Source organism: Salvelinus fontinalis, chromosome 5 (genome assembly GCF_029448725.1).
Source record: "Salvelinus fontinalis isolate EN_2023a chromosome 5, ASM2944872v1, whole genome shotgun sequence".
Lineage (NCBI taxonomy): Eukaryota > Metazoa > Chordata > Actinopteri > Salmoniformes > Salmonidae > Salvelinus > Salvelinus fontinalis.
This window is the reverse complement of record NC_074669.1, coordinates 4,213,256-4,442,360: the sequence shown is the minus strand read 5'-3', so window position 1 is coordinate 4,442,360 and position 229,105 is coordinate 4,213,256. Positions and strand designations below refer to the sequence as shown.

The 229,105-nt window shown below is 46.3% G+C and overlaps 1 protein-coding gene across 7 annotated transcripts; it reads right to left on the bottom strand.

The window, feature by feature from the left end:
• Positions 1–13,616: 13,616 nt before the first annotated feature.
• LOC129854930 (zinc finger protein 609-like) lies at positions 13,617–224,626 on the bottom strand. Of its 7 annotated transcripts, none has more exons than XM_055922116.1 (9): positions 224,163–224,626; positions 163,167–164,033; positions 71,752–71,983; positions 47,829–47,916; positions 22,163–24,602; positions 21,573–21,981; positions 20,824–21,150; positions 20,466–20,544; positions 13,617–19,042 (listed from the first exon to the last, which is right to left on the bottom strand). In XM_055922116.1, the coding sequence occupies exons 2-8, from the start codon at positions 163,899–163,901 to the stop codon at positions 20,471–20,473; spliced, it is 4,305 nt and encodes a 1,434-aa protein (XP_055778091.1). In that variant the 5' UTR covers positions 163,902–164,033; positions 224,163–224,626; the 3' UTR covers positions 13,617–19,042; positions 20,466–20,470. The 7 variants fall into 7 exon arrangements, with proteins under 7 accessions (XP_055778091.1, XP_055778092.1, XP_055778097.1 ...); XM_055922117.1 differs by having other exon boundaries at positions 224,498–224,626; XM_055922122.1 differs by lacking the exons at positions 163,167–164,033; positions 224,163–224,626 and adding an exon at positions 147,907–152,302.
• Between the last annotated feature and the right edge of the window lie 4,479 nt (positions 224,627–229,105).

Genomic DNA, 229,105 nt, shown 5'->3' with positions numbered 1-229,105 from the left:
GTGGAACAAAGGTGCCTTTCATAATAAAACTGATGGAGGGAGGAAGCCAGCACCTGATTAGAAAGAGGGCTAAGGGGGGTATGGAGTCCACGTGCTTCACGTTGGCTGTTGTCAGATGGGAGGAAAGAGTGAGGAGCTATCTTGAATTGCAATTATGCACGTTTCAACCTGCCTCCATCTTTCCGCCTATGGTCTGAAGACACAGTGGAACCACCATAAGAAAAGGAGTCATAATAAGGAAGTGGCCAGATGAAGCAGTTGCTAAGCTACAGGGCTGTTTTGCTAGCACAGAGTGGAATATGTTCAGGGATTCGTCTGATGGCATTGAGGAGTACACCACATCAGTTACTGGCTTCATCAATAAGTGCATCGATGACTTCGTCCCCACAGTGACCATACGTACATACCCCAACCAGAAGCCATGGATTACAGGCAACATCTGCATTGAGCTAAAGGGTAGAGCTGCCATTTTCAAGGAGCAGGACTCTAACCCGGATGCTTATAAGAAATCCTGCTATGCCCTACAATGAACCATCAAACAGGCAAAGCGTCAATACAGGACTAAGATTGAATCGTACTACACCGGCTACGACGCTCATCAGATGTGGCAGGGCTTGCAAACTATAACGGACCAGAGGTCGACTGATTAATTAGGGCCGATTTCAAGTTTTCTTAACAATCGGTAATCGGCCTTTTTGGACGCCGATTATGGCCGATTACATTGCAATCGGTGAGGAAACTGCGTGCCAGGCTGACCACCTGTTACGTGAGTGCAGCATCAAATGGACCTTGTGGCTGCAAGGAGCCAAGGTAAGTTGCTATCTAGCATTAAACTTATCTTATAAAAAACAATCAATCTTCACATAATCACTAGTTAACTACACATGGTTGATGATATTACCAGGTTAACTAGCTTGTCCTGCGTTGCATATAATCAATGCGGTGCCTGTTAATTTATCATCGAATCACAGCCTACTTCAAATTCGCCAAACGCGTGATGATTTAATAAAAGCTCATTCGCGAAAAAAGCACAATTGTTGCACAAATGTACCTAACCATAAACAAAGTATTTCTTAAAATCAATACACAGAAGTATATATTTTTTTAAACCTGTATATTTAGTTAAAAGAAATTCATGTTAGCAGGCAATATTAACTAGGGAAATTGTGTCACTTCTCTTGCGATTAGTGCAAGTAGAGTCAGGGTATATGCAACAGTTTGGGCCGCCTGGCTCGTTGCGAACTGTGTGAAGACCATATTTAATTTGCCAGAATTGTACATAATTATGACATAAGATTGAAGGTTGTGCAATGTAATGCAATGCAATATTTAGACTTAGGGTTGCCACCCGTTCGATAAAATACGGAACGGTTCCGTATTTCACTGAAAGAATAAACGTTTTGTTTTAGAAATGATAGTTTCCGGATTTGACCATATTAATGACCTGAGGCTCGTATTTCTGTGTTTATTATATTATAATTAAGTCTGATTTGATATTTGATAGAGCAGTCTGACTGAGTGGTGGTAGGCAGCAGCAGGCTCATAAGCATTTATTCAAACAGCACTTCACTGCGTTTGCCAACAGCTCTTTGCAATACTTGAAGCACAGCGCTGTTTATGACTTCAAGCCTATCAACTCCCGAGATTAGGCTGGCAATACTATAGTGCCTATTAGAACATCCAATAGTCAAAGGTATAAAAAAATATAAATGGTAGTTTATGCTGGTAACAGGTATCACCAGCCACTTCAGTCCATAGGGCACCAGGAGTATGGAGTTGAGAGTGTGCATTGACATTATATTTCTTAACTTTGACTTTGACCACACTCATTTGACTGAACAGCCGTTCAACCTCCGCATTTGAGTGTGGCAAGGAGAGGGCAGCGAGTGCAGCTTTGCACAGTTCTTCAAATGGATTTGACCCGGAAGAGTCCGTGTAGTTATTGACTTCATTCCAAAACTCGACTGTATTTTCCGTTGAGTCCCACCTAAACAGATGGATGTTTCTCCATTGGGAAACAATTTGATCAATTGTTTGGGGCTGGTATCCCAGTAGCTCAGCTACTTTAATCATTTCAGTGGTGCCTTTATTGTGCTTTAGCGTTTCCTTAATACTGAACAAGGCCATGTTTCACAAGGCTTCAAGGTTGTCTGGGAGCCTTGCTTGCAGCTCCTTGCTTAAAGCAACAATGTAGTTGATGCACTGTCTACAAATGACCTTTTCGTCCTCTGGTGCAAGACTGGGTTGGTACACCGTGCTCTCGAAAAGGTACCCAAGGTATGGTGATGGACTGAGATGTCCATCAATGGCATCCTTCAGGACATCCATTTTTGCCATAGGATTTTTGCCATAGGGTTGACTACTCTGCTGCAAATTGATGTTAAGAGGTGTACCAGATTGTCCAAAAGCTTGACAGGATCTGTTTGGAGCACATCCGCCATGTAGCAATGCTCGCTGGCCTTGGTCAACTCAAAGTGGAGTTTCAGTTTTTCCCACTGGCTCAATATACGACTTACCGCAGGCTCAATCAATAGCCAACGTGTGGCACACTTTGGTGATCTGCAGGGGTTTCTGGCCACAGTTAATGGTGGCATACACCGCTTTGTATGCATCGCACCTTTTTGGGGAAATGGAAAACCAGTTGTAGGTTTCCCTGATTAAGTACTCAACACTCCTAGGGATGGTTTCTTTGGACGTTGCACTGACAGCCAATTGTAAAGGATGGCACACACAGCGGATGAGTAGCAAATTGGGCAATGCACATTCTTCCTTTAAAATCTTGTGCACCCCGTTGTGCACCCCAGTCATCACGGACGCATTATCAGTACCAATACCCTGAAGATTCTCTTTTTTTTTTAAAGGTTACACTTCTCAAGAAACTCAGCTACTGCCTTTACTATTGATCTGGCATCGCCAGGTACAGACTCCTTACGGTCCTCAGCCACCCTTTAAATTCAGGTACAGACTCCCTACGGTCCTCAGCCACCCTTTAAATTCAGGTACAGACTCCTTACGGTCCTCAGCCACCCTTTAAATGCAGGTACAGACTCCTTACGGTCCTCAGCCACCCTTTAAATTCAGGTACAGACTCCTTACGGTCCTCAGCCACCCTTTAAATTCAGGTACAGACTCCTTACGGTCCTCAGCCACCCTTTAAATTCAGGTACAGAGTCCTTACGGTCTTCAGCCACCCTTTAAATTCAGGTACAGACTCCTTACGGTCCTCAGCCACCCTTTAAATTCAGGTACAGACTCCCCACGGTCCTCAGCCACCCTTTAAATTCAGGTACAGACTCCTTACGGTCCTCAGCCACCCTTTAAATTCAGGTACAGACTCCTTACGGTCCTCAGCCACCCTTTAAATTCAGGTACAGACTCCTTATGGTCTTCAGCCACCCTTTAAATCCAGATACAGACTCCTCCCACTCTTTCCTGTACAATTTTGATTAGGACAGGTTGAATTGATGCTGTAAGTTCTGTTCAACATCAAACATTCGTGACCAATTATATTCATTGGGTTTGTCTCGTCGAACGTATACTACTGCAAGTCAGCCAACAATGATTTGCAATTTGCTGTTGGCTCCCTGTTGCTGACTTCACTCACAATGCACTGTTGTAGCCAGGCACGTGTGTTGTGACTGAGTGTGTGACAGAGAAAATCGGTTTTGTGTCATTTAGAGGGAAATGTGTGCATTATAGCGTTTGATTCACTTTTCAAAAGTTGCTAAAAGTTCAAAATATATTTTTTTTAAATGCTACTGTTTGAAAAAAAAAGGTGTCAGGTTAGAGTCTGAAAAGTTGTTAAATCTAGCAACACAATTGCTAAGTTGGCATCACTGTAAACACCGGTTGTATTCATCGGTCACAATGATTTTATTTCACATTATTGATGTATCTGTGGAAAGGAGTCATTTTTTAATTTGTTTAATCCATATACTTACCCACCTCAATTAGCCTACGCATGAGGAAAAATTCTATACGAAACTATAAATTGGTATGTAAAACGCCATTGCACTCAATGGCATTCTCTTGAGACTGTGCGCTTCAGTGTGTAGCTCATTCATTCTGGTAGTGCTCCCTTCTTCCAACCGCGTCTCCATAGAAACCGCTGTGCGCAAGACTGGAGTGTTTGTATGGCGCTTTTATATTCAGCCAGTCAGGCTTGGTCACCTGCTTTTGTTTTAGCCAGTCAGGCTTGGTCACCTGATTTCTCGAAAAGCTGAAAAGAACCCTGCAGCTGGGCTATTGGCAAATCCCCAACTAGACAAAGAAAACACACTCTGACCCATATCCTTGAACTCACTTTTATAAACTAGGCCAACGTGCAATGAATGCACTGTTTGAGAGAGTCGAGAGAAAAAAATGGCATTATTATGGTGCTGTGCTGAACAGCTCTCATAACCTGGATAAGAGGAGAACTCTATCGGTAAGCCAGAGCCCCACTCTGGTCAATGTGGCATACTGCATCACCAAATGTATCACTGCCTAATAACTAAACAACAATGAGGTAAAACATGTATGAAAGTAGCGGAATGTAGGTAACATTTTAAATAACGTACACTTATGCTTTATAAGGGCATTTACAATGCTTTGTTTTATTTTTTTTACACTTATTTGACACGTATAAACATTATAACTCATAATAGTAACATGATAATATACACTCACTACACAGTCCCTCCAGGATTCGGGGATTTCACCTTTTTTTGTTGTTGTGCAAAATCAACAATTTCCCACATATTATGCGACAGCTTGCAAATGTAAATCAATCACCGCATTATTTCAGCATAAAACAGTCAAATCGCGGCAAAAAAAATCACTGTGTAAAATGGTCTGATCACGCATTACAAAATGAGGGCTCGCAATATGAACTAATCACTGCACCTTTACCGCAACAACAACACAATATATATCAAGCCACATGTCAGACAAACTTTTACCTCACTAGTTCATTTTCGTGACCAATTGCACAGAATCCATGCAAAATCTCAGAATTGCTGCAGCAAAAATCAACGCATTTTTTTGCACGCCAACTATCACAAAAAAAAGAGTGCATGACTATCATGCATAATGCATTGTTCTCTGGGCATATCTGACCGTTTTGGCTAACATTAGTGACTTTTCGTAGCAGGTTAGGATAATTAATGTGGCATGTTTGGAGAATTAACGTGGTTTAGGGTAATTAGGTTAAGGTTAGGAAAATGGTAGGGTTAGCTAAAATTGTCCCCAACACCACTCAAACATACTGTATTTAGTTACAATCAGGCTTAGCCCTGAGAACGGTCTTGGTTTCCACTAATAGGATGCTACACAATGCACCCTCACCCTATTGGATACACGGGGTAACACAACATTACATTGTATGCATTCGATTATAACGTTATTTTCAAACAAGTAGGATCTATGATACTTATGCACCTAGCCTTTAGGGGGCCCTAAGCGAGATTTGGTTCGGGGACCCCACCCCCGGGGACCCACATCATAAGATAAAACATTTTAGTGGCCTCACTCTTGAAGGTGGAGAGAACATTTATTTTAAAGTACATTTTCTGCAATTCTACACATTTTGCAATGTGGCGCAAACAACATTTAGCAATTTTTTTTACTTGTTTTATGCAATTCTACTTATTTTGCCATGGGGCGGAAAGAAACTTTTGCAGTTTTACAACTATTTCCTGTAATTCTACACATTTTGCCATGACTTCTGCCACGTTAATATGATATCTGAATATGGTGCTCCTGAGAAGGATCGTCATGCTGACGCTAGTGCCGTAGTTACAGCTGTTCTACCGATGACACGTTGAACTTTGAAATGCAATGTTTTGGGGTAAATCTTGGAGGGATTTTGATATTAAACTAATTTATATGGAAACCGATGTCTCGTCAACCCCGTTACAGGATTCAACCCTGTCACCCTAGTCTCAACCCCGTCACGTGACAATATTTGTTAAATAAAATGTCAAAGACTAATAAATATGAATTTAGTGATTTCTGAGCTCAGTGTGAAATCTTAAGGACAATCCGAAGAAGATTAGATTTATGTTACAATTCTGAATTGAAAGGATTTTATTTAAATGATAAGCCCGCTGACACGTGTCTATTTCAGGGTTTAATAAAGTAACATTGAGATTTTACATACATTTTATATTGATAATAATTGAATTGGTTTGGGGGACACATGAGCATTAGGTAAATGTTGATTTTTATAACAAGTATCTTTTATAATCATATTCAGACAACTTCCATTTTGTCTGTGACAGGGTTGAAGATAAATGGTGTCCATATCAAGACAAAAATGGACAATAATAAAAGGGTTTTAATGCCCGAGATCAGAAAACGTGTTTTCCTGAAGGTTTAATATGTACTTAATGTCGTGGGGTGTTCAGAAAATGCATTTATTCTAGTAAAAAAAAAAGAAGGTTTTAAATATTATTTTTTTTACCGCAGCCCAAGAATGACCCATAACTGTTGTGTTATATACAAAGGTGGCCACTCAGGGTCTTTGCACATGCGCTCTAGCCAACAGCTCGCCGAAACAGTGCGACTAGACTACCTACATGATGATATAGTATTTGTATTTGTCAAACGTCAGCCAAGCATCGATGATCATGTCACCAGAATAAGACCCTGGATATTTATTGGAAAGGAGCATCAAGCTCATCATCATCTTCCTCTTTCACCTCCCTGTGAAGTTCATTATCATTTATTTCATCTGTAGCCTAATAAACTGTGTGTTTCCGGATGAGTCGTAGTGAGAGGACAGCGCAACATATCATCACGTGACTCAAAATGTACTTCGATATTATGGTTATTATATCATTATTTGAGCATAAAGGTGTTTACAACGCCATTTCTCGCATAATTCATTTTATACACAAAATGATCCCACCATGTCGAACGAACAAATTGTACCGGCATTTCATGTTTCCATCAGCCTGGTCGTGACTTTTGTTTTTCACGCGTCCGTTAATTTCATCTGAATGAAATAGTTGAATGGAAACATGGTTACAGACTGACATAAGAGGGAAATCTGCTGATGTACAACCACATTTTGAAATTGCACCATGTGTATTCTACTATTCTAATTCTCAACGTCAAGTAGAGACCCTGACTGATTTTTATAATTTGGTCAGGGCCCCACAACGGCCGCTTACGTCACATAGTGACTAGGTTCAGCCCCGATGATGCACTTTGGTATTATAATGCATCACAGTGATATATTATGAGGATGTTATAACTACTTATGAGTTATGACAGTATATTACAAGGATTGTAATGCTCTAAGTGTATGCGTGTGCCTCTAGTTATGAAGTGTATATTGAATTTGTTTGTATTTGGTGAACCATTATTTGAACTATATCAAATCAGTCTTTCAATGGATATTTTTTTATTTTTATGCAAGCACCAGAACGTTGACGCATGAACCCGTGTCGTACGCATGAACCCGTGTCGTACGCAATGAACCCGTGTCGTACGCAAGATCCCGTGTCGTACGCAAGAATCCGTGTCATACGCGTGAACCCGTGTCGTACGCAATAAACCCGTGTCGTACGCATGAACCCGTGTCGTACGCAAGAACCCGTGTCATACGCGTGAACCCGTGTCGTACGCAATGAACCCGTGTCGTACGCATGAACCCGTGTCGTACGCAAGAACCCGTGTCGTACGCAATGAACCCGTGTCGTACGCAATGAACCCGTGTCGTACGCAATGAACCCGTGTCGTACGCATGAACCCGTGTCGTACGCAATGAACCCGTGTCGTACGCAATGAACCCGTGTCGTACGCAATGAACCCGTGTCGTACGCATGAACCCGTATCATACGCAATGAACCCGTGTCGTACGCAATGAACCCGTATCAATCAATCAATCAATCAATTTCAATCAATTTTATTTTATATAGCCCTTCGTACATCAGATAATATCTCGAAGTGCTGTACAGAAACCCAGCCTAAAACCCCAAACAGCTAGAATGCAGGTGTAGAAGCACGGTGGCTAGGAAAAACTCCCTAGAAAGGCCAAAACCTAGGAAGAAACCTAGAGAGGAACCAGGCTATGAGGGGTGGCCAGTCCTCTTCTGGCTGTGCCGGGTGGAGATTATAACAGAACTATGCCAAGATGTTCAAAAATGTTCATAAGTGACAAGCATGGTCAAATAATAATCATGAATAATTTTCAGTTGGCTTTTCATAGCTGATCATTAAGAGTTGAAAAACAACAGGTCTGGGACAGGTGGCGGTTCCATAACCGCAGGCAGAACAGCTGAAACTGGAATAGCAGCAAGGCCAGGCGGACTGGGGACAGCAAGGAGTCACCACGGGCGGCAGTCCCGACGCATGGTCCTAGGGCCCAGGTCCTCCGAGAGAAAGAAAGAGAGAAGGAGAAAATTAGAGAGAGCCAAGATTTTCAAAATGTTCATAAATGACAAGCATGGTCAAATAATAATCAGGAATAAATCTCAGTTGGCTTTTCATAGCCGATCATTAAGAGTTGAAAACAGCAGGTCTGGGACAGGTAGGGGTTTCGAACCGCAGGCAGAAACAGTTGAAACTGGAATAGCAGCAAGGCCGGGCGGACTGGGGACAGCAAGGTGTCAGCATGCCCGGTAGTCCTGACGTATGGTCCTAGGGCTCAGGTTCTCAGAGAGAAAGAGAGAACGAGAGAATTAGAGAGAGCATACTTAAATTCACACAGGACACTGGATAAGACAGGAGAAGTACTCCAGGTATAACCAACTGACCCTAGCCCCCCGACACATAAACTACTGCAGCATAAATACTGGAGGCTGAGACAGGAGCGGTCAGGAGACACTGTGGCCCCATCCGAAGAAACCCCCGGACAGGGCCAAACAGGAAGGATATAACCCCACCCACTCTGCCAAAGCACAGCCCCCACACCACTAGAGGGATATCCTCAACCACCAACTTACAATCCTGAGACAAGGCCGAGTATAGCCCACAAAGGTCTCCACCACAGCACAACCAAGGGGGGGCGCCAACCCAGACAGGAAGTTCACGTCAGTAACTCAACCCACTCAAGTGACGCACCCCTCCTAGGGACGGCATGAAAGAGCACCAGCAAGCCAGTGACTCAGCCCCAGTAACAGGGTTAGAGGCAGAGAATCCCAGTGGAGAGAGGGGAACCGGCCCTGGAGAGACAGCAAGGGCGGTTCGTTGCTCCAGAGCCTTTCCGTTCACCTTCACACTCCTGGGCCAGACTACACTCAATCATATGACCTACTGAAGAGATAAGTCTTCAGTAAAGACTTAAAGGTTGAGACCGAGTCTGCGTCTCTCACATGGGTAGGCAGACTGTTCCATAAAAATGGAGATCTATAGGAGAAAGCCCTGCCTCCAGCTGTTTGCTTAGAAATTTTAGGGACAATTAGGAGGCCTGCGTCTTGTGACCGTAGCGTACGTGTAGGTATGTACGGCAGGACCAACTCGGAAAGATAGGTAGGAGCAAGCCCATGTAACGCTTTATAGGTTAACAGTAAAACCTTGAAATCAGCCCTTGCCTTAACGGGAAGCCAGTGTAGGGAAGCTAGCACTGGAGTAATATGATCAAATTTCTTGGTTCTAGTCAGGATTCTAGCAGCCGTATTTAGCACTAACTGAAGTTTATTTAGTGCTTTATCCGGGTAGCCGGAAAGTAGAGCATTGCAGTAGTCTAACCTAGAAGTAACAAATGCATGGATTAATTTTTCTGCATCATTTTTGGACAGAAAATTTCTGATTTTTGCAATGTTTCGTAGATGGAAAAAAGCTGTCCTTGAAACAGTCTTGATATGTTCGTCAAAAGAGAGATCAGGGTCAAGAGTAACGCCGAGGTCCTTCACAGTTTTATTTGAGACGACTTTACAACCATCAAGATTAATTGTCAGATTTAATAGAAGATCTCTTTGTTTCTTGGGACCTAGAACAAGCATCTCTGTTTTGTCCGAGTTTAAAAGTAGAAAGTTTTCAGCCATCCACTTCCTTATGTCTGAAACACAGGCTTCTAGCGAGGGCAATTTTGGGGCTTCACCATGTTTCATTGAAATGTACAGCTGTGTGTCATCCGCATAGCAGTGAAAGTTAACATTATGTTTTCGAATAACATCCCCAAGAGGTAAAATATATAGTGAAAACAATAGTGGTCCTAAAACGGAACCTTGAGGAACACCGAAATGTACAGTTGATTTGTCAGAGGACAGACCATTCACAGAGACAAACTGATATCTTTCCGACAGGTAAGATCTAAACCAGGCCAGAACTTGTCCGTGTAGACCAATTTGGGTTTCCAGTCTCTCCAAAAGAATGTGGTGATCGATGGTGTCAAAGGCAGCACTAAGGTCTAGTAGCACGAGGACAGATGCAGAGCCTCGGTCTGACGCCATTAAAAGGTCATTTACCACCTTCACAAGTGCAGTCTCAGTGCTATGATGGGGTCTAAAACCAGACTGAAGCATTTCGTATACATTGTTTGTCTTCAGGAAGGCAGTGAGTTGCTGCGCAACCGCTTCTTCTAAATGTTTTGGAAGATTCGATATAGGCCGATAGTTTTTTATATTTTCCGGGTCAAGGTTTGGCTTTTTCAAGAGAGGCTTTATCACTGCCACTTTTAGTGAGTTTGGTACACATCCGGTGGATAGAGAGCTGTTTATTATGTTCAACATAGGAGGGCCAAGCACAGGAAGCAGCTCCTTCAGCAGTTTAGTAGGAATAGGATCCAGTATGCAGCTTGAAGGTTTAGAGGCCATGATTATTTTCATCATTGTGTCAAGAGATATAGTACTAAAACACTTAAGTGTCTCTCCCGATCCCAGGCCCTCGCAGAGCTGTGCAGATCCAGGACAGCTAAGCCCTGGAGGAATACGCAGATTCAAAGAGGAGTCCGTAATTTGCTTTCTAATGGTCATGATCTTTTCCTCAAAGAAGTCCATGAATTTATTACTGCTGAAGTGAAAGCCATCCTCTCTTGGGGAATGCTGCTTTTTAGTTAGCTTTGCAACAGTATCAAAAAGAAATTTTGGATTGTTCTTATTTTCCTCGATTAAGTTGGAAAAGTAGGATGATCGAGCAGCATTGAGGGCTCTTCGGTACTGCACGGTACTGTCTTTCCAAGCGAGTCGGAAGACTTCCAGTTTTGTGTGGCGCCATTTCCGTTCCAATTTCCTGGAAGCTTGCTTCAAAGCTCGGGTATTTTCTGTATACCAGGGAGCTAGTTTCTTATGACAAATGTTTTTCGTTTTTAGGGGTGCAACTGCATCTAGGGTATTGCGCAAGGTTAAATTGAGTTCCTCAGTTAAGTGGTTAACTGATTTTTGTCCTCTGACGTCCTTGGGTAGGCAGAAGGAGTCTGGAAGGGCATCAAGGAATTTTTGTGTTGTCTGAGAATTTATAGCACGACTTTTGATGCTCCTTGGTTGGGGTCTGAGCAGATTATTTGTTGCGATTGCAAACGTAATAAAATGGTGGTCCGATAGTCCAGGATTATGTGGAAAAACATTAAGATCTACAACATTTATTCCATGGGACAAAACTAGGTCCAGAGTATGACTGTGGCAGTGAGTAGGTCCAGAGACATGTTGGACAAAACCCACTGAGTCGATGATGGCTCCGAAAGACTTTTGGAGTGGGTCTGTGGACTTCTCCATGTGAATATTAAAATCACCAAAAATTAGAATATGATCTGCTATGACTACAAGGTCTGATAGGAATTCAGGAAACTCAGAGAGGAACGCTGTATATGGCCCAGGAGGCCTGTAAACAGTAGCTATAAAAAGTGATTGAGTAGGCTGCATAGATTTCATGACTAGAAGCTCAAAAGACGAAAACGCCATTTTTTTTTTTTGTAAATTGAAATTTGCTATCGTAGATGTTAGCAACACCTCCGCCTTTGCGGGATGCACGGGGGATATGGTCACTAGTGTAACCAGGAGGTGAGGCCTCATTTAACACAGTAAATTTATCAGGCTTAAGCCATGTTTCAGTCAGGCCAATCACATCAAGATTATGATCAGTGATTAGTTCATTGACTATGACTGCCTTTGAAGTGAGGGATCTAACATTAAGTAACCCTATTTTGAGATGTGAGGTATCACGATCTCTTTCAATAATGGCAGGAATGGAGGAGGTCTTTATCCTAATAAGATTGCTAAGGCGAACACCGCCATGTTTAGTTTTGCCCAACCTAGGTCGAGGCACAGACACAGTCTCAATGGGTATGGCTGAGCTGACTACACTGACTGTGCTATTGGCAGACTCCACTAAGCTGGCAGGTTGGCTAACAGCCTGCTGCCTGGCCTGCACCCTATTTCATTGTGGGGCTAAAGGAGTTAGAGCCCTATCTATGTTGGTAGATAAGATGAGAGCACCCCTCCAGGTAGGATGGAGTCCGTCACTCCTTAGCAGGTCAGGCTTGGTCCTGTTTGTGGGTGAGTCCCAGAAAGAGGGCCAATTATCTACAAATTCTATCTTTTGGGAGGGGCAGAAAACAGTTTTCAACCAGCGATTGAGTGCTGAGACTCTGCTGTAGAGCTCGTCACTCCCCCTAACTGGGAGGGGGCCAGAGACAATTACTCGATGCCGACACATCTTTCTAGCTGATTTACACGCTGAAGCTATGTTGCACTTGGTGACCTCTGACTGTTTCATCCTAACATCGTTGGTGCCGACGTGGATAACAATATCTCTATACTCTCTACACTCGCCAGATTTAGCTTTAGCCAGCACCATCTTAAGATTAGCCTTAACGTCGGTAGCCCTGCCCCCTGGTAAACAGTGTATGATCGCTGGGTGATTCGTTTTAAGTCTAATACTGCGGGTAATGGAGTCGCCAATGACTAGGGTTTTCAATTTGTCAGAGCTAACGGTGGGAGCCTTCGGCGTCTCAGACCCCGTAACGGGAGGAGTAGAGACAAGAGAAGACTCAGACTCAGACTCCGACTCGCTACATAATGGGGAAAACCGGTTGAAAGTTTCTGTCGGCTGAATGAGCGACACCGGTTGAGCATTCCAACAGCATTTCCCTCCAGAAGCCATGAGAAAGTTGTCCGGCTGCGGGGACTGTGCAGGGGGATTTATACTAACGTTACTATCTGTACTTACTGGTGGCACAGACGCTGTTTCTTCCTTTCCTACACTGAAAATACCCTTGCCTAACGATTGCGTCTGAAGCTGGGCTTGCAGCACAGCTATTTTCGCCGTAAGGCGATCGTTCTCCTGTATATTATGAGTACAGCGACTGCAATTAGAAGACATCATGTTAATGTTACTACTTAGCTTCGGCTGTTGAAGGTGTTGACGAACCATGTCCAGATAAAGCGTCCGGAGTGAAAAAGTTGAATGAGGGAAAAAAGTTGCGATGGAAAAACTAAAAATATAAACGGTAATTAAAAACAGAAACAAAACAAAAAACGTAAAGTTGTCAGCTAGCAAAGTAAAGTAAAGTTGGCAGCAAAACGCACAGCAACAAAACGCACAGCAACACGCACAGTATCATGCTCATTAACCTGTATCATGCTCATGAACCCGTATCATACGCATTAACTTAAGTGTTTCCTAATAACAACACCTATTGTGATCCCTCTCCTTCTCTGTGGAAAAAAAAGACAAGACAGACGGGACAGGAGTGATTGTCTCATAAAAAGATTTATTTTTTGCCTAAATGTACAAAGGCAAGTTACAGTATTGTATAAAAAAAGACATGTGGCAATGTACACTTTACATAAGAGAGAAACACTTGGGGGCAAAGAGGGGGATGAACCAAAACAAAACATAGCAATAAAAAAAGCTGTAAACATCTTTCTTTCAAGTACCGATGACTGATACCGATGACTGATACCGATGACTGATACCGATGACTGATACCGAGCCACTGCTCTGTGGACGTGGGTTTAGGGGGCGGGGTTATGAATAAAGAAACAGGAAAAGGAAATCCAACAGGAACATTTCGTCCTCCCGCGGCGTGAGTAACACAAGGAATGACAGACTACCCAAGCACAGTGAGACAACACCTCAACAACAGCTGCCGTGGGAGTATGGTCATTAACCCATTTCTCTGTATTAAAAAAAAACAAAAAAATCCCCAAACTCGATCCTCAAAAAAAATGTATCAAGCGCTTTTTTCCGCTTATCATTTAAAAAATAAAAAAACTTTTCATCAGCAGAGGTTGTGGTTTAACAGACCCGTTAAATGACTATTAATATATAATCTGGTTCTAACCTCACCTACCATCTCACTCCATACAGAACGTGTTAAAAGCATTTTTTATTTTTTTTAAACACTGGCTCTTCTCCCATTGTATGACAAGACATATTTCCAAACAAAACATAAACCCTCTACTTCAGAGAAAAGGACAGGGGGGAAAAAAATTAAAATCTGTGCCAGCATCCAATCACGGCTGAGCATCAACAATATTGTGGTGAGAGTAGGGCCTATCAACCAGGTCACCTGTCAACAACATTCACACACCAGTAACATATGAACTGACATCACTACAGGACAGAACCAAAGTCAACCTTGATGAGCCTACCATAGAAATAGAAGCAATAGAATGGCGTTCCAGCCGTCATTGAACATTGACTTGAATGGAGATCCCCTTTTCTAGTGACTGGATCGTTGTGGATCCTACAGGCCTCTTATATTAGTGTTTAGCAGGGAATTGAACTGGAACGTGTCTGATTAGGAGAACTATTAGAGTATTACTGGAATGAATGGACTCTCACAGGGGGCAGTGCTCTGAGCATGGACTATTTAATTGTTCATGATAGCATTCGCCTGCTCTCTTGGTGAATAAAACGCCACTTCAGTGGCTTTGAGGTCTGTTTAACCGCCGCTGCCACAACAAACGTCTAATTCCCCTCGGCTTCGCTAAATCACATTTATGTATAAAACACACACACACAAAAAAAATTGAATTTATTAGTTCAGATTTCCTGTGCTGCTCTACCAAGCACGCCAGATCCACGAAGGGCAAGGAAAGCATCACGGCGAATCAGATTTACTGATTTACAGACAAGCGGTTGAGTGGGCGCTGTGCGGCGGCAGGATTAGTGGGAGGACGCAGTGGGAGAATCTGCTGAGTTCTACCTCTCTATCACTCCTCTGTGCACAGCTGCTCTGCCCTCAGCCCGGCCCTCAGCCTTTGTCTATCCCGGCAGGTAGTAATAACAATACAAAGCATTCATGAGCAGTATCTCATGGAACCCAAAAACAAAAAAAACAAGAGCAACAAATGAGGGTTAAAACGACATGGTTGAAATGTGACTTGTTTTCTTGAGGGTGGTCGGGGCGGCTTGGGAATGTGTGCGACGAGGGACTAAAATGGCATCATAGGCTTCAGGAGAGGGGATACTACTGGTGGAGGGGTCAATAGAAACAGAGGCTACTGAAGGGGTGGAGTCCACAGTTTATCATATCAACGGAAAGGGGGGAAGAAGGCTAACAAGACAGAAAGCATAGGACATTTTCCGATAGCGTCCAACAACCTTTGAAAAAATAATTCCTCTGTACACTATAAACAGAAAGCACAGTAAGAGGGCGGGGATGGGAACAGTGTCCCAAAGCAAATGTGCATCTGACTTGATCCACTAGGAAGGACATTGTGCGGGGTAATGTTTCCACCATGCAGCCACACACAGACAGACAAGACAGACAGAGTTGGAAAGGAGAGGAAGGTGAGAGGAGCTGGGCCTACAGGAGACTCCATTTTGCAATTGCTCTCATTCACCAAAACATTAACAGGGGCATGTGCCAACTCCCAGTAACACAGCACTCCACAACTAGAAGTCCTTGAATAAATATTACAGGAGAGAGCTGCCCATCTCTCCATCACTACAGGGCAGAACAGAGGGAGAGAGCTGCCCGTCTCTCCATCACTACAGGGCAGAACAGAGGGAGAGAGCTGCCCGTCTCTCCATCACTACAGGACAGAGGGAGAGAGCTGCCCGTCTCTCCATCACTACAGGACAGAGGGAGAGAGCTGCCCGTCTCTCCATCACTACAGGACAGAGGGAGAGAGCTGCCCGTCTCTCCATCACTACAGGCCAGAACAGAGGGAGAGAGCTGCCTGTCTCTCCATCACTACAGGCCAGAACAGAGGGAGAGAGCTGCCCGTCTCTCCATCACTACAGGGCAGAACAGAGGGAGAGAGCTGCCCGTCTCTCCATCACTACAGGACAGAGGGAGAGAGCTGCCCGTCTCTCCATCACTACAGGACAGAGGGAGAGAGCTGCCTGTCTCTCCATCACTACAGGCCAGAACAGAGGGAGAGAGCTGCCTGTCTCTCCATCACTACAGGCCAGAACAGAGGGAGAGAGCTGCCTGTCTCTCCATCACTACAGGCCAGAGGGAGAGAGCTGCCTGTCTCTCCATCACTACAGGCCAGAGGGAGAGAGCTGCCTGTCTCTCCATCACTACAGGCCAGAGGGAGAGAGCTGCCTGTCTCTCCATCACTACAGGCCAGAACAGAGGGAGAGAGCTGCCTGTCTCTCCATCACTACAGGACAGAGGGAGAGAGCTGCCTGTCTCTCCATCACTACAGGACAGAGGGAGAGAGCTGCCTGTCTCTCCATCACTACAGGCCAGAGGGAGAGAGCTGCCTGTCTCTCCATCACTACAGGACAGAGGGAGAGAGCTGCCTGTCTCTCCATCACTACAGGACAGAGGGAGAGAGCTGCCTGTCTCTCCATCACTACAGGACAGAGGGAGAGAGCTGCCTGTCTCTCCATCACTACAGGCCAGAGGGAGAGAGCTGCCTGTCTCTCCATCACTACAGGCCAGAGGGAGAGAGCTGCCTGTCTCTCCATCACTACAGGACAGAGGGAGAGAGCTGCCTGTCTCTCCATCACTACAGGACAGAGGGAGAGAGCTGCCTGTCTCTCCATCACTACAGGACAGAGGGAGAGAGCTGCCTGTCTCTCCATCACTACAGGCCAGAGGGAGAGAGCTGCCTGTCTCTCCATCACTACAGGACAGAGGGAGAGAGCTGCCTGTCTCTCCATCACTACAGGACAGAGGGAGAGAGCTGCCTGTCTCTCCATCACTACAGGACAGAGGGAGAGAGCTGCCTGTCTCTCCATCACTACAGGACAGAGGGAGAGAGCTGCCTGTCTCTCCATCACTACAGGACAGAGGGAGAGAGCTGCCTGTCTCTCCATCACTACAGGACAGAGGGAGAGAGCTGCCTGTCTCTCCATCACTACAGGACAGAGGGAGAGTGAGTGCAGCAGTCATATCTACTGAGCATCCACTGACAGCTCTAGAGAGAGTTTCCCTTTGTGTTCTTACATGTCCATTGATGAGGGAGGACTGCAGATAACCCATGATGCAGTTTGGTGAGAGACTAGCAGCAGCGACTGCCAGACTGTGGCTTGCAGACCGTTCTCATATAGCCATGTAGGTCCCAGACAGTGTGCACAAACAGACAAAACAAAAGCCTTGTGCACTTTACGACCTGGGCTGCCTGTCTGTCTGTCTGTCTGTCTGTCTGTCTGCCTGTCTGTCTGTCTGCCTGTCTGTCTGCCTGTCTGCCTGTCTGCCTGTCTGCCTGTCGGAGAACCCCTCTCCCCCTCTGCAGAGCCCAGTGAAGATGGATGGAACTAGAGGTAGCATCTGAAGAGTCCAGACAGCTCCTCTGATTAGCGCAACCTGCCGGGTCACAGAGCTCGAAGAGCACCAGGATGGTACATCCCTGCTCCTCTCCGTTCCTCTTCTCTCTAAGCCAAAGTACCTCCAGGCACAAATATATCCTCTCCCTTTAAGCCGGGGTCCTTGCTGAGGAGCTGGGAGCTGGAGCAGATGCATTGGAGCTACTTTGTAAACTGGATGACCCTTTGGGAAAGGAAACGAGGAGACAGCTGTCACCGCCACCACAGAAAGGCCAGAAGTGTTCAACACAGACACAAACAGCCAAAGGAGTTTGTTTTACCACTGGGTCAGAGTGAGATGGAAACACAGCCGTCAAGCCAACAAGACACACAAAGAAAAACAAATCAAATAAACTGCTAAAATAATACAAAAACATGAATAGTGATGAGACTATTCATGTCACAAAAATAAAAAGCACAAAAATAAAAAGCCGTGTACAAATAAAAAGCCGTGTACAAATAAAAAGCCGTGTACAAATAAAAAGCCGTGTACAAATAAAAAGCCGTGTACAAATAAAAAGCAACAAAAAAACAAACACGGATAGTTTGACTCTGAATGAACTCAAGTTGGCGATTGATAACTTTTCACACAAACAACTACAGATTCAACAGAGCCTGAACTTGAATGTTTCCTCCCCTGAAACTGAACCGAGGAAGAGGAGGGCTGTCTCTGTCAGTATAAGGAGAAGAGCAGCTTCGGCTTGCATAGAAAGCCCAGAGTGTTGGAGAGGGACGGAGACAACGAAAACCAGTCGCTCCCCTTTCAGTCACCCCTCCTCTGGCCCAAACAACGACCCCCCCACCAAAAAAATAACAGAAGGGGGAAAAACATGGGTCCATTGCAATGCAATGAATGTCTCAAAATGTTCTCCGGGTCAGTGGGTAGTTTGGTGGATGGATGAAAGAACCCAGAAGTCAAGCTGCAACCCTATCACGCTCAGGCTCAGGGTCAGCCATCAATCCAATAGGTCCATATCTCTATGTAGTGATTCCAAACTTAATCCAGTATGTTTCTGATTGAACCCCTCTCCCATCTACACTCTCCACTTCCAATATGGCCCGTCCGTGTGATAAGGCCTCACTCCATCAGAACGCGTCAGCCTCGTCAGGCCGTCCCTCAGACCTTTTAGTCCATCACGTGAGTGGTGCAAAGGAGTGACAGGCTGGCCGGACAGAGGAGGGGGCTCGGCGAGCCCTCAAGCCAGCCACGGGAAGCCCTGCCGTAGGGTGGCCACCCCACTAGCGGAGGGAGGAGGAAGCAGAACAGCCGGAACAACCAGGCAGAAACTAAAAAAAATACACCAAACACCATTGAACTGATGTCTTAAAATGAGCTCTGCAGCAGGCTTCTTCGTGTGATCCAGTCACATGGCTCCAAGCAAGGTCGAGGTCAGCCAATCAGGTCTCCCTGTGGGGAAAAAAAGAGACGGGGAGAGTTATATGACAGCAAGGCTAAGAATTTAACATCCACATTCAACAAGATGATTGGCCTGTAATTAGCATGAATTAAACAAACCTACATTGTCGTTAGGCCCTACAGATAATCACACATACTGTATACACTGACACTTTCAATGAAATGTAGTTGATGTTAGTTCATATTTTGTCCAGCAGAGGGCATCATAGACTGCAGTGTCATCAAACAACCAGAAATCCTTCTAGCAGTCAGACAGAAGCGTTTATTTATTTTTTACTTAGATAAAATGAAAGAGATACACTACATGGCCAAAAGAATGTGGACACCCCTTCAAATTAGTGCATTCGGCTATTTCAGCCACAATTGAGCACACCGCCATGCAATCTCCATAGACAAACATTGGCAGTAGAATGGCCTTACTGAAGAGCTCAACTAGTCAGTTCATCAGATTTCTGCGCTGCTAGAGCTGCCCCCGGTCAACTGTAAGTGCTGTTCCAACACACACTACCGAGTTCCCAACTGCCTCTGGAAGCAACGTCAGCACAAGAACTGTTCGTCGGGAGCTTCATGAAATGGGTTTCCATCACGAGGCTGCTGAGGGGAGGGACGGCTCATAACAATGGAAAGGCATCAAACACCTGGAAACCGTGGAAACCGTGTGTTTTGATGTATTTGATACCATTCCACTTACTCACCTCCAGCCATTAACACGAGCCAGTTCTCCCCAATAAAAAAGGTACCACCGACTTCCTGTGGTTTCCATGGCCGAGCAGCCGCACACAAGCCTAAGATCACCATGCGCAGTGCCAAGCGTGGACTCTGGAGCAGTGGAAACACGTTCTCTGGAGTGAAGAATCACACTTCACCATCTGGCAGTCTGACAGATCAATCTGGGTTTGGCGGATGCCAGGAGAACACTACCTTTATAGTGTGAACTGTAAAGTTTGGTGGAGGAGGAATAATGGTCTGGGCTGTTTTTAATGTTTTGGGCCCCTTAGTTCCAGTGAAGGGAAATCTTAACGCTACAGCATACAATGACATTCCAGACGATTCTGTGCTTATCACCAAATATCAGTGCCCAACCTCACTAATGCTCTTGTGGCTGAGTGGAAGCAAGTCCCTGCATCAATGTTCCAACATCTAGTGGAAAGCCTTCCCAGAAGAGTGGAGGCTGTTATGACAGCAAAGGTGGGACCAACTCCATGTTAATGCCCTCAATTTTGGATTGAGATGTTTGACGAGCAGGTGTCCACATACTTTTGTGGTGTAGCCATGTAGTGTAGCAATATTGGCACTATTCTGGATCAAAGAGTATATTTAAACATCAGGAAGAAACGTGTGTGTGTGTGTGTGTGTGTGTGTGTGTAAGCAGGGTCAGTTTGTCCATTTGTTGGAGGATCTGGTTCCTCCTTACCATTCTCATCTCCGTGCAGGGGGGTACATGGAGGGGGAGGAGGCTTGTTGACTGGCAACTATGGCTGATGAAGAGAGACCTGTGAAGGAAGAGCCACTAGTTACATACACCTCCATATAGTCATAACTCCAGATTTAGTCAATACACCAAGTTACAGATGATATTTTGTTATTGTTTTCTTTTCCGTAATACCTTAGGTAGGAGAAAAAGGTCTTACAAAGTAATATCATTTTACAGATAGGTGATTGCCATAGAAAAGCGTTTGTCCTTGTGCGTTCTATTGGAGCAGTTAGCCAACGCTGAAGGCCGAGATGTGTCCTAGTGCTTGTTTGTGGGCAGGCGTCCAGCCATTACTTACCTGTGGCGTAGGACAGGTCGTACTGCCCCGAGAGCAGCGGGTAGCCCAGGTGGTGATGGGAAGGCATGATGCGCTGTGAGGGAGAGGAACGCGGCCGGTCCATGTCTCGCTCGGCCACAGCGCGCTCCCGTTCCCTTTCATGCGAGGAGGTCTTCTCGCCGACCGTGGGCGACTTGCTCTTGTACTGGCTGGCGTGCTGGTGAAGGATGTCCAGGGCCTTGGCCTCGGAGGACGACTTGCCACCGACCGCGGGGCTGGCGCGCGCCGCCTTCTCGCCGCCTTCCTCGCCCGGCCCCATCTTACTGCCATAGAATGAGTAGTAGGACCCTGTCGGTGAGAGAGGAGGTTAAACACCACTGGAGTCATTAAACCATTTACAATCAAACAAACATGAACATTAATGCATATCAGGGTTCCTTCATCATTTTATTTATTATTTCACATTTTGTACATCATCATAATACAGATTTTAACAATCCAATGGCATAGCTGTATGTACAGTGCATTCGGAAATACTTCTATAAATAAGGTACTTGTTTTTTATTTTGAATTACATTTGCAAAAAATTCAAAATAACCTGTTTTCGCTTTGTCATTATGGGGTATTGTGTGCAGATTGATGATGGAAAAAAAAGCCATTTAATCCATTTTAGAATAAGGCTGTTACGTAACAAAATGTGGCAAAAGGGAAGGGGTCTGAATACTTTCCCGAATGCACTGTATCCTGTAAGCAGGGGCATTAACTCTTACCAGGGTAGTTCTGCATCATGACTGATGGCAGCCCGCGGTAGCCCGGGTGGCTGGGGTCATAGCCCTGGCCGTAGGCGTAGGCTCCATGCATGTAAGGCATGTAGCCTTGGTGCTGGGCCATGGGAGAGGAGAACTGCATGTGGCCAGCGGTGGCCCTTGGGTCCTTTCCTACCCCCCGGTGTTCCTCCAAGGCCAAAGACAACCGGGGCTCAACCCCCTCTTTGCTCTCCTCCTTTGGGGTGACGTCTTTGGGCCGAGCCCTCTCGTCCCTGCCCTCCTTGCCCTTTCGGTCTCTGTCCCGCTCTCCTCGGTCTCTGTCTCTTTCCCTGTGGCGCTCCACGTCCTGTGGTTTCTGGGCCTCAGGGTATTTGCTGGGGTAGAGGTAAGGCCACAGCCGCGAGTCAGGCTCCTGAAAAAAACACAAAACATCTCATCAGTTGTGTCCTACAAAAATGAACCTTCACTTAAACATTTCCCAGAATACACAAACCAGCATGCACTTCTACTCAGTTTTATAGTGATAATTTGACATACATTTGTCTAACATCCAATCACAATCAGCCGATTCAAACACAACCGTGTCAGGTTACCTGTCTGTACCACATGGCCTGTTCCATGGCCGAGGGCCTGCCGGACTCCATGCCCGCCTTGGGTTCATCCCCCTTCCCGTGGTGCCCTCCTTCACTCAGCTTCATCTTCAGCCCCTCAGCCTGATGTGCCGGCGCCTTGGCGTCCTCCCCCTTGGGCATGATGACCGATGACTTGGTCTGCTCCGAGGAGGACGAGGGCTCTTTGGGCGGCTTGCCCTGGGGCAGCCCACCTTTGCCCAGGTCTGTGACACTGGGAACCTTGGAGAGGGTGGGGGGCACCAAAGCCTTCTGCTTCCATTCCTCACCACGCTCCTTCCCTGAGGAGCCCTCTCGCTCTCGCTCCTTTCCCGCAGCGTCTGATTTCTTCTCGGCGGCGCGGTGCTGCTCGGCTACGACCTGCCTCTGCCGCTCATCGTACTGCTGCCGGTAGGCCGGGTTGGTGTTCAGCAGGTGGTTGTGGTAGGCCTGGTCCGGGTGGTAGGCGTACGGGGGAACGTAGGCATACTGGTTGTAGTAGAGAGGCTGCATATACATGTTGGAGCGCTGCTGGATGACCGAGGCCTGTTGCTGCTGTTGCCCCGGTCCAGAGGCACCCATCTCGGTCTTACGCTCCTCCTGCTGCTCCTGCTTGACCTTACGCTCCTCCTGCTGCTCCTGCTTGACCTTACGCTCCTCCTGCTCCTCTTTTTTCACCTTGACCTGGGCCCCCTCCTGTTGCGTGGCCCCCGTGGCCGACACCCCCGGGCTAGGGTTAGGGTTGGCGTAGTTTGGGGAGTAGTAATTCTCGTAGCCGGGATAGTAGGGGGACTCCTTGCTGGCTGTTTGGGTGGGGAACAGGGCCTTCTTGGCCCCCTCTCGGGTGGCCTGCTCCTCAGACTTGACTCCTTTGACACCCTCCACCCGGCCCTCGCCGTCCTCGCCCGCGTCCGAGATGTCAGAGTAGGCCGGGCTGTTGGTCTTCACCGAGGAGTTGTCAGCTCCGTTTTGTGTGACCACATGGAGTGGGGTGAGGGGCTGGGCCATGCCTCCAGCCTCTATCCTGCTGGCCACACCGATGGAGGGACTGGGAGCGTTGTCGGTGAAGCTGTATATCTTGTCCGCCTCGGCCTTGATGCTGGCCAACCGGCTCTGGTGGGGGTCTGATGAGCCGTTCAGCAGCCCGTCGCCTTTGCTCCCCGGGTCCGAAGATTCAGAGTACGGGCTCTTGCCCTCCTCTGGCTTTCCCCCTTTCCCTTTGGGGCTATCTCCCTCCTTTCCTGCCTCCTTCTTCTTCTTGTCTTTCTTCTTCTTGTCCTTGGAGCCGCTCAGCGCTGGGTTCACAGGCGAGGGGTCTCCCAGTGCCAAGGGCTTGGACTGGATCGCTTTCAGCTGAGGGCTCTTGGGGATAGACTGAACTGCTGAACCAATGGCAGGGGTGGAGCCAGGGCTGGCTGCAGGGAAGCCTCCTGCCGTCTGTAGGGAGTAGAGCTGCTGAGGTGGTATGGTCGGGGCGATGGGCCGCGTTGACTTCATGCCCTTCTGGGCCAGCTTGTCTGCCTTGGAGCCGCTACCCGTCTTCTTGGCCTTGTCCTTCTTGTCATCCATGCCGTCGTTGCTGGCCTCGTCCGTTAGGCAGGGCCCGTCCTCACAGCCATCCATGGGCATGCCCCCTGCCTCTAGATCGACCTCGCAGGGCTTCTTTTTACCTTGCTTGGAGCCAAACTTACCCGAGGAGGGCGACGGAGTCTGGGCCTCAAAGCCCCTACCCTTGGGCGTGACTGAGCGGGCCGGTGACAAGCAGCCCTTTTGAGAGATGGAGGCCCCATTGCAGCTGCTCGGATCGGGGTGGAGCGTAGAGTCCTCCCCGTACTCACTGTCCCCATCCATGTCCAGCTTGATGTCATCATCATTGTGGGCACGGGCCTGGTGGTACTTGAGGCCATTAATGTGCTTGTACTTCTTGTTGCAGTTGGGGTGCGGGCAGTCAATGAGCACTGGCGAAGGGCAGTTGCGGTCGAGTTGCTGCGGGGGCAGTGTCTCCATCTTTATGCTGGGCTTGCCAGGGAGGACGGCGTGAGGCGGCTGGGGTACTCCTCCAGGGAGGACGGCGTGAGGCGGCTGGGGCACTCCTCCAGGGCCGCTGTTGGAGTTGGTGCGCGTGCGTTTGCTGCCCTTGGTGTCCTCTGAGCTGGAGTTGGGCTCCATGTCTGAGGCTGGCTTGTTCTTGCGCTTGTTAGTCGACGAAGGGCTGACTTTGACGTCTTCTGTGTTGCTGTTGGGCGGCGTGCCCCGCCGGCCCTTGCTGCTGCTGTTGGCGGCGCGAGTCTTGCTGGTGCCGCTGCCCTTGTTGTCCGACGAGTTGCTGTTCTCGTTGACGGGCGTGTTTCCGTTAGGCCTCATCCTCTTGCCCCGGCCCCGGCCGTTCCTCATCTCCAAGTCACTGGTGGGGGACTCACAGAACCTGGAGGAAAACCAAAGCCAGAGAATTAAACCTATTCACCATTAATACGCCACCACAATAACAGAGCCTCAAACCATAGAACTCACTGCCCCCATCAATCCCCATCACAATAACAGAGCCTCAAACCAGAGAACTCACTGCCCCCATCAATCCCCATCACAATAACAGAGCCTCAAACCAGAGAACTCACTGCCCCCATCAATCCCCATCACAATAACAGAGCCTCAAACCAGAGAACTCACTGCCCCCATCAATCCCCATCACAATAACAGAGCCTCAAACCAGAGAACTCACTGCCCCCATCAATCCCCATCACAATAACAGAGCCTCAAACCAGAGAACTCACTGCCCCCATCAATCCCCATCACAATAACAGAGCCTCAAACCAGAGAACTCACTGCCCCCATCAATCCCCATCACAATAACAGAGCCTCAAACCAGAGAACTCACTGCCCCCATCAAACCCCATCACAATAACAGAGCCTCAAACCAGAGAACTCACTGCCCCCATCAATCCCCACCACAATAACAGAGCCTCAAACCAGAGAACTCACTGCCCCCATCAATCCCCATCACAATAACAGAGCCTCAAACCAGAGAACTCACTGCCCCCATCAATCCCCACCACAATAACAGAGCCTCAAACCAGAGAACTCACTGCCCCCATCAATCCCCACCGCAATAACAGAGCCTCAAACCAGAGAACTCACTGCCCCCATCAATTCCCATCACAATATTAGAGCCTCAAACCAGAGAACTCACTGCCCTCACCAATCCCCACCACAATAACAGAGCCTCAAACCAGAGAACTCACTGCCCTCACCAATCCCCAACAACAGCCAATAGATAGAAGCTAGATATTAAAACAATACTAACTAAAGCTGGTGAACCACTCAACGGAGCTCTCACAATCCTGTTGCTATTCTCAGTCTCTGAATCATCACTGCTTCGAGGAGGGCTATTACTAGCGGGCCCTGGGAGAGGACCTGGACCTGTGACAGATTCTGATCCTCTCGTTATCCCCCAATCTCGACAGCCCAGTGTGTTCTGACAGATCGCCAAACGCCACGGGGCTTGACAGGATTAGGCAACGCTGATCAGATAGGAGATAACATCCTGCCTTTACACAACAGCCAACAGGGGGTAGAGAGAGAGAGAGAGAGGGGTAGGGAGAGAGAGATGTAACTAGAGATAGGTAACAAGAGAGAGGTAACGAGAGAGAGAGAGGTGGGCGAGAGAGACATGCTCAACTTGAGCTCCTGATATATTTAATATTTTTTCTTCTTAAAATGAGATAAACACTCGAATCTAAAAAGAATTCCAGACAAGTGATGAACAACAACTCTATTCAATCAGAATAGAAAAAAAGTAACGTTTCGCCTCAAGTTAAGAACTTTTGACTCTAGCTAGCTAGCTACACAACAAAGACCTAGCCAGCATGCTAACAAGCTAGCCAGAAGATACGAGCTACAACAAATAGAACTACATCAAACGACCAAACTGAGTGAGTAAACCAAAAAGTTGCACGGACTAACTTTAAACATATCTTCAGTTTTTTTAGTGTGAGGATTTGTCACTCTTTTTGCTGGTTTTTGAGCTAAATTACCTGCCGTTGTTGCTAGCTAGCTGTAAACAAACTGGTTGCCATGGCAACAGGGCAGCAGAACAGAGCAGCAGCAGCAGTAGTTGCAGAGCCCACAGGCACCAACCATGTCCCCACTCCCCCTCAGCGCTGAGTCCATTCTCTACCCTCCAGAGGCCAAAAATGACACAACGAGGAAAGCGTTTAAACAGAAACTACTAAAGGTGAGGCCAGAAACCCTTTTTGCAGACCTCTACAAAAACGGTGATGTGAGTAATCTCATCTTCCTCACTGACCAGCCAAATACATGGCGCTCAGCAGTGTGCTCTCACTACCCATCCATAAAGAAAGAGGGAATCTGTAATGGGTGGAAGCTGAAAATCAAAGAGACAGACGACCTTGACAGCACCATGATAACAATCAACCTCTACAAGACTGGGACTGTCATGGTGCAAGGTAACCTTAGGCTGTTTGAAACAGACTTTCAGACCATTAAGGAGAGAGCGGAGAGAGAGAAGGACACCACCAGTGACATGCCCTCCCACAAGACAAACTCCACCAGCACCACCCTCACCCCTACCCTCCCCACCCAAAAAGGCACAACAAGCATCTCTCTTCCCAACATAGTGGAGGAGAGAAAGAGAACAGAGGACAGGCTGCAGGAGCAGCAAGATCACCACTCTATGACCTGTCCTCACACAGCCAGACCTCCCCAGCCCTGTCCTTAACCAGCCAGACCTCACCAGCCCTGTCCTTAACCAGCCAGACCTCCCCAGCCCTGTCCTCACACAGCCAGACCTCCCCAGCCCTGTCCTTAACCAGCCAGACCTCCCCAGCCCTGTCCTCACACAGCCAGACCTCCCCAGCCCTGTCCTTAACCAGCCAGACCTCCCCAGCCCTGTCCTTAACCAGCCAGACCTCCCCAGCCCTGTCCTCACACAGCCAGACCTCCCCAGCCCTGCCCTTAACCAGCCAGACCTCCCCAGCCCTGTCCTCACACAGCCAGACCTCCCCAGCCCTGTCCTTAACCAGCCAGACCTCCCCAGCCCTGTCCTCACACAGCCAGACCTCCCCAGCCCTGTCCTTAACCAGCCAGACCTCCCCAGCCCTGTCCTTAACCAGCCAGACCTCCCCAGCCCTGTCCTCACACAGCCAGACCTCCCCAGCCCTGTCCTTAACCAGCCAGACCTCCCCAGCCCTGTCCTCACACAGCCAGACCTCCCCAGCCCTGTCCTTAACCAGCCAGACCTCCCCAGCCCTGTCCTTAACCAGCCAGACCTCCCCAGCCCTGTCCTTAACCAGCCAGACCTCCCCAGCCCTGTCCTTAACCAGCCAGACCTCCCCAGCCCTGTCCTCACACAGCCAGACCTCCCCAGCCCTGCCCTTAACCAGCCAGACCTCCCCAGCCCTGTCCTTAACCAGCTAGACCTCCCCAGCCCTGTCCTTAACCAGCCAGACCTCCCCAGCCCTGTCCTCACACAGCCACACCTCCCCAGCCCTGTCCTTAACCAGCCAGACCTCCCCAGCCCTGTCCTCACACAGCCAGACCTCCCCAGCCCTGCCCTTAACCAGCCAGACCTCCCCAGCCCTGTCCTTAACCAGCCAGACCTCCCCAGCCCTGTCCTTAACCAGCCAGACCTCCCCAGCCCTGTCCTCACACAGCCAGACCTCCCCAGCCCTGTCCTTAACCAGCCAGACCTCCCCAGCCCTGTCCTCACACAGCCAGACCTCCCCAGCCCTGCCCTTAACCAGCCAGACCTCCCCAGCCCTGTCCTCACACAGCCAGACCTCCCCAGCCCTGTCCTTAACCAGCCAGACCTCCCCAGCCCTGTCCTTAAGCAGCCAGACCTCCCCAGCCCTGTCCTTAACCAGCCAGACCTCCCCAGCCCTGTCCTTAACCAGCCAGACCTCCCCAGCCCTGTCCTTAACCAGCCAGACCTCCCCAGCCCTGTCCTTAACCAGCCAGACCTCCCCAGCCCTGTCCTTAACCAGCCAGACCTCCCCAGCCCTGCCTGCTACATGCCTCCCCCCAGCCCACAGAACAGCCTCCCACTGACAGCGGCACAGACCAGCCACACCCCAGCTCCAACACCCACCAGCCCCCCCTTCTACCCCCTGCAGTCCAGAAGAAACACTGTCTGACATCGTCCTGTTGATTGACTCAAATGGGAAGTTAAGGAGAAGAAACTTTCCCCTCAACACAAAAGGAGAAAGGTGTGGTGCCCAACAACACAGAGTGTCATGGAGCTGCTTGATAAGGCCCATCTCGGGTCGCCAAGCCACATAATCATACACACTGGAAGCAACGACCTGCGTGCTCAGCAGGAGAGAGTGGTGAGTTCACTACAGGGAGTGATTGCGAAGGCCTCCACAATCTTCCCCAACTCAAGGATCGTGGTGTCAACCCTTCTACAGAGGAGGGACTTCCACCCTGACACAATCCAAAGAATAAACGCCAGCCTCTCCCAGGACTGTGCCCTGCGACCCAATGTACACCTCACCATCCCACCCTCGATCTGGACTGTCTCTATGCCCATGTTCACCTGTACAGGGAGACAGTCCCTATTCTTGCCAAGACCTTCAAGGATGTCGCTTTAAACCGCAGCCCGACCTGTCCACCCAGGAACAGCGGAGCAATCTCCACCCGCCGAGATCACCGAGACAACACCCCGGACCAGCACCCTGGACCCCCCAGCCACGACCACAGCACCACCAACCTCAATGCTCACCACAGCCAGCGCAGCACAGACCACCCCAGGCCAGCTTCAGAGCCACCCAGACGAGGCCTCCCACCCCCCTGCCCCCCACCGCAGACCCACACCTGGAGGAGCCACAGCCCAGCAGGCAGAGCTACGCACAGGCTGTGAGAGGAGCAACTGGCCCAGCCCCCACCAACCAAATGAGTGACATTAAACAAATGCTCACATGTGATAGGCCGAGGGTCATGGATGCTCACATGTGATAGGCCGAGGGTCATGGTAAGATGAGCACAAGAACTCCACCCTCCTCACACTACATCCACTCAAGTGGCATGACACAAATTCTATCTTAAATGATAAACAAATCACATTTGCATAATAAGAGTTTACGTTAATTGAAAAACATATTTTAATAGTTCTTGTTGGATTGTGAGTGTTTGTCTAATTTTGAAGGTAAAGAAAAAACAGTTATGAAATCTTTTTACGTTGCATGTTGGAATTTACAAGGATTGAAGTCCTCTGCTTTTGGGCTAAAGAGCAGAAACCCAGACTTACTGAAAGAAATTGATGATGGTAATATTGTAGTACTACAGGAAACATGGTGCAGAGGTGATGTTTCCACTGGCTGTCCACTAAGTTATAGGGAGATAGTCCTTCCCTCCACTAAATTAAAAGGAACAGGGCAGAGACTCAGGGGGAATGCTAATATGGTATAAATCTGAACTAATTAATTCAATCGAATTGATCAAAACAGGGGAATTCTTTATCTGGTTAAAAATCAACAAGGAGGCTATCTTGACAGATAAAAACGTCTTCCTCTGTGCCACATACATTCCCCCCTCAGAGTCACCCTACTTCAACGAAGAGAGCTTCTCCATTCTAGAGGGGGAGATTAGTCACTTTCAGGCCCAAGGCAACATACTGGTCTGTGGAGACCTGAATGCTAGAACAGCAGAAGAACAAGACACGATTAACAGTCATGGGGATAAACACCTACCAGGAAGCAACAACCTTTCCCTCCCCACATACCCCCACAGAAACAACTATGTCAAAGTGAAAAACAAAAATGGAGTACAGTTCCTGCAGCTCTGTCGAACACTGGGTCTGTACATAGTCAATGGCAGGCTGAGAGGAGACTCTTTTGGTAGGTACACCTACAGCTCATCCCTTGGCAGCAGCTCTGTAGACTACTTCCTCACCGACCTAAACCCAGAGTCTCTCAGAGCCTTCACAGTCAGCCCACTAACACCTCTCTCAGACCACAGTAAAATCACAGTGTATCTGAGAAGAGCAGAACCCAACCATGAAGCATCACGGCCCAATAAATGACATGGTACTAAACAGGCCTATAGATGGAGTGCAAACAGTACAGACATCTACCAAAAAGCAATTAGTAGCCAAAAAATACAATCTCTCCTGGACAACTTTTAAGCCTGAACATTCTCCTACAGCAATGGTGTAAATTTGGCTGTTTGGAACATAAACTTTATATTTGACAAATTAGCCTCCTTGGCTAATCTAAAGAAGCATAAGAGCAAAAATTGGTTTGATAATGATTGCAAAAATCTAAGAAAGTCATTGAGAAATATATCTAATCAAAAACACAGAGAACCAGACAACAAAAATATATGCCTTCAATATGGAGAAACACTGAAGCAATACAAACGCACCCTAAGAACAAAAAAGGAACAGCACATTAGAAATCAGCTGGATGTAATTGAGGAATCCATAGAATCAAACCACTTCTGGGAGAATTGGAATAGATGAAACAAACCTCATGAGGAATTGGCTATCCAAAATGGGGATATGTGGAGAAATCACTTTGCAAACCTCTACAGCAATATAACAAAGAGCCCGGAACAAAAAGAAATACAAGAAAATGTACAAATCCTTTAATCAGCAGTCAAAGACTATCAGAATCCTGTGGATACCCCAATTACAGAAGACAGGCTATGTGGACACTGCCCACAAAATGAGGTGGGAACTGCGCTGCACTTCCTAACCTCCTGCCCAATGTATGACCATATTAGAGACACATATTTCCCTCAGATTACACAGATCCACAAAGATTTCAAAAACAAACCCGATTTTGATAAACTCCCATATCTATTGGGTTAAATACCACAGTGTGACATCACAGCAGCAAGATTTGTGACCTGTTGCCACAAGAAAAGGGCAACCAGTGAAGAACAAACACCATTGTAAATACAACCCATATTTATGCTTATTTATTTTCCCTTTGTACTTTAACCATTTGTACATCGTTACAACACGGTATATAGACATAATATGGCATTTGAAATGTCTTTATTCTTTTGTAATTTCTGTGAGTGTAATGTTTACTGTTCATTTTTATTGTTTATTTCACTTTTGTATATTATCTATTTCACTTGCTTGGCAACGTTAACATATGTTTCCCATGTCAATAAAGCCCGTTGAATTGAGAGAGAGGAGAACACAGAGCTCTATGAAAAGACGTGTTATCTGGCACGGCAGGTGGCTGCAGCGTTGAGAGCAGATCGTTGATAATAACATGAGAGTCTGGGGTGTTTCTCCAAGAAACACTGACAACTTGGATTATGGATGAATTCATAGTAAAATGACATGAGAAGATTTGTTCAGAAGACTCTCTCTCTATGCATAGTCACATTAATAACTCTACCTACATGTACATATTACCTCAACTAACCGGTGCCCCCGCAAATTGACTCTGTACCGGTACCCCCTGTATATAGCCTCCACATTGACTCTGTTCCGGTACCCCCTGTATATAGCCTCCACATTGACTCTGTACCGGTACCCCCTGTATATAGACTCCACATTGACTCTATACAGGTACCCCCTGTATATACCCTCCACATTGACTCTGTACCAGTACCCCCTGTATATAGCCTCCACATTGACTCTGTACTGGTACCCCCCCGTATATAGCCTCCACATTGACTCTGTACCAGTACCCCCTGTATATAGACTCCACATTGACTCTGTACCGGTACCCCCTGTATATAGCCTCCACATTGACTCTGTACCGGTACCCCCTGTATATAGCCTCCACATTGACTCTGTACCGGTACCCCCTGTATATAGCCTCCACATTGACTCTGTACCGTTACCCCCTGTATATAGCCTCCACATTGACTCTGTACCAGTACCCCCTGTATATAGCCTCCACATTGACTCTGTACCGTTACCTCCTGTATATAGCCTCCACATTGACTCTGTACCAGTACCCCCTGTATATAGCCTCCACATTGACTCTGTACCGGTACACCCTGTATATAGCCTCCACATTGACTCTGTACCGGTACCCCCTGTATATAGCCTCCACATTGACTCTGTACCGGTACCCCCTGTATATAGACTCCACATTGACTCTGTACCGGTACCCCCTGTATATAGCCTCCACATTGACTCTGTACCGGTACCCCCTGTATATAGCCTCCACATTGACTCTGTACCGTAACACCCTGTATATAGCCTCCGCATTGACTCTGTACCGTAACACCCTGTATATAGCCTCCGCATTGACTCTGTACCAGTACCCCCTGTATATAGCCTCCACATTGACTCTGTACCAGTACCCCCTGTATATAGCCTCCACATTGACTCTGTACTGTTACCCCCTGTATATGACCTCCACATTGACTCTGTACCGGTACCCCCTGTATATAGCCTCCACATTGACTCTGTACCGTTACCTCCTGTATATAGCCTCCACATTGACTCTGTACCAGTACCCCCTGTATATAGCCTCCACATTGACTCTGTACCGGTACACCCTGTATATAGCCTCCACATTGACTCTGTACCGGTACCCCCTGTATATAGCCTCCACATTGACTCTGTACCGGTACCCCCTGTATATAGCCTCCACATTGACTCTGTACCGTTACCCCCTGTATATAGCCTCCACATTGACTCTGTACCAGTACCCCCTGTATATAGCCTCCACATTGACTCTGTACCGTTACCTCCTGTATATAGCCTCCACATTGACTCTGTACCAGTACCCCCTGTATATAGCCTCCACACTGACTCTGTACCGGTACCCTCTGTATATAGCCTCCACATTGACTCTGTTCCGGTACCCCCTGTATATAGCCTCCACATTGACTCTGTACTGGTACCCCCTGTATATAGCCTCCACATTGACTCTGTACTGGTACCCCCTGTATATAGCCTCCACATTGACTCTGTACTGGTACCCCCTGTATATAGCCTCCACATTGACTCTGTACCAGTACCCCCTGTATATAGCCTCCACATTGACTCTGTACCGTAACACCCTGTATATAGCCTCCGCATTGACTCTGTACCAGTACCCCCTGTATATAGCCTCCACATTGACCCTGTACCAGTACCCCCTGTATATAGCCTCCACATTGACTCTGTACTGGTACCCCCTGTATATAGCCTCCACATTGACTCTGTACCAGTACCCCCTGTATATAGCCTCCACATTGACTCTGTACTGGTACCCCCTGTATATAGCCTCCACATTGACTCTGTACTGGCACCCCCTGTATATAGCCTCCACATTGACTCTGTACCAGTACCCCCTGTATATAGCCTCCACATTGACTCTGTACTGGTACCCCCTGTATATAGCCTCCACATTGACTCTGTACTGGTACCCCCTGTATATAGCCTCCACATTGACTCTGTACCAGTACCCCCTGTATATAGCCTCCACATTGACTCTGTACTGGTACCCCCCCGTATATAGCCTCCACATTGACTCTGTACTGGTACCCCCCCGTATATAGCCTCCACATTGACTCTGTACCGGTACCCCCTGTATATAGACTCCACATTGACTCTGTACCGGTACCCCCTGTATATAGCCTCCACATTGACTCTGTACCGGTACCCCCTGTATATAGCCTCCACATTGACTCTGTACCGGTACCCCCTGTATATAGCCTCCACATTGACTCTGTACCGTTACCCCCTGTATATAGCCTCCACATTGACTCTGTACCAGTACCCCCTGTATATAGCCTCCACATTGACTCTGTACCGTTACCTCCTGTATATAGCCTCCACATTGACTCTGTACCAGTACCCCCTGTATATAGCCTCCACATTGACTCTGTACCGGTACACCCTGTATATAGCCTCCACATTGACACTGTACCGGTACCCCCTGTATATAGCCTCCACATTGACTCTGTACCGGTACCCCCTGTATATAGACTCCACATTGACTCTGTACCGGTACCCCCTGTATATAGCCTCCACATTGACTCTGTACCGGTACCCCCTGTATATAGCCTCCACATTGACTCTGTACAGTAACACCCTGTATATAGCCTCCGCATTGACTCTGTACCGTAACACCCTGTATATAGCCTCCGCATTGACTCTGTACCAGTACCCCCTGTATATAGCCTCCACATTGACTCTGTACCAGTACCCCCTGTATATAGCCTCCACATTGACTCTGTACTGTTACCCCCTGTATATGACCTCCACATTGACTCTGTACCGGTACCCCCTGTATATAGCCTCCACATTGACTCTGTACCGGTACCCCCTGTATATAGACTCCACATTGACTCTATACCAGTACCCCCTGTATATACCCTCCACATTGACTCTGTACCGGTACCCCCTGTATATAGCCTCCACATTGACTCTGTACCAGTACCCCCTGTATATACCCTCCACATTGACTCTGTACCGATACCCCCTGTATATAGACTCCACATTGACTCTGTACCGGTACCCCCTGTATATAGCCTCCACATTGACTCTGTACCGGTACCCCCTGTATATAGCCTCCACATTGACTCTGTACCGGTACCCCCTGTATATAGCCTCCACATTGACTCTGTACCGTTACCCCCTGTATATAGCCTCCACATTGACTCTGTACCAGTACCCCCTGTATATAGCCTCCACATTGACTCTGTACCGTTACCTCCTGTATATAGCCTCCACATTGACTCTGTACCAGTACCCCCTGTATATAGCCTCCACATTGACTCTGTACCGGTACACCCTGTATATAGCCTCCACATTGACTCTGTACCGGTACCCCCTGTATATAGCCTCCACATTGACTCTGTACCGGTACCCCCTGTATATAGACTCCACATTGACTCTGTACCGGTACCCCCTGTATATAGCCTCCACATTGACTCTGTACCGGTACCCCCTGTATATAGCCTCCACATTGACTCTGTACCGTAACACCCTGTATATAGCCTCCGCATTGACTCTGTACCGTAACACCCTGTATATAGCCTCCGCATTGACTCTGTACCAGTACCCCCTGTATATAGCCTCCACATTGACTCTGTACCAGTACCCCCTGTATATAGCCTCCACATTGACTCTGTACCGGTACCCCCTGTATATAGCCTCCACATTGACTCTGTACCGGTACCCCCTGTATATAGCCTCCACATTGACTCTGTACCGTTACCCGATGTATATAGCCTCCACATTGACTCTGTACCAGTACCCCCTGTATATAGCCTCCACATTGACTCTGTACCGTTACCTCCTGTATATAGCCTCCACATTGACTCTGTACCAGTACCCCCTGTATATAGCCTCCACATTGACTCTGTACCGGTACACCCTGTATATAGCCTCCACATTGACTCTGTACCGGTACCCCCTGTATATAGCCTCCACATTGACTCTGTGCCGGTACCCCCTGTATATAGACTCCACATTGACTCTGTACCGGTACCCCCTGTATATAGCCTCCACATTGACTCTGTACCGGTACCCCCTGTATATAGCCTCCACATTGACTCTGTACCGTAACACCCTGTATATAGCCTCCGCATTGACTCTGTACCGTAACACCCTGTATATAGCCTCCGCATTGACTCTGTACCAGTACCCCCTGTATATAGCCTCCACATTGACTCTGTACCAGTACCCCCTGTATATAGCCTCCACATTGACTCTGTACTGTTACCCCCTGTATATGACCTCCACATTGACTCTGTACCGGTACCCCCTGTATATAGCCTCCACATTGACTCTGTACCGGTACCCCCTGTATATAGACTCCACATTGACTCTATACCAGTACCCCCTGTATATACCCTCCACATTGACTCTGTACCGGTACCCCCTGTATATAGCCTCCACATTGACTCTGTACCAGTACCCCCTGTATATACCCTCCACATTGACTCTGTACCGATACCCCCTGTATATAGACTCCACATTGACTCTGTACCGGTACCCCCTGTATATAGCCTCCACATTGACTCTGTACCGGTACCCCCTGTATATAGCCTCCACATTGACTCTGTACCGGTACCCCCTGTATATAGCCTCCACATTGACTCTGTACCGTTACCCCCTGTATATAGCCTCCACATTGACTCTGTACCAGTACCCCCTGTATATAGCCTCCACATTGACTCTGTACCGTTACCTCCTGTATATAGCCTCCACATTGACTCTGTACCAGTACCCCCTGTATATAGCCTCCACATTGACTCTGTACCGGTACACCCTGTATATAGCCTCCACATTGACTCTGTACCGGTACCCCCTGTATATAGCCTCCACATTGACTCTGTACCGGTACCCCCTGTATATAGACTCCACATTGACTCTGTACCGGTACCCCCTGTATATAGCCTCCACATTGACTCTGTACCGGTACCCCCTGTATATAGCCTCCACATTGACTCTGTACCGTAACACCCTGTATATAGCCTCCGCATTGACTCTGTACCGTAACACCCTGTATATAGCCTCCGCATTGACTCTGTACCAGTACCCCCTGTATATAGCCTCCACATTGACTCTGTACCAGTACCCCCTGTATATAGCCTCCACATTGACTCTGTACCAGTACCCCCTGTATATAGCCTCCACATTGACTCTGTTCCGGTACCCCCTGTATATAGCCTCCACATTGACTCTGTACTGGTACCCCCTGTATATAGCCTCCACATTGACTCTGTACTGGTACCCCCTGTATATAGCCTCCACATTGACTCTGTACTGGTACCCCCTGTATATAGCCTCCACATTGACTCTGTACTGGTACCCCCTGTATATAGCCTCCACATTGACTCTGTACCAGTACCCCCTGTATATAGCCTCCACATTGACTCTGTACCGGTACCCCCTGTATATAGCCTCCACATTGACTCTGTACCGTAACACCCTGTATATAGCCTCCGCATTGACTCTGTACCAGTACCCCCTGTATATAGCCTCCACATTGACTCTGTACCAGTACCCCCTGTATATAGCCTCCACATTGACTCTGTACTGTTACCCCCTGTATATGACCTCCACATTGACTCTGTACCGGTACCCCCTGTATATAGCCTCCACATTGACTCTGTACCGTTACCTCCTGTATATAGCCTCCACATTGACTCTGTACCAGTACCCCCTGTATATAGCCTCCACATTGACTCTGTACCGGTACACCCTGTATATAGCCTCCACATTGACTCTGTACCGGTACCCCCTGTATATAGCCTCCACATTGACTCTGTACCGGTACCCCCTGTATATAGCCTCCACATTGACTCTGTACCGTTACCCCCTGTATATAGCCTCCACATTGACTCTGTACCAGTACCCCCTGTATATAGCCTCCACATTGACTCTGTACCGTTACCTCCTGTATATAGCCTCCACATTGACTCTGTACCAGTACCCCCTGTATATAGCCTCCACACTGACTCTGTACCGGTACCCTCTGTATATAGCCTCCACATTGACTCTGTACCAGTACCCCCTGTATATAGCCTCCACACTGACTCTGTACCGGTACCCTCTGTATATAGCCTCCACATTGACTCTGTACCGGTACCCCCTGTATATAGCCTCCACACTGACTCTGTACCGGTACCCTCTGTATATAGCCTCCACATTGACTCTGTACCAGTACCCCCTGTATATAGCCTCCACACTGACTCTGTACCGGTACCCTCTGTATATAGCCTCCACATTGACTCTGTTCCGGTACCCCCTGTATATAGCCTCCACATTGACTCTGTACTGGTACCCCCTGTATATAGCCTCCACATTGACTCTGTACTGGTACCCCCTGTATATAGCCTCCACATTGACTCTGTACTGGTACCCCCTGTATATAGCCTCCACATTGACTCTGTACCGGTACCCCCTGTATATAGCCTCCGCATTGACTCTGTACCGTAACACCCTGTATATAGCCTCCGCATTGACTCTGTACCAGTACCCCCTGTATATAGCCTCCACATTGACCCTGTACCAGTACCCCCTGTATATAGCCTCCACATTGACTCTGTACTGGTACCCCCTGTATATAGCCTCCACATTGACTCTGTACCAGTACCCCCTGTATATAGCCTCCACATTGACTCTGTACTGGTACCCCCTGTATATAGCCTCCACATTGACTCTGTACTGGCACCCCCTGTATATAGCCTCCACATTGACTCTGTACCAGTACCCCCTGTATATAGCCTCCACATTGACTCTGTACTGGTACCCCCTGTATATAGCCTCCACATTGACTCTGTACTGGTACCCCCTGTATATAGCCTCCACATTGACTCTGTACCAGTACCCCCTGTATATAGCCTCCACATTGACTCTGTACTGGTACCCCCCCGTATATAGCCTCCACATTGACTCTGTACTGGTACCCCCCCGTATATAGCCTCCACATTGACTCTGTACCGGTACCCCCTGTATATAGACTCCACATTGACTCTGTACCGGTACCCCCTGTATATAGCCTCCACATTGACTCTGTACCGGTACCCCCTGTATATAGCCTCCACATTGACTCTGTACCGGTACCCCCTGTATATAGCCTCCACATTGACTCTGTACCGTTACCCCCTGTATATAGCCTCCACATTGACTCTGTACCAGTACCCCCTGTATATAGCCTCCACATTGACTCTGTACCGTTACCTCCTGTATATAGCCTCCACATTGACTCTGTACCAGTACCCCCTGTATATAGCCTCCACATTGACTCTGTACCGGTACACCCTGTATATAGCCTCCACATTGACTCTGTACCGGTACCCCCTGTATATAGCCTCCACATTGACTCTGTACCGGTACCCCCTGTATATAGACTCCACATTGACTCTGTACCGGTACCCCCTGTATATAGCCTCCACATTGACTCTGTACCGGTACCCCCTGTATATAGCCTCCACATTGACTCTGTACAGTAACACCCTGTATATAGCCTCCGCATTGACTCTGTACCGTAACACCCTGTATATAGCCTCCGCATTGACTCTGTACCAGTACCCCCTGTATATAGCCTCCACATTGACTCTGTACCAGTACCCCCTGTATATAGCCTCCACATTGACTCTGTACTGTTACCCCCTGTATATGACCTCCACATTGACTCTGTACCGGTACCCCCTGTATATAGCCTCCACATTGACTCTGTACCGGTACCCCCTGTATATAGACTCCACATTGACTCTATACCAGTACCCCCTGTATATACCCTCCACATTGACTCTGTACCGGTACCCCCTGTATATAGCCTCCACATTGACTCTGTACCAGTACCCCCTGTATATACCCTCCACATTGACTCTGTACCGATACCCCCTGTATATAGACTCCACATTGACTCTGTACCGGTACCCCCTGTATATAGCCTCCACATTGACTCTGTACCGGTACCCCCTGTATATAGCCTCCACATTGACTCTGTACCGTAACACCCTGTATATAGCCTCCGCATTGACTCTGTACCGTAACACCCTGTATATAGCCTCCGCATTGACTCTGTACCAGTACCCCCTGTATATAGCCTCCACATTGACTCTGTACCAGTACCCCCTGTATATAGCCTCCACATTGACTCTGTACCGGTACCCCCTGTATATAGCCTCCACATTGACTCTGTACCGGTACCCCCTGTATATAGCCTCCACATTGACTCTGTACCGTTACCCCCTGTATATAGCCTCCACATTGACTCTGTACCAGTACCCCCTGTATATAGCCTCCACATTGACTCTGTACCGTTACCTCCTGTATATAGCCTCCACATTGACTCTGTACCAGTACCCCCTGTATATAGCCTCCACATTGACTCTGTACCGGTACACCCTGTATATAGCCTCCACATTGACTCTGTACCGGTACCCCCTGTATATAGCCTCCACATTGACTCTGTACCGGTACCCCCTGTATATAGACTCCACATTGACTCTGTACCGGTACCCCCTGTATATAGCCTCCACATTGACTCTGTACCGGTACCCCCTGTATATAGCCTCCACATTGACTCTGTACAGTAACACCCTGTATATAGCCTCCGCATTGACTCTGTACCGTAACACCCTGTATATAGCCTCCGCATTGACTCTGTACCAGTACCCCCTGTATATAGCCTCCACATTGACTCTGTACCAGTACCCCCTGTATATAGCCTCCACATTGACTCTGTACTGTTACCCCCTGTATATGACCTCCACATTGACTCTGTACCGGTACCCCCTGTATATAGCCTCCACATTGACTCTGTACCGGTACCCCCTGTATATAGCCTCCACATTGACTCTGTACCAGTACCCCCTGTATATAGCCTCCACATTGACTCTGTACCGGTACCCCCTGTATATAGCCTCCACATTGACTCTGTACCGTAACACCCTGTATATAGCCTCCGCATTGACTCTGTACCAGTACCCCCTGTATATAGCCTCCACATTGACTCTGTACCAGTACCCCCTGTATATAGCCTCCACATTGACTCTGTTCCGGTACCCCCTGTATATAGCCTCCACATTGACTCTGTACTGGTACCCCCTGTATATAGCCTCCACATTGACTCTGTACTGGTACCCCCTGTATATAGCCTCCACATTGACTCTGTACTGGTACCCCCTGTATATAGCCTCCACATTGACTCTGTACCAGTACCCCCTGTATATAGCCTCCACATTGACTCTGTACTGGTACCCCCTGTATATAGCCTCCACATTGACTCTGTACTGGCACCCCCTGTATATAGCCTCCACATTGACTCTGTACCAGTACCCCCTGTATATAGCCTCCACATTGACTCTGTACCGGTACCCCCTGTATATAGCCTCCACATTGACTCTGTACTGGTACCCCCTGTATATAGCCTCCACACTGACTCTGTACCAGTACCCCCTGTATATAGCCTCCACATTGACTCTGTACCAGTACCCCCTGTATATAGCCTCCACATTGACTCTGTACCGGTACACCCTGTATATAGCCTCCACATTGACTCTGTACCGGTACCCCCTGTATATAGCCTCCACATTGACTCTGTACCGGTACCCCCTGTATATAGACTCCACATTGACTCTGTACCGGTACCCCCTGTATATAGCCTCCACATTGACTCTGTACCGGTACCCCCTGTATATAGCCTCCACATTGACTCTGTACCGTAACACCCTGTATATAGCCTCCGCATTGACTCTGTACCGTAACACCCTGTATATAGCCTCCGCATTGACTCTGTACCAGTACCCCCTGTATATAGCCTCCACATTGACTCTGTACCAGTACCCCCTGTATATAGCCTCCACATTGACTCTGTACCAGTACCCCCTGTATATAGCCTCCACATTGACTCTGTTCCGGTACCCCCTGTATATAGCCTCCACATTGACTCTGTACTGGTACCCCCTGTATATAGCCTCCACATTGACTCTGTACTGGTACCCCCTGTATATAGCCTCCACATTGACTCTGTACTGGTACCCCCTGTATATAGCCTCCACATTGACTCTGTACTGGTACCCCCTGTATATAGCCTCCACATTGACTCTGTACCAGTACCCCCTGTATATAGCCTCCACATTGACTCTGTACCGGTACCCCCTGTATATAGCCTCCACATTGACTCTGTACCGTAACACCCTGTATATAGCCTCCGCATTGACTCTGTACCAGTACCCCCTGTATATAGCCTCCACATTGACTCTGTACCAGTACCCCCTGTATATAGCCTCCACATTGACTCTGTTCCGGTACCCCCTGTATATAGCCTCCACATTGACTCTGTACTGGTACCCCCTGTATATAGCCTCCACATTGACTCTGTACTGGTACCCCCTGTATATAGCCTCCACATTGACTCTGTACTGGTACCCCCTGTATATAGCCTCCACATTGACTCTGTACCAGTACCCCCTGTATATAGCCTCCACATTGACTCTGTACTGGTACCCCCTGTATATAGCCTCCACATTGACTCTGTACTGGCACCCCCTGTATATAGCCTCCACATTGACTCTGTACCAGTACCCCCTGTATATAGCCTCCACATTGACTCTGTACCGGTACCCCCTGTATATAGCCTCCACATTGACTCTGTACTGGTACCCCCTGTATATAGCCTCCACACTGACTCTGTACCAGTACCCCCTGTATATAGCCTCCACATTGACTCTGTACCAGTACCCCCTGTATATAGCCTCCACATTGACTCTGTACCGGTACACCCTGTATATAGCCTCCACATTGACTCTGTACCGGTACCCCCTGTATATAGCCCACACATTGACTCTGTACCGGCACCCCCTGTATATAGCCTCCACATTGACTCTGTACCGGTACCCCCTGTATATAGCCCACACATTGACTCTGTACCGGTACCCCCTGTATATAGCCTCCACATTGACTCTGTACCAGTACCCCCTGTATATAGTCTCCACATTGACTCTGTACCGGTACCCCCTGTCTATAGCCTCCACATTGACTCTGTACCAGTACCCCCTGTATATAGCCTCCACATTGACTCTGTACCAGTACCCCCTGTATATAGTCTCCACACTGACTCTGTACCAGTACCCCCTGTCTATAGCCTCCACATTGACTCTGTTCCGGTACCCCCTGTATATAGCCTCCACATTGACTCTGTACCAGTACCCCCTGTATATAGCCTCCACACTGACTCTGTACCAGTACCCCCCTGTATATAGTCTCCACATTGACTCTGTACCGGTACCCCCTGTATATAGTCTCCACATTGACTCTGTACCGGTACCCTCTGTATATAGCCTCCACATTGACTCTGTACCGGTACCCCCTGTATATAGCCTCCACATTGACTCTGTACCGGTACCCCCTGTATATAGCCTCCACATTGACTCTGTACTGGTACCCCCTGTATATAGACTCCACATTGACTCTGTACCGGTACCCCCTATATATAGCCTCCACATTGTTATTTTACTGCTGCTCTTTGACTACTTCTTCATTTTATTTCTTATTCTTACTCGTATTTTTCTTAAAACTGCATTGTTGGTTAAGGGCTCGTAAGTAAGCATTTCAATATAAGGTCTACTACACCTGTTGTATTCAGCATTTCACTGTAAGGTCTACTACACCTGTTGTATTCAGCATTTCACTGTAAGGTCTACCTACACCTGTTGTATTCAGCATTTCACTGTAAGGTCTACACACACCTGTTGTATTCAGCATTTCACTGTAAGGTCTACTACACCTGTTGTATTCAGCATTTCACTGTAAGGTCTACTACACCTGTTGTATTCAGCATTTCACTGTAAGGTCTACCTACACCTGTTGCATTCAGCATTTCACTGTGAAGTCTACTACACCTGTTGTATTCAGCATTTCACTGTAAGGTCTACCTACACCTGTTGTATTCAGCATTTCACTGTAAGGTCTACTACACCTGTTGTATTCAGCATTTCACTGTAAGGTCTACCTACACCTGTTGTATTCAGCATTTCACTGTAAGGTCTACACACACCTGTTGTATTCAGCATTTCACTGTAAGGTCTACTACACCTGTTGTATTCAGCATTTCACTGTAAGGTCTACTACACCTGTTGTATTCAGCATTTCACTGTAAGGTCTACTACACCTGTTGTATTCAGCATTTCACTGTGAGGTCTACTACACCTGTTGTATTCAGCATTTCACTGTAAGGTCTACTACACCTGTTGTATTCAGCATTTCACTGTAAGGTCTACCTACACCTGTTGTATTCAGCATTTCACTGTAAGGTCTACCTACACCTGTTGTATTCAGCATTTCACTGTAAGGTCTACTACACCTGTTGTATTCAGCATTTCACGGTAAGGTCTACTACACCTGTTGTATTCAGCATTTCACTGTAAGGTCTACTACACCTGCTGTATTCAGCATTTCACTGTAAGGTCTACTACACCTGTTGTATTCAGCATTTCACTGTGAGGTCTACTACACCTGTTGTATTCAGCATTTCACTGTAAGGTCTACTACACCTGTTGTATTCAGCATTTCACTGTAAGGTCTACTACACCTGTTGTATTCAGCATTTCACTGTAAGGTCTACTACACCTGTTGTATTCAGCATTTCACTGTAAGGTCTACTACACCTGTTGTATTCAGCATTTCACTGTAAGGTCTACTACACCTGTTGTATTCAGCATTTCACTGTAAGGTATACTACACATGTTGTATTCAGCATTTCACTGTAAGGTTTACCTACACCTGTTGTATTCAGCATTTCACTGTAAGGTCTACTACACCTGTTGTATTCAGCATTTCACTGTAAGGTCTACCTACACCTGTTGTATTCAGCATTTCACTGTAAGGTCTACTACACCTGTTGTATTCAGCATTTCACTAAGGTCTACTACACCTGTTGTATTCAGCATTTCACTGTAAGGTCTACTACACCTGTTGTATTCAGCATTTCACTGTAAGGTCTACTACACCTGTTGTATTCAGCATCTCACTGTAAGGTCTACCTACACCTGTTGCATTCAGCATTTCACTGTGAAGTCTACTACACCTGTTGTATTCAGCATTTCACTGTAAGGTCTACCTACACCTGTTGTATTCAGCATTTCACTGTAAGGTCTACTACACCTGTTGTATTCAGCATTTCACTGTAAGGTCTACCTACACCTGTTGTATTCAGCATTTCACTGTAAGGTCTACACACACCTGTTGTATTCAGCATTTCACTGTAAGGTCTACTACACCTGTTGTATTCAGCATTTCACTGTAAGGTCTACTACACCTGTTGTATTCAGCATTTCACTGTAAGGTCTACTACACCTGTTGTATTCAGCATTTCACTGTGAGGTCTACTACACCTGTTGTATTCAGCATTTCACTGTAAGGTCTACTACACCTGTTGTATTCAGCATTTCACTGTAAGGTCTACCTACACCTGTTGTATTCAGCATTTCACTGTAAGGTCTACCTACACCTGTTGTATTCAGCATTTCACTGTAAGGTCTACTACACCTGTTGTATTCAGCATTTCACGGTAAGGTCTACTACACCTGTTGTATTCAGCATTTCACTGTAAGGTCTACTACACCTGCTGTATTCAGCATTTCACTGTAAGGTCTACTACACCTGTTGTATTCAGCATTTCACTGTGAGGTCTACTACACCTGTTGTATTCAGCATTTCACTGTAAGGTCTACTACACCTGTTGTATTCAGCATTTCACTGTAAGGTCTACTACACCTGTTGTATTCAGCATTTCACTGTAAGGTCTACTACACCTGTTGTATTCAGCATTTCACTGTAAGGTCTACTACACCTGTTGTATTCAGCATTTCACTGTAAGGTCTACTACACCTGTTGTATTCAGCATTTCACTGTAAGGTATACTACACATGTTGTATTCAGCATTTCACTGTAAGGTTTACCTACACCTGTTGTATTCAGCATTTCACTGTAAGGTCTACTACACCTGTTGTATTCAGCATTTCACTGTAAGGTCTACCTACACCTGTTGTATTCAGCATTTCACTGTAAGGTCTACTACACCTGTTGTATTCAGCATTTCACTAAGGTCTACTACACCTGTTGTATTCAGCATTTCACTGTAAGGTCTACTACACCTGTTGTATTCAGCATTTCACTGTAAGGTCTACTACACCTGTTGTATTCAGCATCTCACTGTAAGGTCTACCTACACCTGTTGTATTCAGCATTTCACTGTGAGGTCTACTACACCTGTTGTATTCAGCATTTCACTGTAAGGTCTACCTACACCTGTTGTATTCAGCATTTCACTGTAAGGTCTACACACACCTGTTGTATTCAGCATTTCACTGTAAGGTCTACACACACCTGTTGTAGTCAGCATTTCACTGTAAGGTCTAATACACCTGTTGTATTCAGCATTTCACTGTAAGGTCTACCTACACCTGTTGTATTCAGCATTTCACTGTAAGGTCTACACACACCTGTTGTATTCAGCATTTCACTGTAAGGTCTACTACACCTGTTGTATTCAGCATTTCACTGTAAGGTCTACTACACCTGTTGTATTCAACATTTCACTGTAAGGTCTACTACACCTGTTGTATTCAGCATTTCACTGTAAGGTCTACCTACACCTGTTGTATTCAGCATTTCACTGTAAGGTCTACTACACCTGTTGTATTCAGCATTTCACTGTAAGGTCTACTACACCTGCTGTATTCGGCATTTCACTGTAAGGTCTACACCTGTTGTATTCAGCATTTCACTGTAAGGTCTACTACACCTGTTGTATTCAGCATTTCACTGTAAGTTCTACACACACCCGGAGTATTCAGCATTTCACTGTAAGGTCTACTACACCTGTTGTATTCAGCATTTCACTGTAAGGTCTACTACACCTGTTGTATTCAGCATTTCACTGTAAGGTCTACTACACCTGTTGTATTCAGCATTTCACTGTAAGGTCTACTACACCTGTTATATTCAGCATTTCACTGTGAGGTCTACACCTGTTGTATTCAGCATTTCACTGTAAGGTCTACTACACCTGTTGTATTCAGCATTTCACTGTAAGGTCTACTACACCTGTTGTATTCAGCATTTCACTGTAAGGTCTACTACACCTGTTGTATTCAGCATTTCACTGTGAGGTCTACTACACCTGTTGTATTCAGCATTTCACTGTAAGGTCTACTACACCTGTTGTATTCAGCATTTCACTGTAAGGTCTACTACACCTGTTGTATTCAGCATTTCACTGTAAGGTCTACTACACCTGTTGTATTCAGCATTTCACTGTAAGGTCTACACACACCTGTTGTATTCGGTGCATGTGACTAATAACATTTGATTGATTACAGGGTGGCACACAAAGCGATGGAGATGCAGGACGATTACTTACATCACTATGGTCATTGTTCATCTTACTCGCCAACACATGGTGAAGAAGCAACTACCTACCAACTCTTTTAGGGATCGTATTGTCTTTCAGACCTTTCACCAAATATTTACTGTCAAAATAGAGGTTTGGCAAACCTTTAATAGATTCATTAAATTAAACAATCTACAAAGTAGCCCGGATGTGAATTTCCCTATGTACAATATGGTCTCCCTATCCTGGGACTGGCCAGCGGACATGTTTTGATGAAGACTGGTTGTCTACTGATACAGGACACTGTGTGAAACACCATTACACTCTACTGATACAGGACACTGTGTGAAACACCATTACACTCTACCTACTGATACAGAAATATACTAAGACCTCGTCCCCCACCACTGAACGCAATGAAAAGATAGCTTACTACCTATTGATAATACTACCTGATTCTGTTGCACAGATAGCTTGTCAAGCCTTTGAACATTGTTGAGGACACTAAGACCCAGCAGGCCTTGGACAGACCGGCGGGGTGTTTAGTAGAGAAGTCTACAAAAGACTCAGCCACCTCTGTGGTGCTGAGGACAGGATAGATGGCAGAGGAGAAAAATCATTCCAACTCTCATTGTTGCATTTCAAAAGCCCTGTGTCAGCGGGGTGGGGGGGGCTTTGGAGACGTTAGCCAAGGATATTTCATTCATAATGGCTGGCTCCGAGCAAAGGAAAAGCTATGGGGGGAAATCTGTCCTCGAGAGAACCAATATGTCGTCAGTTTTCAAGTGTCTGACCAACTGAACGTTCAGTTTGAACGGGTGTGTGTGTGTGTGTGAATGTTTTCAGTGTGTTAGTGAATAGTTGTGAGAGTTACTGCTTACCTTGGCGGGGCCCAGTTGTGTCTGGTGCAGTCCAGGAGGGTGCCGACATAGGTCTTGTTTCTCCAGGTCACGTTCACTACCAGCATGCCTGGGAACAGAGAGAGGAGGAATGATGAGCACAGAGGAACTGTCATCATGTCTTCATCAGTCAACGGGGTAAACCCATCCTGCCTTCTAGTGAGTCCTAGCCACTGTGCTCCCTGCCTCTGCACTGCTCAGAGCTTTTCAGCTGGTTATTTGTAAACTGTGACATCTGCTGATGTAAAAAGGGCTTTAGAAATACACTAGATAGATTGAACACACACATAATGAAGAGTGATATTAGCATAACATGCCAACTTTCATCAAAAAGACTGTCAGCATGGACAGTATAGGCTAGTAAATAGGGATATCCCAATACCATGGTGCCGATACGATACGTATTGCGATTCTCACGATACGTATTGCGTTTCAACAGTGTGATTTTATTGAGATTCGATGTTCCAAACATATGTCTGCTGCCGATGGACAAGAGAGAGCCGTGAGAAAACAAGTTTTGATCAGTCGGGGAAATAAAATGTGCTAAAAATTAATTGGCTTCCTGTTTAAAAAGTTGGAGAACAAGAAACCTACTGGAGTTTTGGTGCAGGTACAGCCAACTAGCGCAAAAAACATGGGATATCCCTATTTGAGATATTGTCAAAATGATACGATGTATCGTCAAAAATAATATCCTGATATGTAACTATCGATTTCCCCCCCATCACTACTAGTAAACATAAAACTGTGTACTAGAATCGGTCATACTACTCAAATAAAATAAAATTGTATTAGTCACATGCGCCGAATACAACAGTGAAATGCTTACTTACTTAGTTTCAAAGTTTAAAAAAAAGTTTTTTAAAAATACGGATAAGAATAAGAAATAAAAGTAACAAGTAATTAAAGAGCAGCAGTAAAATAATAATAGCGAGACTATATACAGGGGGTACCGGTACAGAGTCAATGTGCACGGGCAGCTGAGGTAATATGTACATGTAGGTAGAGTTATTAAAGTGACTATGCATAGATGATAACAGAGAGTAGCAGCGGTGTAAAAGAGGAAGCCTTTTGGGCCTAGACTTGGCGCGCCGTTACCGCTGCCGTGCCGTAGCAGAGAGAACAGTCTATGACTAGGGTAGCTGGAGTCTTTTTTATCGCCTTCCTCTGACACCGCCTGGTACAGAGGTACTGGATGGCAGGAAGCTTGGCCCCAGTGATGTACTGCGCCGTTCGCACTTCCCTCTGTAGTGCCTTGCGGTCGGAGGCCGAGCAGTTGCCGTACCCGGCAGTGATGCAACCAGTCACGATGCGCTCGATGGTGCAGCTGTAGAACCTTTTGAGGATCTGAGGACCCATGCCAAATCTTTTCAGTCTCCTGAGGGGGAATAGGTTTTTCTGTGCCCTCTTCACGACTGTCTTGGTGTGCTTGGACCATGTTAGTTTGTTGGTGACGTTGAGGGAGAGGTTGTTGGCCTGGCACCACACAGCCAGGTCTCTGACCTCCTCCCAATAGGCTGTCTCGTCGTTGTCGGTGATCAGGCCTACTACCACTGGTGTGTCATCGGAAAACTTAATGATGGTGTTGGAGTTGTGCCTGGCTGTGCAGTCATGAGTGAACAGGGAGTACAGGAGGGGACTGAGCACACACCCCTGAAGGACCCCTGTGTTGAGGATCAGTGTGGCGGATGTGTTGTTACCTAGCCTTACCACCTGGGGGCGGCCTGTCAGGAAGTCCAGGATACAGTTGCAGGGGGAGGCGTTTAGTCCCAGGGTCCTTAACTTATTGATGATCTTTGAGGGTACTATGGTGTTGAACGCTGATACATTTCCAGTCTGTGATAGAAAAACAGTCCTGTAGTTTAGCATCTGCTTCATCTGACCACTTCTTTATAGACCGAGTCACTGGTGCTTCCTGCTTTAATTTTTGCTTGTAAGCAGGAATCAGGAGGATAGAATTATGGTCAGATTTTCCAAATGGAGGGCGAGGGAGAGCTTTGTATGCGTCTCTGTGTGTGGAGTAAAGGTGGTCCAGAGTTTTTTCCCCTCTGGTTGCATATTTAACATGCTGATAGAAATTTGGTAAAACAGATTTAAGTTTCCCTGCATTAAAGTCCCCGGCTACTAGGAGCGCCACCTCTTGGTGAGCGTTTTTCTGTTTGCTTATGACAGAATACAGCTCATTCAATGCTGTCTTAGTTCCAACCTCTGACTGTGGTGGTACGTAAACAGCTATGAAAAATACAGATGAAAACTCTAGGTAGATAGAATATCTCATGATAAGCTGTAGACCGCAATAGCTCGAGGCTTCCTTAGATATCGTGCACCAGCTTTTATTTACAAAAAGACATAGTCCACCACCCCTTGTCTTACCAGACGCTGCTGTTCTATCCTGCCGGTGCAGCGTATAACCAGCCAGCTGTATGTTGATAGTGTCGTCGTTCAGCCACGACTCCGTGAAGCATAAGATGTTACAGTTTTTAATGTCCCGTTGGTAGTTTAATCTGCTGCGTAGTTCATCGATTTTATTCTCCAAAGATTGCACGTTTGCTAGCAGAATGGAAGGAAGTGGGGGTTTATTCAATCGCCTACGAATTCTCAGCAGCCCGCCCTCCGGTGGCTGTTTCTCTGTCTCCTCTTCACGCAAATCACGGGGATCTGGGCCTGTTCCCGAGAAAACAGTATATCGTTCACGTCAGGCTCGTTCAAGGAAAAAAAGGATTCTGCCAGTCCGTGGTGAGTAATCTCAGTCCTGATGTCCAGAAGTTATTTTTGGTCATAAGAAACGGTAGCGGCAACATTACGTACAAAATAGGTTTAAAAAAAAATAAAAAGCTAAATAAACGAACAAAAAAACACAATCGGTTGGGGACACGTAAAACATCCGTCTTCTTCTCCGGCTCCATTGGTTTCATATTGATTCCTCGAGAGAAAAGATGGCACCAAGCAACATTCAGGTCAAGCTCAGAGTCTTGAATAGAATAGGTGCAACTGTTCAGTATTCAGCACGCTGGTTTCGGGGTTGGAACTGCACACACACACACACACACACACACACACACACACACACACACACACACACACACACACACACACACACACACACACACACACACACACACACACACACACACACACACACACACACACACACACACACACACACACCCCCACCCCCTCCCGCCTCCATTAAAACAGAGCAGTTCCTGATTACAGAGCCTAGGAGCTGCACAGTACACTGCCAGACAGCCATTTGTACACAGCTGAGTGAGGGATGAAGGAGGAGGGAAAATGGGGTGCTGGTGTCCTCCAGCTGACATTGCTGCCTCTGCAGACTGCAGAGGCTCCACAGGAAAACAAAGTTTTATTTTTGTGTCGGGGAAGGAAACAGCTGAGGCATATAAAAGAGTTCCCTGGTTGCCAGAGCCCAGGTCTGTCGCCTTCAATTTGTCTCCCGAATGGTTTGTGCATCGGCTGACAAACACTTTGATACTAGCAGAGCGAGGGGAAGCAGAGCGAGGGGAAGTGGAGAAGTGAGGCTCGACTCATCTGTGTGCCTGGCTGCTAAAAGAGACTGCCATACGCTTATTAGACCACTAAGGGGCAGTTGGTATCACAGGATGAGCTTCCAAAGAATCACTCCCCCCCCCCCCCCCCCCCACACACACACACACACACACACACACACAGTCCATTTTCATTGAGACATCCCTTCAGGGGCTTTGGCTTTCATAGTTGACCTGAACTCAGTCAGCCGACAGTTTTGCCTTAGAAGCTTCTCTCAGATATCAGTCACAATGATTGTGTGTACACAGCACACTGCAGATCATGTTGCTTAACTCAAGTGCAGCATATTGGTTTGGTTTCAAGAAAGGGAGTATGTACCATTAACTCAAAAGCCTATAGCTATCCAACACTTTACAACCGTTGTGATAGATTTGAATTGTCAGAGCAGTATAAACGTCAATAGAACCAAAGTTAACGGCACAACAATGAGACGAAAAAATAGTTCAACGAGACAAGCTTTTCAAACAAACGATGATCAACTTGCGTGACTTCACGTTTAGGCAGACAGAACAGCTTTGGGAGCAATTATCCCATCTGCCAAAGGTTAGCATGACATCAGTACATTGTTGGAAAGATAACCATTAGGTAACCATTAGGTAACCATTAGGCCTACCACTGAAATTGAACCTGGGTTCCATGGCCTGGGCAAAGTGCAAGAGTAAATGAAGCTCTCTGCCAATTCCATGTCATTTTCTCAGGCACGCAAATGTTATTTCAAAATGGCAGGCAATGATGACGTTCAACACCTGAGCCTCGTAAAGGAAGTCAATAGTCTGTGCCAAGACATTACAAAACTGATTCTGTCCATTAAACACTACTCATGTAGACCCTGAAATCACATAACTGCTTAGAGGAGGTGAGGGAAGTCCCCAAATTCACATATACGAATGGTAAAACACAAGTGAAGGTTGAAGTGTATGAGCTGTGTGTATGAATGTAACCTAGTCTGTGTGAAGTGTGAGAGCTGTGTGTATGAATGTAGCCTAGTCTGTGTGAAGTGTGAGAGCTGTGTGTATGAATGTAGACTAGTCTGTGTGAAGTGTGAGAGCTGTGTGTATGAATGTAGTCTAGTCTGTGTGAAGTGTGAGAGCTGTGTGTATGAATGTAGACTAGTCTGTGTGAAGTGTGAGAGCTGTGTGTATGAATGTAGACTAGTCTGTGTGAAGTGTGAGAGCTGTGTGTATGAATGTAGACTAGTCTGTGTGAAGTGTGAGAGCTGTGTGTATGAATGTAGACTAGTCTGTGTGAAGTGTGAGAGCTGTGTGTATGAATGTAGACTAGTCTGTGTGAAGTGTGAGAGCTGTGTGTATGAATGTAGACTAGTCTGTGTGAAGTGTGAGAGCTGTGTGTATGAATGTAGACTAGTCTGTGTGAAGTGTGAGAGCTGTGTGTATGAATGTAGACTAGTCTGTGTGAAGTGTGAGAGCTGTGTGTATGAATGTAGACTAGTCTGTGTGAAGTGTGAGAGCTGTGTATGAATGTAGACTAGTCTGTGTGAAGTGTGAGAGCTGTGTGTATGAATGTAACCTAGTCTGTGTGAAGTGTGAGAGCTGTGTGTATGAATGTAGACTAGTCTGTGTGAAGTGTTTTTTTTATTATTATTTTTTATTATTTTTTTTACCGTTATTTTACCAGGTAAGTTGACTGAGAACACGTTCTCATTTGCAGCAACGACCTGGGGAATAGTTACAGGGGAGAGGAGGGGGATGAATGAGCCAATTGTAAACTGGGGATTATTAGGTGACCATGATGGTTTGAGGGCCAGATTGGGAATTTAGCCAGGACACCGGGGTTAACACCCCTACTCTTACGATAAGTGCCATGGGATCTTTAATGACCTCAGAGAGTCAGGACACCCGTTTAACGTCCCATCCGAAAGACAGCACCCTATACAGGACAGTGTCCCCAATCACTGCCCTGGGGCATTGGGATATTTTTTAGACCAGAGGAAAGAGTGCCTCCTACTGGCCCTCCAACACCACTTCCTGTGTGAAGTGTGAGAGCTGTGTGTATGAATGTAGACTCTGTTTAGTGAGTCCGTCAGATCGGAGGCAGTAGGGATGACCAGGGATGTTCTCTGTTTAGTGAGTCCATCAGATCGGAGGCAGTAGGGATGACCAGGGATGTTCTCTGTTTAGTAAGTCCGTCAGATCGGAGGCAGTAGGGATGACCAGGGATGTGCTCTTGATTAGTGCATGAATTGGAAAATGTTCCTGTCTTGCTAAGCATTCAAAATGTAACGAGTACTTTTGGTTGTCAGGAAAAATGTATGGAGTAAAAGTAGAAGTTGTCAAAAATAGAAATAGTAAATAAAGTAAAGTACAGAAAAACTACTTATGTTGTACTTTAAAGTATTTTTTACTTAACTTCTCTGGGATAGGTGGCAGTATTTTCATGTCCGGATGAAAAGCGTGTCCAAAGTAAACTGCCTGCTACTCAGGCTCAGAACCTAAGATATGCATATTATTGGTAGATTTGGATAGAAAATACTCTGAAGTTTCTAAAACGGTTTAAATCATGTCTGTGAGTATAACATAACTTATTTAGCAGGAAAAACCCAGAGGACAAACTATTCAGAATTTAATTTCTTTAGGTCACTCTCTTTTCAATGAGGTTTCATTGGGAATCCGGATTTCTAAAGGACCTTCTTGCAGTTCCTATCGCTTCCACTGGATGTCAACAGTCTTTAGAAATTGGTTGAGGTTTTTCCTTTGAGAAATGAAGAATTAGCCATGTTCAGAATGAGGCTCGAGGGAAGTGTACTCTTTGTTAGAGGCGCATGACCTGAAAGCTAGCTACACTTTGTTTTCCTCCGGTATTGAACACAGTATATCCCGTCTTCAATTTGATCAATTATTTACGTTAAAAAATACCTAAAGTTGTATTACAAAAGTAGCTTACAGGTAACTTTTGAGATATTTTGTAGTCACGTTGCTCAAGTTGGAACCGGTGTTTTTCTGGATCAAACGCGCCAAATAAATGGACATTTTGGATATATATCGACGGAATTAATCGAACAAAAGGACCATTTGTGATGTTTATGGGACATATTGGAGTGCCAACAGAAGACGCTCATCAAAGGTAAGGCATGAATTATATCTTTATTTCTGCGTTTTGTGTCGCGCCGGGAGGGTTGAAATATGATGGTCTGTGTTTGTTTGCTTGGTTGCTATCCTCAGATAATAGCATCGTTTGCTTTCGCCGTAAAGCATTTTTGAAAATCTGACACTTTGGCTGGATTCACAACAAGTGTAGCTTTAATTTGGTATATCGAATGTGTGATTTCATCAAAGTTTAATTTTTATAGTAATTTTTTTGAATTTGGCGCTCTGCATTTTCACTGGATGTTGGCCAGACGCGTCCCACATATCCCAGAGAGGTTAAGTACTTAACACCACTACTTTCAGGAGGTTAGACCTGAAAGCCTGCAGCTCGCTTCAATCCCCCCCTCTGATAATTCAGTTTTTATAAAGCTCAGGCGAGCTCTCGGCACGGCCCTGCCTCCCTCTACTTTTTTGCTTGAGCTGCATTTGTTGTTGCTGGAAATACTGGCGGTTTCTCAACCTGGGCAGACCTGTAAAGCTTTTGTTCCCACCCTGGTCTTTCGCTCAGCGAAGACAGACACTCGGAGCATAAAATTGATATGACTCAACACAAAGCAAACATGTAAACAAAGTGAACGCCGTATGTTGAGCTTCCAGAGCCGTTGGGGTTTAGTCTTAGACAGATTATGAGTTTATTCCTCACTGAAGAGATTATAAGGGCGGGGTGGCGGTGGAGGCAGGGCTGTCTGGCGCACTTACACAATGAGAAAACCCAGCGATGACTAGTCTCCATCTGTTCACATGTAGGGCTAGCGTTAGCCCAGCATTAGCCTAGCGTTAGCCTAGCTTCAGCAGGTGACCACCACACGAGCACTGGGGAGTTTGACAAGAAAACAAATGATCTCCCTCACTTATTCACTTCCACACACAACCCCCAGGCACTGAACCCCCACTACACATAACCCCCACTACACATAAACACCAGGCATTGAACCCCCACTACACATAACCCACACTACACATTAAAGGTCGACCGATTATGATTTTTCAACGCAGATACCGATCATTGGAGGACCAAAAAAAGCCAATACCGATTAATCGTTTGATTTATTTTATATATATATTTGTTATAATGACAATTACAACAATACTGAATGAACAATGAACACTTATTTTAACTTAATATAATACATAAATCAAATCTATTTAGTCTCAAATAAATAATGAAACATGCTCAATTTGGTTTAAGTAATGCAAAAACAAAGTGTTGGAGAAGTAAATAAAAGTGCAACATGTGCCATGTAAAAAAGCTAATGTTTAAGTTTCTTGCTCAGAACATGAGAACATATGAAAGCTGGTGGTTCAATATTCCAAGGTAAGACGTTTTAGGTTGTAGTTATTATAGGAATTATAGGACTATTTCTCTCTATACCATTTTTTAAATTTCATATACCTTTGACTATTGGATGTTCTTATTAACACTATAGTATTGCCAGCCTAATCTGGGGAGTTGATAGGCTTGAAGTCATAAACAGCACTGTGCTTCAAGCATTGCTAAGAGCTGTTGGCAAACGCAGTGAAGTGCTGTTTGAATGAATGCTTACGAGCCTGCTGCTACCTACCACCGCTCAGTCAGACTGCTCTATCAAATCATAGACTTAATTATAATAACACACAGGAATACAAGCCTTAGGTCATTAATATGGTCAAATCCGGAAACTATCATTTCGAAAACAAAACGTTTAATCTTTCAGTGAAATACGGAACCGTTCCGTATTTTATCGAATGGGTGGCAACCCTAAGTCTAAATATTGCTGTTACATTGCACAACCTTCAATGTTATGGTCATAATTATGTACAATTCTGGCAAATTAGTTTGCAACGAGCCAGGCGGCACAAACTGTTGCATATACCCTGACTCTGTGTGCAATCAAGGCAAGAGAAGTGACACAATTTCCCTAGTTAATATTGCCTGTTAACATGAATTTCTTTTAACTAAATATGCAGGTTTAAAAAAATTATTATATGAAGATTGATCGTTTTTTAAAGATACATTTAATGCTACCTTGGCTCCTTGCTGCACTCGCGTAACAGGTAGTCAGCCTGCCACGCAGTCTCCTCGTGGAATGCAATGTAAATCGGCAATAATCGGGGTCCAAAAATGCAGATTACCGATTGTTATGAAAACTTGAAATCGGCCCTATTTAAATCGGGTTTGTCCCCTCCCAGCGAGCCTGCCAGGGGATTGTAGGGCTTGTAGAAGACAGCCAGTTGGAGAATGGATCATTGCGGAGAGGAAAAGCCAGGCTGTTTTTCATACTTGTGGTGTGGGACGGTTGTTTTGCAAACCTCTCTGCAGACTGCGCTTACAAAGAGCAGCAAACTGACGCGGATGACAAGCCCAAACTCAGACTACAACCTCCACTTGCCGGAGTCTAACTGAACCAGAGAGCGTACAGAGCAGATCTTCAGATAGGGTTGGAGGATTTGGAGGTAATTATTTTTCCTTCTCCATGGCCGAGTTGAACATTTTTTCAGGACTTTATAAGGGTTTGTGTCAGTGGATGTGTGAAGGAGTCAAGTAGCTTCTGAACTTATTACAGTTGGTTAAAATGACTGGATTTAGCAAGTGAAAAATAGGCAACCAAAATATGCTTCCCTTCCTTGTCTGCTAAATACATTGGAGTTAGCCTGGCTCATTTGTATCAAGCCCGGGAAGCGGAAAGGCCCGGGAATCGGAAAGGCCCGGGAATCGGAAAGGCCCGGGAATCGGAAAGGCCCGGGAATCGGAAAGGCCCGGGAAGCTGAAAGGCCCGGGAAGCTGAAAGGCCCGGGAAGCTGAAAGGCCCGGGAAGCTGAAAGGCCCGGGAAGCTGAAAGGCCCGGGAAGCTGAAAGGCCCGGGAAGCGGAAAGGCCCGGGAATCGGAAAGGCCCGGGAATCGGAAAGGCCCGGGAAGCTGAAAGGCCCAGGAAGCGGAAAGTAAGCAACAGCAAGAGAGAAAGAGGCCCAGGAAGAAATGGAGACAGAAAAGAGTAATAAGAAAAGTAAAATGGCAAGATACAATGAGAGAGAAAGAAGCTACAAGAGACATGAACCGGTTGTCTCCATGTTGATTCTCAAGGGCACTAGCTAGGAACCCCTTCCCGTCCACTGCCCCCGCAGAGCAACAAAGACCACTTCTCCTCACCTCCCCCATCAAAGACCTCCCTAATGGCAACAAAGACCACTTCTCCTCACCTCCCCCATCAAAGACCTCCCTAATGGCAACAAAGACCACTTCTCCTCACCTCCCCCATCAAAGACCTCCCTAATGGCAACAAAGACCACTTCTCCTCACCTCCCCCATCAAAGACCTCCCTAATGGCAACAAAGACCACCACCAGCCTTGCTCCGCTCATCTCGCCTCTCCCTTCAAAAGCCTCTCTAATGGCAAGAAAGAGCTGACAAGCTCCCAGAGGGAGCCTAGAGGTCTGAGAACCTCTCCTGCCTGGGTCACTAGTTTCATCTTTCCCCCGCTGGAAGGTCTTTCATTAAATGGGCAGGCGTGGACCCCGTAATCCTCCTCCCCGGGCCACTAAGGCCCGCCCCCCCCCCCCCCCCCGCGGTGGGTCAAGTCTGCAGGTCGTCCGAGGCCCCCAGGCACCATTCTCATTTAACTAGTCGTATTATATTTTTTCTCCATTCACCAACTGCAGGTCAAATAGATGAGAGTGGACAAAAGCCATATCATGTAAATGACTAGAGGACTAAATAAAGGGTCTGTGCTAGCGTCAGCCGCCAGCGCACAATCCCATCCAACCTGGAAGTCACAGTTTATGTTCTTAATTGATGTTTAAAAAGGCATTGTGTTGACGAGAGCTGTGTGGGATTATTCTACATTGTCCAAAGTGTTGATAACAGTAATAAAGGTTTTAATCTCAGAGGGAACGGTGTATTTATAAAGAAATAAAATCCCTTCACTGTTAAACTCCGCCATCGTGATTCAGGCTTTCTGTGGCATCGGATTAAACTCTCCCACACACACACACACAGCTAGCTAGAACCACGTAGCTGAAATCTATGGTGGAGCTGGGCTTTCTGTGGCATCGGATTACACTCCCACACACACACAGCTAGCTAGAACCATGTAGCTGAAATCTGTGGTGGAGCTGGGCTTTCTGTGGCATCGGATTACACTCTCCCACACACACACACACAGCTAGCTAGAACCACGTAGCTGAAATCTATGGTGGAGCTGGGCTTTCTGTGGCATCAGATTACACTCCCACACACACACACACACACAGCTAGCTAGAACCATGTAGCTGAAATCTGTGGTGGAGCTGGGCTTTCTGTGGCATCGGATTACACTCCCACACACACACAGCTAGCTAGAACCATGTAGCTGAAATCTGTGGTGGAGCTGGGCTTTCTGTGGCATCGGATTACACTCCCACACACACACACACACACAGCTAGCTAGAACCATGTAGCTGAAATCTGTGGTGGAGCTGGGCTTTCTGTGGCATCGGATTACACTCCCACACACACACACACACACAGCTAGCTAGAACCATGTAGCTGAAATCTGTGGTGGAGCTGGGCTTTCTGTGGCATCGGATTACACTCCCACACACACACACACACAGCTAGCTAGAACCATGTAGCTGAAATCTGTGGTGGAGCTGGGCTTTCTGTTACATCGGATTACACTCCCCCACACACACACAGCTAGCTAGAACCATGTAGCTGAAATCTGTGGTGGAGCTGGGCTTTCGGTGGCATCGGATTACACTCCCACACACACACACACACACAGCTAGCTAGAACCATGTAGCTGAAATCTGTGGTGGAGCTGGGCTTTCTGTGGCATCGGATTACACTCCCACACACACACACACACACAGCTAGCTAGAACCATGTAGCTGAAATCTGTAGTGGAGCTGGGCTTTCTGTTATCACCTTATCTTGTTGTTCCAATTAGGATGAAGTCTGGAGGCCAATTTGGTACCAACATTCAACTGGTCTCAGTAATTGTGCCAATATGGATACTTGAGGTCACATTGGTGCTTCTCCTATTTTTGTTCAAATAATTGAGCGTAAGCTAATAGCCCAAATTTAATTAGGTAATAGACAAAACTTTTAAATGTTTACCAAAGGAACAAAATATACCACTTCTGCAAGCAGTTGCCAGACATTTGGTCTTAATCCTGTAGCGAGGCTACGGTGACGACTCTCTGATTATCCGGGTCACATGACCAGGGTGAGGGGGGTCTCCCGCTGACGGGAGCTCCCTCTTTTGAAATCCCCTCACCAGCCATTTAACACAAGCTGAGCGACTCCCGCTGAATGGAGGGGAGAGAGAACCGCTCCAAATCCCCTCCTCCTCCTCCTCGTTCTTTTCATTTCCTCTGAGGGCAGAGGGCTTGGCAGCCGTGTGCCGCTTGTGCTTCCCTGGGGCTGAAAAACAAGCCCTCACACTGAGACCTTGAGATGTGTTAAATGATTGTGCAGACACACTGATTGACCCCTTCTGCTGCTCCCTGACCACAACACACTGACTGACCCCTTCTGCTGCTCCCTGACCCCTTCTGCTGCTCCCTGACCACAACACACTGACTGACCCCTTCTGCTGCTCCCTGACCACGACACACTGACTGACCCCTTCTGCTGCTCCCTGACCACAACACACTGACTGACCCCTTCTGCTGCTCCCTGACCACAACACACTGACTGACCCCTTCTGCTGCTCCCTGACCACGACACACTGACTGACCCCTTCTGCTGCTCCCTGACCACGACACACTGACTGACCCCTTCTGCTGCTCCCTGACCACAACACACTGACTGACCCCTTCTGCTGCTCCCTGACCACGACACACTGACTGACCCCTTCTGCTGCTCCCTGACCCCTTCTGCTGCTCCCTGACCACAACACACTGACTGACCCCTTCTGCTGCTCCCTGACCACGACACACTGACTGACCCCTTCTGCTGCTCCCTGACCACAACACACTGACTGACCCTTTCTGCTGCTCCCTGACCACAACACACTGACTGACCCCTTCTGCTGCTCCCTGACCACGACACACTGACTGACCCCTTCTGCTGCTCCCTGACCACGACACACTGACTGACCCCTTCTGCTGCTCCCTGACCACAACACACTGACTGACCCCTTCTGCTGCTCCCTGACCACGACACACTGACTGACCCCTTCTGCTGCTCCCTGACCACAACACACTGACTGACCCCTTCTGCTGCTCCCTGACCACGACACACTGACTGACCCCTTCTGCTGCTCCCTGACCCCTTCTGCTGCTCCCTGACCACGACACACTGACTGACCCCTTCTGCTGCTCCCTGACCACGACACACTGACTGACCCCTTCTGCTGCTCCCTGACCACAACACACTGACTGACCCCTTCTGCTGCTCCCTGACCACGACACACTGACTGACCCCTTCTGCTGCTCCCTGACCCCTTCTGCTGCTCCCTGACCACGACACACTGACTGACCCCTTCTGCTGCTCCCTGACCACTACACACTGACTGACCCCTTCTGCTGCTCCCTGACCACAACACACTGACTGACCCCTTCTGCTGCTCCCTGACCCCTTCTGCTGCTCCCTGACCACGACACACTGACTGACCCCTTCTGCTGCTCTCTGACCACAACACACTGACTGACCCCTTCTGCTGCTCCCTGACCACGACACACTGACTGACCCCTTCTGCTGCTCCCTGACCACAACACACTGACTGACCCCTTCTGCTGCTCCCTGACCACGACACACTGACTGACCCCTTCTGCTGCTCTCTGACCACAACACACTGACTGACCCCTTCTGCTGCTCCCTGACCCCTTCTGCTGCTCCCTGACCACAACACACTGACTGACCCCTTCTGCTGCTCCCTGACCCCTTCTGCTGCTCCCTGACCACAACACACTGACTGACCCCTTCTGCTGCTCCCTGACCACGACACACTGACTGACCCCTTCTGCTGCTCCCTGACCACAACACACTGACTGACCCCTTCTGCTGCTCCCTGACCCCTTCTGCTGCTCCCTGACCACAACACACTGACTGACCCCTTCTGCTGCTCCCTGACCACGACACACTGACTGACCCCTTCTGCTGCTCCCTGACCACGACACACTGACTGACCCCTTCTGCTGCTCCCTGACCACAACACACTGACTGACCCCTTCTGCTGCTCCCTGACCCCTTCTGCTGCTCCCTGACCACAACACACTGACTGACCCCTTCTGCTGCTCCCTGACCACGACACACTGACTGACCCCTTCTGCTGCTCCCTGACCACGACACACTGACTGACCCCTTCTGCTGCTCCCTGACCACAACACACTGACTGACCCCTTCTGCTGCTCCCTGACCACGACACACTGACTGACCCCTTCTGCTGCTCCCTGACCACGACACACTGACTGACCCCTTCTGCTGCTCCCTGACCCCTTCTGCTGCTCCCTGACCACGACACACTGACTGACCCCTTCTGCTGCTCCCTGATCACGACACACTGACTGACCCCTTCTGCTGCTCCCTGACCCCTTCTGCTGCTCCCTGACCACAACACACTGACTGACCCCTTCTGCTGCTCCCTGACCACGACACACTGACTGACCCCTTCTGCTGCTCCCTGACCACGACACACTGACTGACCCCTTCTGCTGCTCCCTGACCCCTTCTGCTGCTCTCTGACCACGACACACTGACTGACCCCTTCTGCTGCTCTCTGACCACGACACACTGACTGACCCCTTCTGCTGCTCCCTGACCACGACACACTGACTGACCCCTTCTGCTGCTCCCTGACCACAACACACTGACTGACCCCTTCTGCTGCTCCCTGACCACGACACACTGACTGACCCCTTCTGCTGCTCCCTGACCACGACACACTGACTGACCCCTTCTGCTGCTCCCTGACCACAACACACTGACTGACCCCTTCTGCTGCTCCCTGACCCCTTCTGCTGCTCCCTGACCACAACACACTGACTGACCCCTTCTGCTGCTCCCTGACCACGACACACTGACTGACCCCTTCTGCTGCTCCCTGACCACGACACACTGACTGACCCCTTCTGCTGCTCCCTGACCACAACACACTGACTGACCCCTTCTGCTGCTCCCTGACCACGACACACTGACTGACCCCTTCTGCTGCTCCCTGACCACGACACACTGACTGACCCCTTCTGCTGCTCCCTGACCACAACACACTGACTGACCCCTTCTGCTGCTCCCTGACCACGACACACTGACTGACCCCTTCTGCTGCTCCCTGACCCCTTCTGCTGCTCCCTGACCACGACACACTGACTGACCCCTTCTGCTGCTCCCTGACCACGACACACTGACTGACCCCTTCTGCTGCTCCCTGACCCCTTCTGCTGCTCCCTGACCACAACACACTGACTGACCCCTTCTGCTGCTCCCTGACCACGACACACTGACTGACCCCTTCTGCTGCTCCCTGACCACGACACACTGACTGACCCCTTCTGCTGCTCCCTGACCCCTTCTGCTGCTCTCTGACCACGACACACTGACTGACCCCTTCTGCTGCTCTCTGACCACAACACACTGACTGACCCCTTCTGCTGCTCCCTGACCACGACACACTGACTGACCCCTTCTGCTGCTCCCTGACCACAACACACTGACTGACCCCTTCTGCTGCTCCCTGACCACGACACACTGACTGACCCCTTCTGCTGCTCTCTGACCACAACACACTGACTGACCCCTTCTGCTGCTCCCTGACCACGACACACTGACTGACCCCTTCTGCTGCTCCCTGACCCCTTCTGCTGCTCCCTGACCACGACACACTGACTGACCCCTTCTGCTGCTCTCTGACCACAACACACTGACTGACCCCTTCTGCTGCTCCCTGACCACGACACACTGACTGACCCCTTCTGCTGCTCCCTGACCACGACACACTGACTGACCCCTTTCTGCTGCTCTCTGACCACAACACACTGACTGACCCCTTCTGCTGCTCCTTGACCACAACACACTGACTGACCCCTTCTGCTGCTCCCTGACCACGACACACTGACTGACCCCTTCTGCTGCTCCCTGACCCCTTCTGCTGCTCCCTGACCACGACACACTGACTGACCCCTTCTGCTGCTCCCTGACCACGACACACTGACTGACCCCTTCTGCTGCTCCCTGACCCCTTCTGCTGCTCCCTGACCACAACACACTGACTGACCCCTTCTGCTGCTCCCTGACCACGACACACTGACTGACCCTTTCTGCTGCTCCCTGACCACGACACACTGACTGACCCCTTCTGCTGCTCCTTGACCACAACACACTGACTGACCCCTTCTGCTGCTCCCTGACCACGACACACTGACTGACCCCTTCTGCTGCTCCTTGACCACAACACACTGACTGACCCCTTCTGCTGCTCCCTGACCACGACACACTGACTGAACCCTTCTGCTGCTCCCTGACCACAACACACTGACTGACCCCTTCTGCTGCTCCCTGACCACGACACACTGACTGACCCCTTCTGCTGCTCCCTGACCACAACACACTGACTGACCCCTTCTGCTGCTCCCTGACCCCTTCTGCTGCTCCCTGACCACGACACACTGACTGACCCCTTCTGCTGCTCCCTGACCCCTTCTGCTGCTCCCTGACCACAACACACTGACTGACCCCTTCTGCTGCTCCCTGACCCCTTCTGCTGCTCCCTGACCACAACACACTGACTGACCCCTTCTGCTGCTCCCTGACCTTGACACACTGACTAAGTCGCTCTGGACAAGAGCGTTTACTAAATGACTAAACTAATTGGATGATCTGTGCTATGGCTGTGATAAATTGACAATTTTTCTTAATGTTTAAATAGGCTTACATTTTTTTTTTTTTTTTTTTAATCGGTTTTCCGTTAAAATGACACAAATAAAATTCCCTGTGAATTCATAATGCAAATGGTCTACATCGCACTTCCTGCGGAGAGAGGAAATGTTATCATTTATGCTGCGGGTGCTCTTGCTTTTCACAAGAATGGCGCGTGTAGCTTGTCATAGTCCAATAAGTCACCAAACCGGCTGTAGTCAGAGCTAGAGACTTATTAGGAGATACCTATCCTAATTAATGGAAGCTAGCTAGCATAGCTAGCTTCTTTAGGTTTTTAACCAGTCAAAATACTTTTTGGGGGCCATAATTACACAAAGAAACACACAAAAAACTGATGAGCATGCTTAGTAATGTTTCTAAAACAATACATGTACTACTCGTAAGAAGTAATGTGGAATATTGAGAATGTAATGTAATATTCTCTGACCTTTGCATTTTAACAAAAATGTTTAGCTGCCCCTTTAAGGTTATCTTGGTAACAGGGCCACTTGAGTCATCACGTGTTCCTGTGAGAATGTCACCAGTAAAGGCAACCGATGTCTCTTTTTGCTAGCAGTAGGAGCAAACAAAAATATTGAAAAGCAACCTGGCTTGTGAACAAAACAATGTAAATAGCCAAGAAACACTTTAGTAGACTTGAGTAACTTTTATGCCTGTGCCCATTGCTTCTAAAAAAACAAATCCTTCAGCAAAGATTTCTTTATGCATTAACAGATATGAAACAAAGGTCAGAAATACTTTGAAATAAGCTACTGCAGCATTTATTTAGCTATAAAATCACAACTTGTACTTGGGACTATATTAATTAAGAGTTAACGGAGAGTTACAAAAACAAGCAACCATGCGCCAACGTGGCTGGTGAATTAGACATTCTTACCCTCCAATGCCAAAAACCTACCTGCATTTATTTGGCAGGTGGCCTTGAGTATTACACAGGATAGCTTTTTCTTCTAGATAGAATCAGAAAACTTTTTCTCTGCAGGAGCGCAGTGGGAAAGGCAGTAAAAAAGTATCTTGCTCATTATGACTGCAGCAGGCCCCAGCAAAACAGGCACATGGGCAGGGTAGACACTTTCATGAGAGGAATTATAACGCACTTAACTGTCTAGACCAGTAAGGCTGGGCTGTCTAGACCAGTAAGGCTGGGCTGTCTAGACCAGTAAGGCTGGGCTGTCTAGACCAGTAAGGCTGGGCTGTCTAGACCAGTAAGGCTGGGCTGTCTAGACCAGTAAGGCTGGGTTGGGCTGTCTAGACCAGTAAGGCTGGGCTGTCTAGACCAGTAGGGCTGGGCTGTCTAGACCAGAAAGGCTGGGCTGGGCTGTCTAGACCAGTAGGGCTGGGCTGTCTAGACCAGTAGGGCTGGGCTGTCTAGACCAGTAAGGCTGGGCTGGGCTGTCTAGACCAGTAGGGCTGGGCTGTCTAGACCAGAAAGGCTGGGCTGGGCTGTCTAGACCAGTAGGGCTGGGCTGTCTAGACCAGTAGGGCTGGGCTGTCTAGACCAGAAAGGCTGGGCTGGGCTGTCTAGACCAGTAAGGCTGGGCTGTCTAGACCAGTAAGGCTGGGCTGTCTAGACCAGTAAGGCTGGGCTGTCTAGACCAGTAAGGCTGGGCTGTCTAGACCAGTAAGGCTGGGCTGGGCTGTCTAGACCAGTAGGGCTGGGCTGGGCTGTCTAGACCAGTAGGGCTGGGCTGGGCTGTCTAGACCAGTAAGGCTGGGCTGTCTAGACCAGTAGGGCTGGGCTGGGCTGTCTAGACCAGAAAGGCTGGGCTGGGCTGTCTAGACCAGTAGGGCTGGGCTGTCTAGACCAGTAGGACTGGGCTGTCTAGACCAGTAGGGCTGGGCTGTCTAGACCAGTAGGGCTGGGCTGGGCTGTCTAGACCAGTAGGGCTGGGCTGGGCTGTCTAGACCAGTAAGGCTGGGCTGTCTAGACCAGTAGGGCTGGGCTGGGCTGTCTAGACCAGAAAGGCTGGGCTGGGCTGTCTAGACCAGTAGGGCTGGGCTGTCTAGACCAGTAGGGCTGGGCTGTCTAGACCAGTAGGGCTGGGCTGTCTAGACCAGTAGGGCTGGGCTGTCTAGACCAGTAAGGCTGGGCTGTCTAGACCAGTAGGGCTGGGCTGTCTAGACCAGTAGGGCTGGGCTGTCTAGACCAGTAGGGCTGGGCTGTCTAGACCAGTAGGGCTGGGCTGTCTAGACCAGTAGGGCTGGGCTGTCTAGACCAGTAGGGCTGGGCTGTCTAGACCAGTAGGGCTGGGCTGTCTAGACCAGTAGGGCTGGGCTGTCTAGACCAGTAGGGCTGGGCTGTCTAGACCAGTAGGACTGGGCTGTCTAGACCAGTAGGACTGGGCTGTCTAGACCAGTAGGACTGGGCTGTCTAGACCAGTAGGGCTGGGCTGTCTAGACCAGTAGGGCAGGCTGTCTAGACCAGTAGGGCTGGGCTGTCTAGACCAGTAGGGCTGGACTGTCTAGACCAGTAGGGCTGGGAGAGTGAGAGACCAAAACCACAGGACTGGGAGAGTGAGAGACCAAAACCATAGGACTGGGAGAGTGAGAGACCAAAACCATAGGACTGGGAGAGTGAGAGACCAAAACCACAGGACTGGGAGAGTGAGAGACCAAAACCACAGGACTGGGAGAGTGAGAGACCAAAACCACAGGACTGGGAGAGTGAGAGACCAAAACCACAGGACTGGGAGAGTGAGAGACAAAAACCACAGGACTGGGAGAGTGAGAGACCAAAACCACGGGACTGGGAGAGTGAGAGACCAAAACCACGGGACTGGGAGAGTGAGAGACCAAAACCACGGGACTGGGAGAGTGAGAGACCAAAACCACGGGACTGGGAGAGTGAGTTAAAGGAGTGATGTAGGGAGAGTGAGTTAAAGGAGTGATGTAGTGAGAGCATGCTCCGAGCGAGCTTCACTGACACCACAGTGAATATCTCTGCCAGGGAAACTGCAGAGCTCCCTTGGGGCTCCTCGCAGTGATTGTGTGTGTGTGATTGTGCTTGATTGTGTGTGTGTGTGTGTGTGTGTGTGTGTGTGTGTGTGTGTGTGTGTGTGTGTGTGTGTGTGTGTGTGTGTGTGTGTGTGTGTGTGTGTGTGTGTGTGTGTGTGCGTGTGCTTGATTGTGTGTGTGTATGTGTATGTGTATGTGTGTGTGTGTGTGTGTGTGTGTGTGTGTGTGTGTGTGTGTGTGTGTGTGTGTGTGTGTGTGCTTGATTGTGTGTGTGTATGTGTATGTGTGTGTGTGTGTGTGTGTGTGTGTGTGTGTGTGTGTGTGTGTGTGTGTGTGTGTTCAGATCAGCTCGCCTACGTAAACAAACTACACATCCACATCTCAGTGTCCATCATCATTTTATTGCTGTTGGACGGGGACAAAAACAAGCAACGGGCTTTTCTGACAACCTGTGTTGGACTGAGTGAACCAAGAGATGTGAGCTAGAAGGGCTTTCTCAGCTGTGAACCCCAGAGCCTCCTCTCAGTTGGCTTAGCAACCAATTGTTTCAAACAGCGTGGCAGAGCTCCAACAATAGACATTTCACTCCTCACAGCTTTCTCCACTGCTTAATTCTCCACTCGCACATTTTTCCATTGTTCTTTGTCCAAACGCCACAAAATTCTACAGCCCCCCCCCCCCCAGAAAACTGGCTTGTGTTCAAAGTTAATTTAATCCCCAAATCATAACACATTTAATCAAAAAATGTCCGGGCGTAGACGCCTGTAACCGTGGCAACCCCACAGTGGGGGAGCGAGCGTGGGTCTTGGCCCGTGTGTGTGTGTGTGTGTGTGTGTGTGTGTGTGTGTGTGTGTGTGTGTGTGTGTGTGTGTGTGTGTGTGTGTGTGTGTGTGTGTGTGTGTGTGTGTCAGGGGGGAGGGTTCAGGGGCGTCTCCTCCTCCTACACTTCTCCCTGTCAGGTCCAGCATGGGGCTGCTCATTGATCTACACGGCACTCTATACGTACCGCTCGGCAAGAAAGGTCAGCATTTGGTAGGGAAATATCACAAACCAACTAACGTGACCCACTTTAATGAAGGAAGCTGTGGATATGCAGCTGACGTGTGTAATTGCACCACTGAGGGGGAAAACATGTAGAATATATTGACTATTATAAACTTGGTGGTTCGAGCCCTGAATGTTGATTGGCTGACAGCCGTGGTATACCACGGGTAGGACAAAACTTGTATTTTTACTGCTCTAATTACGTTGGTAACCAGTTTATAATAGCAATAAGGCACCTCAGGGGTTAGTGGTATATGGCCAATATACCACGGCTAAGAGCTGAGCTGAGTTCTTAAGCACGACGCAACGCAGAGTGCCTGGACACAGCCCTTAGCCGTGATATACCCCCTCGTACCTCATTAAATAATCTCTCTTTCTGGCCCTACAGGAGCGCACAGTGTCTTTATTTGCATACGAGTACGTCGGAAGACACGGGGGGGGGGGGGGGGGGGGGGGGGGGGATAAATCCTAAGACGTTTTTAATCATGTAGCGAAAACAGTCCCACCGAAACACACGCGCTTCCGAATGTTCCGCTTCTAGCAACAGGTATTAAATAGTCACCCTGCCTTAAACACAGCCAGATGAAGTGGTCGAGGCTCTCCTTCCATACACACTGCATCTCTCTCTGTCCTGCACTGAAGTGGATGCTGTTGAGCCTTGATGTCTACCGTCTACTGCTCCCAGTGCTTAACCTCTGGCAGGGGAGGAGGGGGCTGCTGCTGAGGTAGGGTGAGACCTGGGGGGGGGGGGGGGGGGCAACACGGTGACACCTCAGGGTGAACTGTGAGTTAGTGTGTGTGTGTGTTGATCTAACCACATCGTGGCAGGGGGGTCATGGTATGCGTGGGGGCACGTGGGCACGCCTGCAGCCTCCTGACCCCGGCTGCTGCTGTTAAATCATGGTCATTTGAAAGCGATTTATTCATGGCTGTTAATGGACCAGGAGGCAGACAGCACCACCTCACTGAGGACCAGGAGGCAGACAGCACCACCTCACTGAGGACCAGGAGGCAGACAGCACCACCTCACTGAGGACCAGGAGGCAGACAGCACCACCTCACTGAGGACCAGGAGGCAGACAGCACCACCTCACTGAGGACCAGGAGGCAGACAGCACCACCTCACTGAGGACCAGGAGGCAGACAGCACCACCTCACTGAGGACCAGGAGGCAGACAGCACCACCTCACTGAGGACCAGGAGGCAGACAGCACCACCTCACAGAGGACCAGGAGGCAGACAGCACCACCTCACAGAGGACCAGGAGGCAGACAGCACCGCCTCACTGAGGACCAGGAGGCAGACAGCACCGCCTCACTGAGGACCAGGAGGCAGACAGCACCGCCTCACTGAGGACCAGGAGGCAGACAGCACCGCCTCACTGAGGACCACGAGGCAGACAGCACCACCTCACTGAGGACCAGGAGGCAGACAGCACCACCTCACTGAGGACCAGGAGGCAGACAGCACCACCTCACTGAGGACCAGGAGGCAGACAGCACCACCTCACTGAGGACCAGGAGGCAGACAGCACCACCTCACTGAGGACCAGGAGGCAGACAGCACCACCTCACAGAGGACCAGGAGGCAGACAGCACCACCTCACTGAGGACCAGGAGGCAGACAGCACCACCTCACTGAGGACCAGGAGGCAGACAGCACCACCTCAGTGAGGACCAGGAGGCAGACAGCACCACCTCACTGAGGACCAGGAGGCAGACAGCACCACCTCACTGAGGACCAGGAGGCAGACAGCACCACCTCACTGAGGACCAGGAGGCAGACAGCACCACCTCACTGAGGACCAGGAGGCAGACAGCACCACCTCACTGAGGACCAGGAGGCAGACAGCACCACCTCACTGAGGACCAGTAGGCAGACAGCACCACCTCACTGAGGACCAGGAGGCAGACAGCACCACCTCACTGAGGACCAGGAGACAGACAGCACCACCTCACTGAGGACCAGGAGACAGACAGCACCACCTCACTGAGGACCAGGAGACAGACAGCACCACCTCACTGAGGACCAGGAGGCAGACAGCACCACCTCACTGAGGACCACGAGGCAGACAGCACCACCTCACTGAGGACCAGGAGACAGACAGCACCACCTCACTGAGGACCAGGAGGCAGACAGCACCACCTCACTGAGGACCAGGAGGCAGACAGCACCACCTCACTGAGGACCAGGAGGCAGACAGCACCACCTCACTGAGGACCAGGAGGCAGACAGCACCGCCTCACTGAGGACCAGGAGGCAGACAGCACCGCCTCACTGAGGACCAGGAGGCAGACAGCACCGCCTCACTGAGGACCAGGAGGCAGACAGCATCACCTCACTGAGGACCAGGAGGCAGACAGCACCGCCTCCCTGAGGACCAGGAGGCAGACAGCACCACCTCACTGAGGACCAGGAGGCAGACAGCACCACCTCACTGAGGATCTTTCCCGTCCTCTCGAAACAGAAAGGTTTATAAGTGACTGTAAACTACTTAGTGGATACGCTGTGTTCCAACCCCAGCGCTGAATCACTGAAGGCAGTCTGGTGCTGCGCAGTCCTTCAGTTTAAACACATTAGCATCGCTGCGGGGGGAAAGCATGTCCGAGCAGGCGGGCTAGCTGTGCCTGCGCCGAGGACCACAGATCTGAAGGTTTTAGTGAAATGAGATGTTTTTTAAATCTGTAATGGCTAACTGCTGAAAATGAGGAGGCGGCGTTATCCTTTCTCCATTACTGAGCGAGGGAGAAGGGCAGACGAGCAGGCTATAGAGGGTGGACCGACTCACTGGGAGAACACACAAAGCAGACAAGACCCTCGGCCCCTGGTATGCTGATGAGCTATCTCCCATTGTAGGAGGGGGTTTAACTCACAGAATAACTGCCAAATGCACCTCTTTGAAGAATCTCTCTTCTGCATTAATGAATTCATTATTTATCCAAAGAGAGGCTTTACAATTCATACCAGTTGTACTTATGGCAGCGGATAAAAGAAAAGAAAACATCTTGCTTTTCCTCCTCATGACATTTTATCGGGGGGCCCTACATAAAATAAAAGGCCCCAGGATGTGTGGGTGAGCACACTGACATCACACAACAACAACAACAACAACAATGAAGAAATCCCAGGCGACACATTTCCTTTTTCCCACAAAAAGAGAAAATATATAGGTTTTTGTCACACAAAAAAATGGCCCTGGTCCCTTCCCATAATAATAAATAACCTAGTACTTTTACAGTGCTTTTACCTAAAGACGCTTTACAATAGACAACCACAAGGAAACCAAAATCAACAAATGATTGAGTAAGAGAGCCCCCCCCCCCCCCCCCCCCCCCCCTCAAACAGAGACTATACCAACATAATATCCCCGTATTCCCTCAGCCCACAGAACAACCCTTACCGTCCTCGGTCTCCTGCCAGACGATGCCTTCCAGGTTGACGCTGGTCCCGGGCTCGCAGGGCCCAAGGCACTCGGGCTCCGTGGCCAAGGCCATGTCTGTGGTGTTGGACGCCACTGAGCGTGTGCGCACCATGATCTGCTCACAGGGTGAGGCGATGCTGTCATTGCTGTTGCCCACCGGCGCCATGACATGGAGGGGTGGAGTGGCGGGCGTGGAGACCGGAGACTCCATCTGGGAGAAAAGAGATAACATGATAAACAAAAGCTGACATAGACCACACAAAAGGAGGCCGTTCCTACGTTACGATAGGCACAACAAAATGTGAAGGGTGGCAAGTATTGATAAGAATAGAGCTCTGATACAGTGATAGTCACAGCATTCTTTACTTGTTGTTGGCAGCAGTGGCAGGACATGTCCCCTGCTCTGTGAATGTTGAACATGACTTGTTGTTGGCAGCAGTGGCAGGACATGTCCCCTGCTCTGTGAATGTTGAACATTAGTGTCCTAGAGAGTGAAACCCTTCTCTTCAGTATACCTGTGTTAACTACAGTATAATGTTCTGGCCTGAGCTCTCAGCCTCTCACAAACACACTGAACCCCCCCCCCCCCCCCCCCGTGGGGTACATTTGATAAATGTACCCCACGGCAAGCCGAATCAGCTACAGAGCAATCTCATGTAAACGGCTGGCTTTAAGGTCTGACTCGTTCTCCTACAGTGTGAGCTAGTCAGCCATCCATATTCCGGAAGCTGCGGTGGTAGCAGTAGCTTATTTAACCTCGATGGTGGAGATCATTAACGCCCTCCATGATTATTACTCATGGCTGAGAACTCTTAAGTGCACCAAATCATTCAAAACATAAGCTACGGCTGTCATAAAGCACCTTGTCCGTAACCATTATTGCAAGTTCTTGCTCAGGGTTGCGCGGGGGAGCCAATTTGACAATCTAATTAGTGGTGTTTATTGACTCGACACACATGAAAGTGCACCGTTTGAAAAAAAAAAAAAAGATATCTATTTTACCACAAAATAAAACCAAGCATAGCAGGAGAACAGCAGAAGGAGAGCAGTTCTGGGCCTATGTTCCAAACAGAACCATTTCCAAACTGAAAACTGAAAACACTGCAGCAGATCAATCCACACATTGTGAGAAAAAGCAACATTGGAAATAGTTGATATAAAAATACTTGAGGTCTTGCTATTTATTTATTCATTCCGTGAGGTAAGAGGAAATATGTACATGTAAACTATTGGGGTCAGAATATGGGAACATCTAGCCTACAACTACACTCAACATATACTTGCTATTTCGACAACAGTGTGGATGGAACTTTAGGGAGGATTGTTTAAGATTTTACCATTTAAAAAAAAAAATTGTACCTTTATTTAACAAGGCAAGTCAGTTAAGAACAAATTATTATTTACAATGACGGCCTAGGAACAGTGTGTTAACTGCCTTGTTCAGGGGCAGAACGACATATTTCTACCTTGTCAGCTCGGGTATTCAATCTAACCACTAGGTAACCTGCCACCCCAATTGCTTGGTGTTGGCTTACAATACAGAGGGGGAGTTGCATGAAGTGGTGTCTGGTGAGTGGAAGAGACTCACCAATCCACTTCAGTCAACCTGGTTTAAAATGTCCTTTGGGAAAAGCCTGTGTGTGTTAGGGAGAAAAAGGTGAATATATGATTGTATTGCGTGGAGAAACCAGGCGAAGGTCACGCTGTGAGGGATTCCAGACGCACTTAAGCTGGCTAGCTGAAGAGAAGCTGATGGGGCCGCTGAAACACAGGGCTAATCAACGAGGAAGTGTCAAGTCTAGACCAAATCAGCAGATGGCCTCCCTCACCTCTGCTAGAGAGGGCACTGGCCTTTAGATCCTACCACTTCCCATGGGGCAACAGCCCCTGAGCAAACACATCATCTGCCCTGGAGCTAGTAGAATACTGTGCTGAAAACTAGCAACCGACCGGGGCTGTCAGTCAACCAGACCCCTAGTAAACACAAATCACATTTTATTTGTCACATACACATGGTTAGCAGATGTTAATGCGAGTGTAGCGAAATGCTTGTGCTTCTAGTTCCGACCGCGCAGTAACATCTAACAAGTAATCTAACAATTTCACAACAACTACCTTATACACACACAAGTGTAAAGGAATGATTAAGAATATGTACATATAAATATATGGATGAGCGACAGCCGAGCAGCATAGGCAAGATGCAGTAGATGGTATAAAATACAGTATATACATATGATGAGTTATGTAGGGTATGTAAACATTTATTTAAGTGGTATTATTTAAAGTGCACTGTATAAAGTGACTAGTGATTCAATTATTAAAGTTTCCAGTGATTGGGTCTCCATGTAGGCAACAGCCTCTCAGAGTTAGTGATGGCTGTTTAACAGTCTGATGGCCTTGAGATAGAAGCTGTTTTTCAGTCTCTCGGTCCCTGCTTTGATGCACCTGTACTGACCTCGCCTTCTGGATGATAGCAGGGTGAACAGGCAGTGGCTCGGGTGGTTGTTGTCCTTGATGATCTTTATGGCCTTCCTGTGACATCGGGTGCTGTAGGTGTCATGGAGGGCAGGTAGTTTGCCCCTGGTTATGCGCTGTGCAGACCTCACTACCCTCTGGAGAGGCTTGCGGTTGAGGGCGGTGCAGTTGCCGTACCAGGCGGTGATACAGCCCAACAGGATGCTCTCGATTGTGCATCTGTAAAAGTTTGTCAGGATTTTGGGTCACAGGCCAAATTTCATTTCTTCAGCCTCCTGAGGTTAAAGAGGCGCTGCTGCGCCTTCTTCACCACGCTGTCTGTGTGAGTTGACCATTTCAGTTTGTCTGTGATGTGTACGCCCAGGAACTTAAAACTTTCCACCTTCTCCACTCTGTCCCGTCGATGTGGATAGGGGGCTGCTCCCTCTGCTGTTACCTGAAGTCCACAATCATCTCCTTTGTTTTGTTGATGTTGAGTGTGAGGTTATTTTCCTGACACCACACTCCCAGAGCCCTCACCTCCTCCCTGTAGGCCGTCTCGTCATTGTTGGTAATCAAGCCCACTACTGTAGTGTCGTCTGCAAACTTGATGATTGAGTTGGAGGCGTGCATGGCCACGTAGTCATGGGTGAAAAAGGAGTACAGGAGAGGGCTGAGAACACACCCTTGTGGGGCCCCAGTGTTGAGGGTCAGCGAAGTGGAGATGTTGTTTCTTACCTTCACCACCTGGGGGCGGCCCGTCAGAAAGTCCTGGACCCAGTTGCACAGGGCGGGTTTGAGACCCAGGGCCTCCAGCTTGATGATGAGCTTGGAGGGTACTATGGTTTTGAATGCTGAGCTGTAGTCGATGAACAGCAATCGTACATAGGTACTCCTCTTGTCCACATACAGCTGTATGTATGACTAGAAACAGAGACACAGCTCCACAGCCAGCAGCTGCAACACTCCTTTCTCAAGAACGTACGCTCTTATCGTAGACAAACCCTTGTGACGGCATTGCTTCCGTTGTCAACTTTCAGAGCACACCTGTTATTTAGGTGTTTAGTGCTGTTGGAGGGTGACTTGTATGTTCGGATTGTGGTGTGTAGGCTAAAGTGTGTTGTCATGACGTCAGGCCTTGTTTACAGAACCATAGACGTGCTTTAAGTATGAAAGTACTGATGAGCTCGACTCTACATCGTACTCTCATTAGGGGACTCCCGAGTGGCGCAGCGGTCTAAGGCGTCACTACAGACACCCTGGTTCGATTCCAGGCTGTCACTACAGACACCCTGGTTCGATTCCAGGCTGTATCACAAATGGCAGTGATTGGGAGTCCAATAGGGCGGAGCACAATTTGTCCAGCGCCGTGTGGGTTTGGCCGGGGTAGGCCGTCATTGTAAATAAGAATTTGTTCTTAACTGACTTGCCTAGTTAAATAAAGAGAAATTATAATTGGATAAACAAACCCCCATGACGTCATTGCTTACTGACTGGCTAGCCTAACTCATTTTAGTAAAAACCTACCCGTCTTGCTGCGCACGGTAAAACAAAACAAAAAACAATTGAGAAGGGAAACACTAACTTGAAGAATTTGAAGAGTCTTAAAACATTGAAACGATAGGAGCTTTGTAAATACAATCCATTATCTGAATGACAGAGACGTCGTATGGTGTAAAGAGCGCTTCACTAAAGTGTGAATGACGCCGCCACTGCAGAGGTGGTGACGATACCACTAATGACTTCCACACACAGGTGGTGGATAAGGAGGTATTTACACAACCACTTCTCTGGTTTCTCTTGACTCTCACAGGCAGCCCAGTAAGCAAAGAGGCTCCACCGTGAGAAAGGGGAGTTGGAGGAACTAGGAAGAGGGGTGTAGACGAGGACGGCAACAAAATTACTTTTTAAATATACACATATATATATATATATATATATATACACATATACACACATATATATTATTATTACTTTTACATTTATCATACACTCTTATCCAGAGCGACTTACAGTAGTGAGTGCATACATTTTTGTATTGCTCACCCCCCCCCGTGGGAATCGAACCAACAACCCTGGTGTTGCAAGCACCATGCTCTACCAACTGAGGCACACGGGAACATTTGTTAGTATTGAGACTCTCGCTGTGTATTTTGGCAGTTAATCAACAAGCTCCCTGCTGAATTGGAGCTCAGAGAAGTGAGGCCTTTAATAGGAGCGGCAGCCAGCGCCATGTACCGGCAGGCCCCACCGGGGAGTTCTGGTACTGCCTCTTTAAAAGGCCCTTATCGTCAGGGATATCATTGAGCCCTCAGAGAATATCAGAGATGGCGCTGGAGATGAATGAGGAAAGCATCATATAGCCAATGATCATGCATTGATGAGCACCCCAAACAACCACTTTATCGGGGAAGTTTGATGAAGATAATTCATTGAGATAGTCTTGTCTTTCCAGAATTGAGATACTGATGGTTGCTATGCCGCGGGTGTAATCGAGCCAGTTGTGAATGTTGTCGCAGCAAGGCTGGCAGGCAGACGCACAAGAAGGACTCGTCTATGATTAGCATCCCAGAGAGCGCCGATCTGTCAGGCAAAGCCAAACGATCCAGTCTGAGGAAAAACTCCTGTGGTTGTGTGAACACTCACTCGGTGGTTGTCCTCTGATGCTAAATTCAACATCTCTCTCACTGGCTCCATCTCCATGCTGGTTGACTCTGCAGCTCCCTGGATTTACAGGCTGGCTACTAAACATACCGCCACACTGTTAGCAAAGGCTCTGAGGAGTCATTCCAGGGCCTGACGAGGTGACTCATTACCACACCCTGTAGGGCTGTAGGGAACAGTTCATTACCCACACCTTGTAGGGCTGTAGGGAACAGTTCATTACCCACACCCTGTAGGGCTGTAGGGAACAGTTCATTACCCACACCCTGTAGGGAACAGTTCATTACCCCACCCTGTAGGGCTGTAGGGAATAGTTCATTACCCACACCTTGTAGGGCTGTAGGGAACAGTTCATTACCCACACCTTGTAGGGCTGTAGGGAACAGTTCATTACCACACACCTTGTAGGGCTGTAGGGAACAGTTCATTACCACACACCCTGTAGGGCTGTAGGGAACAGTTCATTACCCCACCCTGTAGGGCTGTAGGGAACAGTTCATTACCCACACCCTGTAGGGAACAGTTCATTACCCACACCTTGTAGGGCTGTAGGGAACAGTTCATTACCCACACCCTGTAGGGCTGTAGGGAACAGTTCATTACCCACACCTTGTAGGGCTGTAGGGATTAGTTCATTACCCCACACCTTGTAGGGAACAGTTCATTACCCACACCCTGTAGGGCTGTAGGGAACAGTTCATTACCCACACCTTGTAGGGAACAGTTCATTACCCACACCCTGTAGGGCTGTAGGGAACAGTTCATTACCCCACACCTTGTAGGGAACAGTTCATTACCCACACCTTGTAGGGCTGTAGGGAACAGTTCATTACCCACACCTTGTAGGGCTGTAGGGAACAGTTCATTACCACACACCCTGTAGGGAACAGTTCATTACCCACACCTTGTAGGGCTGTAGGGAACAGTTCATTACCCCACCCTGTAGGGCTGTAGGGAACAGTTCATTACCCACACCCTGTAGGGCTGTAGGGAACAGTTCATTACCACACCTTGTAGGGCTGTAGGGAACAGTTCATTACCACACACCCTGTAGGGAACAGTTCATTACCCACACCCTGTAGGGCTATAGGGAACAGTTCATTACCACACCTTGTAGGGCTGTAGGGAACAGTTCATTACCACACCCTGTAGGGCTGTAGGGAACAGTTCATTACCCCACACCTTGTAGGGCTGTAGGGAACAGTTCATTACCCCACACCTTGTAGTGCTGTAGGGAACAGTTCATTACCACACCCTGTAGGGCTGTAGGGAACAGTTCATTACCCACACCCTGTAGGGCTGTAGGGAACAGTTCATTACCCACACCTTGTAGGGCTGTAGGGAACAGTTCATTACCCCACACCTTGTAGGGCTGTAGGGAACAGTTCATTACCACACCCTGTAGGGCTGTAGGGAACAGTTCATTACCCCACCCTGTAGGGCTGTAGGGAACAGTTCATTACCCCACCCTGTAGGGCTGTAGGGAACAGTTCATTACCCACACCTTGTAGGGCTGTAGGGAACAGTTCATTACCCACACCTTGTAGGGCTGTAGGGAACAGTTCATTACCCACACCTTGTAGGGCTGTAGGGAACAGTTCATTACCCACACCTTGTAGGGCTGTAGGGAACAGTTCATTACCCACACCCTGTAGGGAACAGTTCATTACCCACACCCTGTAGGGAACAGTTCATTACCCACACCTTGTAGGGCTGTAGGGAACAGTTCATTACCCACACCTTGTAGGGCTGTAGGGAACAGTTCATTACCCACACCTTGTAGGGCTGTAGGGAACAGTTCATTACCCACACCTTGTAGGGCTGTAGGGAACAGTTCATTACCCACACCTTGTAGGGCTGTAGGGAACAGTTCATTACCCCACACCTTGTAGGGCTGTAGGGAACAGTTCATTACCCACACCTTGTAGGGCTGTAGGGAACAGTTCATTACCCACACCTTGTAGGGCTGTAGGGAACAGTTCATTTACCCACACCTTGTAGGGCTGTAGGGAACAGTTCATTACCCACACCCTGTAGGGCTGTAGGGAACAGTTCATTACCCACACCTTGTAGGGCTGTAGGGAACAGTTCATTCTGCCAGAGATTCATCTTCATTTTATACTCTGCCATGAGTCCAGACTTCAACCTCTCCCCCTTTATAAAGCCTACAGAATCACATGGTGAATTGCTCAAACTTTTCATTTATTTTCCTGTTGCGCTCCCCGAACCTCAAGGCTGTGCTCTCTGCAAAGCCATGTTAAACATTAGGAAAATCCATCTTCCTGTTGACTTAGGCTGGGGAGAAGTGAGTGAGTCCTCCTGGATTACAGTCAGGGTGTCGCGCCCGTCCTCCTGGATTACAGTCAGGGTGTCGCGCCCAGCCGCCCGTCCTCCTGGATTACAGTCAGGGTGTCGCGCCCAGCCGCCCGTCCTCCTGGATTACAGTCAGGGTGTCGCGCTCAGCCGCCCGTCCTCCTGGATTACAGTCAGGGTGTCGCGCTCAGCCGCCCGTCCTCCTGGATTACAGTCAGGGTGTCGCGCTCAGCCGCCCGTCCTCCTGGATTACAGTCAGGGTGTCGCGCTCAGCCGCCCGTCCTCCTGGATTACAGTCAGGGTGTCGCGCTCAGCCGCCCGTCCTCCTGAATTACAGTCAGGGTGTCGCGCCCGTTCTCCTGGATTACAGTCAGGGTGTCGCGCTCAGCCGCCCGTCCTCCTGGATTACAATCAGGGTGTCGCGCCCAGCCGCCCGTCCTCCTGGATTACAGTCAGGGTGTCGCGCTCAGCCGCCCGTCCTCCTGGATTACAGTCAGGGTGTCGCGCCCAGCCGCCCGTCCTCCTGGATTACAGTCAGGGTGTCGCGCTCAGCCGCCCGTCCTCCTGGATTACAATCAGGGTGTCGCGCCCAGCCGCCCGTCCTCCTGGATTACAGTCAGGGTGTAGCGCTCAGCCACCCGTCCTCCTGGATAAGTCAGAAGCTCAGAACACTGAGCATTTCTCCTCAATTGTCAGCTAGCAATGCAATGTACGAAAACCCAAGCGAAACATTATCATAAACTAACGGCTTATTGGTGTTGGCTCCATAGAGGAGGACGCGGACCGGAAAACGGAATTCTTCTAACCGTCGACTAAAAGCATGCTTACATGCCCAAGCTTCAGATCGCTCCCAAACCAAAGATGTTTACGACTGAAGGGAGAGACTACCAAACACAAACCCACACTAAGAGAGAGACTACTAAACACAAACCCACACTACGGGAGAGACTACCAAACACAAACCCGCACTACGGGAGAGACTACCAAACACAAACCCACACTAAGAGAGAGACTACCAAACACAAACCCACACTAAGAGAGAGACTACCAAACACAAACCCACACTAAGAGAGAGACTACCAAACACAAACCCACACTAAGAGAGAGACTACCAAACACAAACCCACACTAAGAGAGAGACTACCAAACATAAACCCACACTAAAAGAGAGACTACCAAACACAAACCCACACTACGGGAGAGACTACCAAACACAAACCCACACTAAGAGAGAGACTACCAAACACAAACCCACACTAAGAGAGAGACTACCAAACACAAACCCACACTAAGAGAGAGACTACCAAACACAAACCCACACTAAGAGAGAGACTACCAAACACAAACCCACACTAAGAGAGAGACTACCAAACACAAACCCACACTAAGAGAGAGACTACCAAACACAAACCCACACTAAGAGAGAGACTACCAAACATAAACCCACACTAAAAGAGAGACTACCAAACACAAACCCACACTACGGGAGAGACTACCAAACACAAACCCACACTAAGAGAGAGACTACCAAACACAAACCCACACTAAGAGAGAGACTACCAAACACAAACCCACACTAAGAGAGAGACTACCAAACACAAACCCACACTAAGAGAGAGACTACCAAACACAAACCCACACTAAGAGACTACCAAACACAAACACACACTAAGAGAGAGACTACAAAACACAAACCCACACTAAGAGAGAGACTACAAAACACAAACCCACACTAAGAGAGAGACTACCAAACACAAACCCACACTAAGAGAGAGACTACCAATCACAAACCCACACTAAGAGAGAGACTACCAAACACAAACCCACACTAAGAGAGAGACTACCAAACACAAACCCACACTAAGAGAGACTACCAATCACAAACCCACACTAAGAGAGACACTACCAAACACAAACCCACACTAAGAGAAAGACTACCAAACACAAACCCACACTAAGAGAGAGACTACCAAACACAAACCCACACTAAGAGAGAGACTACCAAACACAAACCCACACTAAGAGAGAGACTACCAAACACAAACCCACACTGAGAGACTACCAAACACAAACCCACACTGAGAGACTACCAAACACAAACCCACACTAAGAGAGAGACTACCAAACACAAACCCACACAGAGAGAGACTACCAAACACAAACTCACACTAAGAGAGAGACTACCAAACACAAACTAAGAGAGAGACTACCAAACACAAACCCACACTAAGAGAAAGACTACCAAACACAAACTCACACTAAGAGAGAGACTACCAAACACAAACCCACACTGAGAGACTACCAAACACAAATCCACACTAAGAGAGAGACTACCAAACACAAACCCACACTGAGAGACTACCAAACACAAACCCACACTAAGAGAGAGACTACCAAACACAAATCCACACAGAGAGAGACTACCAAACACAAACTCACACTAAGAGAGAGACTACCAAACACAAACTCACACTAAGAGAGAGACTACCAAACACAAACCCACACTAAGAGAGAGACTACCAAACACAAACCCACACTAAGAGAGAGACTACCAAACACAAACCCACACTAAGAGAGAGACTACCAAACACAAACCCACACTAAGAGAGAGACTACCAAACACAAACCCACACTAAGAGAGAGACTACCAAACACAAACCCCCACTAAGAGAGAGACTACCAAACATAAACCCACACTAAAAGAGAGACTACCAAACACAAACCCACACTACAGGAGAGACTACCAAACACAAACCCACACTAAGAGAGAGACTACCAAACACAAACCCACACTAAGAGAGAGACTACCAAACACAAACCCACACTAAGAGAGAGACTACCAAACACAAACCCACACTAAGAGAGAGACTACCAAACACAAACCCACACTAAGAGAGAGACTACAAAACACAAACCCACACTAAGAGAGAGACTACAAAACACAAACCCACACTAAGAGAGAGACTACCAAACACAAACCCACACTAAGAGAGAGACTACCAATCACAAACCCACACTAAGAGAGAGACTACCAAACACAAACCCACACTAAGAGAGAGACTACCAAACACAAACCCACACTAAGAAAGACTACCAATCACAAACCCACACTAAGAGAGACACTACCAAACACAAACCCACACTAAGAGAAAGACTACCAAACACAAACCCACACTAAGAGAGAGACTACCAAACACAAACCCACACTAAGAGAGAGACTACCAAACACAAACCCACACTACGGGAGAGACTACCAAACACAAACCCACACTAAGAGAGAGACTACCAAACACAAACCCACACTAAGAGAGAGACTACCAAACACAAACCCACACTAAGAGAGAGACTACCAAACACAAACCCACACTAAGAGAGAGACTACCAAACACAAACCCACACTAAGAGAGAGACTACCAAACACAAACCCACACTAAGAGAGAGACTACAAAACACAAACCCACACTAAGAGAGAGACTACAAAACACAAACCCACACTAAGAGAGAGACTACCAAACACAAACCCACACTAAGAGAGAGACTACCAATCACAAACCCACACTAAGAGAGAGACTACCAAACACAAACCCACACTAAGAGAGAGACTACCAAACACAAACCCACACTAAGAGAGACTACCAATCACAAACCCACACTAAGAGAGACACTACCAAACACAAACCCACACTAAGAGAAAGACTACCAAACACAAACCCACACTAAGAGAGAGACTACCAAACACAAACCCACACTAAGAGAGAGACTACCAAACACAAACCCACACTAAGAGAGAGACTACCAAACACAAATCCACACAGAGAGAGACTACCAAACACAAACTCACACTAAGAGAGAGACTACCAAACACAAACTCACACTAAGAGAGAGACTACCAAACACAAACCCACACTAAGAGAGAGACTACCAAACACAAACCCACACTAAGAGAGAGACTACCAAACACAAACCCACACTAAGAGAGAGACTACCAAACACAAACCCACACTAAGAGAGAGACTACCAAACACAAACCCACACTAAGAGAGAGACTACCAAACACAAACCCACACTAAGAGAGAGACTACCAAACATAAACCCACACTAAAAGAGAGACTACCAAACACAAACCCACACTACGGGAGAGACTACCAAACACAAACCCACACTAAGAGAGAGACTACCAAACACAAACCCACACTAAGAGAGAGACTACCAAACACAAACCCACACTAAGAGAGAGACTACCAAACACAAACCCACACTAAGAGAGAGACTACCAAACACAAACCCACACTAAGAGAGAGACTACCAAACACAAACCCACACTAAGAGAGAGACTACAAAACACAAACCCACACTAAGAGAGAGACTACAAAACACAAACCCACACTAAGAGAGAGACTACCAAACACAAACCCACACTAAGAGAGAGACTACCAATCACAAACCCACACTAAGAGAGAGACTACCAAACACAAACCCACACTAAGAGAGAGACTACCAAACACAAACCCACACTAAGAGAGACTACCAATCACAAACCCACACTAAGAGAGACACTACCAAACACAAACCCACACTAAGAGAAAGACTACCAAACACAAACCCACACTAAGAGAGAGACTACCAAACACAAACCCACACTAAGAGAGAGACTACCAAACACAAACCCACACTAAGAGAGAGACTACCAAACACAAACCCACACTGAGAGACTACCAAACACAAACCCACACTAAGAGAAAGACTACCAAACACAAACTCACACTAAGAGAGAGACTACCAAACACAAACCCACACTGAGAGTACCAAACACAAATCCACACTAAGAGAGAGACTACCAAACACAAACCCACACTGAGAGACTACCAAACACAAACCCACACTAAGAGAGAGACTACCAAACACAAACCCACACTGAGAGAGAGACTACCAATCACAAACTCACACTAAGAGAGAGACTACCAAACACAAACTCACACTAAGAGAGAGACTACCAAACACAAACCCACACTAAGAGAGAGACTACCAAACACAAACCCACACTAAGAGAGAGACTACCAAACACAAACCCACACTACGGGAGAGACTACCAAACACAAACCCACACTAAGAGAGAGACTACCAAACACAAACCCACACTAAGAGAGAGACTACCAAACACAAACCCACACTAAGGGAGAGACTACCAAACATATATCCACCATCTAGACTACAGAATTTGCAAAAGAGCAGGGAGGAGGACCAGTCTCTAGCCGGGGGGGAAATGGAAGCAGGATTCTAAATGGAAGCATAACCTCAGTGGAAGCTCCAGCTGAAACCTACAACAGAAACCTCATTATTCCTGGCAGTGTTTCTCCTTTATGTGGGCACTAGTAGTGGTTCAGCAGTCATTTTTCTCAGAAAAGGTTTCACTTCGCCAGGCCTGCACACACGCACCACGTACACACACACACCACGTGCACACACTAACCACGCACACACCCTGCAACTGGGACTCTGAGGTTGTAAAAGGATTGGGGTCTGTCCAACGACTCAACGTTTAATCCTAAATATAAACAATTTAAAAGGCTTTTCTTTCCTTTTCAACATATGATTTAAGTATTGCAAATCAAAATTGTGGCAGTGTGCCGTGTTACGAAAGACTGCTGTGGGAATGTTGTCCTATTAGGTAAAAAGCATTGATGAAAACCTCAGCTGTTAATAGGCTGCTGTGGGAATGTTGTCCTATTAGGTAAAAAGCATTGATGAAAACCTCAGCTGTTAATAGGCTGCTGTGGGAATGTTGTCCTATTAGGTAAAAAGCATTGATGAAAACCTCAGCTGTTAATAGGCTGCTGTGGGAATGTTGTCCTATTAGGTAAAAAGCATTGCTGAAAACCTCAGCTGTTAATAGGCTGCTGTGGGAATGTTGTCCTATTAGGTAAAAAGCATTGATGAAAACCTCAGCTGTTAATAGGCTGCTGTGGGAATGTTGTCCTATTAGGTAAAAAGCATTGATGAAAACCTCAGCTGTTAATAGGCCTAGGTTCAAATACAATCACATCACTATTCAGGTAGTACATGATCGGGATTGTCTTTAAATCAACATGAAGTTTCACTAAGCTAAATAAGCCCTACCAAAACATAAAAGACTGAACAGCCCTTCTAAGTCTTTTCGGGGGTAATGCCCCTACCTGCTCATGACGTTTGAAAGACCAGGCCCTCGGTCTGCTGAGCCAATGGGCATCATCTCAGGTGTCCCCCCCCAAACCCATCATCAAACAACCATATCCACTTTCACGCTGGCACAGAGGAGAATCAATGCTCCCTTAGGAAAACAATCACAAAAAAACAAAACAAGGGGAAGCGAAGGAAAAGAGGTCTGGAAAAACGGTAAGCGCAGAGGCCGAAGACAACTGGTATAAAAGGAATGGAATCTCACAGAAACACATCATTTGGTTTCGTCAGGCGAGTGTGTTACAGCTTAAATTCCATTGAGTTCACAGAACATTCCTGCGCACCCCCCCCCCCCCCACCCCCTCCTTTCCGCAGCAGAGTAAAGTGTTTCAGATCCCTGCGGCCCCCGGATGTGTGATGTCACCTTCCCAACATCCCTCTGAATGGGACACGCTGGGAGGTGGTGACCAGTCCCTGCGGGGGAGGTTGGAGTCAGGTAGGGGTTAGGGAGCAGAGTTCAGGCCGTGTCAAGAGTCTCCGGTAACCACAGGAGATGGCCGCACCACTGTTGGAAATTTGTCTGCCATACAAGTCCGCCCCCCCCCCCCCCCCCCCCCCCCCCCCATAATGACAGGGAAGAGAAGCAGAACATGTAAGGAGTGACGGAGGAATACGACACAGAACCATTTAGAATGTAAGTAGTGAAGCAGACTTGAGGGTCTGTAAACCATAGATGAACGTAACCAATAAGATAATAGAAAAGAGCCTGCTTCAACGTTTAGCCTCAGCATTAGAAACTTAATAAGGCATAAAAATGATTTGACGCAAATTAGAATTGAACAAGAATGGGGAATTAAGCGACGATCCTCAATCATTTCTTTGAGGGCACATTTTGTATTAGTCCACTTGCCTCTCGGCTAATTTGAACTGATTGGAGTCATTCTCCATGTCTTCACAGGCTTAAATGAATCATCTACCCAAGTCCACACATCCTGTTTTCACTGAAAGCCCAGCTGGAGAGACTTTAACAGAGCCACATGCTCACCTTTAACCGTACAGTGACCTCCCCCATCTCTGACCCTGCCACTAACTGACCCAGGTAGTAAAACGCCTGTTATTGTTATTTATTGTGTTACAATTAAAAACATATATTTTTTTTTTATCACATTTTCTTGTTATCTCTACATTGTTGTGAACGTCCTCGTAGGTAAGCATTTCACATTAAAGTCTACACCTGTTGCATTTGGCACATTTGATCAAATTTGATTTGACATGAATGTGTGACAACGTGCCTGGGGAACATTACTACCTGAATGCTAACACAATGACGGTAATCTATTCACTTTACTACCTGAATGCACCAATTTGTAGGTCGCTCTGGATAAGAGCGTCTGCTAAATGACTTAAATGTAATGTAAATGTAACACAATGACGGTAATCTATTCACTTTACTACCTGAACGCTAACACAATGACGGTAATCTATTCACTTTACTACCTGAATGCTAACACAATGACAGTAATCTATTCACTTTACTACCTGAATGCTAACACAATGACAGTAATCTATTCACTTTACTACCTGAATGCTAACACAATGACGGTAATCTATTCACTTTACTACCTGAATGCTAACACAATGACGGTAATCTACTCACTTTACTACCTGAATGCTAACACAATGACGGTAATCTATTCACTTGACTACCTGAATGCTAACACAATGACGGTAATCTATTCACTTTACTACCTGAATGCTAACACAATGACGGTAATCTACTCACTTTACTACCTGAATGCTAACACAATGACGGTAATCTATTCACATGACTACCTGAATGCTGACACAATGATGGTAATCTATTCACTTTACTACCTGAATGCTAACACAATGACGGTAATCTATTCACATGACTACCTGAATGCTAACACAATGAAAGTAATCTATTCACTTTACTACCTGAATGCTAACACAATGACGGTAATCTATTCACTTTACTACCTGAATGCTAACACAATGACGGTAATCTATTCACTTTACTACCTGAATGCTACCACAATGACGGTAATCTATTCACATGACTACCTGAATGCTAACACAATGACGGTAATCTATTCACTTTACTACCTGAATGCTAACACAATGACAGTAATCTATTCACTTTACTACCTGAATGCTAACACAATGACGGTAATCTATTCACTTTACTACCTGAATGCTAACACAATGACGGTAATCTACACACTTTACTACCTGAATGCTAACACAATGACGGTAATCTATTCACTTTACTACCTGAATGCTAACACAATGACGGTAATCTATTCACATGACTACCTGAACGCTAACACAATGACGGTAATCTAGTCACATGACTACCTGAACGCTAACACAACGACGGTAATCTAGTCACATGACTACCTGAACGCTAACACAACGACGGTAATCTAGTCACATGACTACCTGAACGCTAACACAACGATGGTAATCTATTCACTTTACTACCTGAATGCTAACACAATGACAGTAATCTATTCACTTCACTACCTGAATGCTAACACAATGACGGTAATCTATTCACTTTACTACCTGAATGCTAACACAACGACGGTAATCTAGTCACATGACTACCTGAATGCTAACACAATGACGGTTATCTACTCACATGACTACCTGAATGCTAACACAATGTCATTAATCTATTCACATGACTACCTGAATGCTAACACAATGACGGTTATCTACTCACATGACTACCTGAATGCTAACACAATGTCATTAATCTATTCACATGACTACCTGAATGCTAACACAATGACAGTAATCTATTCACTTTACTACCTGAGCGCTAACACAATGACGGTAATCTACTCACTTTACTACCTGAATGCTAACACAATGACGGTAATCTATTCACATGACTACCTGAATGCTAACACAATGACAGTGATCTATTCACTTTACTACCTGAATGCTACCACAATGACGGTAATCTATTCACATGACTACCTGAATGCTAACACAATGACGGTAATCTATTCACTTTACTACCTGAATGCTAACACAATGACAGTAATCTATTCACTTTACTACCTGAATGCTAACACAATGACGGTAATCTATTCACTTTACTACCTGAATGCTAACACAATGACGGTAATCTATTCACATGACTACCTGAATGCTAACACAATGACGGTAATCTATTCACTTTACTACCTGAATGCTAACACAATGACAGTAATCTATTCACTTTACTACCTGAATGCTAACACAATGACAGTAATCTATTCACTTTACTACCTGAATGCTAACACAATGACGGTAATCTATTCACTTTACTACCTGAATGCTGACACAATGATGGTAATCTATTCACTTCACTACCTGAATGCTAACACAATGACAGTAATCTATTCACATGACTACCTGAACGCAAACAACGACGGTTATCTATTTAAGGATCTTCCCTTTTCTTCTTCTTGAGGAGAGTATTTGAAACGCCAATACTAATGACTGCAAAGAGACACCTTCCTTAATCTCTCCAATGGCGCAGAAATAGCGTCGCGTTGAACTGAGTGGAGTAAAGTCCATCTTCCATCAATCACTTGTGACCTTTCAACTTAACCCGGTTGGTGTGGACACAGTTTAACTAATCTCACGCTATGTTTAGACGTCCCTCTAAGCAGCCTTTCAGGTTAGGAGCTCTAATTCCAACTATGTAAACAAGCAGGAACTGAGGACTTAAAGTTGAGGCAATTCAGAGAAGATTCCTTGTGATCTCAACATCCCCAAACGGCATTCGCCACGTTGATGCAGATCAAAGGCTTGATAATGTTCCCTTTTCTGAAACAAATGGCAGAAAAAGCCAGACTTCTCAACATGTTTAAGACTCAAATTCAATAAAAAAAAGTTTGAAAATATATATAAATTTAAAAAAGAGCAGGACTATGGCTTCTCGCCATAAAACCAAAACACTTTCACACTAGTCGCCATAAATCGTTCACCTAATGGTGTTACTGAGGGTGTATTGGTTTAGCAGATGTCCTGGGTAACACAGTGTGTAATACAGGCTTTAGCTGTGTTGCCTAAAGACCACCTTTGAACTTAAACCAGGAAGGTGGAACACCATGCTAAGAGGAAGGCTCCCAAGAAATGGTCAAAGACTCCAATCACCCAAGTCATAGACCGTTCTCTATGCTACCGCACGGCAAGCGGTACCGGAGCGCCAAGTCTAGGACCAAAAGGCTCCTTAACAGCTTCTACCCCCAAGATATAAGACTGATGAACATATTAATAAAATGCCACCTAGACAATTTACATTGACCGACCGACCGACCGCCCCCTAGATGTCAACAGTCTATAGAACCTTGTTTGATGCTTCTACTATAAAGGAGGGGGGAATGAGAGGGGATTGAGTCAGAGGTCTGGCAGAGTGACACGAGCTGGTCACGCGCATTCACATGAGAGGTAGCTTGCGTTCCATCGCATTTCTGAAGAGAAAGGAATTCTCCGGTTGGAACATTATTGAAGATTTATGATAAAAACATCCTAAAGATCGATTCTATACTTAGTTTGACATATTTCTACGGACTGTAATATGACTTTTCGTCTGAACTTTCGCCTGGACCTGCCAGCGCGTCGTCAGTTTGCATTGTGTACTAAACGCGCGAACAAAAGGAGGTGTTTGGACATAAATGATGGACTTTATCGAACAAATCAAACATTTATTGTGGAACTGGGATTCCTGGGAGTGCATTCTGATGAAGATCATCAAAGGTAAGTGAATATTTATAATGCTATTTCTGACTTTGTTGACTCCACAACATGGCGGATATCTTTTTGGCTTGCTGGGCTCTGAGCGCTGTACTCAGATTATTGCATGGTGTTTTTTTTCCCGTAAGGCTTTTTTGAAATCTGACACAGCGGTTGCATTAAGGAGAAGTTTATCTAAAGTTCCATGCATAACACATGTATTTTCACCAACATTTATAATGAGGATTTCTGTAAATTGATGTGGCTCTCTGCAAAATCACCGGATGTTTTGGATGCAAAACATTACTGAATGTAACGTGCCAATGTAAACTGAGTTTTTGGATATAAATATGAACTTTATAGAACAAAACATACATGTATTGTGTAACATGAAGTCCTATGAGTGTCATCTGATGAAGATCAAAGGTTAGTGATTAATCTTATCTCTATTTATGCTTTTTGTGACTCCTCTCTTTGACTGTAAAAATGGCTGTGTTTTTCTGTGGCTATGTACTGACCTAACATAATCGTTTGGTGTGCTTTCGTCGTAAAGCCTTTTTGAAAACGGACACGTTGCATGTGTGATTTCATGAAAGTTAAATTTTTATAGTAATTTATTTGAATTTGGCGCTCTGCATTTTCACTGGATGTTGGACATGCGTGATGCTAGCGTCCCACATATCCCAGAGAGGTAAACACTATCAACGTTTCCCTTTACTGTGGCAATTGTGATCGAATCAACACAATATTAGCCACTTTCAATGCAACATAATGAAACAAAACAAACTATGCAAGAGATGTTGTAGGCAGAACGCTCAGAGTAGGATTCTATTGCGCAAGACTCAGCCGTACTCTACACAGACGGGTGTGGCATAACCAATCAGAGCTGCAGGAGGCGTACATGCAAATAGACTACTGCCATATATGGATCTGTGCCATTTACGTTGAACTGGACCGCGTTTACAGCATGAGCGGTCGTGAGTAGATGTGCTTGTTTTGAGATCAAAGGGAGAGCTGCATGTAGCCACGTGTGCACATTTTGTTCATTTCCTTTGCCAGTTAGTAAGTTATTAGCCCAGTTATAGATCATTTGTAGTCAGCAATAGTGGAGTGATTGCTTCATACAAGAGCACAAAACGTGTACATATCTAGACATCTTTGAAAAGCGAGTCATGTAAACACCTTTTTTTTGTCTTAAAGGGGCAGTGTTGTATTTTGAGACTGGCTTGCGTAAGCTAAGTCGTGAATAGACAGAGGGTAGCATCATTTGTCTGATTCTCTGTAATAAATGGTATGGGAATAATTATGCATTATATTTTGTAAAGTGGTCTCTGGCATCAAACAACATTTTCAGTGGATAAACAGGTTAATGTCAAGCTTTGCATGTCTCATGGAATGTAGGTCTACATTGAACACCACACATTGGCTGCTACTGTAGGCTGAATGATAGAACAGCTATTTCCATGTTAAAATGTTATGGGATGCATTTTCTCCATTGTTTTTGAAGGTAAGCCACTCTGGTAGGCCTACATTATGATCAAATAGCCACAGTAGCCTACTTGGCCACTGTTAAAACTGTAACTTAAAGCGGCTACAGCCTCCGTGTTCACAGTAAAACTGTAACCTAAAGCGGCTACAGCCTCAGTGTTCACAGTAAAACTAACTTCACCGGTTTGGGCTGCAGGGGCAGTATTGAGTAGCCTGGATAAAAGGTGCCCATTTCAAACGGCCTCGTACTCAATTCTTCCTCGTACAATATGCATATTATTATTACTATTGGATAGAAAACACTCTAGTTTCTAAAACCGTTTGAATTATATCTGTGAGTAAAACAGAACTCATTTTCCAGCAAACTTCCTGACAGGAAGTGGAAAATCTGAAATCGATGCTCTGTTCTAGGGCCTGCCTATAAATGTCCTTGATATTTATTAGAATACATGCACTTCATACGTCTTCCACTAGATGTTGACAGGCAGTGAGAGAAGAAATGGAGTGTATAACTTGATCTGGGGTCGAATAAAAGCTCTTTGTATGACGTGTCACCAGTTTCCTGTTTTCTGGAGAGCGCGTGTAGGGACCTGGTTTTGCCTTCTGATAAGCTGTCGTTATAGACGACTAATATCTCCGGCTTTGATTTTATTTGATACATGTGACAATATCATCGTAAAGTATGTTTTTTCAATATAGTTTTATTAGATTATTGACATTTATTCGGGACGTTAGGCGTGTTGCGTTGTGTGCCTTTGTTCAGGAAGGAGAGCTTTGCGCCACTTTGCTAGCTTTCCGTGCTAATTGACTGGAGAAGAGAACATTCTAAATCCAAACAACGATTGTTCTGGACAAAGGACCCCTTGTACAACATTCTGATGAAAGATCATCAAAAGTAGGACCCATTTGATACTATTTCATAAATCTGTCGAACATGTTGTACTAGTAGTTTGCGCCCAGATTTTGGGCACTCTCTCGCCATAACGTAAACTGAATATCGTAATGAAGTTATTTTTAGAATTCTAACACGGCGATTGTATTAAGAACTAGTGTATCTATCATTTTCTATACAACATGTATTTTTTAGTAACGTTTATGTATAGTTATTTGGTCAGAATAGTTGTGTCAGAAAAATATCTGCACATTCTGGGAAAAAGATACTACGTTAGCACAATGTATAACCACTGATTTCAGCTCTAAATATGCACATTTTCGAAACAAAAAAAAAGTGTATGTATAACCTGATGTTATAGGACTGTCATCTGATGAAGCTTATCAAGGTTAGTCAAAAAATTATATATCTTTTGCTGGTTTGTTACGATCGCTAACTTTTGCTGCTGGGGAATGGCTTGTGTTTCTGGCTATTGTGGTAAGCTAATATAATGCTATATTGTGTTTTCGCTGTAAAACACTTAAGAAATCGGAAATATTGTCTGGAATCACAAGATGCCTGTCTTTCATTTGCTGTACACCATGTATTTTTCAGAAATGTTTTATGATGAGTATTTAGGTATTTGACGTTGGTGTCTGTAATTACTCTGGCTGCTTCGGTGCCATTTCTGACGGTAGCTGTGATGGTAGCTGCAATGTAAACCTGATTTATAGCTCAAATATGCACATTTTTCGAACAAAACATAGATTTATTGAATAACATGTTATAAGACTGTCATCTGATGAAGTTGTTTCTTGGTTAGTTCTTGGTTAGTTAGGTTGGTTTTGTGCATGCTACCTGTGCTGTGAAAAATGTCTGTCCTTTTTTGTATTTGGTGGTGAGCTAACATAAATATACGTGGTGTTTTCAATGTAAAACATTTTAAAAATCGGACATGTTGGCTGGATTCACAAGATGTTTATCTTTCAAATGCTGTATTGGACTTGTTAAAGCGGCTACAGCCTCAGTGTTCACAGTAAAACTGTAACCTAAAGCGGCTACAGCCTCAGTGTTCACAGTAAAACTGTAACTTAAAGCAGGAACAGCCTCAGTGTTCACAGTAAAACTGTAACTTAAAGCGGCTACAGCCTCCGTGTTCACAGTAAAACTGTAACTTAAAGCAGGAACAGCCTCAGTGTTCACAGTAAAACTGTAACTTAAAGCGGCTACAGCCTCCGTGTTCACAGTAAAACTGTAACTTAAAGCGGCTACAGCCTCAGTGTTCACAGTAAAACTGTAACTGAAAGCGGCTACAGCCTCAGTGTTCACAGTAAAGCTGTAACTTAAAGCGGCTACAGCCTCAGTGTTCACAGTAAAACTGTAACTGAAAGCGGCTACAGCCTCAGTGTTCACAGTAAAACTGTAACTTAAAGCGGCTACAGTCTCAGTGTTCACAGTAAAACTGTAACTGAAAGCGGCTACAGCCTCAGTGTTCACAGTAAAACTGTAACTGAAAGCGGTTACAGCCTCAGTGTTCACAGTAAAACTGTAACTGAAAGTGGCTACAGCCTCAGTGTTCACAGTAAAACTGTAACTGAAAGTGGCTACAGCCTCAGTGTTCACAGTAGATGCACTCTGGAAGTTGCACAGAATTTTCACAACGTTCAAGTTTGCGCTCAGAAGACCTGAAATTTGCTCAGTGCCGTAAACATTTAGAGGGAACATTGCTTCAATGGGGGAGAAGTAATGAGTCATGCACTCAGAGGGCAGATGAAAGGACACAGCTCCTATTGGACACAATTCACACACAGCCAATCAACTGGACTCAAAAATAACATTTGACAAACACACAATCCAGAGATGTGGACAGGACAGACTGGACGACACTGTGATGTTTAGTTTTGATGTTTAAAACAGACTTTGACCATAGAACATTACGAGAAGAAGTAGCCTACACAGTCAATACTGTGCACCGCCATTGATCCTCCGATAAGAAGAGTCAATAGAAGAATCAATAGGGTCAATAGCCTAGACAATGATCTGTAAAAACATACTACTTTCCCAACCAGTCTGGGCACAAAAGGGGAACGAGCATTCTGGTATGGTTGTGAGTGGTTACACAGTTTATGTTGTGCTCTAGCCGGCACCAGACCAGAACATTCTCAACAAGGCCATACCCACGGGGGTTGTAAAACAAATCGGGCACTTACTGCCTTTGCCTATAATTAGAGAAGGATTGAGAATCTGATTGATGGAAACCCAAAGCTGCCTGTAATTTGAGTTTTCCTGGGTCCTGGAAGACTCTGGTGACCACACTGGAGGCTAAACGCCAACTTCATAACGTAGCGAGGTGGCCAGTAGTACTACAAAATATATATATAATAATTCTGAAGGGGGCACGACACCTCTGCTCTCAACCGATGTTCCAAGGCTTCCCACCTCCCCAGGCTCACACGCAACAAGCCTAAAAGCACTTTCAAAACCAAACGACACAGGGAAAAAAAACCTGCCAGTTTCCTGTGACCAAGTGTGGACTTTTAAATGACAAACTGCGTTTTCTGGACTAAAAACCTCAGCGACAAAAGTGGAAAATTATTAAACGCTACCATGAGAAACCTCTACAAGGAAAATATGGGGTGGGGTGGGGGGGAGGGGGGAGGTTCTTGTCTCCAAGCAACTCTAAGCACAAGAACAAATCTCAAACTGAAAAGAGAGAGACAGGAGAGTGAGAGAGCGAGCGAGAGATTGAGTGTGAGAGAGAAGATAGAGAGCGATAGAAAACAACAGAAAGACAACACCACATTAATAGCGCCGCTGACTAAACCAAGCTTGGCAACACGGCGTCCTCCCCTCCTTGTAACTAACCTAGATTCACAGAGGAGGCAGTTTATTCCAGAGGACACAAAAACATATTTAAAAGAAGACGATGCTTGCCAGCTAAAAGTATGCAGCCTCTTCAAACATGCATCCCACAATTATACACAACAGGCCTTAGACCGTTTTTCTGTCCTTCCACTTGGAGTTAACTGGAAACAAACTGACATGTTTTCCTAGGTACAATGTTCTAACTGATGAAAGTGACTTATTTTTATTTAATCTTTGTTTAACTAGGTAAGTCAGTTAAGAACAAATTCTTATTTTCAATGAAGGCCTATCGGGGAACAGTGGGGTTAACTGCCTTGTTCAGGGGCAGAATGACAGATTTTTACCTTGTCAACTCGGGGGATTCGATCTTGCAACCTTTCGGTTACTAGTCCAACGCTCTAACCACTAGGCTACCTGCCACCCCACAGCGGGGGCCGCAGACAGAGCTCAGAGAGACTGTCACGTTTAAAAAGACACGGTTTAACAGAAACCTAGTTAACATTATCCCACAAAAGATCTGGAGACCCATTTGTTTGACAACCACTTCTTTAAAATCCCATATAAGGTTTGTATTGGCTAGGCCTTGTGTGAGGTAATGATTGGTTGGTGTTTAGTGTACGAGTGTGGGAAAAGCAGACACACCACAGAAAGTAACAGGTGAGAGTTGCGGGCGGAAATGGCTGACAGGTTTGTGCAGCCCAGGCCACCAAAGAAACCTTTGTTCAACAGTTCACACGCAGAGCATCCTGCTTGTCAACAGCATGAGCTACGCCCCCGGCTAATTCAATCACACCATCTCCTACACTGACAGAGTCAACCATAGAAATCCTATTCAATTACAAATCTATATTATAGTATTCTAAGTCCTAATTCTATGGCACCAACATCCACTTCAACACACACCCCCTTAAAAGTGTCAATCAGTACTAGAAACAACAACAAACAAGCTTATATTTTGGGTTCTGACGGGATACGACAGTTGAACTTAGCGCAAGAGGGCATTTATAAGTTCTATTCTTCAACAATCAAAATGAATAGTCCTACATATCATTTATTTAAAATGACCAAAAATACATGTAGCAACTGTTGATTGACCCTTTTAACCATTATTGACTCAACTCAGAGAGCCTAGTCTGACAAGAGTTGGACATAAACAAATTACAATTTTATTTTAATGTAACCTTTATTTAACTAAGGCAAGTCAGTTTAAGAACACATTGTTATTTACAATGATGGCCTACCCCCCCGGCCAAACAATAACAACGCTGGGCCAATTGTGCGCCGCCCTATGAGACTCCCAATCACGGCCGGTTGTGATACAGCCTGGAATCGAACCAGGGTCTGTAGTACCACTGAGATCTACCACTGAGATCCAGTGCTTCAGCCTGCTGCGCCACTCGGGAGTCCAAAATGGTAACGGTAACACAATAGAAGTCAGATTCTGAATACCTTGCTATCAAGTAGAGCCTCTAACATTAACAAAATCATTTTTTCTACTGTGCATAAGTACAACTGGACCAAGTTGCATGTTCAACGACTAAGCGATCACCAGAAAGTATAGGGGTATTCTTCAGTGACCCATTTTATTGTAAGTGAGGAGAGAGGGGTTTACCAAACAGCCCCCCCCTCAAGGGAGAGGCATATTGAGGCAGACAGCTCAGAGGACCCCGGCCCTGATCTCCCGGCCCTTAGCAACAGCCTCAGACAGCTATTCACCTGTTGCTAAGGAAAGAGACTCTCCGCCAAGTTCTCTCACATCCTACCAACATCAATGAGGAAGTGAAACAAAAATAGAACTGCTAGGCTACTGTAGCCAACTCAATGAAAACTGTTAGGCTACTGTAGCCAACTCAATGAAAACTGTTAGGCTACTGTAGCCAACTCAATGAAAACTGTTAGGCTACTGTAGCCAACTCAATGAAAACTGTTAGGCTACTGTAGCCAACTCAATGAAAACTGTTAGGCTACTGTAGCCAACTCAATGAAAACTCTTAGGCTACTGTAGCCAACTCAATGAAAACTGTTAGGCTACTGTAGCCAACTCAATGAAACGGAATCAAAGTCCTCAGCCTTTTCAATCAAACAGCCCTTGTGAAAGGGAATCTAAGTCAGACAAAATGAACATATTTCAATAAAGAGGCTAATTTGACATTGGCTATGGTCCTATGATAAACAAAATCAGATTTGAATTAAAAGACAATAGCCTTTTCGCTGGCAAGTTGACAAGGCCTTACCTTAAGAGGCTATTCACTAGGCCTTACCTTAAGAGGCTATTCACTAGGCCTTACCTTACTAAGAGGCTATTCACTAGGCCTTACCTTAAGAGGCTATTCACTAGGCCTTACTAAGAGGCTATTCACTAGGCCTTACCTTACTAAGAGGCTATTCACTAGGCCTTACCTTACTAAGAGGCTATTCACTAGGCCTTACCTTACTAAGAGTCTATTCACTAGGCCTTACTAAGAGGCTATTCACTAGGCCTTACCTTACTAAGAGGCTATTCACTAGGCCTTACTAAGAGGCTATTCACTAGGCCTTACCTTACTAAGAGGCTATTCACTAGGCCTTACCTTACTAAGAGGCTATTCACTAGGCCTTACCTTACTAAGAGGCTATTCACTAGGCTTTACTAAGAGGCTATTCACTAGGCCTTACTAAGAGGCTATTCACTAGGCCTTACTAAGAGGCTATTCACTAGGCCTTACTAAGAGGCTATTCACTAGGCCTTACTAAGAGGCTATTCACTAGGCCTTACTAAGAGGCTATTCACTAGGCCTTACTAAGAGGCTATTCACTAGGCCTTACTAAGAGGCTATTCACTAGGCCTTACTAAGAGGCTATTCACTAGGCCTTACTAAGAGGCTATTCACTAGGCCTTACTAAGAGGCTATTCACTAGGCCTTACTAAGAGGCTATTCACTAGGCCTTACTAAGAGGCTATTCACTAGGCCTTACTAAGAGGCTATTCACTAGGCCTTACTAAGAGGCTATTCACTAGGCCTTACTAAGAGGCTATTCACTAGGCCTTACTAAGAGGCTATTCACTAGGCCTTACCTTACTAAGAGGCTATTCACTTGGTCCTGCTGCCACAGAAGAAGCTTAACAGAAGAAATGCCTGTATCTTCTGTCAGTGGCGATGACAATTCAATTGTTGGTGTGTGAGTGAGTGTGAGAGAGGAAGTGAAGAGTGGCAGTAACCCCAATGCCACCTGCATTCTGAAAGCAGCCAATAGCCTGGTCTCAACAATTCAGCAGAGGCCTCGACTGAGTAGGAGGCACTTGACAACAACAGAGGTGAGAGAAAGAGAGAGCATTGTTCAAATGTTGAGCTATAGCCAGTGGCTGAAAAAAAAACGACTGTCAATTATAGGTCACACTGCCAACTACTAGTTCAACAAAACAGTCTGAAGCAGCAGCTTGTTAGTGAGACAATGCTTGCCTGGATGCAATTAAACCGTTCTTGTCACTGCGGCTAGGGAGTCATTACGACAGCTATCATTTGTTCTATTACACTAAACCGTATCAAGCTACCTGCATCTCTCTATGTCGTCGATTTCAGCTACTCTCGGTTGTCTCTCTGTGGTCAGGCGTCTCTAGCCTCGTCTCTGTGGGTTGAGGCATCATGAATGGCCACAGCCTACTGGCACACTCCGCGAACAGACCTCAGACAACAACGGGCTCTGTTCAGAGTTCAAAGCTCAGGCAGCGGAGCACGGCGCAGGTTGCCCGATTATGAGTGTGTGCTTTTACCAATGTGTTTCCCAAGCAGTTGAGGTAGGCAGAAGAAATAAATACAAATAAAGGAAATGGAAATGGAAGCAAAGCCTCAATTTAACGCTCTCAGGCCTGGGTTAAACAGCTGTGTTGCAGGACCCGGTTTTCATGAGACACTGTAAAAGCCTACATTCTGCCCGTTTCAAAACATAGTGGAAAAGGCGCTGTGTTGTGTGTGCAGCAGGGCAGTCACGAGCTAGTCCGCCGAGACTACAAAATATAGTTCTCCTCTACTCACTGGGAGGCTGTGCTCTTTGGTTCAGCATGAAGTTCAGATTACATTTCCCTCTGCTTGCCCTAGTTTCAGCCTTGATGATCGCTGCCAGCTCCACCTTCAATGACTCTGTTCAGCTCATGCATGAAAAAGGACAATCGGAGAGCGAGGAGAGAGAGGAGAGAGAGGAGAGAGAGAGAGAGAGAGAGAGAGAGAGAGAGAGAGAGAGAGAGAGAGAGAGAGAGAGAGAGAGAGGGAGAGAGAGGGAGAGAGAGGGAGAGAGGAAGCGAGAGCGAGAGCGAGAGCGAGAGCGAGAGCGAGAGCGAGAGCGAGAGCGAGAGCGAGAGCGAGAGCGAGAGAGAGAGAGAGAGAGAGAGAGAGGGAGTTAACCCACTAAAAAGTATTTGTGTTCCCTGACAACACAGCCAGGACTGCTGGGTGTAATATGACCTTTACACCAGAGACAGCAGGGAGGAAAAGCTTTTCTACAGACGGCATAACAATCAAGATAGTGTTTCGCGGAGAGCGAGAAAAAAGCCTCCCGGCTAATCAGTATTCAGGGGCAGGAGCGTGCATGAAACCAGAAGGTAGCAGAGCAAGCTGAAAAAGACCTTAGATCGCCTGATAACTGCACAAGAGTTTGACGGATGGCTTAGCGTCTATTCTGTCCACACGGAAGTGTAATCATGGCTTTGTGTACACTGACTCTGACTACATATTCTGAATGATTATTATTATTATTTATTTTTTTAAATGTACACCCCTTCTTCCTCTCACTTGCCCGTCTCCTTCCTCTGGACAGCCGATTGAGAGCGTGCTGCTATCAGAGAGAGTAAGTGTCAGCTCAGTGTATTAAAGTACAGGGACACGGATGACTGCAGCAGTAGCTTCCTGTGTGGACTGGCTGACCAGCAGGTGTTTAACTCTGTTCTCTGCTCTCAAGCCTAGCTGATACACTTCTCCCATCGCTTGGCTCATCTGCTCTGCCCCTCCCCATCCTCAACTCTTCTGATGGGTGTTGGCTGGCTTGGGGACTCCGCCTACTATTGTGTTTCAGGAGGTAATGGGAGGAGACCAAAATACGAAGCCCCACCCCCCTCCCCCAGCAACCAACCAGAACTGGTCAAGTCTTCCACATAGGAAAGTCTGAGCTTATTTTCTACACACACACCCTCGTAGAGGATGTACTTTCACACGTCTGTAAATCCAACCTCTGTACTGTACAAAATCTTTTTTTCCTAGAGTAGCAAAAACAACACAACACTTACATTTTGAGAAGGTTTGGAGATTCTTGATGTTAAAAAAACAAACGAAGAAAAAGGGTGTTAGCTCTGTTGCCGGGGAGTTAAGCCAGAGGAATGTCAGGCACACACAGTGCCTCAGTCAAGCCCCATCCTAAAAACACAACTCCCAGGCTCCCCTTGAACAAATCCAAACGGTAGACGAGTAGACTGAGGAAAACAACATGGCTGCCGCTGTGGTCGTGGTGAAGTTGTAGTAAACAGTTACGGGTACACCCAACAGAGATCAAGCTGCTGCTCTCACCTGACCCGTCTTCTCACTACATGCTCCAACAAAGTCCCATCTGTGCTGTGGAAAATACCGGAAATCCCCCTTGCACCCTCCCATCACTCTCCTTCCCTCTCTTCTTCCCGCCTTCTCCTCCCCTCCCTCTGGCCATTCCACCAGAGTGGTATGTATTACAATAATAATCCACACTCTTGTCAAGGTCACCCACTGGAGAGCTCAGTCAAAGGGATGACCGGGCCTGCACAGAGATCCAGATAAGCAGTACAGAGCCTGTACATCTCTTGTCTCCCCACTGCTTAGTCATGCCTTTATCTCTGCAGCCCCCGAGACAGACTGCTGAGCCCGAGACGGACTGCTGAGCCCGAGACGGACTGCTGAGCCCGAGACGGACTGCTGAGCCCGAGACGGACTGCTGAGCTCTAAAAAAATAGCTCCCTACCTCTACAGTTCTCTCCCTTACAGTGTTTGCACCTCCGCCAGGGGAGAGCCGTAAACACTGTAAACAACACCTCCGCCAGGGGAGACCTGTAAACAACACCTCCGCCAGGGGAGACCAGTAAACACTGTAAACAACACCTCCGCCAGGGGAGAGCAGTAAACACTGTAAACAACACCTCCAGGGGAGACCAGTAAACAACACCTCCGCCAGGGGAGACCAGTAAACACTGTAAACAACACCTCCGCCAGGGGAGACCTGTAAACAACACCTCCGCCAGGGGAGAGCAGTAAACACTGTAAACAACACCTCCGCCAGGGGAGACCTGTAAACAACACCTCCGCCAGGGGAGACCTGTAAACAACACCTCCGCCAGGGGAGAGCAGTAAACACTGTAAACAACACCTCCAGGGGAGACCTGTAAACAACACCTCCGCCAGGGGAGACCAGTAAACACTGTAAACAACACCTCCGCCAGGGGAGACCTGTAAACAACACCTCCTCCAGGGGAGAGCAGTAAACACTGTAAACAACACCTCCAGGGGAGAACAGTAAACACTGTAAACAACACCTCCGCCAGGGGAGACCTGTAAACACTGTAAACAACACCTCCAGGGGAGACCAGTAAACACTGTAAACAACACCTCCAGGGGAGACCAGTAAACAACACCTCCAGGGGAGACCTGTAAACACTGTAAACAACACCTCCAGGGGAGACCAGTAAACAACACCTCCAGGGGAGACCAGTAAACAACACCTCCGCCAGGGGAGACCAGTAAACAACACCTCCGCCAGGGGAGACCTGTAAACACTGTAAACACCTCCTCCAGGGGAGACCAGTAAACACTGTAAACAACACCTCCGCCAGGGGAGACCTGTAAACACTGTAAACAACACCTCCAGGGGAGACCAGTAAACACTGTAAACAACACCTCCAGGGGAGACCAGTAAACACTGTAAACAACACCTCCGCCAGGGGAGAGCAGTAAACACTGTAAACAACACCTCCAGGGGAGACCAGTAAACAACACCTCCGCCAGGGGAGACCAGTAAACACTGTAAACAACACCTCCAGGGGAGACCTGTAAACACTGTAAACAACACCTCCAGGGGAGACCAGTAAACACTGTAAACAATACCTCCTCCAAGGGAGACCAGTAAACACTGTAAACAACACCTCCAGGGGAGACCTGTAAACACTGTAAACAACACCTCCAGGGGAGACCAGTAAACACTGTAAACAACACCTCCGCCAGGGGAGACCTGTAAACACTGTAAACAACACCTCCAGGGGAGACCAGTAAACACTGTAAACAACACCTCCGCCAGGGGAGACCTGTAAACACTGTAAACAACACCTCCAGGGGAGACCAGTAAACACTGTAAACTCCACCTCCGCCAGGGGAGAGCAGTAAACAACACCTCCGCCAGGGGAGAGCAGTAAACAACACCTCCGCCAGGGAAGAACAGTAAACACTGTAAACAACACCTCCAGGGGAGACCAGTAAACAACACCTCCGCCAGGGGAGACCTGTAAACACTGTAAACAACACCTCCAAGGGAGACCAGTAAACACTGTAAACAACACCTCCGCCAGGGGAGACCTGTAAACACTGTAAACAACACCTCCAGGGGAGACCAGTAAACACTGTAAACAACACCTCCGCCAGGGAAGAACAGTAAACAACACCTCCGCCAGGGGAGAACAGTAAACAACACCTCCGCCAGGGGAGACCAGTAAACAACACCTCCGCCAGGGGAGACCAGTAAACAACACCTCCGCCAGGGGAGAGCAGTAAACAACACCTCCGCCAGGGGAGACCAGTAAACACTGTAAACACCACCTCCGCCAGGGGAGAACAGTAAACAACACCTCCGCCAGGGGAGACCAGTAAACAACACCTCCGCCAGGGGAGAGCAGTAAACAACACCTCCGCCAGGGAAGAACAGTAAACACTGTAAACAACACCTCCAGGGGAGACCAGTAAACAACACCTCCGCCAGGGGAGACCTGTAAACACTGTAAACAACACCTCCGCCAGGGGAGACCTGTAAACACTGTAAACAACACCTCCAAGGGAGACCAGTAAACACTGTAAACAACACCTCCGCCAGGGGAGACCTGTAAACACTGTAAACAACACCTCCAGGGGAGACCAGTAAACACTGTAAACAACACCTCCGCCAGGGAAGAACAGTAAACAACACCTCCGCCAGGGGAGACCAGTAAACAACACCTCCGCCAGGGGAGACCAGTAAACAACACCTCCGCCAGGGGAGAGCAGTAAACAACACCTCCGCCAGGGGAGAGCAGTAAACAACACCTCCGCCAGGGGAGACCAGTAAACACTGTAAACACCACCTCCGCCAGGGGAGAACAGTAAACAACACCTCCGCCAGGGGAGAGCAGTAAACAACACCTCCAGGGGAGACCAGTAAACACTGTAAACAACACCTCCGCCAGGGGAGACCTGTAAACACCACCTCCGCCAGGGGAGACCTGTAAACACTGTAAACAACACCTCCGCCAGGGAAGAACAGTAAACACTGTAAACAACACCTCCGCCAGGGAAGAACAGTAAACACTGTAAACACCACCTCCGCCAGGGGAGAGCAGTAAACAACACCTCCGCCAGGAAAGACCTGTAAACACTGTAAACAACACCTCCAGGGGAGACCTGTAAACAACACCTCCTCCAGGGGAGACCAGTAAACACTGTAAACAACACCTCCAGGGGAGACCAGTAAACACTGTAAACAACACCTCCTCCAGGGGAGACCAGTAAACAACACCTCCGCCAGGGGAGACCAGTAAACACTGTAAACAACACCTCCTCCAGGGGAGACCAGTAAACACTGTAAACAACACCTCCAGGGGAGACCAGTAAACACTGTAAACACCTCCTCCAGGGGAGACCAGTAAACACTGTAAACAACACCTCCTCCAGGGGAGACCAGTAAACACTGTAAACAACACCTCCTCCGGGGGAGACCAGTAAACACTGTAAACAACACCTCCTCCAGGGGAGACCAGTAAACAACACCTCCGCCAGGGGAGACCAGTAAACACTGTAAACAACACCTCCGCCAGGGGAGACCAGTAAACACTGTAAACAACACCTCCAGGGGAGACCAGTAAACAACATCTCCTTCAGGAGAGACCACTAAACAACACCTTCTCCAGGGGAGAACTATAATCACTGTAAACAACACCTCCGCCAGGGGAGACCTGTAAACACTGTAAACAACACCTCCAGGGGAGACCTGTAAACACTGTAAACAACACCTCCGCCAGGGGAGACCTGTAAACAACACCTCCGCCAGGGGAGACCTGTAAACACTGTAAACAACACCTCCAGGGGAGAACAGTAAACACCTCCAGGGGAGAACAGTAAACACCTCCTCCAGGGGAGACCAGTAAACACTGTAAACAACACCTCCTCCAGGGGAGACCAGTAAACACTGTAAACACCTCCTCCAGGGGAGAACAGTAAACACTGTAAACAACACCTCCAGGGGAGACCAGTAAACACTGTAAACAACACCTCCAGGGGAGAACAGTAAACATTGTAAACAACACCTCCAGGGGAGACCAGTAAACACTGTAAACAACACCTCCTCCAGGGGAGAACAGTAAACATTGTAAACAACACCTCCAGGGGAGACCAGTAAACACTGTAAACAACACCTCCTCCAGGGGAGAACAGTAAACATTGTAAACAATGCCCCAGCTAGCAAGCCCTGCTGGGTGTTGTTTAGAGTTTACACAATGCTGGACTGGGCCAGAGGTGTTTCATACAGATATGATGACCAAACATCACAGCCAAGGTCTAAATATTACACAGCAGATCTGGAAGGGACAAAGCCAGAACGATGATCCAAAAAAACAAGAGCAAATAAGCAAAGCATTGGATTAAAGAACACTTCATCTTTGACTGCTAGAACTGCACGCAAAAACTCTCATAAGTAGCTGTGCAACAACGTTAGACTTCAGCCTAATTAAATACACTCAAATAGAATTATACTTTTTATTGTGGGAGTAACAATGGTGAGTGAGGGGTAGGGAAAGAGAAGGGCCCAGACGGCTGTGGAGAGCTGCCTACCATCATGCTCTAGTTCAGTTGTTGCCAGGCTGTAAGACCTTATATCTCCCTAGCTAGCACTGCATTTCCTCTCCCTCCCTCTCCCGAACGTGACTCTTACCCCCACCCCTAACCTCTAACGTAACCCTAACCTTAACCCTAACCTCAACTCTAACCCCTAACATAACCCAAACCTTAACCCTAACCCCTAACGTAACCCTAACCCCTAACCTTAACCCTAACCCCTAACGTAACCCTAACCCCTAACCTTAACCCCTAACCCCTAACGTAACTCTAACCTAACCCCTAACCCCTAACGTAACCCTAACCTTAACCCCTAACGTAACCCTAACCTTAACCCTAACCCCTAACATAATCCTAACCTTAACCCTAACCCCTAACGTAACCCTAACCTTAACCCTAACCCCTAACATAATCCTAACCTTAACCCTAACCCCTAACGTAACCCTAACCTTAACCCTAACCCCTATTGTAACCTCTAACGTAACCCTAACCCCTAACGTAACCCTAACCTTAACCCTAACCCCTAACGTAACCCTAACCTTAACCCTAACGTTACCCTAACCCCAAACCTTAACCCTAACACCTAACATAACCCTAACCTTAACCCCTAACGTAACCCTAACCCCTAACCTTAACCCTAACCCCTAACGTAACCCTAACCTTAACCCCTAACGTAACCCTATCCCCTAACGTAACCCTAACCCCTAACGTAACACTAACCTTAACCCTAACCCCTAACGTAACCCTAACCTTAACCCTAACCCCTAACATAACCCTAACCCCTAACGTAACCCTAACCCTTAACGTAACCCTAACCCCTAACGTAACCCTAACCCTTAACATAACCCTAACCCCTAACGTAACCCTAACCCCTAACGTAACCCTAACCCTTAACATAACCCTAACGTAACCCTAACCTTAACCCTAACCCATAACCCTAACGTAACCCTAACCCCTAACGTAACCCTAACCCTTAACATAACCCTAACCCCTAACGTAACCCTAACCTTAACCCTACCCCTAACGTAACCCTAACCCTAACCCCTAACAAACCCTAACCCCTAACGTAACCCTAACCCTAACCTTAACCCTAACCCCTAACATAACCCTAACCCTAACCCCTAACGTAACCCTAACCCTAAACATAACCCTAACCCCTAACGTAACCCTAACCCTAACCCCTAACAAACCCTAACCCCTAACGTAACCCTAACCCTAACCCCTAACCTTAACCCTAACCCCTAACCTTAACCCTAACCCCTAACATAACCCTAACCCTAACCCTTAACGTAACCCTAACCCTAATTCTAACCTAACCCTTAACGTAACCCTAACATTAACCCTAACCCTTAACGTAACCCTAACCTTAACCCTAACCCCTAACATAACCCTAACCCCTAACATAACCCTAACCCTAACCCCTAACATAACCCCAAACATAACCCTAACCCCTAACATAACCCTAACCCTAACCCCTAACGTAACCCTAACCCCTAACATAACCCTAACCCCTAACGTAACCCTAACCTTAACCCCTAACGTAACCCTAACCCCTAACGTAACCCTAACCCCTAACGTAACCCTAACCTTAACCCCTAACGTAACCCTAACCCCTAATGTAACCCTAACCCTAAACCCTAACCCCTAACATAACCCTAACCCTAACCCCTAACATAACCCTAACCCTAACCCCTAACATAACCCCAAACATAACCCTAACCCCTAACATAACCCTAACCCTAACCCCTAACGTAACCCTAACCCCTAACATAACCCTAACCCCTAACGTAACCCTAACCTTAACCCCTAACGTAACCCTAACCCTAACCCCTAACGTAACCCTAACCCCTAACGTAACCCTAACCCCTAACGTAACCCTAACCCCTAACGTAACCCTAACCCCTAACGTAACCCTAACCTTAACCCTAGTGGGGACTTTGGGGGATTTTAGGTCCCACACAAGGATAGAAGAACTAACCCACACTTATCTGTCCTCTGAAAGGATAACCTTTCCTTTCAGTTCTGCAGAGCACAAAGTCCCCAAACACTCCCTCGTGTACTGTATCTACCTTTAGGAGGGTCACCGAAGGGTGCTGGCTGGCTGATACGGCTCTTCTCATGTACAGCGAGAAGCCACTACACACAGTAGACAGGCGGCTCTCCTCCAACAAGTCCCTTTCCTCACATACTGAGTCCAAAGCCATAAAAAGGCTCCTTTCTCAAGGTGAGCCCTAAGCAGCACTGAACTCTCCCCAGCCTCTTGTAACCGCTCTCTCCCAGGGGTGGAAGAGGAGGACAGAGGAGGGCCCCTGTGGCCCTGGAGACAGGACGAAAGCTGTTTTAAGTTTTAACTGCATATTCGAATCAAGCAAACGTGCTGCCGCTCTTGCCTGTGCCACCTCCCAGGAGAGAACACGTCACCACCACCGGGCTATTTATAGACCGCATCGGTTCCATCTTCGCTTGCACTTCCTGTTCTGCAGCAAGCCCGTAGGGAGGGGCTGTTGCCCTCCTTGAAGAAAGCAGCCAGGCAGGGAGGCAGGCTGCTGACAGAGCCTCCTCTAATTCTCCAACACATACCCAAAACTCTTACACACCATCCACACCGCTCATCGCCTTCTTAAAACTGAAATATATTTTCTGAAAGGGTAACCAGGCGGTGGCCATCTTGGAAACGTGGCAAGTCAAAAGTGCACGGTCAGGAATGTATATGGACTGGTAGTCAGGTACTTCAAAAAAACACTTTAAGGACTTCAAGACTGGACCGTGCCGTTAAATCAATTTAACTAATTAGCTTCCCGAAGAAACACAAAAGGACGTGTCATATGAGCTGAGGATCATATTATCCAATGTGACGAGCCACATTACGTTGCTTGGGTTATACTTCGCTGTTAGCAGTCTTACCACGAATGAACCGCCCTACGCATTCCAAAACAGCCACTACGAAGTCGTTACGGCACAAAATGTCCGCCACATCATTACCTGCCTCCTCATATACTCAGTGATGAGGATGGCGACTGGGGAACGCATAACGCTGACACTCCTGTCTAATCAGTTATCTACCGTGTCTCCATTTACCCAAGGTACTGAGAGCCCCCGTGGCTGTAAGGGGGGCCTCTCGTCCACGCAGTGCCAGGGCCAGGGTCAGACAGAGGCTGTGGCACAGGGCCACGGTGGCCCATCTCATCTCTGTGTGTCTGTCAGTTCCATACCAGGCAGTCAGAGCCGCCACTCCCCAGATCACCACTAGTGACCTGCTGTATCCACGGAGACGGCCCGGCTATCAGCAGGGGGATGTCACTCAACATTAACCACGCAACGGGCTCTACAGCACGTCTCAGAGGGCGGAAATGGGAACACTGGTTCCCAACAGCCAAGGGTGGATTGAACCAACAGTTTGGATGCTTTAGTTCAGCTGCCCCCCCCCCCACCCCCCACCCCAACTACTAATTTGAGCTGTTATATGAGCCGGCACTGACGAGAATAAGGTCTGAAGCAGACAACCGCCAGAGCGGACATTAAAACGACCAGCCTTTCTCCCCTGTGCTGCCGTCATGGAGATAGCAAGCAGATTAGGCAGAATCACTATGCAAATCCCTGCTGTCTGTCAGGCTTAAAAGGACAAACTCTCTCTCCCTCGTTTTCACCCCACTGAGTGATAGACAGGAGAGAACAGAGGAGAAGGGAGGGAGGAACGCAGGGTGAGAGAGAGGAGACCTACAGTAACTGACTGATTAAAACACTAGACGTAACAGAGGAAGCTGGGGTGTCCTTACGCATATGGGGCTCCTCAACGAGAGGGGGGATGGAGCGAGAGAAGGAGAGGACGAGAAGGGGGGAGGGAGGGAGGGAAGGAGAGGACGAGAAGGGGGGAGGGAGGGAGGGAAGGAGAGGACGAGAAGGGGGGATGGAGCGAGGGAAGGAGAGGACGAGAAGGGGGGATGGAGCGAGAGAAGGAGAGGACGAGAAGGGGGGAGGGAGCGAGAGAAGGAGAGGACGAGAAGGGGGGAGGGAGGGAGGGAAGGAGAGGACGAGAAGGGGGATGGAGCGAGAGAAGGAGAGGACGAGAAGGGGGGAGGGAGCGAGGGAAGGAGAGGACGAGAAGGGGGGATGGAGCGAGGGAAGGAGAGGACGAGAAGGGGGAGGGAGGGAGGGAAGGAGAGGACGAGAAGGGGGGATGGAGCGAGGGAAGGAGAGGACGAGAAGGGGGAGGGAGGGAGGGAAGGAGAGGACGAGAAGGGGGAGGGAGGGAGGGAAGGAGAGGACGAGAAGGGGGGAGGGAGGGAGGGAAGGAGAGGACGAGAAGGGGGGAGGGAGGGAGGGAAGGAGAGGACGAGAAGGGGGGATGGAGCGAGGGAAGGAGAGGACGAGAAGAGGGGATGGAGCGAGGGAAGGAGAGGACGAGAAGGGGGATGGAGCGAGGGAAGGAGAGGACGAGAAGGGGGAGGGAGGGAGGGAAGGAGAGGACGAGAAGGGGGGATGGAGCGAGAGAAGGAGAGGACGAGAAGGGGGGATGGAGCGAGAGAAGGAGAGGACGAGAAGGGGGGATGGAGGGAGGGAAGGAGAGGACGAGAAGGGGGGATGGAGCGAGAGAAGGAGAGGACGAGAAGGGGGGAGGGAGCGAGAGAAGGAGAGGACGAGAAGGGGGGATGGAGGGAGGGAAGGAGAGGACGAGAAGGGGGGATGGAGCGAGAGAAGGAGAGGACGAGAAGGGGGGAGGGAGCGAGAGAAGGAGAGGACGAGAAGGGGGGAGGGAGCGAGAGAAGGAGAGGACGAGAAGGGGGGAGGGAGCGAGAGAAGGAGAGGACGAGAAGGGGGAGGGAGGGAGGGAAGGAGAGGACGAGAAGGGGGAGGGAGGGAGGGAAGGAGAGGACGAGAAGGGGGATGGAGCGAGAGAAGGAGAGGACGAGAAGGGGGGAGGGAGGGAGGGAAGGAGAGGACGAGAAGGGGGGATGGAGCGAGGGAAGGAGAGGACGAGAAGGGGGAGGGAGGGAGGGAAGGAGAGGATGAGAAGGGGGGATGGAGCGAGGGAAGGAGAGGACGAGAAGGGGGAGGGAGGGAGGGAGGGAAGGAGAGGACGAGAAGGGGGAGGGAGGGAGGGAAGGAGAGGACGAGAAGGGGGAGGGAGGGAGGGAAGGAGAGGACGAGAAGGGGGGGGAGGGAGGGAGCGAGAGAAGGAGAGGACGAGAAGGGGGGATGGAGCGAGGGAAGGAGAGGACGAGAAGAGGGGATGGAGCGAGGGAAGGAGAGGACAAGAAGAGGGGATGGAGCGAGGGAAGGAGAGGACGAGAAGGGGGATGGAGCGAGGGAAGGAGAGGACGAGAAGGGGGAGGGAGGGAGGGAAGGAGAGGACGAGAAGGGAGGATGGAGCGAGAGAAGGAGAGGACGAGAAGGGGGGAGGGAGGGAGAGAAGGAGATGACGAGAAGGGAGGATGGAGCGAGAGAAGGAGAGGACGAGAAGGGGGGAGGGAGCGAGAGAAGGAGATGACGAGAAGGGGGGAGGGAGCGAGAGAAGGAGAGGACGAGAAGGGGGGAGGGAGCGAGAGAAGGAGAGGACGAGAAGGGGGGATGGAGCGAAAGAAGGAGAGGACGAGAAGGGGGAGGGAGGGAGGGAGGGAGAGGACGAGAAGGGGGGAGGGAGGGAGGGAGGGAGAGGACGAGAAGGGGGGAGGGAGCGAGAGAAGGAGATGACGAGAAGGGGGGATGGAGCGAGAGAAGGAGAGGACGAAAAAGGGGGAGGGAGCGAGAGAAGGAGAGGACGAAAAAGGGGGAGGGAGGGAGAGAAGGAGAGGACGAGAAGGGGGGATGGAGCGAGAGAAGGAGAGGACGAGAAGGGGGGAGGGGGGGAGGGAGGGAGAAGACGAGAAGGGGGGATGGAGCGAGAGAAGGAGAGGACGAGAAGGGGGGATGGAGCGAGAGAAGGAGAGGACGAGAAGGGGGGATGGAGCGAGAGAAGGAGAGGACGAGAAGGGGGGAGGGAGCGAGAGAAGGAGAGGACGAGAAGGGGGGAGGGAGGGAGAGAAGGAGAGGACGAGAAGGGGGGATGGAGCGAGAGAAGGAGAGGACGAGAAGGGGGGAGGGAGGGAGAGAAGGAGAGGACGAGAAGGGGGGATGGAGCGAGAGAAGGAGAGGACGAGAAGGGAGGATGGAGCGAGAGAAGGAGATGACGAGAAGGGAGGATGGAGCGAGAGAAGGAGAGGACGAGAAGGGGGGAGGGAGCGAGAGGAGGAGATGACGAGAAGGGGGGAGGGAGCGAGAGAAGGAGATGACGAGAAGGGGGGATGGAGCGAGAGAAGGAGATGACGAGAAGGGGGGATGGAGCTAGAGAAGGAGAGGACGAGAAGGGGGGAGGGAGCGAGAGAAGGAGAGGACGAGAAGGGGGGATGGAGCGAGAGAAGGAGAGGACGAGAAGGGGGAGAGGGGAGGGAAGGAGAGGACGAGAAGGGGGAGGGAGCGAGAGAAGGAGAGGACGAGAAGGGGGGAGGGAGCGAGAGAAGGAGAGGACGAGAAGGGGGGAGGGAGCGAGAGAAGGAGAGGACGAGAAGGGGGGAGGGAGCGAGAGAAGGAGAGGACGAGAAGGGGGGATGGAGCGTGAGAAGGAGAGGACGAGAAGGGGGGATGGAGCGAGAGAAGGAGAGGACGAGAAGGGGGGAGGAAGGGAGGGAAGGAGAGGACGAGAAGGGGGGATGGAGCGAGAGAAGGAGAGGACGAGAAGGGGGGATGGAGCGAGAGAAGGAGAGGACGAGAAGGGGGGAGGAAGGGAGGGAAGGAGAGGACGAGAAGGGGGGATGGAGCGAGAGAAGGAGAGGACGAGAAGGGGGGATGGAGCGAGAGAAGGAGAGGACGAGAAGGGGGGAGGGAGCGAGAGAAGGAGAGGACGAGAAGGGGGGATGGAGCGAGAGAAGGAGAGGACGAGAAGGGGGGATGGAGCGAGAGAAGGAGAGGACGAGAAGGGGGGAGGGAGGGAGGGAAGGAGAGGACGAGAAGGGGGGAGGGAGGGAGGGAAGGAGAGGACGAGAAGGGGGGAGGGAGGGAGAGAAGGAGAGGACGAGAAGGGGGGATGGAGCGAGAGAAGGAGAGGACGAGAAGGGAGGATGGAGCGAGAGAAGGAGAGGACGAGAAGGGGGGATGGAGCGAGAGAAGGAGAGGACGAGAAGGGGGGAGGGAGCGAGAGAAGGAGAGGACGAGAAGGGGGGATGGAGCTAGAGAAGGAGAGGACGAGAAGGGGGGATGGAGCGAGAGAAAGAGAGGACGAGAAGGGGTGATGGAGGGAGGGAAGGAGAAGAATTCTGAACTCTTCCTTCCTTCTCCTCTGGCAGTCTTCTTTCCACACTTTGGAAAGGAAATGAGGATACCTAGTCAGTTGTCCAACTGAATGTATTCAACTGAAATGTGTCTTCCACATTTATCCCAACCCTCTGAATCAGAGAGGTGGAGGGGCTGCTGCCTTAAATCGACATCCATCGACATCCATGCCTTGTTCAGGGGCAGAACGAAAGATTTGTACCTTGTCAGCTCTGGGATTCGATCCAACAACCTTCTGGTTACTGGCCCAACGCTCTAACCACTAGGCTACCTGCCACCTCTACACTCTAACCACTAGGCTACCTGCCGCCTCTACACTCTAACCACTAGGCTACCTGCCGCCTCTACACTCTAACCACTAGGCTACCTGCCGTCTCTACACTCTAACCACTAGGCTACCTGCCGTCTCTACACTCTAACCACAAGGCTACCTGCCACCTCTACACTCTAACCACTAGGCTACCTGCCACCTCTACACTCTAATCACTAGGCTACCTGCAACCTCTACACTCTAACCACTAGGCTACCTGCCACCTCTACACTCTAACCACTAGGCTACCTGCCACCTCTACACTCTAACCACTAGGCTACCTGCCACCTCTACACTCTAACCACTAGGCTACCAACCACCTCTACACTCTAACCACTAGGCTACCTGCCACCTCTACACTCTAACCACTAGGCTACCTGCCACCTCTACACTCTAACCACTAGGCTACCAACCACCTCTACACTCTAACCACTAGGCTACCTGCCACCTCTACACTCTAACCACTAGGCTACCTGCCACCTCTACACTCTAACCACTAGGTTACCTGCCACCTCTACACTCTAACCACTAGGCTACCTGCCGCCTCTACACTCTAACCACTAGGCTACCTGCCACCTCTACACTCTAACCACAAGGCTACCTGCCACCTCTACACTCTAACCACTAGGCTACCTGCCACCTCTACACTCTAACCACTAGGCTACCTGCCACCTCTACACTCTAACCACTAGGCTACCTGCCTCCTCTACACTCTAACCACTAGGCTACCTGCCACCTCTACACTCTAACCACAAGGCTACCTGCCACCTCTACACTCTAACCACTAGGCTACCTGCCACCTCTACACTCTAACCACAAGGCTACCTGCCACCTCTACACTCTAACCACTAGGCTACCTGCCACCTCTACACTCTAACCACTAGGCTACCTGCCTCCTCTACACTCTAACCACTAGGCTACCTGCCTCCTCTACACTCTAACCACTAGGCTACCTGCCTCCTCTACACTCTAACCACTAGGCTACCTGCCTCCTCTACACTCTAACCACTAGGCTACCTGCCTCCTCTACACTCTAACCACTAGGCTACCTGCCTCCTCTACACTCTAACCACTAGGCTACCTGCCACCTCTACACTCTAACCACTAGGCTACCTGCCACCTCTACACTCTAACCACTAGGCTACCTGCCACCTCTACACTCTAACCACTAGGCTACCTGCCACCTCTACACTCTAACCACTAGGCTACCTGCCACCTCTACACTCTAACCACTAGGCTACCTGCCACCTCTACACTCTAACCACTAGGCTCCCTGCCGACCTCGTTAGTTCAAGCACTTCCTCGGCTAACGCTCAGATAGAAATAAACAGCGGGGAAAGGGAGGTGTGTTCCATTGGTCCCTTAGCAATACAGACCCAGTAGGTCTGATAGACCTTTCACTGTAGTGGAAATCCTTCAGAACAGTTGTCTTCAGGTTACCTTTAACATTACAGCGAAGGTGTACATTAAACTGAACATCCCAAAAGACATACAGTAGACTAAACTAAGCTTACACTACAATATACCCCGGTGGTGTTGTAAGGCACCACAGCTCACATCCTTTGCCTGTTTATTTGGCGCTGGACAAAGCTGTTCTGTACCATTTAGGATCGCGACAACAACCAAGACCCGTAGGACAGAAGTAGTCTTCACATGGTGTGACAAGATTGGTCGGGTCAACTTGCATAAAATTGACCGTAGAAGCACACACTGGGGCCCCCTCCATCGTGGTACTCAGAGTATCCCAAGAACCTCAAAAAGCTCCGTGCTCAACAGTCTGCACCCCCCACGTCCTGTTTTTGATGAATGAATCCGGTCGGGGCTCGTGTTCCCAGCACGCCGGGCTTTGAAAGTCGCACGCTCCCTGGTGCCGTCTCTTCCCAATATCTCTGGCGCTTCCTGGATAACTTGCTCAGAAGGCTCAAACACGCGCACACACGCACACACGCACACACACACACACACACACACACACACACACACACACACACACACACACACACACACACACACACACACACACACACACACACACACACACACACACACACACACGAGTAATCAGCGACTGCTCTGTGAGAAATGGCCGCCGGCTCTGGAGCTGATGTCCTCTGGTATTGGTCATGCAGGAGCGCCGGCTGCAGTGACTGCGTGGGCTTTAAAACACACTGCTCTTCTTCCCATGCCTTCTCTCTCTCTCTGTCAGGGCTACCAATACCAGACAATTTCCTCTAATGCTAGTCCTTATGAGCAACAGCGGCAGACTGTTTATACTGCAGTTAAGCTATTTCACTTTGAGCCAAAGGATCAATTTGCACAGAGACACAAGGAAATGAGAACGTGCTCTCTCTTTTCACCCCTCCCTCTCTTCATTTCTCCCTCAGTCCCTATGTTATTTTTAAAGGAGAGGTGCCCGTGAGTGAGCACAGGGGCTGAGAGGGCAGTCACTGACCTTTCCTTTTTGGTTTTGTCCAGACAGCCCCTTTAATGTCTCCTGCTTTGCTGGAGCCCGGAGTTCAGCGGGGGTCACGGAACGCTCCAGTGCTGTTTTAAAACCCTGCTGTGCTTTTCACACCATCGCTCCTCTCACACCGAGAATAGAGTTCCATTTCAGGAGGCCATGTCAAACGGCTACCTCAACTTTGGCACCATGTACTGGGCTGTGTGGTGACGGACCTCCAGGTCTTTAGGACCATGTACTGGGCTGTGTGGTGACGGACCTCCAGGTCTTTAGGACCATGTACTGGGCTGTGTGGTGACGGACCTCCAGGTCTTTAGGACCATGTACTGGGCTGTGTGGTGACGGACCTCCAGGTCTTTAGCACCATGTACTGGGCTGTGTGGTGACCGACCTCCAGGTCTTTAGCACCATGTACTGGGCTGTGTGGTGACCGACCTCCAGGTCTTTAGGACCATGTACCGGGCTGTGTGGTTCCAGGTCTTTAGCACCATGTACTGGGCTGTGTGGTTCCAGGTCTTTAGCACCATGTACTGGGCTGTGTGGTGACCGACCTCCAGGTCTTTAGGACCATGTACTGGGCTGTGTGGTGACTAACCTCCAGGTCTTTAGCACCATGTACTGGGCTGTGTGGTGACTGACCTCCAGGTCTTTAGCACCATGTACTGGGCTGTGTGGTGACTGACCTCCAGGTCTTTAGCACCATGTACTGGGCTGTGTGGTTCCAGGTCTTTAGGACCATGTACTGGGCTGTGTGGTTCCAGGTCTTTAGGACCATGTACTGGGCTGTGTGGTGACCGACCTCCAGGTCTTTAGCACCATGTACTGGGCTGTGTGGTGACTAACCTCCAGGTCTTTAGCACCATGTACTGGGCTGTGTGGTGACCGACCTCCAGGTCTTTAGCACCATGTACTGGGCTGTGTGGTAACCGACCTCCAGGTCTTTAGGACCATGTACTGGGCTGTGTGGTGACTAACCTCCAGGTCTTTAGCACCATGTACTGGGCTGTGTGGTGACTGACCTCCAGGTCTTTAGCACCATGTACTGGGCTGTGTGGTGACTAACCTCCAGGTCTTTAGCACCATGTACTGGGCTGTGTGGTGACCGACCTCCAGGTCTTTGGCACCATCTACTGGGCTGTGTGGTGACTGCCTGGGGGCCTAGCTAGTTACTCCACCACTTTCCCACTATCCACACACACACACAAAAACACTATACAAATGCAGACAGACACACACAGAAACACACTATACAGACGTGGATGTAGATTAAGGCAGCCCCCCCCCCCCCCCCCCCCACCTCTCTGATTTAGAGGTTGGGTTAAATGTGGAAGACACATTTCAGTTGAATACATTGTTGGACAACTGACTAGGTATCCCCCTTTCCTTTTTCCCAAATGCAGACAAGCACAAAGTGTAAACTGAGCAGCAGTGAAGCTCGGTGTGCCATTAGCCACCCCTGTGAGGGCGATCTGCAGAAGAGTGATACATCTGTCGACGGGTAAATAAATGGGATCCTAGCGACAGCTGAAACTCTGCATGGAAACAGACACGGCGCTGCTCCAACCAGGAACTTTAACGCCTCGGGAAAGAAGAAAAATAAGAAGCCCTAGTCTCTCTCGTTCCTTCCTACTGTCCTCCCTCCCACCGTTCCCCCTCAGGGCAGGTAGTGCTCTCGGGGAACGGGAGTCAGATAATGTCACCTAGGATGGCGTGCTGATGAAAGAGCACTTCCTGCCACTTCTTCTCTGCGCTAACAACACGCCGGGACAAAATCAGGCATGCAGGAGATACAGGACCTTCTGCTTGTGATGAATCCCAGCATTTACACCGTCGCCACGCTAGAAAAGTGGGATAGGAGAGAGAGAGAGGATAGAGAGAGAGAGAGAGAGAGGAGAGAAGAGAGAGAGAGAGAGAGAGAGAGAGAGAGAGAGAGAGAGAGAGAGAGAGAGAGAGAGAGACAGAGAGAGAGAGAGAGAGAGAGAGACAGAGAGAGAGAGAGAGAGAGAGAGAGAGAGAGAGGATAGACAGAGAGAGAGGATAGACAGAGAGAGAGAGAGACAGAGAGAGAGAGAGAGAGAGAGAGAGAGAGAGAGAGAGACAGAGAGACAGAGAGAGAGAGAGAGACAGAGAGAGAGAGAGAGACAGAGACAGAGAGAGACAGAGACAGAGAGAGAGAGAGAGAGACAGAGATAGAGAGACAGAGAGAGAGAGAGAGAGAGAGAGAGAGAGAGAGAGACAGAGAGAGAGAGAGAGAGAGAGAGAGAGAGAGAGAGAGAGAGAGAGAGAGAGAGAGAGAGAGAGAGAGAGAGAGAGAGAGAGAGAGAGACAGAGACGGGGAGGAGTGGAGGGCTCAGCAGTTCATCACATCAGTTAAGCAGAAATCCGTTCTGAGAAAGGGGGGACGGTACAGGGGGATAAACAGATGAGAGATATCCCTGTTCATGTTGGAGTATTCATTAGGAGAGAGTATCCAGCAAAACAGGAGATAGTAAAGTGGGAGAGATGCCCTAGGACCCTTCAGGGAGAAGAGAACACAGCCTTATGACCCTTCAGGGAGAAGAGAACAGCCCTAGGACCCTTCAGGGAGAAGAGAACAGCCCTAGGACCCTTCAGGGAGAAGAGAACAGCCCTAGGACCCTTCAGGGAGAAGAGAACAGCCCTAGGACCCTTCAGGGAGAAGAGAACACAGCCCTTTTTTTTATTTTTTTTTATTTCACCTTTATTTAACCAGGTAGGCTAGTTGAGAACAAGTTCTCATTTGCAACTGCGACCTGGCCAAGATAAAGCATAGCAGTGTGAACAGACAACACAGAGTTACACATGGAGTAAACAATAAACAAGTCAATAACATGGTAGAAAAAAGAGAATCTATATACAATGTGTGCAAAAGGCATGAGGTAGGCAATAAATCGAATAATTACAATTTAGCAGATTAACACTGGAGTGATAAATCATCAGATGAACATGTGCAAGAAGAGATACTGGTGTGCAAAAGAGCAGAAAAGTAAATAAATAAAAGCAGTATGGGGGGTGAGGTAGGTAAATTGGGTGGGTAGTTTACAGATGGACTATGTACAGCTGCAGCGATCGGTTAGCTGCTCGGATAGCAGATTTTTAAAGTTGTTGAGGGAGATAAAAGTCTCCAACTTCAGAGATTTTTGCAATTCGTTCCAGTCGCAGGCAGCAGAGAACTGGAAGGAAAGGCGTCCAAATGAGGTTTTAGCTTTAGGGATGATCAGTGAGATACACCTGCTGGAGCGCGTGCTGCGGGTGGGTGTAGCCATCGTGACCAGTGAACTGAGATAAGGCGGCACTTTACCTAGCATAGCCTTGTAGATGACCTGGAGCCAGTGGGTCTGACGACGAACATGTAGCGAGGGCCAGCCGACTAGGGCATACAGGTCGCAGTGGTGGGTCGTATAAGGTGCTTTAGTAACAAAACGAATGGCACTGTGATAAACTGCGTCCAGTTTGCTGAGTAGAGTGTTGGAAGCTATTTTGTAGATGACATCGCCGAAGTCGAGGATCGGTAGGATAGTCAGTTTTACTAGGGTAAGTTTGGCGGCGTGAGTGAAGGAGGCTTTGTTGCGGAATAGAAAGCCGATTCTTGATTTGATTTTGGATTGGAGATGTTTGATATGAGTCTGGAAGGAGAGTTTGCAGTCTAGCCAGACACCTAGGTACTTATAGATGTCCACATATTCTAGGTCGGAACCGTCCAGGGTGGTGATGCTAGACGGGCGTGTGGGTGCAGGCAGCGAACGGTTGAAAAGCATGCATTTGGTTTTACTAGCGTTTAAGAGCAGTTGGAGGCCACGGAAGGAGTGTTGTATGGCATTGAAGCTCGTTTGGAGGTTAGATAGCACAGTGTCCAAGGAAGGGCCGGAAGTATATAGAATGGTGTCGTCTGCGTAGAGGTGGATCAGGGAATCGCCCGCAGCAAGAGCAACATCATTGATGTATACAGAGAAAAGAGTCGGCCCGAGAATTGAACCCTGTGGTACCCCCATAGAGACTGCCAGAGGACCGGACAACATGCCCTCCGATTTGACACACTGAACTCTGTCTGCAAAGTAGTTGGTGAACCAGGCAAGGCAGTCATTAGAAAAACCGAGGCTACCGAGTCTGCCGATAAGAATATGGTGATTGACAGAGTCGAAAGCCTTGGCCAGGTCGATGAAGACGGCTGCACAGTAATGTCTTTTATCGATGGCGGTTATGATGTCGTTTAGTACCTTGAGCGTGGCTGAGGTGCACCCGTGACCGGCTCGGAAACCGGATTGCACAGCGGAGAAGGTACGGTGGGATTCGAGATGGTCAGTGATCTGTTTGTTGACTTGGCTTTCGAAGACCTTAGATAGGCAGGGCAGGATGGATATAGGTCTGTAACAGTTTGGGTCCAGGGTGTCTCCCCCTTTGAAGAGGGGGATGACCGCGGCAGCTTTCCAATCCTTGGGGATCTCAGATGATACGAAGGAGAGGTTGAACAGGCTGGTAATAGGGGGTGCGACAATGGCGGCGGACAGTTTCAGGAATAGGGGGTCCAGATTGTCAAGCCCAGCTGATTTGTATGGGTCCAGGTTTTCCAGCTCTTTCAGAACATCTGCTATCTGGATTTGGGTAAAGGAGAAGCTGGGGAGGCTTGGGCGAGTAGCAGCGGGGGGGGGCGGGGCTGTTGGCCAAGGTTGGAGTCGCCAGGAGGAAGGCATGGCCAGCCATTGAGAAATGCTTGTTGAAGTCTTCGATTATCACGGATTTATCGGTGGTGACCGTGTTACCTAGCCTCAGTGCAGTGGGCAGCTGGGAGGAGGTGCTCTTGTTCTCCATGGACTTTACAGTATCCCAGAACTTTTTGGAGTTAGAGCTACAGGATGCGAATTTCTGCTTGAAAAAGCTGGCCTTTGCTTTCCTGACTGACTGCGTGTATTGGTTCCTGACTTCCCTGAACAGTTGCATATCGCGGGGGCTCTTCGATGCTATTGCAGTTCGCCACAGGATGTTTTTGTGCTGGTCGAGGGCAGTCAGGTCAGGAGTGAACCAAGGGCTATATCTGTTTTTGGTTCTGCATTTTTTGAACGGAGCATGCTTGTCTAATATGGTGAGGAAGTAACATTTAAAGAATGACCAGGCATCCTCAACTGACGGGATGAGGTCAATATCCTTCCAGGGTACCCGGGCCAGGTCGATTAGAAAGGCCTGCTCGCAGAAGTGTTTTAGGGAGCGTTTGACAGTGATGAGGGGTGGTCGTTTGACCGCGGACCCGTGGCGGATACAGGCAATGAGGCAGTGATCGCTGAGATCTTGATTGAAGACAGCAGAGGAGTATTTGGAGGGCAGGTTGGTCAGGATAATGTCTATTAGGGTGCCCATGTTTACGGATTTAGGGTTGTACCTGGTGGGTTCCTTGATGATTTGTGTGAGATTGAGGGCATCAAGCTTGGATTGTAGGACTGCCGGGGTGTTAAGCATATCCCAGTTTAGGTCACCTAACAGAACAAACTCTGAAGCTAGATGGGGAGCGATCAATTCACAGATGGTGTCCAGGGCACAGCTGGGAGCTGAGGGGGGTCGGTAGCAGGCGGCAACGGTGAGAGACTTATTTCTGGAGAGATTAATTTTTAAAATTAGAAGTTCGAACTGTTTGGGCATAGACCTGGAAAGTATGACAGAACTTTGCAGGCTATCTCTGCAGTAGATTGCAACTCCTCCCCCTTTGGCAGTTCTATCTTGACGGAAAGTGTTATAGTTGGGTATGGAAATCTCAGAATTTTTGGTGGCCTTCCTAAGCCAGGATTCGGACACGGCAAGGACATCAGGATTGGCAGAGTGTGCTAAAGCGGTGAGTAAGGCAAACTTAGGGAGGAGGCTTCTGATGTTGACATGCATGAGGCCAAGGCTTTTTCGATCGCAGAAGTCAACAAATGAGGGTGACTGGGGACATGCAGGGCCTGGGTTTACCTCCACATCACCCGAGGAACAGAGGAGTAGTAGGATGAGGGTGCGGCTAAAGGCTATCAAAACTGGTCGCCTAGAGCGTTGGGGACAAAGAATAAAAGGAGCAGATTTATGGGCGTGGTAGAATAGATTCTGGGCATAATGTGCAGACAGGGGTATGGAGGGGCGCGGGTACAGCGGAGGCAAGCCCAGGCACTGGGTGATGATAAGAGAGGTTGTATCTCTGGACATGCTGGTCTCAATGGGTGAGGTCACCGCATGTGTGGGGGGTGGGACAAAGGGGGTATCAGAGGTACGGAGAGTGGAACTACAGGGTCCATTGCAAACCAAAACAATGATAATGAAAACTAGCCTGAACAACAGTATGCAAGGCATATTGATATTTGAGAGAGACATACAATAAGGCATAAAGTGATTGCAGGTCTTGATTGGGAGAGCTAGCTAAAACAACAGGTAAGATAACAGCAGCAATAACAGGGTGCTAGTCTAACACAGCAACAACAGGTAAAAATGGCGACGACTAGGCAGAGAGGGTCGGATTAACTACACACAGATCCTGAGTTAAAGCACAGAGCCGACAGGTAAAACACAAATAAACAGAATGGAGTACCGTGAATTAATGGACAGTCAAGCATGCATCAGCTATGTAGCCAAGTGATCATAGTGTCCAGGGGGCAGCCGTAGATGGAGCAGAGGAGGCCTCCACTAAGCTAGCACGCGGCGTATAAAGTTAGTAGCCCGGGGGGTGGTCTGCTCAGACGGAGGGGGTCTGGCGCAGTGGCGCTAGCGCTAGCTCTTCAGCTAGCCGGCAGATGGGCCTAGCTCGAGGCTAGCTCAAGGCTAACTGGTGCTTGCTTCGGGACAGTGGTGTTAGCCAGTAGTAGCCACTCGGTTGCAGCTAGCTAGCTGTGATGATACGGTGTAATTGTCCAGAGCTTGCGTCAGGAATCCGGTGATGTGGTAGAGAGAAAGCAGTCCTATATGCTCTGGGTTGATATCGCGCTTGCAGCTAGCCGGCAGATGGGCCTAGCTCGAGGCTAGCTCAAGGCTAACTGGTGCTTGCTTCGGGACAGAGGTGTTAGCCAGTAGTAGCCACTCGGTTGCAGCTAGCTAGCTGTGATGATACGGTGTAATTGTCCAGAGCTTGCGTCAGGAATCCGGTGATGTGGTAGAGAAAAAGCAGTCCTATATGCTCTCGGTTGATATCGCGCTAGCAGACTGGCAGGTGTTGGCCCGGTATTGAAGCTGGCTGTGTCCGAGTTGAGGGTGAAGACCGCAGCAGTGGCTAACTGACTACTAGCTAGTAGCTAGTTATCTGGCTAGCTTCTGCTTGGGGTTACGGTTCTAAAGTATAAAAAAAATAGCAGGTCCGTACCACATTGGGTGAGGCGGAATGTAGGAATGTATATTCAGTTCCTAGATGGAAAGTGAAATTAAAATATATACGAAATGTATACGAAAAATACGAAGACTATTTACTATTTACACGCTACAGGACAATACAGGACAATACAAACACACGTCCGACTGCTACGCCATCTTGGAATATGACTATGACCCTTCAGGGAGAAGAGAACACAGCCCTAGGACCCTTCAGGGAGAAGAGAACAGCCCTAGGACCCTTCAGGGAGAAGAGAACACAGCCCTAGGACCCTTCAGGGAGAAGAGAACACAGCCCTAGGACCCTTCAGGGAGAAGAGAACACAGCCCCATGACCCTTCAGGGAGAAGAGAACACAGCCCCAGGACCCTTCAGGGAGAAGAGAACACAGCCCCAGGACCCTTCAGGGAGAAGAGAACAGCCCTAGGACCCTTCAGGGAGAAGAGAACAGCCCTAGGACCCTTCAGGGAGAAGAGAACACAGCCCTAGGACCCTTCAGGGAGAAGAGAACACAGCCCTAGGACCCTTCAGGGAGAAGAGAACAGCCCTAGGACCCTTCAGAGAGAAGAGAACACAGCCCTATGACCCTTCAGAGAGAAGAGAACACAGCCCTATGACCCTTCAGAGAGAAGAGAACACAGCCCTAGGACCCTTCAGAGAGAAAAGAACAGCCCTAGGACCCTTCAGAGAGAAGAGAACAGCCCTAGGACCCTTCAGGGAGAAGAGAACACAGCCCTATGACCCTTCAGGGAGAAGAGAACACAGCCCTAGGACCCCTCAGGGAGAAGAGAACAGCCCTAGGACCCTTCAGGGAGAAGAGAACAGCCCTAGGACCCTTCAGGGAGAAGAGAACAGCCCTAGGACCCTTCAGGGAGAAGAGAACAGCCCTAGGACCCTTCAGGGAGAAGAGAACAGCCCTAGGACCCTTCAGGGAGAAGAGAACAGCCCTAGGACCCTTCAGGGAGAAGAGAACAGCCCTAGGACCCTTCAGGGAGAAGAGAACAGCCCTATGACCCTTCAGGGAGAAGAGAACAGCCCTAGGACCCTTCAGGGAGAAGAGAACAGCACTAGGACCCTTCAGGGAGAAGAGAACAGCCCTAGGACCCTTCAGGGAGAAGAGAACAGCACTAGGACCCTTCAGGGAGAAGAGAACACAGCCCTAGGACACTTCAGGGAGAAGAGAACAGCCCTAGGACCCTTCAGAGAGAAGAGAAGACAGCCCTAGGACCCTTCAGAGAGAAGAGAACACAGCCCTAGGACCCTTCAGGGAGAAGAGAACACAGCCCTAGGACCCTTCAGAGAGAAGAGAACACAGCCCTAGGACCCTTCAGAGAGAAGAGAACACAGCCCTAGGACCCTTCAGGGAGAAGAGAAGACAGCCCTAGGACCCTTCAGAGAGAAGAGAACACAGCCCTAGGACCCTTCAGGGAGAAGAGAACACAGCCCTAGGACCCTTCAGAGAGAAGAGAACACAGCCCTAGGACCCTTCAGGGAGAAGAGAACAGCCCTAGGACCCTTCAGAGAGAAGAGAACAGCCCTATCCTCAAGGGACCGATGGTGACAAATCTTTGATGAAATAATGGTGATATTAAATCAATGTGTTTGTCAGATTTGGCTTCATAGACAGATCAGTTCAAGCAAGAGAATCAATTCGAAAATCGATTTGATTTTTCACTTTTGATCACGCAGAAAACGCGTTATTTTTTTCATTCTCCCCTTTTTCTCCCCAATTTCGTGGTATCCAATCGGTAGTAGTTACAGTCTTGTCTCATCGCTGCAACTCCCGTACGGACTCGGGAAAAGCGAAGGTCATGCATCCTCCGAAAGAAACCCAACCTAGCCGCACTGCTTCTTTTTTTTTGATAGTATCACTGATATTTAATAAGCTTTTTAAAAAAAAAATGTAACAGTATTTTTATTGGAATTACAGTTTTCACCCATATTAAAGAGATACAACAACAGAGACAAGGCAAAAAAAACAACAAAGAAAAACAGCACCCGCCTACACATACCTGCACATACATATATATATACACATATACATATACATACACATACACATACATACGCACACCATCTCCCTCCGCACTGCTTCTTAACACAGCGCGCATCCAACCCGGAAGCCAGCCGCACCAATGTGTCGGAGGAAACACGGGCGCGATGATCCCTACCGGACAAACCCTCCCTAACCCGGACGACACTGGGCCAATTGTGCGTCGCCCCACGGATCTCCCGGTCACGGCCGGCTGCGACAGAGCCTGGGCTCGAACCCAGAGTCTAGCACTGCTGTGCGTTAGACCACTGCGCCACCCGGGAGGTGAACACAAGTTTATAGGGGATGTGCTTTGTGTTTTGCTAAAAGGAATTGGTCTGCTTGGTGAAATGGCCTTGAACTTCTACCACGAAATGCAAGTGCTTGTCAAAACCTTCACATTGTCAAAGGAACAAAGGAAAATATAAAGAATAGCAGACAGACAGACAGACAGACAGACACTCAAGTGTAACCTATCAGGGGGCTTCAGCTGCCTGCCCCGGCCTCGTGATGAAACTGAGGAATGTTAAAAATGTTATTTTTCCATATTCATCCAAAGACCTGGGGATTGTGTCTTCGAGAGAGAGAGAGAGAGAGAAGGCTGAGATGTAGTGATTTGTTGAGCTGACCCTCATCCCTCCCATCCTCTTCCTTGGACTGGCGCCCAGTCCATGCTTCCTAGAATGACTCTGTGGTCTGTATTGTGACGGAGAGGAGGAGGAAGGGTGGGCCTTCCTCAAACATCCACAACAGTCATGCTCTGTGTCCGTCAAGAGGAGCGACGCACCAGACAATGTGTAGAGGCAGACAGAGGAGGAGCCCTGTTACCAGGCTGCTTTCTTCTATTATTTTATATTGTTTTCATCTAACCTTTATTTAACTAGGCAAGTCAGTTAAGAACAAATTCTTATTTTCAATGACGGCCTATCAAAAGGCCTCCTGCGGGGACGGGGGCCTGGGATTAAAAATAATAAATACAATATAAATATAGGACAAAACACACATCACGACAAGAGAGACCTTAAGACAACACCTTTATCTCTATTTTCCTCATCCTCTCGGTACCATTGTGCTGCGTTGGAACACTGGGGGGAAATGAACCCACTCTCCCCCTTACCGGGCCCTGACGGTAACCATAGCTACTGCCGCTCAATAGAGGCTCTTCAAGCCAGGGTGTTCATTCCTTCCCTTAGTGGAGGCTGTTTCAACATCCTCTGAATGGAATCGAGACTATTTTCCAAATGGCTCCAAGAGCTCCGGAAAAAAAACAGCAGTCAATTACGAAGCCGCTTACTTTGGCTAATGAACAGGTTATGCTTGGAACTCGAGTGGATTTCTTTTTTCTCTTTTTTTACCCTCTCTCTCTCTCTCCCTCCATCTCTCCTCCGAGGTCTGTTGAATCACAATGCCTGCCACTGACCGAGTGGGTTGACGGATGGCTGAATGAACAAGCCATGTTTTACAGGACAGGGAAAACTGCTTGCAGGAAACCAGTGTGGATTCCAGTGTGGATTCCAGTGTGCTCAGCCGTGGTGCTATAGGAGAGCCCTTCTCCGTCCCGCATGATGTTCAACAAGCCCCCCCCGCCCCCCACCCCCATTCCAGACAGCCACAATCCCACATTGTGCCCCCCCTCCCTCCGTCCGTCCATCGCTGGCTGCCACCAGTCTGAATCATTAAGAATGTTGGCCACAGCTCCTCCCGAGGAAGACAGTGTTCCCTGTGATTCCCCTTTGGGAAGAAGACCTTTCAGGGGGATTTAGAGAGGCCTCTGTTCAAAGGGATGAGTGTCAGGGAGGTGGTGGAGAGGAGGGTAAACACCTGTCACACGGGCCATCCTTAGTCCTGCGTCGCTCGTGACCGGCCATGTTCAATAAAGACGACAGGCTGAAGCGAAGGCTCTTGGCTTAATATTCCTCAAGCTGAGCAGAGTTAACCTGTGGGAGGGTCGGGGGGGAATGTTCTGGAACACGCAGTGGGGGGGCTGTCCGGGGCCTGCCTGGCTACAGAGGGGATGGGGGGGCTGTCCGGGCCTGGCTACAGAGGGGATGGGGGGGCTGTCCGGGCCTGGCTACAGAGGGGATGGGGGGGCTGTCCGGGCCTGGCTACAGAGGGGATGGGGGGGCTGTCCGGGCCTGGCTACAGAGGGGATGGGGGGGCTGTCCGGGCCTGGCTACAGAGGGGATGGGGGGGGGCTGTCCGGGGCCTGCCTGGCTACAGAGGGGATGGGGGGGGCTGTCCGGGGCCTGCCTGGCTACAGAGGGGATGGGGGGGGGCTGTCCGGGGCCTGCCTGGCTACAGAGGGGATGGGGGGGGGGCTGTCCGGGGCCTGCCTGGCTACAGAGGGGATGGGGGGGCTGTCCGGGGCCTGCCTGGCTACAGAGGGGATGTGGGGGGCTGTCCGGGGCCTGCCTGGCTACAGAGTGGATGGGGGGGGCTGTCCGGGGCCTGCCTGGCTACAGAGGGGATGGGGGGGCTGTCCGGGGCCTGCCTGGCTACAGAGGGGATGGGGGGGGCTGTCCGGGCCTGCCTGGCTACAGAGGGGATGTGGGGGGGGGGCCTGTCCGGGGCCTGCCTGGCTACAGAGGGGATGGGGGGGGGGCTGTCGGGGGGGCTGTCCGGGGCCTGCCTGGCTACAGAGGGGAGCGGAGATGTGTAAAGGGGGAGAGCTTCAAAAAGGTTCAAAGGCACTACAACATATGTGGCGGTTTAGAGAAGGGCGTAGAAGGCCATAAAAATGTGCCGCTTGCCGGGAGTGCATGCCTCATATTGAACACACCCGGCGCACTCTTCTCACACCATTAAAGTAGGCTAGTATCAGGCGTAGACATGTACGAATCAACGTAGCGCAATAAAAACACACATTTGCAAACTGACACTACATCATAAAGTGCTTTAAGAAGATCACATGAAAGTAACAGCAAACGTAGCCTGACAGCAAGGCTATACAGCAAGGCTATACAGCAAGGCTATACAATAAACCAAGTTATGAAGAAAATAAATAGAATATCAGAGAGGCTAATGTCTCTAACTTTGCAGACCTGAGATGAGCACTGCACTCCCTGTTGACTCCTGTGACCTCCAGGATACCATAAACACATTCCACACCTGAGGCTCCAGTGGAGGCCCTGCGACATGAGTTTACAACAAGTCAACATCCCTCGGAAGGAGAGGAGGCTTTTGGACCAACACCTCATAAATGATCTACCCCCCCAGTATGTCTACATTGCCAAAGCCAATGGAATAGACAATAAATCGGACAATTTATATAATAATCGGCCAATAATATAATAATGACAATTACAACAATACTGAATGAACACTATTATTTTAACTTAATATAATACATCAATAAAATCTATTTAGTCTCAAATAAATAATGAAACATGTTCAATTTGGTTTAAATATTGCAAAAACAGTGTTGGAGAAGAAAGTAAAAGTGCAATATGTGCCATATAAATGCAGTAAAGTGCTGTTTGAATGAATGCTTACGAGACTGCTGCTGCCTACCACCACTCAGTCAGACTGCTCTACCAAATATAAAATCATAGACTTAATGATAATAAACACACAGAAATACAAGCCTTTGGTCATTAATATGGTCAAATCCGGAAACTATAATTTCGAAAACAAAATGTTTATTCTTTCAGTGAAATACGGAACCGTTACGTATTTAATCGAACGGGTGGCAACCCTAAATCTAAATATTGCTCTTACATTGCACAACCTTCAATGTTATGTCATAATTATGTACAATTCTGGCAAATTAAATACAGTCTTTGTTAGGAAGAAATGGACTTCACACAGTTCGCAACGAGCCAGGCGGCCCAAACTGCTGCATATACCCTGACTCTGTTGCACAGAATGCAAGAGAAGTGACACAATTTCCCTAGTTAATATTGCCTGCTAACATGAACTTCTTTTAACTAAATACGCAGGTTAAAAAAATATATACTTATGTATTGATTTTAAGAAAATAAATGTTTATGGTTAGGCACAACGATTGTGATTTTTCGCAAATGCGCTTTTATTAAATCATCACCCGTTTGGCGAAGTTGAAGTAGGCTGTGATTCGATGATAAATTAACAGGCACCGCATTGATTATATGCAACGCAGGACAAGCTAGTTAACCTAGTAATATCATCAACCATGTGTAGTTAACTAGTGATTATGTGAAGATTGATAGTTTTTTATAAGATAAGTTTAATGCTAGCTAGCAACTTACCTTGGCTCCTTGCTGCACTCGCATAACAGGTGGTCAGCCTGCCACGCAGTCTCCTCGTGGAATGCAATGTAATCGGCAATAATCGGGGTCGAAAAATTCTAATTACCGATTGTTATGAAAACTTGAAAATCGCCCCTAATTAAAATCGGCCATACCACCCCTGGACATGTGTTGACAAACGGGCTCTGCAAAATGGACGCTGCTGAACAGACCAGTGACTGGTAGTGTAACTGAGTTCAATACGTTTTCTCCAGTGACTCATCTAGAATGTGCCAAAGACTCATGGCTCACACAAACTCCAATGTACTCATTCTGAGAGCTTGGATTTCAATACCCTACCCTCTCACACCGATATACATACACACACTAATGTAAACTTCCATCGGTTGTTTGAAAGGCTCCTTCACGTGCCAGAGTGCTTCAAATGGCAAGTATCTTGCTATTTACCATACAGACACTCAACAAGGAACCGAGGGAGGACGTGGCAGAATATATCAGGATGGAAGATTAAGAGAGAGAGAACGCACAGAAAAGTGTTGTTGACATAGAAACCTACAGTGTATGAAGATGGGGGAGGTTGACGCCAAGCCACCCAGAGAATAGCTTCTGTAAGGTCATGGCCCGATTCACAAAACATTTTCTTAAGAAAAAAAAAATTGTAAGGTCATAAAGATAAATAAAGTAAGTGCCAATTCCTCAAATATGTTTTTAGGAATTCATAGTTTCTTAGGAACTTGGTAAAAAAATGTCTTAAGAAGATTCAGTAAATCCGGCCCCAGTTGAGGAACCAGAGCTGATTAGTTCCCCAGTTCCCCTGATTAGTTCCCCAGTTCCCCCGATTAGTTCCCCAGTCTCCTTGAACTATCCCTCCAGTGTGTACTACACTACAGCGTTCTGTTCATTAGGGCAACGGAAAACAGAAATGGGCATGTCCAGATAGGCCTAGCTCTTCCTTGTTTCGGTCCGTTTTCTACCTAATAAACACAACCCAGGCAATGTTCTCACGTAAAAAAAATTGTGGGGGGGGGGTCTTGTGAGTGGAAACTTTGACCTTGAGAGAATTTTGTGCAACTTCCAGTGCTCGTTTCCAGTGAACTCAGAGGAAGTACCATTACAGTTTTAGACAGTAGCCAATAGGCAGTACCATTACAGTTTTAGACAGCAACCAATAGGCAGTACCATTACAGTTTTAGACAGCAGCCAATAGGCAGTGCCATTACAGTTTTAGACAGTAGCCAATAGGCAGTACCATTACAGTTTTAGACAGTAGCCAATAGGAAGTACCATTACAGTTTTAGACAGTAGCCAATAGGCAGTACCATTACAGTTTTAGACAGTAGCCAATAGGCAGTACCATTACAGTTTTAGACAGCAGCCAATAGGCAGTACCATTACAGTTTTAGACAGTAGCCAATAGGCAGTACCATTACAGTTTTAGACCGTAGCCAATAGGCAGTACCATTACAGTTTTAGACAGTAGCCAATAGGCAGTACCATTACAGTTTTAGTCAACAGCCAATAGGCAGTACCATTACAGTTTTAGACAGCAGCCAATAGGCAGTATCATTACAGTTTTAGACAGCAGCCAATAGGCAGTACCATTACAGTTTTAGACAGTAGCCAATAGGCAGTACCATTACAGTTTTAGACAGTAGCCAATAGGCAGTACCATTACAGTTTTAGACAGTAGCCAATAGGCAGTACCATTACAGTTTTAGACAGCAGCCAATAGGCAGTACCATTACAGTTTTAGACAGCAGCCAATAGGCAGTAACATTACAGTTTTAGACAGTAGCCAATAGGCAGTACCATTACAGTTTTAGACAGTAGCCAATAGGCAGTACCATTACAGTTTTAGACAGCAGCCAATAGGCAGTACCATTACAGTTTTAGACAGTAGCCAATAGGCAGTACCATTACAGTTTTAGACAGCAGCCAATAGGCAGTACCATTACAGTTTTAGACAGTAGCCAATAGGCAGTACCATTACAGTTTTAGACAGCAGCCAATAGGCAGTACCATTACAGTTTTAGACAGTAGCCAATAGGCAGTACCATTACAGTTTTAGACAGCAGCCAATAGGCAGTACCATTACAGTTTTAGACAGCAGCCAATAGGCAGTACCATTACAGTTTTAGACAGTAGCCAATAGGCAGTACCATTACAGTTTTAGACAGTAGCCAATAGGCAGTACCATTACAGTTTTAGACAGTAGCCAATAGGCAGTACCATTACAGTTTTAGACAGCAGCCAATAGGCAGTACCATTACAGTTTTAGACAGTAGCCAATAGGCAGTACCATTACAGTTTTAGACAGTAGCCAATAGGCAGTACCATTACAGTTTTAGACAGTAGCCAATAGGCAGTACCATTACAGTTTTAGACAGTAGCCAATAGGCAGTACCATTACAGTTTTAGACAGTAGCCAATAGGCAGTACCATTACAGTTTTAGACAGCAGCCTATAGGCAGTACCATTACAGTTTTAGACAGCAGCCTATAGGCAGTACCATTACAGTTTGAGACAGCAGCCAATAGGCAGTACCATTACAGTTTTAGACAGCAGCCAATAGGCAGTACCATTACAGTTTTAGACAGCAGCCAATAGGCAGTACCATTACAGTTTTAGACAGCAGCCAATAGGCAGTACCATTACAGTTTTAGACAGCAGCCAATAGGCAGTACCATTACAGTTTTAGACAGCAGCCAATAGGCAGTACCATTACAGTTTTAGACAGTAGCCAATAGGCAGTACCATTACAGTTTTAGACAGCAGCCAATAGGCAGTACCATTACAGTTTTAGACAGCAGCCAACAAAACAAATCACAGAACATTTTCACATGGAAATAGCTTTTCATTTATATTATATAGCCTACAGTAGTCTACATGTGGTGTTCAATACAGACCTACAGTAGTCTACACGTGGTGTTCAATGCAGACCTACAGTAGTCTACATGTGGTGTTCAATACAGGCCTACAGTAGTCTACATGTGGTGTTCAATACAGACCTACAGTAGTCTACATGTGGTGTTCAATACAGGCCTACAGTAGTCTACATGTGGTGTTCAATACAGGCCTACAGTAGTCTACATGTGGTGTTCAATACAGACCTACAGTAGTCTACATGTGGTGTTCAATACAGGCCTACAGTAGTCTACATGTGGTGTTCAATACAGACCTACAGTAGTCTACATGTGGTGTTCAATACAGGCCTACAGTAGTCTACATGTGGTGTTCAATACAGGCCTACAGTAGTCTACATGTGGTGTTCAATACAGGCCTACATTGCATGAAATGTTTTTACATTATGAAGGGCTTGACATTAATTAAATGATGTTTTACTTGGTCTGTAACACCGTGGGACAAATAGGTGACTGTAAATTGTATTGTGTGATGCAAGAAACCACTTAGAAAATACAATTATTATTACCATACAGACAATTAGACAATGAAGGCTATCCCTCTGCCTATTGGCTTATTTGCACAGTCAAGCCTGTCTCAAAATACAACACTGCCCCTTTAATTAAGACATAAGCTTTTTACCTGACTAGGTTTTTCAAGGACAGCTTGCCTCCACGTTTTGTTCTCTTGTAGGAAGCAGTAACTCCCCATTGCTGACCTGTACTTATCTAGAACTGGGCTGATAACTCGTTAACTAGCAAAGAACATCAACAAACGTGCACACAGCTCTGCAGTCTGAACTGATCTGAAAAGCGCATTCACTCGTGGGTGATTAAAAGACTGCTTGTGGGCTGCCCCCACCAATAGAATTCTACTAAGTTCTGTGAGATGCAGGATGTGTTGTTTAAAGACAGCTAAGTACTGTGAGATGCAGGACGTGTTGTTTAAAGACAGCTAAGTACTGTGAGATGCAGGACGTGTTGTTTAAAGACAGCTAAGTACTGTGAGATGCAGGACGTGTTGTTTAAAGACAGCTAAGTACTGTGAGATGCAGGACGTGTTGTTTAAAGACAGCTAAGTACTGTGAGATGCAGGACGTGTTGTTTAAAGACAGCTAAGTACTGTGAGATGCAGGACGTGTTGATTAAAGACAGCTAAGTACTGCAGTGCGTTGCTATCTGGCCTGGGATTGTCTTGTGTGCACATTGAGGTCTAGTAAAGTTTCAGATGGGATGAGGTCTAGTAAAGTTTCAGATGGGATGAGGTCAAGTAAAGGTTCAGATGGGATGAGGTCTAGTAAAGTTTCAGATGGGATGAGGTCTAGTAAAGTTTCAGATGGGATGAGGTCAAGTAAAGGTGCAGATGGGATGAGGTCAAGTAAAGTTTCAGATGGGATGAGGTCAAGTAAAGTTTCAGATTGGATGAGGTCGAGTAAAGTTTCAGATGGAATGAGGTCTAGTAAAGTTTCAGATGGGATGAGGTCTCCCCCCCACTACTGTGTCCTCTCCCTCCCCCCCACTACTGTGTCCTCTCCCTCCCCCCCACTACTGTGTCCTCTCCCTCCCCCCCACTACTGTGTCCTCTCCCTCCCCCCCACTACTGTGTCCTCTCCCTCCCCCCCACTACTGTGTCCTCTCCCTCCCCCCCACTACTGTGTCCTCTCCCTCCCCCCCACTACTGTGTCCTCTCCCTCCCCCCCCCTACTGTGTCCTCTCCCTCCCCCCCTACTGTGTTCTCTCCCTCCCCCCCTACTGTGTCCTCTCCCTCCCCCCTACTGTGTTCTCTCCCTCCCCCCCTACTGTGTTCTCTCCCTCCCCCCACTGTGTTCTCTCCCTCCCCCCCACTACTGTGTCCTCTCCCTCCCCCCCACTACTGTGTCCTCTCCCTCCCCCCCACTACTGTGTCCTCTCCCTCCCCCCCCCTACTGTGTCCTCTCCCTCCCCCCCTACTGTGTTCTCTCCCTCCCCCCCTACTGTGTCCTCTCCCTCCCCCCCCTACTGTGTCCTCTCCCTCCCCCCCACTACTGTGTTCTCTCCCCCCCCCTACTGTGTTCTCTCCCTCCCCCCCTACTGTGTTCTCTCCCTCCCCCCTACCGTGTTCTCTCCCTCCCCCCTACCGTGTTCTATCCCTCCCCCCTACCGTGTTCTCTCCCTCCCCCCCCTACCGTGTTCTCTCCCCCCCCCCCCCCTACCGTGTTCTCTCCCCCCCCCCTACTGTGTTCTCTCCCCCCCCCCCCTACTGTGTTCTCCCCCCCCTACTGTGTTCTCTCCCTCCCCCCCTACTGTGTTCTCTCCCTCCCCCCCTACTGTGTTCTCTCCCTCCCCCCCCTACTGTGTTCTCTCCCTCCCCCCCTACTGTGTTCTCTCCCTCCCCCCCTACTGTGTTCTCTCCCTCCCCCCCTACTGTGTCCTCTCCCTCCCCCCCTACTGTGTTCTCTCCCTCCCCCCTACTGTGTTCTCTCCCTTCCCCCCCTACTGTGTTCTCTCCCTCCCCCCCTACTGTGTCCTCTCCCTCCCCCCCCTACTGTGTTCTCTCCCTTCCCCCCCTACTGTGTCCTCTCCCTCCCCCCCTACTGTGTTCTCTCCCTCCCCCCCTACTGTGTTCTCTCCCTCCCCCCCTACTGTGTTCTCTCCCTTCCCCCCCTACTGTGTCCTCTCCCTCCCCCCCTACTGTGTTCTCTCCCTCCCCCCCTACTGTGTCCTCTCCCTCCCCCCCCTACTGTGTCCTCTCCCTCCCCCCCCTACTGTGTCCTCTCCCTCCCCCCCTACTGTGTTCTCTCCCTTCCCCCCCTACTGTGTCCTCTCCCTCCCCCCCCTACTGTGTTCTCTCCCTCCCCCCCTACTGTGTTCTCTCCCTCCCCCCCCACTGTGTTCTCTCCCTCCCCCCTACTGTGTCCTCTCCCTCCCCCCCCTACTGTGTTCTCTCCCTCCCCCCCTACTGTGTTCTCTCCCTCCCCCCCCACTGTGTTCTCTCCCTCCCCCCTACTGTGTTCTCTCCCTCCCCCCTACTGTGTTCTCTCCCTCCCCCCCTACTGTGTTCTCTCCCTCCCCCCCCACTGTGTTCTCTCCCTCCCCCCCACTGTGTTCTCTCCCCCCCTACTGTGTTCTCTCCCCCCCCTACTGTGTTCTCTCCCCCCCCCCCTACTGTGTTCTCCCCCCCCCCCTACTGTGTTCTCCCCCCCCCCCCCCTACTGTGTTCTCTCCCCCCCCCCTACTGTGTTCTCCCCCCCCCCTACTGTGTTCTCCCCCCCCCCCTACTGTGTTCTCTCCCCCCCCCCTACTGTGTTCTCTCCCTCCCCCCTACTGTGTTCTCTCCCTCCCCCCCTACTGTGTCCTCTCCATCCCCCCCTACTGTGTCCTCTCCCTCCCCCCTACTGTGTTCTCTCCCTCCCCCCCTACTGTGTTCTCTCCCTCCCCCCCTACTGTGTTCTCTCCCTCCCCCCCTACTGTGTTCTCTCCCTTCCCCCCCTACTGTGTTCTCCCCCTCCCCCCTACTGTGTCCTCTCCCTCCCCCCCCTACTGTGTCCTCTCCCTCCCCCCCCTACTGTGTCCTCTCCCTCCCCCCCCTACTGTGTCCTCTCCCTCCCCCCCTACTGTGTCCTCTCCCTCCCCCCCTACTGTGTTCTCTCCCTCCCCCCCTACTGTGTCCTCTCCCTTCCCCCCCTACTGTGTTCTCTCCCTCCCCCCCTACTGTGTCCTCTCCCTCCCCCCCCTACTGTGTTCTCTCCCTCCCCCCCTACTGTGTCCTCTCCCTCCCCCCCCTACTGTGTCCTCTCCCTCCCCCCCTACTGTGTCCTCTCCCTCCCCCCCCTACTGTGTTCTCTCCCTCCCCCCCTACTGTGTTCTCTCCCTTCCCCCCCTACTGTGTTCTCTCCCTTCCCCCCCACTGTGTTCTCCCCCCCCCCCCCAACTGTGTTCTCTCCCTCCCCCCCCACTGTGTTCTCTCCCTCCCCCCTACTGTGTTCTCTCCCTCCCCCCTACTGTGTTCTCTCCCTCCCCCCCACTGTGTTCTCTCCCTCCCCCCCCACTGTGTTCTCTCCCCCCCTACTGTGTTCTCTCCCCCCCCTACTGTGTTCTCTCCCCCCCCCCTACTGTGTTCTCTCCCCCCCCCCTACTGTGTTCTCCCCCCCCCCCCCCTACTGTGTTCTCTCCCCCCCCCTACTGTGTTCTCCCCCCCCCCTACTGTGTCCTCTCCCTCCCCCCCCTACTGTGTCCTCTCCCTCCCCCCCCTACTGTGTCCTCTCCCTCCCCCCCTACTGTGTTCTCTCCCTCCCCCCCACTGTGTTCTCTCCCTCCCCCCCACTGTGTTCTCTCCCCCCCTACTGTGTTCTCTCCCCCCCCTACTGTGTTCTCTCCCCCCCCCCTACTGTGTTCTCTCCCCCCCCCCTACTGTGTTCTCCCCCCCCCCCCCCTACTGTGTTCTCCCCCCCCCCCCCCTACTGTGTTCTCTCCCCCCCCCTACTGTGTTCTCCCCCCCCCTACTGTGTCCTCTCCCTCCCCCCCCCTACTGTGTCCTCTCCCTCCCCCCCCTACTGTGTCCTCTCCCTCCCCCCCTACTGTGTTCTCTCCCTCCCCCCCACTGTGTTCTCTCCCTCCCCCCCCCACTGTGTTCTCTCCCCCCCTACTGTGTTCTCTCCCCCCCCACTGTGTTCTCTCCCTCCCCCCCTACTGTGTTCTCTCCCCCCCCCTACTGTGTTCTCTCCCCCCCCCTACTGTGTTCTCTCCCCCCCTACTGTGTTCTCTCCCTCCCCCCCTACTGTGTTCTTTCCCTCCCCCCCTACTGTGTTCTCTCCCTCCCCCCCTACTGTGTTCTCCCTCCCCCCTACTGTGTTCTCCCTCCCCCCTACTGTGTTCTCTCCCTCCCCCCTACTGTGTCCTCTCCCTCCCCCCCTACTGTGTCCTCTCCCTCCCCCCCTACTGTGTTTTCTCCCCCCCCCCCCCCTACTGTGTTCTCCCCCCCCCCCCCTACTGTGTTCTCTCCCCCCCCCCTACTGTGTTCTCTCCCTCCCCCCCTACTGTGTTCTCTCCCTCCCCCCTACTGTGTGGCAAGCGGTACCGGAGCGCCAAGTCTAGGACCAAAAGGCTCCTTAACAGCTTCTACCCCCAAGCCTTGAGACTGATGAACAACTGATCAAATGGCCACCGGACTATTTACATTGACCGACCGACCCCCCCCCCCCATTTGTTTTGTACACTGCTGCTACTCGCTGTTAATTATCTATGCATAGTCACTTCACCCCTACCTACATGTAGTAATTACCTCAACTAACCTGTACCCCCACACATTGACTCAGTACCGGTACCCCCCTGTATATAGCCTCGTTATTGTTATGTTATTGTGTTACTTTTAATTCTTTTTTACTTTTGTTTATTTAGTAAATATTGTCTTAACCAACAATGCAGTTCAAGAAGAGTTAAGGGCTTGTAAGTAAACATTTCACGGTAAGGTCTACACTTGTTGTATTTGGCGCATGTGACAAATAACGTTTGAAACGAGAGGAAGGGAACAAGTCGACCTGTCAGCTCTCTCAACATGACAAAAGAGGGTTTTCCCCTCTCTGCATTTCTCTACTGCTACACCTTCATCTCTCCCTCATTTGGTCTCAGTCTCAGAGGGTTTTCTCTCTGCTGCTGCCCTGCTCTCCTAATCTCATTAAAGAAGCCCTTTCCTGTGACACTGACCTCATCAGAGCGAGACCAAAGCGGAGCAGAAAGCCGCCCTGCACGCCTGTTAACCTGTCAGTATACCTGTCTGTCACGGCCACAAGAGAAGCAGCTCCCCTGTCCTCCTTCATGACACAGCAGCTGTCCAGTTCCCTCTCTATGGCAGAGAGCCAGAGTAACAGCAGCACAATCTGCTATCCCACAAACACTATTAACAATCGGTCCTTGAGTGACACAAGGAGCTACATTATCACTTTACTCAGGTCTGTACCACAATGGTCAACAAATATTTTACCAATTAGTGTTGGAATGAAATACACTGCGGTGTGAGAGGATTACCGGATGACGCTGCAGTGGATAGCCGCCATTTTACGATTACCAGATGACGCTGCAGTGGATAGCCGCCATTTTACGATTACTGGATGGCGCTGGAGTGGATAGCCGCCATTTTACGATTACTGGATGGCGCTGCAGTGGATAGCCGCCATTTTACGATTACAGGATGGGGCTGCAGTGGATAGCCGCCATTTTACGATTACAGGATGGGGCTGCAGTGGATAGCCGCCATTTTACAATTACAGGATGTCTTTGCAGTGGATAGCTGCCATTTTACGATTACAGGATGTCTCTGCAGTAGATAGCTGCCATTTTATGGACTCCTGACCAATTTATTTTTTATTTTTAACGCGGTTATTAACTTTTTCTGCCATAGTTTCCTTTTTTGTGACCAACTTTTTATTTAGTTTGGTCTTTTTTCTTCAAGGGGGGGTTACCACTACAAAAACAATCAAATAAATGCATACAAAGTTAAACCCACCGACAGTGAACGATTAAGAGTTGGTGCAAATTCCATCGTAAAACGTTTCCTTGTTATTAAATACAGTCCTTTGACCAAAAAACTGCTTCTGGGACATAAGAACAGTGATCACTAACCTCGACTTGGATGAAGATTTCTACTTCAACGAGTCGGAAGCTGAGGATGTACTGCTCATTCCAGACCAGGCCCTAATCCTCTGGACTGGAAAGTGGAAGAGACGGCGCAAGAGAGGCAAACCAGCGGGCTCCCTGACAAGACTAGTCGGCGACTAAATAAACTGCCTCTACCCTCCCTTCTTTTGGCAAATGTACAATCACTGGAGAACAAACCGGAAGAGGTCCGTACGAGACTATTCTACCAACGAGACCTGAAGAACTGTAATATCCTATGTTTCTCGGAGTTGAACAATGACATGGATACTATACATCTAAGCGTGTTTTTCTATGCATCGTCAAGAGCGAACGGCAGCGTTGGGTATTGAGGGGGAGGTGTGCCTCTTAACAGCTGGTGCGACATCTCAAATGTTAAGGAAGTCCCAAGGTTTTGCTCGAGTTAGAATTCCTCATTAAAGATGCAGACCATACTATTTACGGAGAGTTATCTATATTTTTCGTGGCTGTCTATTTAGAAAACCAGTGTTGACACTAAGACCACACTCAAAGGAGCTGTATAGGTCCATAAGCAAAGAAGGAAAAACACACCCAGAGGCGGTGCTTCTCGTGGCCAGTGATTTTTATTCAGGGAAAACTGAAATCAGTCTTAACGCATTTTTATCAGCATGTCACCTGTGCAACCAGAGGCCAACACAACTCTAGACCACCTTTACTCCACACTCAGAGACACATACAAAGCTCTCCCTTACTCTCCATTTGGCAAACCTGACCATAACTCTATCTTCCTGCTTCCTGCTTACAAGCAAAACAGGAAGTACCAGTGACGTGCTCAATATGGAAGTGGTCAGATGAAGCGGATGTTAAGTTACAGGTCAGCACAGACTTCACCAGCACAGACTGGAACAAGTTCCGGGATTCACCCCATAACATTACGGAGTTTACCACGTCAGTCACTGGGCTTCATTATTAAGTCGTCCCCACAGTGACTGAACATATCCCATGGATTACCAGCTGGTAAGCATCTTCACTGACATTTTCAACCTCTCCCTGACCCAGTCTGTAATAACAACATGTTTCAAGCAGACCACCATAGTCCCTGTGCCTAAGAACGCCACGGTAACCTGCCTAAATGACTACAGAACTCACATCTGTAACCATGAAGCGCTTTGAAAGGCTGGTCATGGCTCACATCAACACCATCATCCCACACACCGTAGACCCACTCCAATTCGCATACCACGCCAACATTTCCACAGATGACGCAATCTCTATTACACTCCACACTGCCCTCTCCCACCTGGACAAGAGGAACACCTACGTGAGAATGCTGTTCATTGATTATAGCACGTGTTCAATACCATAGTGTTCTCCAAGCTCATCACTAAGTTAAGGACCCTGGGACTAAACAGCTCCCTCTGCTACTGGATCCTGGACTCCCTGTTCACCCAAGACTGCATGGCCACACCCTGTTCACCCAAGACTGCATGGCCACACCCTGTTCACCCAAGACTGCATGGCCACACCCTGTTCACCCAAGACTGCATGGCCACACCCTGTTCACCCAAGACTGCATGGCCACACCCTGTTCACCCAAGACTGCATGGCCCCACCCTGTTCACCCAAGACTGCATGGCCACACCCTGTTCACCCAAGACTGCATGGCCACACCCTGTTCACCCAAGACTGCATGGCCACACCCTGTTCACCCAAGACTGCATGGCCACACCCTGTTCACCCAAGACTGCATGGCCACACCCTGTTCACCCAAGACTGCATGGCCACACCCTGTTCACCCAAGACTGCATGGCCACACCCTGTTCACCCAAGACTGCATGGCCACGCACAACTCCAACACCTTCATTAAGTTAGCTGACGACGACAACGGTGCTTGGCCTGATCTACGATGACGATGAGACCGCCTATAGGGATGTCAGTGACCTGGCATTGTGGTGCCAGGACAACAACCTCTCCCTCAACATCAGCGAGTCAAAAGGAGCTGATCGTGGACTACAGCAAACAGAGGACTGAACATGCCCCAATCCACATCGACGGGGCTGATGTGCAGTGGGTCGAGAGCTTGCAAGTCCCTCGGTGTCCACACACACACACACACTAACTTTTTCAAAATCCCCAATGGCCTCATGGTAACATCCCTGAACAGTTTCCTTCCTGTCCTGCAGCTCAGTTCAGAAGGACATCTATCGTTGATATGTCTGGGTGGTTTAATACATCATCTACAGTCTAATTATTAACTTGACCATGCTTAAAGAGATATTCAATGTGTGATTGGTTATTGTTACCCATCTACCAATCACTGCCCTTCTTTATGAGGCTTTCCAAAAGCTCCCTGGTCTTTGCAGCTGAATCTGTGCTTGAAATTCAATGTATTTATTTTCTTATTTCACTGGGCAGGTTTAATTTAATAACAAATTCTTATTTACAATGACAGCCTACCGAAAGACCTCCTGCGGGGACGGGTGATGGAATTAAAAATAAATTCAATAAAAATATAGGACAAAAACACACAACACTACATAAAGAGAGACCTAAGACAACAACATAGCATGGCAGCAACACATGACAACACAGCATGGTAGCAGGACAAAACAGGGTACAGACATTGGGCACAAACAACAGCACAAAGGGCAAGAAGGTAGAGACAACAATACATGACACAAAGCAGCCACAACTGTCAGTAAGAGTGTCTATGATTGAGTCTTTGAATGAAGAGATTGAGATAAAACTGTACAGTTTGAGTGTTTGTTGCAGCTCGTTCTAGTCGCTAGCTGTAGCGAACTGAAAAGAGGAGCGACCCAGGGATGTGTGTGCTTTGTGGACCTTTAACAGAATGTGACTGGCAGAACGGTGTTGTATGTGGAGGATGAGGGCTGCAGTAGATATCTCAGATAGGGTGAGTGAGGCCTAAGAGGGTTTTATAAATAAGCATCAACCAGTGGGTCTTGCGACAGGTATACAGAGATTACCAGTTTACAGAGGAGTATAGAGTGCAGTGATGTGTCCTATAAGGAGCATTGGTGGCAAATCTGATGGCCGAATGGTAAAGAATATCTAGTCGCTCGAGAGCACCCTTACCTGCCGATCTATAAATGATGTATCCGTAATCTAGCATGGGTAGGATGGTCATCTGAATCAGTGTTAGTTTGGCAGCTGGGGTGAAAGAGGAGCGATTACGATAGAGGAAACCAAGTCTAGATTTAACCTTAGCCTGCAGCTTTGATATGTGCTGAGAGAAGGACAGTGTACCATCTAGCCATAATCCCAAGTACTTGTATGAGGTGACTACCTCAAGTTCGAAACCCTCAGAGGTAGTAATCACACATGTGGGGGAGGGGCATTCTTCTTTCCAAACCCCATGACCTTTGTTTTTCTAGGTGTTCAGAACAAGGTGAAGGGCAGAGAAGATTGTTGGACACTAAGAAAGCTTTGTTGTTGAGCGTTTAACACAAAATCAGGAGACTGAGGGACCTTACAGATGTTGTATGTATGGTGGACAGAGGAAGGGTTAATCATTGAAAAATCTGTGTTCTTTCTAAGCCAAATTTGACTCCTGGACTAATTTAGGTCTAAAAAAGCCAAATTTGACTCCTGAACTAATTTAGGTCTAAAAAAGCCAAATTTGACTCCTGAACTAATTTAGGTCTAAAAAAGCCAAATCTGACTCCTGAACTAATTTAGGTCTAAAAAAGCCAAATTTGACTCCTGAACTAATTTAGGTCTAAAAAAGGGATGAAAACCAACGACTAAATTTTAGTTTGAATAAAATCTTCCACTGAGTATTTTGAGTAAATTGTTTACTAAATGACAATTAAATCAATTGTAATCCCAAATTGTAACAAACAAATCCAAGGGACATGAATACTTTTGCAACGCACCGTAACAACCACCAAAATAAAAGCTAGACAGTCAGGGAGAATTCAACATTTCCAAAACGATGCATTCAGGAGTATTTTGATCATGGCATGGGGGCCCCCCATTGATTTTAGCATAAACCATGGCAACATGTGTAGAATTGCAGGAAATCAGCTTTAAAACAGCGAAACGTTGTCACTGCGGCCAACCGGAGAGACGCAAAAAAATAAGTTGGTCATCAACCGCACCATTGGCCATGCACCCCGTCTCACACACACACACACACACACACACACACACACACACACACACACACACACACACACACACACACACACACACACACACACACACACACACACACACACACACACACACACACACACACACACACACACACACACACACACACACACACACACACACACACACACACACACACAAAGCCCCATTTTGAGTCATAGAAAAACCTTGTAGATCTACTCCTGTTTGTCTTCACTTGTTAGGTGGATGGTGATATCATCACTGCTTTTGGTTTGGACTTGAAGGGCTCAGGCAGAGATGCTACCGAGTGCTAGCCGAGTGCTAGCCTAGCCGAGTGCCTTGAAGCTATTTTGAGACCATTGTTGTCTTCGCTCTGCTGTGGTTGACAATGATTACGCCGTTACAGGGGGCGATCATTGTCAACACGATCCTGCAACATTGAATAAGAGAAGCCGGTAGATAAAATGACTGAATAAAGAGTTATTTTCTCCAGCCTTGACCTCACAAGCACTGTTTAGACAACACTACGTGTGTGGCTTGAAGGATAGGAGAGGGGGGACAGGCCAAAGGACAGGCCTTTTGATTCATACCAGGCTACCAAATGTGTTCCCTCAGAGACATGTCAAATCAACTTGTATTTGTCATATGTGCCGTATACAACAGGTGTAGACCTTACAGTGAAATGCTGAATACAACAGGTATTTCACCTTACCTGTTGTATACAGCATTTCACTGTAAGGTGAAATACCTGTTGTATACAGCATTTCACTGTATTTCACCTTACAGTGAAATGCTGTATACAACAGGTGTAGTAGACCTTTTCAGTGAAATGCTTACTTTACAAGCACCTAACAAAAAATGCTTTAAGAAGTTAATCATTCTTTAAAAAGTGTTAAGTATAAAAATTTAAAATAAAAGTAACAAATAATTAAACAGCTGCAGTAAAATAACAATAGCGAGACTATATATAGGGGGGTACCGATACAGAGTCAATGTGGAGACTATATACAGGGGGTACCGGTACAGAGTCAATGTGGAGACTATATACAGGGGGTACTGGTACAGAGTCAATGTGGAGACTATATACAGGGGGTACCAGTACAGAGTCAATGTGGAGACTATATACAGGGGGGGGGGGTACTGGTACAGAGTCAATGTGGAGGCTATATACAGGGGGGTACCGGTACAGAGTCAATGTGGAGGCTATATACAGGGTGTTACAGTACAGAGTCAATGTGGAGGCTATATACAGGGGGTACCGGTACAGAGTCAATGTGGAGGCTATATACAGGGGGTACTGGTACAGAGTCAATGTGGAGACTATATACAGGGGGTTCCCGGTACAGAGTCAATGTGGAGGCTATATACAGGGGGTACCGGAACAGAGTCAATGTGGAGGCTATATACAGGGGGTACCGATACAGAGTCAATGTGGAGACTATATACAGGGGGTACCGGTACAGAGTCAATGTGGAGACTATATACAGGAGGTAACAGTACAGAGTCAATGTGGAGGCTATATACAGGGGGTACTGGTACAGAGTCAATGTGGAGGCTATATACAGGGGGTACTGGTACAGAGTCAATGTGGAGGCTATATACAGGGGGTACCGATACAGAGTCAATGTGGAGGCTATATACAGGGGGTACCGGTACAGAGTCAATGTGGAGACTATATACAGGGGGTACCGGTACAGAGTCAATGTGGAGGCTATATACAGGGCGGGTACCGATACAGAGTCAATGTGGAGGCTATATACAGGGGGTACCGGTACAGAGTCGATGTGGAGACTATATACAGGGGGTACCGGTACAGAGTCAATGTGGAGGCTATATACAGGGGGTACCGGTACAGAGTCAATGTGGAGACTATATACAGGGGGTACCAGTACAGAGTCAATGTGGAGACTATATACAGGGGGGGTACTGGTACAGAGTCAATGTGGAGGCTATATACAGGGGGGTACCGGTACAGAGTCAATGTGGAGGCTATATACAGGGTGTTACGGTACAGAGTCAATGTGGAGGCTATATACAGGGGGTACCGGTACAGAGTCAATGTGGAGGCTATATACAGGGGGTACCGGAACAGAGTCAATGTGGAGGCTATATACAGGGGGTACCGGTACAGAGTCAATGTGGAGGCTATATACAGGGGGTACCGGTACAGAGTCAATGTGGAGACTATATACAGGGGGTACCAGTACAGAGTCAATGTGGAGACTATATACAGGGGGGGTACTGGTACAGAGTCAATGTGGAGGCTATATACAGGGGGGTACCGGTACAGAGTCAATGTGGAGGCTTTATACAGGGGGTACCGGTACAGAGTCAATGTGTGGGGGCACCGGTTAGTCGAGGTAATTGAGGTAATATGTACATGTAGAGTTAAAGTGACCATGCATAGATAACCAACCAATTTTTAGGGCCTTCCTCTGACACCACCTGTTATAGAGGTCCTGGATTGCAGGAAGCTTGGCCCCAGTGATGTACTGGGCCGTACGCACTACCCTCTGTAGTGCCTTGCGATCGGAGGCCGAGCAGTTTCATACCAGGCGGTGATGCCACCAGTCAGGATGCTCTCGATGGTGCAGCTGTAGAACCCTTTGATGATCTGAGGACCCACGCCAAATCTTTTCAGTCTCCTGAGGGGGAATAGGTTTTGTCGTGCCCTCTTCACGACGGTCTTAGTGTGTTTGGACCATGTTCGTTTTTTGGTGATGTGGACACCAAGGAACTTGAAGTTCTCAACCTGCTCTACTACAGCCCTGTCGATGAGAATGGGGGCGTGCTCGGTCCTCCAGCTCACAGAACGCTGTGACAAACTCGCACAGAATTTGTCTCGTCTTTAAAAAACAAAATTCAGTGACAATGAACAGGTTTTTAAGACTTTAGTCGACAGGGTCAGGCTAACCATTAAGTGAATAATAGCTGGAGTGAACTATTTGCTCCATTGTTGTTGTAGCTAAATGCAGAGGCAGGTCCTGAAAGCTTAACCAGCAGGTAAACCACCGATTTGATGTCACTTCCTTGACCCCCCTGTTATACCAGCTATTTCTGTAGACGGTAAACCTCGATAAAGCACAGGAGAGGGCCATGACATTGTATATACAGCACACAGCTGTTGGATGTGGGACTCCTTTAGAAGTAGTCTGCCAAACAGGCGTCCAAGGCAGTGAATAACAGAGTGTTTCTCTTCACCTCCTGTCTTTTCACTCGCACTTCATAAAACAAGAGAGAGTGAAAAACAGGGACTGTTTAATGGCTAACGGCTGCTCTTGGGTCAGAGGTCCTTTCTAGCTCCGGCCCAGGTCATCTCGAGCACCCCATGTCTACGGTCTGATCCCAGTTCAGTTCACGTTAAAAATCGGCCAAAAATAGTGAGAGGTCAGAGAGCAGTGTGAGACTGAATGGGACCTTCCTAAAACCGCCCCTGACGTTCAAGACGGTCTCCCTACGCAAACACCCTTCCCAGACTGCACTTCCACAGCAGACTTAACACGGCGTCCGTTCCCCAGGCCCAGGGAGTAGAGAGACTGATTCAAATACCCACAGGTTCACACAAACAAGTTTAAACTGCCTGGCATTTCCAGGGCTCAAAACGTTCGGGGCCGGCCAAGATGAGTCTACAACCAGGAACTTAAGGGCACAGAGGAGGCTTCCCACAAATCACTGGCTCAGCCCTTGTGTAAACATGAGAGAGAAAACGATCCACACAACCTGGAACCTCTCCTTCCTGTGTCAGAGCAACAGTGGGGAGGAAACATTTGGACTGTCCCAAACAGAGAGCTGATCAAGGGGACAAATGTTCCTCCATGAGACTCCTTCCTCCGGTTCACCCAACTAGATTCCAGGAAAAGGGGGGACTCGACCCCTCCCTCTTCTCACTGTGACAGCTTTGTTCTGACAGAGCACAGGCTCGGTGGGTTCACAGCCAGCATCGACACTGCCTCACTTCCCTGGGGCTGGAGTGGACTGGCTTCGTTGTGTTAGAAGCGCCAGTTTTTCCATCTGTGTCGGTCTGGGTCTCTAGCACTGTCAATGCTATTTGCCTGTTCCAACATCAAATCACTCCCTCTTTCTGTAAACCAGTGATTATGTTTTAGAGGCAAAAAGTAGAGGTGAAATAAACAGAGGACTCTTTCTCTCTCCTCCCCTTTTCCATCTACACCTCTACTTTTAAAGCCCTCGTTCATTACAGCGGAGAAAAGCTGTGAGAACCATTCATACCACAGAACTCTGGCCTCCTTCTTTCCTTCTCTCTCTCCTCCCCCTCCTCTCCCCCTTTCCCACAGCTACCTGCCCCCCCCTCTTAAGTTCCCTCTCCTTCAAGCAGCGGCTGCAACAGCATGGCTGCCTCGCACACAGACAGGCAATCAGACACACACACACACACGTTAGATACTGACCCCATCTGCCCATTGCAGACCTAGCGTAGTAGCCTGAGCGCTGACTGGTAGGCAGCAGTCAGTCAGTCCCAGTCCTTCCTCTCCTACCACGGATTCTGCAGTCTTTTTCTACTCCTCCCCCCACCTCAACCACTTTCTTGCTACTCACGCATCGAGAGGCCAAATGAGGCGCGGTGGAAATTTGCTGGGGCTGACAATGGAAGACAGCTGCTCTGACTGCACAGGGTTTCATGGGCTGAATTAGCAGTGCGGGCGAGTCTTTCGCTCACACACACTTTCCCTCCCTCTCTCTCCCTAGCTCGGTCATCCCCTCCCCCACCACTTGCTGCATAGCTATTCCAGACACACAGAGCTGAGAGACAGAGAGGGAAGGGCCAGCGGGCCATGAAAGGGCTTTGTTTCTCCCAGCTCTGGGATTGTTTCCACAGGCTCGCTGTGCTCAGCTCCCACATATTCCTTCCCTTTACACCCTCACAGGCTTTCCACGGGGCTTCAGGGAAAGTGTGTGTGTGTGTACACTAAAACATTACAAACGCTTCGATTACACATTATTTATGAGAGCTACTTATTTCACAGTGAAAGCTCTTGAACACAGATTTCAGATTTTTCAGACGTAAAAGAAATGCCTGATAAATTATGGGCATAGTAAAACAAGCAATTCATTCCCCATGCTGTGTGAACAGACCAAAGTAGATAGAAGAAAAACAACAGGAATTAACTGAACCGGCTTTGAGTGAATAGCCTACAATATGGAGGATGGTGAAATTAGCCCTATAAAAAAAGGAACATCGGACATACCAAACACAAAGAATGTCTTCAGAGGCACGCCTCAAGTGCCTGTGACTGCCTGGTCTTCTCCCAACCCAATCCCACACAGTGCTAAACAGAGACTCTGAGAGCTAATCCTGTTTCAGCATGGCAGGGCGGGATTATACAGCCCCGGCGACGGCTCTGTGCAATAGGGAAAGAGATTACCTCTGGGTAGAATGTGTTCCTTCAAATAATAAAGTGTTACGAGAGAAATAACAGCTTACAGCTCAGCTGTTAAACAGACATCGACCCCCAGGAGAAACAGCTGAAATAAGGACACTGTGTTATTCTGCAATCATCTCGGCTAGCGTCCTGCCTATTGCTTCTCTGTCTCAATCAGTGTTGTGACACGCTGCAGGTGTCCCTGGAAGGTGGGCGGCCTAATCTGGATGAAAGAAACACACTTGTGTGATTACTTTTTAATTTAAATGTAAAAAAATATATATATGTCAAACATGAACACCTAAGACTGGGCCATTTGTTATTGTGCATTTATCTCTGTAGTAATATAGATGTGTGCAATATCCATATCATTCCATACAGGCCTATCATATTTGTCCACATGGTACAGCCCTGGCAATACCTCACATTGGAATCCCACCTGACCAGACATTCTTTTGCCAAAAAAACACACTTAAAGACTAGCTAGGCCTTAGGGGACAAACTAAATGATTATAAAAACCAAAGAGACAGGAGGACACATGGATTTATTACGGTCTTTTACACGGCTTTAATCATATAAATAGGCATAAATTATCTTCCTGTCAAAAAGAAAGTACTCCGAAGGTAGAGACAGAACCCTTAGAAAATCTCCATCTAAAGGCCAAAGCAGTGTCCACAAGCGTTATGTCTGTGTTACGTCGTGTAAGAGCAGCGCTGGACGTACATCCACGGGGTCGCGCACCACAACAGTGACCACAAGCGTTATGTCTGTGTTACGTCGTGTAAGAGCAGCGCTGGACGTACATCCACGGGGGTCGCGCACCACAAAAAGCTCCTTTGATGCTTAAATGCGGCCAATCAGAGACGGCAGCACACCGAAGGTCAAAGAGACGACCAGATGTTGGAAAGGAGTGTTCATGTGGCAGGCATGGATCCTGATATGAAAATAATATCCACCAGGCACACCCAGCGCTCTCCACAGTGTTGTCCTGTATCGCAGTCCAACAGGACTATGAACCTAGCAGCTCTCGCCACTGTGACCCATAACCCAGCACACTACGCTGTGCCCCAGACAACATACTCTCGTGTCTATAATGTGTATCGGCCTACATAGGATATATGTCATTATAAAACTGGGTGGTTCGAGTCCTAGATGCTGATTGGCTGACAGCCGGGGTATATCAGACCGTATACCACAGGTATGACAAAACATGTATTTTTACTGCTCTAATTACGTTGGTAACCAGTTTATAATAGCAATAAGGTACCTCGGGGGGTTTGTGATATATGGCCAATATACCACGGCTAAGGGCTGTGTCCAGGCACTCAGCGTTGTGTTATGCTTAAGAACATCCGTTTGCCGTGGTATATTGGCCATATACCACACCCCCTCGTGCCTTATTGCTTAAACATAAAATGTGAGTCTGAATTTAGGAACCAGTGTGCCTCCTCTCTAGGGCTGGGAATGACCAGGGACCTCACAACACCACACTTAGGTGCCGATACCATATGTATTGCAATTCTCACGATTCTAAATGTATTGCGAGTCGATACTGTGATTTTATTGGGATTCTATGTTCCAAACATATTGCTCACTATATGTCTGCTGCAGAGGGACAAGAGAGAGACGTGAGAAAACTAGTTTTAATCAGTCGGGGAAATAAAAGTGCTGAAAACTAATTGGCTTCGTATTTAAAAAGAAGATGGAGAACAAGCTATGAAGGAAAAATACAGGAGTTTTGGTGCAGGGACAGACAACTAGCACAACAATAATATAGAGATATTGTGAAAACGATACTATGATGAAACAGTGGATTGCGTAGTCAGATGGAGGAAAGTAAATAGGCATGTCAACATCAGATTTAGCCGGTGGTAACTTGTGGAATAGATACCGGCTGGAATGCGGTTTAAACCAATCAGCATCCAGGAATAGACTCCCCTACACATTCCTCTTCATACTCTGCATTGTACCAATATATATGCCATTTACTACCTTCAGCACAGTAGCAACACCTAAACCTGGAAACATCTGAATTTGTGGAAACAACTCAACTCCACACTGTTCCAAGGTTGAGGGGAAAGAAAGACAATGGTGACGTCTTTCTACTGTTGACACGACCAGTTAATAGCAGAGTCAAGGCTACCTTGTTTTCCACAAGATATATAGCTAAGCATTGCCCATGCTTTCTTCCCTTCACCCCTGTGAAGCCCCAGACATTGTGCTGTCCTGTCGAGTGGAGACAGAGGAGCAGACATGTGGGAAACAACTAGTGTGGAGTGTTTTCCTGGAGCCCCGCGGGGAAGGGGTGCTTCAAACGTCCCAGCGGCAGGAACAACACTGCAGAAGCTGGGGCCGGGCCAAAAACACAGCCCCAGCGACGGCCGACCGACGTTTCACGAGTTTACACTCCACCTAACAAAACTCACCTCTTGCTCAGACAGTTCAAATAGCTGAACATCTACCAGAGTAAACTCTGGGCCGGGAAATTCCACTCTGACCAAAGCAGCGGACAGACATAATGCAGCAAAATGACTAGATAATACACACTGCACTCGTGGCTGCTTACCCTCGGTGCACTCCTCTTGGCCTTTTCCCCCCAAGATGGCTTCCAAAGGGTTTTATGTGGACATTTTGTGTTGCTATGTGGTGTGTATTCAGATTTTTGTCAAAATAAATAAAAAAGACTGACTAAGATATCTTATAAAACGCTCCAGCAAGATCAATATAAGTAGTGAGACGATTAAATCAGAAGACCTTATTTCTCATAGTTAAAACACCTACAGCGGTGGTGAGTCTTAAAAGATGAGACTTTAGGGGCTATGCATAAAGATTATAATGAAAAGTGAGACTTGAAGAGTGATCACAGAGCAGAGCAGACATCACAACTTCCCTGCAGCCTGCTCAGTCAGCTGGATGAGGGAAGAATTTAAATAGTTTTTCTTGGCAGGATCTGTAGGTGCTGCACGGCCAAACTCATTTTCAAACAGACAAAAAAAAAGAAAGAAACTGGTATAAACCAAGCAAAGACCTCCTTGGGGCAGAGAGCTAGTCTCTGCCGTTTCTCCCTTTCTTCCTTCAAAGATAGAGGTCTTGGCATCGGTTGGATTTCATCAGCCAATAAACAACTTTAAGCTACAAGAGCAGACTGAGGCTAGCAATTGTTTTTATCTGGTAAACTTAAAAACTCAAACCTAACTTTGACCGAAATGGGCTGACGTATAAAGAGAAGACGAAATGCTGAAAGAATCACAGCTATGGACGTGATCCATGTGTCATGCAGAGCATCTGGCTGACTGTGTTGGTTCGCTCCTGATTGGACTACGGCTCCGTTGACAAGAGCAGCTCACCAGAAGAAGAAAAAAAACTTGGCACAGGCCCTGCACTTTCCGCCTGTGTTTTCAATTATCCGCCACCCCGTTTCAAAAGGAAGTCACAAACACTCAACTTCAAGACTGGCATCCACTTCAACGAATCCCATTTAGGACAGAACTGTGTTGCACAACAAAGAAGAGGTAGAGAACCTGCCCCCACCACAATAAGGGGGTTGTAGACTCCCTGAAAAGAGATTGCGGTGGGGGCAGCATTATAGCTTGTTTTCCGTGGCCTAGGAAAGGCTACTTTCCATCTTAAAAAGGGCACTGAACATGACAAATGAAGATGTCTCACGTGGGAGTCTGAAGAGAGGAAAGTTAGCCTACTTCTCCCATTTGACTAAGCCTGCCCAGGCATTCAAGATGTTTCATCTTGCCTACTCCAGGGCCCAAGAAAATGCTTTAGATTTATTTGTTGTTGCCTGAATGGGTGTAGTTATACCCTGTAACTGAAATGTATACCTAGGAAGAGGCTGTTTAGCTGTGTTTCTGTAGGTCAGATGTGATGGTAAAGTTAACTCATAAACCCAATGGACCGCTGAAAATAATCAGAATACAATTCTGCCAGGTAAGCATAGAGAGCATCTGTAAAGTCTGCAATTATATCCTAAAGTTTGGAGGCAACGTTTGGTAAAACCTTTTACATTTACCAGAGGATGTTTTCATTAGCTAGCATCATCGCTAACGGCTACACAAAATGGTAGACGTGTGCACCACACACACAAAATGGTAGACGCGTTCACCACACACAAAATGGTAGACGCGTTCACCACACACAAAATGGTAGACGCGTTCACCACACACAAAATGGTAGACGCGTTCACCACACACACAAAATGGTAGACGCGTTCACCACACACACAAAATGGTAGACGCGTTCACCACACACAAAATGGTAGACGCGTCCACCACACACAAAATGGTAGACGCGTTCACCACACACAAAATGGTAGACGCGTTCACCACACACAAAATGGTAGACGCGTTCACCACACACAAAATGGTAGACGTGTGCACCAGACACACAAAATGGTAGACGTGTGCACCAGACACAAAATGGTAGACGTGTGCACCAGACACACAAAATGGTAGACGTGTGCACCAGACACACAAAATGGTAGACGTGTGCACCACACACACAAAATGGTAGACGCGTTCACCACACACAAAATGGTAGACGCGTTCACCACACACAAAATGGTAGACGCGTTCACCACACACAAAATGGTAGACGTGTGCACCAGACACACAAAATGGTAGACGTGTGCACCAGACACACAAAATGGTAGACGCGTTCACCACACACACAAAATGGTAGACGCGTTCACCACACACACAAAATGGTAGACGCGTTCACCACACACAAAATGGTAGACGTGTTCACCACACACAAAATGGTAGACGCGTTCACCACACACAAAATGGTAGACGCGTTCACCACACACACACACAGGCATTTGCCTCTGAAAATATGTCGTTCTGCCCCTGAACAAGGCAGTTAACCCGCTGTTCCTAGGCTGTCATTGTAAATAAGAATTTGTTCTTAATAACTGACTTGCCTAGTTAAATAAAGGTTAAATAAAATATAAAAATGTCTTACTATGAACTTGTATTGATAATGTAAACATTTTCCCATTTAGTTGATTCCCTGATACGTTTAATAGATTTTGGAATATTGTTGAATTCCTATTTAGAATGTCTGGATTCCGTGATTACGCTCGCAATATCCGCATCGCAGATGTTCTAGGGCTTTCTACTCCATGTCCAGGGCTGTACATTCTATGAATACAAGGCTGTATAAAAGCCTGTGTGAGAGCCGGAGACAGTTTTTTTTTGCTGATGAGGAGGAAATCGCTGTTCCACTGCAGCCAGGCAGGGGGGGAAGCACTACCCTTCCATTAGACGCATGAGGCGGCCATTTAAGAGCTCAACGGGATTGGAACTTAAGAAGCGAACGTTGTCTGACCTTTGCTGCAATAATCAGAATGGGACTCAGGCATCTCGGGAACGGATGGCTGGAAAACAAAATGGTGGAGCTGACCTCTAAACCAGGGTGTGTAAGTTTAAACGACATTGGGATTGTTAACGTTTAAATGCACCGTATTGCTGGAACAAAATTCTATATACAATGAATCTTGATGTTCTGGTGCCGGTCGGGCAGTGTAGAGTATTGATTAGGGATTTATTTGTGGATGACTGTTTTTCTGGGTGATTTGTGATGTTTTAATTGTGCTTACCAAGGTTGTGTTTTATGTGTATTGTACAGTGTATTATACAGGGTGCATTTGGAAAAGTGTCCTAGGTCTCAATATATCTTCCCTGTCAAAATAAAGGTTAAATAAAAAATAAATGTCATCACAAAACTACCACGTCCCAATCGTCATCATAAAGGGAAACATTTTAATTAAACAAATACCTAATGTGACAATGCTGTAACGTTAGCAGGAGGAGATGCGTTAGCAGGAGGAGATGCGTTAGCAGGAGGAGATGCGTTAGCAGGAGGAGAGACGTTAGCAGGAGGGGAGACGTTAGCAGGAGGAGATACGTTAGCAGGAGGAGATGCGTTAGCAGGAGGAGATGCGTTAGCAGGAGGAGACGCGTTAGCAGGAGGAGACGCGTTAGCAGGAGGAGACGCGTTAGCAGGAGGAGACGCGTTAGCAGGAGGAGACGCGTTAGCAGGAGGAGAGACGTTAGCAGGAGGAGATACGTTAGCAGGAGGAGATACGTTAGCAGGAGGAGATACGTTAGCAGGAGGAGCTACGTTAGCAGGAGGAGCTACGTTAGCAGGAGGAGATACGTTAGCAGGAGGATACGTTAGCAGGAGGATACGTTAGCAGGAGGACACGCGTTAGCAGGAGGACACGCGTTAGCAGGAGGACACGCGTTAGCAGGAGGAGACGCGTTAGCAGGAGGAGATACGTTAGCAGGAGGAGATACGTTAGCAGGAGGAGCGTGGATATAAAGCGCTCCGCACACTGTCGTAACAGTTGGAAACATGCCACAGTGAGACGGGGAATGCGATCACAGTAAAGTCCTGTATGATAATACTTTGAGAAGTTACATGAGAAGCTGCTGAAATGTAAACTTTGCGAGGAGGAAGTGAGCTACAGTGGCAGTACAGGTGCAGGGCTGAAAGGGAGGCCCAACACGTCGTTGGCAGCAGTGCGATAGGGGACGGAGTGAGAAAAATCACAGCGCTGACTATAGAAATGATGCCAGTTGATATGCAGCCATTGTCAAATTGTAGTGGATGTCTGCTTCAATACACTAATGACATATCTAGAACCAGACTACTTTTTATTTATTTATTTATTTAACCTTTATTTAACCAGGTAGGCAAATTGAGAACACGTTCTCATTTACAATTGCGACCTGGCCAAGATAAAGCAAAGCAGTTCGACACATACAACAACACATAGTTACACATGGAGTAAAAACAAACATATAGTCAATAATCAACTACAAGATGCCATGTGGAAAAACCATGACGGTCCTGATGGAGAAATTGTACAATCATTGTTGATTGTTGGACGTCTATGAACACGCTGTCATACATCACTGCAACGATCCATCATATCGATGACTAGTGGGACATGAAGTACATACCGACAACATGGAGGAGAGGTACACATCAGAGAACCTAAAAACTTCATAAAACCACCATCGTTGCTGAGTGGGTGGGGGATACCACTAGGGTTGGGCTGTATTCAGATTTCCATACCTTCACCTTTGTCACCTGTGCCATCCAGGGATATACACGGGTGTTAACATCTGAAAATCATCACTTCCCAGAATGCTAACAAGTACTAAGGAATCCTCATAGCAGACACTAACGAGCGCATACAAACATGTACAGCTAAAGACGGACAACCCAGCTGTGTTACGCAAGTATCTCAAAATGCAGTTCGCAACGTGCACAAAACAAATATCAGACTGCAGGAATCTTACTCCAGGAGAGGGGCGTGTCTCTACTGTTGTTACCAAGAAGATTGATCTTGCAAGATAGTAAAAACCCAGCTGGAGAGAAGTCATTTAACTTAATAGTTATAAACAATATAGCTGTAAAAAAAAAAAAATGGTGGTGAATTACATACGAGTGTAGCTTCACTCACCCCACGAGGTTCCCATTTTACTCGTTGTGCTTCTTTGTAGATAAAGACACCGTGACTGGCTCAAACCGCTTTTCAGGAAACAAGTACCGTTAAACTTCATAAGGAAAAATAATCTAACAGGTGAAATGATTCATGCTTTATCTATTATCTAATGCATAAGTTAACTGCAGGTATTTTTTAAGTACTAATATTAAAATGTATTTAATTTTTTTTAAGGATTATTTTCAGTATTGGAAAATCTTACTGATGGTATTTCAAAATACCCCGGGATACGGAAAGGGGAGTCTCTCTGTGCCACCCCACAATCCCTCTGCACAGCTCTGACTAACCCTGAGCTGCCTGTTTAAGGAATGTGCTGTAATACAATAACACCAGTCACAGGCCACCATGGGCAGTGAGAGAGGGGGAGAGAGAGAGAAGGGCTGTGCTCCGGACCCTGTAGATCCAGTCACGCTGTAAAGCCCTGGATTTTAGGTCCTGTGTAGTCCCAGTGGCACAGAGAGCGCTGGAGCCTGCCATTTCACAAGCACTGCTCACCACCCAGACACATTCCCCACAGAATACGAGAGAGATCCAAAAATACCTATTAATGAAAAGCACTGCTCTATCAATCTAACTACCAAACTTCACTGCCGAGGGAGGAATGTTAGACCGCTTTAAACCCCCCGAGCACCAAGCACTTTCTCTACAGTAGAATTCATTGAACTCAGACAAGGTTGCAGTAACTGGCAGTGAAGAAAGTGCCTCGTGCCGATTCAAAATGAAAAGAGGGATGAATTTAGCTGAGCAATTACATAAACCTCTTGCATTGCTAATTAATTAGGAGGCATGTGTAACAGTAGGTCCTGTAAAAATCTGTATTTTTTTTATTATTATTATTATTATTTTTTTTAAATGTGCCTGCTTCCATTCATTTTTTTCCTCAAATACAATTTCTCTGTTTTTTCAGGTTACTCTAATTAAAAAAATCAAAAAATGTATCAAAAAAATTAAATAAGATAAAGAGTAAACATTTACGCGCACTGCACACAAATCACATACAGGAGAATTCCTGTGACGTTTTAGAAAGTTGCAGAAAATACCGACTCACTGAAGCGTTTTATCATATCCCGTGTGGCTCAGTTGGCTTGTGGTCCCGTGTGGCTCAGTTGGTAGAGCATGGCGCTTGCAACGCCAGGGTTGTGGGTTCAATTCCCATGCGGGGACCAGGGTTCAATTCCCACGGGGGGACCAGGATGAATATGTATGAACTTTCCAATTTGTAAGTCGCTCTGGATAAGAGCGTCTGCTAAATGACTTAAATGTAATGTAAATCATATGATAAACTAGCAAATTAATATTTAAAGTTCAATATGGTTTTTGAATATTGTTGAATTTGGTTTTATCTGCCCACGGGCCGCGGTGTATTTTAAAGTACCTGTTTAGAGCATTGTGCAAGCAGATACAGACCTTTTTGCAGACCCATCTGTGGTAGAATGACCTTTTTGCAGACCCATCTGTTGTAGAATTACCTTTATGCAGACCCATCTGTGGTAGAATAACCTTTTTGCAGACCCATCTGTGGTAGAATTACCTTTTTGCAGACCCATCTGTGGTAGAATTACCTTTTTGCAGACCCATCTGTGGTCGCTCTGGATAAGAGCGTCTGCTAAATGACTTAAATGTAAATGTAAATGTAAATGTAAATGTAGAATTACCTTTTTGTGGCAGACATTTTTGCAGCAGGACGCTTAGTAGGGAAAAGTTTGTAACCGTAAGTTTGTAAAAACTATGTAAGCGATGAGGTTTTTAGGACAGCCCATATTATCTTAAGAGATGGGACGGACTGTAAACAACGAGGAGACATTAAAAATAATGTCCAAAAGCATATTAAATAATTTCCAAAAGTGGATTACGGGGGATTTTTACAAAGAGAGAGTCTCATTCACCTCAAGTAATTCCATCGCTGACAAAAGTAGAAACATGCAATCATCACTGAGGTTAATGCCTGTACAGGGCACTGCAAATTCCCTGTGTTGTCCAAACATGACAGATGCATGTGAAGATCATGACAGTGGCACATGAAGGTCATGACAGTAGCACGCGAAGATCATGACAGTAGCACGTGAAGGTCATGACAGTAGCACGTGAAGATCATGACAGTAGCATGTGAAGGTCATGACAGTAGCATGTGAAGGCCATGACAGTAGCATGTGAAGGTCATGACAGTAGCATGTGAAGGTCATGACAGTAGCACGTGAAAGTCATGACAGTAGCACGTGAAGATCATGACAGTAGCATGTGAAGCGCATGACAGTAGCATGTGAAGAACATGACAGTAGCATGTGAAGGTCATGCCAGTAGAATGTGAAGGTCATGCCAGTAGAATGTGAATGTCATGACAGTAGCATGTGAAGGTCATGACAGTAGCATGTAAAAGTCATGACAGTAGCATGTGAAAGTCATGACAGTAGCATGTGAAGGTCATGACAGTAGCATGTGAAGGTCATGACAGTAGCATGTGAAGGTCATGACAGTAGCATGTGAAGGTCGTGACAGTAGCATGGGCGCTGACGACTACATAATGTCAGAAATGGCTCATTGATCAGACATCGAAGGCACAGGATGACACAGGATGATACTATGAGAACGGGGAGAAGGGGCTGTAGGATTTCTGCCAATACATGGATTTGTCAAAGTAGTCACTGCTATGTTCTTAGCTTTAAATTTTAGGTCAACCAAGACTTTAAAATGTGTCTAAACAAATGACCCTCGACCCTTTATCTCTAGAGGGTCGACGAGATATCTTGTCCCTTTGTCACAGGATTTCCTGTCCTGCTGGCATGACCCTCACAGAGGGCGTCTACTACTTCCACTCCTCCTTCCCTGCTCAAGACAGCGAGTTGAACTGAATGCCTCCTTCCATTAGATGATAGAGGTCAAATACGGAGCAAGATGACACACGAAACCTCCCGCCACAGAGTTCAGAGCCTGAGGTAGCAGTCCCAAAGCTCCAAAGATAAGTAGAAAAACCTCTCAGTGGGATGCAGATGGCCTCTTCAATACAGCGGAAGCAGAAAACCCTCTCAGTGGGATACGGATGGCCTCTTCAATACAGCAGGAAGTAGAAACCCTCTCAGTGGGATGCGGATGGCCTCTTCAATACAGCGGAAGTAGAAAACCCTCTCAGTGGGATACGGATGGCCTCTTCAATACAGCAGGAAGTAGAAAACCTCTCAGTGGGATACGGATGGCCTCTTCAATACAGCGGAAGTAGAAAACCCTCTCAGTGGGATACGGATGGCCTCTTCAATACAGCGGAAGTAGAAAAACCTCTCAGTGGGATACGGATGGCCTCTTCAATACAGCAGGAAGTAGAAAACCCTCTCAGTGGGATACGGATGGCCTCTTCAATACAGCGGAAGTAGAAAACCCTCTCAGTGGGATACGGATGGCCTCTTCAATACAGCGGAAGCAGAAAAACCTCTCAGTGGGATGCAGATGGCCTCTTCAATACAGCGGAAGTAGAAAACCCTCTCAGTGGGATACGGATGGCCTCTTCAATACAGCGGAAGTAGAAAACCCTCTCAGTGGGATACGGATGGCCTCTTCAATACAGCGGAAGCAGAAAAACCTCTCAGTGGGATGCAGATGGCCTCTTCAATACAGCGGAAGTAGAAAACCCTCTCAGTGGGATACGGATGGCCTCTTCAATACAGCGGAAGCAGAAAAACCTCTCAGTGGGATGCAGATGGCCTCTTCAATACAGCGGAAGTAGAAAACCCTCTCAGTGGGATACGGATGGCCTCTTCAATACAGCGGAAGTAGAAAAACCTCTCAGTGGGATACGGATGGCCTCTTCAATACAGCGGAAGTAGAAAAACCTCTCAGTGGGATACGGATGGCCTCTTCAATACAGCGGAAGTAGAAAACCCTCTCAGTGGGATACGGATGGCCTCTTCAATACAGCAGGAAGTAGAAAACCCTCTCAGTGGGATACGGATGGCCTCTTCAATACAGCGGAAGCAGAAAAACCTCTCAGTGGGATGCAGATGGCCTCTTCAATACAGCGGAAGTAGAAAACCCTCTCAGTGGGATACGGATGGCCTCTTCAATACAGCGGAAGCAGAAAAACCTCTCAGTGGGATGCAGATGGCCTCTTCAATACAGCGGAAGTAGAAAACCCTCTCAGTGGGATACGGATGGCCTCTTCAATACAGCGGAAGTAGAAAACCCTCTCAGTGGGATACGGATGGCCTCTTCAATACAGCGGAAGTAGAAAAACCTCTCAGTGGGATACGGATGGCCTCTTCAATACAGCGGAAGTAGAAAACCCTCTCAGTGGGATACGGATGGCCTCTTCAATACAGCGGAAGTAGAAAACCCTCTCAGTGGGATACGGATGGCCTCTTCAATACAGCGGAAGTAGAAAAACCTCTCAGTGGGATACGGATGGCCTCTTCAATACAGCGGAAGTAGAAAACCCTCTCAGTGGGATACGGATGGCCTCTTCAATACAGCAGGAAGTAGAAAACCCTCTCAGTGGGATGCAGATGGCCTCTTCAATACAGCGGAAGTAGAAAAACCTCTCAGTGGGATGCGGATGGCCTCTTCAATACAGCGGAAGTAGAAAACCCTCTCAGTGGGATGCAGATGGCCTCTTCAATACAGCGGAAGTAGAAAAACCTCTCAGTGGGATACGGATGGCCTCTTCAATACAGCGGAAGTAGAAAACCCTCTCAGTGGGATGCAGATGGCCTCTTCAATACAGCGGAAGTAGAAAACCCTCTCAGTGGGATGCAGATGGCCTCTTCAATACAGCGGAAGTAGAAAACCCTCTCAGTGGGATGCAGATGGCCTCTTCAATACAGCGGAAGTAGAAAACCCTCTCAGTGGGATGCAGATGGCCTCTTCAATACAGCGGAAGTAGAAAACCCTCTCAGTGGGATGCAGATGGCCTCTTCAATACAGTGGAAGTAGAAAACCCTCTCAGTGGGATGCAGATGGCCTCTTCAATACAGCGGAAGTAGAAAACCCTCTCAGTGGGATGCAGATGGCCTCTTCAATACAGTGGAAGTAGAAAACCCTCTCAGTGGGATGCAGATGGCCTCTTCAATACAGTGGAAGTAGAAAACCCTCTCAGTGGGATGCAGATGGCCTCTTCAATACAGCGGAAGTAGAAAAACCTCTCAGTGGGATGCGGATGGCCTCTTCAATACAGCGGAAGTAGAAAACCCTCTCAGTGGGATGCAGATGGCCTCTTCAATACAGCGGAAGTAGAAAAACCTCTCAGTGGGATACGGATGGCCTCTTCAATACAGCGGAAGTAGAAAACCCTCTCAGTGGGATGCAGATGGCCTCTTCAATACAGCGGAAGTAGAAAACCCTCTCAGTGGGATGCAGATGGCCTCTTCAATACAGCGGAAGTAGAAAACCCTCTCAGTGGGATGCAGATGGCCTCTTCAATACAGCGGAAGTAGAAAACCCTCTCAGTGGGATGCAGATGGCCTCTTCAATACAGCGGAAGTAGAAAACCCTCTCAGTGGGATGCAGATGGCCTCTTCAATACAGTGGAAGTAGAAAACCCTCTCAGTGGGATGCAGATGGCCTCTTCAATACAGCGGAAGTAGAAAACCCTCTCAGTGGGATGCAGATGGCCTCTTCAATACAGTGGAAGTAGAAAACCCTCTCAGTGGGATGCAGATGGCCTCTTCAATACAGTGGAAGTAGAAAACCCTCTCAGTGGGATGCAGATGGCCTCTTCAATACAGCGGAAGCAGAAAAACCTCTCAGTGGAGTGTTCCATCCAATTGGCAACCGATTTTAATGTGAATATTCTACAATTCGTATAAAGAAAATATGCACCTTTTCCCACCTGTGGACTTGATGCGGATAAAAGTCAGTGCGTGATGACATAGTACACACAAAAATGTACTTTTTTTCGCTTTTGTTTTCATGTACTGAATAAACATCTAAAGTTGAACTCTACTGATAGGTTTGTCACAAACTGTTGTGTTAAATAGGGAATGTGCCTCCTCTGGTCTTGGTGCCTAAACTCTAAGCCAACAACTGGCAGATACAGTGCAGGCAGGCTAGTCTACATGATGAGATTATTATGGTTAAGAGACAGAATGTTAGTTTGTGAAAACGTCAGCCAAGCATCGATGATCATGTCACCAGAATAAGACCCTGGTTATTTATTGGAAAGGAGCATCAAGCTCATCATCATCTTGCTCTTTCACCTCCCTGTGAAGTTCATCATCATTTATTTCATCTGTAGCCTAATAAACTGTATGTTTCTGGATGAGTCGTAGTGAGAGGACAGCGCAACATGTCATCACGTGACTCCATATCATCAGTTTACTTCAATATTATTATTACAACAATATTTGTGCATAAAGGCGTTTTCACCATCATTTCTCACGTAATACATTTTACAGACAAAAACAAAAGATCCCTCCATGTCGAACTAACAAATAATCTGTCGGCATTTATAAAATTATACTGAAACTTCCTGTTTCCATCACAGCTGTCATTCGTTTTTAAATGTATTTTTAATATGTTATGACTGAACTAAGACTAAGTGGGATCCGGATGGACTCTTAATTACAGTAGAAGTAGCTATCACACAGCTCAAAGTGACAACCTTTGATACCTTCTCCCGTCGATCCACCAAGTGCCATCCGATGGACACTTTAAAAAGCATACTCTCGTCATGACTTGGAGATGGGTAGCCAGTAATTATGTCTAATGGGTAACTTTAGCCTGAAAGTGTGCCCCCCCCCCCCCCCCCCCCCCCCGACCCCCCGCTGACTAAGTGCAAGGCTGGAAAAAGCGGATCTGTTGCCAGGACAAGACATCGGACACTACCCCTGGAGCTTCACTTTAGTCTCAGCGCCTGGCGGTGACATACGGCCGACGGGTGGAACTGATCTCCTGGTGCAAAGCCTCTTCACGAGATGGCTTTACAAAACCCTCCAGGGACCTTGTCAGGAACCTTATCAGAGAACTGCGGAACCCTGGCTTCTCACATCTCTGACATCTGGCACCCTGAAGCCTTCCACCCCCTCGCTATGTCCACAAGCAACCCATAGCCTTGTAAAAACAAGTCTGCCAATTTGAGTGCCTGAGAACACCAGGTTTGCAAATCCTAATGGCAGTGAAGGGCCTGAGCAGTAACCCATTGCTGAAATGACTAGCAAACAGAGGACAGGAATCTATGGTATGTAGTGCTACAGACTGATGCCAATGTTGTGTCTTGCGGAACATAATTCACTTTTTTCTGGGCTACGGGGTGTGTACAGCAGCGTAAAAGTCCCCTGAGGAGGAGACATTAGCGCTAAGATGGAGCCCCATGCACTGCTTAACACCCATCAAATTCAGTGATTACATGAGAGGTTTCGAGACAGCACAAAGCTCTTATCCCCCCACACAGAGAACTAGATTACGTCTGTTGCTCACTCCACTTGAAAGCAAAGTGCTACATTAAAATCTCCTAAATCACTTGGTCACGATGAGCTAGACATACTAATACTCCAGCAGCAAACAAACATCTGCCATCGTTCAAATCAGTTGATTAGCAGCCAAACGCAAAACGAAGACATGAGACGGCTTGTTTCGTACCTTTTCACTTGTCATTTTCTTCAGGTTTCTGCATTCGCCGTTGTCCATCTCCTCTGGCTCACTTCTAATGGCTAACGGTGGTACAACAATCCGTGTGGAATCCAGGGCGATATTCCCAAGTTGCTCAGTCACAGCCAAGTCTGTATTTTGCGTACCCTCAAATGGAACGCCACGACATGCCAAAGGCAAAACTAGGGCACCTACATCCTTCTCAGTAGTAGCCACAAATTCACTTCTCTCCTTCTTAGTTTTCCCAGAACCACCCTCTTTGTCTTTCTTTCCACCAGGAACATTCCGGGAGGCTTTGCTGCTCTTCTCGACACCCTTTCCAGAGTTGGTGTTTGCCGTGGAACCTGTACCAATGGCGGATCCTGTGACCTCACCCTGGGTTCGCACCTGGGCCTCTTTCTTGGCCCCGTCTGAGGCCAAGGCCTTGCCACTGTCCTTTGAGCTCTTACTACGCTTTGATTTGGGTTTACTCTCTTTGCCTTGAGCAGCGGGTACGGGGCTAACAAATGTAATGTTGTCCGGTAGAGCTGCTACAGCGCTGGGAGGGGCAGCCATGCCCCCACCGTCTTTAGTACCAGACATCTCAAGTTTGTCCTTTTCTAGGTCTGCGTCAAGGTCAATGATCAGATTGCCAACACCTATATCCCATTCGTCGCCGCTGTCATAAGTGTCCACTGCATTAGAGTCCACACCTTTCCCGCCTGCAGTGCCACTGCTTAGGGACATCTTAGTGCCAGCGGCCCAGGCGCGCCACAGCTAAGTCTGACCTTCTCAGACCACTGGAGGCAGTGGGAGAAGGCTTACAGCAGCTTTAGGGTCTTCTCCGTATCCCCTTCCCAGTAACCCACATTGTTTGCTCTGTAAAGAGAGGAAGAGAAAATGTGTGAAAAGTACGCAGTCAAAATTCAAGCTCTAACATTCCAAGATAAACTATAATGAGATCATCAGATATTCGAATCTTGTAACACACAGGAAGGTCTGGCAGGCAAGACGGTATCCACTTTCATAAAGTATTGTAAACCTACAAAGCACTTTCAGACAATGTGTACAAATAATTATTCCTAAACAGGTGCCTGAGGGAAAGTCCTTCTGGCAATGTTTTGTCTCGTTGATCTAATGTGTAGTCTCTGTAGCTCGTTGATCTAATGTGTAGTCTCTGTAGCTCGTTGATCTAATGTGTAGTCTCTGTAGCTCGTTGACCTAATGTGTAGTCTCTGTAGCTCGTTGATCTAATGTGTAGTCTCTGTAGCTCGTTGATCTAATGTGTAGTCTCTGTAGCTCGTTGACCTAATGTGTAGTCTCTGTAGCTCGTTGACCTAATGTGTAGTCTCTGTAGCTCGTTGACCTAATGTGTAGTCTCTGTAGCTCGTTGACCTAATGTGTAGTCTCTGTAGCTCGTTGACCTAATGTGTAGTCTCTGTAGCTCGTTGACCTAATGTGTAGTCTCTGTAGCTCGTTGACCTAATGTGTAGTCTCTGTAGCTCGTTGACCTAATGTGTAGTCTCTGTAGCTCGTTGACCTAATGTGTAGTCTCTGTAGCTCGTTGACCTAATGTGTAGTCTCTGTAGCTCGTTGACCTAATGTGTAGTCTCTGTAGCTCGTTGACCTAATGTGTAGTCTCGTTGATCTAATCTGTAGTCTCTGTAGCTTGCTGACCTAATGTGTAGTCTCATTGATCTAATGTGTAGTCTCTGTAGCTCGTTGACCTAAAGTGTAGTCTCGTTGACCTAAAGTGTAGTCTCGTTGACCTAAAGTGTAGTCTCGTTGATCTAATCTGTAGTCTCTGTAGCTCGTTGACCTAATGTGTAGTCTCGTTGATCTAATCTGTAGTCTCTGTAGCTCGTTGACCTAATGTGTAGTCTCGTTGACCTAATGTGTAGTCTCTGTAGCTCATTGACCTAATGTGTAGTCTCGTTGATCTAATGTGTAGTCTCGTTGATCTAATGTGTAGTGTGTATTTGACCTAATTTGAAGGTGCAATAGCTTTGCATATCATAAACTGTACCATTCCTGAAAACAATAACCAAGCTTCCTCGATGCACTCTCAAGTTCAGGGAGAAAGCAGCCTTTAGGTTTACAAGGCACATGGCGGCTTTGCCAGGGAGGGTGAGGTTTCTGCAAAACACCAAACACATATGGAGTCCATTTCCTCTTTTACCAGCAGGTTGACGTCAGGCAGGACTAAAGAGACCTCTGAAATCATCAAAGCCACAAAGCCTTCCCCAGAGATCAAGCTCCAGGCTCCTCCCTCACCGGATATTTAGTCTAATTAACACCATGACATATCAATCCACTGCAGTCAACAAAAGCACCAAAACAAGGTTGACTTCTACTGCCGGCATCAAAGCCCACTTACCCACTTTGCTCTATATAAACTAATGGGGGAGAAGAAAAAAACCAGTGTCAGCATTAATGATCTGTAATGAAGGTCTTGATGAAGCAACCATGATCTTATTAGGCTACCTCTCCGCTGTGAGACGTTTAATACGACATACAAATAGATTAGCATTCATAAAATCAGTGGGGGTGGGAGGACCTGACTAAACAAAAAGACACTTAGGCCTAAGTTCTGGTTCATCTTAGCCAGCCTGTACGATCAAGCGGACCAAAATGTAAGGCAAAAAGAGACTCTCTAGCAATGGCCTTCTTCTTAACCTGTTTGTTCTGAGTTATTGGTATTCCCCACACAAGCATATTTTTTTTTTTACACGTGACAGACCAATAAAGAGTGAAACAAGACCCAGGCATTTTATGGGCCCCGACACACATTGCCTCCATTGAGGCAGATCACAGCCCTTTGCCTCCATTGAGGCAGATCACAGCCCTTTGCCTCCATTGAGGCAGATCACAGCCCTTTGCCTCCATTGAGGCAGATCACAGCCCTTTGCCTCCATTGAGGCAGATCACAGCCCTTTGCCTCCGTTGAGGCAGATCACAGCCCTTTGCCTCCATTGAGGCAGATCACAGCCCTTTGCCTCCATTGAGGCAGATCACAGCCCTTTGCCACTTTTGATTTCCTAACACTAGGTCAAAAACAACTCGTGTGCCGGAAGAGGAGCTTCTCCTTCACAAGCCCTCTTTTCAAGGCACTTATCATATGAATGCCTTGGCGGAACCCTTTTGCTCCTTCATGACAATGGAAGGCTAATTCACACACACACACACACACACACACACACACACACACACACACACACACACACACACACACACACACACACAGAAAGAAAGAGCGTGATGCACTCGAGATGTTTGCATAGTCTGAGATGCATGACACGTCCCATAAACAAAGTACATTACCATTTTAGATACTCTGCTTTGGCATTATTCTAGAAATGGAAAGGTAAATAACAACAAAAATGTAACTTTACAACAAACAAAATCTTCCCTTCACAGGAAACAGGATATAGCCAGTGGATTAGCCACAGTTTTCAGCATTGGCTCCTTCCTTGCTCTAGCTACTATAGCTCTGGCTGTGTTGCAGTGTTCTGTTGAACTCTCGACATGCTCGGCCAGCAGCAGGGTAAAATTCTACGTCTGCGTTTGATTGGTTGTGAAGCCAGATGGTCAGACAGGGGGTGGGGGGGGGATAAATAAATAAATAAAAATAACTCTTTAGTAGTCTGGTCTAATCCTTTAGTCACAGGGCTTGAGCCTGCTGAGAGGGGCAAGCATTCCCGTCAAATACAATCCCAACTAGAAAACTTGAGGCCACAGAACCAGGAAGAATCCAGTCCTACATACTGCAAAAATGGATGGGTTCTACCTGATAAACACTTAGGCTGTCTGACTATCAATCTGCTGCTACTCTCTGTTCATCATATATTCATAGTCACTTTAACCATATCTACATGTACATACTACCTCAATCAGCCTGACTAACCGGTGTCTGTATGTAGCCTCGCTACTTTTATAGCCTCGCTACTTACTGTATATAGCCTGTCTTTTTACTGTTGTTTTATTCCTTTACCTACCTATTGTTCATCCAATACCTTATTTTGCACTATTGGTTAGAGCCTGTAAGTAAGCAATTCACTGTAAGGTCTATCTATACCTGTTGTATTCGGCGCATGTGACAAATAAACTTTAATTTGATTTGATCAATCTGCGATTTTAAGAACTCTATCCTGCAATGTCAGGGAAAGACCGTGTTGAAAAGACACCATAGAATCTAATAAGACTTTTTGTGCTGCTTGAAATGACAGTTGATGATTCTAAGGCAAGCAGGATGCCAGAGCTATTCTGAGAACTGCCTTTCTGGTGAACTGTCTCTAATTCCACACTTAATTAAACGAACCGAAGTCGGAGGATTTCAGCAGGATGAGACGTGATTACAAAATGTCCACTCGCTGCTCTGCTGTCTTTTCATTGTCCTTCAGTAACACCCTTCTTATATGGTACTTGTTCCAAAAGAATCTGGGCAGGTCCATGGCAGAGTGACGTCAAGACTCAGATGTTTCACTTTAAAATGTATGATAAACAAAAGCCAATCACTGCAAAGGTATACAAGCCATACAACTCAATGCACAAGGACTAATTAATTTCCACAGAAAATATTACAAAACCACATTTATATTCAACAAAAATATAAACGCAACATGTACAGTGTTGGTCCCATGTTTCATGAGTTGAAATAAAAGATCCCAGAAATGTTCCATACGCACAAAAAGCTTATTTCTCTCAAATCTGGTGCACAACACCAGTCTGGACGTCAACAGTGAAGAGGCGACTCCGGGATGCTGGCCTTCTAGACAGAGTTGCAAAGAAAAAGCCATATCTCAGACTGGCCAATAAAAAGATAAGATTAAGATGGGCAAAAGAACACAGACGCTGCACAGAGGAACTCTGCCTAGAAGGCCAGCATCCCGGAGTCGCCTCTTCACTGTTGACGTTGAGACTGGTGTTTTTCAGGTACCATTTAATGACGCTGTCAGTTGAGGACTTGTGAGGCGTCTGTTTCTCAAACTAGACACCCTAATGTACTTGTCCTCTTGCTCAGTTGTGCACCGGGGCCTCCCACTCCTCTTTCTATTCTGGTTAGAGCCAGTTTGCGCTGTTCTGTGAAGGGAGTAGTACACAGCATTGTACGAGATCTTCCGTTTCTTGGCAATTTCTCGCATGGAAGCCTTCATTTCTCAGAACAAGAATAGACTGACGAGTTTCAGAGAAAGTACTTTGTTTCTGGCCATATTGAGTCTGTAATCGAACCCACAAATGCTGATGCTCCAGATACTCAACTAGTCTAAAGAAGGCCAGTTTAATTGCTTCTTTAATCAGCACAACAGTTTTCAGCTGTACTAACATAATTGCAAAAGGGTTTTCTAATGATCAATTAGCCTTTTAAAATTATACATTTGGATTAGCTAACACAACGTGCCATTGGAACACAGGAGTGATGGTTGCTGATAAATGGGCCTCTGTACACCTATGTAGATATTCCATTAAAAATCTGCCGTTTCAAGCTACAATAGTCATTTACGACATTAGCAATGTCTACACTGTATTTCTGATCAATTTGAAGTTATTTTAATGTTTTTGAAAAAAAAGTGATTTTCTTTCAAAAACAATGACATTTTCTAAGTGAACCCAAACTAGAGTATCTACTTTTTTTATACACACACACACACACACACACACACACACACACACACACACACACACACACACACACACACACACACACACACACACACACACACACACACACACACACACACACACACACACACACACACACACACACACACACACACACACAAAATCAGTCAAAAGTTTGGACACACTGTATTCCCAATCTGGCTCTCATACCATCACGGTCACCTAATCATCCCCAGCTTACAATTGGCTCATTCATCCCCCCTCTCCCCTGTAACTATTCCCCAGGTCGTTGCTGTAAATGGGAATGTGTTCTCAGTCAACTTACCTGGTAAAATAAGGGTTATAAAAAAGGGGGGTTCCTTTTTTTTTACTATTTTCTACATTGCAGAATAATAGTAAAGACATCAAAACTATGAAATAACGCACATGGAATCATGTGACTAAAAAAGTAGCCACCTTCAGCCTTAATGACAGCTTTGCACACTCTTGGCATTCTCTCAACCAGCTTCATGAGGAATGCTTTTTCAACAGTCTTGAAGGAGTTCCCACATATGCTGAGCACTTGTTGGCTGCTTTTCCTTCACTCCGCGGTCCAACTCATCCCAAACCATCTCAATTGGGTAGAGGTCGGGTGATTGGGGAGGCCAGGTCATCTGATACAGCACTCCATCACTCTCCTTCTTGCAAATAACCCTTACACAGCCTGAAGGTGTGTTGGGTCATTGTCCTGTTGAAAAACAAATAATAGTCCCACTAAGCGCAAACCAGATGGGATGGTCGCTGCAGAATGCTGTGGTAGCCATGCTGGGTCAGTGTGCTTTGAATTCTAAATAAACCCCTGACAGTGTCACCAGCAAAACACCCCCACACCACCACCTCCATGCTTCACGGTGGGAACCACACATACAGAGATCATCTGTTCACCTACTCTGCGTCTCACAAAGACAAGATCTCAAATTTGGACTCATCAGACCAAAGGACAGATTTCCACCAGTCCAATGTCCATTGCTCATGTTTCTTGGGCCAAGCAAGTCTTCTTATTATTGGTGTCCTTTAGTATCCGTTTCTTTGCAGCAATTCGACCATGAAGGTCTGATTCACACAGTCTCCTCTGAACAGTTGCTGTTGAGATGTGTCTGTTACTTTGGGCTGCAATTTCTGATGCTGGTAACTCTAATGAACTTATCCTCTGAAGCAGAGGTAACTCTGGGTCTTCTTTTCCTGTGGCGGTCCTCATGAGAGCCAGTTTCATCATAGCGCTTGACGGTTTTTGTGACTGCACTTCAAGAAACGTTCAAAGTTCTTGAAATGTTCATGATTGACTGGCTTTCATGTCTTAAAAGTAATGATGGACTATCGTTTCTCTTTGATTATTTGAGCTGTTCTTGCCATAATATGGAGTTGGTCTTTTACTAAATAGGGCTATCTTCTGTATACCAACCCTACCTCGTCACAACTGATTGGCACAAACGCATTCACTTTTAACAAGGCACACCAGTTAATTGAAATGCATTCCAGCTGAATACTTCATGAAGCTGGTTGAGAGAATTCCAAGAGTGTGCAAAGCTGTCAACAAGGCAAAGGGTGGCTACTTTGAATAATCTCAAATATAAAATATATATTTGTTTAACACTTTTTTGGTTACTTCATGATTCCATATGTGTTATTTCATAGTTTTGATGTCTTCACTATTATTCTACAATGTAGAAATAAAGTAAAAATAGGCCTCCCGGGTGGCGCAGTGGTCTAGGGCACTGCATCGCAGTGCTAGCTGCGCCACCAGAGTCTCTGGGTTCGCGCCCAGGCTCTGTTGCAGCCGGCCGCGACCGGGAGGTCCGTGGGCCGACGCACAATTGGGCTAGCGCCGTCCGGGTTAGGGAGGGTTTGGCCGGTAGGGATATCCTTGTCTCATCACGCTCCAGCGACTCCTGTGGCGGGCCGGGCGCAGTGCGCGCTAACCAAGGGGGCCAGGTGCACGGTGTTTCCTCCGACACATTGGTGCGGCTGGCTTCCGGGTTGGAGGCACGCTGTGTTAAAGAAGCAGTGCGGCTTGGTTGGGTTGTGCTTCGGAGGACGCGTGGCTTTCGACCTTCGTCTCTCCCGAGCCTGTATGGGAGTTGTAGCGATGAGACAAGATAGTAATTACTAGCGATTGGATACCACAAAAATTGGGGAGAAAAGGGGATAAATTTATAAAAATAAAAAATAAAAAAATAAAGTAAAAATAAAGAAAAATCCTGGAATGAGTAGGTGTCCAAACTTTTGACTGGCACCGTATATAGTGTATATTTACGTTGTATCATACATGATGAATTCAAAAAATTAAATCATTATTACTCCTTGTTAGAAAAATTTTGGTCCAAATCGAATCTTAGGTACTATATTTATTGAATAGTACATGAATCCTATAAAATAAAATGGCCAATTTGGGTGCTAACAATTAGCTTAATTTCTCAGAGATCAAATGATATTGTAACAATAATATTGCAGGAATTGTATCCGTTTCTAACAACAGAAAGGAATTCAGAACAACCTGGGTTTCCATCGTCTTTCTGGTGCTTTCTGGAGGTGGAACGACCAAGACTCCTGTTTTCAGAACAACCTGGGTTTCCATCGTCTTTCTGGTGCTTTCTGGAGGTGGAACGACCAAGAGTCCTGTTTTCAGAACAACCTGGTGGTTTCCATCGTCTTTCTGGAGGTGGAACGACCAAGAGTCCTGTTTTCAGAACAACCTGGTGGTTTCCATCGTCTTTCTGGAGGTGGAACGACCAAGACTCCTGTTTTCAGAACAACCTGATGGTTTCCATCGTCTTTCTGGAGGTGGAACGACCAAGACTCCTGTTTTCAGAACAACCTGGTGGTTTCCATCGTCTTTCTGGAGGTGGAACGACCAAGACTCCTGTTTTCAGAACAACCTGATGGTTTCCATCGTCTTTCTGGAGGTGGAACGACCAAGACTCCTGTTTTCAGAACAACCTGATGGTTTCCATCCTCTTTCTGGTGCTTTCTGGAGGTGGAACGACCAAGACTCCTGTTTTCAGAACACAGTATAAAACTCCTCCATACAGAACTTCTGTTGTCTCCTCTATCAAACAAACCTGTTATAGCCCAATTTACTACCTCAGATTTGACAAAAGACTAAATATATCTTATTGTTGTGGACTTCAGTGGAGGGGGCTTAAATAATTGCATTTTTTCATCCCTTGCCAGATCAATTGAATTTCCCACCAATCCAAAAAAAATATATATATTTGCTCTCACAAATTCTGCTCTACTTCATGATTGTGGCAACATGGGAAAAATCCCCTGATTGACAGACACTTGTGGCAAGCGATTCCAAGCAATTCTGTCTCCCCACTCCTCTCTCCGTGGCGGATTCTGAGCAACAGTTAGCCATTTGAAAACCCCAGGGTCATGTGGAAGGAGCAACACAGCTTGTCGTCACAGAAATACTGTTACACCGTTTTCCAGGGTTTAGAATTCAACAGTCATTCTGCTGGAAATGCTGCAATTTGAGATAATTACTTAATACTAGTCCTGAGCTACCTGAAGTCCAATACCATTGCAATAGTTTTCATTTATTTTACCCTTACCAGGTAAGTTGACTGAGAACACATTCTCATTGAAAGCAACAGCATGGGGAATAGTTACAGGGGAGAGGAGGGGAGATGAATGAGCCAATTGTAAGCTTGGGGATGATTAGGTGACCGTGATGGTATGAGAGACAGATTGGGAATTTAGCCAGGACACTTGTGTTATCATAAGAGTAGGGGTGTTAAGTGCCAAGGGATCTTTAGTGACCACAGAGAGTCAGGACACATGTTTAATGTCCCATCCAAAAGACAGCACCCTACACAGGGCAAAGTCCCCAATCACTGCCTTGGGATATTTTTTTTTGCAATCCGAGGAGAGAGCACCTCTTACTGGCTCTCCAACACCACCTAATCTCCCATTCAGGGACCAACCAGGACCAACCCAGCTCTGCACCCCCCACAGCAACTTGCCCAAACCTCCAACATTTCTCCTTCCCCCAAATCCAGATTGCTGATGTTCTGAAAGAGCTGCAAAATCTGGATCCCTACAAATCAGCTGGGCTTGACAATCTGGATCATCTCTTTCTAAAATTATCCACCGCAATTGTTGCAACCCCTATTACTAGCCTGTTCAACCTCTCTTTTGTAATGTCTGAGATCCCTAAAGATTGGAAAGCTGCCGCGGTCATCCCCCTCTTCAAAGGGGGTTACACTCTAGACCCAAACTGCTACAGACCTATATCCATCCTACCCTGCCTTTCTTTAGTCTTCAAAAGCCAAGTTAACAAACAGATTACAGACCATTTCGAAACCCACCGTACATTATCTACTACGCAATCTGGTTTCCGAGCTCGTCATCTGGTTTCCTCAGCCACGCGCTCAAGGTCCTAAACGATATCATAACCGCCATCGATAAGACAATACTGTGCAGCCGTCTTCATCGACCTGGCCAAGGCTTTCGACTCTGTCAATCCCCGCATTATTATCGGCAGACTCAACAGCCTTGGTTTCTCAAATGACTGCCTCGCCTGGTTCACCAATTACTTCTCAGATAGAGTTTAGTGTGTCAAATTGGAGGGCCTGTTGTCCGGGCCTCTGGCAGTCTCTATGGGGATGCCACAGGGTTCAATTCTCAGGCCGACTCTCTTCTCTGTACATCAATGATGTCGCTCTTGCTGCTGGTGATTCTCTGATCCACCTCAACGCAGACGACAACATTCTATATACTTATGGCCCATATTTGGACACTGTGTTAACAAACCTCCAGACAAGCTTCAATGCCATACAACACTCCTTCCATGGCCTTCAACTGCTCTTAAATGCAAGTAAAACTAAATGCATGCTCTTCAACCGATCGCTGCCCGCACCCTCCCGCCCGTTTAGCATCACTACTCTCGACGGATCGGACTTAGAATATGTGGACAACTACAAATACCTAAGTAATACATAGGTGTCAGGTTAGACTGTAAACTCTCCTTCCAAACTCACATTAAGCATCTCCAATCCAAAATTACATCTAGAATCGGCTCCCTATTTCGCAACAAAGCCTCCTTCACTGATGCTGCCAAACATACCCTCGTAAAACTGACTATACTACCGATCCTTGACTTTGGCGATGTCATTTACAAAATAGCCATCAACACTCTACTCAACAAATTTGATGTAGTCTATGTATTCACCAGTATTGAGAATCTCATGATTCTATATGTAGTGAGATCCTATATGTAGTGAGATCCTCATGATTCTATATGTAGTGAGATTCTCATGATTCTATGTGTATTGAGATTCTCATGATTCTATATGTATTGAGATTCAATATGTATTGAGATTCTCATGATTCTATATGTATTGAGGTTCTCATGATTCTATATGTATTGAGAATCTCATGATTCTATATGTATTGAGATTCTCATGATTCTATATGTACTGAGATTCTCATGATTCTATATGTACTGAGATTCTCATGATTCTATATGTATTGAGATTCTGTATGTTTTGTGATTCTCATGATTCTATCTGTATTGAGATTCTCATGATTCTATATGTATTGAGATTCTGTATATTTTGTGATTCGCATGATTCTATATGTATTGAGATTCTCATGATTCTATATGTATTGAGATTCTCATGATTCTATATGTATTGAGATTCTGTGTGTTTTGTGATTCGCATGATTCTATATGTACTGAGATTCTCATGATTCTATATGTATTGAGATTCTATATGTACTGAGATTCTCATGATTCTATATGTACTGAGATTCTGTATGTTTTGTGATTCTCATGATTCTATATGTACAGAGATTCTGTATGTTTTGTGATTCTCATGATTCTATCTGTATTGAGATTCTCATGATTCTATATGTATTGAGATTCTGTATATTTTGTGATTCGCATGATTCTATATGTATTGAGATTCTCATGATTCTATATGTATTGAGATTCTCATGATTCTATATGTATTGAGATTCTGTGTGTTTTGTGATTCGCATGATTCTATATGTACTGAGATTCTCATGATTCTATATGTATTGAGATTCTATATGTACTGAGATTCTCATGATTCTATATGTACTGAGATTCTGTATGTTTTGTGATTCTCATGATTCTATATGTACAGAGATTCTCATGATTCTATATGTACTGAGATTCTATATGTACTGATATTCTAATGATTCTATATGTATAGAGATTCTATATGTACTGAGATTCTCATGATTCTATATGTACAGAGATTCTATATGTACTGAGATTCTCATGATTCTATATGTATTGAGATTCTATATGTACTGAGATTCTCATGATTCTATATGTACTGAGATTCTCATGAATCTATATGTATTGAGATTCTATATGTACTGAGATTCTATATGTATTGAGATTCTCATGATTCTATATGTATAGAGATTCTATATGTACTGAGATTCTCATGATTCTATATGTATTGAGATTCTATATGTACTGAGATTCTCATGATTCTATATGTATAGAGATTCTATATGTACTGAGATTCTCATGATTCTATATGTATTGAGATTCTATATGTATTGAGATTCTATATGTACTGAGATTCTCATGATTCTATATGTATTGAGATTCTATATGTACTGAGATCCTCATGATTCTATATGTATTGAGATTCTATATGTACTGAGATCCTCATGATTCTATATGTACTGAGATCCTCATGATTCTATATGTATAGAGATTCTATATGTACTGAGATCCTCATGATTCTATATGTATTGAGATTCTATATGTACTGAGATCCTCATGATTCTATATGTACTGAGATCCTCATGATTCTATATGTACTGAGATCCTCATGATTCTATATGTACTGAGATCCTCATGATTCTATATGTACTGAGATCCTCATGATTCTATATGTTTTGAGATTCTATATGTACTGAGATCCTCATGATTCTATATGTACTGAGATCCTCATGATTCTATATGTACTGAGATCCTCATGATTCAATATGTACTGAGATTCTATATGTACTGAGATCCTCATGATTCTATATGTACTGAGATCCTCATGATTCTATATGTACTGAGATCCTCATGATTCTATATGTACTGAGATCCTCATGATTCTATATGTACTGAGATCCTCGTGATTCTATATGTACTGAGATCCTCATGATTCTATATGTACTGAGATTCTATATGTACTGAGATCCTCGTGATTCTATATGTACTGAGATCCTCATGATTCTATATGTACTGAGATCCTCCTGATTCTATATGTACTGAGATTCTCATGATTCTATATGTACTGAGATTCTATATGTAGTGAGATCCTCATGATTCTATATGTACTGAGATCCTCATGATTCTATATGTATTGAGATTCTATATGTACTGAGATCCTCATGATTCTATATGTATTGAGATTCTATATGTACTGAGATCCTCATGATTCTATATGTACTGATATCCTCATGATTCTATATGTATAGAGATTCTATATGTACTGAGATTCTCATGATTCCATATGTATTGAGATTCTATATGTACTGAGATCCTCATGATTCTATATGTACTGAGATCCTCATGATTCTATATGTACTGAGATCCTCATGATTCTATATGTACTGAGATCCTCATGATTCTATATGTACTGAGATCCTCATGATTCTATATGTACTGAGATTCTATATGTACTGAGATCCTCATGATTCTATATGTACTGAGATCCTCATGATTCTATATGTACTGAGATCCTCATGATTCTATATGTACTGAGATCCTCATGATTCTATATGTACTGAGATCCTCATGATTCTATATGTACTGAGATTCTATATGTACTGAGATTCTATATGTACTGAGATCCTCATGATTCTATATGTACTGAGATCCTCATGATTCTATATGTACTGAGATCCTCATGATTCTATATGTACTGAGATTCTCATGATTCTATATGTACTGAGATTCTATATGTACTGATATTCTAATGATTCTATATGTATAGAGATTCTATATGTACTGAGATTCTCATGATTCTATATGTACAGAGAATCTATATGTACTGAGATTCTCATGATTCTATATGTATTGAGAATCTATATGTACTGAGATTCTCATGATTCTATATGTACTGAGATTCTCATGAATCTATATGTATTGAGATTCTATATGTACTGAGATTCTATATGTATTGAGATTCTCATGATTCTATATGTATAGAGATTCTATATGTACTGAGATTCTCATGATTCTATATGTATTGAGATTCTATATGTACTGAGATTCTCATGATTCTATATGTATAGAGATTCTATATGTACTGAGATTCTCATGATTCTATATGTATTGAGATTCTATATGTATTGAGATTCTATATGTACTGAGATTCTCATGATTCTATATGTATTGAGATTCTATATGTACTGAGATCCTCATGATTCTATATGTATTGAGATTCTATATGTACTGAGATCCACATGATTCTATATGTACTGAGATCCTCATGATTCTATATGTATAGAGATTCTATATGTACTGAGATTCTATATGTACTGATATTCTAATGATTCTATATGTATAGAGATTCTATATGTACTGAGATTCTCATGATTCTATATGTACAGAGATTCTATATGTACTGAGATTCTCATGATTCTATATGTATTGAGAATCTATATGTACTGAGATTCTCATGATTCTATATGTATTGAGAATCTATATGTACTGAGATTCTCATGATTCTATATGTACTGAGATTCTCATGAATCTATATGTATTGAGATTCTATATGTACTGAGATTCTATATGTATTGAGATTCTCATGATTCTATATGTATAGAGATTCTATATGTACTGAGATTCTCATGATTCTATATGTATTGAGATTCTATATGTACTGAGATTCTCATGATTCTATATGTATAGAGATTCTATATGTACTGAGATTCTCATGATTCTATATGTATTGAGATTCTATATGTACTGAGATTCTCATGATTCTATATGTACTGAGATTCTATATGTACTGAGATCCTCATGATTCTATATGTACTGAGATCCTCATGATTCTATATGTACTGAGATCCTCATGATTCTATATGTACTGAGATTCTCATGATTCTATATGTACTGAGATTCTATATGTACTGATATTCTAATGATTCTATATGTATAGAGATTCTATATGTACTGAGATTCTCATGATTCTATATGTACAGAGAATCTATATGTACTGAGATTCTCATGATTCTATATGTATTGAGAATCTATATGTACTGAGATTCTCATGATTCTATATGTACTGAGATTCTCATGAATCTATATGTATTGAGATTCTATATGTACTGAGATTCTATATGTATTGAGATTCTCATGATTCTATATGTATAGAGATTCTATATGTACTGAGATTCTCATGATTCTATATGTATTGAGATTCTATATGTACTGAGATTCTCATGATTCTATATGTATAGAGATTCTATATGTACTGAGATTCTCATGATTCTATATGTATTGAGATTCTATATGTATTGAGATTCTATATGTACTGAGATTCTCATGATTCTATATGTATTGAGATTCTATATGTACTGAGATCCTCATGATTCTATATGTATTGAGATTCTATATGTACTGAGATCCACATGATTCTATATGTACTGAGATCCTCATGATTCTATATGTATAGAGATTCTATATGTACTGAGATTCTATATGTACTGATATTCTAATGATTCTATATGTATAGAGATTCTATATGTACTGAGATTCTCATGATTCTATATGTACAGAGATTCTATATGTACTGAGATTCTCATGATTCTATATGTATTGAGAATCTATATGTACTGAGATTCTCATGATTCTATATGTATTGAGAATCTATATGTACTGAGATTCTCATGATTCTATATGTACTGAGATTCTCATGAATCTATATGTATTGAGATTCTATATGTACTGAGATTCTATATGTATTGAGATTCTCATGATTCTATATGTATAGAGATTCTATATGTACTGAGATTCTCATGATTCTATATGTATTGAGATTCTATATGTACTGAGATTCTCATGATTCTATATGTATAGAGATTCTATATGTACTGAGATTCTCATGATTCTATATGTATTGAGATTCTATATGTACTGAGATTCTCATGATTCTATATGTATTGAGATTCTATATGTACTGAGATCCTCATGATTCTATATGTATTGAGATTCTATATGTACTGAGATCCACATGATTCTATATGTACTGAGATCCTCATGATTCTATATGTATAGAGATTCTATATGTACTGAGATTCTATATGTACTGATATTCTAATGATTCTATATGTATAGAGATTCTATATGTACTGAGATTCTCATGATTCTACATGTACAGAGATTCTATATGTACTGAGATTCTCATGATTCTATATGTATTGAGAATCTATATGTACTGAGATTCTCATGATTCTATATGTACTGAGATTCTCATGAATCTATATGTATTGAGATTCTATATGTACTGAGATTCTATATGTATTGAGATTCTCATGATTCTATATGTATAGAGATTCTATATGTACTGAGATTCTCATGATTCTATATGTATTGAGATTCTATATGTACTGATATTCTAATGATTCTATATGTATTGAGATTCTATATGTACTGAGATTCTCATGATTCTATATGTACTGAGATTCTATATGTAGTGAGATCCTCATGATTCTATATGTACTGAGATTCTATATGTACTGAGATCCTCATGATTCTATATGTATTGAGATTCTATATGTACTGAGATTCTCATGATTCTATATGTAGTGAGATCCTCATGATTCTATATGTACTGAGATCCTCATGATTCTATATGTACTGAGATTCTATATGTACTGAGATTCTCATGATTCTATATGTATTGAGATTCTATATGTACTGAGATCCTCATGATTCTATATGTACTGAGATCCTCATGATTCTATATGTACTGAGATCTTCATGATTCTATATGTATAGAGATTCTCATGATTCTATATGTATAGAGATTCTCTATGTACTGAGATCCTCATGATTCTAATACGCCCCATTCCGACAGATCGTTCCTTTTCAATTCGCTGCACCTCGGTGGAAAATGTGATTCCATTAAAACATCTTGACACCAAAAAGCATGACTTCCATTAAATACAGAAAGATAGAGTTCCTAGTCGATGGTTACAGTAGCTAGCGCCAGCTCAGTGTGTACTGAGTGTGCTCTGTTAGCCTCTGAACAGGGTTGTCCTCTCCACTCAGTCACACACAAACCCTGGTGGTTTACTGTGCTGATACAGGTGCCCTTCCAGGTGTCTGTACATATCTAAACTCAATTAGCTTTCTCTGCCACATGCCAGTGAGCCAGGAAGTGAACAGCGAGGAGAGGCACCAGTGAATCTGGGCAGACACGCTCCCGCTGCACTTCAAGGGCCTAATTAACACAGGCATTCGCAGCGGATGCCTCTGCCTGATGAGAAACGTGAAGGGAAAATAAAGCAGACGCGGGCCAAGGGACGCCTCTCGCAACAGGATGACAGACAAAGGGATTAGATTGATTCCAACCGCGGTTCTGTCAGGGCTTTCAAAGCAGCGGAGGAAAATTAAAAAAACAGACAAGATGGAGAGCTGGGTAAAACAAGCGCGAGAGATTACACAAGAGAACCTGTGACCTGATTGGGCAGAGCTCTCTGCCTCTGTCTGCACAGCACCGCCTTTCATTTTTGTTAGTTCCCCCTTCGCTGCAGAGTAATTGAAAAACTCTAATAAAGAATGAGGTTTGAAAGCCTGCTGGCGCAGAGAGAAAGTGACAGGCTCTGTGTGAATCACAGAGAGCTCTCTGAAGAGGCTGGGGCGGGGCAGAGAAGAAGCAGCAGCAGCACAGACAGAAGCACTTCCCCCTGGTTAGATACGACCCGCTACATCAGATGAAAGAGTTGCTATGGGTTTCATCTTCCTTTTGTTTTCCCCCCTCACTAAATCAGAGACCTCTGGGAGCAGAGACACCCCTCCACTGTGGCAGGCCCGGGGAACGATTTATCGAGCCTTCGCTCAGAGATGATGACACACTGAGTGATACAGACGGCCCTATTGCTTTTGCAGACCCGGAACCCACTCTGCACTAGGCAGGCATTGATTGCTCGGCTATTGACGTGACTGCTGGGCTGAGTGTGCTCTGCTTCCTGGGAGCTTTGCCTGCCTGCATTATTCAGCTATCATTAAGGAGGGACAGGCGGATCCCCGATGGCCGCCGGGCCTCTGCCTGCCAGGCTCATAACTCACCGGTTTCACTGTCAGCCTTTTACAGACAGTGGCCACCTTCAGCAGTCACATATCAGTACTGCTTGACATCGTCCCGTCTGGGAGGGTCGAGAAGGTTCTGGAAACCCCGTAATGACCTATTGTGTTGCCCTTATCAGTAAAAGCACCCGTATGCCGTTTAAACATCCCACGCAGGTTAAATGCTGTCCATTCGGATCAGTGTCACTCATCAAATCAATCTCCCAGGGTTGTCAAACACAAAGATAATCCTTACCTGCCAAAGGAAATCTGTTGTCACATGACCTCATTCACCCAATTATTTTGTGAAGCCTACCATTTAGGCCTAAAAGCTTTTCGACATCAAGTGTTTTCATATCTTAATAATGGGTTTGCATTCACTGAGCCTGCGTGCCTTGCCTCCCACTGTAGTCTAGTTCAATACTGAGGTATTAAAGGAACAATCTGAAAGGGCAATGCTCCAGTATATCATTTTACAATCCATCAACAACATTCTGTTTCACCATTCTCAAACATCTCTGATTGAATCAATATTTTCCTGAATAGGAGAGCAGCAGAGCCTTTCCCTCAGGGGTTGGAGAGTGGATTCCAACTGCAATTTGTCATTTCAATAACGCTCATTCAGAACCTCAGTTTACAGTGTATCCATGGCAACAGGCACACAGAATGAGAAATTCCACTTCGATCCCAATTTCACAACATGCCAGTGGTGATGAAAGCCGGCAAGATAGAAAGCAAATAAAAACTAAGCCGGTCTTGGCAACACAGCCCCGGTCTTGGCAGCACAGCCCCGGTCTTGGCAGCACAGCCCCGGTCTTGGCAGCACAGCCCCGGTCTTGGCAGCACAGCCCCGGTCTTGGCAGCACAGCCCCGGTCTTGCCAGCACAGCCCCGGTCTTGCCAGCACAGCCCCGGTCTTGGCAGCACAGCCCCGGTCTTGGCAGCACAGCCCCGGTCTTGGCAGCACAGCCCCGGTCTTGGCAGCACAGCCCCGGTCTTGGCAGCACAGCCCCGGTCTTGGCAGCACAGCCCCGGTCTTGGCAGCACAGCCCCGGTCTTGGCAGCACAGCCCCGGTCTTGGCAGCACAGCCCCGGTCTTGGCAGCACAGCCCCGGTCTTGGCAGCACAGCCCCGGTCTTGGCAGCACAGCCCCGGTCTTGGCAGCACAGCCCCGGTCTTGGCAGCACAGCCCCGGTCTTGGCAGCACAGCCCCGGTCTTGGCAGCACAGCCCCGGTCTTGGCAGCACAGCCCCGGTCTTGGCAGCACAGCCCCGGTCTTGGCAGCACAGCCCCGGTCTTGGCAACACAGCCCCGGTCTTGGCAACACAGCCCCGGTCTTGGCAACACAGCCCCGGTCTTGGCAACACAGCCCCGGTCTTGGCAACACAGCCCCGGTCTTGGCAACACAGCCCCGGTCTTGGCAGCACAGCCCCGGTCTTGATCGCCTCTTGAGGCTGGCACCTTTAGCATTGCAGAATAACAACCAAATAAGTACTTCAATTACATTTGTGGGACCTGGCTAATGAGTCATTTCAGTAGGACCCGCTAATAAGTCATTTCAGTGGGACCTGGCTAATGAGTCATTTCAGTAGGACCCGCTAATGAGTCATTTCAGTGGGACCTGGCTAATGAGTCATTTCAGTAGGACCCGCTAATAAGTCATTTCAGTGGGACCTGGCTAATGAGTCATTTCAGTAGGACCCGCTAATGAGTCATTTCAGTGGGACCTGGCTAATGAGTCATTTCAGTGGGACCTGGCTAATGAGTCATTTCAGTGGGACCTGGCTAATGAGTCATTTCAGTGGGACCTGGCTAATGAGTCATTTCAGTGGGACCTGGCTAATGAGTCATTTCAGTGGGACCTGGCTAATGAGTCATTTCAGTGGGACCTGGCTAATGAGTCATTTCAGTGGGACCTGGCTAATGAGTCATTTCAGTGGGACCTGGCTAATGAGTCATTTCAGTGGGACCTGGCTAATGAGTCATTTCAGTGGGACCTGGCTAATGAGTCATTTCAGTGGGACCTGGCTAATGAGTCATTTCAGTGGGACCTGGCTAATGAGTCATTTCAGTGGGACCTGGCTAATGAGTCATTTCAGTGGGACCTGGCTAATGAGTCATTTCAGTGGGACCTGGCTAATGAGTCATTTCAGTGGGACCTGGCTAATGAGTCATTTCAGTGGGACCTGGCTAATGAGTCATTTCAGTGGGACCTGGCTAATGAGTCATTTCAGTGGGACCTGGCTAATGAGTCATTTCAGTGGGACCTGGCTAATGAGTCATTTCAGTGGGACCCGCTAATGAGGGACGGGTATTCCGTGCAGGGATCCACGCCGAGGCCGGCCAGTGTAATTGGATTGTGTGCCGACTGAAATTGAAATATCCCAAACCAGGCTCCAGGTGATGCCAATCATCAAAGCAAAGTTGATTGGTCACATACACATTATTGCGGGTGTAGCGAAATGCTTGAATTATCAGGACCTGGAGAGGCCAGCCATTCCCTTCTTAGTGTCAGAATTATTTAACCTTAATTTTCACTAGGCAAGTCAGTTAAGAACAAATTCATATTTACAATGACGGCCTAGGAACAGTGGGTTAACTACCTTGTTCAGGGGATAGAATGACAGATTTTTACCTTGCCAGCTTTGGGATTCGATCGAAAAGGTTTAGTGGCCCAACGGTCTAACCACTAGGCCACCTGCCGCCTCTACGCTCTAACCACTAGGCCACCTGCCGCCTCTACGCTCTAACCACTAGGCCACCTGCCGCCTCTACGCTCTAACCACTAGGCCACCTGCCGCCTCTACGCTCTAACCACTAGGCCACCTGCCGCCTCTACGCTCTAACCACTAGGCCACCTGCCGCCTCTACGCTCTAACCACTAGGCCACCTGCCGCCTCTACGCTCTAACCACTAGGCCACCTGCCGCCTCTACGCTCTAACCACTAGGCCACCTGCCGCCTCTACGCTCTAACCACTAGGCCACCTGCCGCCTCTACGCTCTAACCACTAGGCCACCTGCCGCCTCTACGCTCTAACCACTAGGCCACCTGCCGCCTCTACGCTCTAACCACTAGGCCACCTGCCGCCTCTACGCTCTAACCACTAGGCCACCTGCCGCCTCTACGCTCTAACCACTAGGCCACCTGCCGCCTCTACGCTCTAACCACTAGGCCACCTGCCGCCTCTACGCTCTAACCACTAGGCCACCTGCCGCCTCTACGCTCTAACCACTAGGCCACCTGCCGCCTCTACGCTCTAACCACTAGGCCACCTGCCGCCTCTACGCTCTAACCACTAGGCCACCTGCCGCCTCTACGCTCTAACCACTAGGCCACCTGCCGCCTCTACGCTCTAACCACTAGGCCACCTGCCGCCTCTACGCTCTAACCACTAGGCCACCTGCCGCCTCTACGCTCTAACCACTAGGCCACCTGCCGCCTCTACGCTCTAACCACTAGGCCACCTGCCGCCTCTACGCTCTAACCACTAGGCCACCTGCCGCCTCTACGCTCTAACCACTAGGCCACCTGCCGCCTCTACGCTCTAACCACTAGGCCACCTGCCGCCTCTACGCTCTAACCACTAGGCCACCTGCCGCCTCTACGCTCTAACCACTAGGCCACCTGCCGCCTCTACGCTCTAACCACTAGGCCACCTGCCGCCTCTACGCTCTAACCACTAGGCCACCTGCCGCCTCTACGCTCTAACCACTAGGCCACCTGCCGCCTCTACGCTCTAACCACTAGGCCACCTGCCGCCTCTACGCTCTAACCACTAGGCCACCTGCCGCCTCTACGCTCTAACCACTAGGCCACCTGCCGCCTCTACGCTCTAACCACTAGGCCACCTGCCGCCTCTACGCTCTAACCACTAGGCCACCTGCCGCCTCTACGCTCTAACCACTAGGCCACCTGCCGCCTCTACGCTCTAACCACTAGGCCACCTGCCGCCTCTACGCTCTAACCACTAGGCTACCTGCCGCCTCTACGCTCTAACCACTAGGCTACCTGCCACCACAAGGGAGGTAGGTGGCAGCCACTTCAGAGTACAGGACTTTAAATTTCCTTGCCCCTACACAACACAGTACACTCAGAAAAAGGTTCTCAGTCCCTCTGGGTACTGTTTGGTGTTGCCTCGGCAGCCCTAAAAGGTATACGTGAAAGTCTCTTTATCTGGTCGTTGCAGACCATGGCTTTTTAGTTCAGCTGGGCCATGCTACTCCAGTCGAGACCCCAGAGAAACCCTTTGATATTTCCCTTGTGTTGCCAGATAAGCCGCGGCAGAGGCAGAAATGAAACATTTCCCGTTGCTTTCATCTCCATTCCCATGGCGCATACATACGGATAAAGCAGGGTAATCGGTATGCATCAGATTTCACTCCATCATGATCGGTGGATGAGAAGAGAGGAAAGAGAGAAAACGATTTGGCAGGCGGGTGGGATGAGAACCCCCCCCGGGGTAATAGGTTCAAAGAGAGGGAGCGCATTGCAGACCCAGCCGCCATGTCACAGATCAGTTCCAGGCCCTTTGTACACACAGCACAGAAACAGTGCTCTGCTGACAACTCCGGCCAAGAAGAGGTCCGTCCGCACCTTCACAGACCTGACAAGTTGCCTGATTGATTTCCCCAGAAGTGTGAAGTGCAGCTATGTAGCATTTACAAGAGGCTCTATTAGAGAGAGCCAAGCCATTAACCACTAAAATGGCCCTGTATCAACCCAGAGAACAGAAGGGTCCCGGGGGAACACAGAGACGATGCTCAGCCTCAAGGAGAGTAGGCCATTTTCTCCTGTCACTCATGTTCAGACAGCCATTACAGCTCCAATGATCACTACTCTACAGCGGAGTCCCACTGTGCAACGTATCAGTAGCACAGTGACATTTCTGGGGTCTCTGAAGCACAGCCTAATCAATTGTGTCATGTTTTACTAGCCTCCGAGATATGACTTGAGCAGTGTTGATTACAATTAAGTCAGAATGTGCAGCTAGCTAAAACAGGGATGCATTTCTGCACCAGATGCATTAGATTTAGTCAGAATTTGTCGGATTGAAATGAAATGTAACAGCTGACTGAAATATGTTTCCGGACACTCGATATGGACCACAAAGCCGTCACTGCTAAGCTTTCTGAGCTTAGTCAAGATGTGCTGCTTTTATGACCAGACAAACACTAGATCTTCAGATGTATTCATCTTCTTCCAAGTGGTTTGTTAATGTTTCCCAGGTTTGTTAGAACTGGACAAAATAAGACACATTTAAGCTGTTTAAAATCACTGCTCTGCAGTTTCATATGTACAAGGCAACTAGGATTCCAAATAACAGGCCTAACATTCCATATTGTAACGATGTGAACATATCCCCACTTAAAAAGACTGAATATTTCCCACAAGTCTATTTGTATTTGATTATTTATGGCTGAGCTGCCATGAAGTTACGAAACACAAAGTAAAATATGCATGGTTCCATATGCAAATAGCATTGCTGCTGTAAATATTGTCATATCACTCTTCTCTAATATAATTTAATCTTTTCCACCATATCACCTAAACCAGTTCATTATCTTTAATTGAATGTATGTGAGGTATGTTTGTATGGCAGCACAGGTTGGCTAATAGTAGACTCCTCCCACTAACTAAGCTAATGAGCTGCAGGTGTTTAAATACTTATGGGAGAATGCCAGTTTTGGAGTGAGAGGTGAGCAAGGAAAGCTTCATTTTAGGTCTTAACTTTGCCATTTTATAGCCTGTTTTTGTATTTAAATATTTATAAAAAAAATCTCACATTGAAAATAAACTGTTTCTGACTTTTAGTGAAAACGTTTCATGAAAGGGCATCGGCCAGCCTTCTCACACAGATGCCATTATCAAGCACTGCCTAACCTTTCATATGGCAGATACCGTTATTAAGCACTCCCTTCCTCAGCACTGAAATTGTTTCAGGCGGTCAAACTGTGCCAATGTCCAGAATTAACCTTTCCATTTTGATTGTATTGTGCAAAAATAGCCTATAAGCCTTACTACTTGTCTAATGGAGACTGAAGGGGCTCCTTCCCATAGACGTCGCTATTAAACTCGCTGAGCTGCCATGAAGTTACGAAACACAAATATAAAACTCGCTGAGCTGCCATGAAGTTACGAAACACAAATATTAAACTCGCTGAGCTGCCATGAAGTTATGAAACACAAAGTAAAATATGCATGGTTACATATGCAAATAGCATTGCTGCTGTAAATATTGTCATATCACAAGTTAAATTGAGGATTAAAGTGCTGTGATTATTTTTGAACGTTCATTCTGAAATCATTAGGATTATTTTTTTTTATTTTACCGTTATTTTACCAGGTAAGTTGACTGAGAACACGTTCTCATTTGCAGCAACGACCTGGGGAATAGTTACAGGGGAGAGGAGGGGGATGAATGAGCCAATTGTAAACTGGGGATTATTAGGTGACCATGATGGTTTGAGGGCCAGATTGGGAATTTAGCCAGGACACCGGGGTTAACACCCCTACTCTTACGATAAGTGCCATGGGATCTTTAATGACCTCAGAGAGTCAGGACACCCGTTTAACGTCCCATCCGAAAGACGGCACCCTACACAGGGCAGTGTCCCCAATCACTGCCCTGGGGCATTGGGATATTTTTTAGACCAGAGGAGAGAGTGCCTCCTACTGGCCCTCCAACACCACTTCCAGCAGCAACTGGTCTCCCATCCAGGGCCTGACCAGGACCAACCCTGCTTAGCTTCAGAAGCAAGCCAGTAGTGGTATGCAGGGTGGTATGCTGCTGGCTATTAAAGTGGAACTGGTAGCATTTTAGCTCCATTAAATCTTAAAGTCTGTTCATATACACCCCCAGGAAGAAGTACACTATTTTCTGACAAGCGAGCGCTTCGATATGGTCATTTTCACCTTTTCATAAATTCTTAGAATGTTTGGCAATGACGTAGAGTAAGGCATTTGTGAAAATTATATAGCAATATCGAGAATATAGAGCGGGAAAGCGGCCGTGCGTTTGGACAATTAAGACACTGTAGTAAATAAAACCGAATAAAAACATCCGTCTCGTCCCGGACCGGAGTCTACGCAGACCGGTGCGCCACAGCCAGTCATACAGTAGGCCTATATGCAAATAAGCCATTTGCCACACAGGCCTGACATCATTCACTTTCAATTGGACTGTGTGTTTACATGCATTTTCAAAAACGTGACTTTAGATCATTAGAACGCATTCGCCAAAAGCCACAAAATATACCTGAATGGATTTCTGCAAATATGTAAATACCACAGGAGTCCTCTTACATTTGGGAACTTTACTGTCCTATTGATCAAACAACCATGAAAAAGGTAGACTCTCTCTCCCTCAGTTATGCACATCAACAACAAGATTAACTAATGCCAGAGCAAGACGAGATAAAATTTAACAAAGGAACATTAGATAAACTCTCAAACGTTTTTAGCTAGTTGGCCGTCAAACTTTCACTGATAAATGGGGAATTGTAGTCTACTCGTCAGTCACTCACCTACTCCTCCAAAGACATGACATCTTCCTAGCAGCTAGCTAGCAATCCAGCTAACGTTAAACTCTTTTTTTTTTTTTTGGGCCTCCCGGATGGCGCAGTGGTCTAAAGCACTGCATCGCAGTGCTAGCTGTGCCGCCAGAGATTCTGGGTTCGAGCCCAGGCTCTGTCGCAGCCGGCCGCGACCAGGAGGCCCATGGGGCGGCGCACAATTGGCCCAGCGTCGTCCGGGTTAGGGAGGGTTTGGCCGGCAGGGATATCCTTGTCTCATCGCGCACTAGCGACTCCTGTGGCGAGCCGGGCACAGTGCACGTTGACACAGTCGCCAGGTGTACAGTGTTTCCTCCGACACATTGGTGCTGCTAGCTTCCGGGTTGGATGCGCGCTGTGTTAAGAAGCAGTGCGGCTAGGTTGGGTCGTGTTTCGGAGGATGCATGGCTCTCGACCTTCGCTTTTCCCGAGTCCGTACGGGAGTTGCAGCGATGAGACAAGACTGTAAATACTACCAATTGGATACCACGAAATTGTGGAGAAAAAAAAGGGGGTTTAAAAATTAATACATTTTAAAAAATTATATTTTTTAATCCTTGTTTTTAGCTTGCTACATAAATAGATACGCTAGCCTATTAGCCACGTTGTGACTGACTTGTGATCATTGCCCTTGCTAGTTTGATTGTATTGACATTCCCAGCCTTAATTTAATTCGTCCGTTTTTGTCCAAAATATTGAGTCATTGAAACAAACAGTGTATGCTGAATCGAGCAGCAAACATAGAACCAGGCCAGCTTTGATTTACAACCTGATAGAAATCTTTTTTTTTAACTACCAAGAAATGTATTGGTGAATTATATTAATCAGGCATTGAACTGTGTACGTCATGATATGTTGAGTCTAATAGAAACTATTTTTAAAACCTATTATAAAGTGGTTTTGTAGCATAAACTGGGAATTTTATATATTTTTTACTGATAACATGATTGCCTGTTTTATGTCTGCAAAGTAGTTAAAACGCTGTCAGAGCTTATCTTGACCTTTCTCCGTGACCTTTGGCCGGGGAAAACGCCCTAGTTTCCCCAGGCATGCAGGGAATGACCAATTTAGTTCAACCCTGTCCAATTTAAACAGGCAAATTCCTCTGATGAGATTAGTGCTTTGTTAATGCTGATTGCTTTTCATAACAGGCCCCTCTGAACTATGACTCTTCTGCCCCTTATAACGTCTGAGGGTTTCCATGGTATTGTTTTTTGCGAAACAAACCAATGCACGACAGCTGTCAAGGCTGTGCCATGGATGTGCTGGGAAGTTCAATGCACTGCTAAGCTACTTAGCAGTTTTCACTAGACCTGGGGTCGATGTTCAACCTAGACTAGGGCCTGCATTTCTCTAACATGTTCACTCCACGGCCGTACAGCCTGACACACTGCTAAATACTGGATTTTACCAAACAGATTTGGAGAAAGGAAATGTCAGTTAGGTCTAAGTGAGAAATTATAGTCATTGGTTTAGCTATATAAATAACCAGAAGTGGGATTTAAGACAGTCAGTCAACATGATAGGAGCGCAGACAGGCTTAGGGTTACACATGGCTAGGAGTGCAGGAGGCAGACAGACAGAGTTACACATGGCTAGGAGTGCAGGAGGCAGACAGGCTTAGGGTTACACATGGCTAGGAGTGCAGGAGGCAGACAGGCTTAGGGTTACACATGGCTAGGAGTGCAGGAGGCAGACAGTCAGGGTTACACATGGCTAGGAGTGCAGGAGGCAGACAGTCAGGGTTACACATGGCTAGGAGTGCAGGAGGCAGACAGGCTTAGGGTTACACATGGTTAGGAGTGCAGGAGGCAGACAGACAGGGTTAGATGTGGCTAGGAGTGCAGGAGGCAGACAGACAGGGTTAAGGTTACACATGGCTAGGAGTGCAGGAGGCAGACAGTCAGGGTTACACATGGTTAGGAGTGCAGGAGGCAGACAGGCTTAGGGTTACACATGGCTAGGAGTGCAGGAGGCAGACAGTCAGGGTTACACATGGCTAGGAGTGCAGGAGGCAGACAGTCAGGGTTACACATGGCTAGGAGTGCAGGAGGCAGACAGGCTTAGGGTTACACATGGTTAGGAGTGCAGGAGGCAGACAGACAGGGTTACACATGGTTAGGAGTGCAGGAGGCAGACAGGCTTAGGGTTACACATGGTTAGGAGTGCAGGAGGCAGACAGACAGGGTTACACATGGCTAGGAGTGCAGGAGGCAGACAAAGGCCTCCCATAGATCCTGTAAGCATGGCTTCCTCCACTGTAAATCCACCGCTCTGCAGTTAGTCTGTAGTTGGTTCCCTTTAGCCACAGCTCTCTAAATCACGAGGCTCTGTTTTCTTGACACACATTATTGATCAATTAAGCGCTTAATGAAGTCAAGAGCAGGATGCCTCGGCCCTGAAGGACCAGTTTAGGCTTCCACTGATTTCCATAATTCAATAAATCACCTTTAATAACTAGGGCACATCCACGCACACCAGCTGTTGCTGTAGGAACGGCGTAGAGCACAGTTCCATTCGGCTGGCTCGCACTGGAACAGCTTGGCATTTAGGTCACACCCAGGAGAGAAAGAGTCATGTTCAGAAGTGGTTTCTAGTGGAATGTCTGGCATTTCAAATTAAACACTAAAAAAGAAAACCGCAAACAACTGCTGCCTCGTCTTGATGACATGTTATTGATACAAGTTTCCAAGACAACCATTAGCAGGTGTTGAAACAGTGAACCAGGTCCTGTGCATTCATTTCCCAGCGCTTTGTGACGGGACAAGGGAGGAACAAGAAAAGTCAAACATTTGCAAGGATGTTTTTCCACATTGTTTGTTCAGTCAGGCTGGTTACTTCACCAAAAGGAATTTCCAACAACACCCCATGCAACAGTGAAATCAAACATTCCAAATGCAGGTTAAAAGTCATCCTGTGGCTAGCCCAACACAATTGAGATAACATTGAGCCAGAGGCCAAGAAACAACCTCCCTGACAACAAACCACCCAGCTCTAACCTTGGATTAGGATTTTTTGGCTTGTCTACTCCATATTACAACCACAGGTCTTTGGAAATGCCCCATTGAAAAATACTTTTAAGTCAAGTTGCCTTCCAGGTGGCTTTACTAAACGTTGAGTACCTCCAGTGAGAAACACCATGGAAATGAGTCTACCTCCAGTGAGAAACACCATGGAAATTAGTCTACCTCCAGTGAGAAACACCATGGAAATTAGTCTACCTCCATTGACAAACACCATGGAAATTAGTCTACCTCCAGTGACAAACACCATGGAAATTAGTCCACCTCCAGTGAGAAACACCATGGAAATTAGTCCACCTCCAGTGAGAAACACCATGGAAATTAATCCACCTCCAGTGAGAAACACCATGGAAATTAATCCACCTCCAGTGACAAACACCATGGAAATTAATCCACCTCCAGTGACAAACACCATGGAAATTAATCCACCTCCAGTGACAAACACCATGGAAATTAGTCTACCTCCAGTGACAAACACCATGGAAATTAATCCACCTCCAGTGACAAACACCATGGAAATTAGTCTACCTCCAGTGAGAAACACCATGGAAATTAGTCTACCTCCAGTGAGAAACACCATGGAAATTAGTCCACCTCCAGTGACAAACACCAAGGAAATTAGTCCACCTCCAGTGAGAAACACCATGGAAATTAGTCTACCTCCAGTGAGAAACACCATGGAAATTAGTCTACCTCCAGTGAGAAACACCATGGAAATTAGTCTACCGCCAGTGAGAAACACCATGGAAATTAGTCCACCTCCAGTGACAAACACCATGGAAATTAGTCTACCCCCAGCGATATTCAAGTGCTCTCCAACCTCAATGCTTTTACACGCCGGATCATGCGACGATGGGTGGTCATGAAAATGAGAGCCAGCTGCCTGCATACCCAGCCAATCTTTCCATGACCAAGTGACACAGGAGAACATACAGGCAGGCCCGTGTCTGCAACCATACGGCACTCATTAACCCAGCAGACCTCCGTGCTGAACCGACCCATTCCAAACACTTCTCGTCATTGCTTTAAAAAAACGTCCCTTTTGGTCCTATGGAGACCCACAAAGTCAGTTTGGAGGCATGAGAGCACGAGCTCTGAATGCAGTTATTCTCCAAGTACAACAGAAATCTGACCTCTAAACAAAACAAAAAATATTTCAATAGCCTAATAGGAAGAAGAAAAAAACTGCTTTAGGATTAACGGTAGAAACTAGAATTTTCCATCAACAAAACATTGCATCCAGCTTTCAAAATAAGAAAAATATTGTTTTTAAAGGGGGGGGGGGGACTGTCATTACTAAAAGTTGAAAGGCAACCAAAATGTTTCAATCTCTGTAAACAATATTGTGATCTTAAAGCACACCAAGTAGGGCTACGCTCTGCTACGATCACACGCCATATGAGCATGTCTGTTGGATGAAGCTACCCACACAGTCATGGGTTGCTAAGACACACATTATATTAAACTAGCACAGTTGCCAACATCCCGATTCAAGAAAATCAACCGTTGGATCCTGAATTGCAAATGAATGGAAATATGATGGGGGTTTGTTAGCAGCACCTTTGTTAAACAAATGACTGGTTACCTTCCACTTTGTTTGGCTTGGGTGAGGGAATGGAAGTGAACTGTGCAGACTATTGTAGAGGGTTGTATACTTTTGTTGACTGTGGGCGGGAGATTTAAGATGTGAATAGCAGTCATTCAAAACACATCTATAATCAAAGCAGAGTCATTCATTTCTTCTTTAACTAATTGTCTCTTCCAATTGTGTGGCAGAGCCGCGGATGACTTGGTTATCATTTTAGATTGAGCATACAACACCATATACACTGTTAGTTAGTTAGTTAGTTACTTTAGTTCAATTGTATTGTCTTTGTTTACAATGTCTTTCACAAATAATCTTTCAAGACAATTCGTTTTTTCTCCATCTGTACATTGGAGTTTGGCCATATTATTGACTGTGGTATTAGATCTGCTCATTCTGGTGGATGAAATTTAGCTCATAACTGTTTTTGTTGGGATTAAAATGTATTTCATTTTTTGGCAATCTACACAAAATACTTTAATGTCAAAGATTATTTTTAAGATTAATAGAAATTAAAATACCTCAAATATAATCGTTGCATGAGTCAATACATGTTAGAAACACCTTTGTCATTGTTTACAGCTGTGAGTCTTGTTCAATATGTGCCCATTATTCTTTAAATTCTTCAAGCTCTGTCAAGATGTCGGGGATCATGGTTAGACAGCAGATCAAGTTGTCATAAATTGTCAAGCCGATTTAAGTCAAAACTAACTTTTCCACTCAGGAACATTCACCGTCTTCGTGGTAAACAACTCCCGTGTAGATTTGGCCTTGTGTTGTAGGTTATTATCCTGCTGAAAGGTGAATTCCTCTCCCAGTCTCTTGTGTAAAGCAGACTGAAGCAGGTTTTCCTCTAGGATTTTGCCTGTGGTTAGATCTGTCCTGTTTATTTGTATCCTGGAAAAACAATTTGCCCCAGTACTAGCTGAAGTCAAGCAAACCCATACCATCATCCAGCCACCACCATGCTTAAAAATAAAAGAAGACATTTAAAAATCAGTGATGTGTTGGATTTGCACCAAACATAAGGCTTTGCATTCAGGTCAAAAAGTGTATTCCTTTGCTGTGTTTTCTTGTTGCAGTATTACTTTAGTGCCATGTTGCATACAAGATACATATTTAGGAATATTTTATTCTGTATATTATTTTCACTAGGTCATTATTGTGGAGTCACTACAATGTTTATCATTCAAAAAACACCAAAAAAGACAATTAAATCCATTTTAATCCCCCGTTGTGTCACACAATGTGAATAAATCCAAGGGGTCTGAATACTTTTGCAAAGCACTGTAGGTGTTGATATTATTTAGGTCTTTACGTCAATAATGGGTTTTGATGTATTTCTTACACCTTTTAAGACTTTTTCCTGGTAGATGTTTTCTTAAAAAGACCCCTTTTCCATCGGTTTATCCAGAAATCAAAGCCTTTACTTATGCCAAAAATTTTAAATTGGAAAAAAATACTTTAAAATTTGACACCCAATTTGATGTGCTCCTATAAACTTCACGTTGGTGCTCATGGGTCCTTTTACATGGAAATGTCCAAAAGCAACTCCAAATTGATTTCAGATACCTATTCCAATAGAATTGTCCATATAAACACAGTCATTGAGAAAACTGGTACACTGCCATGTCAAAACAAGAATTGCTCAACAGAAACTCTTTGACATTTGCCACACACACGTCAAGCAGGGGCAACCAGCACAGCGTAACTTTACGCCTCGGTGCAAGAGGCTGCCCTGTTCAAAGACCTTCTGGCACAGAAAGATGTGGTACATCTCTCAACAAACGGGCCAGAGCAGATGGAAAATCACAGCGGTCTCAGCCTTCCCAGCAACACATTATCCCAGCACGAGCTGCTTTCACAAAACGCAACGGGGAGAAGAAGAAAAAAAGGGTCAGCTTTCTCAGCTGCTTGGCAGGGCTGTTGAGGGACAAGCGGTCTTTCAAAGAAACACAAACAAGTGACTAGTATGGAGTAACCCTTTTGGAATGTACTGTACCTTGCCACTCATCATTAGTCTAGGTTTATCTGGTTCAAAAGGGGATTAACAAATGCTTTCACACCTGTCAAATGGAACAGGGTATGATAGTGACCTAAGAGAAGCAAGTCAGGAACTAGCACCGTTTTATAAATGAGACAATTCCAAGGTCTCTGTTCTGCTCAGTGCTCTGCGTACAAGAGCTTCAATATTTAGACTTTTTTTTTATAGGAGTGAGTCTAAGCCTAGTGCCTATAGGAGTGAGTCTAAGCCTAGTGCCTATAGGAGTGAGTCTAAGCCTAGTGCCTATAGGAGTGAGTCTAAGCCTAGTGCCTATAGGAGTGAGTCTAAGCCTAGTGCCTATAGGAGTGTGTCTAAGCCTAGTGCCTATAGGAGTGAGTCTAAGCCTAGTGCCTATAGGAGTGAGTCTAAGCCTAGTGCCTATAGGAGTGAGTCTAAGCCTAGTGCCTATAGGAGTGAGTCTAAGCCTAGTGCCTATAGGAGTGAGTCTAAGCCTAGTGCCTATAGGAGTGAGTCTAAGCCTAGTGCCTATAGGAGTGAGTCTAAGCCTAGTGCCTATAGGAGTGAGTCTAAGCCTAGTGCCTATAGGAGTGAGTCTAAGCCTAGTGCCTATAGGAGTGAGTCTTAGCCTAGTGCCTATAGGAGTGAGTCTAAGCCTAGTGCCTATAGGAGTGAGTCTAAGCCTAGTGCCTATAGGAGTGAGTCTAAGCCTAGTGCCTATAGGAGTGAGTCTAAGCCTAGTGCCTATAGGAGTGAGTCTAAGCCTAGTGCCTATAGGAGTGAGTCTAAGCCTAGTGCCTATAGGAGTGAGTCTAAGCCTAGTGCCTATAGGAGTGAGTCTAAGCCTAGTGCCTATAGGAGTGAGTCTAAGCCTAGTGCCTATAGGAGTGAGTCTTAGCCTAGTGCCTATAGGAGTGAGTCTTAGCCTAGTGCCTATAGGAGTGAGTCTAAGCCTAGTGCCTATAGGAGTGAGTCTAAGCCTAGCTAGCTCATGGATGCCCTGCAAAATGACCTCCAGCAGGCCACAAATGTGCATGTGTCAGCATATGGTCTCACAAGGGGTCTGAGGATCTCATCTCGGTACCTAATGGCAGTCAGGCTACCTCTGGCGAGCACATGGAGGGCTGTGTGGCCCCACAAAGAAATGCCACCCCACACCATGACTGACCCCCCACCAAACCAGTCATGCTGGAGGATGTTGCAGGCAGCAGACCGTTCTCCACGGCGTCTCCAGACTCTGTCACGTCTGTCACATGTGCTCGTGTGCTCAGTGTGAACCTGCTTTCATCTGTGAAGAGCATAGGGCACCAGTGGCGAATTTGCCAATCTTGGTGTTCTCTGGCAAATGCCAAACGTCCTGCACGGTGTTGGGCTGTAAGCACAACCCCCACCTGTGGACGTCGGGCCCTCATACCACCCTCATGGAGTCTGTTTCTGAACGTTTGAGCAGACACATGCACATTTGTGGCCTGCTGGAGGTCATTTTGCAGGGCTCTGGCAGTGCTCCTCCTTGCACAAAGGAGGAGGTAGCGGTCCTGCTGCTGTGTTGTTGCCCTCCTACGGCCTCCTCCACGTCTTCTGATGTACTGGCCTGTCTCCTGGTAGCGCCTCCATGCTCTGGACACTATGCTGACAGACACAGCAAACCTTCTTGCCACAGCTCGCATTGATGTGCCATCCTGGATGAGCTGCACTACCTGAGCCACTTGTGTGGGTTGTAGACTCCGTCTCATGCTACCACTAGAGTGAAAGCACCGCTAGCATTCAAAAGTGACCAAAGCATCAGCCAGGAAGCATAGGAACTGAGAAGTGGTCTGTGTTCACCACCTGCAGAACCACTCCTTTATTGGGGGTGTCTTGCTAATTGCCTATAATTTCCACCTTTTGTCTATTACATTTGCACAACAGCATGTGAAATGTATTGTCAATCAGTGTTGCTTCCTAAGTGGACAGTTTGATTTCACAGAAGTGTGATTGACTTGGAGTTACATTGTGTTGTTTAAGTGTTCCCTTTATTTTTTTGAGCAGTGTATATGGATGAGCTATGGCCGTACGGCGTAGGCAAGATGCAGTAGATGGTATAGAGTACAGTATATACATATGAGATGAGTAATGTAGGGTATGTAAACATATAAAGTGCCTAGTGAAACATTTATTACATCCTATTTTTTATTATTAAGCTGTTTAGCAGTCTGATGGCCTTGAGATAGACTTAAAAACAGCTTCTCTTGGTCCCAGCTTTGATGCACCTGTACTGACCTCGCCTTCTGGATGATAGCATAATCCTTATTGTGGCAAGCTTAACAACACATAACCCGGTTGAGCCTCACTAGCCAGATGAAGCTAGCTGGCTGCTTATAATGTTAGCTTTGGGCAACAGGGTTAAGTAGCTGGCTAGCTATTTATTTTCATGAACTGAAGTTCAATTTCAATAGGCGAACAACAAGTGGCTACCTAGCTAATACTTAAAAGAGAATTCCTAAATTATTGCTAAGAATAATGAAAATGACTGCAGTTTCTACATTGTTTTCAGGCTGGTTGTATTGGTGCTAGCTAGGTACCAAAAGTTGCGGTCAAACAAATGATGCTTTATTACCAACGCGGTATTGAAAATACATTGTTCGTGGCCGGTGTTTTTCTTGTTTGCTGACTTTTTGTACAGCTTTGACAGTGCTACTGTATCTTTTTTGACACGCAAAGACCCAAACAGCGTTCCATAGTATGTCGTGAAGCTAATAGCAGTGACGCTATTACCTACTCCGGTAGGGTAACATCTGAAAAATAGCGCACATGGTAGTGTGTACTAGTGCTCGACCAGTCAGCGAAAGCCAACATCACCCATGACAGAGAACGGTTGATTGTCCAGGGCAATGAATTCCATTATATTGGTTTTAATGTATTTCGCCTTTGAGTTGTCTCGCTGAAATCTTCTGACTCTTTCAAACCAAAAATGTATAGTGCATCTTTAAGTAAAGTATTATGTTTTTTTTAAGTTAGCCTTAGTGTAACTTCCAGTATGAAGTAATTGGTAGCTCGATACGCTGTATTGGTAGCTCGATACGCTGTATTGGTAGCTCGATACGCTGTATTGGTAGCTCGATACGCTGTATTGGTAGCTCGATAAGCTGTATTGGTAGCTCGATAAGCTGTATTGGTAGCTCGATAAGCTGTATTGGTAGCTCGATAAGCTGTATTGGTAGCTCGATAAGCTGTATTGGTAGCTCGATAAGCTGTATTGGTAGCTCGATAAGCTGTATTGGTAGCTCGATAAGCTGTATTGGTAGCTCGATAAGCTGTATTGGTAGCTCGATAAGCTGTATTGGTAGCTCGATAAGCTGTATTGGTAGCTCGATAAGCTGTATTGGTAGCTTCCCCAACACTGATGTTAACTTGTACGTCTAAAGGTTATTCATGATGTTAGGTACGGAGGGAGTTTTAGTAAGAGAGCTTTATAAATAAAAACAGAGTAATGAGAAGGGGGGGATTACTTATAAAAATCGACCTACGTGACTTCAAAGAGAGACAGCCTAATTTTTAGTAAAGCAGTGTTTCCCCTATGTGCATTTAGCAGCGGCGCATTTCTGTGAAAATCATTTCGAAAATAAAACTACATTTTCGTAATGGTAAAACATTTTCAGTGTCATCTTAAACCATAAATAAAGTATGTAGAAAAGATAAATGGACCTATATATTTTAAAATAAGATCATCTTTGAGAGGTAACAATCAACAAAATTAAAAAAAAATATAGACGCTCAGGGAGAATGCTTTCTGTAGCCTACTTGGTGTGTGAACTGCTGACTGCTCATAACTTGCAGCTGATTGTTGACATATTAACCAGGATTAAGGGGCAGGGTAATTTGTGACTGTTATTTTGGTAATCAGTAGCTGTATTGGAGGGGGAGTGGTTTCTCCTCTCCTAGGCAATCAGCAATTAGTACTGGGAGGTGTGCTCTCCATCTTTCCTAGGCAATTAGTGTTAGTACTTTAGTCTTGTCTGTTTTCTCAGTGGCAGCTGTAAGCAAATGTCTCATCGCCAACATGAATAACGTCCCCAAAACAAAGACTGTTCTGTTCTGCTGAGCTATTCAAGGTAGGAAAGAGAGGAAGGCCATCTTACCTAGTTATTTTCAGATGATCTCAATATGCTCTTTTGTAGCTTTTGTAGCTTTTTAGACACATCGCAAACCTTCTAAATGAATGAATTAGAAGGTTTGGCAGGTTTGGAACTGTCGATCTGCGGTCAAGAACATAGAGTTCATCTCATCCTATGCTAGTTCCTAGACTTTTTGGCCCTGACAGAGACGTGATCACCCCAGAGAACACTGCTGCTCTCCCATTCTCTCATCTGAGAGCATCTGGTCGTCGCCGTGGTGGCACAGGACTACTCCCTCACCTGTTCATCTCCTCATTTGAATTCTATGTGGTCACTTGTCCACTTAAACTTAAAGTTGTCATGTATCGCCCCAACTAGCTGTCGTGGAAATTACCCCCAGGGACTCAAAGTCAAACTTTTAAATGAATCATTATTTTTTTTATCAGCAAGCTGGAGAGGTTCCAACAAACTTAATGCACCATAGTACTCATCTGTCAGGAGCTGTCTAGGGGCAGTCCTGTTAGTTCTCTTATAATAAGACTACAGAAAAATTCATGTCAGAATTAGACGTTCATCCGTGTCTCTCAAACGTCAAATTTCGAAGTTGTTACAAATGGCAAATTTAAGAGTTTAAGGTTATGTCTAGGCATTAACTCTAAATGTGTACGGTTAGGTTTAGGCATTAACTTTGAAATCGTAAGGTTAGCTATTAACTCTGAATGGTTAAGGGTTAATGTTTGGAATAGGCTTAAAACAAAACGACTATCGCTGGATTTGAACATGCAACCTTGGGCACCAGAGGCAGATGTTTACACCCATCCACCATCCATAACGCTCTAGCAAAACCTACATCTTCTTGCTCACTGTTGCCACTAGCGGCCGGTTTCTTAATAAGCTAAATTCCTGACGATGGCTCACCAGTCATCATACTGGTCGATTTCAACCTCCCAATGCCTGCCTTCGATTCAATTCTTTAAACCTCTTTTGACGTCACCATTTCCCAGTCCCCTCCCACTCACAAGGCAGCCAATAAGCTTGACCTCATACTTAATAAATAATGTTCACCAACTAATCTCACTGCAACCCCCCTCCAGGTCTCTGATCACTACTTTGTTTCCTTTTCTGTTTCCCTTTCCTCCAATCCTAACCACTCAGTCCCTAACCAAATGGTCATGTTTCCCTTTCCTCCAATCCTAACCACTCAGTCCCTAACCAAATGGTCATGCGCTGTCGCAATCTTTGTTCCTCTCGCACTATTCTCTCCATTCGGCTAAATCCTTTTTGCTCCAGTCTCCTGACTCAGCCTTTTCAACCCTACTCTCCTCCCTTTCTGCATCATGACTCACTGTCCCCTTCCCTCCCCCCTCCTGTTCCATGGCTGAGTGACTCATTGCGACCTTACAGAACAGGGCTGTGGGCAGTTGAGTGAAAATGGAGGAAAACTAAACTTCCAGAGGACCTATCATCCTTTCACTCCCTCTATACCTTATCTTCCTCTAATCGGCTGCAAAAGCCACTTTCTATCACAAAACTTCAAGCTTCTGCCTGTAACTCTAGGAAACTTTGACCACATCCGCTTCTCATTCACTCAGCCAATTGAGTCCACTGATCCCATTCACACAGAACTACCCTACGCCTTGACCTTTTTTTTCTCCCCTCTCTGCAGATGAAATCCTGCGACTAGTGATGTCCAGCAGCCAGACAGTCCAGCAGTTCCTTTAACTCATCCCTAACCGGCTGCAAAATGGCTAGAGTTGCCTCAAGAAAACACTCGATCCCTGTGAAGACCGGTAATGCGGTCTCCTTATTTTTTCCCTTTCCAAATTACTTGAGCATGCAGTCTCTGTCCAACTATTTTGCTATCTATCTCAGAATGATATTCTTGATCCGTCAGGCTTCAAAAACCGAGACTGCTCTACCGTGTGTCACAGAGGCTCTCCACACTACCAAATCTGACTCGGTCTCCTCTGTTCTCATCCGCCTAGATCCATTCGCTGCCTTCGACACTGTGAACCATCAGATCCTCCTCTCCACCCTCTCAAAGCTGGGCATCTCAAGCGCTGCACACTGACTGCATCCTACCTAGCAGGACACTCCTATCAGGTGATGTGGAGAGGATCTGTGTCTGCACCACGTACTCACTACTTGTGTCCCCCCCAGGGCTCAGTTCTAGGCCTTTTTCTCGCTATAAACCAAGTCACCTGGCAACGTCATATCCTCACATGGTTTCTCCTATCATTGCTATGTGGTTGACTCCCGGGGATGGCCTGCCTGCTCCAAGACCTCTCCATCACAGTTGACAACTCCACGGTGTCCCTCAAAGTGCAAAGAACCTTGGCATGACAACCTCCGTAGAGTACGACCCTCCCTCACACAGGAAGCAACACAGGTTCTAATCCAGGCACTTTTCATCTCCCCTCTGGACTACTGCAACTCGCTGTTGGCTGGGCTTCCCGCTTGTGCCATCAAACCCTTGCAACTTTTTCAGAAAGCTGCAGCCTCCCTGGTGTTCAACCTTACAAAGTTCTCCTATGTCATCCCACTCCTCTGCACATTTCACTGGCTTCGTCAAAGCTCGCATCCACAACAAGACCATGGTTCTTGCCTACGGAGCAACAAGAGGAACTGCTCCTCCGGACCTTCAAGCTATGCACCCCGAGCTCCTGCTCAACCCAGTCAAAGCTCTTCTCTGTCCTGGCACCCCAATAGTGGAACCACTTCCCCCTGAAGCTAGGACAATACAGTCCCTGCCGCAGGCATCGCGTATTTCTCCGGTAATTTCCTCCAGTAGAAAGTTCAAATGCTAGATTAACTTCAAGACATGCTTTGTTCTTGCAAAACAATACCTTGCTTTTTCATTGGCTAGCATCCACCCAAGTAAATTAGTTTACAAACACTGTTGCACTTCTGTCTCTTGTCATTTGATGAAACAATTCTGCCAAATGTGTTGCACTAATGTACTTTGTGAAGAAACTACAGTTGCATGCCCCTTGTCTCTATTGAAGTTTAAAAAAAGACGTTCGATATAACAGGTGAAATGGTTTAATTAAAACATTTTCAGTGCAGGGCCTCCCGAGTGGCGCAGTGGTCTAAGGTACGCTGTGGCGCAGTGGTCTAAGGCACGCTGTGGCGCAGTGGTCTAAGGTACGCTGTGGCGCAGTGGTCTAAGGTACGCTGTGGCGCAGTGGTCTAAGGCACGCTGTGGCGCAGTGGTCTAAGGCACGCTGTGGCGCAGTGGTCTAAGGCACGCTGTGGCGCAGTGGTCTAAGGCACGCTGTGGCGCAGTGGTCTAAGGCACGCTGTGGCGCAGTGGTCTAAGGCACGCTGTGGCGCAGTGGTCTAAGGCACGCTGTGGCGCAGTGGTCTAAGGCACGCTGTGCCACTAGAGATCCTGGTTCGAGTCTAGGCCCTGCCGTGACTGGGAGGCTCTGTCGCACAATTAGCCCAGTGTCGTCCGGGTTAGGGGAGGGTTTGGCAGGCCAGGATGTACTTGTCCCATCGCGCTCTAGCGACTCCTGTGGCGGGCCGGGCGCATGCACGGTCGCTAGGTGTACAGTGTTTCCTCCGGCACATTGGTGCGGCTAGCTTCCGGGTTAAGCAGTGCGGCTTGCCTGAGTCATCTTTCGGAGGACGCTTTTCTGACTGTCCATCAACTCCTGAGGAAACCCTACATCACAGCCACTAACATACCTGGAATCATTACATTGTAAACGCAGCAGGATAGAGTGGTGTCGTCATTGTGGCACGTTCAGAGATCAATTCATAGACAGTAATCTCAAATAATTCAGAGATTTGAAACAAAACACTGCCTGTCATAGAAACTCACCTTCCATCGCATTAATATTGCCTGTCTAATGAGTTTAGGCAGCCAAGCTAGAGCTCTGATATTCACAGCAATGGGGGCATACATTTTGATCAAGAGAGACCTTTAGAAAATATGCACATTTTCTAACACTAAATATACAAATATGCATTTTACAGTTGTAAGGAAGGTGAAATCTTAGTTTTATAAAATGATTATATTAAATGTAGTCATGTCAAGCCTTATTCAGCTTTTTTGAATAGGAAATACTTAATTTTCATAATATTTGTACTGTATGCTTGTCCTCAAAACACCTCAGCAATTTAGAAGGGTTAATCTCACCCTTGGAGTAAGCAGCATTACTGTTTATGGCCCTGTCATGATAGATAATGACTTTTGGGGATTACGTCTTTTTTTTTTTTTTACGCAGATTGATTTAGAAAATGCAGATTTCTTAAAACTAAGGTGACCCCTGTGCCCATTTTCCAAAAAAACATCTGAAACCCTGCCTCAAAGAATATCTTAAATAATTCCACATATTGTCTGCAGCCAACAGGAAGGCATCATTTGCCACGCCCACAACCCCCATCCCTTGCTAACTTTGCCACTGCTTGAAAAAAAAGTAGTAGATTCTTGACTTCACAAATCTTAGTAAAATAACCAGTGGTGTCTAGTGGTATGCAACACAAATCAACTTCATTTCTCATTATTTCAATTCACAAGATAGAATGAACACACGTGTCAGACGTCCAATTAAACGCCGGCTGAGTAAGCATTCCCTCGGCGGCTGTTGTCTGACCGCAACGCCGCTGATGGCTGTAGTGTTGCTTTTTAAACAATTAAATGTCTCCACATTGTGTCCGGACTTCCTTTTCCCCCACTATATTTAGAAACCAGTAAGCATTATGACGACAACTTGATGGCAGTAGCTGAGCCTGTATAGCCAGCTACCTACTATAGCTAACCAGCAAGCTAGCTAGCAAAGCAAACGGGATAGGCCAAATATTAGCTGGCTGGAATATAAGAGGTCAGCAAACATTTTGCCCGCGTACTCCAGGAACCTACGTCTGCTAACTTTATAATGAGGTTTTGTAGTCAACAATCTGACCAAATGAAGAGAATTTACATAGGGCTAAGCTTTCACCGAGCCAGAATGTTAATTCACCAGACTTGCAGGGATTGGCTTGTTACTCATTTATTTATTGCTTAAGCAAGCTTACTCATAATCACAATGGAAAAGATAAGGAATGACAAGAAGCCCTGATATCAAATTGTATTACAGAGTACTGACAAGTGTAGCATGGGACATTTCCAGATGACATTTAGGCTCCGTCATATTTCCTACATTCTTTAAAAAGAAAAATGACAGAGCAATATCTGAGGATCGATTTGCCTCACCTCTGCTTGGCAAATCACGTCAAGCAGATAGCATTCAGTGGGTGGCCAAACACATGAAATGTCAAATCAATAAAAATAAAAAAATGTATTCCCACCGGTCAACAGATGTGGTCTGAATCAATAAAAGTGATGATGTCCAGTGAAAATAGGAGATGGAGAAATGAAAAACAAACAGGAAGAGGGCTGTGGTGTTTATGGCCTCCTACAGTGCATTGTTCCAGCCACTCCACCCTGGCCGCGACCTCAGAGGAAGCATGTAATTGCCTTCCCCACAGGGGATTTCACCAGGGGTTGGAGGGAGGAGAAAACGGGCACCGTGAATGAGCGAGTTAAGCCAATCTATCACTCGCACATTTAATCTGTAGCGAAAGAGGCAGCAATTCCAAAACAGCAATTTAGGGCAGAAAAGGGATGACATGCCAAGGGAAAGGCATGTGTGGGATAATTCTTTCAAACCAAATCTGAGTCATTACAGTTCATCATAAAAAGCCTGACTAAAAAGTTTTTTTTTTTTTTAAGTGCATCAAATCTGCAGTCATTAGTAAGACTGAAACGATACTGACAAAAGCTGTGCCTAAATGGACGGGGGGGGTTTTTGCCCTCCATTGACGACCTTCTGAAATCAACACCCTTGAAGTATGTCTGCATTTTCACAAGACTATCCGTGTTAAAACAGGTGTAAATCATGAGCAGATACCTGTAGAGTACAATGGTTAGCCGTTCAAAATGTGCTTGCTCCGTGAGATCTGCAAGCCAGCAGGTGGTCCATGAGCAATGGAGCCAAAAGCACCTTATATGATATTAGGAAATAATTGTGTGGGTTCGGGACCAGTACGGAAAAAGTATGAAAATGTTGCGTGCTAAATTACTTTATTTTTATGTAAATATCATGAAGTTCAATAAAGAGACTGTAAATGCAGGTACTTCTCTGCAATAATAGAATCAGTTATTAGCCTATTGATTTCAAAATAAGGTTTTGTTTGAAATATGGAAAACTCAAATCAGCCTACATCGCAAACTATGGTCAGAAGGGTAAGAGTTGATTATGCTTACTAGTCGCTTGATACTGCCTGAGCTATTTCCAATCTAATTTAAGAATTGTATTAAGACATGTGGGATGAATTATTTCTATTTTTTTTAATATATATATATATATATATATATGAAAAGGTCAAATTAAAATATCTATTCTAGCCTTACAGCAAACCAACAGCAACAGGCTCGGTGGCATTTCCACTGCTACAGTCTGCAATCTAGCACACAGCTCGCTAACTGCTAACAGGTCCCTCATTCTTCCCCAGTCCTGTCCACTGAGCCAAGCAGCTCTGTGGGTGGGGGGAAGGGAATCCTGGGAAACATGCTGAGCCCTGCTGAGTGCTGCTGCTGTTTGCTCTGAAAACACTGCCTCATGCCGGCCCCGGATTAGCCAACAGTATGGGTTGGTGTTCGGTCAACCAGACACACAGTAAAACACACTCATTAACCTGTAATAGAAAAAACACAAAGAAAAACAAACCAAACAGATGGCCAATGTGTGCAACGTTGACAGATGAAACTAACATTACAAGACTAAGATAGAAGGTGAACAGGTAAAGCTGTCAGTAGTCATTGGGCTAGTTTACATCTGTTCATTTAACATGACCACAGTGAGGAAATTCACTTTTTCATCCACTAGCCACTGTGATAATAAAAATAATATTACAGATATTTTTATTATTATATATATATATATATATATTATTATTTTTTTTATCAGCCACTCAGATTTTTTTTGCAGCCAAAATATGTCATCATTACAACAACAAAAATAAGTAAAAAACATGAACATGCTGTTTTTATAAAACAAGAAATTCGGGCATAAAATTATAAACACCTGCCAAATCCAGGTAGATTTAGGTATTGGAGGGTAAAAATGTCTATTTCACCAGCCACGTTGACGGGTAGTCAATTTGCAATGATCTACAGTGAGAGTGTCACATTTGTTAAATAAAAAAAGTCAAGTATGAGTACATGTGCGAGTAAGAGTCCTAAAAATGCTGCAGTGGCTGTTTTTCAAACTTTTTCTGCTTCTTAGCCGCTAATCAACACAAAGAAATAGGAATCCTATATCCCACCCCGGGCAAAAACACTGCCTGGCGGGGGGGAGCTGAATGAGTGAAGTGCTGACAGTTTCATTTTTGGTCTTATTTACTCTAAAGACTACAAAGTGAGACTTTGTCAGCGAGTTTTTTGGGGGGGTATTTACATGGATTTAGTTCACAAGCTCTGTTGTTTTTCCAACGTTTGTTTCAGTCTGCTGCTGCAATTGATAGCGAAAAAGACGCCCTAGTCAGATCCCAAATCTCACAGACACAGACAGTAGTGACAGGACTCAAATGGCCCCGTTACCACAGTAACCTCCCGGCCTTTAAGGGCAGCTGAACATTTTGTCTATGATATATTTAGATTAAAAGACTCTGACCATTAAAAAATGAAAAACAATTGAGCAATATACCACATTACCTCTTACTAATACATGACTTGTTTTAGAAACAATACAACGCATCCCTTAGTTTTTTGATGTAATTATGGCCCCAAAAATATTTGGGCTGGTAATAAAAATGAGTGGCTGGTTCCAGTGGCTGTTGAGCCAAAAAGTTTAGGCCCTGCAAGAAATTTATTACCAGCAATGGCTTAATTTCATTTCATTTTTGTGACCTGTGTATTTTAACCAATGTATGTTAAAGCATTTTTTTTTTAAATACAATGGTAAAAAAACAGAAACAGTTCTACACTGAACATCAATAATCAACAAAGTGCCTACCCTGACAAACGGCTGAGTGATGTGGCTTAGTTATTATAGTTCAGGGGTCGACGCTGAATTTATTTTACAAGGAGTGCTTCCAAGTAGAACTGTAGAAGCACAGAAACAAAAGTTTAGGAGCTCAATCAAGCACCATCAGTTGGTGGGACAAAATGTCACAGCTGCCCCTTTAAAACCTTTTCATGTGGGACTTGCAAATATCTAAACGGTCGCCCCAGCATGATTTAAAAAATAAAAAAATGTATACACGTGATGTCAGAATGCACTCCCTGTTCCAAAATGTGATTGGTACGCAACAGGACAGTTATCCCCCGCTGCCCTCAAACCAAGACACACTGCCTTCTAATTATCTATAGGCTGCATCAACTTGTCAATTTCAAATAAATTTTCCAACAAGTTTTATGTTCTATGAGTTTGAATTGAGGTGTGTCTCCGCCTCAATAATTCACATAGAAGTAACCCATTTCACTGTTGCGGACAACTCATAAGTTTGAAGCTTTTATGAGCCTTACAAACTTCTCTCTTCGAGGAGAGCCCAAGCACTTCCCCAGTGTTTCCACCGATCAAGTATGCAGACATTTGCAAACTTTTCCCCATACATTTTCTATCTGGCACTCGCATTGCTTTCATTGTTGTTTTCCTTCCAAACAATTTTGGACATGTGTTCCTACCAAACTAAGTGCCTTATTTTCTGTATATCCTGTTGTCATTTCTACTGTAGTATGTACAGTTGAAGTCGGAAGTTTACATACAACTTGGACAAATACATTAACTCAGTTTTCCCAATTCCTGACATTTAATCCTAGGAAAAATTCCCTGTTTTAGGTCAGTTAGGATCACCACTTTATTTTAAGAATGTGAAATGTCAGAATAGTAGTAGAGAGAATTATTTCTTTCAGCTTTTATTTCTTTCATCACATTCCCAGTGGGTCAGAAGTTTACATACACTCAATTAGTATTTGGTAGCATTGCCTTTAAATTGTTTAACTTGGGTCAAACGTTTCAGATAGGTTGGGTGAAATTTGGCCCATTCCTCCTGACAGAGCTGGTGTAACAGAGTCAGGTTTGTAGGCCTCCTTGCTCGCACATGCTTTTTCAGTTCTGCACACAAATTTTCTATGGGATTGCGGTCAGGGATTTGTGATGGCCACTCCAATACCTTGACTTTGTTGTCCTTCAGCCATTTTGCCACAACTTTGGAAGTATGCTTAGGGTCATTGTCCATTTGGAAGACTCATTTGTGACCAAGCTTTAACCTCCTGACTGATGTCTTGAGATGTTGCTTCAATATATCCACATAATTTTCCTCCCTCATGATGCCATCTATTTTGTGAAGTGCACCAGTCTCTCCTGCAGCAAAGCAACCCCACAACATGATGCTGCCACCCCCATGCTTCACAGTCGGGATGGTGTTCTTTGGCTTGCAAGCCACCCCCATTTTCCTCCAAACATAACGATGGTCATTATGGCCAAACAGTTCCATTTTTGTTTCATCAGACAAGCGGACATTTCTCTAATGTACGATCTTTGTCCCGATGTGCAGTTGCAAACCGTAGTCTGGCTTTTTTATGGCGGTTTTGGCTTTTCAATATAGGACTTGTTTTACTGTGGATATAGATACTTTTGTACCCGTTTCCTCCAGCATCTTCACAAGGTCCTTTGCTGTTGTTCAGGGATTGATTTGCACTTTTCGCACCAAAGTACGTTCATCTCTAGGAGACAGAAAGCGTCTCCTTCCTGAGCGGTATGACGGCTGCGTTGACGCATAGTGTTTATACTTGCGAACTATTGTTTGTACAGATGAACGTGGTACCTTCAGGCGTTTGGAAATTGCTCCCAATGATGAACCAGACTTGTGGAGGTCTACAAATTTTGGCTGATTTCTTTTGATTTTACAATGATGTCAAGCAAAGAGGCACTGCGTTTGAGGGTAGGCCTTGAAATACATCCACAGGTACACCGCCAATTGACTCAAATGATGTCAATTAGCCTATCAGAAGATTCTAAAGCCATGACATTTTCTGGAATTTTCCAAGCTGTTTGAAGGCAGTCAACTTAGTGTATGTAAACTTCTGACCAACTGGAATTGTGATACAGTGAATTATAAGTGAAATAATCTGTCTGTAAACAATTGTTTGAAAAATGACTTGTGTCATGCACAAAGTAGATGTCCTAATCGACTTGCCAAAACTATAGTTAACAAGATATTTGTGGAGTGGTTGAAAAACGAGTTTTAATGACTCCAACCTAAGTGTATGTGTAAACTTCCGACTTCAACTGTATTTATGTATGTACAGTGCATTCGGAAAGTATTCAGATTCCTTGACTTTTTCCACATTTTGTTACGTTACAGCCTAAATCTAAAATGGGATAAACACACAATATCCCATAATGACAAAGCAAACACCGTTTTTTAGAAAATTGCTGCAAATTATAGAAAAAAATGAATATCACATCTACATAAATATTCAGACCCATTTACTCAGTACTTTGTTGAAGCATCATTAATAGCCTTTGTCAATTCAACTAATTTCTACACGTGGCCTTTACATGAAAAAAAAACTGTTCCCAAATGCTCTGTTTGACCACCAACGTGGCTGGTGAAATAGATATTCTTATCTGCCAATGACAAAATCTACCCGCATTTGGCAAATGTTAATTACCAACCCTGAACGTGGCTCTCATTTTTGAAAGGATCGATAGTTTCTTTAACAATTTTTGGATATAAAATACAACAGTAATTCTTTGACAACTGTATTGACACCATTCAGAAACAGAAAAAGCATATTCAGAAACGTACCCTTGAGTAAGAACTAGCCTTGCGATTCTCTGCTTCCCTTTCAGCTAGCTAGCTTGCAAACGTAATGTTGGATTGCTAGCTGAAAGAGGGTACGTTTTGTGTGTTTCTATGATAGTTATCAACTCAGGGCAACAATACAAGGCTGTGAGAAACAATAGTCTCCTTTATTTCAAGATGTCAAGTACGAGCATTGACTCCAGTAATTAACTGGCTCACGTCATCCTAAAGCGTCTCATCTCATTGTAAACCCAAGATCCTCCAATTAGCACTCAGTGCTATGAGATGTTTACGCCATATTTAACAAGATGGCGACATCACCACACTTCCCGGTACTAATGAGCTATTCGTTGGAATCCATTCTAAACTGACAATCTGTTTTTACTTCAATGGCTTCAACTAACTAGCTTCAGAATGACTTCATCAGTTTGGCCTATTAGCCTAAATCAATAAGGCCTGGTCTAACAAATCCACACTGCTAGCAGACCGGGCTTGACTAGTCCGCAACTAACGCACCTGAAGAAACTCTACAGGTTTTTTGGAAGAGACAAAGTGAAAACACAATAGGCTTTTATTTGCAGGCCATAGGCTATCCTTCAGACAATTATGTTATTGTACAGTGCTTGTGTGGAAATGCCATAGGGACTGACTGGCATTTGGTTAAAGCTGCAATATGTCACTTTTCTGGGCTACCCGGCCAAATTCGCATAGAATTTGTGTTATAGATCTGTCATTCTCATTGAAATCAAAGTATAAGAAGCGGTAGATCTATTCTATACGGACAATTTCTATGCTTCCCGTTCTTAAGTTTTGTTTTTTGCGTCTTTTACTTTCGTTTTTGTACAGCAGCTTCAAACATCTGAAATCTATTTTTGGTTATGGAAAATATAGTTCACAGCAGTTTAGATGGTACAATGATTCTCTGCACCATACTTGCTTGTTTTGTCACAAACTGAAATTAGCCCGACTATTAGAATTTTAGTAACAAGGAAATGGCGGAGCGATTTCTGCATAGTGCAACTTTAACCCATAGTTATGATTGCAAATGAGCAGGCTGTAAAGTCAGTTTGCGCCATCACAATTTTGCCTAGCACAAGAAAGGTTTTGTTCCATCGATCCCAGTAACCCTAGCCTGCGACATTACCAAAATAATCCCACATTAAACTGTAAACAAAGCTACTTCTCATTCTAGAGGGCACTCAATCTTATTGATTCATTCAGCTGCCTGATTCCTCTCTCACAGTATCTTCAGGGCGTCTAACTAAAGAACACTTTCATTCATCACATCAGCCTAAGGAACAAAGCTTCAACCCTGCTTATTATGGAGAAACTGTACTCACTGGGGAGCGCAGGACAAGAGTTATTGCCACAGTGATGTGTATTCAAAAAGGAACATGTGTCTGAAATTCTTTAAAGGCCCTCATGTAATCTAGGGGAGAAATACAGTCCGATGCTCAAAACATTTGCCTTTCCTCCACCCTCCAGAGACAATAAGCCTGGACACCAAATTGGCACACGATAGAACATTCCTAGAGAAAAGGTTTTGATGACATTTAAGTACCAGAGACACAGAGGTTAACTGTGGACAGGTTATGTGGTCTGTCAATCAAAAATGAAGAATGTTGTGGTGAACTGTGACTTCCAGTGTTAACCACAGAGCCGAATGACGTCGTAGGGCCTAGGCTTACATCCTCACACCCACCTGCCAGCCATCACGGAACGTTCCAGAAGGCTCTGGCTGGGCTATGGAACCAGAGCCGTATGACATTCAATACACGGACCGTAACTGATGGGACTGCAAGCCTAAAGCTGCAGATGAGACACTGCAAGCCTGTCAGCAGTGTCCTGACTCCTGTCACAGGTCTGTACTCTTCAGTTTACTCTCCCTTCTTTCCTCAACACTGAGTTCTTACTGGCTGTCACTCTGCTGTCAGACGCAGGGTCGGAAGAGAAGAACACTAAGCATTCTCCACAAGTTAATAGAGTAGCCAGCCAAACAGAAAAAGTAGCCAGCCAAACAGAAAAAGTAGCCAGCCAAACAGAAAAAGTAGCCAGCCAAACAGAAAAAGTAGCAAGTCAAACAGAAAAAGTAGCCAGCCAAACAGAAAAAGTAGCCAGCCAAACAGAAAACGTAGCCAGCCAAACAGAAAAAGTAGCAAGTCAAACAGAACTAGTAGCCAGCCAAACAGAAAACGTAGCCAGCTAGGTTCCCCCGGGACCGTGGGTGGGTGGATGGGTGGGTGGGGGGGGGGGGGGGTTGTCCCCCTTGGTTGAATTTGTTTTTCTGAAATGAGCTCTATTTTGGTGGCCTCTGATACATCATAATGCCTTGATTACACCCGAAATACACAACAAAATGATTTAATACTTTTTTCACTTTACCTCCCAGATTGGTAAAATGTGTTTACAATTTCAAATGTATGAATTCAGTGTATTGTTAGTTTTTTGGGATATTGTCTAGGCCTATATGATCTGGACTATTTTCTAAGTAAGAGAGCATTTAAGAAAAATATACATTTTTTACATTAACCTATCTAGTTAAAGGTTAAATAAAAAATAATTGAGATTAAAGTGTTAGTTTTACTGCAAGATATTAACTGCCACAATGATGTTTGTTCTTCAAAACTATGTATTTTACTAAAACAGAAAAAATGATTTAATAGCCCACCTTATCTTAAAATAAATTAAAAGAGACATTTTCATGAAAAAAAACTCACATTTTCATTGGAAAAAAGAGCTACTGCGTAAATACTGCAATGTGGGTTGGATTGAATTGAGCCCCTACCACTTCATTTTCAAGGTGATAATTGCATTTTTCTTCCCAGCACAATACCGCAATAAAATGTGAGTCCACAGTTCAAAGATCTTCTTTGCTTGTTATTGCACACCGTTGGAAGGATTTGAACTTACATCGCAAGGGGTAATGGATGTCAGGAACTCGGTACCCGACAGCCGGCGCTAATGGAAAACACCGTACTTTTAATTCCCTCTGAGCTGAGGAGTACAGCCAGCCTTCAAAACACAACTCTATTTAAATGATTTAACGGAGAGATAACCAAGTGGAGGAGAATCCCAGAAATCCCCTGGTTATGCTTAAATAGGCAGTAAGACACTCAAGATTGTAGATTAGTTAACAAATTCTACTAATACCAAGCAACGTCATGAATGATCGTAATATCTTAGCATTACCAGCGATGGTTAAAAGTGTCCATCCATGACAGCTTCGGCAGTTGAACAAACAGTATCAGATATTAAAAGACCTCAAATAAAAAAAATCATTTTGAATCAACACCCAGTCACCTCAGTAGGAGGTGACCCATTCAGGGTTTCCGTTAGCCGGTAATAGCCAGCTTTTGGGTGATTTATTTACATTTTTTTTAAAGACAATAAATACAACTGACACTTGCCAATTGTCTGGGAGAAGAAATACAAATCCCATTGCAAAACAGTGCTTTTTTTAATCCCATTCATTGAAGGAAATACATTTGACCGGTCAATAGGTTAATAAGCCTAATTTAGTGGAATTAAATTGGCGCTTACATTTTCATTAGTTGTGTTTATGACACGCGCAAAGCATACAGCTACAGATACAGAGCTTATGAGCGGAAAATCTGTCAGACAGCGCGAGAGCTGCTGCTACAGCTTCTTAAACAGCTCCTTCATTCCTGCTGGAGCCAAATGTGCTTTTATAAGCCCAATCACTGCATAACAAATTCTAAACGCAATCACGTGTTAAAAGCCATTTTGTTGGCCACGATTAAAAATAGCTGAAAAAAATATATATTCTTCCTCAAATGATAATTGACGCGCGCTTCCCATTAAAGAGCCTATATGCAACAACAAGCAGGCTTCAGCGTTGTCACATCACTTTGAAAAGAGCTGGAGGCCGTGTGCATTTTGAAAACGGAGCGTTTCACTTCATATGATGAGGCATGTCTTACCTTGCTTCAAAGTCAAATCCGACCATACAAACGTGGAGGCAATTATTTTATAAAGACTTCCATATGCCATTTGAAACCAGTCTTATTTCTCTCATGTCATAGTGGTTTTCTAAAATCAACTTTCTTTCATTGTCCAGTAGCCAAAGGCACATTCCTAGTTATATTAGCAACCCATGCTAGTTGTAGCATCTTTAGATCTCCCCTCTTTCAACATTTCAAATGGATATTTTCATCTCGTCACATGAAACCGCTCGCATGTGTGGTGTGCTTTTGACAACAGTGTTTTCCTGCTTATTGCATTACGGGAACGAACATTCGCGCGCATCCCTACCGCGCCCATAGAGTACACAGAACGGCATGCCGACCCATAGAGTACACAGAACGGCATGCCGACCCATAGAATATAGTTTTATACTATGGGGGGGGATAGTAGATTGACATAGGCTAGTGATTTTGATTGGCGGAGGAAAACAGTAAACGTGGCAGTTATTATAACATTTTCAAAGTGTGCATCGGAATTCTGTAAGAAGGACGCAGGTCGTGTTGCGTCATCGAGATCTGTTTAGATGAATGACCGTAATTAAAATGTGTTTTCTGTTATTCCGAGCACTGTGGGTGGACGGCCTAATCAGGTTACACACCAAAATGCATATAGGTCTGGTAAATTTCTCAAAATGTCTGTTCAATTTAAAATGCTACTTGTCAAAATGTCCGGTGCCACATTTTCCCCTAACGGCACCCCTGGTACATTATGCATTCAGAAACACCCAGTCATTTTCTCAGTAGTAGTACCATTATGCATTCTGAAAGGAAGACTCTGAATACCCTCCAAGGCACTCGAGAAGAAGGTTCCGTTAGGGACTCTGAATAGATGGAAAGAAAGCTTCATTAGGGCAGATTTATTCAAACGCTGTTCTTATGGTGGTTGTTCCAGGAGCTCAATACCAATTGTTTGGCAAATTATTTTAAAATGTGTAGCCAAATGGAAGTCCTGTGCTAGCTGACACACGATTCACATCCACCTATTCCTGACTATGAAAGTCTGCTGGTTTTGTCAAGAGCTGTATTATGCAAAGGGATGTGCAAGGAATATAAACAATCATAGACAGTCCTAACCTCATATTGCAAGGTTAACAATGCAATTGATTTTCACAAGATGTTTTGCAATTGATCAAAGCTTCTAAGCTCCGGGTCATACAGGCCAGCATTGCTAAGGCAAGATAGACTAAAATACTGGGCTAGTTAAAGCAGGAAACAGGTTTCAGACACCTAGACAAACACTCCTGACCGTCAGTGTACCGTGTTTTTGGTACTGTTATTGGGTGCATACACTTCATGATACTAGGTAGGCCATCATTGTAAATAAGAATTTGTTCTTAACGGACTTGCCTACTTAAATAAAGGTATTTCAAAAAATGTAATTAGAAAAATTCTAAAAACTGGCTAGTGTTTCTCCTCTCGTCTCTCCTGACATCAGCTGTTAAAATGTGAACTAGGCTTACTTTTACTTTACTGCTTATTGGGTAAAAGTTTGTCAATTTGAAAATGAAATTACGGCAGTTACGCGAATATACAATTACCATGGCACAGCCATGATGACTAACTAGCCTAGCTTAAGCCTGGTAAACCAGTATGAACATGACAACTTAAGCCCGTCCGTTCACTACACGACTTTCAGAAATCTCTGAGCGTCTCACATTAAACGACCATCTTTTCTGTATTTTTGGGGGGGTCTTGTCAACGTGGTGTTGAGCACACTAAATGATGTGGCACAGGCAGGGGGAGGGGGGTCACACACTACAAGGTTCTTCACTTGGTCGTGAGGATTCTCCATACCACGCTGTCTCACCAAAACAATGTAGCCAACGTTTATAGGGTCCCCTAGGAAACACTGACCAACACTTTATTTCCTACCCAGTTTTGATCTAAATCTCAAATTGCAACATTTGGTTTAAAATAAAGCCGAGTATTTTTGCCCATATCGTGGCAGTGTGGAAATGAGTGCAGGAAATGCAGAAATTGATGGAAATGCAGGAAGTTATTTTTGGTTGAATTTAACAGTATAAACCAATCAGAAGAGAAAGACACTTAGAATATGTTTTACCACCCTAGGATCACTCACAACTCATAAAGCAAATTTACAACTTTTATTAAATCAGAAACATAAAATACTGTCAAAAATGTGAAAAATACCATGACATGATATTGTGGGCATATCGCCCAGCCCTAAGGCAGATCTTGGCTTACTTGCTTCTTGTCTATTTGTTTGCCGTGGCGTGTGATACCGCCCACTCACACCTCTTCATTGTTGAGGTGTTGCTGCTACTTTCCTGTTTGACTGGAGAATATAAAAAGCGTCTAGGCTGAGGGCTTAGGAAGAATGTTGTAAGTTCTAGACCATTTCCTCAATATTATTCTTGGACAATGGATATTACCTTGTTTATTGTAGTCCCAGAGATTTTTCAATCAGTGAAAAGAGAGACATCAATCCTTTATGCCTATTTCTGTCATTGTACAAATACATTCTCCAGCGTATCCATCCTCAAAGTGAAAGCCGTCTTTATTCTCAGAGGAGAACCATGACCCTTTTACCTGTAGACCTTAAGCTGAATACGTCTCAACGTAATTATGGAGTACTTCCATAGACTCCTAGTCTGGCTGTTTGATAACCATTTTTCAGAGACACTTTGAAGACTAGACATGTATCAAAGTACACTGTAGTTTAATCCTATTGCCTACATTTTGCGCTACGCTCTCTTTCAATAGGCCTAAATGCTTCTCACTGACAAACATAACCGTGGCGATAGCAGCGATTCATTAACATAGCGTAATGTTTGTTCACCTCCCAGACCATTCTACCTTCTGAAGTGGCTCGTATCCAGTTAGGCAAATCCTTTAGCGTTTATGTGACTAGACCATGACATGCAACATCGATTGCATGAATCAGAAATATCACGACTAACATTAGCGTGGCCTTGGGCATGTTATGGAGTCGTTGTTGAAAATGACATCCTGAGGTTTCATCGGTGTGTAAAATAACTACCTTCTACATTTTGCTGTTATTGTGTTTTTTTGTGAAAGTGTTTTTTCATTGTTGTTGCCAATTCATGCCCTCATTTATCTTAGTTGAGACCTATGATCTGATTAAATCCCTCCATTGGTGCGTCACAAGGTCGCTGATATCCTTCGCTAGGTGACGTTAGTATAAAGGTCAGCTAAGTCTCACTCTCTTTTCACTTGCTACCATGCAGCCTCTTGGCTGAGACCCAGGTGGCCTATGGAAGAGGAGATTTGTTGTCAGATTAAAAAGCAAACTGAAATTGCCCGATCTCACTGTTCATCTGTAGGCCCTCATTCTGAGAGGTCGACCAGAGAGCGAGCCACTAACGTTTTGGAAATGCCAGCAACCCCAGGCTCGTATCTCCGATCATTAATCACAACCAATTGAATTTAGAATGAGAAGGATCATATTGGTGTAACCAAGGACTAGGATTTTTCTGTTGGCAATTGATTAATTTAATCCTCCAGAGGCTATGTGAAAGTAATATTATAATTTGACCTCGGGCTTTTATTTGTGATTGTTTTACATACGGAAAACGCTTTTTATCAATTCAAAGAAATGTGAACTGATAAGCTGACGAACTGGATGGCACTCAAATAGTTTTTCCTCAAGGAGTTAAGGTTCCTTATTAACAACTTACGATAGAGGATAAACAATAGCTTTTTGAGGAGCTTTACATTTACAAAGAAGCAAGCCCCCCCCCCCCCCCCCCCCCAGGACATCTCCAGTGAGTATTTTAAAGCAGTGGTGGCATGGCAGAATGTAGGCCTTGTCTGACGCTTAGAGCAATCAAAGTCCTCTACTTGCTATGGCGGCCGTGAATTACATTGCATGCTAATGGCCCGTGGGACTGTGGTGTATTTTTTGTAATCGGGCCTACCATTTTCATTTGATTGTATTTGCCATTTTAAACTTTAATAGTTACACTCAGAAACATTAGGCCTATATGGGTAGTCATTTAAAAAAAGTTGCGGTGTACCATCAGTTTTGCGGCTCAATACTGTCCAATGGCCTCCCAGCTCCAAAACCCTTTCTCACCAATAAAAAGAATGAGGGGGGGGGGGATACTAAGGATTATTGTCTAGAAGAAGAGGGCCATTGTGTATTGAGGTCACCTAGGCCTATAGTCTAGTTGTTGGTAAATCCCCATATAGGCTGTAGGCTACAAAAGGGGAACTATTGAAATGAGACGTCACATGATCTAACAATGAGAAAGCTCAGTCCTGACTTAGGCCTGTAGCCTAACCTTCTCCCTTTTCCATTGGCTAACCCTTAACTCTGATAAACTTTTTCTATGCATGAGGCTTTTAATATCAAAAAATGTTCACAACCCCACAGCCAGGGGTTATTGTTTATTTTGTTGGAGGATATGACAGTCTATTGCAATTCAGTCGCCCAGTATTTTTTGGGGACGGTATTTCTTTCTGATCTATGGTTTGAAGTGACTGAAATATAGCTCGATCAAAGAGGAACCGCTATTAGCGGCCATCTGATCTTAAATTTCCACGATTAGATTAACTAAACACTGCATTTGTGTTTGGGAGACTCTGTCCCAAACAAATGGTTGGTAGAAAGGTTTCTTATTGGCTCAACTGTTTCACACGTGATGCAGAATGTTGGTCCCCTTAACCATTTCTCTTTTTTGAAAGTACAATCAGTAGCCTACACCTGTCACATTATCAAAAGACCTGATTGGTTGCCGAGTGAACCACAGTTATTGGATAATTGTGATGTTGATTGGAACGTTGCTCTTTTAACCCCCTACACGGACAAAGCGAGCAGTGTTAGGTGTAGTGTGAGTCCCTCTACACGTTGTTGGTAATGAAGACTAAACTGGGATACGGACAGTATTCCTTCACAGGATCGGTTGCACTTAAATGACCCATTGGCTGCACACCGACTGATGACACACCAGATAGGATTTATGTGCTCCAGCAGGGGACAGCCGGAGATCCCTGAAAGAGCAGTGAGCTGAGCTAGTAAAGCTGAGGCGTAATCATGACATGATTTTTTCTAATGTGTTCAGCATAAGGTAGTACAGTTCATGATGTGTTGTGGCGTGTGCTAGGCTGTGAAATGTTTCTCATATCTGAGCTAGAAAAGCTGAGCCTTTCGAGCAGTAGCCTATAGAGGACATGTAAGTCTAGCTATGTTGTCATCATTCATTTGGCTAGGCCTATTTCAGTTAGCCTGGTTTCTTATGCCTATTAAAAAGGTGATGGCAAGATTCTACATCAGACATTTTGAAATAGCATAAAGCCACTACACTATTTTGGCCCTGATTTAGCCGTCCCAGACAAGTTTTTTTTGAGATCGGAGACAAAATATCCATATGATTGCCTCCTCGGGGCACAGCCGTCACCGACACTCATTTAATGCGAGCAGGTTTAGAGATGTAATCTGAGGGCAGATTAATAAACAAACGAATATTGTAATTATAGGAGGCTTGTGGATTTATGTTAAGATCAAAGGGGAAACACCACAATAGTCATCAGTGCTGCGTTGACCTTGCAGACTGAACGCAAGTGTCTGGTGGTCAAGCAACAACAAACACACTGCTTGATTGACAGGGGGTGGGACTAGGTCTGTGTGGAAAGGACATGGAGAGAGAGAGAGAGAGAGAGGGAGGAGAGGAATGACTCAAGTAGCGGAGTAAAGTATTTTTAAAAATGGACGCCACATTTAACAAATCAAACATTCAAATACAGTGAAAGAAGGTCAAGTAAAAACCCAAACTGTTCCGTGCATAAATACCAGTGTACAGTAACATACGGTATACCACCCAGGCCTACTTTGCCTTCAACTCCACTTAGCACAGATTAACCAGGCAGATAGCAGGGTGAGATGGGGGATCTGGTAATAACACAGCAAGCTTAGAAAGATTCCACTACATAGAGACATGACTACATGGAACTCTATTCCACATCGGGTAACAGATGCAAGCTGTAGAATCAGATTTTTCTTTTTTAAATACACCTTATGCAACAGCAGGGACTGTGACAACAAAAACATAGGCGCAGACATACATACATACAACATACGCACTATATATATATATATAACACACACATACATATAAACACACACACACGGATGTTGTGTTGTAGATATGTGGTAGTGGAGTAGGAGCCTGAGGGCACACAGTGTGTGGTGAATTCTGTAATGAATTTATTGTAATGTTTTTAAAATTGTATTAACTGCCTTAATTTTGCCGGACTCCAGGAAGAGTAGCTGCTTCCAACTGCACGTCGACAAAATAATGTTTCCGGAATGCTTATCTTACTGGTGACTAACTAGAAATGAATTCAAAAGAATCTGAGATAGTGGGTGCCATGGCTTACTGAAATGACATTGAACGACCCTCATGTGACTTACAAAATGTAAACATTGTTTGACTTGGGTACAGAACATAAACTTACTTGGGTCTTCATTTCAGAATCTGTCTTAAACCTTTAAAAATGATTTTATAGAATGTTGTGTCATGCCGTTGAGGGCAACTAGGTGTACTGGATGCTGTACACACTTTATCCCATGATCACAACCAGCTGCAGGATTTAACATGGTGACCATAACAAGCCTGTTTGTAGTTCCTCAAGTTGCAGCAGGGAAAATCTTTTTTTTTTTTTAAAGACAATGCACCAAGAGAGAAAACAAAACATTCTACTTGCTAGACAGTAATGTGCCATTTAGCAGACTTTTACATTTTATCCAAAGCGACTTAAGAGTTTTGAATGCAAACATTTTACGTTAAGGGTGGTCCCGGGAAATCAAACCTACTATCCTAGTGTTGCAAGCTCCATGCTCAACCAACTGAGCTACAGAGGACCATAGACAATACTGTAACATTCCAGAGGAGACAGAGTCTAGAACACAGGTCGCCAAGATCAAGGGCTGCGGACGTAACCATTAGTCCAAGAAAAAGTAATCTCCCTTGGGCGAGCAGATGAATAGGCTAATCAAAGTGGCAGGTTTGTTTACACCAAACAGGAAGTAGGACTTTCTTTTAAAGCAAATTCACACGCCTGCCTGTGATGACCATACCAGGTAATCCGACTTCTAACACCACTGTAGCAATTGGAGGGGGGAGAGGGTGGGGCAGTGTGAGGTCCCAAAGTGGGGATCAACCTCAGGTCACCAAGACCAAAGAACAGCAACAATAACCACTGTTAAAATAAATCTAGCCTCCTTGGTAGACTGGCTATTATCGATGGCAGTTTTGTTAACAATAGGGAAATGAGGATACCTAGTCAGTTGTCCAACTGAATGTATTCAACGGAAATGTGTCTTCCACATTTAACCCAACCCCTCTGAAATAGGGAGGTGGGGGAGGGGGCTGCCTTAAATCGACATCCATGTCTTCGGCGCCCGGGGAACGGTGGGTTAACTGCCTCGCTCAGGAGCAGAACGACAGAGTTTTACCTTGTCAGCTCAGGGATTCGATCCAGCAACCTTTTGGTTACTGGCCAAAACGCTCTAACCAGTAATGCCTTGCAATCTTAACACAAAGAAATATAGATTGAATAAATGTTGATGGTAGACCTGTGATTTCACCACGCCTTTTTGACTTGAGTAAACCAACCAAGGAGCATGTTGGGTAGTCTGGGAGCCCTTTATAGAGTCAGGTAAGATGGCTCCCCAAGGCAAATACTGTGAAATACAGGACCAGTAAAAAGTTTTTTTTAGTAGGTTTGCTCAGCTTTTTGCAAAGAACATGCTGATGTCACTGTTATTTAGTGTACCAAAACATACTGTACCAGTCAAAAGTTGACACACCGAATCTAAAGGGTTTTTCTTTATTTTTATGATTTTCTATATTGTAGAAACTATGAAATAACACATGGAATCATGTAGTAACCCCCAAAAAAGTGTTAAACAAAACAAAGTATGTATTTTATATTTGAGATTCTTCAAAGTAGTCACACTTTGCCTTGATGACAAATGTAAACGCTTGGCATTCTCTCCACCAGCTTCGTGAGCTAGTCACCTGGAATGCATTTCAATTAACAGGAGTGCCTTGTTAAAAGTTCATTTGTGGAATTTATTTCCTTAATGCATTTGAGCCAATCAGTTGTGTTGTGACAAGGTAGGGTTGGTATACAGAAAACAGCCCTATTTGGTAAAAGACCAAGTCCATATTATGGCAAGAACAGCTCAAATAAGCAAAGAGAAACAATAGTGCATCATTACTTTAAGACATGAAGGTCAATCAATCCAGAAAATTTCAAGAACTTTGAAAGTTTTTTCAAGTGCAGTCGCAAAAACCATCAAGCCCTATGATGAAACTGGCTCTCATGAGGACCACCACAGGAAAGGAAGACCCAGAGTTACCTCTGCTGCAGAGGACAAGTTCATTAGAGCTATCAGCCTCAGAAATTGCAGCCCAAAGTAACAGACACATCTCAACATCAACTGTTCAGAGGAGACTGCGTGAATCAGACCTTCATGGTCGAATTGCTGCAAAGAAACCATTACTAAAGGAAAACCAATAAGAAGAAGAGACTTGCTTGGGCCAAGGAACACACGCAATGGACATAAGACCGGTGGAAATCTGTCCTTTGGTCTGATGAGTCCAAATTTAACATTTTTGGTTAAAACCGCCGTGTCTTTGTGAGACGCAGAGTAGGTGAACAGAGGATCTCCGCATGTGTGGTTTCCACCGTGAAGCATGGAGGTGGTGGTGTGGGGGTGCTTTGCTGGTGACACAGCATTCTGCAGCGATACGCCATCCCATCTGGTTTGCCCTTAGTGGACCTATCATTTGTTTTTCAACAGGACAATGACCCAACATACCTCCAGGCTGTGTAAGGGCTATTTGACCAAGAAGGAGAGTGATGGAGTACTGTATCAGATGACCTGGCCTCCACAATCACCCGACCTCAACCTTATTGAGATGGTTTGGGATGAGTTGTACGGCAGAGTGAAGGAACAAGTCAACAAGTGCTCAGCATATGTGGGAACTCCTTCAAGACTTTGGAAAAGCATTCCAGGTGAAGCTGGTTGAGAGAATGCCAAGCGTGTGCAAAGCTGTCATCAAGGCAAATATATTTTGATTTGTTTAACACTTTTTTGGTTACTACATGATTCCATGTGTTATTTCATAGTTTTGATGTCTTCACTATTATTCTACAATGTAGAAAATAGTTTTGGTTTTTTTAACTAAACTTGAATGATTAGGTGTGTCCAAACTTTTGACTGGTACTGTATGTTTTGGTACAATTAATAACGTCATGTCAGCATGTTCTTTGCAAAAGGCCGAGGCAAACTACAACAACAAAAAACACCAACTTGATTTTTGATAGACACGCTGTTAGCTAAGTAATGTAAGTTGCTCTGAATAAGACTTGCGCATCTGCGAAATTACTAATTACTAAAATTACTAAAATGTCAAACGTAGCTAACTAGCTAAATGTGGATAGCTAGCAATATCTCATCAAGTCACTTAGGGAAACGCATGACAAGTGTACACAAGCATTGGTATATCATAGATATGTTTTAAATGGCTAACGTCAGTAATATATATATATATAATATAGTTAATACATGTAATATTATAACTTGCTATCTAAACTGCTTGTTAAATGGACAGTTTCATCCTAGCTGCTACAGTCCTACAATGTCCTCATCGGAGTCCATGTTGAACATGTATTTAGTGGCTAAACATTATTCCCACAAATGCACACATTACATCAGGGCATTATCCTACTATGATAATTATATGGCTAGTGAACAGTATTTTAGGACAAGAGGCGAATAACTCATGCCGGGTGATTGTGTGGAAATAGCTGCTCCTCCTGGGTCCTCAGACAAAGAGGGGTTCACCAAAGCAATGCACGAAAGCAGTTGTTAGCCAGAGAAGCTAACTGTCAGCTAGTTAACTAGCGCGCTTTACAGGTTAGCATTAGCTAACGAAGCTAGCTCGTGCGCTTACTAACTCGCAGGCTAGCTAAGTCCCGTGTTCTAAAGTATAGAACAAATTCCTTCACTAGTATAAAACTTAATGTTGTTGGCTAACTTACCCTCTTGACAAACCCAATCCAGCGAATGTTTACGTACACTCCATAGATCCTGATAGTAAAGGTAAAACCACTTTGATGACCACCGCCCCCCCCCCCCCCAATGTGCAAATATACACAGACAAATCAATCAACGTGCTCCCAAGAAATCCAACGCCAGGGGAATGGAATGGCTAATTCACTGGGCTGCTGCCATCACACGTTGAGATCCCGTTGAAAATTCAAAAATACCGGTTACGATGGGAATTTCAAATTCAGTTTAAAGCCCTGGTTGGAAATAAAGCATATCCTTTCTGTAGTCCAAATTGTAAAATCCGATATTCTGGCAGTTTCCTCACCAGTTTAATTCCTGGACTTGATTTCGTTGAAATCTCTCATTTCTTGATGGCTGTTTGGATCGTTCAATGCTGAGGGGAGCGATACAATGTAACCAACAAGCAGAACGAGCCACTTGCAAATTCAGGAAAAAAGAGCTGCGTGGACTGAACCGCTTGAGGCGATAGATACAACCATAGAGAATGATAGAGGCCTCTAGTGGCCAAAAAGGCCATACTAGCACGGGCAGCGCCATTGAGGGCTTCCACCACATTTCCGCCATTTTAAAGTAGTCAAAGTAGTCAACTGGGTGGGGATTCGTATGGGTTGTAAAGCCTCAATGGTGCCAGCCATGCTGTCTCAGACGCTACAAAGGCACCGATAGCAAGATGAGTCCTCTATCTATCTCTATGGGTACAACACCATCTGAGAAGAACTGGAACAAGATCATGGAGGGGATTGGGGATGTTTTGTGAATGAGTCTCCTATTTTTTTTTAAATATTTTTATTTTATTTAACCTTTATTTAACTAGGCGTTAAGAACAAATTCTTATTTCAAATGACGGCCTACCCCGGCCAAACCCTAAGCCGGATGCCGCTGGGCCAATTGCACTCCGCCCTATGGGACTCCCAATCACAGCCGGTTGTAATACAGCCTGGAGTCAAACCAGGGTTTGTAGTGACAGCTCTAGCACTGAGATGCAGTGCCTTAGACTGCTGCGCCACTCGGGAGACATCCTATGGGGACTTGGATGATTTCATTATTGACATGACAGGAAAAAGATGGTTCTTTGTAAATGCGTGGCAAAAGAAGAGACATAGCTACATTATTTATTTTGGGGGGGCTGTCAAAATCACACATGTACGTTGTGCTTAAGATGAGATAACAAGGCTACTCTACAAAAAAAATGGTTCAATACAAATATCAAAAAAATACACCTCGGAGTTTATATCATATTTTCCACATGGAGTCTGTTTCATATAAATTCACAGGATTTTATATAATATTATCCACATAGAGTCTGTTTCATATAAATACACTTGAAACATTATTTCTGGATTCTGTCTCAACTGCATAGAGGTTTAATGCAGAGTATTGTGTTTGTTTATTTCCTCAGGTTGACAGCACAGTTATGGATATCAAAGATACCAAAAACAGGTGAATGGCAAATAAAACTGCAGTTGCCTTGTCACAGCCAAAAAAATGATACTTTTAACTCTATCCACACAAGGGCTAAGGTCATTTGATTATTATTTGACCATGCTTGTCATTTATGAAAATATGAACATCTTGGCCATGTTCTGTTATAATCTCCACCCGGCACAGCCAGAAGAGGACTGGCCACCCTTCATAGCTTGGTTCCTCTCTAGGTTTCTTCCTAGGTTTTGGCCTTTCTAGGGAGTTTTTCCTAGCCACCGTGCTTCTACACCTGCATTGCTTGCTGTTTGGGGTTTTAGGCTGGGTTTCTGTACAGCACTTTGAGATATCAGCTGATGTAAGAATAAATACATTTGAGTTGATTTAGATTTTAGTGAAATGTTTCTTATCTGGGTAATCAAATATCAGTCAGGTGCATATACTCACTTCTAATTGAGTAGTGGTGATACTTGTTCAACTCAATCCAGTTTCAGTGATAGACTACTACGGATTTGGGGCGGCAGGTAGCTTAGTAGTTAGAGCATTTGGCCAGTAACCGAAAGGTTGCTGGATCGAATCCCCAAGCTGACAAGGTAAAAATCTGTTGTTCTGCCCCTGAACAAGACAGTTAACCCACTGTTCCCCGGTAGGCTGTCATCGTAAATTAGAATTTGTTCTTAACTGACTTGCCTAGTTAAATAAAAAAATGTACTGGTCTGAAAATGACTCAAACAACACAGTTGGGGTCCAGTCAGTGGAGAAGGAAAGTGTGTGAATGTCTGTAACAAAAAAAAGTGAGTAATGGTTTGAATAAGGATGGAACATAATTACCCTCTAACACTAATCTTCACAGTTGAGATGGCTACTGAAGTGAGGGCAGATCTTGCCAGTTTAAACTCCAGCAGAAAAGCCGTACTAATGAGCAGGCTGTCCAAGGTCTACCCATGCCTCAGCACAGAGCTCACTGAGGCTAATTGTTAGAGAGAAACCAGGCATCAGCTGCAGGACAGGCAAACGTGTCCTGCTATTTGTCATACAGCAGCGCAGAGATAACCTCTTGTATTTACTCGCCTTCTGTCAGGTGGGAGGGAAAGCAGGAAGGGGGATGGGGGGGACACACACACGATGCTCACTCTCCACGCTCCACAGAGGCGTTACGAGCCGGTTACCCAGGCAACAGGGATATGATAATGTTGCCTTTGACATGACAGAGGGAATCATCTGGGCGGCTCTCAGAGGCAGCGGGCACAGGGAGGCCAGGGGAAACTGAATTAATGGGTTCATTTTCACCCAGTGAGGGCGGCAGTCAGGGTTGGCACTCCATCTTCTCGTTGCCTCCTCCACTCTGTGCACACTGCACTCATGCTGGCTTACCTTATCATCCGCACACACACACAGGAACAGCTTCCATTTTGAAGCAGGCAGGGATGGGGTTTTGTCTGTCTCTTTCTGCCTGTCTCTCTCTCTATCTCTGGTTTCAGTGCTAAACAGCAGACGGCACAGTTAGGGAACAGATATCACTGTTGATTTGCTCTCAGAGTCAGAGGCTTTATGCCGTGCTATCTGTAAGGCTCACAAGGACTCAGCATAAATTAACAGGCTGTGTCAGGAACACACATTTCACTTGCTTAAAATTGTAAATCAGTCATTACAGGCTTGATCACCTTTGTAGGGGTGTGTGTGTGTGTTCATGTGTGTATGCACATTAGGGTGGGTGTATGTGTGTACGTGTTTGTGTTTGTGTGAGAACATGAATGCAAGGCAGGGTGTGTGTATCTTTACTCCTGATTACATTTTTAATCAATGCCCGTCTCATTGTGAGCTAGGGAAGTCTGGAGCGGAATTTACATTTCATTTGATTCCCCTCTCTGGTCCGACTGGCGCTCGCTAGCACTCGCTATGCTAATGAATCAGTCATTCTAATGAGCTGTTCGAGGGAGATGGGGAAGAGTAATGAAGGGGGGGATAAAGGCAGAGCCAGCCTCCTGATTTTCTCCCTGCCTTTGTGTCATCTGTGCCGCATTATCATGGTAAACCGACAATGCAGTACGCGGAGCTAGCACATCCTTAGCTAGCAACACATTGCAGATGTTCCCTTTCTCTTATCTCTGTGGACAGCTTAATTTGACAGAGAAGGGCAACAAAGAACAGGATGCGAGAAATGGCGTGTGATTCAAAATAGGGAAAGACAAGTAGGGATGGGTCTCAAATGGCACCCTATTCCCTACGTGGTGCACTACCTTTGACCATGACCCGTAGGGTTCTAGTCAAAAGTAGTACACTGCGTAGGGAATAGGATGCCATTTAGGATGAATGTAAGACAAGCATGAAGGCGGACATCAAATGGCGATATTCAGGCAGGGAGGGTTCTGAGCTTCGGTGTCATTGTCATACCTTTTGTCATGTACAAAGAGAGCCACTGATGTCACAAATGAAAGAGGAACTTCTCACACAACCTGTCCTCTTAAATAGATTTGCACTGCAGAAGCACCTTTCGCACACCCGCGTACAGTACCAGTCAAAAGTTTGGACACTGTCACGCCCTGGCCTTATTATTCTTTGTTTTCTTTATTATTTTAGTTAGGTCAGGGTGTGACATGGGGAATGTTTATGTTTTGTTGGTTTTGGGTGTTTATTTGGTAAAGGGGTTATGGGGTGTAGTAGATGGTTTTGTGTTGAGTGTATATGTCTAGAGTTGTCTATGTTGGTTAGTTATCTAGGAGAGTCTATGGTTACCTGAATGAGTTCCCAATTGGAGACAGCTGATTTCGGTTGTCTCTGATTGGGAGCCTTATTTAGGGTAGCCATAGGCTCTCATTGATTGTGGGAAATTGTCTATGTAAGAACGTTAGTAGCCTGTATGTTTGTGCACAACGTTTGTAGCTTCACGGTCGTTTTGTTATTTTGTTGTTTTGTTAAAGTGTTTTTGTGTCGTGTTCATCTTCGTGTTAAAATAAAAGAAGATGGCATATTTTCCAACTGCTGCATTTTGGTCCGTTAATCCGCCACACGATCGTGACAGAATTACCCACCATAGGACCAAGCGGCATGACCAGCGGCAACAGGAGAAATACAAGGATTCATGGACATGGGAGGACATTTTAGACCGGGAGGTACCAGGAGAATATAACCGCCCCAAAGCTGAGCTGGAGGCAGCGAAAGCAGAGAGGCGGCGATATGAGGAGCTAGCTCGGAGACAGGAAAAGGAACCTACAAAGGATCTGGGCTACACTACGTGGGAGGAGATCGACAGGTGGGCGATCAACCCAGGGAGAGTGCCGGAGCCCGCCTGGGATTCTCTGGCGCAGTGCGAGGAGGGATACCGGCGAATGGAGGCAGCACGACGAAGCGGTAGGAAGCCTGTGGGAAAACCCAAAAAATTTCTTTGGGGGGGGCTTAAAGGGAGAGTGGCGAAGTCAGGTAGGAAACCTGCGCCTACTCCCTGTAATTACCGTGGAGAGCGAGAGTACGGGCAGACACCGTGTTACGCAGT

Coding starts and splice junctions, on each gene's coding strand:
- LOC129854930 (XM_055922116.1), bottom strand. CDS start 163,901: ATGTCCCTAAGCAGTGGCACTGCAGGCGGGAAAGGTGTGGACTCTAAT. Junction 71,984..163,166: donor AGAAAATGACAAGTGAAAAG/GTACGAAACAAG, acceptor CTTTTCTCCCAG/ATGGAGTCTCCGGTCTCCAC. Junction 21,151..21,572: donor CATGATGCAGAACTACCCTG/GTAAGAGTTAAT, acceptor TCTCACCGACAG/GGTCCTACTACTCATTCTAT.